This window comes from Panulirus ornatus, chromosome 68, assembly GCF_036320965.1.
Source record: "Panulirus ornatus isolate Po-2019 chromosome 68, ASM3632096v1, whole genome shotgun sequence".
NCBI classification, from domain to species: domain Eukaryota; kingdom Metazoa; phylum Arthropoda; class Malacostraca; order Decapoda; family Palinuridae; genus Panulirus; species Panulirus ornatus.
In genome coordinates, this window is record NC_092291.1 from 5,335,959 (window position 1) to 5,600,574 (window position 264,616).

At 40.6% G+C, this 264,616-nt stretch overlaps 3 protein-coding genes across 4 annotated transcripts; all 3 read right to left on the reverse strand.

Moving 5' to 3' along the window:
• Window positions 1-21,672: 21,672 nt before the first annotated feature.
• Window positions 21,673-134,928, reverse strand: LOC139747270 (polycystin family receptor for egg jelly-like). Its single transcript, XM_071659366.1, has 18 exons — window positions 134,801-134,928; window positions 128,432-128,566; window positions 126,080-126,264; window positions 113,354-113,575; window positions 102,539-102,758; window positions 102,261-102,380; window positions 98,289-98,448; window positions 92,920-93,085; window positions 80,625-80,759; window positions 69,539-69,570; window positions 59,664-59,784; window positions 49,209-52,527; window positions 39,015-39,254; window positions 31,488-32,951; window positions 27,807-27,982; window positions 25,321-25,327; window positions 24,545-24,610; window positions 21,673-23,306 (listed from the first exon to the last, which is right to left on the reverse strand). Exons 3-18 carry the CDS (start codon window positions 126,154-126,156, stop codon window positions 23,217-23,219), a joined length of 6,615 nt encoding a protein of 2,204 aa, XP_071515467.1. The 5' UTR covers window positions 126,157-126,264; window positions 128,432-128,566; window positions 134,801-134,928; the 3' UTR covers window positions 21,673-23,216.
• LOC139747271 (uncharacterized) lies at window positions 127,243-208,556 on the reverse strand. Its single transcript, XM_071659367.1, has 10 exons — window positions 208,392-208,556; window positions 198,797-198,894; window positions 188,894-189,056; window positions 175,108-175,254; window positions 166,836-166,896; window positions 166,510-166,601; window positions 166,041-166,221; window positions 161,847-161,998; window positions 128,432-128,566; window positions 127,243-127,251 (listed from the first exon to the last, which is right to left on the reverse strand). Exons 1-10 carry the CDS (start codon window positions 208,521-208,523, stop codon window positions 127,243-127,245), a joined length of 1,170 nt encoding a protein of 389 aa, XP_071515468.1. The 5' UTR covers window positions 208,524-208,556.
• Window positions 208,557-225,207: 16,651 nt separating this feature from the next.
• LOC139747425 (uncharacterized) lies at window positions 225,208-243,144 on the reverse strand. 2 transcript variants are annotated; one of them, XM_071659762.1, is made up of 7 exons: window positions 243,003-243,144; window positions 238,910-239,039; window positions 237,356-237,529; window positions 234,031-234,158; window positions 231,184-231,304; window positions 229,966-230,172; window positions 225,208-225,440 (listed from the first exon to the last, which is right to left on the reverse strand). In XM_071659762.1, exons 2-7 carry the CDS (start codon window positions 238,989-238,991, stop codon window positions 225,265-225,267), a joined length of 888 nt encoding a protein of 295 aa, XP_071515863.1. In that variant the 5' UTR covers window positions 238,992-239,039; window positions 243,003-243,144; the 3' UTR covers window positions 225,208-225,264. The 2 variants fall into 2 exon arrangements, with proteins under 2 accessions (XP_071515863.1, XP_071515862.1); XM_071659761.1 differs by having other exon boundaries at window positions 238,910-239,042.
• Between the last annotated feature and the right edge of the window lie 21,472 nt (window positions 243,145-264,616).

A 264,616-nucleotide genomic window follows, 5' to 3' on the forward strand; every position in this document is an offset into this window, starting at 1 on the left:
AGGCGAATACCACACACAAACCGAGCCAGCCAGCCATCTCCTCCTCCTCACTCTCGCTTTCGATGACGCGCGGCCGACCATCCCTTCCTCACACAAGGTGATGGTGGTGAACACCAGTGAACCATTATTGATCGACAAGTAAATGTACAAGTCGATGCCTTATAAATGAAACGTAAATGTACAAGTCGATGGCACATATATAAAACGTAAGTATAAGTACAAGTCGACGGCATACATAAAACATAAGTAATTGTACAAATCTATATAGAGAGAGTAACGTATCCCAACTTCTGAAACCCTAGAAAAATCATAACGTGTTTGCTACCCTTAAAAAGATAACGATTTTCTACAATAACTACTTTTTACCATTTTGTGATTATCATTTCAAGCCTAACGTAACCTAACCCGTCGATGGCATATAAATGAAAGGAAGGTCAATGTACAAGTCGATGGCATATACATATGACGTAAATTAATGTACAAGTCGATGGCATATAAGCTAAATATAAGTAAAAGTCGATGTCATGGATAAAACGGCGGTAAATATACGAGTCGCTGGCAAATAAATAAACGTAAGTAAATATATTAGTAGATGGCATATACCTAAAACGTAATTAAATGTACAAGTCCATATATATGGAATAACGTATACCAACTTCTTAAACCCTAAAAAAATCTTAATATATGTTTGTTACCCCTAAAAAGTTTACAATTTTCTACAATTAATAATTTGTACCATTTTCTGTGATTATTATTTCAATCCTAACGTAACCTAACTTGTCGAAGGCTTATAAATACATGTACAAGACGATATCATAGATAAAACGTAAGTAAATATACAAATTGACGGCATATAAATCAAACTTAAGTAAATGTACGAGTTTTCTGTGATTATTATTTGAAGCCTAACGCAACCTAACCTTTCGATAGCATATAAATAAAACGAAAGTAAAATTACAATTCGATGTCAATGTAGATAAAACGTAAGTAAATGTACAAGTCGATGACTTATAAATAAATTTTAAGTAAATGTACATGTCGATGGCACATCAATAAAAGGTAAGTAAATGTAAAAGTCGATATATATAAAGAAAGGTATCAAAACTTCTTAAACCATAAAAAAATTCATAACGTGTTTCTTACCCCTTAAAAGGTTACCATTTTCTGTGATTATCATATCAAGCCTAAAGTGACCTAACCTGTCGAGGGCATATAAATAAAATGTAAACAAATTTACAAGTCGATGTCATATAGATAAAACGTAAGTAAATATACAAATCGAAGGCATATAAAACAAACGCAAGTAAATGTACGAGTTTTCTGTGATTATTATTTGAAACCTAACGTAACCTAACCTTTCAATAGCATATAAAGGAAAATCAAAATTATAATTCGATGTCAATATAGATAAAACATAAGTAAATGTAACGAAAAGGAGTCTTCTGAGCGAGCAGCAAATGAAATGTTTGTTGTTCTCCAATGGTTATATCGCAATCCTTGGGCGTTGCAAATACTTGTCACGTGTGTGCAAAAACAATATAAAGTTGAATTATGTTACCATAGAGGCATAGAAGTTGATGGACAGAAAGTGAATAAATCATGGCCGATTTGTTTGAGGTGAGGTCCGTCGGTCGTTTGCTTAAGAAGGTTTGTGAAAGTACGGGGGGACCCGAGTTTCTACCTCGGCAAGTAAATACATCATGTCGCTTGCCTTTCGCGTGCTAATCGTAGTATTAGTGAACTGCCCCAATGCAGCAGCAGCCTCCTTCAATGCAACCTCCTCCTCATAGAGTCAAAAACGAAGGCAACAAAAAAGAATCCTATGGCATGCATACATTGATGTGTACGTTCTATGGGATAATGCAGAGAAACAATTACCCGAAAGATATCACACATAGGCGCGTGTCGTTGTTCGAGTTTTACCGAATCGAGAACGAGCTCTCAATTTGTCAATCCTTCCGGTGTCTGGGCCCGGTGAGTTTCCCCCTGTTGAGTCAAATTAAGCCGCAGGCTCCACTCCTGGTGGTGCCCTTTCGCCAATTCCTTTAAGATTCAGCTTTGCAACCATAGTTCCCCCGAAACCCAAAGACTTTGGTTTCCCGGAAGCTGCCCGCCGGGTCATGGAAATAACTCGGACGGATCGCTGGTCAGCATCGTTTACGGTCAATAAAATATCTATTCTGCATAAAACAACCTTATGAAATATATTGATAACTTTCAAAACCTTTCAAAACAAAGCAAGGGTAGCGACAACGTAGGGAGGAGCAGTAACAACTAGTTCTGAAAGAACGACTACAGCTCCGAACATGTCAGTAGCTGGTACGCGACAGAGTCGGAACACAAACGATTGCACATTGTCCTGCGCAATATCTCTGCGCATGTAGTTATGGCTACCACCGCTACGGAGCAGTGATGGCTTGCCTAACTGACGTATTCGAGCATGTTGATCCTTTGGAATTCTTTTCTTTTAGCTAAACTCTATATATGCAAGGTTATATTAGTGAGACGAATATAACGATGTTTTATTGCCGTTTTGCCGTTTTGAAACAGTCTTAGAGAATTGAAGAGTTTTACACAACTAAGGCGCCCAGCACCTAAAATTGGCAAATCATAAAACAGCAAATAACCCAACATTTACCAGAATTTGCGAAGCCCAATTCTAAGGTTTGAAAGCCAAGCAGAACGCAAGGGTCAGCGAATCTCATTAGCTTTGTCTAACTATGAACCAGGCAGACGCACTTGAGGAAACCCTCCCGCTTAACACTGGTTACTGGCCCACAAAATGAAAAGAGCTTGTTGTTCGGGCTCTCAAGAGGCTGGCTGCCAATTTTGGCCACTTCGAAAGGCAAATTAGAACGGTAGAACCAAGGTTCAGAACCCACGATCCAATGAAGTTCGCTGGCAACGAAGCAACAGTGTCCGCGCCTTTGCGACAGCGACGGGGCTGGTCTCTAACAATGTTCAGAGTGAGCCACTGAAGGTAATACACTACTTTGATCCCAGCCCTGAGCACACTGAAACATAACGCATTGCACTAAGTTTAAAACACTTCCTTGTAAACACTTCATCGAGTGAAAAACACCTCCATAAGCACTGTTCCACACTTAAAAAGGATTAAAAATGTATGTATACCAGACAGCACTTCACATATGTTCAATAAACACACTAAATTTGAATATATTCAGTCATACTCGTTAAAAACGAATTTTTTTTTTATTTTATTATACTTTGTCGCTGTCTCCCGCGTTTGCGAGGTAGCGCAAGGAAACAGACGAAAGAAATGCCCCCCCCCCCCATACACATGTATATACATACGTCCACACACGCAAATATACATACCTACACAGCTTTCCATGGTTTACCCCAGATGCTTCACATGCCTTGATTCAATCCACTGACAGCACGTCAACCCCGGTATACCACATCGCTCCAATTCACTCTATTCCTTGCCTTCCTTTCACCCTCCTGCATGTTCAGGCCCCGATCACACAAAATCTTTTTCACTCCATCTTTCCACCTCCAATTTGGTCTCCCTCTTCTCCTTGTTCCCTCCACCTCCGACACATATATCCTCTTGGTCAATCTTTCCTCACTCATCCTCTCCATGTGCCCAAACCACTTCAAAACACCCTCTTCTGCTCTCTCAACCACGCTCTTTTTATTTCCACACATCTCTCTTACCCTTACGTTACTCACTCGATCAAACCACCTCACACCACACATTGTCCTCAAACATCTCATTTCCAGCACATCCATCCTCCTGCGCACAACTCTATCCATAGCCCACGCCTCGCAACCATACAACATTGTTGGAACCACTATTCCTTCAAACATACCCATTTTTGCTTTCCGAGATAATGTCTCGACTTCCACACATTCTTCAAGGCCCCCAGAATTTTCGCCCCCTCCCCCACCCTATGATCCACTTCCGCTTCCATGGTTCCATCCGCTGCCAGATCCACTCCCAGATATCTAAAACACTTCACTTCCTCCAGTTTTTCTCCATTCAAACTCACCTCCCAATTGACTTGACCCTCAACCCTACTGTACCTAATAACCTTGCTCTTATTCACATTTACTCTTAACTTTCTTCTTCCACACACTTTACCAAACTCAGTCACCAGCTTCTGCAGTTTCTCACATGAATCAGCCACCAGCGCTGTATCATCAGCGAACAACAACTGACTCACTTCCCAAGCTCTCTCATCCCCAACAGACTTCATACTTGCCCCTCTTTCCAAAACTCTTGCATTTACCTCCCTAACAACCCCATCCATAAACAAATTAAACAACCATGGAGACATCACACACCCCTGCCGCAATATAATTTTTTAAAGCGAAATGCAGGATCTTGCGAACACACACAAAGATGAAACAAGAGAACAAGAGAACATTGAGGTAAATTAATCTTATAATGTTTGCCTGAGAGTACAGTGAATGAATAAAATGAATGCCAAATACAACACCTGTTAACATCAAAAACGGTGCAAAAATTGATATCAAAAACTCAAATAAGACCTACATGGTGATGAAAAAAGTATAAAGCCATTGCTTGTAAACATAAAATCGTGCATTTTTGAGAACTTACGGAAATGAATATACTTTTTTGTATCTGCAAAAAAAATTTTTAAGCTTCTGCATTTTAGATGTTAGGCGATACCTTCATTCTAATAAAAATATGCTTCGTACTATTGGGAAAACATGTCTATCTTTGTACGTTTTTCTTTTGCAAAATTTTATATTAGCACAAAGTATCCCTTTTATAACCACTGTTAAAATATTGTACCGAAATATTTCCTTCCAATTCCTTCATATACATCATTACTACTTTTTTTGGTACAGTAAGTCTACCGAAGTTACCCATACTTTCTCCTTCACATATACCCATAATCTTATGCTGAAGGCTTGTGAAACTGAACAATTTTTTTTCTTCCTATATTTGTGGTACGTGTATACAATTATGGTGTCATTCTTCTTAGCGGATAAAAAAATCTTATTTCCAAACCATCAACTTCTACGATGATCGACTTGTGACATTCATCCTCATTCATTATCCTAACAATCAAAATGTACCTCGGACATTTCAGTTGGAGAGGGTGTGATATCTATCAAGTTGAGGTACGTGAAGGCTGCAAGTGGGTAATGCAAACCACTAAACCAAGTGCTGCAGTAGTACGGTTATGTATCTGAGCAGCAAGATATATTCTTAACTGAACACTGGTGATATCAATTCTGCAAATAGGTTACAATTATGCCACACGATTTCCCCGTTATAATACGATATTTGCATGAACACTCCTGCCTGTCCTTCTCATAAGCAGGATATTGATACAATCCATCATTCGTCAGCGATAAAGTTGACAGGTACCGAAATTATCAATTTCTCTTCACTGACGTCTCTTCGTTCGTATCACGCTGATGCGTTGTGAGGTTCGACATTCAATATATGAAATATATTGAACAATAAATTTCAAAAACCCTTCAAACAAAGCAAGGGTAGCGACAACGCAGGGAGAGCAGTAACAACTAGCTCTGAAAGAACGACTACAGCTCCGAACATGTCAGTAGGTGGCACGCGACCGAGTCGGAACACAAACGATTACATTGTCCTGGGCAATGTCGCTGCGCATGTAGTTATGGCTACCACAGCTAAGGAGCAGTGATGGCTTGCCTAACTGACGTATTCGAGCATGTTGATCCTTTGGAATTCATATTTTATTTAGCTAAACTCCATTTATGCAAAGTTTTATTAGCGAGACGAATATAACTATGTTTTATTGGCCTCAATAATGTTCAAAATATGCCGTTTTGAAAGTCTTAGAGAATTGATGCGTTTTACACAACTAAGGCGCCCAGCACCTAAAATTGGCAAATCATAAAACAGCAAAGAACCCAACATTTACCAGAATTTGCGAAGCCCAATTCTAAGGTTTGAAAGCCAAGCAGAACGCTAGGGTCAGCTAATCTCATTAGCTTTGTCTAACTATGAACTAGGCAGACGCACTAGAGGAAACCCTCCCGCTTAACACTGGTTACTGGCCCACAAAATGAAAAGAGCTTGTTGTTCGGGCTCTCAAGAGGCTGGCTGCCAATTTTGACCCCTTCGAAAGGTAAATTAGAACGGTAGAACTAAGTTTCAGAACCCACGACCCAATGAAGTTCGCTGGCAACGAAGCAACAGTGTCCGCACCTTTGCGACTGCTGCGGGGCTGGTCTCTAACAATAATCAGAGTGAGCCACTGAAGATAATACACTACTTTGATCCCAGCCCTGAGCACACAAACATAAGAACGCATTGCCCTAAGTTTAAAAATCACTTCCTTGTAACAAAACACTTCGAGTGAAAAACACCTCTATAAGCACTGTTCCACACTTAAAAAGCAATATGTATGTCTACCAGACGCAGCACTTCGCATATGTTCAATAAACACACACAAAATTTAAATATAAGTGAATAATCCACAGAAAGCAGTGAAGGTTAACGGAAGATAGGAGGGCTGAAAGAAGAGTGTTGGTCACGGCATTCTAAACGAAACCAAAATGGCGTCCTAGCTAGGAGCTGTGTAATCTTCCTACGTATTGATACGTCGAATAAAAGCTCAAGCAAGCCCCACTTGTCAAGGAAAAATGCACAGAAACATTGCCATAGTGCTAAGGAAAGTCTGACTTGCTAAAAAGACGAATAGACACCAAGACATCAGGCAACACAGACTGGAAATACAGAGCGTAAGAACACGTCCGTATTTGGAATCAACACAGAGAAGACTAAAAATGGCGGCCGAGCTCAGCAGCAAGAAACACATACAAAGAAGCGCAATTTCAGACTGACATACTAATTTTTGTGGTTTTTCATACACGAGAAGGCGGTACCACCCTCCTTGACTCGACGGTTTATCGCCCTATCAAACTTGCACGTGAAGGAGGTACCAACCTCCTTGACTCGACGAAGGTTTACTCCAATATCAAACTTGCACGTGAAGTAGGTACCACCCCCCTTGACCCGACGAAGGTTTACCCCACTACCAAACTTACCTTCCTTGAGGCAAGACGAATGCTGTCATGACGTCTTCCTCCCTCCCTCTTGCGATGTCAGTAGACGACTGAGGGTGACGTGGTCCTCGGCGGTGGTGGGAAGGTTATCATATCCAACCCGTTGTTTGACTGGAATTATGGAAATGAACGGTGTCTTAATTTCTATTTCAACTTGAACACATTACGGCATATCTTAATTAAATTACGACATATATATAACATCTACCAGTCTTTATTTGTGGGTTATGATAGAGCTGAAGTCATGGGTACATTATAGAGTAATCTATTATCATCCATCTTTGAATATTTGCTTAAAATGGGTGGCAACTACGAGGACAAAAACTTCACTAGCAATGTTATCCTTACTATTCTTGTTCTGTGAAAATTTAGGGTAAATAAAATGCAATCGGATGTCATCATTTACCAGCAAAAGGAGCTTCAAAAGCTGGTCTCTTATTGTTTGTATACTACAAACATAAAACTTAAGTAGTCATTATTCCCATGTAGAGCTAAACGGCTAATTGAGGCAAATAACCATATAACTAACAACCTATATGGCCTATAAGCCTAATTTCATAACTTATAATCTACGTAATACCTTTATGAAAATGAGGTTATAATAATGACTAATTCCAAATATATTGCCTACTTCATTGTCATCAAAACTTAGCCATACCCATATATAGTTACCCGCGAACAGACACTTCGGATTTGGCTGCTAATAAACTCCGATGCAGGCATTTTTCATTCTCTATACATCATTCACCATTGCTGCCATGTTCCACTCCTTTTCACACACTGAGCACACGGAAACAACGAATTGCACCAAGTTTAAAAACCACTTCCTTGTAAACACTTCAAGTGAAAAACTCCTCTATAAGCACTGTTCCACACTTAAAAAGCAATAAATATGTATGTCTACCAGACGCAGCACTTCGCATATGTTCAATAAACACACACAAAATTTGATTATAAGTGAATAATCCAAAGAAAGCAATGAAGGTTAACGGAAGATAGGAGGACTGAAAGAAGAGTGTTGATCATGGCATTCTAAACGAAACCAAAATGGCGTCCTAGCTAGGAGCTGTGTAATCCTTCCTACGAATTGATATATCGAATAAAAGCTCAAGGAAGCCTCACTTCTCAAGGAAAATGCACAGAAACATTGCCATAGTGCTAAGGAAAGTCTGACTTACCAAAAATAAGAGTAGACACTAATACATCAGGCAACACAGACTTGAAATACAGAGCGTAAGAACACATCCGTCTTTGGCACCAACACAGAGAAGACTAAAAATGGCGGCCGAGCTCAGCAGATAGAAACATATACAAAGAAGCGCAATTTCAGACTTTGACATACTAATTTTGTGATGCTTGCAGTAACGCCATCTGGGGGCGAACCAAGAACTATTCGAAAACGGGAAACAGAGCTTAACTATCAAAGAAAACGAGGACCTTAAAAGTAATTGCAAGATATTCAAATCTGCCATAATTTCTGCAGGGAATAAAGTCCTTTATTGTACTTTGTGTGGTATAAATGTTATGTTTTGCCTTAGCAATGATAAGACTTAATACAAACTGACATTATGTTAACTTACACAAAATTCTTTGCTAGTGCTGATATGAATTAGTAATTATGTATACAAGTCATGATCCTATCTTCGGTTTGTGCTGGTAATTTATGGTAATTTAGATTTCCCTAATACTCTTACATTTCACCTTATTCTTGAATATTGTGATAAAAGGAAACAAATTATCGTGTGATATTCATTTGGTGCAATACAGTATTGATAAATATATATCAGAACATTTTTTTCACCTTGTGATAGACTGTATGTACATGCGTACACACATGCATGCAGTAATACAAAATAGGATATCAGTGTAACTGTGTGAAATGCATGCATATGGAAATTCACATATAAAATACAACACCTGTTAATAACATTAAAAACCGTGCAAAAATTTGTATCAAAACAACTCAAATAAGACCTACATGGTGATGAAAAAAGTATCAAGCCATTGCTTGTAAACATACAATAGTGCATTGTTGAGAACGTACGGAAATAAATATACTTTTCTTTTGTATCTGCAAAAATGTTTAAGCTTCTGCATTTTAGATGTTATGCGATACCCTCATTCTAATGAAAATTAATATGCTTCGTACTATTGGGAACACAGGTCTATCTTTGTACGTTTTTCCTTTGCAAAATTTCATATTAGCACACATTATTCCTTTTATAACCAGTTTCCATATTGTACCGAAATATTTCCTTCCAATTCCTTCATATAAACCATTATTACTTTTGTGGTACAGTAAGTCTACCGAAGTTACCCATACTTTCTCCTCTCTATATACCGACCCGCCTCCCTCCCTTCCTCACACATGGTGGTGGTGGTGAACATCAGTGGACCATTATCGATCGACCCACATTGCGTCGACAGAGTTTGACATCACTCACTAGATTGGCAGTTGTGTTTTAGTAAGTAGTACGCGAGCGAGGGAGCGGGCGGGTGGCAGCGAAGGAGACAAGCCGACCCCCCCCCCCCCCTTCCTCCCGCGCGCTCTCGCATTCCATACACACAAACACACCCAGCCAGCCTCCTCCTCCTCCTCCTCACTCTCACTTTCGATTCCGGCCTTGGAGGTCCAGTTACGGTGGCGAAATACACAATTCCTCTTAATCTATATGTCTACTATGTAGGGGCTTTTGCCATCGATTGGCGTGACAAATCCCCTAACCTTTTCCCGGGTTAAACCTTATTGGATCGCAGTGAAGAATCTGCTCTGCCACTCACGGCACCCAGGCTGGTACATAAGTTGTATGCAAACGGTTCGATACAGCACATCAGCTTTTGGTTGATCCGTATTTGGGATGGGATAGAGCCGCAACTGTAGCTCTCAACTCTACCCAATTTCCCTCCTTTGCTGCTGCTGCGGCATTGGGGTAGAACACTAAGACCTACGATTCGCACGCCAACGGTCAAGCGACATGATGCATGTTCTTGCCGAGGTAGAAGCTTAGGTCCCCCCTACCGTCTCATCATCATCATAACATTTGGCTGGGGCGGGTGCCACCACAACATCCCGCCCATTTTTAAAACGGAGAAAATCCCATCTTGTGGAATTCTCAGGAAATGTGCTACATTGAAGGCGTCGGAGGAAGGCAGGCAGCACTCACAATAGGAAAAAGCCATAAACGGTGAGGCGTCGTTCCCATTGCCGCAGCGGGTGCCATGACGGTTCCATATGGAGAAGAATGTCTTCGAAAAGACAGACCAAGGATATCAATAGACTGGGTCTAATGGCATTGAAGAAGGATAATACTGATGCTGCTGGTGTTGTTGCTGCGGCGGCGGCATTGGGATCGAATACTGATACTACGATTCGCACGCACACAGCCAAGCGACATGATCCATGTACTTGCCAAGGCGCCGTGGTAGGAACTTACGTCTCCCCCATACCGTCGTCTAACAAACCAACAACAAAAAGGAGAACCAAGTTGATGGTTGTTAGTGTTTCAGAGAACCGCACACCGTTGACGTCACCAGGGAGACTCGCCGCAGCAATCCATTCTCATGATTTACTGTTCAAACTAAGATCCGCAAAAACGCTGCTTAGGGGATTTATGGCTCATGCATGATATTATGAATACTGGCGTTTGTTTGTGTAGAATACTATACAACAGAAGAACCACTTTGCCTAACGTTCTCTCCGCAATGTCGTGTTCCAGGGATCTCACACCGCACTCACGTTCTCATTGCACTGGCAAGTTCCAGGGCTATCACACGCCACCAACGCTCTCTCCGCATTGTCATGTTCCAGGGGTCTCAAACAGCACCTAAGTTAACCTAACACAACACAATCCAACCTAACCTAACCTACCCTACCCTAACCTAACCAACCTAACCTAACCTACCCTACCCTAACCAACCTAACCTAACCTAACCTAACCTAACCAGGCTGTTGGCGGTCGTCAGTGTTCTTCCAGATATATTTAGCTTATTTAGCTTATGTGAAATATACTATGACGGAGAGAATCTATCACAGATGATGAAAAACATTTTGTCATCATATATACTCTCCACTTTTTTTATTCAAGGCTCTCCATGTTGGTGTTAAGTATACGGTGCTTTCCCTCTTGATGCTCATATCAATTATATAGGACTCATGAAGTACGCCATCGATGAAAAATATAATACATATTCTTTCTTCCTGCGTGGCGAAGGTGCAAACTACCCTAACGATTTGATAATGCTCTATATAGAATATATATATATATATATATATATATATATATATATATATATATATATATATATATATATATATATATATATATATTTCTAACCCTCTCACTTTGCACACCACCTCGACCAAAACACCCTATATCTGCCACTCTATCATCAAACACATTCAACAAACCTTCAAAATACTCACTCCATCTCCTTCTCACATCACCACTACTTGTTATCACCTCCCCATTTGCGCCCTTCACTGAAGTTCCCATTTGCTCCCTTGTCTTACGCACTTTATTTACCTCCTTCCAGAACATCTTTTTATTCTCCCTAAAATTTAATGATACTCTCTCACCCCAACTCTCATTTGCCCTTTTTTCCACCTCTTGCACCTTTCTCTTGACCTCATGTCTCTTTCTTTTATACATCTCCCACTCAATTGCATTTTTTCCCTGCAAAAATCGTCCAAATGCCTCTCCCTTCTCTTTCACTAATACTCTTACTTCTTCATCCCACCACTCACCACCCTTTCTAATCAACCCACCTCCCACTCTTCTCATGCCACAAGCATCTTTTGCGCAATCCATCACTGATTCCCTAAATACATCCCATTCCTCCCCCACTCCCCTTACTTCCATTGTTCTCACCTTTTTCCATTCTGTACTCAGTCTCTCCTGGTACTTCCTCACACAGGTCTCCTTCCCAAGCTCACTTTGCGGAAGATGAAAGCCGGCAAGGCAGCAGGTTTGGATGGTATTGCAGTGGAATTTATTAAAAAAGGGGGTGACTGTATTGTTGACTGGTTGGTAAGGTTATTTAATGTATGGATGACTCATGGTGAGGTGCCTGAGGATTGGCGGAATGCGTGCATAGTGCCATTGTACAAAGGCAAAGGGGATAAGAGTGAGTGCTCAAATTACAGAGGTATAAGTTTGTTGAGTATTCCTGGTAAATTATATGGGATGGTATTGATTGAGAGGGTGAAGGCATGTACAGAGCATCAGATTGGGGAAGAGCAGTGTGGTTTCAGAAGTGGTAGAGGATGAGTGGATCAGGTGTTTGCTTTGAAGAATGTATGTGAGAAATACTTAGAAAAGCAAATGGATTTGTATGTAGCATTTATGGATCTGGAGAAGGCATATGATAGAGTTGATAGAGATGCTCTGTGGAAGGTATTAAGAATATATGGTGTGGGAGGAAAGTTGTTAGAAGCAGTGAAAAGTTTTTATCGAGGATGTAAGGCATGTGTACGTGTAGGAAGAGAGGAAAGTGATTGGTTCTCTGTGAATGTAGGTTTGCGGCAGGGGTGTGTGATGTCTCCATGGTTGTTTAATTTGTTTATGGATGGGGTTGTTAGGGAGGTAAATGCAAGAGTTTTGGAAAGAGGGGCAAGTATGAAGTCTGTTGGGGATGAGAGAGCTTGGGAAGTGAGTCAGTTGTTGTTCGCTGATGATACAGCGCTGGTGGCTGATTCATGTGAGAAACTGCAGAAGCTGGTGACTGAGTTTGGTAAAGTGTGTGGAAGAAGAAAGTTAAGAGTAAATGTGAATAAGAGCAAGGTTATTAGGTACAGTAGGGTTGAGGGTCAAGTCAATTGGGAGGTGAGTTTGAATGGAGAAAAACTGGAGGAAGTGAAGTGTTTTAGATATCTGGGAGTGGATCTGGCAGCGGATGGAACCATGGGAGCGGAAGTGGATCATACGGTGGGGGAGGGGGCGAAAATTCTGGGGGCCTTGAAGAACGTGTGGAAGTCGAGAACATTATCTCGGAAAGCAAAAATGGGTATGTTTGAAGGAATAGTGGTTCCAACAATGTTGTATGGTTGCGAGGCGTGGGCTATGGATAGAGTTGTGCGCAGGAGGATGGATGTGCTGGAAATGAGATGTTTGAGGACAATGTGTGGTGTGAGGTGGTTTGATCGAGTGAGTAACGTAAGGGTAAGAGAGATGTGTGGAAATAAAAAGAGCGTGGTTGAGAGAGCAGAAGAGGGTGTTTTGAAGTGGTTTGGGCACATGGAGAGAATGAGTGAGGAAAGATTGACCAAGAGGATATATGTGTCGGAGGTGGAGGGAACGAGGAGAAGAGGGAGACCAAATTGGAGGTGGAAAGATGGAGTGAAAAAGATATTGTGTGATCGGGGCCTGAACATGCAGGAGGGTGAAAGGAGGGCAAGGAATAGAGTGAATTGGAGCGATGTGGTATACCGGGGTTGACGTGCTGTCAGTGGATTGAATCAAGGCATGTGAAGCGTCTGGGGTAAACCATGGAAAGCTGTGTAGGTATGTATATTTGCGTGTGTGGACGTATGTATATACATGTGTATGGGGGGGGGGGCCATTTCTTTCGTCTGTTTCCTTGCGCTACCTCGCAAACGCGGGAGACAGCGACAAAGTATAATAATATAATATATAATATATATTTCTTTTCTTTTAAACTATTCGCCATTTCTCGCGTTAGCGAGGTAGCGTTAAGAACAGAAGACTGGGCCTTTTTTGGAATATCCTCACCTGGCCCCCTCTGTTCCTTCTTTTGGAAAAAAAAAAAAAAGGCCCAGTCCTCTGTTCTTAACGCTTCCTCGCTAACGCGGGAAACGGCGAATAGTTTAAAAGAAAAAAGAAAAAGATATATATATATATATATATATCTTTTCTTTCTTTCAAACTATTCGCCATTTCCCGCGTTGGCGAGGTAGCGTTAAGAACAGAGAACTGGGCCATTGAGGGAATATGCTCACCTGGCCCCCTTCTCTGTTCCTTCTTTTGGAAAATTAAAAAAAAAAATAATGAGAGGGGAGGATTTCCAGCCCCCCGCTCCCTCCCCTTTTAGTCGCCTTCTACGACACGCAGGGAATACGTGGGAAGTATTCTTTCTCCCCTATCCCTGGGGATAGGGGAGAAAGAATACTTCCCACGTATTCCCTGCGTGTCGTAGAAGGCGACTAAAAGGGAAGGGAGCAGGGGGCTGGAAATCCTCCCCTCTCATTTTTTTTTTTTTTTTCCAAAAGAAGGAACAGAGAAGGGGGCCATGTGAGGATATTCCCTCAGAGGCCCAGTCCTCTATTCTTGACGCTACCTCGCTAATGCGGGAAATGGCGAATAGTATGATATATATATATATATATATATATATATATATATATATATATATATATATATATATATATATTTTTTTTTTTTTTTATTTTGCTTTGTCGCTGTCTCCCGCGTTAGCGAGGTAGCGCAAGGAAACAGACGAACGAATGGCTCAACCCGCCCACATACACATGTATATACATACACGTCCACACACGCAAATATACATACCTATACATCTCAATGTACACATATATATACACACACAGACATATACATATATACACATGTACACAATTCATACTGTCTGCCTTTATTTCTTCCCATCGCCACCTCGCCACACATGAAATAACAACCCCCTCCCCCCTCATGTGTGCGAGGTAGCGCTAGGAAAGACACCAAAGGCTCCATTCGTTCACACTCAGTCTCTAGCTGTCATGTAATAATGCACCGAAGCCACAGCTCCCTTCCACATCCAGGCCCCACACACTTTCCATGGTTTACCCCAGACGCTTCACATGCCCTGGTTCAATCCATTGACAGCACGTCGACCCCGGTATACCACATCGTTCCAATTCACTCTATTCCTTGCACGCCTTTCACCCTCCTGCATGTTCAGGCCCCGATCACTCAAAATCTTTTTCACTCCATCTTTCCACCTCCAATTTGGTCTCCCACTTCTCCTCGTTCCCTCCACCTCTGACACCTATATTCTCTTGGTCAATCTTTCCTCACTCATTCTCTCCATGTGACCAAACCATTTCAAAACACCCTCTTCTACTCTGTCAACCACACTCTTTTTATTTCCACATATCTCTCTTACTCTTACATGACTTACTCGATCAAACCACCTCACGCCACATATTGTCCTCAAACATCTCATTTCCAGCACATTCACCCTCCTGCGCACATCTCTATCCATAGCCCACGCCTCGCAACCATACAACATTGTTGGAACCACTATTCCTTCAAACATACCCATTTTTGCTTTCGGAGATAATGTTCTCAACTTCCAAACATTCTTCAAGGCTCCCAGAATTTTCGCCCCCCCCCCCACCCTATGATTCACTTCCGCTTCCATGGTTCCATCTGCTGCCAGATCCACTCCCAGATATCTAAAGCACTTTACTTCCTCCAGTTTTTCTCCATTCAAACTTACCTCCCAATTGACTTGACCCTCAACCCTACTGTACCCAATAACCTTGCTCTTATTCACATTTACTCTTAACTTTCTTCTTTCACACACTTTACCACACTCAGTCACCAGCTTCTGCAGTTTCTCACATGAATCAGCCACCAGCGCTATATCATCAGCGAACAACAACTGACTCACTTCCCAAGCTCTCTCATCCACAACAGACTGCATACTTGCCCCTCTTTCCAAAACTCTTGCATTCAGCTCCCTAACAACCCCATCCATAAACAAATTAAACAACCATGGAGACATCACACACCCCTGCCGCACACCTGCCTTCACTGAGAACCAATCACTTTCTTCTCATCATACATGTACACATGCCTTACATCCTCGGTAAAAACTTTTCACTGCTTCTAACAACTTGCCTCCCACACCATATATTCTTAATACCTTCCACACAGTATCTCTATCAACTCTATCATATGCCTTCTCCAGATCCATAAATGCTACATACAAATCCATTTGCTTTTCTAAGTATTTCTCACATACATTCTTCAAAGCAAACACTTGATCCACTCTACCACTTCTGAAACCACACTGCTCTTCCCCAATCTGATGCTCTGTACATGCCTTCACCCTCTTAATCAATACCCTCCCATATAATTTACCAGGAATACTCAACAAACTGATACCCCTGTAATTTGAGCACTCGCTCTTATCCCCTTTGCCTTTGTACAATGGCACTATGCAAGCATTCCGCCAATCCTTCGGCACCTCACCATGAATCACACATACATTAAATAACCTTACCAACCAGTCAACAATACAGTCACCCCCTCTTTCTAATAAATTCCTCTGCAATACCATCTAAACCCGCTGCCTTGCCAGCTTTCATCTTCCGTAAAGCTTTTACTACCTCGTCTCTGTTTACCAAATCATTTTCCCTAACCCTCTCACTTTGCACACCACCTCGACCAAAACACCCTATATCTGCCACTCTGTCATCAAACACATTCAACAAACCTTCAAAATACTCACTCCATCTCCTTCTCACATCACCACTACTTGTTATCACCTCCCCATTAGCCCCCTTCACTGAAGTTCCCATTTGCTTCCTTGTCTTACGCACTCTATTTACCTCCTTCCAAAACATCTTTTTATTCTTCCTAAAATCTAATGATACCCTTTCACCCCAACTCTCATTTGCCCTCTTTTTCACCTCTTGCACCTTTCTCTTGACCTCCTGCCTCTTTCTTTTATACATCTCCCACTCATTTGCATTTTTTCCCTGCAAAAATCGTCCAAATGCCTCTCTCTTCTCTTTCACTAATAATCTTACTCCTTCATCCCACCACTCACTACCCTTTCTAATCAACCCACCTCCCATGCTTCTCATGCCACAAGCATCTTTTGCGCAAGCCATCACTGCTTCCCTAAATACATCCCATTCCTCCCCCACTCCCCTTACTTCCATTGTTCTCACCTTTTTCCATTCTGTACTCAGTCTCTCCTGGTACTTCCTCACACAAGTCTCCTTCCCAAGCTCACTTACTCTCACCACTCTCTTCACCCCAACATTCTCTCTTCTTTTCTGAAAACCCTACAAATCTTCACCTTCGCCTCCACAAGATAATGATAAGACATCCCTCCAGTTGCACCTCTCAGCACATTAACATCGAAAAGTCTCTCTTTTGCGCGCCTATCAATTAACACGTAATCCAATAACGCTCTCTGGCCATCTCTCCTACTTACATACGTATACTAATGTATATCTCGCTTTTTAAACCAGGTATTCCCAATCATCAGTCCTTTTTCAGCACATAAATCTACAAGCTCTTCACCATTTCCATTTACAACACTGAACACCCCATGTATACCAATTATTCCCTCAACTGCCACATTACTCACCTTTGCACTCAAATCACCCATCACTATAACCCGGTCTTGTGCACCAAAACCACGAACACACTCATTCAGCTGCTCCCAAAACACTTGCCTCTCATGATCTTTCTTCTCATGCCCAGGTGCATATGCACCAATAATCACCCATCTCTCTCCATCAACTTTCAGTTTTACCCATATCAATCTAGAATTTACTTTCTTACACTCTATCACATACTCCCACAACAATATATATATTGTTCACACTCACTCTATAGCCGTCATGTATAATGCACCGAAACCACAGCTCCCTTTCCATATCCAGGCCCTACAAAACTTTCCATGGTTTACCCTAGAAGCTTCACAAGCCCTGGTTCAATCCATTGATAGCATGTCGACCCCGTTATACCACATCGTTCCAATTCACTCTATTCTTTGCATGCCTTTCAGCCTCCTGCATGTTCTGGCCCTGATCGCTCAAATTTTTTTTCACTCCATCCTTCCACCTCCAATTTGGTCTCCCATTTCTTCTTGTTCCCTCCACCTCTGACACACATATCCTCTTTATCAATCTTACCTCACTCATTCTCTCCATGTGACCAAACCATTTCGATACACACTCTTCTGCTCTCTCAACCATACTCTTTTCATTACCACACATCTCTCTTACCCTTTCATTACTTAATCGATCAAACCACCTCACACCACATATTGTCCTCAAACATCTCATTTCCAACACATCCACCCTCCTGCGCACAACCCTATCTATAGCCCATGCCTCGCAACCATAAACCTTGCTGGAACCACTAATCCTTCAAACATATCCATTTTTGCTTTCTGAGATGATGTTCTCGCCTTCCACATATTTTTCAATACTCCCAGAACTTTTGGCCCCTCCCCCACCCTGTGACTCACTACCGCCTCCATGGTTACATCCCCTGCCAAATCCACTCCCACATATCTTTTTTTTTTTTTTCATACTATTTGCCATTTCCCGCGTTAGCGAGGTAGCGTTAAGAACAGAGAACTGGGCCTTAGAGGGAATATCCTCACCTGACCCCCTTCTCTGTTGCTTCTTTTGGAAAATTAAAAAAAAAACAAGAAAGGGGAGGATTTCCAGCCACCCGCTCCCTCCCCTTTTAGTCGCCTTCTACGACACGCAGGGAATACGTGGGAAGTATTCTTTCTCCCCTATCCCCAGGGATAAGAGTTTTTCTCCATTCAAACTTACCTCCATATTAACTTGTTCCTCAACCCTGCTGTTCCAAAAAACCTTGCTCTTATTCACATTTACTCTCAGCTTTCTTCTTTCACACACTTTACCAAACTCAGTCACTAACTTGAGCAGTTTCGCACCCGAATCAGCCACCAGTGCTGTATCATCAGCGAACAACAACTGCCTCGCTTTCCAACCCCTCTCATCCACAACAGACTGCATACTTGTCCCTCTCTCCAAAACTCTTGCATTCACCTCCCAACAACCCCATCCATAAACAAATTAAACAACCATGGAGACATCGTGCACCCCTGCCACAAACCGACATTCACTGAGAACCAATCACTTCTCCAGATCCATAAATGCTACATACAAATCCATTTGTTTTTCTAAGTATTTCTCACATACATTCTTCAGAGCAAACACCTGATCCACACATCCTCTACCACTTCTGTAACCACACTGCTCTTCCCCAATCTGATGCTCTGTACATGCCTTCATCCTCTCAATCAATACCCTCCCATATAATTTCCCACGAAAACTCAACAAACTTATACCTCTGTAATTTGAGCACTCAACTTTATCCCCTTTGCCTTTGTACAGTGGCACTATGCATGCAATCCTTACCAACCAGTCAACAACACAGTCACCCCCTTTTTTGGTAAATTCCACTGCAATACCATCGAAACTTTCCGCCTTGCTGGCTTGCATCTTCCGCATAGCTTTCCCTACCTCTTCTCTGTTTACCAAATCATTCTCACTAACCCTCTCACTTCGCACACCACCTCAACCAAAACACTCTATATCTGCCACTCTATCATCTAACACATTCAACAAACCTTCAAAACACTCACTCCATCTCCTTCTCACATCACTACTACTTGTTATTACCTCCCCATTAGCCCCCTTCACAGATGTTTCCATTTGTTCTCTTGTCTTACGCAAGACATCTTATTCTCCTTAAAATTTAATGATACTCTCACCCCAACTCTCATTTGCCCTCTTTTTCACCTCTTGCACCTTTCTCTTGACTTCCTGCCGTTCTCTTTTATATATTTCCCAGTCATTTGCACTATTTCCCTGCAAGAATTATCCAAATGCCTCTCTCTTCTCTTTCACTAATAATCTTACTTCATCCCACCACTCACTACCCTTTCTAATCTGCCCACCTCCCACGCTTCTCATGCCACAAGCATCTTTTGCGCAAGCCATCACTGCTTTCCTAAATACATCCCATTACTCCCCCACTCCCCTTACGTCCTTTGCTCTCACCTTTTTCCATTCTGCACAAGTCTCCTTCCCAAGCTCACTTACTCTCACCACTCTCTTCACCCCAACATTCTCTCTTCTTTTCTGAAAACCTCTACAGAAAATATATATATTCATTATATATTTATTATACTTTTATCACTGTCTCCTGCGTTAGTGAGGTAGCGCAAGGAAACAGATGAAAGAATGGCCCAACCCACCCACATGCACATGTATATACATACACATCCACAAAACGCACACATACATACCTATACATTTCAACTTATACATATATATGCATACACAGACATATACATATATACACAAGCACATAATTCATACTTGTTGCCTTTATTCATCCCTGTCGCCACCCCGCCACACATGAAATGACAACCCCCTCCCCCCGCACGCGCGCAAGGTAGCGCTAAGAAAAGACAACAAAGGCCACATATATTATGTTATATCATATTCTACTTAATCGCCATATCCCACGTTAGCAAGGTAGTGCAAAGAAACAGATGAGGAATGGCCTAACCCACCCACATACACATGTATGTACATGAACGCCCACATACGCACATATATATACATCCCTGTCGCCACCCCGCCACACATGAAATGACAACCCCCTCCCCCCGCTTGCGCGCAAGGTATCGCTAAGAAAAGACAACAAAGGCCACATGTATTATGTTATATTATATTCTACTTAATCGCCATATCCCACGTTAGCAAGGTAGTGCAAAGAAACAGATGAGGAATGGCCTAACCCACCCACATACACATGTATGTACATGAACGCCCACACACGCACATTTATATACATATACATTACATTGTATACATAACATATACATACACAGACATATACATATATACACATGCACATATTCTTACTTGCTGCCTTCATCCATTCCCATTGCCACCCTGCCACACATGAAATAGCATCCCCCCCCCCCCCCCAACTTTGTTGCTCAAATCAGGTGTAATTCAATGTCTCAAAAAATTTCTTTTTACACATTTGTAATTTCTTGCTTTAACAATGTATTGCTAGGAACATACGAAACAATGACCTCATTTGCTCACATCCACTCTCAAGATAAGTACAGTGCACAGAACCCAAAGCCGAATGAAGCTACCAAGGATGATTCATCATTAGAAATGATGTATGCTTAGGAACTGACATTTGTTTATAACTTCATACTGAGTGTTTGGTGTTACTGGGCTCTGCCAGTTACACTGCAAGTAAAAAGTCACTTTAAGCAAGGCTGTAATACTGGGAGTACAGTTTCATGAAACAACTTATCACTTCACAGGACTGTACATTTCCTTGGAAGTATTGCACCCTTAAGCCAAAGAAGCCTACAGAAAAGTCCTTGGTAACACCAGAACTCTTCATAAAAATTGGTCCTGGGGTTATCATAAATAATAAATATATGATGCACGTCTTTTCAGTTGTTCAAGATTTGCCCATTAGTATCTACTTAATACCATATTCATTTTTATTCATATGTATGTCGGTATGCTTGTTTTTATGTGTATTAATCTTTTTGCAGCATTAAACAAAATCAAAATCATTCTGGGCTGGTGACGAGAGCTTATGTTTTTTCTTCATAATAACTTAACACCATACAGTGCAGGTATTAGCCTGGAAATCTTCCTATCAGCATTATAATTATCGACATTTTCCAATAATTCATTAAGTGGTATTATAATCACAGATATTATATTGTAAATCAGCCATCCAATATCATAATTAAATTTTTGCAACATTCTGGATAATCACAAAAAACACTTCTAATCTACCTCTTACTTATATATCAAAAAAGTATAATAACACTTAGGTCTCTTTTTTTAATATTATTATTACACTCTGAATGTTACATTCATATGACTGATCCCCTTACAAGTCCAGACTTATGCGGACTGTAAAATGTTGAGTTCTTAGCGGCACCACGACCAAATAAAACCCCAGCTATTCTTAGGTCTCAATTTATTGGATATGTGAACTGTATCTGATACATCATGCCAAGGCTGATGTACTCTGCACTGCAACTACTGAAACTCAAACAAATATATCTGAACTTGACTGGAAGAATATTCTCATCAATAAAATCAGTTTTGTCAACAAAGAAATAATTGAAAACATAAATAAATTATAACTGAGTTATTCATCAAACATGTGACATAATCATGAGCAATGTAGGGAGCTCTCTATGTTGAGTGATATATGTACCATCCATCCTCATGTATCATGCTGAAAGTAACTTAATCAAAATTGAAATCTACAATAAACTTAAGAAGCTCTGAAGCCACCCTTGTAATTTCATTCATTGGGAAAGATGTCTTGAAAGACATGGAGACCAGATATGCATATACATTCGTAACAAGTTTGCTGAAAGCCAAATGTAAAACAGTCTCAGCAAAATCTGGCCTTGAGCAGTCTGTATTCAAGGGATTCCAGTGTCCTTTATCCCTATCTACAGAAAGTTCCTTATGCAGCTAAATGTTCTTATACTTATCATATGCATCACACTGAAGGAATATTATGTTTATGAGTTACTCAAAAACCTATTGATAGTTACTGACATAAGAAGTAAGCAGATCCAAAGTGCTGTGAACAATACATTTCAGCGATTATGCTGAAATCTATGGTGGCCAAAATCTTCCTTAAGATTTAGTTTCGCTAAACTATAGTGTTCGTTACAATAATGATACAACTGAATATTCAGTTAAAGTTGCATATAATTTTTTTTGTCAGACTTTTAACAAATTTTTTGATAAATTCATAATTATCTTTTAAAAGCTTCCAAATTAAATTCATTGCTTTTTGAAGTTAAGTAAAACAATACTTTTCCATTTTTCTCTTTTCTAGAAAGGAGAAACAAAAGAATAATTCTGGTATCTTGAATGTGATGTTGCAATGAAAATCAAGTACGACAAAAAATCTATTTAACTTTCATAGAATACTAAATTCTAACTGGACTATCCGACTTGTGTAAAACCTACACAAAATAACCATCTAAAAGATTTGTTGAGCCAACTGTAAATATTTTTTTTTAAATCTGTGATAGATAAGCAATGATTCTGGTGAAAGGAACTAAATCTACATGGTTAGTGTAATGTTAGAAGTTGGCTACATCCTCTACTTGTTATCTTTAATACACAATAAACAGCTATTACTACGATGAGAAAACATTCATAAGACATGAATCACTCTACTAATATTAAAATCAAGACTATGCAGACATAGTTACAGTCAAGGATTAGCAACATGGCAAAGAACATTACATTATTATCATGAAAATCAATTACTAGAGATGACAGCATTGAGGTCCGCACATGCAGTGAACCTGTATGTAATTTGGTGGGGGGCCGAAGGTATGGTTCCTCACATTATATGCTTTAATGCTTCAGGATCATTCAGGTTTAGGAGGCCATCAAAGTAAACATCATTGACGTAAGTCATCAACTCACTCACCTGAAATGGTAAAATTAAAAGAGAACTAGGTAATAACACCATTGTGGCTTAGCAATGCTTTATGATATACCAAGAAGCCCAAGATGTGTATACAATAGAATTATTCCTATCAGTTCTCTAGTTTTGATGAATTGGTATAACCCTGTTATATTTGATGGAATAAATGTTCCACAGTCAATACACAGGTAAAAAAATCATTTGACAAGCATCAGCTAAACCATGGTAGGTACCTTCCATTCCTCTCAGTAGCTGAAACTAATATTGAGGATCTTGGTGTACTAAATATGACATATGAGCACCATTATGCCACATCTACTAACCCCTAACTCAAAAATAAGAGTCAAGGTGTCTCTTTACCTGTCAGTCTATCCATTACACAATCTATGTCTATACAGTGGGTGAGAAAAATTGGGATGACCCTTGCAAAACATTCTCCATAGCTTACATTTGCAATTTTTCCATATATTTTCTACAACACATTTTTCACCCATGAATTCTTTGACCCAAATATATAGTCTTTGATCATCCACTGTACCACACCCACTCATTTCTTTACACTAAAATCTCTTTTATCATATTCATGATCTCGCTCTTTATGAAAAGAATGTCAATTCTGTCCACATCAGCATAAAAGAAAATCACTGCTTTTTAACTATTTTGTATCTCCTCATCTCTCACTTGGACCACTTTCTCACTGTTAATTTCTTCATCAAAAACAAGTTTTTAATGTAAACTCCTTACCCACCCTATTCAGTGATCTTGTAAAAGGCTGTTGGATTACCCTGGCAAGGGATAGGAAGACATGACCATTTATGTCAACATGACATACACATAAAGCATAACTATAAATAATCCTGAGGGCAGTCTCCAAAAACTGTCTTGAAAATAATGCTATAATCTATTATTATGCCATAACCACCTGGTATGACATTACACCTCTGAAATCCCTCTAGCATGTTGCCATGGGCTCATTAATTTCAAATCATAAAGATCATTGGATGGTGACTTAACCTCCAAGGAGGAAAATTATTAGGCCGATAGGGGTAGGGCCTGCAAATAGTGTAACATTAATATACTTTTCATTATCTTGAATCCTTCTTTTTGCGAGGATTCCCACTTGTCTTCATCCATCACCCTTCCTACTATCCATGGAGGTTAGGTCACCTTCCAATGATCTTTGTGAAGGATCTGTTTAAAAAGATTACCCAAACAAGGGACAAATTTCCCCAAATTAATACCCTTCTGAAGAGGACTGTCTTGGAGACTTCTTCCTGAGGTCTTAGCACACTTCTATCTTCCAGTAGCTACACAGTTTTACAATAAGATATGTCATTAGCAGGAGTCCTTTTGTATCACTATCATCTGATTATCTTGCAAGATGTGAGCAACAAGTCTCAATTGAGAGATACTCTTCAGTTATGCACTCTACTGGAAGTTCTGATTGGGAATCTTGTGTTCTAAACTAGCCTGTACTTGAAAGTCCTGATTGGTGATTATGTGTTCTCCTAAGCTAGGCTAACTTGACGAAACCAGTCATGAAATTCTTACCCTTGATCATGGAATAAGATTCTTAAAAGTACTTAATGTTAAGTATGGGTAATGCAAAAAACTAGGCAAAACATTCAGTGTGTGTCACCAAAGAAAGCTTTTCTGCTTTCACTCTGAAAACCTATCTCTTAATCAAAAGGGTTTCATTATTAGCCAAAAAATTATGAAATAATGGAGAACATAAGAAATCTATTCTGTCCAAAGAGTTGGTAATGAGAATGTAACTCATTGGCCCTATTCCAGATGGCCACCCATAACAAGAATGGATTAATGTAATATCTGTAATGCAAAAAACTAGGCAAAACATTCAGTGTGTGTCACCAAAGAAAGCTTTTATACTTTCACTCTGAAAACTTATCTCTTAATTAAAAGAGTTTCATTATTAGCCAGAAATTTATGAAATAATGGAAAACATAAGAAATCTATTCTATCCAAAGAGTTGGTAATGAGAATGTAACTCACTGACCCTATTCCTGATGGCCACCCATAACAATATTGGATTAATGTAAAATCTCCAATCATGCAGGAAATGCAACACTTTCTCCAAAAACTCATAGTAACAAATACAAAATCATGGGCAAATATTTTACCTTGAATGAGGCAAAGCAATTTTTCTTTAACAGGATTTTAAATTACCAATTAGAGTGACTGAAAGCAGTACCATAGACGCATTTAAGAACAAACTTGAAAAGTATTTCAAGTCAATAATTAATATTATTATTTGCACCTTCTTAGTTACATGAAAAGTGGGCAAGTTTTCTCCTTGAAATATCTGTATGCTTTTCTACATCTACCAGAGTAATCTTTTAGGTTCTGACTTCTTCCAAATCATAAACAACCTCTAAGTGGCCCATTGGCTACTTACTGTTTAAATTCCTTTGCATAATCAAACAAATTATCTTGTACAAGGGTTTGGACCCAACTTAAAGTTTTATTCAACATCCAAAAAGTATATTGAGCAAATCAGTGCCAAAACCTTAATTAATGTGGCTCCATTAAAGCTGCTAAGGATCAAACTTATAGATATAAAGATTCTTTCAGAATATCTACATAGGAGGTGCCCAAGATTTTGGCAACTGACTTGCATGCACCATTCTCTTAACTATCTGGATAGCTCTTGGCTAGTAATTTCCAGTGGATTTTTGCACATCTCAAACACTTTAGTCATTAAAGTTGGCTGTAAAAAAGCTATTGATGCATCCTGGTCTAAGTGGTTATCCAATCTGCACTGAGCCACCAAAAGGAACTTTCATAGAGGACATAGATGCCAGTTCAAAATGAGCACATCTACACCACATATTGTCCTCAAACATCTCATTTCCAACACAACCTTATTAGGTTCAGAAGGGTTGAGGGACAAGTTAATTGGGAGGTAAGTGTGAATGGAGAAAAACTGGAGGAAGTGAAGTGTTTTAGATATCTGGAAATGGACTTACTAGCTGATGGAACCATGGAAGTGGAAGAGTCACAGGGTGGGGGAGGGGACAAAGATTCTGGGAGCGTTGAAGAAAGTGTGGAAGGCAAGAATGTTATCTCAGAGAGCAAAAATGGGTATGTTTGAAGGAACAGTGGTTCCAACAATGTTATATGGTTGTGAGGCATGAGCTATAGATAGGGTTGTATGGAGGAGGGTGGATGCATTGGAAATGAACTGTTTGAGGACAATATGTGATGTGAGGTGGTTTGATCAAGTAAGTAATGAAAGGGTAAGAGAGATGTGAGTAATAAAAAGAGTGTGGTTGAGAGGGCAGAAGAGGGAGTGTTGAAATGGTTAGGACACATGGAGAAAATGAGTGAGGAAAGATTGACCAAGAGGATATATATGTCAGAAATGGAGGGAAGAAGAAGTGGGAGACCAAATTGGAGGTGGAAAGATGGAGTGAAAAAGATTTTGAGCAATTGGGGCCTGAACATGCAGGAGGGTGAAAGGCGTGCAAGGAATAGAGTGAATTGGAATGGTGTGGTATACCAGGGTCGACGTGCTGTCAATGGATTGAACCAGGGCATGTGCAGCGTCTGGGGTAAACCATGGAAAGTTTTGTGGGGCCTGGATGTGGAAAGGAAGTTGTGGTTTCAGTGCATTATACATGACAGCTAGAGACTGAGTGTGAACCAATGTGGCCTTTGTTGTCTTTTCCTAGCGCTACCTTGTGCACATTCGGGGGGAGGGGTTGTCTTTTCATGTCTGGTCGGGTGGCGACAGGAATAAATAAAGGCAGCAAGTATGAATTATGTACACTCTTTTTATTACCACACATCTCTCTTACTCTTTCATTACTTACTCGATCAAACCACCTCACACCACATATTGTCCTCAAACATCTCATTTCCAACACATCCACCCTCCTCTGCATAACTCCCATAACTTGTATTCATCATTTCCATTTTCAATCCATACATCCTGCCCAAGGATATGGGTATCCCTAATTCCTAGCACAACAAATTATAAATTCAAAAGTTCTCCACATGCTCCCTCCTTTCATTCTCAGTAGTCATCCCATTTGCATTTAAAGCCATCACCCTTAAGTGTTCATCTCTTTTACTCCCCGACATAACTAGAAGACTCCAGTGCCACTTTGTAGCCTTTTGTGCCTCACCCTCGACAGGCCACTGGCAAATGGAAACTCCAGCAAAGTGTTTCTCAGAGGTGGAGAGGCTCTCAAATTGTCCAAAAAAACTATAGTCCCTGCACACCTCATGTGTTTGCTTGTTTAGAAAAATCATGTTTGTTTCAAAAAACTACTATTGCTCTGATGGAGCTGGGCTATGCCTCCCTCTTCTGTTCCATTCTAAAGGGTGTAATGATGAGATCACCACAAGAAGACATGATGAGACTTCAATATTCCAGAAAACTAGAGTATCCCCTTAAGGCACTGTAATTTAAATTCTGTTTTCCAACTTTTTAGCCTGTACTGCAGTAGCAGTACCGCCTAACCTCATTGGTAATATTACCACCATTTATCCTGAGTAAATTCAGTTGTTCTATTCAGCTCTCTTAGATTTAGTTTTTCAGGCTGGGAATCATCTTGGTAGCTTGCTTCTGTACTCCCGCCATTCCATCTATATCTTTCCTCAAGTAGGGTAACCAAAACTGGACACAACATTCCAGATAAGGATGCACCAGGGAGCTGTAAAGAGTGAGAATAATTCCTGAAACTTAAATTCAAAAGCCCTACTAATGAATCCAAGAATTTTGTTTGCCTTTTTAAACTGCTTCTATGCACTATTCACTTGGTTTTATGTCACCACTGATTATCTAAAGTCCTTTCCCTCATTCATCCTTTGTGGCTCAATAGAATTCATATTATAGATTGAGTTTTCATTTTCACTACCGACAGGTAAAACTGTTGATCTCATCAACAACAAAATACAAGTGCCACCAATCATCCTAGTCGATTAGTTTGTCTATGTCAGTAGATGTTCAGTTTCTCTTGTAGATTTATTTCCCAGCTTAGTATCATCTGCGAATTATGATACCTTACAATGCAGCCCATTGTCAATATCATTAATATGTACAAGAAATTGATCTGGTCCCTGACTGATCCCAGCAGCACACTACTTGTTACATTTATCCATTCAGAGGCTTAATTTGTAATCACTACTATTTGTTCATGGCAAGTCAGCCACTTTCTTAACCCTTAAAGTACAACCATTTGTATACCATATGGACTAACTTTTCTTATTAACTTTTGATGTAAAACTTTATCAAATACTTTTTAAAAATCTAAAAAGATGACATTAACCTCTTGACTTTCATCATACTATTTGATTATTTCATAAAAGAAATCAAGCAGGTTTGTCAAACATGACCAATTCCGTCAAAAACCATAAGATCTACAATCTTACTGTGAATGACGGTTTCCATTAGTTTACCAACTACAGATGTTAAGCTAATTGGACAATAATTACTGGGTGGTGACTTATTACCTTTTTTGAATATTGTGTTACATTAGCAAATTTCCATTCCTGTGGAATACGTACTGTATTAAGCAACTCACTGAAAAGAGTAGCCAAGGGCTTAACTATCTCATTTTTTGCCTCTCAGTATCCTTGGATAAAACTTATCCAGGTCTACTGTTTTATTTCCTCTCATTCCATTCAGCACTGACTATATATCATCTTTTATTTCATTATGTTTATGTATATACATGTTGGAAAGGATCACAATTTTGTGCGTGATCAAGATATTCCTATGAGTCCACGGGGAAAATGAAACACAAAAAGTTCCCAAGTGCACTTTCGTGTAATAATCACATCACCAGGGGAGACACAAGAGAGAAATATAACAGTCAGTTGATATACATCAAAGAGACGAAGCTAGGATGCCATTTGGTAAACCAAATGGCGTCCTAGCTTCGTCTCTTTGATGTATATCAACTGGCTGTTATATTTCTCTCTTGTGTCTCCCCGATGATGTGATTATTACACGAAAGTGCACTTGGGAACTTTTCCTGTTTCACTTTCCCCGTGGACTCATAGGAATGTATATACATGTGTATGTGGGTGGGTTGGGCCATTCTTTCATCTGTTTCCTTGCGCTGCCTCACCAACGTGGGAGACAGCGACCAAGCATAATAAATAAAAATGAATATAATGTTGCAAAATATTTTCCTCTCTTAGCAATGGAGCTGAATTTAGAACATGAGTTGTATCAATTGTAAATACAAATGTGAAAAAATTTGTGAAAATCATGGCCATGGCTTCAATGTCCTGAAGCAAGTCACCAGTTTCTGTAATTAATGGCCAAAATGATTGAGTAATGATGCTCTTACTTTCTAACATAACTATAAAACTCTTTAGGGTTTCTTGTGCTATCTTAAGCAATATACACTTCACAGTGATGTCTGCTCTGATGCATGTCTTTTAGTTTCTCTATACAGATTTGTGTAATTTACCCTGTCTTAATAGTTATTTGTCTCTATGTTTTTCTTATGTACTACTTCCTTAGAAAGTAAACACTTCTTTATGTTGTTGCTCCACCACTATGGCTTTCTTCTGAAACATTTCTCTCTCATTACACACACTGGCACATATGTTCACACCTACTTTGAAAGTATTACTGAATATTATCCAAGCTATGATATTATCATTTTCATTAACATCATCCCAGGCATGCCTGTCAAGAGCAGTGTGAAGACCAATGAAATCTGCATGTCTAAAATCTGTTTGTATGTGGCAGTTATCGATCTGAAGAAAGCACATGATAGAGCTGATAGAAATGATTTCTGGAAGTTGTTATGAATCTATGGGATGGGAGGAAAGCTATTAGAAGCAGTGAGTAGTTTTTATCAAGAGAGTAATGCATGTGTGTGAATAGGTAGAGTGGATGGGTGAGTGGTTCTACGTGATGGTAGGTCTGCAGCAGAGGTGTATAAAGTCACCATGGCTGCTTGATTTATTTACGGATTGGGGTGGTGAGAGAAGTGAATACAAAGGTCTTGATGAAAGGGGTAAATATGCAGACTGCAGGAGGTGAGATTGGGGCCAAAGTGAGTTAATTGTTGACACAGCACTAGTGGCAGATTTGAGTTAATAAATGTAGAAGTTGGTGTCTGAGTTTGGTAGTGTATGTGTGAAAGGAAAAGTTGAGAGTAATGCTGAACAACAGTAAGGTTAATGGTTTGGTAAAGCAGAGAGACAAGTCAGCTGAGGTGAGTTTGAATGGAGAAAACATGGAGGGAAAGGTGTGTTTCAAATTCCGGGAATGGACATGGCAGTGAATGAGCCATGGAAACGGATGTGTCACTGAGTGGGTGAGGGAGCAAAAGTTCTGGGAGCATTAAGGAATGTGTAGAAAGAAAGGTTGCTATTTGGAAGGGCAAAATAGGTGTGCTTGAATGTACTGTGGTCCCAACAATGTTGCATGGATGCAAGGCATGGGCTAAATGAAAATTTACAGAGGGTGGACATGTTGGAAATTAAACATCTGAGGAAAATTGACAAAGTGAGAAAGTAATGATAGGGTAAGAAAAAGGTGTAGAAATAGGAAGTGTGGCTGAGAGAGCTGATAAGGGTGCACTGAAAAGGCTTCGACATATGGAGAGAATGAATGAGGAGAGGTTGACAAAGAATATATAAGTGTCAGAAGTGGAAACATGGTGAAGGGAAGTCCAAATGTGAGATGGGAGGATGAAGTGAAAAAGATTCTGAATGCTCAAGGCCTGAACATGCAGGGGATGAAAGGTGTGCAAGGGATGGAGTAAATTGGAATGATGTGGTATACAGGGGTCAACATGCTGTCAATGGACTGAACCAGGGCATATGAAGCAGCCAGAGGAAACGATGAAAAAGTCTGTGGGACCTGGTTTTCGATAGGGGGCTGTAGTTTCATTGTGTCGCACATGACAAATTGATAATGGATCCAAAAGAATGAGGCCTTCTCTGCCTGTTTCTAGTACCATCTTGCTAACATGGGAAATGGTGAGCAAATATGAAAGAAAGATAAACAGCCAACCAAGGGAAAATCATTACTAGGTGTGCTAATACACTGTTGGTGAAATTGTGTTCCCATTTGTTATACAGTATAAAATACTAAACCTATATCCTCCAAGCTGTTTTGAGAGTATATATTATTGTTAAGTACAATCACATGATTATTTACCAATATATGTACTTTGACAGCACAGCACATACCTTGTCTGTCAGGTCTTCTGCATTTAAGTAGGTTAGGCTGTTTTTCTTGCGTTCTATATCCAAGACATCTGGAGTCACAGTGTTGTTTGGAGCTTTTTCTAAGTTCAGAGCTTGGCGGACTGAAGACCACACAAAATCGATGAGATCATATTTGTTTTTTCTGCATTCCAGGTCAATCTTTACTTCATGGAAAGCCTTAAGTATGATAGTGAGCATGATATTGATGAGAATCATGCTGTTCATGACAGAAAACACAAAGAATAATACTGGGGAAAGAGGATTGGCTTGATTCATTGCTTCAAAATCAAACTTTCCCAGCATCATTTTGAAACTTGTTTCAATTGCTGTTATAAATCTGGCAAACTCTTCTAGAGCTGCAATGAATACAAAGTAAAACAAGCAACAGAAAGCAAAAAAAACAATACCAAAAGCTATGAAGAACACGGAGAGTTCATTCCAACACAGACGGATTGTGAGAGCCAGTACATCCATCCTCTTGTTAAACTGGAGAAGTTTTATGAGCTTGAGGGTGGAGAAGAAGACTATGATTGCTATCAGGTTGAAATATATCTTATCCATAAGGAATGCAGAGTCAAATCTCACATAACCATTGCCACATGTATTATTAAATTTTTTTATTGCCTCTTTGGTCAAGAAATATCTGTAAACATAAATACCTATGGTGATGTACGATGTGACAAGGATGCAAATCTCAGTAATGTTCCAGTATGAGGCAAAATATTCACATTTCATTTTCTTGATTTTCCAAGACTCCCAAAGGGTAAACAGGAAAGTAGCAATGACAAAAATACATTCACAAATTAATATGATGAATCCAAATCCTCCAGAGTGTGACAGGAGTCGGACAGGCTCAAACCTCCATTTCGGAGTTATACCACCACCTTCATTAAATTCCGCTATAACAGTGCCTGTCATAAAAAGGTTCACATTAGCATTGAAGGTTGAGAACTCCAGCATCACTGCACGTGTGTGTTTGTCAATCCATCCCATCTCTTGCAGAGTCCTGAGTTTCTCTAAATCATCATTTTGTCGCCCATTCAAGCGTATGACATAGCCACCGCCACTATATGAGCCTAGCTTTCCTTGAAGTGGATACGTTTCTAGCTGTGCAGCACTTCTATACCTAAACTCATCATAGTGACATTCACCAGGGAATTTCTCTTCAAATGGCCATCCATCACAGAAATTCCTTGTATCCTCTCTGTCAATCTCCCGCCTTCCTGAACAGCTATTTATGAGCTGATTGAGGGGTTTGATGACCTTGCAGGTACGTGGGTCACTCCTTATTTGGCGTAGTATTCCATAGCCCATGATCCTGTTGTCTCGATCTTCCAAGAACCCTCTTAGACCATATGGCGGTTCATTGTTATACCATCTCTGAGCTCGAATTTCCTGCAGAATCACATTTTGTGCCCAGCGCCAGAAGTGGTCAGCTGTGATTATCTGGAAATAAAATGTATATTAAGGGCCTTTTAAATGGGGATTTGGTGTGGGTGTAGGACTGTGCATATTAATGTATGCACATGCTTGTATGTTTTTTATTATTTATTCATTTATTATACTTGATCGCCGTTTCCTGTATCAGTGGGTTGGCAATGGGAGTGGATGAAGGCAGTAAGTATGAATATGTACATGTGTATATATGTATATGTCTGTGTATGTATATGTACGTATATATATATATATATATATATATATTATCCCTGGGGATAGGGGAGAAAGAATACTTCCCACGTATTCCCTGCGTGTCGTAGAAGGCGACTAAAAGGGAAGGGAGCGGGTGGCTGGAAATCCTCCCCTCTCGTTTTTTTTTTTTTAATTTTCCAAAAGAAGGAACAGAGAAGGGGGCCAGGTGAGGATATTCCCTCTAAGGCCCAGTCCTCTGTTCTTAACGCTACCTCGCTAATGCGGGAAATGGCGAATAGTATGAAAGAAAAGATATATATATATATATATATATATATATATATATATATATATATATATATATATATATATATATATATATATATATATATAAGAGTGAGTGCTCAAATTACAGAGGTATAAGTTTGTTGAGTATTCCTGGCAAATTATATGGGAGGGTATTGATTGAGAGGGTGAAGGCATGTACAGAGCATCAGATTGGGGAAGAGCAGTGTGGTTTCAGAAGTGGTAGAGGATGTGTGGATCAAGTGTTTGCTTTGAAGAATGTATGTGAGAAATACTTAGAAAAGCAAATGGATTTGTATGTAGCATTTATGGATCTGGAGAAGGCATATGATAGAGTTGATAGAGATGCTCTGTGGAAGGTATTAAGAATATATGGTGTGGGAGGCAAGTTGTTAGAAGCAGTGAAAAGTTTTTATCGAGGATGTAAGGCATGTGTACGTGTAGGAAGAGAGGAAAGTGATTGGTTCTCAGTGAATGTAGGTTTGCGGCAGGGGTGTGTGATGTCTCCATGGTTGTTTAATTTGTTTATGGATGGGGTTGTTAGGGAGGTGAATGCAAGACTTTTGGAAAGAGGGGCAAGGGTGAAGTCTGTTGGGGATGAGAGAGCTTGGGAAGTGAGTCAGTTGTTGTTCGCTGATGATACAGCGCTGGTGGCTGATTCATGTGAGAAACTGCAGAAGCTGGTGACTGAGTTTGGTAAAGTGTGTGAAAGAAGAAAGTTAAGAGTAAATGTGAATAAGAGCAAGGTTATTAGGTACAGTAGGGTTGAGGGTCAAGTCAATTGGGAGGTGAGTTTGAATGGAGAAAAACTGGAGGAAGTGAAGTGTTTTAGATATCGGAGTGGATCTGGCAGCGGATGGAAACATGGAAGCGGAAGTGGATCATAGGGTGGGGGAGGGGGCGAAAATTCTGGGAGCCTTGAAGAATGTGTGGAAGTCGAGAACATTATCTCGGAAAGCAAAAATGGGTATGTTTGAAGGAATAGTGGTTCCAGCAATGTTGTATGGTTGCGAGGCGTGGACTATGGATAGAGTTGTGCGCAGGAGGATGGATGTGCTGGAAATGAGATGTTTGAGGACAATGTGTGGTGTGAGGTGGTTTGATCGAGTAAGTAACGTAAGGGTAAGAGAGATGTGTGGAAATAAAAAGAACGTGGTTGAGAGAGCAGAAGAGGGTGTTTTGAAATGGTTTGGTCACATGGAGAGAATGAGTGAGGAAAGATTGACCAAGAGGATATATGTGTCGGAGGTGGAGGGAACGAGGAGAAGAGGGAGACCAAATTGGAGGTGGAAAGATGGAGTGAAAAAGATTTAGTGTGATTGGGGCCTGAACATGCAGGAGGGTGAAAGGAGGGCAAGGAATAGAGTGAATTGGATCGATGTGGTATACTGGGGTTGACGTGCTGTCAGTGGATTGAATCAAGGCATGTAAAGCGTCTGGGGTAAACCATGGAAAGCTGTGTAGGTATGTATATTTGCGTGTGTGGACGTATGTATATACATGTGTATGGGGGGGGGTTGGGCCATTTCTTTCGTCCGTTTCCTTGCGCTACCTCGCAAACGCGGGAGACAGCGACAAAGTATAATAAAAAAAAATAAAAAAAATATATATATATATATATATATATATATATATATATATATATATATATATATATATATATATATATATATATATCCAGGCCCCACAAAACTTTCCATGGTTTACCCCAGAGGCTTCACATGCCTTAGTTCAATCCATTGACAGCATGTCGACCCCGGTATACCACATCGTTCCAATTCACTCTATTCCTTGCACACTTTCACCCTCCTGTATGTTTAGGCCCTAATTGCTCAAAATCTTTTTCACTCCACCTTCCACCTCCACTTTGGTCTCCCACTTCTCCTCGTTCCCACCACCTCTGACACTTATATCCTCTTTGTCAATCTTTCCTCACTCATTCTCTCCATGTGACCAAACCATTCCAAAACACCCTCTTCTGCTCTCTCAAACACATCTTTTTATTACCACACATCTCTCTTACCCTTTCATTACTTACTCGATCAAACCACCTCACACCACATATTGTCCTCAAACATCTCATTTCCAACACATCCACCCTCCTCCGCACAACTCTATCTATAGCCCACGCTTCGCAACCACATAACATTGTTGAAACCACTGTTCCTTCAAACATACCCATTTCTGCGTTCCGAGATAATATTCTTGCCTTCCACACATTTTTCAATGCTCCCAGAACTTTCGCTTCCTCCCCCACCATGTCATTCACTTCCGCTTCTATGGTTCCATCCGCTGCCAAATCCACTACCAGATATCTAAAACATTTCACTTCCTCCAGTTTTTCTCCATTCAAACTTACCTCCCAATTGACTTGACCCTCAACCCTACTGTACTTAATAACCTTGCTCTTATTCACATTTGCTCTTAACTTTCTTCTTTCACTTTTCAATGGAGAAAAACTAGAGGAAGTGAAGTATTTTAGATATCTGGGAGTGGATTTAACAGCGGAAGGAACCATGGAAGCGTAAGTGAGCCATAGGATAGGGGAGGAGGTGAAGGTTCTGGGAGCGTTGAAGAACGTGTGGAAGGCCCCTGCAAAAATTGTCCAAACGCCTCTCTCTTCTCTTTCGCTAAAAATCATACTCCTCCATCCCACCACTCACTACCCTTTCTAATCTTCCCACCTCCCACCTTTCTCATGCCACAGGCATCTTTTGTGCAAGCCATCACTGCTTCCATAAATACATTCTATTCCTCCCCCATTCCCCTTACGTCCTTTGCTCTCACCTTTTTCCATTCTGCTCTCAATCTCTCCTGGTACTTCCTCACACAAATCTCCTTCCCAAGCTCACTTACTCTCACCACTCTCTTCACCCCAACATTCTCTCTTCTTTTCTAAAAACCTTTATAAATCTCTATCTTCGCCTTCACAAGATAATGATCAGACATCCCTCCAGTTGCACCTCTCAGCACATTAACATCCAAAAGTCTCTCTTTCACACACCAATCAATTAATACGTAATTCAATAATGCTCTCTGGCCATCTCTTCTACTTACATACGTATACTTATGCATTTCTCTCTTTTTAAACCAAGTATTCCCCATCACTAGTTCTTTTTCAGAACATAAATCTACAAGCTCTTCACCATTTCCATTTACAACACTGAATGCCCCATGTACACCAATTATACCCTCAACAGCCACATTACTCACCTTTCCATTCAAATTACCCATCACTATAACCCAGTCTTGTGCATCAAAGCTGCTAGCACGCTCACTCAGCTGCTCCCAAAACATTTGCCACTCATGATCTTTCTTCTCATGACCAGGTGTATAGGCAGCAATAATCACCCATCTCTCTCCATCCACTTTCAGTTTTATCCATATCAATCTAAAGTTTACTTTCTTACATTCTATCACATACTCCCACAACTCCTGTTTCAGGAGTAGTGCTACTCCTTCCTTTGCTCCTGTCCTCTCACCAACCTCTGACTTTACTCCCAAAACATTCCCAAACCACTCTTCCCCATTACCCTTGAGTTTCATTTCACTCAGAGCTAAAACAACCAGGTTTCTTTCCTCAAACATACTACCTATCTCTCCTTTTTTCTCATCTTGGTTACATCCACACACATTTAGACACCCCAATCTGAGCCTTCGAGGAGGATGAGCACACCATGCATGACTCCCTCTTCTGTTTCCCCTTTTAGAAAGTTAAAATACAATAAAATAATATTCTATCATACTTAGTCGCTGTCTCCCACTTTTGCGAGGTTGTGCAAGGAAACAGACGAAAGAATGGCCCAACCCACCCACATACACATGTGTATACATAAATGCCCACACACGCACATATACATACCTATACATTTCAATGTATACAAGCACATACATACACAGACATATACATATATATACATGTACACACTGACACTTGCTGCCCCCATCCATTCCTGTTGCCACCCCGCCACAATTGAAATGGCACCCCCTCCCCCCACGCATGCGTGAGATATTGCCAGGAAAAGATAACAAAGGCCACATTCGTTCACACTCAGTCTCTAGCTGATATGTGTAATGGATTGAAACCACAGCTACCTTTCCACATCCAGGCCCCACAGACATTTCCATAGTTTACCCCAGATGCTTCATATGCCCTGGTCCAATCCAATGATAGTATGTTGACCCTGGTATACCACATTGTTCCCATTCACTCTAGTCCTTGCTCATATTTCACCCTCCTGTATGTTAAGGCCCCAATCACTCAAAATCTTTTTCACTCCATCCTTCCACCTCCAATTTGGTCTCCCACTTCTCCTTGTTCCCTCCACCTTTGAGACATATATGTCCTCTTTGTCAATCTTTCCTCACTCATTCCCTCCATGTGTCCAAACCATTTCAACACACCCTCTTCTGCTCTCTCAACCACAATCTTTTTATTACCACACATCTTTCTTACCCTTTCATCACTCACTCAATCAAACCACCTCACACCACATTGTCCTCAAACAGTTCATTTTCAACACATCCACCCTCCTCTGCACAACCCTATCTATAGCCCATGTCTCGCAACCATATGACATTGTTGGAACCACTATTCCTTCAAACATACCCATTTTTGCTCTGTGATATAACATATCTCCTTCCACACATTCTTCAACACTCCCAGAACCTTCGCCTCCTCCACACCCCTGTGACTCACTTCTGCTTCCATCTGCTGCTAAGTCCACTCCCAGTTAACTAAAACACTTCACTTCCTTCAATTTTTCTCCATTCAAACTTAACTCCTAATTAACTTCTCCCACAACCCTAATGAACTTAATAATCTTGGTCTTATTCACTTTTACTCTCAACTTTCTTCTTTCACTCACTTTACCAAACTCAGTCACAACTTCTGCAGTTTCTCACCTGAATCAGCCACCACTGCTGTATCATTAGCGAACAACAACCAAGTCACCTCTCAAGCCTTCTCATCCATAACAAACTGCATACTGCCCCTCTCTCTCCAAAACTCTTGCATTCACCTCCCTAATCAACCCATCCATAAACAAATTTATCAACCATGGAGACATCACGCACCCCTGCTGCAAAACGACATTCACTGGGAACCAATCACTTTCCTGTCTTCCTACTCGTACACATGCCTTACATCCTTGGTAAAAACTTTTCACCACTTCCAGCAACCTGCCTCCCACACCATATACTCTTAAAATCTTCCACAAAGCATCTCTATCAACCCTATCATATGCACTCGATTATGTGTTAAAGGCAACATGCAGCTTCTAAAGAGATTAATTTTTTAGAGAGACAGCCATCCAAAGGCTGGAGAGGGTGAAGACAACTAATTCTCAAAGATGCCCATGCTAGTCTATACTTTTGTTAAAAGCAGTATTTTGGAATTCTAATACAAACTTGTTCCCAAGCTTGGTAATAAATCTGGTTCTCTTTAACTGCCAAATCATATATAATTCTCTCACCAAACACATATACAAGGCATTTTAACAAGTGAAAAGAGATACATTCAGAAAATCTAGCATTACAGTAAGCCACTTTACTGTTTATGATCAGTTTCAGCACCTTTGAACTGAAATCTAAATCTTTGTGTCCAATCTTGATGAATGCATTAGTCATGTGAGACTGGAGCAGGAAGGCATTATAGTCCATTCGGCCATTGACGAGTATATACAATACTGTTAGAAAGAAACAATATGCAACAACGTCTCTTATCACAAAGCCCATCTCTCTTTCCTTGGTGAGACGGGTGGCTATGGCTGCAACTTCTGGCTTCTTGGAGTCCACTCCCCTTATCCGATGTACCTGTTGAGGTCAGAAGCAGCTGTCTCAATGATTTAGGTTGCACTGTCAACATATCTATGACTTTATCCATATATCTATTTTTTCAGTCTATGAGTGTCTCAAAACTTGCCTATCAATATATGCATATGAAATAAACCATTCTATCCCATATATTTTAAAATACTTTATTCAATATCTTTTGTTAATCTCAGACTGAACAGTGCTTCTCCCTAAAACCATCATTACTGCTTCCTATTCATTTCCAGGACTCTTTGTGGTTTAGTCAATACAATTGTCTGACATTCATAAAAGAGGAAGAAAGTATTCTGAGGACATGTCAATGATAAGAAATGTAAGAGAGAAGGATGACATTATATTTATCTATTATCTATATCTCTGACACCCATTCCCTTTGGGAATTCCCTCAAAGGGGTTGCACAGCAAGAGAGTCTCCATAAGTGTTGAACTCCAGTGCTGCTTCTTAACCTGACTGCAACCTGTGAGTAATCTTACCATCTTGTCAAAGTTCTCATTATCATACTACTTTTTATTTGTCTTGAAACACTATTTCATCAGTTTGCTCCCTGAATTCACTTTCTATCTATATCTCTGATACCCATTCCTTTCAGGAACTCCCATCAAGGGGTGGCCATGGCAAAAGAGTCTCCACTTATCCCTGTTCTTACATGCCTCCATCGTATACACCATTCAATGCATTCTTTCTTTGTTTCTTTCCCTCCAGTATTCCTCCACCCTATTTGCCCATGTCAAAGGTGATCTTCAACTCACACCAACCCCTTTAGTTGTACTACCATACACTCCCTTGTAAACTCCCAGTCTTGCATTCTTTCCACTTGCCCAAACCACCTTAAAGTGTTATGTTTCACACAATCATACCACTCCTTAATTCATTCCCTTTGCATTCCTTACCATACGACATCTCTCATACACGCTTTCATTTCCTTCATCATTCCATCTAGTCACAAAACATGCTTTTCTCAAATAGCTCATTTCCACAGCCTGGATTCTTGACCTCTGTGCCTCATTCCACATACATGTTTTGGCTGCATAGGTCAGGGTTGGAATGACTATACTGTCCCTTAATCCTCTCTTCACTTCCATACTTACACCTTTACCCTTCATTATTCTATTAAGAGACTCAATGACTCTTTTACCCTATACCGCTCTCTCCCTTATCTCTCCTTCCATATCACCACACTTAAATGAGACAGCACTCAGATACTTAAATTCCCTCACTTCTTCCAGTCTTCCCCCCACCCCTCCATATCTACAGCACAATTTAGCACACTTTCTTCTTCCACTCTAAATGGTTTTACGAAATCCATACTTTCACTCTGTTTCTTTTCAAACACCATTAATTTACTTTTACTTGAATTTAACTTCAATCTCCTCCACTTACACACATCATAAAACACGCAACCTTCTGCAACTCCTCTTCACTCTCCATTAACAACACAGCATCATCCCCAAACAGGATTGCCACTAGCCACCATATCTCAGTGCCACACTGCATCTTTGCACCCCTTTTTCCTAGTTTTGCTTTCATCTCTTTTTACCCATCACTTATACATTAAAAAGCCACAAGGACATCACATAACCCTGCCTCACACCAACATGTATCCCAAAACTTTCGCTCAGCTCTACATCCACTCTTACACATGCTTTTGCTTCTCTTTAGGAGACTTTTACACCATCCAACAGTTTCCCTCCACACCATATATCCTTAACACATCCCACGAAGCATTCCACTTGACTCGTATGCTTTCTCCAGATCCACAGAAGCTGCATACAACTTCTTACCTTTTGCTAAATACTTTTCCACAGTCATCTTTACAATAAAAATATGATCCACACATCCCCTACTATTCCTAAAACCCCCTTGCTCTTCACTTATTTAGTTATTAGGTTCAGTAGGGTTGAGGGACAAATTAAAATGGAGAAAAATTGGAGGAAGGGAAGTGTTTTAGACATCTGGGAGAGGACATAGCAGCACATGGAACCATGGAAGCGGAAGCGAGTCACAGGGTGGGGAAGGGGGCAAAGGTTTTGGGAGCAATGAAGAATGTGTGGAAGGAGAAATGTTATCGCGGAGAGAAAAAATGGGTATGTTTGAAGGAATAGTAGTTCCAACAATACTATATGGTTGCGAGACATGGGCTATAGATAGGATTGTGTAGAGGAGGGTGGATGTGTTAGAAATGAAATGTCTAAGGATAATATGTGGTGTGAGGTGGTTTCATCGAGTAAGTAATGGAAGGGTAAGAGAGATTTGTTGAAATAGAAATAGTGTGGTTGAGAGAGGGTGTGTTGAAATGGTTTTGACATATGGAAAAAAATGAGTAAGGAAAGGTTGTCAGAGGTGGAGGGAACAAGGAGGAGCAGGAGACCAAATTGGAGGTAGAAGAATGGGGTGAAAAAGGTTCTGAGCAATCAAGGCTTGAACATACAGGAAGGATAGAGGTGTGCAAAGAATAGAGTGAATTGGAACGAAGTGGTATACCGGGGTCGATGTACTGTCAATGGACTGAACCAGAGCATGTGAAACGACTGGGGTAAACTATGGAAAGGTTTGTGGGGCCTGGATGTGGATAAGGAGCTGTGGTTTCGGTGCATTACACATGACAGCTAAAGACAGTGTGAAAGAATGTGGCCTTTTTCATGTCTTTTCCTGGCACTACCTCACTGAAGCAGGGGGTAACAATGCTGTTTCCTGTGGGATGGGGTAGTGCCAGGATGGATGAAGGCAAGCAAGTATGAATATGTACATGTGTATATATATGTATATGCCTGTGTATGTATATACATGTATATGTCTATGTGTATGTGCATGTATGGGCATTTATTTTAGAAGGCGACTAAAAGGAGAGGGAGCAGGGGGCTGGGAATCCTCCCCTCTTGTTTTTTTTTAATTTTCCAAAAGAAGGAACAGAGAAGGGGGCCAGGTGAGAATATTCCCTCAGAGGCCAAGTTCTCTGTTCTTAACACTACCTTGCTAATGCGGGAAATGGCGAATAGTTTGAAAGATAAGAAAGAAATATATATATATATTCTTTCTTTCTTTCAAACTATTCGCCATTTCCCGCGTTAGCGAGGTTGCGTTAGGAACAGAGGACTGGGTCTTTTTTGGAATATCCTCACCTGGCCCCCTCTGTTCCTTCTTTTGGAAAATTAAAAAAAAAACGAGAGGGGAGGATTTCCAGCCCCCCGCTCCCTCCCCTTTTAGTCGCCTTCTACGACACGCAGGGAATACGTGGGAAGTATTCTTAATCCCCTATCCCCAGGGAAAATATATATATATATATATATATATATATATATTATTTTATTTATTTTGCTTTGTCGCTGTCTCCCGCGTTAGCGAGGTGGCGCAAGGAAACAGACAAAAGAATGGCCCAACCCACCCACATACACATGAATATACATACACGTCCACACACGCAAATATACATACCTATACATCTCAATGTACACATATATATACACACACAGACATATACATATATACACATGTACATAATTCATACTGTCTGCCTTTATTTGCTCCCATCGCCACACATGGAATAACAACCCCCTTCCCCCTCATGTGTGCGAGATAGTGCTAGGAAAGGACACCAAAGGCCCCATTCGTTCACACTCACTCTCTAGCTGTCATGTAATAGTGCACGGAAACCACAGCTCTCTTTCCACATCCAGGCCCCACACAACTTTCCATGGTTTACCCCAGACGCTTCACATGCCCTGGTTCAATCCATTGACAGCACGTCGACCCCGGTATACCACATCGTTCCAATTCACTCTATTCCTTGCACGCCTTTCACCCTCCTGCATGTTCAGGCCCCGATCACTCAAAATCTTTTTCACTCCATCTTTCCACCTCCAATTTGGTCTCCCACTTCTCCTTGTTCCCTCCACCGCTGACACATATATCCTCTTGTTCAATGTTTCCTCACTCATTCTCTCCATGTGACCAAACCATTTCAAAACACCCTCTTCTGCTCTCTCAACCACACTCTTTTTATTTCCACACATCTCTCTCACCCTTACATTACTTACTCGATCATACCACCTCACACCATATATTGTCCCCAAACATCTCATTTCCAGCACATCCACCCTCCTGCACACAACTCTATCTATAGCCCACGCCTCGCAACCATACAACATTGTTGGAACCACTATTCCTTCAAACATACCCATTTTTGCTTTCCGAGATAATGGTCTCGACTTCCAAACATTCTTCAAGACTCCCAGAATTTTCGCCCCCTCCCCCACCCTATGATTCACTTCCGCTTCAATGGTTCTATCCGCTGACAGATCCACTCCCAGATATCTAAAACACTTTACTTCCTCCAGTTTTTTCTCCATTCAAACTTACTTCCCAATTGACTTGACCCTCAACCCTACTGTACCTAATAACCTTGCTCTTATTCACATTTACTCTTAACTTTCTTCTTTCACACACTTTACCAAACTCAGTCACCAGCTTCTGCAGTTTCTTACATGAATCAGCCACCAGCGCTGTATCATCAGCGAACAACAACTGACTCACTTCCCAAGCTCTCTCATCCACAACAGACTGCATACTTGCCCCTCTTTCCAAAACTCTTGCATTCACCTCCCTAACAACCCCATCCATAAACAAATTAAACAACCATGGAGACATCACACACCCCTGCCGCAAACCTACATTCACTGAGAACCAATCACTTTCCTCTCTTCCTACACGTACACATGCCTTACATCCTCAATAAAAACTTTTCATTGCTTCTAACAACTTGCCTCTCACACCATATATTCTTAAAACCTTCCATAGAGCACCTCTATCAACTCTATCATATGCCTTCTCCAGATCCATAAATGCTACATACAAATCCATTTGTTTTTCTAAGTATTTCTCACATACATTCCTCAAAGCAAACACGTGATCCACACATCCTCTACCACTTCTGAAATCACACTGCTCTTCCCCAATCTGATGCTCTGTACATGCCTTCACCCTCTCAATCAATACCCTCCAGGTGCAACTGGAGGGATGTCTGATCATTATCTTGTGGAGGCAAAGGTGAAGATTTTGTGGGGGTTTTCAGAAAAGAAGAGAGAATGTTGGGGTGAAGAGAGTGGTGAGAGTAAGTGAGCTTGGGAAGGAGACTTGTGTGAGGAAGTACCAGGAGAGAGTGAGTATAGAATGGAAAAACGTGAGAACAAAGGAGGTAAGGGGAGTGGGGGAGGAATGGGATGTATTTAGAGAAGCAGTGATGGCTTGCGCAAAAGATGCTTGTGGCATGAGAAGCATGAGAGGTGGGTTGATTAGAAAAGGTAGTGAGAGGTGGGATGAAGAAGTGAGATTATTAGTGAAAGAGAAGAGAGAGGCATTTGGACGATTTTTGCAGGGAAAAAAATGCAAAAGAGTGGGAAAGGTATAAAAGAAAGAGGCAGGAGGTCAAGAGAAAGGTGCAAGAGGTGAAAAAGAGGGCAAATGAGAGTTGGGGTGAGAGAGTATCATTAAATTTCAGGGAGAATAAAAAGATGTTTTGGAAGGAGGTAAATAAAGTGCGTAAGACAAGGGAGCAAATGGGAACTTCAGTGAAGGTGTAAATGGGGAGGTGATAACAAGTAGTGGTGATGTGAGAAGGAGATGGAGTGAGTATTTTGAAGGTTTGTTGAATGTGTTTGATGATAGAGTGGCAGATATAGGGTGTTTTGGTCGAGGTGGTGTGCAAAGTGCGAGGGTTAGGGAAAATGATTTGGTAAACAGAGAAGAGGTAGTAAAAGCTTTGCGGAAGATGAAAGCCGGCAAGGCGGCAGGTTTGGATGGTATTGCAGTGGAATTTATTAAAAAAGGGGGTGACTGTATTGTTGACTGGTTGGTAAGGTTATTTAATGTATGTATGACTCATGGTGAGGTGCCTGAGGATTGGCGGAATGCGTGCATGGTGCCATTGTACAAAGGCAAGGGGGATAAGAGTGAGTGCTCAAATTACAGAGGTATAAGTTTGTTGAGTATTCCTGGCAAATTATATGGGAGGGTATTGATTGAGAGGGTGAAGGCATGTACAGAGCATCAGATTGGGGAAGAGCAGTGTGGTTTCAGAAGTGGTAGAGGATGTGTGAATCAGGTGTTTGCTTTGAAGAATGTATGTGAGAAATACTTAGAAAAGCAAATGGATTTGTATGTAGCATTTATGGATCTGGAAAAGGCATATGATAGAGTTGATAGAGATGCTCTGTGGAAGGTATTAAGAATATATGGTGTGGGAGGCAAGTTGTTAGAAGCAGTGAAAAGTTTTTATCGAGGATGTAAGGCATGTGTACGTGTAGGAAGAGAGGAAAGTGATTGGTTCTCAGTGAATGTAGGTTTGCGGCAGGGGTGTGTGATGTCTCCATGGTTGTTTAATTTGTTTATGGATGGGGTTGTTAGGGAGGTGAATGCAAGACTTTTGGAAAGAGGGGCAAGGATGAAGTCTGTTGGGGATGAGAGAGCTTGGGAAGTGAGTCAGTTGTTGTTCGCTGATGATACAGCGCTGGTGGCTGATTCATGTGAGAAACTGCAGAAGCTGGTGACTGAGTTTGGTAAAGTGTGTGAAAGAAGAAAGCTAAGAGTAAATGTGAATAAGAGCAAGGTTATTAGGTACAGTAGGGTTGAGGGTCAAGTCAATTGGGAGGTGAGTTTGAATGGAGAAAAACTGGAGGAAGTGAAGTGTTTTAGATATCTGGGAGTGGATCTGGCAGCGGATGGAAACATGGAAGCGGAAGTGGATCATAGGGTGGGGGAGGGGGTGAAAATTCTGGGAGCCTTGAAGAATGTGTGGAAGTCGAGAACATTATCTTGGAAAGCAAAAATGGGTATGTTTGAAGGAATAGTGGTTCCAACAATGTTGTATGGTTGCGAGGCGTGGACTATGGATAGAGTTGTGCGCAGGAGGATGGATGTGCTGGAAATGAGATGTTTGAGGACAATGTGTGGTGTGAGGTGGTTTGATCGAGTAAGTAACGTAAGGGTAAGAGAGATGTGTGGAAATAAAAAGAGCGTGGTTGAGAGAGCAGAAGAGGGTGTTTTGAAATGGTTTGGTCACATGGAGAGAATGAGTGAGGAAAGATTGACCAAGAGGATATATGTGTCGGAGGTGGAGGGAACAAGGAGAAGAGGGAGACCAAATTGGAGGTGGAAAGATGGAGTGAAAGGGATTTTGTGTGATCGGGGCCTGAACATGCAGGAGGGTGAAAGGAGGGCAAGGAATAGAGTGAATTGGAGCGATGTGGTATACCGGGGTTGACGTGCTGTCGGTGGATTGAATCAGGGCATGTGAAGCGTCTGGGGTGAACCATGGAAAGCTGTGTAGGTATGTATATTTGCGTGTGTGTGGACGTATGTATATACATGTGTATGGGGGTGGGTTGGGCCATTTCTTTCATCTGTTTCCTTGCGCTACCTCGCAAACGCAGGAGACAGCGACAAAGCAAAAAAAAAAAAATATATTTATATATATATATATATATATATATATATATATATATATATATATATAGTATAGGTATATATGTGTGTGTGTGTGTGGATGGGCCATTCTTTGTTTCCTGGTGCTACCTCTGTGACACTGGAAATGACAATCAAGTATACAAAAATATATGATAATACATTTCCTGGTATACTTAACAGACATTCCCCTATAACTGCTACGTACATCCTCTGCATGTTTTCCTTTGAATAAAGGAACAATATGAGCTTTCACTCAATTCTCAGACACAACTTCTGTTTCCATGCTAAATCACATATAAGATGTGTCCACTCTATCACACTTTCTCCTCCATACTTCAGCCGTAATCCCATCCACTCCAGGTGCCTTTCCTATTTTCAGCCTCAGTGCCATTCTTACCTCCCTCCTAGCTATAGACCCCTGCACATGTATCCTCATCCTTCCCTCCTTCATACCCATGCATGTAATGACTGCTGCCTCCCTTTCTCACACATTCATAAGTTCTTCAAAATACTCTTTCCATCTTCCTTTCACTTCCTCCTTTTGATTCAGCTATTCCTCATCCTTACTTCTCACATCAACATTTCCAAGCTTACATTGACCTCTTTCCTCTTTCACTTTCTTCCAGTATAGTTTCTTATTATATTGAAACTTTTCACTTAACTTTCTTCCAAAATCTTCATCTACTCTTTCTATGCTTTCCTCTATCAGCTTCTTAACATTCCACTTACATATTTTGTATTCTTTCCTCCTCCTTTGCTGAACTTCCACTGATCCATTCCTATTGAGCAATCTATAATATGCCTTTTTCTTCTCTTCCACAACATCTTTAATCTCTTCTGTCCACCATGCATTGCCATTTTTATTCCTGTGTCTCACTAATTTGTATCCAACTGCTGATTCTACAACCTTTATTAGTATTTCTCTAAACATCTTAAATACCTCATTCACACATAACTGCATTCCTACATTCAGCGCACTTCCAACTATGCTTTCAGCTATATTCCTTTCATACCCTCCTAGTATTTTTCCAGATTCATCTTCTCGCTTGCCAACACTTTTACCTTTAAATTCTTCCTCACATCTCCACTTCTCCCTGATCCTCATCCCCACAAGAAACCTGAAATGGTCAGTCTCCAAAGAATTCTCTCATTCATGTGAGAAACTGCAGAAGCTGGTGACTGAGTTTGGTAAAGTGTGTGGAAGAAGAAAGTTAAGAGTAAATGTGAATAAGAGCAAGGTTATTAGGTACAGTAGGGTTGAGGGTCAAGTCAATTGGGAGGTGAGTTTGAATGGAGAAAAACTGGAGGAAGTGAAGTGTTTTAGATATCTGGGAGTGGATCTGGCAGCGGATAGAACCATGGAAGCGGAAGTGGATCATAGGGTGGGGGAGGGGGCGAAAATTCTGGGAGCCTTGAAGAATGTGTGGAAGTCGAGAACATTATCTCGGAAAGCAAAAATGGGTATGTTTGAGGGAATAGTGGTTCCAACAATGTTGTATGGTTGCGAGGCGTGGGCTATGGATAGAGTTGTGCGCAGGAGGATGGATGTGCTGGAAATGAGATGTTTGAGGACAATGTGCGGTGTGAGGTGGTTTGATCGAGTAAGTAACGTAAGGGTAAGAGAGATGTGTGGAAATAAAAAGAGCGTGGTTGAGAGAGCAGAAGAGGGTGTTTTGAAATGGTTTGGGCACATGGAGAGAATGAGTGAGGAAAGATTGACCAAGAGGATATATGTGTCGGAGGTGGAGGGAACAAGGAGAAGAGGGAGACCAAATTGGAGGTGGAAAGATGGAGTGAAAAAGATTTTGTGTGATCAGGGCCTGAACATGCAGGAGGGTGAAAGGAGGGCAAGGAATAGAGTGAATTGGAGCGATGTGGTATACCGGGGTTGACGTGCTGTCAGTGGATTGAATCAAGGCATATGAAGCGTCTGGGGTAAACCATGGAAAGCTGTGTAGGTATGTATATTTGTGTGTGTGGACGTATGTATATACATGTGTATGGGGGTGGGTTGGGCCATTTCTTTCGTCTGTTTCCTTGCGCTACCTCGCAAACGCGGGAGACAGCGGCAAAAAAAAAAAAAAAAAAAAAAAAAAAAAAAAAAACTCAATCCAACAACATTATATGGTTTGCCCATCCTTAATGCCTTAAGATCATTTCTAATACGACTCACCATATGCTTTTGAACTTTTTCACAAATAAAAACTATGGCTAGCTTGTGTGAGACTAGTAACATATATCTCCTACATACTGTACTTAACACTCAATTACTCTCACTTTAATGCTTTGTGTACACCTATTCTACTTACCTAAAGAAAATAATGCAACTTCTATTCATTGTACACTTCAAGACATCTCAGTAGTATCCTTTGTAAAATGTGAATAAATATAGCACTAAGAAATAATATGCACATTAATTCTAGTGTCAATATATCTATGTTCAGGTTAATCATACCTACCAAATATGATCAACTTGCCTTGCGTCTTGTGAATGGGTGCATTGGTTGGGCATTTTTCCATTCTTCATCATATCTGAGCTCAGGCAATTCTTCATCACAGTCAATATCCTCAAAAAAGCTATCTATCTTCTTACAACACAATACATTAACTGAAGTTACAAAAAGCACTTTTAGCCACTGAGTAAAAAGAAGGGAGATGAAGAAGGAAGTAATGAAGGAAGAGAACCACTTCACTGTTTTAATCTCTCCCCAAGTGATACCATATGACCAGACAAAAAACATTGAGACAAATATACCAGTCATAACGAGCAGCCAAGCCAGCCAGCGAGTCCACCATGGTATGCACATAACAGAACTTTGCTCTTTGCTAGGATTACTTGAAGACTGAGGAGACAAAGTGTCATAGTTATTCAAGATTTCATCTTTATCTATCTGTAATCCTTTATCTTTCTGTTGGTATTTCCATTGTTTAACTATAGCCTCAAGAGCACGGCATTTTTTGAGTGTATGAGGTCTTGCTCTTTTGAATACAAATACAAGAATGAGAATTACAAAATATGCTATGGCACCTGATATGACTCCAATTACAGCCTGTTCAAAAGACAATGTGAATAAACCAAATTCAATTATGCCACTGCGAGGTGAATCACTGAGTGTCTCATACCAAACAGCTGAGAATAGCATGGAGAGGTAAAGGAACAGTGCACCTACAGATACCCGTTCTTTTCTACTAAACCTTGATCCTATAGGCCGCAGGAATATTGACATCCACATGTGATCATCATTTGCATTTCTGTTTATCTTATTATAGAAATCTCTACTGAATCTTGAGTTAAACTCTCCCTCTGATGGCCTCAGCAGTACATCTACTGCAGTATCACCTCGGTCAAATGCAAGCCAAGTGTTTGCTTCAAATATGTACTTAACCCGAGTTTGAAGATCACGAACTATGACTGTCTGCAGTTGCCAGTTATCAAAAGGGGGATTTCCACTGTTATCATGCCAGATGCGCAGGTAATTAATAAATCCTAGAGGCCCACGAGTGCTCATCACAAATGCATCTACACTATAACGATGATATCGTCTACCCTCTGATGAAGGAAGATTTCTCACATCTGTTTCATCATATTCCCCTGATGCAATAAACTGGATATTTGAATTTGTTCCAGCTTCTTTGTCTGGTCCAGTGGTGAAAGTTATTTCATACAGATACTTATCTTCAACATTATTATCATCCAAGGGAGTGACGCCTGTGTATTTTATGTCTTTCTTATCCATAAAACGAGCCCATATGAGCATTATTATGTAACAAGAAAATGTAATAATCATTACTAAGTATATCATTAAGTTATCAATGAAACCATTATCAGCAAAAACATATTCAAAATCAACTGTATTTGGAACTGGAAAATACCCAGACCCAAAAGGCGTTAAATGTTTTGCCTCACAGTAAGTATGAGTGGGAGTAGCTCCTACACATTTGAGACCAGAGCCTGACCAGTGATCTCTAACTGAATCATAGAAATAACATCCAGAGGTTATCACACTGAGCTCATAATCTTGGTCAAACTCCTTTATAAAATCCTCATTTTTCAGCGTTCTGTTAACATGAATATCAGAAACATTAATACCATCTTTTAAAAGGGCTATTGCAAGATAAATCTTCCCAGTTCTATTTTCATTTTCCATGCTATTCAAAAACCATGTATATGTTCTGTTTTCATTCACAGGAAGTTTATTTACAGTCAAAATCTTACTATACTGAGAGGGAGTAGGTAATCTTTTGTGGTCCATCAGAATGACCAGATGTGGTGGCAAGTCTCCAGTTGGTGTAAACTCCACTGTGAAGGCAGAATCAGTATTGGATATATTGAAAGAATGATATACAAAGGGTACATGGTTACTGATTGCTTTTTTTCCCTCCACAAAGACTGGTTTCGGTAATGGTTCATATTTTCGTGAAATACCCATAATTATTGGATTTGTTTCATTTATGACATTAATAATCTTATCATTGATATACACTTTGATGTCAAGGACAGTGGTTGTTCTCGTTAACAAATTATGGCTGCTTGGGTAAATGTGAGTAATACACGGCCATAGTACAACTGTCAAACCGATAACATTTTTACAGTTACTATCTTTGTCATTATAGTGAGAAGGGCAGAATGACTCTGGTAGTCTCACAGAGGAATTCAAGCCATCATTGAGATTTATCTCTAACCCAGATTTCAGTGATTCTTCTGTAACTTTGGAAACAAATATGGTTGCACCACTTTCTGACTTTTCATTGATTAACTCCCCTACAACACTTTTTGTTAGAATGTGACTGCCCAGATTATCAATCGAGTCAAACAATTTCTTTACCACAAACTTTGCTCTTCGTCTTATTGTTTCAAGCACATTTTGTTTAAACTGTGTTTTCCTGTCCAGTGGAACTGCAAAACCTATGTCATTTTCAGGAATAAATGTCTCATAGTCCCAATACGGAGCCTTCTTTAAGTCTCCAACAGAGCTCATCTCTGGGTTTTCTAAGATTATATTCATACTTTTAAGAAGGCAAACGCAAGCATCCAGACAGCTGGTAACGAAGGGCTGTAATTCATAAGGTGAATGAATTGTAACATGTTTTAATTTGAGAAACATTTTATCCATGAACTTAAGACTGTCTTCCCTAAATTCCATATCAATTGTGTATGCTGCCGTTTCTTGTGTCAAGATGCCACAAGCAGTTGATTTAAGGACTCCAACACCAGCAATGAGCTGAGGTAATGTGGCAAAATCCATAGTCTGGGAGGCAAACTCAAGAGATTCTTTATTCATAACAGTAACATCATCAAGTCTCTCGAATATCTCATCTGTCATGTTTGTGAAGACTTTTGACTCCAACGAGAGCCAATCTGCATTTTCCCTAATGGAAGCTATCGCAACTAGCACCATACCTAGTTTTTCTTGATTACCCACTGATGCCAAGTACTGAAGAGTAGCTGAAGCATTGTATGTCTGAAATTTCTCCTCAGTAATCATCTTAGAACTCACATTCCCAACAAATACATCAGTGTAACTTCCAAATTTGTCCTGAATCCTGCACCAAACTTGGAAATAACCAACTGGAAAGATCAAATCTACAGTGCTGAAGCCTGATGCCACCATTGTTTTCTCAGTATTTCCATCTGGGTAGTAAAAGGCATATGACACAATGCCCATGTCTTCTGGGTCCAACCAGTCAAGGCAGTATGCTGAAGAGTAACCCACCAGTGCTAGCACAGTGTCCTCTGTTAATGCACACTTCCCACTTGATGGTGGACTGTTTAGTATCACCATGATCTCTGCAAACCTGTCAATTAGGTGTTGTGACATTAAACAGATTATAATGAGCTATCAATTTCAGATGAATATAATGAAACTATCTCTCAATAATCATCAAATCTGATTTAGCATATAAAAAGAAGATAGTCGATAGTGAAAGTAAAAGTAAAGTCAGTGTGTTCAATAATCATCAAATCTGATTTGGCATATCAAAAGATGACAGTTAAAGTACATGTAAAGTTAGTTATACACTTCTATTTCTTGGTGAGGACAGAGTGTATATAACTTCTGCATTACATTACCTTGAATATAGGACAAATAATAAATGCATCTGAAAGTGAAAACAAAGTTGAATCTGAGGGTGATCTTATGTAATCATCACATCAAAGTTACCACAAGTAAGAAAAAGTCAGGAAACTCTAATTTGGGTAAGGAAAAACAGATATCATAAAGAGAAATAAAAAAAAAATCCTTTCTCAAAAAAAAAGATGAAATTCTATGAGTAATTTATAAGCAGAAAAAACCAAGAAGGCAAAATCAAAGATCAGTGTGGCAATACTCTGTGTTTACTGACATTAAAAGCTATCATAAGCAGACTGGCTAGCTACATGAACTGTTTCACTTAATGGCACTTCCAGGATGTTTTGAATTATGGCTGGGAGGCTTGAAAACTACTTATAAACAACAGCTTCCAACAAATTACCATAAGATACAAGCTCTCATATGACTGGAAAGCTGTTGGAGTACTACTAAATTAAATACCATAAAAATTAACAGGGCATGTGAAGCGTCTGGGGTAAACCATGGAAAGTTCTGTGGGCCTGGATGTGGAAAGGGAGCTGTGGTTTCGGGCATTATTGCATGATAGCTAGAGACTGAGTGTGAACGAATGGGGCCTTTGTTGTCTTTTCCTAGTGCTACCTCGCACACATGAGGGGGGAGAGGTATGTTATTCCATGTGTGGCAAGGTTGCGATGGGAATGAATAAGGGCAGACAGTGTGTATTGTGTGCATGTGTATATATGTATGTGTCTGTGTGTGTACATATATGTGTGCATTGAGATGTATGGGTATGTATATTTGCGTGAGTGGACGTGTATGTATATACATGTGTATGGGGGTGGGCTGGGCCATTTCTTTCGTCTGTTTCCTTGCGCTACCTCGCAAATGTGGGAGACAGCAACAAAGCAAAATAATAAAAAAAAAAAAATTAACAAAAGGCATGAGCTCAAATGAATATCTGGTACAGGAGGTTAACTTGGAGTATTATTCCTCTGATATCATAACAGCCCCCTTTTAGCCTTGAATCTGCAAATACATCATATCAGAAAAGTACTGTGATGTTAGTTTCAGTGCTAAATGTGATTTGTATTTTCAGAACAGGTGAATCCAAGGTGTGGGAGGGTGTGGAAGGAGTGGTATGGAAAAGAATGAATGAAAATCATCAGGGGAAAAGGAAAATAAGAATGTGCAATTGTGCTATCACCTGGAGTATGGGAGGTGTAGGAATGGTGAAAGGAAGAGCTGATGAAGACATGACACATAAGTTTATTCACAAAAAAATATATGATGAGATAAAGTGAGACATAAGTTAGTGTGTCGAATACCCAAGAGCTTATCAATTCTGCTGACAGAGCTCATGACGCTGATTCAAAACTAGAGGAAGATGAGTGTGATATATTACTTTATTAACATTACATTTAGGGATTCATGAAACATAATGTGATATATAAAAATACATAATATAAACTTCCTCCATCTTCATCCTGGGGAAGACTGAACTAAGGAGACAAATATACAGGCATTCCAGCAACTCACATCTGCAGTAGCTGTGTCTGGGTGAGGGGGAGGGGGGGGGGGGGGCAGGGAAAACAAACCTTATGCTTGCCTCCCATGAGGTCAATTGTCATCCCTTTGTCGCTGGTATGTGAGTAGGAGGTAGGCGGGTTTGGGAAGATCGTGCAGACTGGTAAGGTTGCAAGAGTGGCAGTGAGGGTAATGTGATGTGGCCTCAGGAAACAATAGTTTCTCCAACATACTTTACTGCCAGAGAGCTTGAAGTGATAGTCCTGGTGGTGGTGACTGATACCTATGAATGTTTCTGCTTTGCCCCACCACTTAATGATGGGATCTTGGATGCGGACAAGCTCATCAAGCTTGTGAGGAATCTGTGCTATTACAGTACTCCTTTACCTTAAGCTGCTGTGTGAGCTGTTTTGCAATACACTAATCCGCTGTGTCCTGCCACTTGGGAGCGAAGAAGTGGCAGTGTGCTGGCATAGCTGTACGCAGAGGGTGACTGAGGAGGATCTGAACAGGTGACCAGCCACCTGAGCAGGTGACCAGCCAACTGAGCAGAGGGTGTGGCATATCTTGGACAAAGTTTTCATCATCTAGGCAACTACTGCAGGTGGTCTTGATGATGAGGTGCTTCACCTACTTCACACAAGCCTCAGCATGACCAATGGCTTGCAGGTAATGTGGTAATGAGATGTGGAGAGTCTCACCCCAATGCTAAAGAAGGCACAAACTTTAGAGCTGGAGAACTGAGGTCCACTGTGCGGAAAGGTTCACCCATATTAATGAAGTAGCTGCAGTGAAGCTTGATGGCGCTGAGCTGTGTGGCTTCTTTACTGTACTCATTAACATGTGACCCACCAAGAGAGACGGTAAACAAACATAAAAAACAATTTCTGGCATGCAAGAACAGGTCAGCAGACATCCTCCAAAGGTCAGGATGGGGGTGGGTCACACATCAACAGCTTCTTTAATTGGGATGGCTGCAGGGTTTGACACACATCATATGTGTGCACACGATGTCACTTGTAATGCCAGGCCATCATAGAATGTTATAGCAAAGTGTGGCAGGGATGATGAGCAGGGTGCCATGGAGATGAGACCTTCGTCAGTAGCCTTATTGTCTTGTAATTTCCAGAGGTCCCATAGTGCTGCTGGTACTTTTTACCCATCTGTGGGAAAACCTGTGATACCATCATCATGGAGATGACAGTAGGTGTCATCCTGGGTAGCAGCTGTACATATCTCATTGATGATGGGGCCAAGAGGATGATCAGTGGGATACAACATCACTTCCATTGCTCTGGCCGTCATGCAGCTATGTAAGAGCGTAACATCCACATCTGCCTCAAGGTCTGCCAGAGTTGGGTCATTCCCAATTGTGCAGGAGAGTGCATTAGGGATTGCATGCTCTTTCCCATTACAGTACAGTCATGAAGGAAAACTGCATTATCTCCTCTGTCAAACACTAGAGACACAGGTTCTCCACAGTGTCCAGTGTATAGTCATTCAAAATGGGCATCAGCGGTTTGTGACTGATGAGATCAATTGTGGTAGACCTAGCAAATACAGGTGGCACTTTTTAAGGCATGCAGCTGCTACATGTTTTAATACCACAATGGCATATCTTGTCTCCATGTGACACAGAAAACGAGAGCCACACTGCATCGACCCCTATTTGTCAGTGGCACTGAAGAAGTGTGTAATCCACACCTTCTAGTTGTGGGACATCTGTCTGCATAACTGTAGGAAGAGCAGGAATGAAGTGAGTGGGAATTGAAGTTGAGGCTGGGGCTTGTTTCACTTTCTTGAAAGATGCACAGTGAGTGGGAACTGCCATGTTTATGGCATCGTTGAAGGGTCTCCTGGACACGTTGAAGGTAGATCATGCTTGTCGAGTCCCAGACTAGCATATCATCCACGATCTTGGCAGGTTTTTGACACCTTCAAGTGCGATCTCGCCACATTTGCAAATTTCTTCCCTGTGGACGTGAATACAATGAGACCACTACAGAAACTTGTAAGGTCCCATGGTGTGAAGCAGATGGTGAGCTGCTGTGCCTCCTCTGCTAGCGGAATCTGCCAGTATCCCAAATTGTGTCCAATCTGGTGAAATATTTGAAGCCAGGAGTGACTTTCATGACAGCATTGCGTGTTGTTGGAGCAGGGTGGGTGGGTCGCAAATCTTGCTTGTTCAGCTTGGCAAGGTCCATGGAGATTTGGATATCTCCCTTCTGCTTCAGTGTTGCCACCATGGGATGATACCAATCCGATACCTCGTCACCTAATGGGTGGATGATCACTTGCTGCACCATACTGTCTAGCATCTGCTTGGTGTCTGTTAATCAGGTCTGGGAAACGACCTGGGCAGTGTAGAGTGCAAAGGGCTGCACCTCCTCCTACAGGTGGATCTTCATGGGCAGGCCAGACATGATTAGCAGCTGTGTTCTCCTATGGAACTCCTCTGGGTTAACCAGGACATCCTTGAACTCTTCCCCAGAGGCTTCTGGTGATGCTCTGCTGACTGCTCGGTGCTGGTGGTATCAGGATTGACATTGGTCAGGCACCAGTTGTGGAGCAACTTTATCTGCTTGGGGTAACTTAGTTAACAAGGATGATGTAGAGGACTCTCTAGTCACATCAGGAGAGCAGGGTATCCTCCACATAACATAATACATCGATAGAGGTGTTGGATGACACATCTCCCAGGGTGAGTTGCCCTGAATAATCTCAGAGGTGACAGTTTACTGCTGTTTGCCATGAGGACCTCTTTGTCCTGCAGAAGGAAGAGGTCAAATTTGTGGAGAACAAGTTGTTGCAGCTGTTGTGGTCTGATGGCTGTCATTTCTGCACAGGTGATGGGCAGGCACAGAGGAGCACTTGAACATGTTTCATCTGGTAAAAACACTCTGATGCTGACTCTGGGCATGCAACAGTTGGCAGGGGATTGTGGGCAGCACTCAGCTTCAGGCAACGGGCAGCTTTACCTGCTGGCTTGTTGTCGTGTGACTTCTGCAAATACTGTAGTTTCTTGCAACACATTCTCTTGAAGCGTCCTGTTTTGCCACAATGGGAGAACTTCTTTCCCCAGGAAGGACACTGCTTCTCTTGTTGCTCAGGATGTAGCTCGGCACCATAACCATCACACCACTGATGGCTTTCTGCTTATTGTTTGCTAGTGTGAGTTGTTGAGCGCTGGCAAAGCTTTAACTCCTTGAACAGCCTTTGACTTGCATGCCGGGTCTGCCCTGGTGTTGTGGGCTGACTCTTCATTGCAGCACAAAGATAGGGTGACAGACAGTTCAAGTGGAGGGTCGATGGCCACAAGTTTCTTGCAAGTATCCTGCTCCTAAATGCCTGATGTGTTACAAGTCACTACATGGGCATCTAAGCAGTGTTCACAATTCTTTATTATCAGCAAGCTCCCTGGGGGTGGCGTATCAATTATCAAAGGCCTCCCCTTCATACGAAGCTGGCAGCATTCATTGGAGTGCACTTGATGTAAACCTACATTGCGCTGACACTTGAGATAAGCCTTGATGAGCTGGAGGATGTCTACTAAACCAAGAATGGTGTCCTCAGAAACTACAGCGGCATGGGCCAAAGTGGCCCTCATATCAGGTCCGTGAAAGGGCCTGAGGTGTGCTAGTTGTATGCACTGTGGCTGACTTTTCAACTGTAGAAGTTTTATGTAGTCCAACCAAACACTACTCCACAACTTAAATTTGCAGAGAGAGACATTAGGCATGAGCTTGTGGTTGGGGTGGGTGGTGGCAAGGCATGCCATCCGTTACGTCAGGACTCTAGGCCCCAGTGGTGTCCATATTTTGCTTAGCAACTGTGGAATAGGCCAGCACCTGTTGCATCATGTCTTGAAACTGCTCTTGCTGCAGCAGCTGTTGAGCAGCAAGCTCTTGCAGCTGAAGGAGGTGTTCTTTGTTAGCCATGGCTGCTTGCTGAACAGTGAGCTGTTGCTGAACCTCCATCATTACTGATGTGCCAGCAGCGCCTGTTTCCGCAGAATTCACCTGACAACTACTTTTCCCTTCCTTGCATGGCCTACCCAGCATGGCAGTGTTTGTTATGGGGAAAAGAATAACTGGCATTGAGAGAACATGTTAACAACATGGGCTCCTGAGGTGGGCAGGGACAAAGTAACACCCTGAGTCTGGTCAGTCACAGTGAGAAATACCTGGACAGGTCATGGCAGACCACAGACAGTCATTGACAAGAATATGAGATGGGCTACACATGCTGTTATGGCATCCTACAGTGCAGGAGGGATGTGTGATGTCACCATGGTTTTTCATGGATAGGGTAGTGAGGGAGGTGAATGAGAGAGCTTTGGAGAGGGAGGGGAAAGTATGCAGCCTATATGGTATAAGAGGGCCAGGGAAGTAAGTCATCTGTTATCTGCTGATGATACAGCATGAACAGCAGATCCTAGTGACAAACAGATGTTGGTGACAGACTTTGGAAGAGTAAATGAAAGGAGAAAGCTGAGAGTAGATGTGAAAAAAAACAATGTTATTAGTTCTAGAAGGGGATGAGGGACAGGTTAATTGGTGTGGGAGTTTGAATGGAGAAAAACTGGAGGAAGTGTAGTGCTTTAGATACCAAGGAATGGACATGGCAGCGAATGGAACCATTGAGGCAAAAATAGATCATAGTGCTGTTAATGGACTGATCCAGGGCATGTGAAGCATCCGGGGTAAACCATGGAAAGGTCTGTGGGGCCTGGATGGAGATAGGGAGCTGTGCTTTCACTGCATTATACATAACAGCTAAAGAATGGATGTAAGCAGATGCAACCTTTCATCGTCTGTTCATGGCACTAAATTGCTAATGTGGGAAATGGTGATCAAGGATGATAACAAGCTTTTCTTCATCCTTCCCTTGTACTTTTATAGCATAAGCATGTTGCTTTTGCTGTACATCTTATTTCTAACTGGGAAGTTTTCATTATAGGAGTTAAGGTATGCATCTCTAGGGTAACTATCCCTAAACCCCTGTTTCCTATAGGCTCTGTACCTTGCCAACCACAATTTTGCCTACAACTGGGCCTTCCAGGACCATAACCTCAATGGTTAGTAAGGAAGCTCTGCATGATATAGCTATAAGCATTAGTGAATCAACTTAAAAGTGGCAAAGTGATAGCTAGACTCATCAGCTGAGTCTGGTCTAAAGTATTATACCATCTGTTTTGCATACCATCTGTTTTGGGGTACACAAATGAACATATGGAGGTCAGAGCTATTGTCTACCATCAGATTAGTGGATCAATATTAGAATGTCACCTCTTATGATTTAACTTCACCATAATACAATTGCCTCTGATTTATCATGAGTAATTGCCTCAATACTTACCCTTTAGAAAGTCTTTCTGTTTCTACAGTAAGTCTGAATAAGAACTGATTCACAGCTAAGTTGTTACTGAAGAACTCAGGGGTTACAGCAAGGTCCTTCTCCATCTTTGAAGTCAGGAATCCTGAGAGAACAACAGTATTGTATATCTACATAATATACCTCCTTTAAGCTGTATATTGTACAGTAGAGTGCCTAAGAAATATCACTATGAGATTTTCTAGCTTTTCCAGATTGGGTGATAATCCTCAAGAAGTGAATGTTATCTGTGGGTGAGATTAATCATTTCATAAGAATTCTACTTAAAGTCTCCAGATATATAATGTTTAAAATATCTAAATATCAAAATATCTAAAATGATGCTTTAAGCTGTATATTGTACAGTAGAGTGCCTAAGAAATATCACTATGAGATTTTCTAGCTTTTCCAGATTGGGTGATAATCCTCAAGAAGTGAATGTTATCTGTGGGTGAGATTAATCATTTCATAAGAATTCTACTTAAAGTCTCCAGATATATAATGTTTAAAATATCTAAATATCAAAATATCTAACATGATGCAGATTTTAAAGGAACTTATTCATTCAAGGATTTGTATCACATATTCATGATTATAATGATAGGACAGTACAAAAGGCATTTATGGCATCAATGGAACTGGAGAAAGCACATGATAGGGTTGATCAAGATGCCTTGTTAAAGGTCTTAAGAATATACGGTGCAGGAGAAAAGCTGCTGGAAGCAGTGAAAAGATTTTATCTAGGATGTAAGGCACATGTACAAGTAGGAAGAAAGGAGAGTAAATGGTTTCAAGTAAAGGTTGGTCTGTGGCAGGGGTGTGTGATGTGACTTGGGTTGTTTAACTTGTTCACAAATGGAGTGGTGAGGGAGGTAAACGTGAGAGTCTTGGAGAGAGAGGAGAGTATGCAGTCTGTAAGAAATGACAGGGCCTGGGTAGTGAGTCAGTTGTTGCTGATGATGCAGCACTGGTGGCAGATTCACATGAAAAACTGTAGCAGATGGTGACCGAGTTTGGAAGGGTGAGTGAAAGGAGGAAGTTGAGAGTAGATGCTAATAAAAACACAACTTTATATGTGACCCATAACTGGCATCAATATAATACTGTTGGGAAGGACTACAATACCTTTAACATACCTATTTTTGCCCTCCCAAATAATGTTCTCTCTTTCCACACATTTTTCAGCACTCCCAGAACAACTGCCCCTTCACCAATCCACTTGCACTCTCATGGTTCCATTTGCTGCCATGTCCTCGCTATTCCATTTAACTTTCTAAAAGTTTTTTCTATTCAAACTCACACCCCATCTAATCTGTCCCTCAACTCTGAGAATCCTAATAACCTTGTTTTCATTCACATTTACTTTCAACTTTCTCCTTCCACACACTCTTACAAACTTAGTCACCAACTTGTGCAGTTTCTCACTTGAATCTACCACCAGTGTTGTATCATTTACAAACAACGACTAACTTCCCAAGCCTTCTCACCCCCTTGAGACTCACTCCTCTCTCCAAGACCTGCATTTACCCCTCATCATCCCATTGTAACAGCAACTCAGCAACCATGTTGACATCACACATCCCTGCTGCAGATTAACCTTCACCAGGAACAATTCCCTCTCTTCTCTTCCTACTCAAACAAATGCCATACACCCTTGATAAAAACTCTGCCTCTAGCAGCTTTCCTCCCACAGCATACATTCTTAAGACGTTCCACAAGGCATCTCTTTCAACCCTATTATATGCTTTCTTCGGATCAACAAATGCCACATATAAATCCATCTGTTTCTCTGAGTATTTCTCACACACATTCTTTAAAGCAAACACCTGATCCATACATCAGCTACCTCTTCTGAAACCACACTGCTCCTGCCCAATCTGATGCTCTATACTTGTCTTCACCCTCTTAATAAATACTCTTGCACACAACTTATATGGTACATTCATCAAATTTATACCTGTAGTTTGAACCCTCAACTTTATCCTCCTTGCCTTCATACAATGGCACTATATGTACATTCAGCCAACCATCAAACACCTCACCATGATCCATACATACACTGAAGATCCTTACTAACCATTCAATGATACAGCCACACCCTTTCTTTATAAATTCAACTGGAATACCATCCACTCAAGCTAGCTTACAACACTCTATCTTACACAAGGTTTTCACCCCTCAAGCCACCTTACCACACTTTATCTTACATAAGGTTTTCACCACCTCTTCTCTCATCACCAAACCACTCTCCAAGACTCCTTCACTTTGCATGTCATCCCAACCCAAACACCCTATCATCAAAAACATTCACTAGTTCTTCAAAATGCTCACTCTGTCTCCTACTCACTTCATCACTACCTGTTACCACTTTCCCTTTTGCCCCATTTAATGATGTTCCTATTTGTTCTTGTTTTTTGCTCATGTTAAGCTCCTTGAAAAACATATTATATTTCTTAAAGTTTACTGATGGTTGCTCACCCAAAATCTTCTTTGCCTCTCTTTTCAATCCCTGCACCCTTCTCTTTACCAGCCACTTCGATGTATATCAACTGACTGTTATATTTCTCTCTTGTGAAAGGGCACTTGGGAAATTATCATGTTTCATTTTCCCTGTGGGCTCATAGGAATACATATATCTATATACATACACAGACATACATATATACACATGTACATAATTCATACTTGCTGCCTTTATTCATTCCCATCACCACCCCATCACACATGAAATGACAAACCTCTCCCCCCGCATGCATTCGAGGAAGCACTAGCAAAAGACAACAAAGACCACATTCATTCACACTCAGTCTCTAGCTGTCATGTATAATGCACTGAAACCACAGCTCCCTTTCCACCTCCAGGTCCCGCAAAACTTTCCATGGTTTACCCCGATCACTCAAAATCCTTTTCACTCCATCCTTCCGCTTCCAATTTCGTCTCCCACTTCTCCTCGTTCCCTCCAACTCTAGCACATATATCCTCTTTCTCAATCTTTCCTCACTCATTCTCTCCATGTGACCAAACCATTTCAATACACCCTCTTCTGCTCTCTCTACCACACTCCTTTTATTACCACACATCTCTCTTACCTTTTCATTACTTAATTAAACCACCTCACACCACATATTGTCCTTAAACATCTCATTTCCAGCACATTCACCCTCCTGCGCACAACCCTATCTATAGCCCATGCCTTGCAACCATATAACATTGTTAGAACCACTATTCCTTCAAACATATCCATTTTTGCTTTCCGCCTTCCATGCATTTTTCAACGCTTCCAGAACTTTTGTCCCCTCCCCCACCCTGTGACTCACTTCCGCTTCCATGGTTCCATCTGCTGCCAAATCCACTCCCAGATATCTAAAACACTTCACTTCCTCCAGTTTTTCTCCAGTCAAACATACCTCCCAATTGACTTGTCCCTCAGCCCTACTGTACCTAATAACCTTGCTCTTATTCACATTTACTCTTAACTTTCTTCTTTCACACACTTTACCAAACTCAGTCACCAGCTTCTGCAGTTTCTTATCCGAATCAGCCACCAGCGCTGTATCATCACCGAACAACAACTGACTCACTTCCCAAGCCCTCTCATCCACAACAGACTGCATACTTGCCCCTCTCTCCAAAACTCTTGCATTTACCTCCCTAACAACCCCATCCACAAACAAATTAAACAAACATGGAGACATCATGCACTCCTGCTGCAAACTGACATTCAGTGAAACCCAATCACTTTCCTTTCTTCCTACTCGTAACCATGCCTTACATCCTCGATAAAAACTTTTCATTGCTTCTAGCAACTTGCCTCCCACACCATATATTCTTAATACCTTCCACAGAGCATCTCTGTCAACTCTATCATATGCCTTCTCCAGATCCATAAATGCTACATACAAATCCATTTGTTTTTCCAAGTATTTCTCACATACATTCTTCAAAGCAAATACCTGATCCACACATCCTCTACCACTTCTGAAACCACACTGATCTTCCCCAATCTGATGCTCTGTACATGCCTTCACCCTCTCAATCAACATATCTATTTATTTATTTTGCTTTGTCGCTGTCTCCCGCATTAGCGAGGTAGCACAAGGAAACAGATGAAAGGATGGCCCAACCCGCCCACATACACATGTATATACATACATGTCCACACACGCACAATATACATACCTATACATCTCAATGTACACATATATATACACACAGAGACAAATACATATATACACATGTGCATAATTCATACTGTCTGCCTTTATTTGTTCCCATCGCCACCTCGCCACACATGGAATAACAACCCCCTCCCCCCTCATGTTTGCGAGGTAGTGCTAGGAAAAACACCAAAGGCCCCATTCGTTCACACTCAGTCTCTAGCTGTCATGTAATAATGCACCGAAACCACAGCTCCCTTTCCACATCCAGGCCCCACACACTTTGCATGGTTTACCCCAGATGCTTCACATGCCCTGGTTCAATCCATTGACAGCACGCCGACCCCGGTATACCACATCATTCCAATTCACTCTATTCCTTGCCCGCCTTTCATCCTCCTGCATGTTCAGGCCCCGATCACTCAAAATCTTTTTCACTCCATCTTTCCACCTCCAATTTGGTCTCCCACTTCTCCTCGCTCCCTCCACCTCTGACACATATATCCCCTTGGTCAATCTTTCCTCACTCATTCTCTCCATGTGCCCAAACCATTTCAAAACACCCTCTTCTGCTCTCTCAACCACACTCTTTTTATTTCCACACATCTCTCTCACCCTTACATTACTTACTCGATCAAACCACCTCACACCACATATTGTCCTCAAACATCTCATTTCCAGCACATCCACCCTCCTGCGCATAACTCTATCCATAGCCCACGCCTCGCAACCATACAACATTGTTGGAACCACTATTCCTGCAAACATACCCATTTTTGCTTTCCGAGATAATGTTCTCGACTTCCACACATTCTTCAAGGCTCCCAGAATTTTCGCCCCCTCCCCCACCCTATGATTCACTTCCGCTTCCATGGTTCCATCCACTGCCAGATCCACTCCCAGATATCTAAAACACTTCACTTCCTCCAGCTTTTCTCCATCCAAACTTACCTCCCAATTGACTTGACCCTCAACCCTACTGTACCTAATAACCTTGCTCCTATTCACATTTACTCTTAACTTTCTTCTTTCACACTCTTTACCAAATTCAGTCACCAGCTTCTGCAGTTTCTTACATGAATCAGCCACCAGCACTGTATCATCACCGAACAACAACTGACTCACTTCCCAAGCTCTCTCATCCACAACAGACTTCATACTTGCCCCTCTTTCCAAAACTCTTGCATTCACCTCCCTAACAACCCCATTCATAAACAAATTAAACAACCATGGAGACATCACACACCCATGCCGCAAACCTACATTCACTGAGAACCAATCACTTTCCTCTCTTCCTACACGTACACATGCCTTACATCCTCGATAAAAACTTTTCACTGCTTCTAACAACTTGCTTCCTACACCATATATTCTTAATACCTTCCACAAAGCATCTCTATCAACTCTATCATATGCCTTCTCCAGATCCATAAATGCTACATACAAATCCCTTTTTTTTTCTAAGTATTTCTTGCATACATTCTTCAAAGCAAACACCTGATCCACACATCCTCTACCACTTCTGAAACCACACTGCTCTTCCCCAGTCTGATGCTCTGTACATGCCTTCACCCTCTCAATCAATACCCTCCCATATAATTTACCAGGAATACTCAACAAACTTATACCTCTGTAATTTGAGCACTCACTCTTATCCCCTTTGCCTTTGTACAATGGCACTATGCAAGCATTCCGCCAATCCTCAGGCACCTCACCATGAGTCATACATACATTAAATAACCTTACCAACCAGTCAACAATACAGTCACCCCCTTTTTTAATAAATTCCACTGCAATACCATCCAAACCTGCTGCTTTGCCGGCTTTCATCTTCCGTAAAGCTTTTACTACCTCTTCTCTATTTACCAAATCATCAATACGCTCCCATATAATCTCCCAGGAATACTCAACAAACTTGTACCTCTGTAATTTGAACACTCATCTTTATCCTCTTTGCCTTTGTACAATGGCACTATGCATGGATTTTTGCCAATTCTCAGGCGCTTCATCATGAGCCATAAATACACTGAATATCCTCACCAACCAGTCAACAACAGAGTCACACCCTTTTTTAATAAATTCTACTGCAATCCATCCAAACATGCACATATACATATCATAACATATACATACATATACATACACAGATATGCACATGTACATATTCATACTTGCTTGCCTTCATCTATTCCTGTTGCAACCCCGTCACAGAGGAAAGAGCATCCGCCCTTCAGCAAGTTAGCGCCAGGAAAAGACAAAAAAAGGCCACATTCGTTCACACTCAGTCTCTAGCTGTCATATATAATGCACTGAAACCACAACTCCCAAGCCTCACAGATCTTTCCATGATTTATCCCAGACACTTCACATGCCCTGGTTCAGTCCACTGAAAGAAAACAATTAAACCACAAATTCACCTGCAACTGATACTTTATAGGCTTCCCTTTTCTCTTTATACACTCCCTAAAATGACCAGAAACTGAATCAGCAAGGTTTTGAAGCCATTTAGGGTCCATGTTTGCCCAGATTTCACAAATGGCCGCCTCCAGCTTAGATAGCAATGAAGTAACCAATTTTACGTAATTTCATTCTCCACTTTGCACTTCAACTCACCTACCTCATCTTCTATCCTCTCAGAAGCAAATATAACAAAGCTGCAAGCTACAGAAAAAAGTGGACTCAGAACAATTACTAGCTGCCTAGTAACCAAAAGCAATAAACAACTGCATAACAAAATATAAATACTTCAATATGCTTAGCAATCAATTCCCTGTATAAGCCCTAGACCTCTCTCCTCCCATCCAAATCATACCATAACCAGTCACCAACCTAAAAGCAGAAACAAGAAACTTTCCCCTGCTTCATATTCTACTAGTCTATATCTACAAATCTCCTATCCCTAAGAAACGCAACACTGACTAAGCACATACACACAGCAGCAACTTGACAAGCACTCAACAAGTGTTCTCCCAACCTAATCTTATATTTTACCTTACAAGATATTCTTCCATTTGAAACTACACTCTTGAGAGACTCTTTTGTCTAGTTACTTTATGGAGACCTCTCATCTCTACACCACTGCAAATATAGATCTGACATAGCAAAAGACACATCATGCACAAGATATAACTTACACTGTGAAAAAACTGAGCACTCACCTCACACAGAAAAGTACACAATATTGCCACATTCTTTGACATATAGTCCCACCTGGAAAATGTGAGCAGCTTCCTATGTGCTGGGGATGGTCACTCGTAAGAAACCCTTTAGACTTATGTAACAGATTTAGCACCAGTCTAGATAAGATGGGTCAATGGAATAAGTTTTCTTGTATTTCTAGAAGGAATTTAATATTATCATACAAGAGGCTGGAAAAAAGATAATGAGATTTTGTAGGATGCATTAAAGAAAGTACTCTTTTGGTGGAGCAATGTCTGTCTGAGCAATACACAGCAGAGAATATCAGAGGCACCTTTTCTAAGTGGGTAAGAGAAGACAATGTCCTACACCAGGGCTCAGTTTTGGTGGTGATCTTATTCCTCATTAAAGCAAAATGACCATTCAAGAAGGACTGGTGTATTACTTGAATATGTTTGTGGATGAACCTAAAGTCATGAGAAGTATGGAATGACTGGAAGTGGGTGAGAATTAAAAAGGCTACATAAAGTCAGGTAAATGGATAATAAAATTTTGCCCCCTAAAATATAGAGTAATGAAGGGAAACAGTGAAAGAAGGCCTACATGTGATTATAATCTTGCAGGTAGCAAGTTGCAATAATCGTTGTATGAGATGGACCAGGGGTTGACAGTCCCCCAACTTACTGCCAGAACAAACATTAGAAGAATTATTAAGGAGGCAAATTATCTAGTAATATAAAAACGGCATGTGTAAAGAGATGTTCAGTAAACAATTTACAGAATATATCAGACCTATATTAGACTATGCATCTTTATGTCTTGTCACCCCACTTGAAGAGACACATCAAACAGAGAAGGATCAACAAAAGACAAAAAAGATGGTTACTAGTATATAAGAGTAAAGTTACAGGAAGATATCAGTGGCTATTAATCTGCTTACAATTGATGAGAGAAGAAAACAGGTGTCATATCCTAACTTTAGTTTCTGTATCATGGAGATATTGTTGAGGATAATCAGTTTTTGAAATGAACAAAGAATGGCCAATGCGAGTTCATGGCAAGAAACTAAAAAACACTTTGGAAAATATGTGTAAAAATATTTCTATGATATCAGGGTGGAAGGTCAATGGATTAAACTAAATGACAAGACTGTGAATGCAGAGAGTGCACAATAAATATGAAAAGCTGCATGACAGCGAGTATTGTTGAGAAGACTGGGCCCCACAAGAGAGGAACATTTCCATACTGTCCAATTACATTTTTATATTATTTTTATACTATTGTGAATCTGCTTTGAAGCTCTGTTGTTTCATAAGCCCTATTCTTCCTAATAAAAATATAACCAATGAATATCTTTTTGTGAAATATGAAGCTCCTATAGTTTGTGTACCTTAATTAGCTTGCATAACAGGTAAAGCCAAAAGTTCTTAATTATACAATCATGCACACAAACTGCACATCTAGTAAAGAGAGACTGACAGGAGGCAACTAGGGAAAGGTACAGGACATATAATGTCGTTGATTAATGTTGGAACTGGTGATGTCTACCCTTGAAAGAGTGTTTTATAGTCTGAGACTAATAATTATACATTTGTGGAATTTGATTGACCATTATCAACATCAAAATTGATATTAGCTGTTGTGGCATCAATGATGATTACAAGTGAATTTAAAACTGATAAGGTCCAACTGGGTATGATCAGGACTACCAGCAATCAAAGATCCTAAGAATACAGTTGAATATGAACAAATACAAAACAGAAGAAAATGGGAAATAGAAATACTAGCCACATGCATCAGAATGATTAAAGAACATGACAATACGATTAAGGAAAATTGAAGAAAATTATGCCATGGTATCTTATAGGAACAACTAACAAAGCAGAGCATGTTTACTGTTAGGGATTATAATGCTGATGAGTGAATAATGGGTATTTTGTTTTATGCTGGAGAGAGAATTGCAGCATGAGAATCAACAATATCACTTCAGGATCTTTTTGAGAACTCTGTAAAAGTGTGTAAGAAAGAGAATCCATATGTGAATGCTTATTTGGTAAAACAAAGAGGGGTGAATGATCATGGGAAGCTGGGTTGTAAGACACACTGAAAATATGACTTTTAATTTGAGCGAGGCATTCAATGTAGGGTATAATATCTGAGAGAATGGAGTTTGACTTGCTACTTGTTTTTTGACTGTAAATGATAAGGGGACTGGAAATCACATTATTTAGCGAATTATCTATTTCAAGGAAAATTAAATATAAATCTGAAACACAAATTCAGCTTGTGTAATACAGGCATGATTTGCAAACATACTGAAAAAATGCTATGGTGGTGTGGGTATGCAGGAGAGGTGAATACTAAAACAGTTCCTGAAGAAACAGATTCTTGTACAAATAATCGAAGGAACAGAAAATTCAATGGGGAGGTACAAGGAAGAGTGTAAGAAGGAAGCCAGTGCCGTAATTTAAAAAAAGAAATCTGCATGGTACCGCTGCTCTTCCAGAAAGAGAGATGGCAAAAAATCAAGACAGTGCAACAGTCAAGGATAAAGTTTAAACTTACCTGAAGGGCTTTCATCCAAACTTCCTTTCTTCCTGTAACATCCAGATATTTAACTGATTACTCAAATTATTTTTTTTTTTTTTTTTTTATACTTTGTCGCTGTCTCCCGCGTTTGCGAGGTAGCGCAAGGAAACTCAAATTATATGTGAATATAAACATTCATGTATGTAAAATTTCTTTGTTAGAATAAAATTTGAATCTGTGAAGAGCATGTCTTTAGCTAGGTATTAATTTGCTATGAGAAATACTTGCTATGAGAAATACTTAGAAAAGCAAATGGATTTGTATGTAGCATTTATGGATCTGGAGAAGGCATATGATAGAGTTGATAGAGATGCTCTGTGGAAGGTATTAAGAATATATGTGGGAGGCAAGTTGTTAGAAGCAGTGAAAAGTTTTTATCGAGGATGTAAGGCATGTGTACGAGTAGGAAGAGAGGAAAGTGATTGGTTCTCAGTGAATGTAGGTTTGCGGCAGGGGTGTGTGATGTCTCCATGGTTGTTTAATTTGTTTATGGATGGGGTTGTTAGGGAGGTAAATGCAAGAGTTCTGGAAAGAGGGGCAAGTATGAAGTCTGTTGGGGATGAGAGAGCCTGGGAAGTGAGTCAGTTGTTGTTCGCTGATGCTACAGCGCTGGTGGCTGATTCATGTGAGAAACTGCAGAAGCTGGTGACTGAGTTTGGAAAAGTGTGTGGAAGAAGAAAGTTAAAAGTAAATGTGAATAAGAGCAAGGTTATTAGGTACAGTAGGGTTGAGGGTCAAGTCAATTGGGAGGTGAGTTTGAATGGAGAAAAACTGGAGGAAGTGAAGTGTTTTAGATATCTGGGAGTGGATCTGGCAGCGGATGGAACCATGGAAGCGGAAGTGGATCATAGGGTGGGGGAGGGGGCGAAAATCCTGGGGGCCTTGAAGAATGTGTGGAAGTCGAGAACATTATCTCGGAAAGCAAAAATGGGTATGTTTGAAGGAATAGTGGTTCCAACAATGTTGTATGGTTGCGAGGCGTGGGCTATGGATAGAGTTGTGCGCAGGAGGATGGATGTGCTGGAAATGAGATGTTTGAGGACAATGTGTGGTGTGAGGTGGTTTGATCGAGTGAGTAACGTAAGGGTAAGAGAGATGTGTGGTGATAAAAAGAGCGTGGTTGAGAGAGCAGAAGAGGGTGTTTTGAAGTGGTTTGGGCACATGGAGAGGATGAGTGAGGAGAGATTGACCAAGAAGATATATGTGTCGGAGGTGGAGGGAACAAGGAGAAGAGGGAGACCAAATTGGAGGTGGAAGGATGGAGTGAAAAGGATTTTGTGTGATCGGGGCCTGAACATGCAGGAGGGTGAAAGGAGGGCAAGGAATAGAGTGAATTGGAGCGATGTGGTATACCGGGGTTGACGTGCTGTCAGTGGATTGAATCAGGGCATGTGAAGCGTCTGGGGTAAACCATGGAAAGCTGTGTAGGTATGTATATTTGCGTGTGTGGACGTATGTATATACATGTGTATGGGGGGGGGGGTTGGGCCATTTCTTTCGTCTGTTTCCTTGCGCTACCTCGCAAACGCGGGAGACAGCGACAAAGTATAATAATATAATATATAATATTAATTTGCTTACATCACGTAGTTTTCCACAAGCCATTTGCTTAACATAAGTGAGGTAGGAGTACAAATAATAAAAAGACCAAAGTCACATTAAATGTCCACAAATTATCTAACTATTGTGTCACAAGGGTGTTACAGAAATTGTTTTGAAACAAAAGAATACTGTAATCAAGTCCTGCTCTACCCCTAAATGCAGCCAGCTATAATGTCTTGAACCATCTTATGGCTGTCAAGTCAGCCAACAGTCTCTTACCACAAAAAAAAGTATCTAGCTTTAGACCATGCTTTCACAAACTAAAAGCTGATATTTCAAGCAAACTCTCTTGTGCCCTTCCAAGTAATTTTAGCAGAGTTGTCTCTGAAGAGGGAAAGTCTGTTAATATCTTCAAATTAATTCTTCCTGGAAACGATGGCACAGGATACACTTACCTTATTGAGGTACTAGTCCACGTTGATCTCTGAAAGACTATAAATCTTTGATAAGATACAGATCATCTACATAATAAGTCATTGGCAAAAATCTTCATGAATTTGAAACTTGCCTTTGATTATCTTGATTCTTGATGATGAAAGTGCACCTGACCAACTATGAAATTCTCACCCTTGAATATGCTACCAAAGTCTTTGTCTCAGACTCAGTCACAACATTACGGTTAAATATCAAGTACCATCAAAATGCAAACAACAAGCAGAGCACATGATACATCTTCAAGAAATCCTTTCAAGTCTCCACTCAAATGGTTTTCATCATGAGTAAAGGAATTTCACGTTTACACGTAACAGATAATTTGAAGTAACACATTCTTTCCAAAAAGTCCATGGTTCCATCTGCAGCTAAGTCCACTCCGAGATATCCAAAAGAATTCACTTCCTCTACTTTTCTCCATTCAAACTTACCTCCCAATTAACTTGTCCCTCAACCCTACTGAACCTAATTACCTTGCTCTTATTCACATTTACTCTCAGCTTTCTCCTTTCACACACTTTACCAAACTCAGTCACCAACCTTTGCAGTTTCTCACCTGAATCAAACTTGCCCCTCTCTCCAAAACTCTTGGATTCACCTCCCTAACCACCCCATCCATAAACAAATTAAACCAATTAAACCAATCACCCTCCTCTTTCCCTACTTGTACACATGCCTTACATCCTTGGTAAAAACGTTTCACTGCTTCTAGCAACTTACTTCCCAAACCATATACTCTTGAAACCTTCCACAAAGCATCTCTATCAATCCTATCATATGCCTTTTCCAGATCCACACACACACACAAATATATATATTTCATATTTATTTATTTTGCTTTGTCGCTGTCTCCTGTGTTTGCGAGGTAGCGCAAGGAAACAGATGAAAGAAATGGCCCAACCCACCCCCATACACATGTATATACATATGCGTCCACACACGCAAATATACATACCTATACATCTCAATGTACACATATATATACACACACAGACACATACATATCTACCCAGGCACACAATTCACACTGTCTGCCTTTATTCATTCCCATTGCCACCTCGCCACACATGGAATACCATCCCCCTCCCCCCTCATGTGTGCGAGGTAGCACTAGGAAAAGACTACAAAGGCCCCATTCGTTCACACTCAGTCTCTAGCTGTAATGCAATAATGCCTGAAAGCACAGCTCCCTTTCCACATCCAGGCCCCACACAACTTTCCATGGTTTACCCCAGATGCTTCACATGCCCTGATTCAATCCACTGACAGCACGTCAACCCCGGTATACCACATCGATCCAATTCACTCTATTCCTTGCCCACCTTTCACCCTCCTGCATGTTCAGGCCCCGATCACTCAAAATCTTTTTCACTCCATCTTTCCACCTCCAATTTGGTCTCCCACTTCTCCTCATTCCCTCCACCTCCAACACATATATCCTCTTGGTCAATCTTTCCTCACTCATTCTCTCCATGTGCCCAAACCATTTCAAAACACCCTCTTCTGCTCTCTCAACCACGCTCTTTTTATTTCCACACATCTCTCTTACCCTTACATTACTTACTCGATCAAACCACCTCACACCACACATTGTCCTCAAACATCTCATTTCCAGCACATCCACCCTCCTGCGCACAACTCTATCCATAGCCCACGCCTCGCAACCATACAACATTGTTGGAACCACTATTCCTGCAAACATACCCATTTTTGCTTTCCGAGATAATGTTCTCGACTTCCACACATTCTTCAAGGCTCCCAGGATTTTCGCCCCCTCCCCAACCCTATGATTCACTTCCGCTTCCATGGTTCCATCCGCTGCCAGATCCACTCCCAGATATCTAAAACACTTTACTTCCTCCAGTTTTTCTCCTTTCAAACTTACCTCCCAATTGACTTGACCCTCAACCCTACTGTACCTAATAACCTCGCTCTTATTCACATTTGCTCTTAACTTTCTTCTTTCACACACTTTACCAAACTCAGTCACCAGCTTCTGCAGTTTCTCACATGAATCAGCCACCAGCGCTGTATCATCAGCGAACAACAACTGACTCACTTCCCAAGCTCTCTCATCCACAACAGACTTCATACTTGCCCCTCTTTCCAAAACTCTTGCATTCACCTCCGTAACAACCCCATCCATAAACAAATTAAACAACCATGGAGACATCACACACCCATGCCGCAAACCTACATTCACTGAGAACCAATCACTCTCCTCTCTTCCTACACGTACACATGCCTTACATCCTCGATAAAAACTTTTCACTGCTTCTAACAACTTGCTTCCTACACCATATATTCTTAATACCTTCCACAAAGCATCTCTATCAACTCTATCATATGCCTTCTCCAGATCCATAAATTCTACATACAAATCCATTTGCTTTACTAATTATTTCTCACATACATTCTTCAAAGCAAACACCTGATCCACACATCCTCTACCACTTCTGAAACCACACTGCTCTTCCCCAATCTGATGCTCTGTACATACCTTCACCCTCTCAATCAATACCCTCCCATATAATTTCCCAGGAATACTCAACAAACTTATACCTCTGTAATTTGAGCACTCACTCTTATCCCCTTTGCCTTTGTACAATGGCACTATGCACGCATTCCGCCAATCCTCAGGCACCTCACCATGAGTCATACATACATTAAATAACCTTACCAACCAGTCAACATTACAGTCACCCCCTTTTTTAAAAGATTCAACCGCAATACCATCCAAACCTGCTGCCTTGCCGGCTTTCATCTTCCGCAAAGCTTTTACTACCTCTTCTCTGTTTACCAAATCATTTTCCCTAACCCTCTCACTTTGCACACCACCTCAATCAAAACACCCTATATCTGCCACTCTATCGTCAAACACATTCAACAAACCTTCAAAATACTCACTCCATCTCCTTCTCACATCACCACTACTTGTTATCACCTCCCCATTTGCGCCCTTCACTGAAGTTCCCATTTGCTCCCTTGTCTTACGCACTTTATTTACCTCCTTCCAGAACATCTTTTTATTCTCCCTAAAATTTAATGATACTCTCTCACCCCAACTCTCATTTGCACTTTTTTTCACCTCTTGCACCTTTCTCTTGACCTCCTGTCTCTTTCTTTTATACGTCTCCCACTCAACTGCATTTTTTCCCTGCAAAAATCGTCCAAATGCCTCTCTCTTCTTTTTCACTAATACTCTTACTTCTTCATCCCACCACTCACTACCCTTTCTAATCAACCCTCCTCCCACTCTTCTCATGCCACAAGCATCTTTTGCGCAATCCATCACTGATTCCCTAAATACATCCCATTCCTCCCCCACTCCCCTTACTTCCATTGTTCTCACCTTTTTCCATTCTGTACTCAGTCTCTCCTGGTACTTCCTCACACAAGTCTCCTTCCCAAGCTCACTTACTCTCACCACCCTCTTCACCCCAACATTCACTCTTCTTTTCTGAAAACCCATACAAATCTTCACCTTAGCCTCCACAAGATAATGATCAGACATCCCTCCAGTTGCACCTCTCAGCACATTAACATCCAAAAGTCTCTCTTTCGTGCGCCTGTCAATTAACACGTAATCCAATAACGCTCTCTGGCATCTCTCCTACTTACATAAGTATACTTATGTATATTTCGCTTTTTAAACCAGGTATTCCCAATCATCAGTCCTTTTTCAGCACATAAATCTACAAGCTCTGCACCATTTCCATTTACAACACTGAACACCCCATGTTCACCAATTATTCCCTCAACTGCCACATTACTCACCTTTGCATTCAAATCACCCATCACTATAACCCGGTCTCGTGCATCATATATATATTTTTTTTTATTTTTTTTTGCTTTGTCGCTGTCTCCCGCGTTTGCGAGGTAGCACAAGGAAACAGACGAAAGAAATGGCCCAACCCACCCCCATACACATGTATATACATACGTCCACACACGCAAATATACATACATACACAGCTTTCCATGGTTTACCCCAGACGCTTCACATGCCCTGATTCAACCCAGTGACTGCACGTCAACCCCGGTATACCACATCGATCCAATTCACTCTGTTCCTTGCCCTCCTTTCACCCTCCTACATGTTCAGGCCCCGATCACACAAAATCTTTTTCACTCCATCTTTCCACCTCCAATTTGGTCTCCCACTTCTCCTCGTTCCCTCCACCTCCGACACATATATCTTCTTGGTCAATCTTTCCTCACTCATTCTCTCCATGTGCCCAAACCATTTCAAAACACCCTCTTCTGCTCTCTCAACCACGCTATTTTTATTTCCACATATCTCTCTTACCCTTACGTTGCTTACTCGATCAAACCACCTCACACCACACATTGTCCTCAAACATCTCATTTCCAGCACATCCACCCTCCTGCGCACAACTCTATCCATAGCCCATGCCTCGCAACCATACAACATTGTTGGAACCACTATTCCTTCAAACATACCCATTTTTGCTTTCCGAGATAATGTTCTCGACTTCCACACATTCTTCAAGGCTCCCAGAATTTTCGCCCCCTCCCCCACCCTATTATATGGGAGGGTATTGATTGAGAGGGTGAAGGCATGTACAGATCATCAGATTGGGGAAGAGCAGTGTGGTTTCAGAAGTGGTAGAGGATGTGTTGATCAGGTGTTTGCTTTGAAGAATGTATGTGAGAAATACTTAGAAAAGCAAATGGATTTGTATGTAGCATTTATGGATCTGGAGAAGCATATGATAGAGTTGATAGAGATGCTCTGTGGAAGGTATTAAGAATATAAGGTGTGGGAGGCAAGTTGTTAGAAGCAGTGAAAAGTTTTTATCGAGGATGTAAGGCATGTGTACGTGTAGGAAGAGAGGAAAGTGATTGGTTCTCAGTGAATGTAGGTTTGCGGCAGGGGTGTGTGATGTCTCCATGGTTGTTTAATTTGTTTATGGATGGGGTTGTTAGGAAGGTGAATGCAAGAGTTTTGGAAAGAGGGGCAAGTATGAAGTCTGTTGAGGATGAGAGAGCTTGAGAGGTGAGTCAGTTGTTGTTCGCTGATGATACAGCGCTGGTGGCTGATTCATGTGAGAAACTGCAGAAGCTGGTGACTGAGTTTGGTAAAGTGTGTGAAAGAAGAAAGTTAAGAGTAAATGTGAATACGAGCAAGGTTATTAGGTACAGTAGGGTTGAGGGTCAAGTCAATTGGGAGATAAGTTTGAATGGAGAAAAACTGGAGGAAGTAAAGTGTTTTAGATATCTGGGAGTGGATCTGGCAGTGGATGGAACCATGGAAGCGGATATATATATATATATATATATATATATATATATATATATATATATATATATATATATATATATATATATATATATATATATATATTTTTTTTTTTTTTTTTTTGCTTTGTCGCTGTCTCCCGCGTTTGCGAGGTAGCGCAAGGAAACAGACGAAAGAAATGGCACAACCCACCCCCATACACATGCCTTGATTCAATCCACTGACAGCACGTCAACCCCGGTATACCACATCGCTCCAATTCACTCTATTCTTTGCCCTCCTTTCACCCTCCTGCATGTTCAGGCCCCGATCACACAAAATCTTTTTCACTCCATCTTTCCACCTCCAATTTGGTCTCCCTCTTCTCCTCGTTCCCTCCACCTCCAACACATATATCCTCTTGGTCAATCTTTCCTCACTCATTCTCTCCATGTGACCAAACCATTTCAAAACACCCTCTTCTGCTCTCTCAACCATGCTCTTTTTATTTCCACACATCTCTCTTACCCTTACGTTACTTACTCGATCAAACCACCTCACACCACACATTGTCCTCAAACATCTCATTTCCAGCACATCCATCCTCCTGCGCACAACTCTATCCATAGTCCACGCCTCGCAACCATACAACATTGTTGGAACCACTATTCCTTCAAACATACCCATTTTTGCTTTCCGAGATAATGTTCTCGACTTCCACACATTCTTCAAGGCTCCCAGAATTTTCGCCCCCTCCCCCACCCTATGATCCACTTCCGCTTCCATGGTTCCATCCGCTGCCAGATCCACTCCCAGATATCTAAAACACTTCACTTCCTCCAGTTTTTCTCCATTCAAACTCACCTCCCAATTGAATTGACCCTCAACCCTACTGTACCTAATAACCTTGCTCTTATTCACATTTACTCTTAACTTTCTTCTTTCACACACTTTACCAAACTCAGTCATTTATTTATTTTACTTTCTCCCCGTCTCCTGCGTTAGTGAGGTAGCGCAAGGGAACAGACGAAAGAATGGCCCAACCCATCAACATACACATGTATATACATACACGTCCACACACGTCAATATACATACCTATGCATCTCAACATATACATATATATATACACACACAGACATATACATATATACACATGTACATAATTCATACTGTCTGCCTTTATTCATTCCCATCACCACCCCACCACACATGAAATAACAAAGTCCCTTCCCGGATGTGCATGAGGTAGCGCTAGGAAAAGACAATAAAGGCCACATTCATTCACACTCAGTCTCTAGCTGTCATGTATAATGCATCAAAACCACAGCTCCCTTTCCACATCCAGGCCCCACAGAACTTTCCATGGTTTACAGATGCTTCACATGCCCTGGTTCAATCCATTGACAGCACGTCGACCCCGGTATACCACATCGTTTCAATTCACTCTATTTCTTGCACGCCTTTCACCCTCCTGCATGTTCAGATCCCGATCACTCAAAATCTTTTTCATTCCATCTTTCCATCTCCAATTTGGTCTCCCACTTCTCCTTGTTCCCTCCACTTCTGACACATATATCCTCTTGGTCAATCATTCCTCACTCATTCTCTCCATGTGACTAAACCATTTCAAAACACCCTCTTCTGCTCTCAACCACACTCTTTTTATTACCACACATCTCTCTTACCCTATTATTACTTACTCGACCAAACCACCTCACACCACATACTGTCCTCAAACATCTCATTTCCAACACACCCACCCTACTCCGCACAACTCCATCTATAGCTTACACCTCGCAACCATATAACATTGCTGGAACCACTATTCCTTCAAACATACCCATTTTTGCTTTCTGAGATAATGTTCTCGACTTCCACACATTCTTCAACGCTCCCAGAACTTTCACCCCCTCCCCTACCCTATGAATCACTTCAGCTTCCATGCTTCCATCCGCTGCCAAATCCACTCCCAGATAACTAAAACACTTCACTTCCTCCAGTTTTTCTCCATTCAAACTTACCTCCCAATTTACTTGTCCCTCACCCCTACTGAACCTAATAACCTTGCTCTTATTTACATTTACTCTCAGCTTTCTTCTTTCACACACTTTACCAAACTCAGTCACCAACCTCTGCAGTTTCTCATCTAAATCAGCCAACAGCCCTGTATCATCAGTGAACAACAACTGACTCACTTCCCAAGCCCTCTCATCCACAACAGACTGCATACTTGCCCCTCTCTCCAAAACTCTTGTATTCACCTCCCTGCATGTCATAGAAGGCAACTAAAAGGGGAGGGAGCAGTGGGCTGGAAATATCCTCCCCTCCAGTTTTTACTTTTCTAAAAGAGGTAACAGAGAAGAGAGCTAAGTGAGGATTTTCTCTCCAAGGCTCAGTCCTCTGTTCTTAACGTTACCTCATTAACGCTGGAAATTGCTAATATATATGAAACAAAAATTCACACATGACCACAACCCTATATTCACTGCACTTCTATCCAAGCTTTCAGTTACCTTCATTTCATACTCCTCTCTGCATTTTTTCTGATTCATCTTCTAGCTTGCCAACACTTTTACCTGTACATTCTTTCTTACAACATACCTACACTTCTCCCTGATCCTCATCCCCACAAGAACTACAAAATGGTCAGAGTCTCCAAAGAATCCTCTCACAACTCTAGCATTTAGCATCTTTCTCAAGCTTTCATCCACTCCCACACAGTCAACCAAAGCCTTTTGCTCTTGTCTTCCATCACTCATCCAAGTATATCTGTGAATTATCTTGTGCTCAAAAAAGGTGTTTGCAAGGAATAAACCCCTCTCAGCACAAATATCCACAAGATAACTTCCATTCTCATTTACTCCAGGCATTTCCTATTAACCAACTATCTCACCAATTTCATCATATCCCACTTTTGCATTCATATCACTCAATATGACCATGTTTCTTTCATTCTCAAAACCGTTAATACAGTCATTCACAATGCCAATCTTCCCTTTCACCCACACTATTCTTAATCCATTCCATTTATGCTCTGTAACACCCTCCCACACTCTTGGTGATAGAAGAATTGCACATCCCTCTTTCCCTCTTCCCCCATAATTTTCACTCATTCCGATCCATACCAAACCTCCGTCCATGCCCTCCCATAACTTGCATTCATCATTTCCATTTTCACTCCACACACCCTGCCCAAGGATATGGATTTATCCAATCCCCAGCACATCCAAGCTAAAGCTTTTAAACCTCTACACAAGCTCTCTCCTTTTACTCCCACCAGTCATCCCAGTCACATTCAGAGCCATCACCCTCAATTGCTCGTCTCTTTTAATCCTCAGCATAACTTTAAGACTCCAGTCCTGCATCTTACCCTTTTGTACCTCACCCTTAATAGATCACTGGCAGAGGGCAACTCCAGTGCAGTATTTCCAGAGGAAGTGAGGCTCCAAACTTGTCTGAAAACTAAAACGTGACAGCACACTGCAGGCGTTTGTCTAAAGTTAAAAGGACTGCCCTAATGGAGTTGAGCAATGCCTCCTCCTTTAGTTCTATCCCTATGGGGTGTACTGACGACATCACATTGAGGTACTGAAACTTAATAACTTTTCCCAATTCTAAGCTTCTTTCTTACTATTCACAGTAGCAGCACCTCCTACCACATCAATTATGATACTATTACTGCACAGCATCACAATAAATGTACCAAAACATATGTACCAACTGAGATAAGAGAAACTCTGACTACTGCTGTAGCATACTGTATAATGGTTTCATGAAACTCACAAATCAGTGATGCTCCATGAGAAGTTCATATTACTACTACAATCAGAAATGCAGCTGCCCAGAAGTGCCAGCCGAAATGATGGGTTGATGAGGAGTCCACCTTTATAAGGCCAGCACAGCTTCTCATCTATGCATCTTTAAGAAGAAAAAAAACATGTCTCATTCATAGTGGGAGATGCTCCCCAAGCTACTTTCATAAAATATTCAGATAAAGTCATATAAGTATGACCTGTTAAAAGAGATGACATTAAGGAGGAAGTGGAGATACTTCCTCAGTGCTTGATTCAACTTCCTCATTATTGGAAAGATATGTGGAACTATGAACTGTTTACATAAAAGACCAAAACAATTTCAACAACATACAAGATACTGACATACACAAATTCTTTGGGGACTTCAACTTATACAACCAACAGTTATCAATATTTCATATGCAGAAAGTGGGGTGACTGACTCTTTTCCAATTTTCTTTGTCTGGAGGAAGTTAACATCTGCCTCATACATGTTCCACCCAATCACAGTCACTCTCCCAGCATTAAATATTTGTTTTTTCCTTATTGATTTTTTTTTGTTATGAATACACAATTTTAGCTCAGCCAATTTAAGTGATTTCACACTTGTGGATCCATTTTACTATCATATATCCTCCTCCTAATGCCTTCTCAAAACGTCAGCTAAGGTCTTTTAGTGAGAGTTAATGGACTAACTTTTAAACAATCCTTTTCACTTTCCTTGTGATGATCACTGTTTTACCTTGGCCAACACATCTGTCTCTATCGAATATATACCAGAGGTTACTGTTAAAGGAATGGAAGCATATATCTGTTCTTTCTCTAAATCTATACTTTCATCCAGTCTATGATTCAGGCACTTTTATTCTGAAATAATTTTGGCAAGAGAACTTGCTCATCAGATTTAGAAAAATGTTCCTTCCTCTGACTCTCATTCAGCTTTCATCTCTGCTCAAAATCATTGCAGACCTCCTCTCCATGAGTTTAAGCATTCACTCTTATGCAGACAATTTCACTCTGCAAACAGTTCACTGTCCTTCCTCTTCCCACTCCTATACTTATTTCTTATCATGCACTGACCACATATTCTCTTTTAACTTGGACTTGTGTATAACCTCAGAATGTTGAAATAGTTATCTGATTAACTTTAAATGTATAAAATAGAAGTTCTTCCCAAACTTTTAAATCTCACTCAGTCCAACTATCAAATTTCAACACAGCAATTATAAAACCAAGTCATGCATAACCACATTCCCCACTCTCTTCTGGAATCCTCCCATAATAAACCCAAAATCTGTTTCACAAACACTAGGTGCTGCAAACACTTTTCTGTGCAGCAATCCCATCTCTGCATGGGTCTCATCTGCCCTAGTTTGGAGTACTGCCTGGATAACTGAAATGGCTCTTCCAACTTTCTCTTAACCAGACTGATATAAAAGACAACAGCCTTACTAACACCTCTGTGCTCAACCTTCTATTTCAATCTACCATAATACTGATTCCTTTTTTCTTTCCTGCAGGTATCATTTTGGCCACCACTTCTGTGAGCTATCCATGTCTCAGATACCAAGACCTGGACCCATGTCGTGTAACTGGTTACTGTTTCCTTTATTTTCTTTGTAGACATCAGCCACATGATACCCCATCTTTCTACTTAGAGTGAAGCTGTGGATTTTCTTCTTTCTTTTGTCTTTCACTCTTCCTATATACTTTCCACCATTAAACGTTGAGTCAAGAATTATATAAAAAGCTTAAACTGATTTCTGCTGTTCTTCCTTTTCATATTCATTATCTTACCTTTCATCTCAGATGGCAATGACTGGGAAATCCTTTTGCCTATGCAATGTTGGCAGCAAAAGAAAAACATCACCTCGAAACTTGACCCACTCTTCCTGTGTCGAACTGCTGTTACCTATTTTTTTTCCCTCCTTCATTCAACTCACAACAGTTTTTGCTCCTAAGAGCTGGCTACTTGCAAGCCTCCTCCATTAGATTAACCAGTACTTTGTAAGCCATCATATGTGATTTCTATATGGCAACTAGCAGCTCAGGGGCAGAGAAATGAGATGTGTGTTTCTTTCCCACCATCACTGAACTTCAAGACCCTTTACCTTCTCATGTCTTTCCTAACAAACTCCATCAGCTCCTTTATCAAGGACAGGATTTCAATATCTTTTGTCCATCATTAGTCCAATCCCAGATTAGCTAGGTGGATCTGGTTTATACAGGCTCCATCACATACACACATCCTCAACCCATTACCTATTACATTTTCAAATTACAAAATTAGTTGATTCATTGACTCAAACCTGTCTCTATTCATACTGCCTCCATACTTAAAATGCTTTCATTGCATCCTCTCTCCTATATCTCTTCTAAAATCTTTCTCTAAATAAGTAAGAGGAATGTCACGAACAAATGTCAACTTCTCCCCTAGTCATGTCGAGCTGCTGGAATGACTTTTGAACCCTGACTCACTACCACATCTGATTTGAATTTTAATCCTTAGATGGTGCTGTATTGAGTAGGGTGGGGAGGTGTCATGCATGGGGTGGGAGAATAATTGGTAGAGATGAGGGTATATGACTGCGAAGGTTGGCTCTGGGGAAGGGGAGAGGGAGATTCTACTCCACTGAGAATGGGAGATGGTAAAGAATGCCCTGTTGGGGTGAGTGGGCAACAGAATGTGAAAATACAATAACTGAAAAAGGCATAGATCCTCTTAACACAACATAAAGTCCTTACTGTCCTTGAACCTCTTGGGTGAATACATTTCCTCTGATTACAAGTGAATGCTTTTCCTTTTCTGCCTTCTCCCTCCCCCTCCTTCTCTCTAATGCTGCTCGGGTGGTGGTAGTGTGTGTGTGTTTGTGAGTGTTCCTATGTGCTGCACATAAAGCTGTGTATCTAATACTATCATGGTATCTTTGATAGGTTCATCTCCACACTGGCCTTTGGAAGTTGGACATTATATCACTAGCATACATAAAAAGTTTTGTGGGGCCTGGATGTGGAAAGGGAGCTGCGGTTTTGGTGCATTACACATGACAGCTAGAGACTGAGTGTAAACGAATGTGGCCTTTTGTCCTTTCTGAGTGCTACCTCACGGGATAGGGGGTATGTTATTTCATGTGCGGCGGGGTGGTGACAGGAATGAATAAAGGCAGCAAGTATGAATTATGTGCATGTGTATGTGTGTATATGTCTGTGTATGTATATATATATTTATTATTTATTTATTTTGCTTTGTCGCTGTCTCCCGCGTTATTGAGGTAGAACAAGAGAACAGACGAAAGAATGGCCCAACCCACCCACATACACGTCCACACACGCAAATATACATACCTATACATCTCAACATATACATATATATACACACACAGACATATACATATATACACATGTACATAATTCATACTGTCTGCCTTTATTCATTCCCATCGCCACCTCGCCACACATGAAATAACAACCCCCTCGCCCCTCATGTGTGCAAGGTAGCACTAGGAAAAGACAACAAAGGCCACATTCTTTCACACTCAGTCTCTAGCTGTTATGTAATTATGCACTGAAACCACAGCTCCCTTTCCACATCCAGGCCCCACACAACTTTCCATGGTTTACCCCAGACGCTTCACATGCTCTGGTTCAATCCATTGACAGCATGTCGACCCCAGTATACCACATCGTTCCAATTCACTCTATTCCTTGCACACTTTTCACCCTCCTGCATGTTCAGGCCCCGATCACTTTCACTCCATCCTTCCACCTCCAATTTGGTCTCCCACTTCTCCTCGTTCCCTCCACCTCTGACACATATATCCTCTTGGTCAATCTTTCCTCACTCATTCTCTCCATGTGACCAAACCATTTCAAAACACCCTCTTCTGCTCTCTCAACCACACTCTTTTTATTACCACAAATCTCTCTTACCCTACTATTACTTACTCGATCAAACCACCTCACACCACATACTGTCCTCAAACATCTCATTTCCAGCACATCCACCCTCCTCCGCACAACTCTATCCATAGCCCACGCCTCACAACCGTACAACATTGTTGGAACCACTATTCCTGCAAACATACCAATTTTTGCTTTCCGAGATAATGTTCTCGCCTTCCACACATTCTTCAAGGCTCCCAGAATTTTCGCCCCCTCCCCCACCCTATGATTCACTTCCGCTTCCATGGTTTCATCCACTGCCAAATCCACTCCCAGACATCTAAAACACTTTTTAAAACATCTTTTTATTCTCTCTAAAATTTAATGATACTCTCTCACCCCAACTCTCATTTGCCCTCTTTCTCACCTCTTGCACCTTTCTCTTGACCTCCTGCCTCTTTCTTTTATACATCTCCCACTCATTTGCATTATTCCCCTGCAAAAATCGTTCAAATGCCTCTCTCTTCTCTTTCAATAATAATCTTACTTCTTCATCCCACCACTCACTACCCTTTCTAATCTGCCCACCTCCCATGCTTCTCATGCCACAAGCATCTTTTGCACAAGCCATCACAGCTTCCCTAAATACATCCCATTCCTCCCCCACTCCCCTTACCTCCTTTGTTCTCACCTTTTTCCATTCTGTACTCAGTCTCTCCTGGTACTTCCTCACACAAGTCTCCTTCCCAAGCTCACTTACTCTCACCACTCTCTTCACCCCAACATTCTCTCTTCTTTTCTGAAAACCTCTACAAATCTTCACCTTCGCCTCCACAAGATAATGATCAGACATCCCTCCACTTGCACCTCTCAGCACATTAACATCCAAAAGTCTCTCGAGCGCCTATCAATTAACACATAATCCAATAACGCGCTCTGGCCATCTCTCCTACTTACATACGTATACTTATGTATGTCTCGCTTTTTAAACCAGGTATTCCCAATCACCAGTCCTTTTTCAGCACATAAATCTACAAGCTCTTCACCATTTCCATTTACAACACTGAACACCCCATGTATACCAATTATTCCCTGAACTGCCACATTACTCACCTTTGCATTCAAATCACCCATCTCCTGCATCAAAACCACTAACACACTCATTCAGCTGCTCCCAAAACACTTGCCTCTCATGATCTTTCTTCTCATGCCCAAGTGCATATGCACCAATAATCACCCATCTCTTTCCATCAACTTTCAGTTTTACCCATATCAATCTAGAGTTTACTTTCTTACACTCTATCACATACTCCCACGACTCCTGTTTCAGGAGTAGTGCTACTCCTTCCCTTGCTCTTGTCCTCTCACTAACCCCTGACTTTACTCCCAAGACATTCCCAAACCACTCTTCCCCTTTACCTTTGAGCTTCGTTTCACTCAGAGCCAAAACATCCAGGTTCCTTTCCTCAAACATACTACATATCTCTCCTTTTTTCTCATCTTGGTTACATCCACACACATTTAGACACCTTAATCTGAGCCTTCGAGGAGGATGAGCACTCCCTGCATGACTCCTTCTTCTGTTTCCCCTTTTAGAAAGTTAAAATACAAGGAGGGGAGGGTGCGTGTGTAGACCTGTATGTATATACATGTATATGAGGGTGGGTTGGGCCATTCTTTCGTGTGCTTCCTTGTGCTACCTCGCTAACGCGGGAGACAGCGACGAAGTAAAAAAAAGAATATAAAAGCAGAGTTTTGGGTGCTGCAGCATGATCTGAGCAATGCTGGGCTGTTAGTTAATTATCTTCCACCTGTGAAATTCTACCTATTTTCTTGTTGAATACATTGTATATCTTTCAGCTCTGTTATTGTTCTGATGTGGAGTTTTTTTGAGATTTTTCAGTCAAAATACCTAATAACCTACCTTCCTGTAATGAGCTAGCTTGTGGGCATAGTCCTCAGAAGTATTTCCAAACTTTCATTCCCCAAGATGTTTTATAACATACTTCATTAATAGAGGTGCTCAAGAGTAGCTGAAAAACTGCACTTAAATCTGATATTCATAGTGCACATCTTCATCTTATTCAATGTGTTAGATTCTAGAATTTATAGTTACTGCATTGGTAATTTCTTAATGAACAAAGTGGATGACAAACTGCACTTAAATCTGATTTTCGTAGTACCATCTCTATAGAGTGCAGTGCAGTGCACATCTACATTTTACTCAACATGTTAGATTCTAGGATTCATAGTTATTGCACAGGTAATTTCTTATTGAACAAAAGCTCATAATCAAACTCTGGTAGCATGAACATATATCAAAAGCCATGGTAAAGAATCAATTCTTTACATACATGATCAACATATCTCAATATAACATAATATCAACAAAAATAATCATATGACATTCAGTGCCTTTGTACTTCGATGATTTCATTCAACTGCCTAAGGATTGACTGAACAATATTCATGCAAAGGTCTGGTTACTACCACACATTCTGCCATACTTCATATGCTTTGTTTTCAACTGCTTGATGGTTGCAATGCTCCCCAAAATTCCACTCCCAAAAATTCATGGTTGATAGGTGTTCAACTGGACTGAGATCACATCCCTTTGAAAGTTAATCCAGGCTCTTATTTTTTTCAACTGTAACTATAGCTACAGCCATTCCCTCATTATCAGCCTGGTGTGGATGAGACTTTTGTCCCGGACTAGACTGATGGTGTCAGAAGAAATTGCTATAGCATGAACAGTTGACAGATGAATGTCCTCTTATATTTCAAGGTATTGTTCCCTGCTCAACTTTCCTTCGATTTCCACTATATTCCAAGGAATTGATCCCCGCTCAATTTTCCCTTGATTTTCATTAACTCTCCAAGGCTACATGCCCACATCCATCCTCAGAGGGACATAGTTAACCTGCCATTTATCCTCCACTCCCTGATAGCATGTGCCCCAAGGTCTCCAGAACTGCCTTAATCAGGCCTCTACAGATGTATAATTCTGATCTCTGACATTCTTCCAAAACCTAGCCGTGGTGTTAGGCAGTCCTTGTGTGTTAGCATGTACAATTGAATTCCACTCATAGGAAGGCACCCTCATGGTGATGAGATGTCAGTGTAACTGCACTGCTGATGTCACTGTATTCTCCTGTGCAGCCCTTACTATCTTCATATTTGTCCTGGGTGCTGTAATGCACAAGCTGCCACTCTGAAGATGACTTTCTGGGGAGCCTTTTGCCTGCTATTAAGAAGTCAACTCTCGGATCATTGGCCAACTCTATCCTATCTGGTTGGCAATGTCCATCACCGCCATTCCCATCTACCACATCCCAACTATCCAGCCTTGCTCTGATAATACTTCTAGTGCATTTGTATACCTTGTTGCAGCCATTTCTACAATGAAAATATACAATTCATAATCATGATGCAATTCTGCATGACAATATTTAATGCACTGCAATAACTGATATATATTGTTTTTCAGAAAAGTTTCTGATGCTTAATACTAAGATTTCAACTTACTTCACTGAGAATAATTTGTTTCTAAGGTCTACTTTTGCAGGAAAATCAATGTGAGAGAGGAATCACCTTGTAGTTGAGTGTCATTGTTATATTCCTTACCAAAACCTGACTCATTACTGCATCACACCTCCAGCTGGTCTCAACATAGTTCAGCTGCATGGTTTGTTTACACCAATGCTAACTGATTAACTACCAAAATCTTTTGGAAAGAGAAACTTGTTACTTCCTAGGTTACTTCAGGTTAAGATAATGAAATCAAATGATCACCTAGCCTCACCATCCTACCCTAACCAAAGAAGTCACTTGATCTGGCTGGGAGAATTGGTTCTTGAGAAGACAAAAGTCAAATAATTTCAGTGGTTAGTTGTTCAGTGTCACTGTAAATAAGCATGGCACTGGGTAGAGTTGGCAGTAAGCTTACTTTTTCTTACAAAATATAACAAGAACACTCAACTGTAAAGTGGACCTTAGAAACAAATTGTTCTCCGTGAAGTATGTCAAAATCTCAGTATCCAGCATGGGAACACTTTATGGAAAAATAACCTTAACATATCTACTGGAAGGGTTATATGTATTGTTGACTCTTTCTTTTTAAATGTGACCAACATGGCTAAGGCAAAACATGTTCCTCAATCAAGACCATCTAAGGTGAAAGAAATTAACAGATGTTTGTAGACCAGATTCTAAAAGAAAAAAAGTTTATATGAAGAGGGAAAAACAGAAGAGAGGAATTCCACAACTTAGCTACTCAAGGAAAGGAGGAGGTATCATAACAGATAATCCTTTTGTGGCCAGACTCCACACTACACACAGAAACTGTGGAAAGCATCAGCCAAATGCATGCCACAGGCACAAACCATGCAGGTGGGGACACATGCAGACAACTCACAAGAACAATGGGCAAAATAATATCTGGAGAATAGAAAGCAAGCAACAACATTGTGGTGGGGGAAAGGAAAGGTTGAAGAGAAGTGATGCCAAGAGAATTAATGAGGCAAAAGACTTGTGATTCCAATCTAGTTAACTGAGAGGTGGAGGATGTACTACCCCATATGTGTGAGCAGTATTCCAAACTTAGGTGAATACAATCCATGTAGATATGAAATAGCTGCTCACAAGAAAAATAATCATGGCACCTATATGACATCCAAGCTTTTGGGAATCAGACCTTGTAATATTGATTATATATGGTTTCCAGGACATAGTGGGGGATATGGTTATGCCTAACATGTTTATGTCTTTACAGGTTTAAACTATGGTGTTTTGAAATTGCACAGAGAGAAACAAAGGAATCTTAGAGACAGGGGGAGGAATATCATTTCAACACTATCAAATTTTACAATGTTACTGCTTCTCCACTCTGAAATGCTGCACAGGTATAAACTGAGAAAAAAAATAAGTACTGAAGGTAGAATGGGAGGAAAGTAAGTTGTAGTATGTAAAGTGGAATGATCAACATTAGAGTGGACTGTGCTAGAAATAGAAGAGAGCAGATCATTTATTGAGAAGAAAAAGTAAGCGGTAAAACAGAACCCTAAGGAACGTTGCTACTGTGGTGTTTTGAAATTGGATGGAGAGAAACAAATCAATCTTAGAAAGAGATACAGGAGAAACATCATATTAGCACTATTCAGCTTTACAAAGTTATTGTTTCTCCACTCTGAAATGCTACATGGGTCCAAACTGAGAGGAAATATGATCACTATGAGAATATAATAAGATAAGTTTTAAAGGGAGGAGGGGAGGAAAAGTGAGTTGAAGTAAGACAAATGCTTTGGAGGTGTTCAGGGCTATCACAACAATTTCACTAAAATCCCTGAGAAAAGAAGACCAAAGGTGAGTCATATAGGACAAAAGATCACCAGAACACCTAGCTCTGCAAAATCAATTCTGGTATCTTGAAAGAAGGAAATGGGATTCCAAGTATTTGCAAAAGTGAGAGTTTACAAGTTTCAAAGACTCTGGAGATAGAAAAAAGAAGACCTATTGGCTGAAGGGTTACAGCAGTCTCCTTTCTCAGTGATGGGCTGTACCATGGAATGCTTCCAAGCAGAAGAGAATGTCTGCTACACAGAAGCAAAGAAGGGAAGTGAGTATTGGTGTTAACTCAGAGGCACATTTCCTTACAACCCAAGAAGGTATGCCATCTGAGCCATACATCATCCATCTGAAGTGGGAGAGTATCTGGAAGAACCCATATAAGGCAGGTAAAGGAAATGATATAGGTTCAGTGGAAGGAGCTGGAGGTTATAGAATTAGAAATTGAATCATCCAAAGTCGAGTTAGAGGAAAACAAGGCACCAAAGAGTGGCTTTATCAGGTGAAGAGTCAGCATAGAATAATCAGGTCAGAAAAGAAGAGGAAAGGTTAAATTATAGAATTTGTTGGTGATGCCTTCGGTCAAAGACCGAGAGGCTTTATCAGCAGAAGATTTCAACTCAGTGCAATATCTTTTAATGAAAATGTGCTTGGCTTATCAAGGAACAGCTTTGCGATGATTGCAAGCAGAAACGAAAGTGGAGTGGGCTTTGGAGAAGGGAAGAGTTTCACTATCTAGTATGCAAAATCCCTGATGTGAAAGGTATCAGAGCAGAAGCAATCAAACCATGATTGAGGAGAAAATCATTTTGAAGGAGATGGGAAGTAAGACTCCATCCCATCCAAGATTGCCTCTGATATGCATTTAGCACAATACTAATCATCCACACTAGAGCAGCAGTATCCATCCCAAGGAAAGTCAATATGGAAGTTGCAAAGGGATAACTGTTGAATCCTCCTAAAGCACCAGAGTTGGTGTTTCAAAGTAGGGGGGTGGGGGGTGGGGGAAACAGGTGTACCTAATCAGAATAAAAATAAGACTATGGTCAGAGGACCCAATGATGGCACTGCCTACTACCACTTCCCCATTTGCATCTTTCACCAATGTTCCCATGTGGTCTCGTTTTACTCGCAGTATTAACCTTCCAAAACACCTTATTCTCCTTGAAGTTTCCTGATACTCACCCATCTAACTCTCATTTGCACTCTTTTTCAGATTGCACCTTCCTCTTGACCTCCTGCTGCTTTCTCTTGTACATCTCCAAATCATTCGCACTCTGTCCCTAGAAGTACTGTTCATAAATCTCTCTTTTCTCTTTCACTAATAACCTTACTTCGTCATCCCACAACTCACTGCCCTTTCTTACATGCCCACCTCCAACATTCCGCATGCCACACACTTTTCTTGCACAAGCCAGCACAACTTTCCTAAGTACCTCCCATTCCTCATACACTCCCCTTGCTTTATTTACTCTCACCTTTGGCCAATCTGCACTCACTCTTTTTCCAAGCTCATTAATTTCACCGCCCTCTGCTCACTCACACCATTTTCTCTTTTCCTAAAACCTCTATAAATCTTCAACCTTGCCTCCACCAGACAACAATCAGAAATCCTAACAGCTACCCTTCTCAGCACATTTACATCCAAGAGTCTCTTTCGTAAGCCTATCAATCATATGTAATCTAATAATGTATGGTGATCATCTTCCACTCACCCACGTATATTCAAGTACAGGTACAGCACCAATTTTCTGGCACTCTTAGTTCCAAAGCCTTACCAAATTAACCATTTTGCCGGACCAACCGTGATCATGTAATAATAATTCATCAACACATATAACCCACTAATTATACATCTCCCATGTGTCTAAAGTATATCATGGACTCCTAGAAATTTGAACTAAACAAATATGAAATGCTTGAGCAACCTAAGATATTAAGTCTGTCCTTCGATTGTTTGAATCCTGTGGGGTCTTCTTTGTCTTCTGTTTTTAAGTGTTTTCCTAGGCGTGCATTGCCAGAATAATGCACTTTCGTCTGCATTATATACCTGCTCAGGACTGAGGTGTTCACCAGCTACAAGTTTTGCAAATTTGTCCACATACTCAGCAGCTCCTTCATGGTTCGCAGACTGTTTTTCTCTGCAAACTTTATTCATGGAAATTCCATGATGCTTCTTGAATCTTTGAAGCCAAACTTCACTATAGTCATGCTCATGTTATAAGTTAAGTTCTTTAAGGAACAACTCAGCCTGGTCCATTATCATGCTACCTGACAAGTCCACTCCATCACTCCAACGCTGTCGAAACCATTCCATCATCACTCGATCATGCTTAGTACTCTTACCATCTTTCATAGTTTTTCTAATCGTCATTTGCTTCTTGGAATCGCTGTCTGCATAGAATTTCAATATTTTCTCCCTTTGCTTCTTTTTATCATAAACAGTTGATGAACCAATACTGTAGATGTCACACAGCTTACGCACTGAAACACCACAGTCCATTTTTTTCAACAGTTCTTCTGACCACAACTGACACTCTCACATGTCTTAGAAGCCATAGCTAGGGGTTAAATTTAAGCAAAATAAGCTAAGGATCTCACAGAACTGCGGTACCACCACCAACAAGTGCAGTGTAAAGAATGTAAATAAGTGCACCCTACACACAACGTCATCTGTGGCCACCCAGTAAACTAGTCTGGTGGCCGCTGTAATTTCAAGTTTCCTCAAGTAATTCTGTCTGGACGAAAGGAGGTGCCGAACCATCAGTTGCTGGAAATTCGGTGGTGAACCTGTATGTCCCTCTTTTTAAACCAGACTCACAACTATGTGGTGAAGAAAGTAAACACAGTCACTATCAAAGATTTCAAGAAACTGTAAGACCAAAGAGGTTAAGCAATGGGTTTCATGACGATATAATCATATCCTTGTATGTAAAAATATGTAATCAAGTACAAGATATATTTCAAACATCCAAGTAAAATTTTTACTCTCAGTGTAATTCTAATGATAAAGCCATTTGTGATATATTAGAAAGTAATGATAGATCTGCACAACTCACTTGATTTGAATGTTGGGTGGCGGATGCTGGGTAATGGTGACCTCTACTCCTGCATAGCTCTCTCTTGTATCCTTACTGATGCGGACCTTTATCTCATAAACTGCATTAGGCTCCACAAAGCTTGAAGTATCTAATTCTAAATATCCACCATAAATCTCTAAAGTACCTGCAAGTAATGAAACATGCCATGGTTAATGTCAGATGCCCACCAAACATCTCTAAAGTACCTGTAAATAATGAATCAAGATATGGTAATGCTTAATGCCTACCATGGATTTCTATAATACCGGTAAATAATGCAACAGGCTTTGGATAATTCTATTAATTCAGAATGCTTATGGTAACAGAAAATACATGCGCTCATGAATATTCCAATCAGCATAAATATCCAAGAGCACAAATCAAAACAATCCTTACACAATTTAAAGTTAGTAAAATTCTTAACAAACTGGACACTAAATTGAAAAACAAAAAGAAAATATCTTTGTACGTCAAAAGGGGCAAGGAAATGGTTTGGGGAGGGCCCATAGTACAATTACATTCAGTCTCAGATAAAGAACAGTGTTACCGCAATCCCTTAAGGCAGGTATATCATGTAAGCATAATAGAATGGAATGTGAAATCTAGAAATAAAAATCAGGAGAGAAAATCAAAAGACATCCTTAAAGAAGGAAATTTAATTACCCTTTATGATTGGAAAGGAAGGTTCAATAGCGGTGAAACTTTTGCTTCGAAAAGAATGATGGGTGTGAGAGCATGAGTAAAGTATGGTATAAAGTATTTATTTATTTATTTATTTTGCTTTGTCACTGTCTCCCACGTTAGCGAGGTAGCGCAAGGAAACAGAAAAAAGAATGGCCCAGCCCACCAACATACACATGTATATACATACACATCCACACACAGCACATATACATACCTATACATCTCAATCTATACATATATATACACACACAAACATATACATATATACACATGTACATAATTCATACTGTCTGCCTTTATTCATTCCCATCGCCACCTCGCCACACATGGAATAACAACCTCCTCCCCCTCATATGTGCGAGATAGTGCTAAGAAAGGACAACAAAGGCCACATTCGTTCACACTCAGTCTCTAGCTGTCATGTAATAATGCACCGAAACCACAGCTCCCTCTCCACATCCAGGCCCCACACATCTTTCCATGGTTTACCCCCAGACGCTTCACATGCCCTGGTTCAATCCAATGACAGCACGTCAACCCCGGTATACCACATCAATCCAATTCACTCTATTCCTTGCATACCTTTCACCCTTCTGCATGTTCAGGCCCCAATCACTCAAAATCTTTTTCACTCCATCTTTCCACCTCCAATTAGGTCTCCCATTTCTTGTTCCCTCCACCTCTGACACATATATCCTCTTGGTCAATCTTTCCTCACTTATTCTGTCCATGTGACCAAATCATTTCAAAACACCCTCCTCTGCTCTCTCAACCACACGTCTCTCTTACCCTATCATTACTTACTCGATCAAACCACCTCACATCACATATTGTCCTCAAACATCTCATTTCCAGCACATCCATCCTCCTCCGCACAACTCTATCCATAGCCCACGCCTCACAACCATATAACATTGTTGGTACCACTATTCCTTCAAACATACCCATTTTTGCTTTCCGAGATAATGTTCTCGACTTCCACACATTCTTCAATTCTCCCAGAATTTTCGCCCCCTCCCCCACCCTATGATTCACTTCCGCTTCCATGGTTCCATCCACTGCCAAATCCACTCCCAGATATCTAAAACACTTCACTTCCTCCAGATTTTCTCCATTCAAACTTACCTCCCAATTAACTTGACCCTCAACCCTACTGTACCTAATAACCTTACTCTTATTCACATTTACTCTCAGCTTTCTTCTTTCACACACTTTACCAAACTCAGTCACCAGCTTCTGCAGTTTCTCACAAGAATCAGCCACCAGCGCTGTATCATCAGTGAACAATTGACTCACTTCCCAAGCTCTCTCATCCACAACAGACTGCATACTTGCCCCTCTGTCGTGGATGAGAGAGCTTGGGAAATGAGTCAGTTGTTGTTCGCTGATGATACAGCACTGGTGGTTGATTCTTATGAGAAACTGCAGAAGTTGGTGACGAGTTTGGTAAAGTGTGTGAAAGAAGAAAGCTGAGAGTAAATGTGAATAAGAGTAAGGTTATTAGGTACAGTAGGGTTGAGGGTCAAGTTAATTGGGAGGTAAGTTTGAATGGAGGAAAAACTGGAGGAAGTGGTATAAAGTATAACAATAATAACAATAATGTCTTTCCCAATAACTATGACCTGGGACATTTTAAAAGACAGGCTTTTCACTCCCCCAACATTTGTATACATGTTTCCTTATCTTCTCTTTCCCCTCTTTATATTTCAATTAAGACCAAGAAGAGATCTAGTGTAGAATGGCAATAGGTGAAAGCAAATGATGTGAGGGGAGTGGGTGAGGAATGGGATGTATTTAGGGAAGCAGTGATGACATGTGCAAAAGATGCATGTGGCATGAGTAAGGTGGGAGGTGGGCAGATTAGAAAGGGTAGAGTGTTAGGAAGAAGTAAAGTTGTTATTGAAAGAGAAAAGAGATGCAATTGAAAGATACTTACAAGGAAGGAGTGCAAATGACTGGGAGATGCATAAAAGAAAGCAGCAGGATATCAAGAGAAAAGTGCAAGGGTTGAAAAATATGGCAAATGAGAGTTGGGTTGGAGAGTATCATTAAACTTTAAGGAGAATATAAAGATGTTTTGGAAGGAGGTAAATAATGGGCGTAAGACAAGAGAACAAATGGCAACATCGGAGAAGGGGACAAAGGGGAATGATAACAGGTAGTGATGAAGCGAGTCTTTTGAAGGTTTGTTGAATGTGTTTGATGATAGAGTTGCAAATGTAGATTGCTTTGGATGGGGTTGTGTGCAAAGTGAGAGGGTCAAGGAGAATGGTTTATTTAAGAGAGAAGTGGCAATGAAAGCCTCGGGGAAGATGAAATCCAGGAAGTCAGCATGTTTGTATGGTATTGCAGATGAATTACCAAGAAAGAGGGTGACTGTGTTGTTGACTGGTTGGTGAGGATATTCAATGTATGCATGGATCATGGTGAAGTGCCTGAGGATTGGCAGAATGCATGTATAGTGTCACTCTACAAAGGCAAAGGGGTTAAAGGTGAGTGTTCGAACTACAGAGGCATAAGTTTGTTGAGTATTCCTGGAAAATTGTATGGGAGGGTATTGACTGAGAGGGTCAAGGCATGCACAAAGCATCAGACTAGGGAGGAACTGTGTAGTTTCAGAAGTGGAAAGGATGTGTGGATCAGGTGTTTGCTTTGAAGAATGTGTGTAAGAAATACTTAAAAAACATAGGAATTTGTATGTAGCATTTAAGGACCTGGAGAAGGCATATGACAGCATTGATAGAAATGCTATGTGGAAGGTCTTAAGAGTATATGGTATGGGAGGTAAGTTGCTAGAAGCAGTGAAAAGTTTTTAATCAAGGATGTAAGGCATGTGTATGAGTCGGAAGAGAGGAGAGTGACTGGTTCCCCAGTGAAGGTCGGTCTGTGGCAAGGAGGTGTGATGTTCCCATGGTTTTATAATTTGTTTATGGATGGGGTAGTTAGGGAGGAAAATGGAAGAGTATTGTAGAGACAGGTGAGTATGCAGTCTGCTAGGGATGAGAGGGCGTGGGAAGTAAGTCATTTGTTCATCAATGATACAGCCCTGAAGGCTGATTTGAGCAAGGAACTGCAGAAATTGATGACTGAGTTTGGAAAAGAGTGTAAGAGGAGAAAGTTGAGAGTACATGCAAATAAGAGCAAGGTTATCAGGTACATCAGGGTTGTGGGACAAGTTCGTTGGGATGTAAATCTGAATGGAGAAAAATTGGAGGAAATGAAGTGTTTTAGATATCTGGGAGTGGACTTGGCAGCAAATGGAACCATGGAAGCAGAAGTGAATCACAGGGTGGGAGAGGGGATAAAAGTTTGGGAGCGATGAAGAATGTGTGGAGGGAGAGAACATTATCTCGGAGCAAAAATGGGTATGTTTGAAGGAAAAGTAGTTCCAACAATATTATATGGCTGTGAGGCATGGGTCATAGACAGGGTTGTATGGAGGAGGGTGGATGTGTTGTAAATTAAATATCTGAGGACAATATGTGGTGTGAGGTGGTTTGATCAAGTAAGTAATGAAAGGGTAAGAGGGATGTGTGGTAATAAAGAAAGTGGTTGAGAAAGCAGAAGAGGGTGAGTTGAAATGGTTTGGACATATGGAGAGAATGAGTGAGGAAAGGTTGACAAATAGGATATATATGTCAGAGATGAAGGGAACAAGGAGAAGCAGGAGACCAAATTGGAGGTGGAAGGATGAAGTGAAAAAGATTTTGAGCAATCAGGGCCTGAACATCCAGGAGGGTGAAAGGTGTGCAAGGAATAGAGCGAATTGGAATGAATTGGTGTACTGGGGTCGACATGCTGTCAATGGACTGAACCAGGGCATGCGAAACGTAAAGGGTAAACCATGGAATGTTCTGTGGGGCCTGGATGTGGATAGGGAGCTGTGTTTCTTTGCGTTACACATGACAGCAAGAGAATGAGGGTGAACGAATGTGGCCATTTTTGTCTGTTTTTCAGGCACTACCTCGCTGAAGCAGGGGGTAGTGGTGTGTCCTGTGGGGCAGGGTGAAACCAGGAATAAATGAGGGCAAGAAAGTAAGAATATGTACATATGTATATATGCTTGTGTATATGTATGTATATGCATGTATATATGTGTATGTTGATATGTATACATATGCATATGTATGTGTACGCGCATTCATGTATTTTTTTTTTTTTTCAAACTATTTGCCATTTCCCGCGTTAGCGAGGTAGCGTTAAGAACAGAGGACTGGGCCTTTTTTGGAATATATATATATATATATATATATATATATATATATATATATATATATATATATATATGATGTGATGATGTGATTGTTGCACTATAATACTAAGGGTAATTTTTTTTTTTTTTTTTTTTATACTATTCGCTATTTCCCACGATAGCGAGGTAGCGTTAAGAACAGAGGACTGGGCCTTTGAGGGAATATCCTCACCTGGACCTCTTCTCTGTTCCTTCTTTTGGAAAATTAGGTAATATTAGGGTAATATCAGCAATATATGTTATTCAAAGACCTAACTTACCTCAGGTATTATACAATCAAAAGATATTTTTGGCAATTTCTCTTTTTTTTGCTTCATCTGCTGATCTCTAATAATGAATGTATATCCTGACATGAAAAACAACTTCACTCCCATTATTATTATATTTTCATTTTACATTAACTTGTAATGACCTGGGCTCTTGCCGAAACATCCTCCTCCATTCATGATCTCTGAAGATTGTGAAGCTGATACTGGGTGTTTGTTGTACACCAAAATTCTTGAACTGTTATCAGTCTCGTAGTTCTCTGACTGTGGTTCCACTTGTCGACACCACCAAGTCACGTTGAAAGTCTGGAGACATAGAGTTACAACCTAATGAATGATACACATCATACTTGCATATGTCTCAAATTATAATATCTTATTGGAAAGTTTGTGACCGCCAAGAAAAAGTGGCTCTAAACCTTAAACAATTCAGAGAACTATTAAGAGCTATCAATATATTGAAATGAGGTAAATGTGAATTAGTCAGATTCAGTGCCTATAAAACTGGTTGTCTTCCAGTTGGAAATGAAACGTTTCAGGACTATATGTGTTGTGAGGTGGTTTGATTAAGTAATGAAAGGAAAAGATAGTATTTATTTATCTATTTATCAATTTTGCTTTGTCGCTGTCTCCCGCGTTAGCGAGGTAGCGCAAGGAAACAGACAAAAGAATGGCCCAACCCGCCCACAATACACATGTATATATATACATGTCCACACACGCACAATATACATACCTATACATCTCAATGTACACATATATATACACACACAGACATATACATATATACACATGTACATAATTCATACTGTCTGCCTTTATTTGTTCCCATCGCCACCTCGCCACACATGTAATAACAACCCCCTCCCCCCTCATGTGTGCGAGGTAGCGCTAGGAAAAACACCAAAGGCCCCATTCGTTCACACTCAGTCTCTAGCTGTCATGTAATAATGCACCGAAACCACAGCTCCCTTTCCACATCGAGGCCCCACACACCTTGCATGGTTTACCCCAGACGCTTCACATGCCCTGGTTCAATCCACTGACAGCACGTCGACCCCGGTATACCATATCGTTCCAATTCACTCTATTCCTTGCACGCCTTTCACCCTCCTGCATGTTCAGGCCCCAATCACTCAAAATCTTTTTCACTCTATCTTTCCACCTCCAATTTGGTCTCCCACTTCTCCTCATTCCCTCCACCTCTGACACATATATCCTCTTGGTCAATCTTTCCTCACTCATTCTCTCCATGTGACCAAACCATTTCAAAACACCCTCTTCTGCTCTCTCAACCACACTCTTTTTATTTCCACACATCTCTCTCACCCTTACATTACTTACTCGATCAAACCACCTCACACCACACATTGTCCTCAAACATCTCATTTCCAGCACATCCACCCTCCTGCGCACAACTCTATCCATAGCCCATGCCTCGCAACCATACAACATTGTTGGAACCACTATTCCTTCAAACATACCCATTTTTGCTTTCCGAGATAATGTTCTCGACTTCCACACATTCTTCAAGGCTCCCAGAATTTTCGCCCCCTCCCCCACCCTATGATTCACTTCCGCTTCCATGGTTCCATCCACTGCCAGATCCACTCCCAGATATCTAAAACACTTCACTTCCTCCAGTTTTTCTCCATTCAAACTTACCTACTAATTAGCTTGTCCCTCAACCCTACTGAACCTAATAACCTTGCTCTTATTCACATTACTCTCAGCTTTCTTCTTTCACACACTTTACCAAATTCAGTCGCCAACTTCTGCAGTTTCTCACATGAATCAGCCACCAGCGCTGTATCATCAGCGAACAACAACTGACTCATTTCCCAAGCCCTCTCATCCACAACAGACTGCATACATACCCCTCTTTCCAAAACTCTTACATTCACCTCCCTAACCACCTCATCCATAAACAAATTAAACAACCATGGAGACATCATGCACCCCAGCAGCAAACCAACATTCACTGGGAACCAATCACTTTCCCCTCTTACTACTCATGCATATGCCTTACATCCTTGGTAAAAACTTTTAACTGCTTCTCGCAACTTACCTCCCACACCATATACTCTTAATACCTTCCACAAAGCATCTCTATCAACCCTATCATATGCCTTCTCCAGATCCATTAATGCTACATACAAATCCATCTGTTTTTCTAAGTATTTCTCACATACATTCTTCAAAGCAAACACCTGATCCACATATCCTCTACCACTTCTGAAACCACACTGCTCTTCCCTAGTCTGATGCTCTGTACATTCCTTCACCCTCTCAATCAATACTCTGCCACATAATTTCCCAGGAATACTCAACAAACTTACACCCCTGTAATTTGAACACTCACCTTTAGCCCCTTTGCCTTTGTACAATGGCACTATGCATGCATTCTGCCAATCCTCAGGTACTTCACCATGAGCCATACATACACTGAATATCCTCACCAACCAGTTAACAACACAGTCACCCCCTTTTTTAATAAATACTACTGTAATACCATCCAAACCCGGCGCCTAGCTGGCTTTCATCTTCCACAAGTCTTTCACTACCTCTTCTCTGTTTACCAAACCATTCTCTCTGACCCTCTCACTTTGCACACCATCTCGCCCAAAACACCCTATATCTGCCACTCTATCATCTAACACATTCAACAAACCTTCAAAATACTCACTCCTCCCTCTCACATCACCACTACTTGTTATTACCTCCCCATTAGCCCCCTTCACTGATGTTCCCATTTGTTCTCTTGTATTACGCACTTTATTTACCTCCTTTCAAAACATCTTTTATTCTCCCTAAAATCTAATGATACTCTCTCACCCCAACTCACATTTGCCCTCTTTTTCACCTCTTGCACCTTTCTCTTGACCTCTTGCCTCTTTCTTTTATACATCTCCCAGTCACTGCAATATTTCCCTGCAAAAATCATCCAAATGCCTCCCTCTTCTCTTTCACTAATAATCTTACTTCTTCATCCCACCACTCACTACCCTTTCCAATCTGCCCACCTCCCACGCTTCTCATGCCACAAGCATGTTTTGCGCAAGCCATCACTGCTTCCCTATATACATCCCATTCCTCCCCCACTCCCCTTACATTCTTTGCTCTTACCTTTTTCCATTCTGCACTCAGTCTCTCCTGGTACTTCCTCACACAAGTCTCCTTCCCAAGCTCACTTACTCTCACCACTCTCTTCACCCCAACATTCTCAATTCTTTTCTGAAAACCTCTACAAATCTTAACCTTCACCTCCACAAGATAATGATCAGACATCCCTCCAGTTGCACCTCTCAGCACATCAACATCCAAATGAATCTCTTTCACGCGCCTATCAAGTAACACGTAATCCAATAATGCTCTCTGGCCATCTCTCCTACTTACATATATATACTTATGTATATCTCTCTTTTTAAACCAGGTATTCCCAATAACCAGTCCTTTTTCAGCACACAAATCTACAAGCTCTTCACCATTTCCATTTACAACACTGAACACCCCATGTACACCAATTATTCCCTCAACTGCCACTTTTACATTCAAATCACCCATCACTATAACCCGGTCTCACGCATCAAAGCTGCTAACGCATTCACTCAGCTGCTCCCAAAATACTTGCCTCTCATGATCTTTCTTCTCATGCCCAGGTGCATAGGCATCAATAATCACCCATCTCTCTCCATCAACTTTCAGTTTTACCCATATCAATCTAGAGTTAACTTTCTTACACTCTATCACATACTCCCACAACTCCTGTTTCAGGAGTAGTGCTACTCCTTCCTTTGCTCTTGTCCTCTCACCAACCCCAGACTTTACTCCCAAAACATTCCCAAACCACTCTTCCCATTTACCCTTGAGCTTCGTTTCACTCAGAGCCAAAACATCCAAGTTCCTTTCCTCAAACATACTACCTATATCTCCTTTTTTCTCATCTTGGTTACAACCACACACACTTAGACACCCAAGTCTGAGCCTTCGAGGAAGATGAGCACTACCCGCGTGACTCCTTCTTCTGTTTCCCCTTACTTTTAAAAATATTTGTACAAGTTCAAAAGTATTACCGTTCTCAGAACTAAAACATTATTCTAACTATTAACCTAACGTACCTTATCTTTTGGATCATCTGGGTCTACAGAGAGCCCTTGGGGATTCAGCACTAAAGACTGTCCGAAGCCGCGGCTTACACTGGTCACAGAACCCCCAATGATTACCGCTTGGAGAGGAGACTAGAAAAGTCCACATGCCTATATCATTATGGCAAGCTTATACCATTATGATGTCTTTAAACATATGCGCATTACATATAACAGGAAACAATCATGCCCAATTATATAATCTTTTGCAACTACAGTGAAGGAACATACACAGATATCTAAACACTAACTGGAATAATCTCAACATATGTGTAGTCTGCACGCTCAAGAGGAAAAATCTTGGAGGCATCCAGTCTGATCCAATAAGTCAGTTTGTAGACGCCCAGTTCAAGAAACAATGGAGTAATGTCTAGCTGGGAAAAGTTCCAGGATGTTAGCACATTTTCCACTTGGATCTCTCTTTGGGGCTCTCCAGTTCTCTTATCCACCTCAACTATGGTCCACCATCGGCTGCATTATAAAACAAAAGGTTGTTAGTAACGAGGTTTTCAAAGAAATTACTTATGGAGCACATTCATGGTCTATGATTAACCCACTGGTTTTCCTAATGCATAAGAATGATAAAGTAAATTTCAGTCAAGAAGTTGTCAATCTGTTACTAATAAACAGCTGTCTATAATGCTGGTTCTAGTTTGAAGTTCATATTTCTCAGATTGGTATGCTAGCAGACATACTCTGTTTCTGGCTTGTCACAATTAGACTGGCTTTAGGTTTTTCAAGGTCCTCTGATATGAGTTTCCGTAAAATGAAAGATCCCTTATCTAAAACAAAAGTATTCTTGGTTGCACACTAGTTAAAACGTGTTACTAACATCAGGTTTTATTAACATTCTTAAGGGTTGCTGCAGTTGAAAATACTGTCCCTAACCCACTATAAAAGAAAAGTAAACTACAGTCTTGCATTCACAGTATTCTGAGAGTCCAGACAAGTTACTCTATTTTTGATTTACTGGTTTATCCACATCTGATTTACTGAACCATCATCTTGAGTGATGTTCACCAATCTTTTTTAGATCCTATTACATCCTGCTGTTACTGACCATCATCTAGAGAGGAGGCTATCACAGGAGTTCCTCTCCTAGTTCATACTTTGAAAGACAAAGCAAATTCCACAATATCTGTGAAAACCAAGCAACACAAACTTGTAGTGTAACTGGAGTACCATCATAAACCTAAATCAGGCTCTGTTATAATCATACACCTGTTTCTTTAGTTAAAGTCATATTCTGCATTCTCATTCTTACAATATTCTTAGATCTAGACATTTATTTTCTTCTTATACCCATCAAGTGCGAATTTCAACCTCAGCACCCATCCAACCCCTTACCAATACTGAACCTTAGGTGCTGACTCTCCCTCAAAACTTTCATTTACATACAAAATCCTCTTCAGAATTCAGTCCTGTCCAATCCATTAATGTACCATTTTCCTCAATATCATTTTTTCATACTTGATCACCATTTCCCACATTAGCGAGGCAGTGCCATGAAACAGACAAAGAAAGACATGTCAACTCACATACACATCTATATACATATAAGCATGCACGTACACGTACTGAACCAAGGCACATGAAACGTCAGGACAGGAAATGATATAATGTATGGTGTAAACTATGGAAAGGTGTGTGGGGCTAGGATGTGGATAGGGAGCTGTGGTTTTGGTGCATTACACATGACAGATAGACTGTTAGTGTGAATAAATGTGGCCTTTTTTGTCTGTATTCCTGGCACTACCTCACTGAAGCAGGGGGTGGCAATGCTGTTTCCTATGAGATGTGGTAGGGCCAGGAATGGATAAAGGCAAGCAAATATGAATAGGCACACATGTATATATGTATATGTCTGTGTATGTATATGTATATTTCATGTGTGGCAGGGTGGCGACGGGAATGAATAAAGGCAGCAATTATGAATTATGTACACGTGTATATGTGTATAAATCTGTGTATGTATATATATATATATACGTTGAAATGTATAGGTATGTATATGTGCGTGTGTGGACATGTATGTATATACATGTGTATGTGGGTGGGTTGGGCCATTCTTTAGTCTGTTTCCTTGTGCTACCTCACTAATGCAGGAGACAGCGACAAAATATAATAAATGTGTATATGCTGATATGTATATGTGTATGCAGAAGTTGGTGACTGTGTTTGGTAAAGTGTGTGAAAGAAGAAAGCTGAAAGTAAATGCGAATAAAAGCAAAGTCCTTAGGTTCAGTTGGGTTGAGGGACAAGTTAATTGGGAGGTAAGTTTGAATGGAGAAAAACTGGAGGAAGTGAAGGGTTTTAGATATCTGGGAGTGGACTTAGCAGTGGATGGAACAATGGAAGTAGAAGTGAGTCACAGGGGCAAAGGTACTCGGAGCATTGAAGAATGTGTGGAAGGTGAGAACGTTGTCTCTGAGAGCAAAAATGGGTATGTTTGAAGGAATAGTGGTTCCAACAATGTTATATGGTTTTGAGGCATGGGCTATAGGAGGAGGAGGGTGGATGTGTTGAAAAAGAAATGTTTGAGGACAATATGTGGTGTGAGGTAGTTTGATAGAGTAAGTAATGAAAGGGTGAGGGATGTGTGGTAATAAAAAGAGTGTGGTTGAGAGAGCAGAAGAGGGTGTGTTGAAATGGTTTGGACACATGGAGAGAATGAGTGAGGAAAGATAGACCAAGAGGATATATTATGTGTCAGAGGTGGAGGGAACAAGGAGAAGCGCAAGACCAAATGGGAGGTGGAAGGATGGAGTGAAAAGGATTTTGAGCAATCAGGGCCTGAACATACAGGAGGGTGAAAGACATGCAAGGAATAGAGTGAATTGGAATGATGTGGTACTGGGGTCGATGTGCTGTCAATGGACTGAACCAGGGCTTGTGAAGTGTCAGGGGTAAACCATGGAAAGGTCTGTGGTGCCTGGATGTGGATAGGGAGCTGTTGTTTCAGTGCATTACACATGACAGCTAGAAACTCCTGGCACTACCTGGCTGAAGCAGGGGATAGTGATGCTGTTTCCCTGTGGGGCAGGGTAGCGACAGGAATGGATGAATGCAAGCAAGTATGAATATGTACATGTGTATGTATGTAATGTCTGCATATGTGTATGTATATGTATTTATATGTTGGTATGTATATGTATGTATATGTTCCTATGAGTCCATGGGGAAAATGAAACACGAAAAGTTCCCAAGTGCACTTTCGTATAATAATCACATCATCATGGGAGACACAAGAAAGAAATATAACAGTCAGTTGATATACATCGAAGAGACGAAAGTGCACTTGGGAACTTTTCGTGTTTCATTTTCCCCATGGACTTACAGGAATATCTTGATCACGCGCAAAATTGTGATCCTTTCCAGTATGTATATGTGCGTATGTGGGCATTTATGTATACATACGTGTATATGAGTGGATGAGCCATTCTTCTTGTTTCCTGGCACTACCTCAATGACGCGGGAAACAGCAATTATGTATAATAATAATAACAAAATATATACATATTTATGTATTTATTTTACTATGCATATTTGCTATTGCCTGCATCAGTGAGGTAATGCCAGGAAACAGATGAAGAATGGCCCATGCACTCATATACATACATACATACATACATATATATATATATATATATATATATATATATATATATATATATATATATATATATATAACGCTACCTCGCTAACGCGGGAAATGGCGAATAGTTTGAAAGAAAAAGAAAGATATATATATATATATATATATATATATATATATATATATATATATATATATATATATATATATATATATATATATATTTTTTTATACTATTCACCATTTCCCGCATTAGCAAGGTAGCGTTAAGAACAGAGGACTGGGCCTTAGAGGGAATATCCTCACCTGGCCCCCTTCTCTGTTCCTTCTTTTGGAAAAAAAAGAAAAAAAAAAAATGAGAGGGGAGGATTTCCAGCCCCCTGCTCCCTTCCCTTTTAGTCGCCTTCTACGACACGCAGGGAATACGTGGGAAGTATTCTTTCTCTCCTATCCCCAGGGATATATATATATATATATATATATATATATATATATATATATATATATATATATATATATATATATATATATATATTTTTTTTTTTTTGCTTTGTCGCTGTCTCCCGCGTTTGCGAGGTAGCGCAAGGAAACAGACGAAAGAAATGGCCCAACCCACCCCCATACACATGCCTTGATTCAATCCACTGACAGCACGTCAACCCCGGTATACCACATCGATCCAATTCACTCTATTCTTTGCCCTCCTTTCACCCTCCTGCATGTTCAGGTCCCGATCACACAAAATCTTTTTCACTCCATCTTTCCACCTCCAATTTGGTCTCCCTCTTCTCCTCGTTCCCTCCACCTCCGACACATATATCCTCTTGGTCAATCTTTCCTCACTCATTCTCATATATATATTTTTTTTTTCATACTATTCGCCATTTCCTGCGATAGCAAGGTAGCGTTAAGAACAGAGGACTAGGCCTTTTAGGGAATACCCTCACCTGGCCCCCTTCTCTGTTCCTTCTTTTGGAAAATTAAAAAAAAAAAACGAGAGGGGAGGATTTCCAGCCCCCGCTCCCTTCCCTTTTAGTCGCCTTCTACGACACGCAGGGAATACGTGGGAAGTACTCTTTCTCCCCTATCCCCAAGGATAATATAATATATAATATATATATATATATATATATATATTTTCTTTTTCTTTCATACTATTCGCCATTTCCCACGTCAGCGAGGTAGCATTAAGAACAGAGGATTGGGCCTCTGAGGAAACATCCTCATCCAGCCCCCTTCTCTGTTCCTTCCTTTGGAAAATAAAAAAAAGAAAAAAAAAAAGAGGGGAGGATTTCTAGCCCCCTGCTCCCTTCCCTTTTAGTCACCTTCTACGACACGCAGGGAATATGTGAGAAGTATTCTTTCTCCCCTATCCCCAGGGAATATATATATATATATATATATATATATATATATATATATATATATATATATATATATATATATGTACAATGGCAAAGGGGATAAGAGTGAGTGCTCAAATTACAGAGGTATAAGTTTGTTGATTATTCCTGGTAAATTATATGGGAGGGTATTGATTGAGAGGGTGAAGGCATGTACAGAGCATCAGATTGGGGAAGAGCAGTGTGGTTTCAGAAGTGGTAGAGGATGTGTGGATCAGGTGTTTGTTTTGAAGAATGTATGTGAGAAATACTTAGAAAAGCAAATGGATTTGTATGTAGCATTTATGGATCTGGAGAAGGCATATGATAGAGTTGACAGAGATGCTCTGTGGAAGGTATTAAGAATATATGGTGTGGGAGGCAAGTTGTTAGAAGCAGTGAAAAGTTTTTATCGAGGATGTAAGGCATGTGTACATGTAGGAAGAGAGGAAAGTGATTGGTTCTCAGTGAATGTAGGTTTGCGGCAGGGATGTGTGATGTCTCCATGGTTGTTTAATTTGTTTATGGATGGGGTTGTTAGGGAGGTAAATGCAAGAGTTTTGGAAAGAGGGGCAAGTATGAAGTCTGTTGGGGATGAGAGAGCTTGGGAAGTGAGTCAGTTGTTGTTCGCTGATGATACAGCGCTGGTGGCTGATTCATGTGAGAAACTGCAGAAGCTGGTGACTGAGTTTGGTAAAGTGTGTGAAAGAAGAAAGTTGAGAGTAAATGTGAATAAGAGCAAGGTTATTAGGTACAGTAGGGTTGAGGGTCAAGTCCATTGGGAGGTAAGTTTGAATAGAGCAAAACTGGAGGAAGTAAAGTGTTTTAGATATCTGGGAGTGGATCTGGCAGCGGATGGAATCATGGAAGTGGAAGTAGATCATAGGGTGGGGGAGGGGGCGAAAATTCTGGGGGCCTTGAAGAATGTGTGGAAGTCGAGAACATTATCTCGGAAAGCAAAAATGGGTATGTTTGAAGGAATAGTGGTTCCAACAATGTTGTATGGTTGCGAGGCGTGGGCTATGGATAGAGTTGTGCGCAGGAGGATGGATGTGCTGGAAATGAGATGTTTGAGGACAATGTGTGGTGTGAGGTGGTTTGATCGAGTAAGTAACGTAAGGGTAAGAGAGATGTGTGGAAATAAAAAGAGCATGGTTGAGAGAGCAGAAGAGGGTGTTTTGAAATGGTTTGGGCACATGGAGAGAATGAGTGAGGAAAGATTGACCAAGAGGATATATGTGTCGTAGGTGGAGGGAACGAGGAGAAGTGGGAGACCAAATTGGAGGTGGAAAGATGGAGTGAAAAAGATTTTGTGTGATCAGGGCCTGAACATGCAGGAGGGTGAAAGGAGGGCAAGGAATAGAGTGAATTGGATCGATGTGGAATACTGGGGCTGACGTGCTGTCAGTGGATTGAATCAGGGCATGTGAAGCATCTGGGGTAAACCATGGAAAGCTGTGTAGGTATGTATATTTGCGTATGTGGACGTATGTATATACATGTGTATGGAAGTGGGTTGGGCCATTTCTTTCGTCTGTTTCCTTGCGCTACCTCGCAAACGCGGGAGACAGCGACAAAGCAAAAGAAAAAGAAAATATATATATATATATATATATATATATATATATATATATATATATATATATATATATATACATATATATATATATATTCTTTTCTTTCATACTATTCGCAATTTCCCGCCTCAGCGAGGTAGCGATATATATATATTATTATTATTATTATTTTGCTTTGTCGCGCAAGGAAACAGACGAAAGAAATGGCCCAACCCACCCCCATACACAATGTATACACACACACACATCCACACACGCAAATATACATACCTATACATCTCAATGTACACATATATATACATACACAGACACACACATATATACCCATGCACACAATTCACACTGTCTGCCCCCATTCACTCCCATCGCCACCTCGCTACACATGGAATAGCAACCCCCTCCCCCCTCATGTGTGCGAGGTAGCGCTAGGAAAAGACACGAAAGGCCCCATTCGTTCACACTCAGTCTCTAGCTGTCTTGTAATAATGCATCAAAACCACAGCTCCCTTTCCACATCCAGGCCCCACACAACTTTCCATAGTTTACCCTAGACGCTTCACATGCCCTGGTTCAATCCATTGACAGCACGTCGACCCCGGTATACCACATCGTTCGAATTCATTCTATTCCTTGCACGCCTTTCACCCTCCTGCATGTTCAGGCCCCAATCACTCAAAATCTTTTTCACTCCATCTTTCCACCTCCAATTTGGTCTCCCACTTCTCCTCGTTCCCTCCACCTCTGACACATATATCCTCTTGGTCAATCTTTCCTCACTCATTCTCTCCATGTGACCAAACCATTTCAAAACACCCTCTTCTGCTCTCTCAACCACACTTTTTATTTCCACACATCTCTCTTACCCTTTCATTTCTTACTCAATCAAACCACCTCACACCACATATTGTCCTCAAACATTTCATTTCCAACACATCCACCCTCCTCCCTACAACCCTATCTATAGCCCATGCCTCACAACCATATAACATTGCTGGAACTACTATTCCTCCAAACATACCCATTTTTGCTCTCTGCTCTCTGAGATAATGCTCTCTCTTTCCACATATTCTTCATTGCCCCCAGATCCTTTACCCCTTCCCCCACCATGTGACTCTCTTCCACTTTCATAGTTCCATCTGCTGCCAAATCCATTTCCAGATATCTAAAATACCTCACTTCTTCCAATTTTTCTTCATTCAAACTTACATCCCAACTAACTTGTCCCTGAACCCTGCTAAACCTAATAACCTTGCTGTTATTCACAATCACTCTCAACTTTCTCCTACACACTCCTCCAAACTCAGTCACTAACTTCTGCAGTTTCTCAGTCAAATCAGTCACCAGTGCTGTATCATCAATGAACGACAACTGAATCACCTCCCAGGCCCTCTCATCCCCAACAAATTGCATACTCATCCCTCTCTCCAAGACTCTTACATTTTCCTCCCTCATCATCACATCCATAAGCAAAGTAAACAACTATGGTGACATTACACACCCTTGTTGCAGACCAGCTTTCACTGGGAACCATTCACTCTTCTCTCCCTGCTCATACACATGCCTTACACCTTTGATAAAAACTTCTAATTGCATCTAGCAACTTACATCCCACACAATATATTTCTAATACCTTCAACAAAGCATCTCTATCAGCCCTGTAATATGTCTTCTCCAGATCCATATATGCCACATAAAGATCCATCTGTTTTTCTTAGTATTTCTCACACATTCTTCAAAGCAAACACCTGATCCACACATCCTCTACCACTTCTGAAACCACACTGCTCCTTCCAGATCTGATGCTCTGTACATGACTTCACCCTCTCAATCAATACCCTCCCACACAATTTCCCAAGTATATTCAACAAACTTATGCCTCTACAGTTTGAATGATCACCTTTATTCCCTTTGCCTTTATGCATAGACACTATACATGTATTCTACCAAATCTCAAGCACTTCCCTATGATCCATACATACACTAAATATCCTTGCAAACCAATCAACAACACAGTCACCAACTTTCTTAATAAATTCCAACTGCAATACCATCCACTCATGCCACCTTGCTGCATTTCATCTAAAGCAAGGCTTTCACCATCTCTTCTCTTTTCACCAAACCACTCCCTATGACTCTCTCACTTCACGTATCATTCTGACAAAAACATCCTACATCTGCCACTCTATCATCAAACACATTTAACAGTCCTTCAAAATACTCACTCCATCTCCTCTTCACTCCATCACATGTTATCACCTCCCCTTTTCCCCCTCACTGATGTTCCCATTTGTTCTCTTGTGTTTTGCACATTATTTACCTCCTTCTAAAACATCTCTTTATTCTCCCTAAAGCTTAATGAAACTCTCTCACCCCAACTCTCATTTGCCCTATTTTTAACCCTTGCACCTTCACGTTGGCCTTCTGCCACTTTCTCTTATACATCTTCCTGTCATCTGCACTCCTTCCTTGTACGTACCCTCCAAATGCCTCTTTCTTTTTCTCTTTCACTAGAAACTTTACTTCTTCATCTGCCCATCTTCAACCTTTCACATGCCATATGCATCTCTTGCACATACCATCACTGCTTCCCCAAATACCTCCCATTCCTCACCCACTCCATTCAATTCATTTGCTCTCATCTTTTGCCATTCTACACTCAATCTATGCTATTATTTCTTTACAAAAGTCTCCTTTCCATGTTCACTTACTCTCACCAAATCTCCTTTCTACACTCACTTACTCTCACCACTCTCTTTTATCCAACACTTTCTCCTCTTTTTCGAATGCCTCCACAACTCTTCACCTTTCTATCCACAAGATTATGTTAAGACATCCCACCACCTGCCCCTTTCAGTACATTCACATTCAAAAGTCTCTCTTTTGCATGCCTATCAATTCATAGGTAATCCAATTATGCCCATTGACCATCTCCCCTGCTCTCATATGTATACTTGTGTATATTTCCCTTTTTAATCCAGGTTATCCTAATTACCAGTCTTTTTTCATCACACTAATCCACAAACTCTTCACCATTTCCATTCATAACAATGAATAACCCAAGCACATCAATTATACCCTTAACTGCCACATTATGCACCTTCTCATTTAAGTCACCCATCGCTAATTCCAGATCTCGTGCATCAAAACTACTGACGCACTCGCTCAGCTGCTCCTAAAACACTTGCCTCATATGACCTTTCTTTTCATGGCCAGAGGTATAAGCACCAATAATCACCCATTTCTTGCCATGCACTTTCAATTTTACCTGTATCAATCAAAAATTTACTTTCTCACACTCTATCACACACTCCAACAAACCTTGCTCAAGGAGTAGTGCTACTCCTTCCTTAACTCTTGTTCTCTCACCAACCACGGACTTTACACCCAAAACATTTCCAAACCATTCTTCCCCTTTATCCTTGAGCTTTGTTTCACTCAGAGCCAGATCATCAAGGTTACTTTCCTCAAACATATTACCTATCTCTCCTTTCTTCTCATCTTGGTTACATCCCAACACATTCAGACACCCCATCTGAGCCTTTGAGGAGGATGAGCACTCCCCACTTGACTCTTTCTGTTTCCTATCTTAATCATTAAAATACAAGATGCACATTCATGCATGCGCGCATGTGTGCGTGTGTGTGTGTGTGTGTGTGTTTCAAGCCTCAATCACTCCCTGTTTAGCATTCTTATCCATACTTTGTTCTGTTTGTAGGAAAGAAACATCTGTAGAATCTTCATTCCTGCTCTAAATATTCACAGCATTCTCCACAACCTTACATACCGTCAATCTCATTCTCTTTCTTTCTGATTCAGTGAAAAGTGCATACAAAAAACTCCTTCCCCTGCATTTCATAAAAAAGAAAATGTAGTGAAGATTATCAGTAAATGGAATTTGTGGCTGAACTTGTTTAAATTTTCTAGTGTATTGCTTAACTAACACATACTAAATGACAACCTTATCAATGTTACTTCCACCGAGTTTTTCCTTTTCTGCTTGTTATTCATTCTATATCAATTATAAACGGCATATTTCATGGTAATCTTAATCATTCATCTATTAGAAGACATTCTGAATAGTTTACGAAAGATTTGTGACAAAAAAAAATAGTAAAGGGTCTTAATATTACAAACTGTGTTACTAAAGACACATAACTGAAATGATATGGCAAACTCTCACTAGGAAGTCTCCTTGATCTATCAGACATTTTGATGCTTGTGTCTAGCATAATGCAACTGTACCTTTAAAGTTTTTATAACTTTAAAACACACAGTTGATCCCTTAAAACTGTAGTCTTAGATTGTCTACTATGATTCAGAGGGCAATGTGAAGCCTGGGAAGCCTAAGTTCCAGTGCTAGATATCTTTCCCTATTCTTAGCCAAAAAAATATAAATGTTATTTTTAGGGTTGAGAAATTTACTCATTAAACAAAAGCTTCCACCAAACACTTCCTTATCTTAAAAAATGCTTTATTCTTAAAAGGAACAGTAATGTCTAAAACACTTCTTACCTAACAGGTACAGGATGGGTGCACTCAATCTTAGCTTTTGTGAGCTTCACAATCGAAAGTGAGCGCCAGTTCACCTGTGGTTTATCATAGAACATAATCTTGTCAACTATTTCAACCTCTGGCATATTACAAGGTAATGATGCAATTACCACCTGTAACATTCTCTTGTATGAGACTCTCATGTCAATGGCAAGAGCACTTATCAGGTATCTTCCCTCCTCTCTGGTGGCAAGAAAAAATAAAAATTTATTTGAATTATATACATACTTAAATACAATTATGTACAGTCAGACCATAAATCACTTTTACCCTTTCAGCATTGAACAGTACAACAAATCAAAGAAAAATCCTGAACAAAGCTCTCTCATTTAGCTTTACACTGGTAGCCCTGCTTCCTTATATTGAAATGTGTAGAGCCTTAAAAGACATATTCCTATCACTTGCCATGCTGCAATTTGCCCTATTTGGACTGAACTCTTTACATATTTTGAAATATGACTCTAATATTCAAAAACCAAGGATAAGGAAACTTAGATTGCAATCACACCAATCAAACCTACTAAGGCAAGAAAAGAAGTAATGTTCAGTTTGAAATCCATCACACCAAGAAGTACAAGTAATTTATGGTCACTGTATATACATACCTCTGTGTAAGGGGCAACACATAGTGTATATGTGTATCTGTGTGCTAGGGCATTACATTTTCCGAGTGTTGCATAGATAGGAAGATTAATTGTTGTCATTCTACCTGTCCATGCCGGCTGGCAGCAAAGCCTCACATAAGGATTTCAACAGGGACATTTTCTAAATGATATGAGACATATAAAAAATATAGCAAAGTACACTAGCCCATCAATACACCAATCTAAACAATTTCATATCAAAACATGGCCATTTGTCAATATGAGGTCTATGGTAATTTTATGGGCAGCTAAATCATCTTATCCTTACATATTGTATGATAATACTATATGATGAGTTACATGCAGTACCTACATTATTGCACATATACATGGCTACTTAGCATAAATGAGTATCTGAGATGTGGTTTTATAACTGGAACATTTTGTGCTAGTTTTGACAAAAACTTAAATGTGCATTTTCTTTAAGTTTACAATATACTGAATTCACATACTTATGCATGTAAATGAATTTAGCCTTAAGATTACTGATTAACAAGAACTATGATGACAAACTATGATTATAGACTGCTGCTACTATTCTAGCTCCGATTTATCAATATCATATCAGTTTTCATTATACTTTGTCGCTGTCTCCAGGGTTAACGAGGTAGTGCAAGAAAACAGATGAAAGAATGACCCAACCCACCCACACACACATGCATATATATACATGTCCACACACATATATTCATTTATCTACCTTATTTTGCTTTGTCGCTGTCTCCCGCGTTAGCGAGGTAACGCAAGGAAACAGACGAAAGAATGGCCCAACCCACCCACATACACATGTATATACATACACGTCCACACACGCAAATATATATACCTATACATCTCAACGTATACATATATATACACATGGAGACATACACATATATACACATGTACATAATTCATACTATCTGCCTTTATTCATTCCCATCGCCACCCTGCCACATATGAAATAACAACCCCTTCCTCCCCCATGTGCGCGAGGTAGCGCTAGGAAAAGACAATAAAGGCCACATTCATTCACACTCAATCTCTATCTGTCATGTAATAATGCACCGAAACCACAGCTTCCTTTCCACATCCAGGCCCCACACAACTTTCCATGGTTTACCCCAGACGCTTCACATGCTCTTGTTCAATCCATTGACAGCACGTCGACCCCGGTATACCACATCGTTCCAATTCACTCTATTCCTTGCACGCCTTTCACCCTCCTGCATGTTCAGGCCCCGATCACACAAAATCTTTTTCACTCCATCTTTCCACCTCCAATTTGGTCTCCCACTTCTCCTCGTTCCCTCCACCTCTGACACATATATCCTCTTGGTCAATCTTTCCTCACTCATTCTCTCCATGTGACCAAACCATTTCAAAACACCCTCTTCTGCTCTCTCAACCACACTCTTTTTATTACCACACATCTCTCTTACCCTATTATTACTTACTCGATCAAACCACCTCACACCACATATTGCCCTTAAACATCTCATTTCCAGCACATCCACCTTCCTCTCCACAACTCTATCTATAGCCCACGCCTCAAAACCATATAACATTGTTGGAAACATTATTCCCTCGAACATACCCATTTTTGCTTTCCGAGATAATGTTCTCGACTTCCACACATTCTTCAACACTCCCTGAACTTTCGCTCCCTCCCCCACCTTATGATTCACTTCTGCTTCTATGGTTCCATCTGCTGCCAAATCCACTCAATGATATCTAAAACTCTTCACTTCCTCCAGTTTTTCTCTATTCAAACTTACCTCCCAATTGACTTGTCCCTCAACCCTACTGTACCTAATAACCTTGCTCTTATTCACAATTACTCTCAGCTTTCTTCTTTCACACACTTTACCAAACTCAGTCACCAGCTTCTGCAGTTTCTTACACAAATCAGCCACCAGCTCTGTATCATCAGCGAACAACAACTGACTCACTTTCCAAGCTCTCTCATCCACAACAGACTGCATATTTGCCCCTCTTTCCAAAACTGTTGCATTTACCTCCCTAACAACCCCATCCATATACAAATTAAACAACCATGAAGACGTCAGACACCCCTGCCGCAAACTTACATTCGATGAGAACCAATCACTTTCCTCTCTTCCTACATGTACACATGCCTTACAACCTCGATAAAAACTTATCACTGCTTCTAACAACTTGCCTCCCACACCATATATTCTTAATAACTTCCATCGAGCATCTCTATCAACTCTATCATATGCCTTCTCCAGATCCATAAATGCTACATACAAATCCATTTGCTTTTCTAAGTATTTCTCACATACATTCTTCAAAGCAAACACCTGATCCACACATCCTCTACCACTTCTGAAACCACACTGCTCTTCCCCAATCTGATGCTCTGTACATGCCTTCACCCTCTCAATCAATACCCTCACATATAATTTACCAGGAATACTCAACAAACTTATACCTCTGTAATTTGAGCACTCACTCTTATCCCATTTGCCTTTGTACAATGGCACTATGCACGCATTCCACCAATCCTCAGGCACCTCACCATGAGTCATACATACATTAAATAACCTTACCAACCAGTCAACAATACAGTCACCCCCTTTTTTAATAGATTCAACTGCAATACCATCCAAACCTGCTGCCTTGCCGGCTTTCATCTTCCGCAAAGCTTTTACTACCTCTTCTCTGTTTACCTAATCATTTTCCCTAACCCTCTCACTTTGCACACCACCTCGACCAAAACAACCTATATCTGCCACTCTATCGTCAAACACATTCAACAAACCTTCAAAATACTCACTCCATCTCCTTCTCACATCACCACTACTTGTTATCACCTCCCCATTTGTGCCCTTCACTGCAGTTCCCATTTGCTCCCTTGTCTTATGCATTTTATTTTCCTCCTTCCATAACATCTTTTTATTCTCCCTAAAATTTAATGATACTCTCTCACCCCAACTCTCATTTGCCCTCTTTTTCACCTCTTGCACCTTTCTCTTGACCTCCTGTCTCTTTCTTTTATACATCTCCCACTCAATTGCATTTTTTCCCTGCAAAAATCGTCCAAACGCCTCTCTCTTCTCTTTCACTAATAATCTTACTTCTTCATCCCACCACTCACTACCCTTTCTAATCAACCCACCTCCCACTCTTCTCATGCCACAAGCATCTTTTGTGCACTCCATCACTGATTCCCTAAATACATCCCATTCCTCCCCCACTCCCCTTACTTCCATTGTTCTCACCTTTTTCCATTCTGTACTCAGTCTCTCCTGGTACTTCCTCACACAAGTCTCCTTCCCAAGCTCACTTACTCTCACCACCCTCTTCACCCCAACATTCACTCTTCTTTTCTGAAAACCCATACAAATCTTCACCTTAGCCTCCACAAGATAATGATCAGACATCCCTCCAGTTGCACCTCTCAGCACATTAACTTCCAAAAGTCTCTCTTTCGCGTGCCTGTCAATTAACACGTAATCCAATAACGCTCTCTGGCCATCTCTCCTACTTACATACGTATACTTATGTATATCTCGCTTTTTAAACCAGGTGTTCCCAATCACCATATATATATATATATCTATATATATATATATATATATATATATATATATATATATATATATATATATATATATATATATATATATATATATATATATATATATTATTATTATTATTATTTTGCTCTGTAGCTGTCTCCCGCGTTTGCGAGGTAGCGCAAGGAAACAGACGAAAGAAATGGCCCATTATTCATATATATATATATATATATATATATATATATATATATATATATATATATATATATATATATATATATATATATATTTTTTTTTTTTTTTTTTTTTGCTTTGTCGCTGTCTCCCGCGTTTGCGAGGTAGCGCAAGGAAACAGACGAAAGAAATGGCCCAACCCACCCCCGTACACATGTATATACATACGTCCACACACGCAAAATATACATACCTACACAGCTTTCCATGGTTTACCCCAGACGCTTCACATGCCCCGATTCAATCCACTGACAGCACGTCAACCCCGGTATACCACATCACTCCAATTCACTCTATTCCTTGCCCTCCTTTCACCCTCCTGCATGTTCAGGCCCCGATCACACAAAATCTTTTTCACTCCATCTTTCCACCTCCAATTTGGTCTCCCTCTTCTCCTCGTTCCCTCCACCTCCGACACATATATCCTCTTGGTCAATCTTTCCTCACTCATTCTCTCCATGTCCCCAAACCATTTCAAAACACCCTCTTCTGCTCTCTCAACCACGCTCTTTTTATTTCCACACATCTCTCTTACCCTTACGTTACTTACTCGATCAAACCACCTCACACCACACATTGTCCTCAAACATCTCATTTCCAGCACATCCATCCTCCTGCGCACAACTCTATCCATAGCCCACGCCTCGCAACCATACAACATTGTTGGAACCACTATTCCTTCAAACATATTCATTTTTGCTTTCCGCGATAATGTTCTCGACTTCCACACATTCTTCAAGGCTCCCAGAATTTTCGCCCTCTCCCCCACCCTATGATCCACTTCCGCTTCCATGGTTCCATCCGCTGCCAGATCCACTCCCAGATATCTAAAACACTTCACTTCCTCCAGTTTTTCTCCATTCAAACTCACCTCCCAATTGACTTGACCCTCAACCCTACTGTACCTAATAACCTTGCTCTTATTCACATTTACTCTTAACTTTCTTCTTTCACACACTTTACCAAACTCAGTCACCAGCTTCTGCAGTTTCTCACATGAATCAGCCACCAGCGCTGTATCATCAGCGAACAACAACTGACTCACTTGCCAAGCTCTCTCATCCCCAACAGACTTCATACTTGCCCCTCTTTCCAAAACTCTTGCATTCACCTCCCTAACAACCCCATCCATAAACAAATTAAACAACCATGGAGACATCACACACCCCTGCCGCAAACCTACATTCACTGAGAACCAATCACTTTCCTCTCTTCCTACACGTACACATGCCTTACATCCTCGATAAAAACTTTTCACTGCTTCTAACAACTTGCCTCCCACACCATATATTCTTAATACCTTCCACAGAGCATCTCTATCAACTCTATCATATATATATCATATATATATTATCCCTGGGGATAGGGGAGAAAGAATACTTCCCACGTATTCCCTGCGTGTCGTAGAAGGCGACTAAAAGGGGGAGGGAGCGGGGGACTGGAAATCCTCCCCTCTTGTTTTATTTTAAATTTTCCAAAAGAAGGAACAGAGAAGGGGGTCAGGAGAGGATATTCCCTCAGAGGCCCAGTCCTCTGTTCTTAACGCTACCTTGCTAACGCGGGAAATGGCGAATAGTTTGAAAGAAAGAAAGAAAATAATATATATATATATATATATATATATATATATATATATATATATATATATATATATATATATATATATATATATATTTATTTTTTTTTTTATACTTTGTCGCTGTCTCCCGCGTTTGCGAGGTAGCGCAAGGAAACAGACGAAAGAAATGGCCCAACCCCCCCCCATACACATGTATATATATACATCCACACACGCAAATATACATACCTACACAGCTTTCCATGGTTTACCCCAGACGCTTCACATGCCTTGATTCAATCCACTGACAGCACGTCAGCCCCGGTATACCACATCGCTCCAATTCACTCTATTCCTTGCCCTCCTTTCACCCTCCTGCATGTTCAGGCCCCGATCACACAAAATCTTTTTCACTCCATCTTTCCACCTCCAATTTGGTCTCCCTCTTCTCCTTGTTCCCTCCACCTCCGACACATATATCCTCTTGGTCAATCTTTCCTCACTCATCCTCTCCATGTGCCCAAACCACTTCAAAACACCCTCTTCTGCTCTCTCAACCACGCTCTTTTTATTTCCACACATCTCTCTTACCCTTACGTTACTCACTCGATCAAACCACCTCACACCACACACTGTCCTCAAACATCTCATTTCCAGCACATCCATCCTCCTGCGCACAACTCTATCCATAGCCCACGCCTCGCAACCATACAACATTGTTGGAACCACTATTCCTTCAAACATACCCATTTATGCTTTCCGAGATAATGTTCTCGACTTCCACACATTCTTCAAGGCCCCCAGAATTTTCGCCCCCTCCCCCACCCTATGATCCACTTCCGCTTCCATGGTTGCATCCGCTGCCAGATCCACTCCCAGATATCTAAAACACTTCACTTCCTCCAGTTTTTCTCCATTCAAACTCACCTCCCAATTGACTTGACCCTCAACCCTACTGTACCTAATAACCTTATATATATATATATAAGAGTAAATGTGAATAAGAGCAAGGTTATTAGGTACAGTAGGGTTGAGGGTCAAGTCAATTGGGAGGTGAGTTTGAATGGAGAAAAACTGGAGGAAGTAAAGTGTTTTAGATATCTGGGAGTGGATCTGGCAGCGGATGGAACCATGGAAGCGGAAGTGGATCATAGGATGGGGGAGGGGGCGAAAATTCTGGGAGCCTTGAAGAATGTGTGGAAGTCGAGAACATTATCTCGGAAAGCAAAAATGGGCATGTTTGAAGGAATAGTGGTTCCAACAATGTTGTATGGTTGCGAGGCGTGGGCTATGGATAGAGTGGTGCGCAGGAGGATGGATGTGCTGGAAATGAGATGTTTGAGGACAATGTGTGGTGTGAGGTGGTTTGATCGAGTAAGTAACGTAAGGGTAAGAGAGATGTGTGGAAATAAAATGAGCGTTGTTGAGAGAGCAGAAGAGGGTGTTTTGAAATGGTTTGGGCACATGGAGAGAATGAGTGAGGAAAGATTCACCAAGAGGATATATGTGTCGTAGGTGGAGGGAACGAGGAGAAGAGGGAGACCAAATTGGAGGTGGAAAGATGGAGTGAAAAAGACTTTGTGTGATCAGGGCCTGAACATGCAGGAGGGTGAAAGGAGGGCAAGGAATAGAGTGAATTGGAGCTATGTGGTATACCGGGGTTGACGTGCTGTCAGTGGATTGAATCAGGGCATGTGAAGCGTCTGGGGTAAACCATGGAAAGTTGTGTAGGTATGTATATTTGTGTGTGTGGACGTATGTATATACATGTGTCTCGGGGTGGGTTGGGCCATTTCTTTCATCTGTTTCCTTGCGCTACCTCGCAAACGCGGGAGACCGGCAAAAAAAGAAAAAAATATATATATATATTTTATTTATTTTGCTTTGTCGCTGTCTCCCACGTTTGCTAGGTAGCGCAAGGAAACAGACGAAAGAAATGGCCCAACCCACCCCCATACACATGTATATACATACACGTCCACACATGCAAATATACATACCCATACATCTCAATGCACACATATATATATATATACACACACAGACACATACATATATACACATGCACACAATTCACAGTCTGCCTTTATTCATTCCCATCGCCACCTCGCCACACATGGAATAACATCCCCCTCCCCCCTCATGTGTGCAAGGTAGTGCTAGGAAAAGACAAGAAAAGCCCCATTCATTCACACTCAGTCTCTAGCTGTCATGCAATAATGCCCGAAACCACAACTCCCTTTCCATATCCAGGCCCCGCAAAACATTCCATGCTTTACCTCAGACGCTACACATACCCTAAATCAATCCACTGACAGCACGTCGACCCAGGTATACCACATCATTCCAAGTCACTCTATTCCATGCGCGCCTTTCATCATCCTGTATGTTCAGGCCCTGATCGCTTAAAATTTTTTTCACTCCATCCTTCCACCTCCAATTTGGTCTCTCACTTCTCCTTGTTCCCTCCACCTCTGACACATATATCTGCTTTGTCAATCTTTCCTGACTCATTCTTTCCATGTGACAAAACCACTTCAATACACCCTCTTCTGTTCTCTCAACCACACACTTTTTATTACTACACATCTCTCTCACCCTTTAATTACTTACTCGATCAAACCACCTCACACCACATACTGTCCTCAAACATCTTATTTCCAACACATCCACCCTCCTCCGCACAACCCTATCTATAGCCCATGCCTTACAACCATATAACATTGTTGGAACCACTTTTCTTTCAAACATACCCATTTTTGCTTTCCAAGATAACGTTCTTGCCTTCCACACATTCTTCAATGCTCCCAGAACCTTCGCCCCCTACGCCACCCTGTAACTCACTTCTGCTTCATGGTTCCATCCGCTGCTAAATACACTCCCAGATATCTAAAACACTTCACTTCCTTCAGTTTTTCTCAATTCAAACTCACCTCCCAATTTACTTGTCCCTCAACCCTACTAAACCTAATAACTTTGCTCTTATTCACATTTACTCTTAGCTTTCTTCTTTCACACACTTTACCGAACTCAGTCACCAGCTTCTGCAGTTTCTCACCCGAATCAGCCACCAGCACTGTATCATCGGCGAACAACAACTGACACTTCCCAAGCCCTCTCATCCACGACAGACTGCATACTTGCCCTTCTCTCCAAAACTCTTGCATTCACCTCCCTAACAACCCCATCCATAATCAAATTAAACAATCATGGAGACATCACGCATCCTTGCCACAAATCGACATTCACTGGGAACTAATCACTTTCCTCTCTCCCTACTCATACACATGCCTTACATCCTCAATAAAAGCTTTTCACTGCTTCTTGCAACTTACCTCCCACACCATATACTCTTAATACCTTCCACAGAGCATCTCTATCAACTCTATCATATGCCTTCTTCAGATCCATAAATGCTACATACAAATCCATCTGTTTTACTAAGTATTTTTCACATACATTCTTCAAAGCAAACACCTGATCCACACATACTATACCACTTCTGAAACCACACTACTCTTCCCTAATCTGATGCTCTGTACATGCCTTCACCCTCTCAATCAATGCCCTCCCATATAATTTCCCAGGAATACTCAACAAACTTATATCTCTGTAATTTGAACACTCACCTTTATCTCCTTTGCCTTTGTACAATGGCATTATACATGCATTCTGCCAATCCTTAGGCACTTCTCCATGAACCATACATAAAGTGAATATCCTTACCAACCAGTCAACAACACAGTCACCCCCTTTTTTTATTAATTCCACAGCAATAACATCCAAACCCGCCGCCTTGCCAACTTTCATATTCCGCAAAACTTTCACTACCTCTTCTCTGTTTACCAAATCATTCTCCCTGACCCTCTCACTTTGCACACCACCTTGACCAAAACACCCTATATCTGCCACTCTATCATCAAACACATTCAACAAACCTTCAAAATACTTACTCCATATCCCTCTCACTTCACCATTACTTGTTACTTCCCCATTTGTCCCCTTCACCGATATTCCCATTTGTTCTCTTGTCTTATGCACTTTATTTACCTCCTTCCAAAATATCTTTTTATTCTCCCTAAAATTTAATGATACTCTCTCACCCCAACTCTCATTTGCCCTCTTTTTCACCTCGTGCACCTTTCTCTTGACCTCTTGCCTCTTTCTTTTATACATCTCCCAATCATTTGCACTATTTCCCTGCAAAAATTGTCCAAATGCCTCTCTCTTCTCTTTCACTAACAATCTTACTTCTTCATCCCACCACTCACTACCCTTTCCAATCTGCCCACCTCCCACCTTTCTCATGCCAAAAGCATCTTTTGCGCAAGCCATCACTGCTTCCCTAAATACATCCCATTCCTCCCCCACTCCCCTTACGTCATTTGCTTTCACCTTTTTCCATTCTGCGCTCAATCTCTCCTGGTACTTCCTTACACAAGTCTCCTTTCCAAGCTCACTTACTCTTACTACTCCCTTTACCCCAACATTCTCCCTGTTTTTCTGAAAACCTCTAAATATATTCACCTTTGCCTCCACAAGATAATGATCAGACATTCCTCCAGTTGCACCTCTCTGCACATTTATATCCAAACGTCTCTCTTTCACACGCCTATCAATTAATACTAATCCAATAATGCTGTCTGGCCATCTCTCCTAATTACATATGTATACTTATGTATATCTCTCTTTTTAAACCAGGTATTCCCAATCACCAGTCCTTTTTCAGCACAGAAATCTGCAAGCTCTTCACTATTTCCATTTACAACACTGAACACCCCATGTACACCAATTATACCCTCAACTGCCACATTACTCACCTTTGCATTCAAATCACCTATCACTATAATCCAGTCTCACGCATCAAAGCTGCTAACACACTCACTCAGCTGCAACCAAAAACTTGCCTCTCATGATCTTTCTTCTCATGACCAGGTGCACAGGCACCAATAATCACCCATCTCTCTCCATCAACTTTCAGTTTTACTCTTATCAATCTCGAGTTTACTTTCTTACACTCTATCACATACTCCCACAACTCCTGCTTCAGGAGTAGTGCTACTCCTTGCTTTGCTCTTGTCCTCTCACCAACCCCTGACTTTACTCCCAAAACATTTCCAAACCACTCTTCCCCTTTACCCTTGAGCTTTGTTTCACTCAGAGCCAAAACATACAGGTTCCTTTCCTCAAACATACTACCTATCTCTCCTTTTTCTCATCTTGGTTACATCCACACACATTCAGACATCCCAATCTGAGCCTTTGAGGAAGATGAGCACTCCCCGCATGACTCCCTCTTCTGTTTACCCTTTTAGAAAGTTAAAATACAAGGAGGGAAGGGTTTCTAGCCCCCTGCTCCCGTCCCTTTAGTCGCCTTCTAAGACACGCGGGGACTGCGTGGGAAGTATTCTTTCTCCCCTATCTCCAGGGATAATGTATCATGTATCTTTTTTTTTTTTTTTTTTTTCCAAAAGAAGGAACAGAGAAGAGGGCCAGGTGAGGATATTCCCTCAAAGGCCCAGTCCTCTGTTCTTAACGCTACCTCGCTATCGCGGGAAATAGCGAATAGTATGAAAAAAAAAAAAAAAATCTACTACTACTACTATATATGCTGATACAAATACCCTAACGTACACCAGGTACCCATTTATCACCAAGAAGATGAATATCTGTGTTGGGTATAGACCAACTGCCATGACCAGGATTCGAATCAATGTGGGTCCAACGCAAGGATATTCTGAGCTGACCCATGGTCAGTATTGCTAAACACTTCACCACGGAGGCCTGTGAGTGTGCGTATGTGTAAGCGAGAGTGTGTGTGTGTGTGTGTGTGTGTGTGTGTGTGTGTGTGAGGAAAAAGTTAACCTATGACTGAACCCATAATGGGTATGTCAAAGGTCATTGGTATCAAAGGTGTAGTGATGATGGACTTCACAGTGAAGATGAGGGTGTAGTAAGTGTATAGTGATGATGGGCTCTGCACTGAAAATGAGGGTGAAGATGGGTATAGTGAACACAAAATGATCAAATCTAGGTTCAAGGCTGGTCTTAGACTTAGCTTAACAAAAAATGGGTATTCTGAAAAAGAAGTTAAAGCAAAGAATATAATAACCATAAAATGACCTCAGCCAAGTTTAAGGCTGGCCACAGCAATCGGAGATTGATTTTGTCATAAAAATATGTCCTTTCAAGCATGTCTTAGGCAAAGTAATTTTTTTTTCCTGATGTTTTTCATTATGATAATAACATCTCATATGATGGATGATTTCTCCTAATAATATCAAAATTAACACTGTGGAGAAAAAGAAGTAATAGAAACAGGTGTTAGATGGACTAGATTGGTACAGAAACTAAAGTAGGATTTTGAAAAAGTCATCCTTTATCATACAAAACATAAGTAAAGTTCAATTTGTGATTATGTAACATCATATGCATTGCATTCTATGCTCATGGATATAGCCTCACAATACAGAACTCAATTTTCTCTTGTTTTGTAAAATTACTGTTAACCAATTCAATAAAAAAAATTCAAGGCTGAAATCTTTGCTGATTTACCATAGTTCATTAAAGCATGATGAAAATGAAAAAAAAAAAAAAGAAATCACTAGGAAAAGAATTATCTTCAAAATAGAAGTGAATGACAATAAAATGTTCAAATCAACAGTGAAAAAAAAAAGTTATTACAGAGAGTAATAATACTGATAATGTCGGTGAAAAGAGCACCTACTTGTACACGTGATGCAAAGGCATTGGATTTTGGTGTGGACCGATGAAAGTAGCATTTGGGTAGTTCTTGACACACATGGCCTCATAACCATAAGTCTCATGAGAGCTGTTGTCACCAAAGTCAATCAAGAGGCATGACACTGGTGGCAACACTGTAAACGTTGCATTCAATTCCTTAGCCACATTCTGGTGAGAAAAAATTTTTACCATCAGATAGGGATATGATATCATCTATTTATGCTCTTATTCTTATTCTTATATACTACATTATACAAGTCACTGAACAAACTGGCTTTTTTGTCAAATCTTAGAACTTGCTCAATATATCCAGTCTGCATTAATACTTAGGCAAACTCTATCACCAATCAGTTTCATTCTACTTCCTGTAGTTCAAGTGTATGCAGGCAGAAAATTCTACTGCAACTAATTTTGCAGATGTGATGGTCACCAAATGCATCTTGGATCAAATAAAAGAAGAAAGACAGCATGATTCACTTTGGACCATACAAAAGAATTAGAAATGAAATAGTTCATTTTTACGTAAAATCTTACTGTATGAGTTAAAACACTACATTGCACTCTGGTTTCCAGTAAAGTTAGGTATATGTCTTTTTAATATTATCCTTTGATTCTTCTTAGTTTTAGAAGACAGAATTTCTTCATATATACTGTATTCTTCTGTTAAGGTTGGAGCCATTTAACAAGGTTTACAAGGTATGAATCTTTTAATCAAATGTTTGGTGCACTTACTCAGATGTTCTCTTTCAGACCATTTCTTTATATAACAATCCAATATCTGGACTGTTATCTTACATGATAATTCTGCTTACAACTGTTTCTTTGTTCCAAATGTACATCATTAAGAACAATCAAATTACATTTTTAACGTCACTTTTTGAGTCAGCTTTGTAAGGATTCAAAGACCCTGGAAATGGCAGATGTCAAAGCAATAGGATAAAAGTTAGAGTGGTCAGAACGGTTACCCTTCTTTGGGATGGGATGTATCAATGCATGTTTCCAAGAAGGAAAAGTTTCGATTCTTAAACAGAAATGGAACAGGCAAGCAAGCACAGGTACAAGTTCAGATGCATACTCTTTCAGTATATGGGGATGGATGCCATCAGGACCATAAGCATTGCTTGTGTCCAGAGGGAGAAGTAATTTTCAGAAAGTCTGAAAAGAGATAACAGAGAGGGACATTGGATTAGAAACAGGAGCACCACGGGGTGAAGGAATGTTAGAGTCATTCAATGTGGAGTTACAGGAGAGATGGGAACCAAAGAGAGTTGTTGCTTTATCTACCAGACAGACAGATATAGTACCTTCAGAACAGAAAAGTGAAGGGAAGGTAGAGTGACAGAAGTTGTTAGACCAGAAAGACCTCTTAAGTGAATGACAAGGAGAGGTTATCGCACTTCCTATGAATAAGGGAACACATTGCCAGATGGATAACACACTTGCAATGATTATGGGCAGCGACAAAAAATGAATGATAGCTTGAGGAGGGGAATTTTTCCAAGCCCAAGATGCCTGATCCCTTACCTATACAGCCTCAGAACAGGAATGGTTGAACCATGGATTGGAAGAAAAAATCATCTTGGAGGAAGAGGGTATAGATGCTTCCATTCCACAAGAATAACCTCTGCTATGTGTCTGGCAGACACAGAAGCATCACCACATAAGAGACAGTAATTTACCTAAGTCCGAAAAGAAGTACCACATTCCAATCAGCTTTGTTAAGGTGCCAGAATTTACACTTAGAAGGGGCTGCTGGAGGGGATTGTGCCATTAAATTAGATACATTTATGAAAGTATGATCAGATGAACTAATTGGGAGTGAGACTATAAAGTTACACTGGGATGGACTCCCACGTGAAAAACAGATCCAGAATGTTAGTAGAATTGTCACAGCTATCAGGAATATGGGTAGGGTGGGATATAATTTGAGACTGGAGAACATGAGGGCTTCAATCCCTCCACCATCCGTATGGAACAAATTCAAACATTCCCTACAATGAATGTTGAAATCCCAGAAGTAGTGGATCTTAGCATGCAGGCAGGAGGATGTCACAGTCTTATGGCAAGAGTTTAGATAGTCAAAGATATAAAATTTGTGTAATTAGGAAAGCAATAGGCAAAATGGATGAAAAGAATGGAAGCTGGGAGACAGAACCTTGAGCCACATAACATCTAATACATTTATCTTTCAGTCACTAGGTTTTACTTCAAATTACAATGCCTGAGGCTCATTCTAACTCCTCTACTATCTCTTGTATATCTCTTGAAAGGCTCTCCCTCGATAATTCCTCCTCATTACCAATAAACTAACTCTACTCTGGCTTCCCTCTCTTACCGGTTCAACAACAGCTCCATCATCATCAAGTTCAAATCCCTGCAGCTTTTCGAGGACAACTACTAAGAAAGGGTCAGAATTAATCCAACCTTGTACAGAGTTGTAGCCAGACACCACAACTTGATATTCACCTTCCTGAAAACAAATGCACACAAGATTAATTGCACTAATAAAATATTTCTATACCTACTACTACTCCAAAATCTACAATAAGTAAAATGATCTTCTGAAGTTGCCACATTATGATATGTAATATGCAATTAATGATTCCTGTAAATAAATGAAAACTTCATTAGAATACCAGGCTCACAAAAGAAAAAATTTCTACTTTCAGTACAAATCAAGGTCCATCATCTCAGTAATGGCCACAACAGACAATCATTCTAGTAATGGCTGAGACTAACAACTGTCTCAGTAATGACCACAATTAACGACTGCTTTTGTAATGGCTACAATTAAAGCCTGCTTTAGTAACAGCCACAACTAATGATAATCAAAGTAATGGCTACAACTGCCATTCATCACAGTAATGGCCATGACTAAAGATCATCTTAGTAATGGCCAAAACTAATGACTATCTCAGTAATGGCAAGGACTACAGATCACCTCAGCAATGGCCACAAATACTGATCATCTCAGCAATGGCCACAAATACTGATCATCTCAGCAAAGGCCACAGCTACCATGAACTCAGTAATGCCCACAAATACTGGTCATCTCAGTAATGGCCACAACTAGCAATCATCTAAGTAATATTCCAAACAAATGATAGTCTCAATGATGGCCACAACTAGATTGTCTCATTAACAGCAAAATGAACACTCATCTCATTAATATCCACAACTAACAATCACCTCAATATTGGCCACATAATTCCATCACAACATGTTTCAACCTTGCCACTCTCTGCAGACCCCTGACATTGTATATTGTATGATTTTCCTATCTACAACCCTGTCACACTCTGCAGAACCCTGACATTGTATATTGTATAATTGTCTATGTTGACATACAAGAAGAATGGTGTCAAGTTTTGTATACACTTATTACTTATAGTAAAATGGGGTTTAAGGAAAATCTTTAGAAATATTTTTGAATAATGGTCAAGTAGCTTGAGGAAATCAAAAATATGAGCTTGTAAAACACTTACGCTTCTGTATGGTTCTGAACCTCCAAAATTATCACCACTCTTTGACACTGGCATTTGACTCTAAACTCCAAAACCTAATTGGACATAAAAATTCATAAGGAGCTACCGTGTCACAATTTTTATCAGTACCCATTTAAACCACTTATAAGACAATATGTGTGTAACAATTTAGCAGCATTTTCATTCAGGCAACCCAGCAAGCTGGGTCAATATTCACCCATCAGTTTGTCAGATATTGTATTCACAGGTGACTTTACTAAATATAATCCAACATTCCATATGTAATATATTGGCAAATGTACATGGAGGATAAATACAATCAGCTTACTTGGGCTCTTGTAAATCTGGTTTCAAGTTGACAACATCTGATACTTTCCCTCTTCTTAGATGCAGTCACCTTTTTAATGCAGACTTTCTCAAGTAGTTCTTAACAGTGAAGTAAGCAATCTTATTTCTTTATAGGGTTCTTTCTAGTTACCAACAAATTGGTATTCTCTTATACTTAGATGTCTGAGATGTTGTTATGGTAAATGGTAGCAAAAGGGTAGCTAACATTTCTATTTCATACATTTACATGAAACTATTTTAGTCTTTCATTTTCCACACCTATATGAAACTATTTCATTCTTTTATATTTGGTGTAGATATACATAAAACTATTTCAATCTATAATATTCACATTAAGTATGTTTCATGGTCATTTATATGAACCTATTTAAGTCTTTCATATATTGTAATTTACATGAAATCATTTCATTCTTTCATATTCTGTGCATGTACATAAAACTATTCAAGTCTTTCATATTCATATTCAGTATGTTTCATGGACATTCACATGAAACTATTTCAGTTTTTACATTAATCCCTCTTTTATAATAGCACAATTTTCAACTTGTTTCAAGGTATACAGTAAGTGTATCACTGCACTATATTGTGTTTCATGGTATAAAGTGAAATTTTTATACCATAATATATTCAATATGCTTCATAATCACAAGTTTATAGCACTATATTCAGTATGTTTCATGGTATAAAGCAAGTTTATTATAGCACTATATTCAGTATGATACATGTTACACAGTATCTATTATTTTTTTTCTTTTTTTTTTTTGCTTTGTCGCTGTCTCCCGCGTTTGCGAGGTAGCGCAAGGAAACAGACGAAAGAAATGGCCCAACCCACCCCCATACACATGTATATACATACACGTCCACACACGCAAATATACATACCTATACATCTCAATGTACACATATATATACACACACAGACACATATATATATATACCCATGCACACAATTCACACTGTCTGCCTTTATTTATTCCCATCGCCACCTCGCCACACATGGAATACCATCCCCTCCCCCCTCATGTGTGCGATGTAGCGCTAGGAAAAGACAATAAAGGCCCCATTCGTTCACACTCAGTCTCTAGCTGTCATGCAATAATGCCCGAAACCACAGCTCCCTTTCCACATCCAGGCCCCACACAACTTTCCATGGTTTACCCCAGACGCTTCACATGCCCTGATTCAATCCACTGACAGCGTGTCAACACCGGTATACCACATCGATCCAATTCACTTTATTCCTTGCCCGCCTTTCACCCTCCTGCATGTTCAGGCCCCAATCACTCATAATCTTTTTCACTGCATCTTTCCACCTCCAATTTGGTCTCCCACTTCTCCTCATTCCCTCCACCTCCGACACATATATCCTCTTGGTCAATCTTTCCTCACTCATTCTCTCCATGTGCCCAAACCATTTCAAAACACCCTCTTCTGCTCTCTCAACCACGCTCTTTTTATTTCCACACATCTCTCTTACCCTTACATTACTTACTCGATCAAACCACCTCACACCACACATTGTCCTCAGACATCTCATTTCCAGCACATCCACCCTCCTCCGCACAACTCTATCCATAGCCCATGCCTCGCAACCATACAACATTGTTGGAACCACTATTCCTTCAAACATACCCATTTTTGCTTTACAAGATAATGTTCTCGACTGCCACACATTCTTCAAGGCTCCCAGGATTTTTGCCCCCTCCCCCACCCTATGATTCACTTCCGCTTCCATGGTTCCATCCGCTGCCAGATCCACTCCCAAATATCTAAAACACTTTACTTACTCCAGTTTTTCTCCATTCAAACTTACCTCCCAATTGACTTAACCCTCAACCCTCCTGTACCTAATAACCTTGCTCTTATTCACATTTACTCTTAACTTTCTTCTTTCACACACTTTACCAAACTCAGTCACTAGCTTCTGCAGTTTCTCACATGAATCAGCCACTAGCGCCGTATCATCAGTGAACAACAACTGACTCACTTCCCAAGCTCTCTCATCCACAACAGACTTCATACTTGCCCCTCTTTCCAAAACTCTTGCATTCACCTCCCTAACAACCCCATCCATAAACAAATCAAACAACCATGGAGACATCACACACCCCTGCCACAAACCTACATTCACTGAGAACCAATCACTTTACTCTCTTCCTACACGTACACATGCCTTACATCCTCGATAAAAACTTTTCACTGCTTCTAACAACTTGCCTCCCACACCATAATTCTTAATACCTTCCACAGAGCATCTCTATCAACTCTATCATATGCCTTCTCCAGATCCATAAATGCTACATACAAATCCATTTGCTTTTCTAAGTATTTCTCACATACATTCTTCAAAGCAAACACCTGATCCATACATCCTCTACCACTTCTGAAACCACACTGCTCTTCCCCAATCTGATGCTCTGTACATGCCTTCACCCTCTCAATCAATACCCTCCCATATAATTTACCAGGAATACTCAACAAACTTATACCATTGTAATTTGACCACTCACTCTTATCCCCTTTGCCTTTGTACAATGGCACTATGCATGCATTCTGCCAATCTTCAGGCACCTCACCATGATTCATACATACATTAAATAACCTTACCAACCAGTCAAGGTTATCTAATGTATGTATGACTCATGGTGAGGTGCCCGAGGATTGGCGGAATGCGTGCATAGTGCCATTGTACAAAGGCAAAGGGGATAAGAGTGAGTGCTCAAATTACAGAGGTATAGCACTATAATAAGTATGTTTCATGGTATACATGTTCATTATACCACTATATTCAGTGTGTTTCATGGTATAAAACAACTTGATTATAGCACTATTTTTAGTATGTTTCACTGTATCACATTTTCCTTGAGATGTTTTCATCCCTTCCTGATATCCAGTTGGGTATCTTTGATTACTATTTGTGATATATCACTTGAAACCAAAGTAGGACTGATAGACTGATATTTAGAAGAGCATTTTCAATCTTCTCTGACGTGACTAAACTGCTGCTACATGTCTGAACTCTCACTTATTTAGCACTTTACATTCTTGTGGCACTTTGTTGAATATGGTATTGATAAATCTATTTGTAGAGAAATTCTCTATACAAGTATTCTTTTCCTGCTTCTAGCTTTTCTCCCTTCAATCTTTTTGTTATCTTGAGTACATTCCATGGTCCTGTGGACTGCCACTTACTTATGATCCCCTGAGCGCATTCCGGTTGGATCTACAGGAATTGTTGACTTCTTTAGTCATTAAACTTGGTATCTTTTTTCCATTATTTTTTTTCTTTCTGGGATTATTATCTCTAAAGAAATAGTATTTCATTTTTGAAGTTGCATCACATTTTCCCAACTGTAGCTGTCTAAAAAAAATCTGCCAGATAAAATAATTAGTGACCCAAAACACTTTACTGGTTAGCTAATATATAATTTGTTGAATCATGTTTTCACCTTTGAAACCATAGCATGCATTTACAATGAATCTGATATCATCATGGTCACTTTCACCTGACTTTTTACTAGTCTTGCAAAAGCTAATTCTAGCTGTATCTGTAGGTGGCACTAAATCTAGTAAATTCATTATATCTAATAAATTATGTTGGACAATAAGCCTTTTGGTTTGAATATCAATTATCTATTGCATTTCAGGTCATTTGATTTAAAAAGCGATCTTCTGTTAAACTGATTAGTCTGTTCTCCTCATGGTTACTTATTGAAAAAAAAGAAGGGTTGCTTCTTTGTTTTCAATTAAATGCTTATTTTGTTGTTATGAATAATATTACACTGTATTTTTCCTACCCATACAGTTTTGGTCAATCATTGACAGGGTTGCTTCTTTGTTTTTGTTATAAGTAATATGGCACGTGCTATTTTTCCCACTCATACAGTGTTGGTCACACCATTTACTATCAATCAAGGACAGGCTGGTCACATCTTACCTGACTCCGCAGCTTGGGTTAACATATTTCATCAATTTTTCCTTTTGGATGCTAGAACTTCACAAAGCACTTTCATAAATGTTTAGATTTACAAAAATTTGAAAGGAACATCATCCTGTAAATCAGAAATTTTTCATGAGCGAGAAATGTTAATATACTGTATTGCAATAAATTCTGATTATATGAATATTTGATCATTCTGACAGACCATCATTAGCCTCTAAAGATGAAAAAGTAATACTTGGTGCTCTGCTTGAGTCTGGTGTCAAGGGTACACGAGTTATGCAACCTTGTCCATACAAAAATGTAAGCTTCTCTTTTTTCTTTTTTCAGTTCTAAGTCAAATATAGTCCACTGTTTACACATATGCTTTGGTAAAAGCACATACATTATGGTTCTGTCAGCCATAAAAAGAGAAAGAGAATCTTTGCTGAGATCAAAATGGAGGCCAAAATTTCATGGAAAGAAAAGTACATTTTTGTGTGGGGAAGTGTTAAGAATCTAGAGAAGTAAAAAATAAACAGTGTCTCTGGTTAAGATTTAATTCGAAAAGTTCAAAACAGCAAGACATGTAGCATTTTATCAAGTTCCAGAGGAAAACTGCCAATACCCATTAAAATGAGTTATTTAAGATCATTCTGAAACAGAAGTGAGTGTAAGCAAACAAGGAAATGTACTTCAACAAAACTGTTAGACTTTCCCTTAAAAATACATCCATTAATGTTGAAAAACTTCCAGCTGGCTGTTGAGTAAGACAAATATACAACTAATGAGGCAAGTCATGTACAACACAGTGTCTGAGATGTAACAATAAAGAATTGCAAGAGATAAAACTCTGGAGACATATGGCACAGGTGCTGAATGCAGCAACTATTGCATTATAGTCTACTTATCACTGTGATTATACAAAAGATGTGAATTAGGGTCCACTTACCACTGTGAAAACATGAGAAAGTGTCTCATTCGCGAGATCTGTGACATCTAGCTCCTCTCCAAAAAGGCTTAATCGCCACCTCTCCACAGATGCGAAACCTATTACCACAAAATATTATATTATTCAAATTAGCGTTCCCTCATCAGATTCTTCTATACTTATCTCACGGCCAAGTGATAATCATTACAGTGGGAGAATAATAAATAGATATTACTATGGCCGTAAGATTTGATAAATTCTAAATACTATGCTGAAAAACTGCTGTATTCAACTGACTACACCATCATATATCTATAGGAAGGATATCTTCAAGACTAATGTCATTCTAAATGCCATGAATCCTGCCATCATTAGTTACATATATGAAGAGAGGTTCACCACTTATGCTGTTAACTACAACTTATTGGCTTTTGTTCTTGTGTGATTTGTAGTTATCTAAGAATTCTGAGGAACAAATCCACAATGAAGAATATTCTGAGGTACAAGTCCACAATGAAACAGGAGTGGTGGGAGTCTGTGATAAAGTGTAAGAAAGTAAACTCTAGATTGATATGGGTAATACTGAAAGTGGATGGAGAGAGATGGGTGATTATTGGTGCATATGCACCTGGGCAAGAGAAGAAAGATCATGAGAGGCAAGTGTTTTGGGAGCAGATGAGTGAGTGTGTTAGTAGTTTTGATGCAGGAGACCAGGTTACAGTGATGGGTAATTTGAATGCAAAGGCAAGTAATGTAGCAGTTGAGGGAATAATTGGTGTACATGGGGTGGTCAGTGTTGTAAATGGAAATGGTGAAGAGCTTGTAGATTTATGTGCCAAAAAAGGACTGGTGATTGGGAATACCTGGTTTAAAAAGAGAGATATACATAAGTATACGTATGTAAGTAGGAGAGATGGCCAGAGAGTGTTACTGCATTACATGTTAATTGATAGGCACGCAAAAAGAGACTTTTGGATGTTAATATGCTGAGAGGTGCAACTGGAGGGATGTCTGATCATTATCTTGTGGAAGTGAAGGTGAAGATTTGTAGAGGTTTTCAGAAAAGAAGAGAGAATGTTGGGGTGAAGAGAGTGGTGAGAGTAGGTGAGCTTGGGAAGGAGACTTGTGTGAGGAAGTACCAGGAGAGACTGAGTATAGAATGGAAAAAGGTGAGAACAAAGGACGTAAGGGGAGTGAGGGAGGAATGAGATGTATTTAGGGAAGCAATGATGGCTTGCGCAAAAGATGCTTGTGGCATGAGAAGCATGGGAGGTGGGCAGATTAGATAGGGTAGTGAGTGGTGGTATGAAGTAAGATTATTAGTGAAAGAGAAGAGAGAGGCATTTGGACATTTTTTGCAATGAAATAATGCAAATGAGTGGGAGATATATAAAAGAAAGAGGCAGGAGGTCAAGAGAAAGGTGCAAGAGGTGAAAAAGAGGGCAAATGAGAGTTGGGGTGAGAGAGTATCATTGAATTTTAGGGAGAATAAAAAGATGTTTTGGAAGGAGGTAAATAAAGTGCATAAGACAAGGGAACAAATGGGAACTTCAGTGAAGGGGGCTAATGGGGAGGTGATAAGTAGTGGTGATGTGAGAAGGAGATGGAGTGAGTATTTTGAAGGTTTGTTGAATGTGTTTGATGATAGAGTGGCAGATATAGGGTGTTTTGGTCAAGGTGGTGTGCAAAGTGAGAGGGTTAGGGAGAATGATTTGGTAAACAGAGAAGAGGTTGTAAAAGCTTTGCAGAAGATGAAAGCCAGCAAGGCAACAGGTTTGGATGGTATTGCAGTGGAATTTATTAAAAAAGGGGGTGACTGTATTGTTGACTGGTTGGTAAGGTTATTCAATGTATGTATGACTCATAGTGAGGTACCTGAGGATTGGCAGAATGCTTGCATAGTGCCATTGTACAAAGGCAAAGGGAATAAAAGTTAATGCTCAAATTACAGGGGTATAAGTTTGTTGAGTATTCTTGGCAAATTATATGGGAGGGTATTGATTGAGAGGGTGAAGGCATGTACAGAGCATCAGATTGGGGAAGAGCAGTGTGGTTTCAGGAGTGGTAGAGGATGTGTGGATCAGGTGCATGCTTTGAAGAATGTATGTGAGAAATACTTATAAAAGCAAATGGATTTGTATGTAGCATTTATGGATCTGGAGAAGGCATATGATAGAGTTGATAGAGATGCTCTGTGGAAGGTATTAAGAATATATGGAGTGGGAAGCAAGTTGTTAGAAGCTGTAAAAAGTTTTTTTCGAGGATGTAAGGCATGTGTACATGTAGGAAGAGAGGAAAGTGATTGGTTCTCAGTGAATGTTGGTTTGCGGCAGGGGTGTGTGATGCCTCCATGGTTGTTTAATTTGTTTATGGATGGGGTTGCTAGGAAGGTGAACGCAAGAGTTTTGGAAAGAGGGGCAAGTATGCAGTCTGTTGTGGATAAGAGAGCTTGGGAAGTGAGCCAGTTGTTGTTCGCTGATGATACAGCACTGGTGGCTGATTCGTGTGAGAAACTGCAGAAGCTGGTGACTGAGTTTGGTAAAGTGTGTGAAAGAAGAAAGCTGAGAGTAATTGTGAATAAGAGCAAGGTTATAAGGTACAGCAGGGTTGAGGGACAAGTCAACTGGGAGGTAAGGTTGAATGGAGAAAAACTGGAGGAAGTGAAGTGCTTTAGATATCTGGGAGTGGATTTGGCAGCGGATGGAACCATGGAAGCGGAAGTGAATCATAGGGTGGGGAAGGGGGTGAAAGTTCTGGAAGCGTTGAAGAATGTGTGGAAGTCGAGAACATTATCTTGGAAAGCAAAAATGGGTATGTTTGAAGGAATAGTGGTTCCAACAATGTTGTATGGTTGCGAGGCGTGGGCTATGGATAGAGTTGTGCGCAGAAGGGTGGATGTGCTGGAAATGAGATGTTTGAGGACAATATGTGGTGTGAGGTGGTTTGATCGAGTAAGTAATAAGAGGGTAAGAGAGATGTGTGGTAATAAAAAGAGTGTGGTTGAGAGAGCAGAAGAGGGTGTTTTGAAATGGTTTGGTCACATGGAAAAAATGAGTGAGGAAAGATTGACCAAGAGGATATATGTGTCAGAGGTGGAGGGAACGAGGAAAAGTGGGAGACTAAATTGAAGGTGGAAAGATGGGGTGAAAAAGATGTTGAGTGACTGGGGCCTGAGCATGCAGGAGGGTGAAAGGCGTGCAAGGAATAGAGTGAATTGGAACGATGTGGTATATTAGGGTCGACGAGCTGTCAATGGATTGAACCAGGGCATGTGAAGCGTCTGGGGTAAACCATGGAAAGTTCTGTGGGGCCTGGATATGGAAAGGGAGCTGTGGTTTCGGTGCATTATTACATGACAGCTGAGACTGAGTGTAAACGAATGTGGCCTTTGTTGTCTTTTCCTAGTGATATCTCATGCACATGAGGGGGGAGGGGGTTGTTATTTCATGTGTGGCGGGATGTCAATGGGAATGAATAAAGGCAGACAGTATGAATTGTGTACATGTGTATATATGTATAAGTCTGTGTGTGTGTATATATGTATATGTTGAGATGTATAGGTACGAATATTTGCATGTCTGGATGTGTATGCATATACATGTGTATGTGGGTGGGTTGGGCCATTCTTTCATCTGTTTCCTTGTGCTACCTCACTAACGCAGGAGACAGCGTCGAAGCAAAATAAAATAAATACTTGTGTGTGTGTGTTTGTGTATATGAGTGGATGGGCAATTCTTCGACTGTTTCCTGGTGCTACCTCGCTGATGCAGGAAACGGCGATTAAGTATAATAATTATAATGATATTTCATACTTGTTCAGTTTCCCATGTTAGTGAGGTAGCACCAGGAATAGACAAAGAAAGCCCACATTAACTCTAATCCATTCTCATGTGCAATATATTTCTCTGCTCCATTCACAAAAGCTTTCTCGTCTGCAGACTGGGAATGACTAATTAGGTTCTGTGTGAAAATTCTTCAAAGGCATGCAATCATACCAATTCACTGACCACAATCCATTAACCCAGGGAAGCTTTTCTCAACAAAGAGACCCTTAAGCCCATTGCAATTTCACTCAGGAGCTTCCATGCTTTAACCTTAATGAATATGGACAAAACCCTTTTTGATTACTGTCTGTCTTCAAGATATGGGACACCATGTTATTGGGAAGGGTTAAAATAAGGACTAGAATGGGGACTGTTATGTTTATGACTGGTGCTATGATGGCTAACCACTCTGAGGGTGTTGGGGTGAGTTGGATACTTTTGAGGGAGTTAGGCTTCATAAGTGTAACTTATGCTACTTTTGATATAAAAAAAAAACTATCTCATGTGCTCTCATTACAACTTAAAGCCTATCAGCTGCAGAAATTAGGGACACAGCAGCAAGAGAAAAATATTCTGCAAGAAAGAACTACATAAGATCAGGAATTTGCTGAACTGGTGATATTTTGGATGCTTGCTTTCACAAGAGATAAAGGATATGCTAATTAGTAGAGGAACAATATTTGAAATACATTCCTCTTAGAGAAAATGGCTTGAAGAAAATGGTAGTGTTGGCCATGAAGCTATTCTGGAGTTCACCCATGCCAGGTTTCAAGCTTCCATCCAATAAGTATTCAGCGGTAGAAGTCACGTTTGCAAGACCCTCCTCTACCAATACCTATGATATAAAGAAAGTGACATTTACTCACATATGCAACAGCACAAGGAGTCATCTGTGTTCACAGGAATTATCATCACTGATATTCTGAAGAACACAGTCAGCTCTTAAACCTGATACTAATGAATACTAATAGGAATAATATAAAACATGGAGATATAAGTATGGAACAATATGAAATATAAAATTTCAGATTAATAATGTACTTCACATCATTTCTTTGGGTACACCTTATGTTCCTTAAAATGTGCTCTCTTACCACCCACAATACTTTTATTCTTTGGTCTTGCCTTATATCTATAACTACTGAAATTACTCTGGCATACTCTTTCTCTCTATCTTCCACATTCAATTTTTTTCCTGTATATATACACATCAGTGGGCTATTTCTTATTTCATCTAATCATTATTTATACAATTCTATTTTTGCCTTCCACTACTTTAATCTTCACTAGTTTCATTATTCTATACCATACCCATTCTCAAACAACCTACAAGGAGGGATTGAAATATACCAATCAACCTTTTGCTATATTTCAATTTTCACCAACTCCTACAAACCTGGAAATTAATTCCATCATTTTTGTCAATGCATAATTTGTAACCATTTAATAATGATACAATTCAGCTGTAATCACTAATGAATAAGCTATCAAATATCAATTTTGCCCTCAACATCTGTTTATTCAACTATATCTTATTCTCAGATCCCCCAAAATTGAATGATGGATTTAAAACTCATTAGAGACATATTTGAGATGACCAACACTAAAAACTAAACAGTTTCATATCTAAGGTGCATGATTATTCTCTTGTACCTTCATGTATATTATGTCATGTTATATTTATAGGTACCTACGACCTACCAGTGCTTCATTTACTGCTGTTATTAGTTCAACATGATTCTTAAGTCTGAAATATAATATAATCTTCACTTCTATTACCTGCAATGACAGGACCAGTGTCAAAAACTGTGCTAATGAGCTAAGTATCAACACAGAACATAAGCTAAAAAGTGTTTAACACTAGAATAATTCAATGTACTCCTAGCCAAGCAACAGGCAAATCTTCTTTGCTCTGAAACATAACAGAGAAGAAACTCTCATCAGTGTTAATCTAATGGCATTGGTCTAATCTATTGGCATTGGTCAATTACCCTCAGAATTTTGCATAATGCATGTGGATGCCCCTCAGAAGCAACCATAGGACTAAGAACACTCTCGGGAGTTTACTTCAGGCAGACCTTTTTGGAAACACATTCAATGCTCTCCTCCCAGTGTATATCTTTCCAGTTAAAGACACCTGAGCCCAAGAAACAGATGCCTTCTCTGTTGACTGGAACCAGTTCATTGACATCAGTCCCTCTCTTTTAAGTAACTAGTCTATATATCAATTTTCATCTCTGATGCCTGTTCTTTCTGGGATTCTTATCAAGGGGGTGGCCACAGCAAAAGAGTCTCCACTTATCTCTGTCCTTACATGCCTCCCTCACATATACCATTTCATTTTTCCACCACTTTTCTCCATCCAGTACTCTTCCACTCTATTTCCATCCACTCTTACACATGCATTTACTCTTCTATCGAAGGCTCTCACACCATCCAACAGTTGTCCCCTATCCCATATCCTTAACACATCCCATAAAGCATTCCACCACAGTTATCTTTACAACAAAAATCTGATCCACATATCCCCTACCATTCCTAAAACCCCCTTGCTCTTCACTTATTCTGCTCAGTCACTTCCATCACTCGATCAATCAACATTCTTGCATACACTTTTCCTGGTATACGTAACAGATTCATTTCCCTATAATTGAAACATACATCCTTAGCACCTTTTCCTTCGAATAAAGGAGCAATAATGGCTTTCACTCAATCCAATGGTGCAAAATCTTGTTTCTATGCTAAATTAGTTATCAAATGCATCCACTCTATCACACTTTCTCCTCAATACATCAGCATTTCAGCCATATTCCCATCCACTATAGGTGCCTTTCCGATCTTCAGCCTCATTATTGCCCTTCTTATCTTCCATTTTGCTACAGGCCCTTGCACTTGCATCCTCTTCCTACCTTCCCCCTTACCCATGTATGTAACAACTGCTGCCTCCTTTTCTCCTACATTCAACACTTCTTCAAAATACTCTCTCCATTTTCCTTTCACTTCTTCCTTATAATTCAGCAACTCTCTATCCTTGCTTCTCACATTAACATTTCCAATATTACATCCACCTCCTTCCTTTCTCACCTACTTCCAGTAGAGTTTCTTATTATCCTGAGACTTTTCACTTAACTTTCTTCCAAAATCTTCATCTACTCTTTCTTTGTTTTCCTCTAACAGCTTCTTAACATTCCACTTATATATTTCATATTCTTCCCTCCTCCTTTGCTCAACTTCCAATGGTACATTCCTATCGAGCAATCAACCATATACCTTATCCTTCTCTTCCACAGCATTTCTATTCTCTTCCACCCACCAGTCATTGCCCTCTTTATTTCTATATCTCACAACCTTATATTGAACTACTAATTCTACTACCTTTAATAGTATTTTTCTAAACATTTTAAACACCTCATTCACACATGACTGCATCCCTACATTCACTGTATCTCCATCTAAACTTTCAGTTACCTTCCTTTCATACTCCTCCCTGCATTTTTTCCGATTCATCTTCTCACTTGCCAACACTTTTACCTCTCCATTCTTCCTTACACCTTACCTCCATGTCTCCCTGATCCTCATCCCCATAAGAACTGCAAAATGGTCAGTCTCCAAATAAAGCTCTCACAACTCTAGCATCAAGCACAGCCTTTCTCAATCTTTCATCCTCAGCCATATGGTCAATTAAAGCCTTTTGCTGCTCTTCTCTTCCATCATTCCTCATCCATGTATATCTGTGGATCATCTTGTGCTGAAAAAAGGTGCTTGTAAGGAAAAATAAAGGAAAAAATCCTCTCAGCATAAATATCCACAAGATAATTTCCATTCTCATTTACTACAGGCACTCCTCATTTATCAACTATCTCACCAATTTCATCACATCCCAATTCAGCATTCATGTCACCCAATACACCACGTTTCTCTCATTCTCATAAAAGCTTCACTTCATCCTTACCTCATACCATCTTCATTTTCATGGATACATTTAAACATACCCATGCAAACTTCACAATCCCAATCTTTCCTTTCACCCACACTATTCTTGATCCATTCCATCCATGCTCTATGAGACACTCCCACACTCTTGGCAACAGCAGAATTACACATCTTTCTTTTCCTGTACCCAATTAATTTTCACTCGTTCCGATCCACACCACTCCTCCTTCCATACCGCCCCATAACCTGCATTTGTTATTTCCATTTTCACTATACACACCCAGCCCAAGGGTATAGGTTTCTCCAATCTCCAGCACATCCATGCTACAACCTTTAAACTTCTCCACAAGCTCCCTCCTCTTACTCTCACCAGTCATCCTATTTACATACAGTGCCATCACCCTCAATCACTTGTCTCTTTTAATCCTCAGCATAATTGGTAGACTTCAGTGCCACTTCTTAGCCTTTTGTGCCTCACCCTTGACAGGTCACTAGCAAAGGGCAACTCTAGGCCACTGTTTCCAGAGGCATTAAGGCTCAAAAACTGTCTATAAACTAAATTGTAACAGCACACTTCAGGCATTTGTCTACACTTTAAAAGGATTGCCCTGATGGAGTTGGAAAATGCCTGCCATTTTAGTTTCACCCTTAAGGGGTGTATTAACAAGGTCATACCAAGAGAACCTAGTGTATCCTCATCAGGCACTGAAACTTGACAACATTCTCAAATTTTGAGCTTTTCCACCTTTAACAGTAGCAGAATGTTCTGACCTCATTAGTTATGATAGTGCCAATGCTCAAAGTGTTTTATTTTGTGTCTTTAATCACTTTAACATAAGGTGCCCACTTTTTTTTTTTTTATACTTTGTCGCTGTCTCCCGCATTTGCGAGGTAGCGCAAGGAAACAGACGAAAGAAATGGCCCAACCCCCCCCCCCATACACATGTACATACACACGTCCACACACGCAAATATACATACCTACACAGCTTTCCATGGTTTACCCCAGACGCTTCACATGCCTTGATTCAATCCACTGACAGCACGTCAACCCCTGTATACCACATCGCTCCAATTCACTCTATTCCTTGCCCTCCTTTCACCCTCCTGCATGTTCAGGCCCCGATCACACAAAATCTTTTTCACTCCATCTTTCCACCTCCAATTTGGTCTCCCTCTTCTCCTCGTTCCCTCCACCTCCGACACATATATCCTCTTGGTCAATCTTTCCTCACTCATTCTCTCCATGTGCCCAAACCATTTCAAAACACCCTCTTCTGCTCTCTCAACCACGCTCTTTTTATTTCCACACATCTCTCTTACCCTTACGTTACTTACTCGATCAAACCACCTCACACCACACATTGTCCTCAAACATCTCATTTCCAGCACATCCATCCTCCTGCGCACAACTCTATCCATAGCCCACGCCTCGCAACCATACAGCATTGTTGGAACCACTATTCCTTCAAACATACCCATTTTTGCTTTCCGAGATAATTTTCTCGACTTCCACACATTTTTCAAGGCTCCCAAAATTTTCGCCCCCTCCCCCACCCTATGATCCACTTCCGCTTCCATGGTTCCATCCGCTGACAGATCCACTCCCAGATATCTAAAACACTTCACTTCCTCCAGTTTTTCTCCATTCAAACTCACCTCCCAATTGACTTGACCCTCAACCCTACTGTACCTAATAACCTTGCTCTTATTCACATTTACTCTTAACTTTCTTCTTCCACACACTTTACCAAACTCAGTCACCAGCTTCTGCAGTTTCTCACATGAATCAGCCACCAGCGCTGTATCATCAGCGAACAACAACTGACTCACTTCCCAAGCTCTCTCATCCCCAACAGACTTCATACTTGCCCCTCTTTCCAGGACTCTTGCATTTACCTCCCTAACAACCCCATCCATAAACAAATTAAACAACCATGGAGACATCACACACCCCTGCCGCAAACCTACATTCACTGAGAACCAATCACTTTCCTCTCTTCCTACACGTACACATGCCTTACATCCTCGATAAAAACTTTTCACTGCTTCTAACAACTTGCCTCCCACACCATATATTCTTAATACCTTCCACAGAGCATCTCTATCAACTCTATCATATGCCTTCTCCAGATCCATAAATGCTACATACAAATCCATTTGCTTTTCTAAGTATTTCTCACATACATTCTTCAAAGCAAACACCTGATCCACACATCCTCTACCACTTCTGAAACCGCACTGCTCTTCCCCAATCTGATGCTCTGTACATGCCTTCACCCTCTCAATCAATACCCTCCCATATAATTTACCAGGAATACTCAACAAACTTATACCTCTGTAATTTGAGCACTCACTCTTATCCCCTTTGCCTTTGTACAATGGCACTATGCACGCATTCCGCCAATCCTAAGGCACCTCACCATGAGTCATACATACATTAAATAACCTTACCAACCAGTCAACAATACAGTCACCCCCTTTTTTAATAAATTCCACTGCAATACCATCCAATCCTGCTGCCTTGCCGGCTTTCATCTTCCGCAAAGCTTTTACTACCTCTTCTCTGTTTACCAAATCATTTTCCCTAACCCTCTCACTTTGCACACCACCTCGACCAAAACACCCTATATCTGCCACTCTGTCATCAGACACATTCAACAAACCTTCAAAATACTCATTCCATCTCCTTCTCACATCACCACTACTTGTTATCACCTCCCCATTTACGCCCTTCACTGAAGTTCCCATTTGCTCCCTTGTCTTACGCACCCTATTTACCTCCTTCCAGAACATCTTTTTATTCTCCCTAAAATTTACTGATAGTCTCTCACCCCAACTCTCATTTGCCCTTTTTTTCACCTCTTGCACCTTTCTCTTGACCTCCTGTCTCTTTCTTTTATACTTCTCCCACTCAATTGCATTTTTTCCCTGCAAAAATCGTCCAAATGCCTCTCTCTTCTCTTTCACTAATACTCTTACTTCTTCATCCCACCACTCACTACCCTTTCTAAACAACCCACCTCCCACTCTTCTCATGCCACAAGCATCTTTTGCGCAATCCATCACTGATTCCCTAAATACATCCCATTCCTCCCCCACTCCCCTTACTTCCATTGTTCTCACCTTTTTCCATTCTGTACACAGTCTCTCCTGGTACTTCCCCACACAGGTCTCCTTCCCAAGCTCACTTACTCTCACCACCTTCTTCACCCCAACATTCACTCCTCTTTTCTGAAAACCCATACTAATCTTCACCTTAGCCTCCACAAGATAATGATCAGACATCCCTCCAGTTGCACCTCTCAGCACATTAACATCCAAAAGTCTCTCTTTCGCACGCCTGTCAATTAACACGTAATCCAATAACGCTCTCTGGCCATCTCTCCTACTTACATAAGTATACTTATGTATATCTCGCTTTTTAAACCAGGTATTCCCAATCATCAGTCCTTTTTCAGCACATAAATCTACAAGCTCTTCACCATTTCCATTTACAACACTGAACACCCCATGCATACCAATTATTCCCTCAACTGCCACATTACTCACCTTTGCATTCAAATCACCCATCACTATAACCCGGTCTCGTGCATCAAAACCGCTAACACACTCATTCAGCTGCTCCCAAAACACTTGCCTCTCATGATCTTTCTTCTCATGCCCAGGTGCATATGCACCAATAATCACCCACCTCTCTCCATCAACTTTCAATTTTACCCATATTAATCGAGAATTTACTTTCTTACATTCTATCACATACTCCCACAACTCCTGTTTCAGGAGTATTGCTACTCCTTCCCTTGCTCTTGTCCTCTCACTAACCCCTGACTTCACTCCCCAGACATTTCCAAACCACATTATATATTATTCTAAACCAAGACATAATGTATCCTACCATGTATAACATTCTTGGTAAATAAACCTTCAATTATTATCATTATCAATATGATCATCATTATATGCCGGAGTTAAGTGAGAAAGAATTCTACCACCGTATTCCCTGCATGTCATAGAAGGCAACTAAAGGGGGTAAGAGCGAGGGACTGAAAACCCTACCCTTCTTGTATTGCCATTTCTTAAAGAGGAAACAAAAGAAGGAGGCAGGTGGGCAGTGCTCATCCTCCTCCAAGGTACAGATTGGGGTGTCTGAATGTGTGTGCATATACCCAAGAAGAAAGATAGGTAGTAAGTTTGAGAAAAGAAACCCGGATGTCCTGGCTCTGAGTAATTGAAGCTCGAGGGTAAAAGGGAAGAAAGGTTTGGAAAAGTCTTAAGAGTGGAGTCAGGGGTTGGTGAGAAGACAAGAGCTAAGGAAGAAGTAGCACTACTCCTGAAGCAGGAGTTGTGCGAGTGTGTGATTGAGTGTAAGGAGGAAAATTCTACACTGATGTGGGTAAAACTGAAAGTGGATGGCAAGAGATAGGTGATTAATGGTGCTTAAGCACTTGGCCATGAGAAAAAAGATAATGAGAGCCAAGTGCTTTGGAAACAATTGAGTGATTGTGTAAGCAATTTTGGTGCACAAGACGAGCAATGAGTGATTTATATGTGAATGTAAGTAATGCGGCAGTATAACTGGTTTGCATGGGGAATTCAGAAATATGAATAGAAAGGTTGAAGAGCTTGTGGTGTTACGTAATGAAAAAACTGGTGATTGTAAATACCTGGATTAAAAAAGAGATATAATCATGTGTACGTATAAGAGTAGGAGGGATGGTCAACGGGCATTATCAGATTATCTATTAATTACTAGGTGCGTAAAAGAGAGAGTTTTGAATATAGATGTGCTGAGAGGGGCAGCTGGTGTGATGTCTGATCACTATCTTGTGGAGGCGAGGGTGAGAATTTGTAGAAGTTTTCAAAAAAAAAAAAAAGGAAACAAGTTTGGAGAGAAGAGAGTGGTGACAGTAAGTGAGCTTGGAAAGGAGACATGTGTGAAGAAATACCAGCAGATTCTGAGTGTTGAATGGCAAAAGATAAGAGCAAATGAAGAGAGGGAGGTGGATGAGAAATGGGAGGTATTCAAGGAAACAGTGATGACATGGGCGAGAGATGCATGTAGCATGTGAAATGGGGGAGGTGGGTAGATTAAAATAAGTAGCAAGTGGTGGGATGAAGAAGTAAAGTTGCTAGTGAAAGAGAAAAGAGAGACATTTGGGCATTACTTACAGGGAAGGAGTGCAGATGATTGGGTGAAGTATAAATGAAAGTGACAGGGTCAAGAAGGTGCAGAGATTTAAAAAGAGGGCAAATGAGAGCTGGGGTGAGAGATAATTAAACTTTAGGAAGAGCAAAAGGATGTTTTGGAAGGAGGTAAATAACATGGGAAAGACAAGTGAACAGATGGGAACATCAGTGAAGGGGTCAAAAGGGGAAGTGATAACAGTTAGTGATGAGGTGAGGAGGAGATGGAGCAAGTATTCTGAAGGACTGTTAAATGTGTTTAATGATAGAGTGGCAGATGTAGGGTGTTTTGGTTAGGGTGGTATGCAAAGTAAGAGAGTCATGGAGAAGAGAGAAGAGGAGTGAAAGCCTTGCGGAGTACGAAATCCAGCAAGGTGCTGGGAGTGAATGGTATTGCATTCAAACTTATTAAGAAGGGGTGACTGTGTTGTCGATTGGTTGGTATGGATATTCATTGTATGTATGGATTGTGGTGAAGTGCCTGAGGGTTGGTGGAATGCATGTTTAGTGCCACTGTATAAAAGCAAAGGGGATAAAAGTGAGTGTTCAAATTACAGAGGTATAAGTTTGTTGAGTACACTTGGTAAGTTGTATGGAAGGGTACTGATTGAGAGGGTGAAGGCATGTAATGAACATCAGATTGGGGAGGAGAAGTGTGGTTACATGAGTGGCAGAGGATGTGTGGATGAGGTGTTGCTTTGAAGAATTTGTGTGAGAAATACTTGGAAAAACAGATGGATCTGTATGCATCACTTATGGATATGGAGATGGCTTATGATAGGGTTGATAGAGATGCTTTGTGGAAGGTCTTAAGAATAAATGGTAAGGGAGGTAAGCTACTTGAAGCAGTGAGAAGTTGTTATTAAGAGAGTAAGGAGTGTGTGCAAGTAGGAAGAGAGGAGAGTGAATGGTTCCCAGTGAAGGTTAGTCTACTGCAGGGGCATGTGATGTCAACATGGTTGTTTAATTTGTTTATGGATGTGGAGGCGAAGAGGTAAATGCATGAATCTTCAAGAGAGGGGCAAGTAAGCAGTCTGTTGGGGATGAGAGGGCCTGGGAAGTGAGTCAGTTGTTGTCTGCTGATGATACAGCACTGGTGGGTTATTCAAGTAAGAAACTGCAGAAGCTGGTGACTAAGTTAGGAAAAGTGTGTGAAAGGAGAAAGTGGAGAGTAAATGTGAATAAAAGCAAGGTAATTAAGTTCAGCAGGATTAAGGGAAAATTTAGTTGGGATGTAAGTTTGAATGGAAAAAATTGGAGGAAGTGAAGTGTTTTAGATATCTGAGAGTGGACTTGGCATTGAATGGAATCCTAGGAATGGAAGTGAGTCATAAGATGGGGAGGGAACAAATGTTCTGGAGGCAAAGAAGAATGTGTGGAAAGAGAGAACATTATCTTGGAGGACAAAAATGGCTATGGTCTGAAGGAAAAGTAGTTCTAAAAATATTGTATGGATGCGAGCCATGGACTAAAGGTGGGTTTGTGCAGAGTTATATATATTTTTTTTTTTTTTGCTTTGTCGCTGTCTCCCGCGTTTGCGAGGTAGCGCCAGGAAACAGACGAAAGAAATGGCCCAACCTACCCCCATACACATGTATATACATACGTCCACACACGCAAATATACATACCTACACAGCTTTCCATGGTTTACCCCAGACGCTTCACATGCCCTGATTCAATCCACTGACAGCACGTCAACCCCGGTATTCCACATCGATCCAATTCACTCTATTCCTTGCCCTCCTTTCACCCTCCTGCATGTTCAGGCCCCGATCACACAAAATCTTTTTCACTCCATCTTTCCACCTCCAATTTGGTCTCCCACTTCTCCTTGTTCCCTCCACCTCCGACACATATATCCTCTTGGTCAATCTTTCCTCACTCATTCTCTCCATGTGCCCAAACCATTTCAAAACACCCTCTTCTGCTCTCTCAACCACGCTCTTTTTATTTCCACACATCTCTCTTACCCTTACGTTACTTACTCGATCAAACCACCTCACACCACATATTGTCCTCAAACATCTCATTTCCAGCACATCCATCCTCCTGCGCACAACTCTATCCATAGCCCACGCCTCGCAACCATACAACATTGTTGGAACCACTATTCCTTCAAACATACCCATTTTTGCTTTCCGAGATAATGTTCTCGACTTCCACACATTCTTCAAGGCTCCCAGGATTTCCGCCCCCTCCCCCACCCTATGATCCACTTCCGCTTCCATGGTTCCATCCACTGCCAGATCCACTCCCAGATATCTAAAACACTTTACTTCCTCCAGTTTTTCTCCATTCAAACTTACCTCCCAATTGACTTGACCCTCAACCCTACTGTACCTAATAACCTTGCTCTTATTCACATTTACTCTTAACTTTCTTCTTTCACACACTTTACCAAACTCAGTCACCAGCTTCTGAAGTTTCTCACATGAATCAGCCACCAGCGCTGTATCATCAGCGAACAACAACTGACTCACTTCCCAAGCTCTCTCATCCACAACAGACTTCATACTTGCCCCTCTTTCCAAAACTCTTGCATTCACCTCCCTAACAACCCCATCCATAAACAAATTAAACAACCATGGAGACATCACACACCCCTGCCGCAAACCTACATTCACTGAGAACCAATCACTTTCCTCTCTTCCTACACGTACACATGCCTTACATCCTCAATAAAAACTTTTCACTGCTTCTAATAACTTGCCTCCCACACCATATATTCTTAATACCTTCCACAGAGCATCTCTATCAACTCTATCATATGCCTTCTCCAGATCCATAAATGCTACATACAAATCCATTTGCTTTTCTAAGTATTTCTCACATACATTCTTCAAAGCAAACACCTGATCCATACATCCTCTACCACTTCTGAAACCACACTGCTCTTCCCCAATCTGATGCTCTGTACATGCCTTCACCCTCTCAATCAATACCCTCCCATATAATTTACCAGGAATACTCAACAAACTTATACCTCTGTAATTTGACCACTCACTCTTATCCCCTTTGCCTTTGTACAATGGCACTATGCACGCATTCCGCCAATCCTCAGGCACCTCACCATGAGTCATACATACACTAAATAACCTTACCAACCAGTCAATAATACAATCACCCCCTTTTTTAATAAATTCCACTGCAATACCATCCAAACCTGCTGCCTTGCCGGCTTTCATCTTCCGCAAAGCTTTTACTACCTCTTCTCTGTTTACCAAATCATTTTCCCTAACCCTCTCACTTTGCACACCACCTCGACATATCTGCCACTCTATCATCAAACACATTCAACAAACCTTCAAAATACTCACTCCATCTCCTTCTCACATCACCACTACTTGTTATCACCTCCCCATTTGCGCCCTTCACTGAAGTTCCCATTTGCTCCCTTGTCTTACGCACTTTATTTAACTCCTTCCAGAACATCTAGAGTTATATATATTTACTTATGTTTACTTATTTACTTACTATTATTTACTTATATACATATACATGTATATAAATACATACATATGTATTTATTTTATATTCATATTTTATCATACTTTGTCGCTGTCTCCTGCGTTAGCGAGGTAGTGCAAGGAAACAGATGAAAGAATGGCCCAACCCACCCACATATACGTGTATATACATACATGTCCACACATGCACATATACATACCTATACATCTCAACGTATACATATATATACACACACAGACATATACATATGTACACATGTACATAATTCATACTGTCTGCCCTTATTCCTTCCCGTTGCCACCCCCTCCCCCCACATGTGCGCGAGGTAGCACTAGGAAAAGACAACAAAGGCCACATTGGTTCACACTCAGTCTCTAGCTGTCATGTATAATGCACTGAAACCCCATCTCCTTTCCACATCCAGGGACAAGTCAATTGGGAGGTAAGTTTGAATGGAGAAAAACTGGAGGAAGTGAAGTGTTTTAGATATTTAGGAGTGGATTTGGCAGTGGATGGAACCATGGAAGTGGAAGTGAATCATAGGGTGGGGGAGGGGGCGAAAGTTCTGGGAGCGTTGAAAAATGTGTGGAAGTCGAGAACGTTATCTTGGAAAGCAAGAATGGGTACGTCTGAAGGAATAGTGATTCCAACAATGTTATATGGTTGCGAGGCGTGGGCTATAGATATAGATGTGTGCAGGAGGGTGGATGTGCTGGAAATGAGATGTTTGAGGACAATATGTGGTGTGAGGTGGTTTGATCAAGTAAGTAATGAAAGGGTAAGAGAGATGTGTGGTAATAAAAAGATGTGTGGTAATAAAAAGATCCAATCCACTGACAGCACGTCAACCCTGGTATACCACATCGATCCAATTCACTCTATTCCTTGCCCTCCTTTCACCCTCCTGCATGTTCAGGCCCCGATCACACAAAATCTTTTTCACTCCATCTTTCCACCTCCAATTTGGTCTCCCACTTCTCCTCGTTCCCTCCACCTCCGACACATATATCCTCTTGGTCAATCTTTCCTCACTCATTCTCTCCATATGCCAAAACCATTTCAAAACACCCTCTTCTGCTCTCTCAACCACGCTCTTTTTATTTCCACACATCTTTCTTACCCTTACGTTACTTACTCGATCAAACCACCTCACACCACACATTGTCCTCAAACATCTCATTTCCAGCACATCCATCCTCCTGCGCACAACTCTATCCATAGCCCACGCCTCGCAACCATACAACATTGTTGGAACAACTATTCCTATATATATTATTTTTTTTTTTTATTATACTTTGTCGCTGTCTCCCGCGTTTGCGAGGTAGCGCAAGGAAACAGACGAAAGAAATGGCCCAACCCCCCCCATACACATGTATATACATACGTCCACACACGCAAATATACATACCTACACAGCTTTCCATGGTTTACCCCAGACGCTTCACATGCCCTGCTTCAATCCACTGACAGCACGTCAACCCCGGTACACCACATCGCTCCAATTCACTCTATTCCTTGCCCTCCTTTCACCCTCCTGCATGCTCAGGCCCCGATCACACAAAATCTTTTTCACTCCATCTTTCCACCTCCAATTTGGTCTCCCTCTTCTCCTTGTTCCCTCCACCTCCGACACATATATCCTCTTGGTCAATCTTTCCTCACTCATCCTCTCCATGTGCCCAAACCACTTCAAAACACCCTCTTCTGCTCTCTCAACCACGCTCTTTTTATTTCCACACATCTCTCTTACCCTTACGTTACTCACTCGATCAAACCACCTCACACCACACATTGTCCTCAAACATCTCATTTCCAGCACATCCATCCTCCTGCGCACAACTCTATCCATAGCCCGCGCCTCGCAACCATACAACTTTGTTGGAACCACTATTCCTATATATATTATTTTTTTTTTTTATTATACTTTGTCGCTGTCTCCCGCGTTTGCGAGGTAGCGCAAGGAAACAGACGAAAGAAATGGCCCAACCCCCCCCCCCATACAAATGTATATACATACGTCCACACACGCAAATATACATACCTACACAGCTTTCCATGGTTTACCCCAGACGCTTCACATGCCCTGCTTCAATCCACTGACAGCACGTCAACCCCGGTATACCACATCGCTCCAATTCACTCTATTCCTTGCCCTCCTTTCACCCTCCTGCATGCTCAGGCCCCGATCACACAAAATCTTTTTCACTCCATCTTTCCACCTCCAATTTGGTCTCCCTCTTCTCCTTGTTCCCTCCACCTCCGACACATATATCCTCTTGGTCAATCTTTCCTCACTCATCCTCTCCATGTGCCCAAACCACTTCAAAACACCCTCTTCTGCTCTCTCAACCACGCTCTTTTTATTTCCACACATCTCTCTTACCCTTACGTTACTCACTCGATCAAACCACCTCACACCACACATTGTCCTCAAACATCTCATTTCCAGCACATCCATCCTCCTGCGCACAACTCTATCCATAGCCCACGCCTCGCAACCATACAACATTGTTGGAACCACTATTCCTTCAAACATACCCATTTTTGCTTTCCGAGATAATGTTCTCGACTTCCACACATTCTTCAAGGCCCCCAGGATTTTCGCCCCCTCCCCCACCCTATGATCCACTTCCGCTTCCATGGTTGCATCCGCTGCCAGATCCACTCCCAGATATCTAAAACACTTCACTTCCTCCAGTTTTTCTCCATTCAAACTCACCTCCCAATTGACTTGACCCTCAACCCTACTGTACCTAATAACCTTGCTCTTATTCACATTTACTCTTAACTTTCTTCTTCCACACACTTTTCCAAACTCAGTCACCAGCTTCTGAAGTTTCTCACATGAATCAGCCACCAGCGCTGTATCATCAGCGAACAACAACTGACTCACTTCCCAAGCTCTCTCATCCCCAACAGACTTCATACTTGCCCCTCTTTCCAAAACTCTTGCATTTACCTCCCTAACAACCCCATCCATAAACAAATTAAACAACCATGGAGACATCACACACCCCTGCCGCAAACCTACATTCACTGAGAACCAATCACTTTCCTCTCTTCCTACACGTACACATGCCTTACATCCTCGATAAAAACATTTCACTGCTTCTAACAACTTTCCTCCCACACCATATATTCTTAATACCTTCCACAGAGCATCTCTATCAACTCTATCATATGCCTTCTCCAGATCCATAAATGCTACATACAAATCCATTTGCTTTTCTAAGTATTTCTCACATACATTCTTCAAAGCAAACACCTGATCCACACATCCTCTACCACTTCTGAAACCACACTGCTCTTCCCCAATCTGATGCTCTGTACATGCCTTCACCCTCTCAATCAATACCCTCCCATATAATTTACCAGGAATACTCAACAAACTTATACCTCTGTAATTTGAGCACTCACTCTTATCCCCTTTGCCTTTGTACAATGGCACCATGCACGCATTCCGGCAATCCTCAGGCACCTCACCATGAGTCATACATACATTAAATAACCTTACCAACCAGTCAACAATACAGTCACCCCCTTTTTTAATAAATTCCACTGCAATACCATCCAAACCTGCTGCCTTGCCGGCTTTCATCTTCCGCAAAACTTTCACTACCTCTTCTCTGTTTACCAAATCATTTTCCCTAACCCTCTCACTTTGCACACCACCTCGACCAAAACACCCTATATCTGCCACTCTATCATCAAACACATTCAACAAACCTTCAAAATACTCACTCCATCTCCTTCTCACATCACCACTACTTGTTATCACCTCCCCACTTGCGCCCTTCACCGAAGTTCCCGTTTGCTCCTTTGTCTTACGCACTTTATTTACCTCCTTCCAGAACATCTTTTTATTCTCCCTAAAATTTAATGATACTCTCTCACCCCAACTCTCATTTGCCCTTTTTTTCACCTCTTGCACCTTTCTCTTGACCTCCTGTCTCTTTCTTTTATACATCTCCCACTCAATTGCATTTTTTCCCTGCAAAAATCGTCCAAATGCCTCTCTCTTCTCTTTCACTAATACTCTTACTTCTTCATCCCACCACTCACTACCCTTTCTAATCAACCCACCTCCCACTCTTCTCATGCCACAAGCATCTTTTGCGCAATCCATCACTGATTCCCTAAATACATCCCATTCCTCCCCCACTCCCCTTACTTCCATTGTTCTCACCTTTTTCCATTCTGTACTCAGTCTCTCCTGGTACTTCCTCACACAGGTCTCCTTCTCAAGCTCACTTACTCTTGCCTATATATATATATATATATATATATATATATATATATATATATATATATATATATATATATATATATGTGTGTGTGTGTGTGTGTGTGTGTATGTGTGTATATGTGTGTATGTGTGTGTGTATGTATATATATATATATATATATATATATATATATATATATATATATATATATATATATATATATATATATATATATATATTATCCTTGGGGATAGGGGTGAAAGAATACTTCCCACGCATTCCTCACGTGTCGTAGAAGGCGACTAGAGGGGACGGGAGCGGGGCGCCAGAAATCCTCCCCTCCTTGTATTTTTTAACTTTCAAAAAAATGGGAATCAGAAGGAGTCACGCGGGGAGTGCTCATCCTCCTCGAAGACTCAGGTTGGGGTGTCCAAATGTGTGTGGATGTAACCAAGATGTGAAAAAAGGAGAGATAGGTAGTATGTTTGAGGAAAGGATCCTGGATGTTTTGGCTCTGAGTGAAACGAAGCTCAAGGGTAAAGGGGAAGAGTGGCTTGGGAATGTCTTGGGAGTAAAGTCAGGGGTTAGTGAGAGGACAAGAGCAAGGGAAGGAGTAGCAGTACTCCTGAAACAGGAGTTGTGGGAGTATGTGATAGAATGTAAGAAAGTAAATTCTCGATTAACATGGGTAAAACTGAAAGTTGATGGAGAGAGATGGGTGATTATTGGTGCATATGCACCTGGGCAAGAGAAGAAAGATCATGAGAGGCAAGTGTTTTGGGAGCAGCTGAATGAGTGTGTTAGTGGTTTTGATGCACGCGACCGGGTTATAGTGATGGGTGATTTGAATGCAAAGGTGAGTAATGTGGCAGTTGAGGGAATAATTGGTATACATGGGGTGTTCAGTGTTGTAAATGGAAATGGTGAAGAGCTTGTAGATTTATGTGCTGAAAAAGGACTGGTGATTGGGAATACCTGGTTTAAAAAGCAAGATATACATAAGTATACGTATGTAAGTAGGAGAGATGGCCAGAGAGCGTTATTGGATTACGTGTTAATTGACAGGCGCGCGAAAGAGAGACTTTTGGATGTAAATGTGCTGAGAGGTGCAACTGGAGGGATGTCTGATCATTATCTTGTGGAGGCTAAGGTGAAGATTTGTATGGGTTTTCAGAAAAGAAGAGTGAATGTTGGAGTGAAGAGGGTGGTGAGAGTGAGTGATCTTGGGAAGGAGACTTGTGTGAGGAAGTACCAGGAGAGATGCTTGAGGACAATATGTGGTGTGAGGTGGTTTGATCAAGTAAGTAATGAAAGGGTAAGAGAGATGTGTGGTAACAAAAAGATGTGTGGTAATAAAAAGATCCAATCCACTGACAACACGTCAACCCTGGTATACCACATCGATCCAATTCACTCTATTCCTTGCCCTCCTTTCACCCTCCTGCATGTTCAGGCCCCGATCACACAAAATCTTTTTCACTCCATCTTTCCACCTCCAATTTGGTCTCCTACTTCTCCTCGTTCCCTCCACCTCCGACACATATATCCTCTTGGTCAATCTTTCCTCACTCATTCTCTCCATATGCCCAAACCATTTCAAAACACCCTCTTCTGCTCTCTCAACCACGCTCTTTTTATTTCCACACATCTCTCTTACCCTTACGTTACTTACTCGATCAAACCACCTCACACCAAACATTGTCCACAAACATCTCATTTCCAGCACATCCATCCTCCTGCGCACAACTCTATCCATAGCCCACGCCTCGCAACCATACAACATTGTTGGAACCACTATTCCTATATATATATATATATATATATATATATATATATATATATATATATGTGTGTGTGTGTGTGTGTGTGTGTATGTGTGTATATGTGTGTATGTGTGTGTGTATGTATATATATATATATATATATATATATATATATATATATATATATATATATATATATATATATATATATATATATATATTATCCTTGGGGATAGGGGTGAAAGAATACTTCCCACGCATTCCTCACGTGTCGTAGAAGGCGACTAGAGGGGACGGGAGCGGGGCGCCAGAAATCCTCCCCTCCTTGTATTTTTTAACTTTCAAAAAAATGGGAATCAGAAGGAGTCACGCGGGGAGTGCTCATCCTCCTCGTAGACTCAGGTTGGGGTGTCCAAATGTGTGTGGATGTAACAAAGATGTGAAAAAAGGAGAGATAGGTAGTATGTTTGAGGAAAGGAACCTGGATGTTTTGGCTCTGAGTGAAACGAAGCTCAAGGGTAAAGGGGAAGAGTGGCTTGGGAATGTCTTGGGAGTAAAGTCAGGGGTTAGTGAGAGGACAAGAGCAAGGGAAGGAGTAGCAGTACTCCTGAAACAGGAGTTGTGGGGGTATGTGATAGAATGTAAGAAAGTAAATTCTCGATTAATATGGGTAAAACTGAAAGTTGATGGAGAGAGATGGGTGATTATTGGTGCATATGCACCTGGGCAAGAGAAGAAAGATCATGAGAGGCAAGTGTTTTGGGAGCAGCTGAATGAGTGTGTTAGTGGTTTTGATGCACGCGACCGGGTTATAGTGATGGGTGATTTGAATGCAAAGGTGAGTAATGTGGCAGTTGAGGGAATAATTGGTATACATGGGGTGTTCAGTGTTGTAAATGGAAATGGTGAAGAGCTTGTAGATTTATGTGCTGAAAAAGGACTGGTGATTGGGAATACCTGGTTTAAAAAGCAAGATATACGTAAGTATACGTATGTAAGTAGGAGAGATGGCCAGAGAGCGTTATTGGATTACGTGTTAATTGACAGTCGCGCGAAAGAGAGACTTTTGGATGTTAATGTGCTGAGAGGTGCAACTGGAGGGATGTCTGATCATTATCTTGTGGAGGCTAAGGTGAAGATTTGTATGGGTTTTCAGAAAAGAAGAGTGAATGTTGGAGTGAAGAGGGTGGTGAGAGTGAGTGATCTTGGGAAGGAGACTTGTGTGAGGAAGTACCAGGAGAGACTGAGTACAGAATGGAAAAAGGTGAGAATAATGGAAGTAAGGGGAGTGGGGGAGGAATGGGATGTATTTAGGGAATCAGTGATGGATTGCGCAAAAGATGCTTGTGGCATGAGAAGCGTGGGAGGTGGGTTGATTAGAAAGGGTAGTGAGTGGTGGGATGAAGAGGTAACATTATTAGTGAAAGAGAAGAGAGAGGCATTTGGACGATTTTTGCAGGGAAAAAATGCAATTGAGTGGGAGATGTATAAAAGAAAGAGACAGGAGGTCAAGAGAAAGGTACAAGAGGTGAAAAAGAGGGCAAATGAGAGTTGGGGTGAGAGAGTATCATTAAATTTTAGGGAGAATAAAAAGATGTTCTGGAAGGAGGTAAATAAAGTGCGTAAGACAAGGGAGCAAATGGGAACTTCAGTGAAGGGCGCTAATGATGAGGTGATAACAAGTAGTGGTGATGTGAGAAGGAGATGGAGTGAGTATTTTGAAGGTTTGTTGAATGTGTTTGATGATAGAGTGGCAGATATAGGGTGTCTTGGTCGAGGTGGTGTGCAAAGTGAGAGGGTTGGGGAAAATGATTTGGTAAACAGAGAAGAGATAGTAAAAGCTTTGCGGAAGATGAAAGCCGGCAAGGCAGCAGGTTTGGATGGTATTGCAGTGGAATTTATTAAAAAAGGGGGGGACTGTATTGTTGACTGGTTGGTAAGGTTATTTAATGTATGTATGACTCATGGTGAGGTACCTGAGGATTGGAGGAATGCGTGCATAGTGCCATTGTACAAAGGCAAAGGGGATAAGAGTGAGTGCTCAAATTTCAGAAGTGGTAGAGGATGTATGGATCAGGTGTTTGCTTTGAAGAATGTATGTGAGAAATACTTAGAAAAGCAAATGGATTTGTATGTACCATTTATGGATCTGGAGAAGGCATATGATAGAGTTGATAGAGATGCTCTGTGGAAGGTATTAAGAATATATGGTGTGGGTGGCAAGTTGTTAGAAGCAGTGAAAAGTTTTTATCGAGGATGTAAGGCATGTGTACACGTAGGAAGAGAGGAAAGTGATTGGTTCTCAGTTAATGTAGGTTTGCGGCAGGGGTGTGCGATGTCTCCATGGTTGTTTAATTTGTTTATGGATGGGGTTGTTAGGGAGGTGAATGCAAGAGTTTTGGAAAGAGGATCAAAAATGAAGTCTGTTGTGGATGAAAGAGCTTGGGAAGTGAGTCAGTTGTTGTTCGCTGATGATACAGCGCTGGTGGCTGATTCATGTGAGAAACTGCAGAAGCTGGTGACTGAGTTTGGTAAAGTGTGTGAAAGAGGAAAGTTAAGAGTAAATGTGAATAAGAGCAAGGTTATTAGGTACAGTAGGGTTGAGGGTCAAGTCAATTGGGAGGTAAGTTTGAGAGGAGAAAAACTGGAGGAAGTAAAGTGTTTTAGATATCTGGGAGTGGATCTGGCAGCGGATGGAACCATGGAAGTGGAAGTGAATCATAGGGTGGGGGAGGGGGCGAAATTCCTGGGAGCCTTGAAGAATGTGTGGAAGTCGAGAACATTATCTCGGAAAGCAAAAATGGGTATGTTTGAAGGAATAGTGGTTCCAACAATGTTGTATGGTTGCGAGGCGTGGGCTATGGATAGAGTTGTGCGCAGGAGGGTGGATGTGCTGGAAATGAGATGTTTGAGGACTATGTGTGGTGTGAGGTGGTTTGATCGAGTAAGTAATGTAAGGGTAAGAGAGATGTGTGGAAATAAAAAGAGCGTGGTTGAGAGAGCAGAAGAGGGTGTTTTGAAATGGTTTGGGCACATAGAGAGAATGAGTGAGGAAAGATTGACCAAAAGGATATATGTGTCGGAGGTGGAGGGAACGAGAAGTGGGAGGCCAAATTGGAGGTGGAAAGATGGAGTGAAAAAGATTTTGAGTGATCAGGGCCTGAACATGCAGGAGGGTGAAAGGCGGGCAAGGAATAGAGTGAATTGGATCAATGTGGTATACCGGGGTTGACGGGCTGTCAGTGGATTGAATCAGGGCATGTGAAGCGTCTGGGGTAAACCATGGAAAGCTGTGTGGGGCCTGGATGTGGAAAGGGAGCTGTGGTTTCGGGCATTATTGCATGACAGCTAGGGACTGAGTGTGAACGAACGAGGCCTTTGTTGTCTTTTCCTAGTGCTACCCCGCACACATGAGGGGGGAGGGGGATGGTATTCCATGTGTGGCGAGGTGGCGATAGGAATGAATAAAGGCAGACAGTGTGAATTGTGTGCATGGGTATATATGTATGTGTCTGTGTGTGTAATATATATGTGTACATTGAGATGTACAGGCATGTATATTTGCGTGTGTGGACGTGTGTGTATAGACATGTGTATGGGGGTGGGTTGGGCCATTTCTTTTGTCTGTTTCCTTGTGGTACCTCGCAAACGCGGGAGACAGCGACAAAGCAAAATAAAATAAAATAAAAATAATATATGTGTATATATATATATATATATATATATATATATATATATATATATATATATATATATATATATATATATATGTATGCATTGAGATGTATAGGTATGTATATGCGTATATGTGGACATGTATGTATATACACGTGTATGTGGGTGGGTTGGGCCATTCTTTCATCTGTTTCCTTGCACTACCTCGCTAACGCAGGAGACAGAGACAAAGTATAATAAATAAATGAATAAATAAGACTAACTATGACAACCTTTTTTTGGAGGGCTTCAATGACCTCAAACTTCAAATTTTCAATCTCTTGGTCCCTAAAGAAGATTCTAAATCTTCCACAATTCAGTACTATCTTATCCAGGTTTCAAACCAGGGTCTTAGACCCAACTCAGACTGCAAATGGAAAAGTGAGGAACAATTATATACATGTGGAAGTTCATGTTTCATTTCATTACATTAGGTGTGGGTTGAGAATGTGTATGAGAGGTCTGCAAGGCTGTACATATGCAATCTATTCCATGGAACTGGAAGCAGATTCAAAAATGAGAGAAGATAGATTGAAAATTATCAAGAAATGAATTTACTCAACAGTCATTCTCTCTTCGTGTAAATTCCAACAGTAGTGTAAATATCTGATGAACAATTTTCATTCAATTTTTCCAGAATTCTCATTTTCCAAGACTAGGGTTTATGAAGGGACATTAACCTGACTGACTTAAATATTATTACAGATATGGAAGTAACAGAAAACAAAATAATCAAAGCAAGAGACTAACTCAAAAAAAAAAATCAGCAAAGGGACCAGATGTAATGCTAGCTATTCTCATTTAAGAGACAAAGATAACAATGAAATGTAGCCTATAACTGCAATGGCACATATGAACATATGAAGTAAAATACCATAAAAGAGGAACAGACTGCTTCACAATAGTATTCTATCATTTGAGGCATTGAACACAAAAATGGTTTAACTTGCCTGTGTTGCGATGGTGGTGCTGGACACCTCATTGGTGAGGACAAAAGTGACAGAATAATTGCCTGGCTCAAGAACTGTCACACTGAAAGTGCTCCTGAGAGCTTGGGAGGCACCACCTCCTGAAGATGTGCCAAAGTCCAGAGATTTGTTTACTAGAGAAAGAGTTCATAAAATGTATCAGAGCAATAATGGTTGTTTAAAATATGACACAAATATATTTCAGAACATTAATATGTTACAAATTCAATGAAGATAAATGAAAAAATCTGAAGACAACAAAACAGAAAGTCATCATGGGATAAAACCACTGAAGATTGTGTAAATGATGAATACAAAATTCTCTGTATGATATCATGGAAACAAACGCATCATACAGATTAAGAGGTGAATGAGGGATGACATTAATGCTATTCAAGGACAGTGTGTGACAGAATTACAGAAAAGTTAATCAAATAGCATGGAAGACCCTCATTCCAAAAACTCTAGATCACCTTTCATTCTGACCCAAAATTACTGCACATTCTTCATTATGCAAAGCACTCCTTCATCCAAATGAAGTACGGTATTCCTACTTCTTTCACTGATAGATCTTCTGGGTCTTTGGCTAAACACATTTGTAATGTCTTCTGTCATTTAACCTTTGTTTGCCAATACTGATGATACCATAATTGTTTCAACCACTGACAAAGAAAATCATTTTGATTCTATTTACTTTAACTTCAAATCAGATAATTTCAACATTCCCTCACCTCCTGATGCACCCTTTATGAATCCCAAGCTCCCTCCTATAATCTCTTAGATAAAATCCAAAAAGAACTTGCCTTTGGTCACAGGAAAGTAATTAGGATAGGATGGCATATCTCCTCATGTTCTGAAGGAGTGTGCCTCTGGACCTGTCCATTCTTGATAAATTCTTGAAATTTTCCTAAAAATCTACACTTTTCCTTCTACTTTGGACATCAATTGTAACAATTATCCTAAATGCAGTTTTCAACCCTAATCTTACTGTCTTTACTTCTAATTCCAAACTTTATGAATCTGCCTAAAATATATTTTCCTTAGGCATCTTGAATCCCACAGTCTTTTCTCCCTTTGTCTATACAGTTCTAGAAATGCAGTATCTCTGGTTAAAGTGTGATATATTCTGTATATGCATCTGTAGTGTGAGTAATTGTTCAGTTCAGTTGGAGGTTACACATTTGGCATGATGGGTCTTGTGATATGTTGAAACAGTGTTTATGTTGGAGAAATGGGTGATATCAAGAATGCATGCGAGAAAGTGTAACTTATCAGCATGTTTAGCAAGGTTGTGTTTAAAACTAGACTGGGAGGTAGGTTGCTTAGCGCTTGTTGGGCCATTTCAGAATGTACATATTTTGTCACTGTTGCATTTACTGGGAGAAGGGGAATTAGTGAGTTCACGTTACTGAAATGTGACACACATTACTTTATTCATACTTAGAAACAAGTGGTTGGCGTGGTTTGAATGTGAAAAGTCTGGTTATGTTGCAAAGAAGTGGGTGCTACACATATTGAGGTGGGATTGTATTGGAAGGATTTTTGTCTTGTTATACTAATGCTGAATGTTTTTGATTGCTAGGCAGCTGGTGATTGTTCTGAGTGATCTGTTTTGTGTGTTTTCAGCTGTATCACATTTGTGTTTAACATGGTGGATGACCAAACAAATACAGCACAGTTTCAGATGGAGAGGATGAGCTGCTTGACATGAATGTGAAATAATCTTACTTCTTCATCCCACCACTCACTATCTTTTCTAATCTGCCCACCTCCCACGCTTCTCATGCCACAAGCATCTTTTGCGCAAGCCATCACTGCTTCCCTAAATACATCCCATTCCTCCCCCACTCCCCTTACCTCCTTTGTTCTCACCTTTTTCCATTCTGTACTCAGTCTCTCCTGGTACTTCCTCACACTAGTCTCCTTCCCAAGCTCACTTACTCTCACCACTCTCTTCACCCCAACATTCTCTCTTCTTTTCTGAAAACCTCTACAAATCTTCACCTTCGCCTCCACAAGATAATGATCAGACATCCCTCCAGTTGCACCTCTCAGCACATTAACATCCAAAAATCTCTCTTTTGCGCACCTATCAATTAACACGTAATCCAATAACGCTCTCTGGCCATCTCTCCTACTTACATACATATACTTATGTATATCTCTCTTTTGAAACTAGGTATTCCCAATCACCAGTCCTTTTTCAGCACATAAATCTACAAGCTCTTCACCATTTCCATTTACAACACTGAACACCCCATGTATACCAATTATTTCCACAACTGCCACATTAATCACCTTTGCATTCAAATCACCCATCACTATAACCCGGTCTCGTGCATTAAAACCACTAACACACTCATTCAGCTGCTCCCAAAGCACTTGCCTCCCATGATCTTTCTTCTCTTGCCCAGGTGCATATGCACCAATAATCACCCATCTCTCTCCATCAACTTTCAGTTTCACCCATATCAATCTAGAGTTTACTTTCTTACACTCTATCACATACTCCCACCACTCCTGTTTCAGGAGTAGTGCTACTCCTTCCCTTGCTCTTGTCCTCTTACTAACCCCTGACTTTACTCCCAAAACATTCCCAAACCACTCTTCCCCTTTGCCCTTGAGCTTCGTTTCACTCAGAGCCAAAACATCCAGGTTCCTTTCCTCAAACATACTACCTATCTCTCCTTTTTTCTCATCTTGGTTACATCCACACACATTTAGACACCCGAGTCTGAGCCTTCGAGGAGGATGAGCATTCCCCGCGTGACTCCTTCTTCTGTTTCCCCTTTCAGAAAGTTAAAATACAAGGAGGGGAGGGTTTCTAGCCCCCCGCTCCCGTCCCCTTTAGTCACCTTCTACGACACGAGAGGAATGCGTGGGAAGTGTTCTTTCTCCCCTATCCCCATATATATATATATATATATATATATATATATATATATATATATATATATATATATATATATAGTGTAACATGTTCTTGCCAATAATGATTCAAATCATCATACCACCCTACTTTTTTGGTAAATGGTGGCATGTTATCTCTATAATCATATTTTGGTCTTTCATGATTTTGATTTTCTGTGGCATCAATGGTGATTTTGTTATCTCTCCATCTATTTCATATATCATATTAGTTCCAGAATTTCCTTTCTTTGGTTTGCATTAAATGCAACGAATTGGGAGTCCATGTTCGCTGTCAGTTTGTAGAGTTAGGACCAAGACCCCAGTTCTGCAAAATTTTTTCCACAAAATGTCATTGGGAACAGAGCTAATAATGATATATACAGAGACAGGAAGGAAGGGCATGGCAGCATATGGAACCATGGAAGTGTATGAGAGTCATGGGGTGGGTGAGGAGGGGGGAGGTTCTTGGATTACTGAAGAATTTGTGGAAAGAGAGAGAGATCATTAACTGGGAAGGCTAAAATGTTGATGTTTGAAGGTACAGTAGTCACATCATTATCATATGGATGCGAAGAATGGGCTATATATAAGACTATACAGAGGAGAAAGGATGAGTTGGAAAAGAAATGCTTGAGGACAATATGTGGTTTGATCACGTAAGAAATGAAAGGGTAAGAGTGGGGTTGAGATATCTAGAGATGTGCTGAAATGGTTTGGACAGAGAAGAATGAGTGAGGAAAGGTCGATAAAGTGGAGAGAACAAGGAAAATGGGGAGACTAAATTGAAAATGGAATAATGGAGTGAAAGAGATTTTGAGCAGTTGGGGCTTAAACATGCAGGAGAGCTAGAATGAAATGGAATAATGGAGTGTAAAGAATTCAGTGTGCTGTCAACAGGCTGAACCAGGACGTGTGAAGCACCTGGGGTGAACCATGGTCAGTGGGGCCTAGTTGCGGAAAGGGAGTTATGGGTTCAGTGCATTATACATGACAGTTAGAGAATGGGATTTAGCAGATGTGGCCTTTCTTTGTCTGTTCCAGGCTTTACCTTGTTAATGCAGGAGACAGCAATCAGTATGAAAGAAAAAGAAAGAAGGGAACAGAATTTCTTTTTCAAAACTTGTCTCCTTTTGGTAACTTTCTGAAATGTATGTGATGTGAAATATTCACAAAGTATCATTCTGGCTCATACAATCACAATAACAAATAAAGAGAGCAGAAAAATTATGATAAAAAAAGTAGTCAACAGCCTCAATTTTAACTTACAAAGTAAAACACCATTATTGAGTGTAGCATAGACCAGCGCAGTGAAAGGAGGGTTTGGGGCAGCTGCAAGATCAAGGCTAAAGTTGAATCCTTCACTGACAGATAAGCAAGGGCACAGAGCAGTCACCACCCATTCATCTGTGACCACAGGTACAACATGCACCAAGCTGCTGTATCCTACCTGTAAAACCCAAACTTTCGTAAATAGCTACAGAAATAACAAAAGAAAAAATTGATGTCATTTGTCATAGTTTCACTAGATGTCCCTGCACTATAAAGGAATTAACACTGGTCCCATGTTGAAATCCCAGAAGTAATCCATGTGTCACTGTGGAAGTACTGCAACAACCAATTAAAATAAAACCCTCAAAGTATTTTCTATCAAATGACCCAAGTCTTAGCATCTTTACTCAAAAAGTACACTTTAAAGGGCATATTGTACCAAACTTCCAAATGATGCTACACTTACCCGACTAAGAGCATTGGATGCATTGCCCGTAAGTGTAAAGTTTCCTGTTGTGGTGTAGTTAAGTTGTACATCCCAAATCCCACCTGTTGCATCTGTTATAGAAAGCATAGAAATACATCTTATACATGTCTTTAGTTTTAACCTCAGTCTATCAGTTCCTTTTTCAGAATAAAGTATTGTAACAAGGTAAAGGGTTCATGCTAACTACATTATCTTAGCATCATAATGACAAATCTGAATGAAATAACAACTGAGAGCCAGTTAAGACTTAGTAACGTACTTGAATGTAGAATATTCTGAAACTTGAAAATAGCAATTAAACTCACTATCAAAATATTTGTAAACGATCTCTGGCCCCAGGTTCAAACTGGAAAATAGTGGAGCACCCTGGAAAGAGGACATTGTTCTTTAAGTTTACGTCATGTAATATCCATCGAACTTTAACCCAATATAAAACCACATTACTCAACCAAATCACCGTAGTTTTTTGTTAAATCTTCACCACTTAAGGTATGAAGATTGTTTGTCATCAAAGTACTTTCTAAGAGGAGTGCATGTAACACCCTATGCTGAATGTAAGCAAAGAATCATATGATTCGATGAGTATTTTCTTTTTCCAGAGATAATGAAGCCAGAGTATTTTTTGGTATATACTTTATGAGCTTCAGGCAGTAGGACATGAAGACTTCAGGCTGTCAGCCTTGTCAAAAGTGGTTAGAACACTTTAAATGGAAAAAATTTTATTTAGAAATTCTATCGAAAAAGTAATGTGATTGATTTCAGCGATAACACTGGTCAATCATCAATCATATCTGTGTAGTTATCACTAACTACAAACATTGTGTTGATAAGGTGTCATCTTTCATGCCAGTGGTTGTTAATCCTGTAATCATACTATTTCACAATACGTGTGCCGGGGTTTGGGCAGTTGGTATTTAATCATTATCACTTGACCTTTCAGTCAAAAGCTTAAAGAAAAATCCCTCTCTAATTCTTAACTATTATTTTGTTTGGATAGTAACTCACAGACTAAAGGCTGATTAATTAAGAAATTATCAACCAATAGGGAGGAAACTACTTCCTCAACTAGCTTAATCACCCTACTTCACAGGAGAGATTGATATCTGTACATTGATGGAGTGATTAGGGAATGTCCACAAGATAATTTTGTCACGTTGAAGGCGAGCTAAATATGCCTTACATGAATCACTAAAACAATGCGCTCTTCTCCAGAAACAAACCATCATGTGATGGCTTGACAACTAACACAATAAAGGTATTCTTTATCTCTGACGCCTGTTCCAAACTGTCACTCCCTGAAGGGTATGGCCAAGGAAACAGTCTCTCCATAACTAGTAAACTCCAGTGCTGCTTCTTAGCATTTATGCCTCACCCTTGATAGGCCAAAGGCAGAAGGCTACTCTAGCGCAGTGTTTGCAGAGACTCTTATGTTCCTCCTAACTACTTCTACCTAATGCTCCTGCCTGATTTCCCTGCCTTAAATGTTCCAACCTACTACAGCTACCGCTCCTAACATTTTGCCAAGAGGAAGGGCTAGTTGGTGCTCACCACAGGAAAATCTAAAATTACAAAGAACTAGTTTTCTGTTGTTAAGTATCATGTATGTCTGGGAAAGATTGTATGTTTGTGGACAGAATACCAGTAGTCCACATATGGGTGAAGCAGAAGGAAAAGTTACCTATGTCAGAAAAGCGCAACTTGAGGTTGCTCACTACGTCATTAACAGACCCGACTAAACGATTCCCAATTTCTCAGGAGGTTCTAATGATAAAATCAAAGCTTTATTTAAGCATACAAAAAATACGAAACTGTACTGCTATAGGTTACTAAACTTATCACCTGAGTCTGAATAATCAACATAAATCCTTAAAAAGGGGTTCACATTAAAAAAAAGTGATTTCCTGGGATGTTCATATATCAAGAATATGCATCCTTTGAATCCCCTACGCAATGAAAGTATTTTCTGAAGTCTTACCAGCACGTGAAGGCCAATGATAATTAAATGAAATGAAAGATTATATGAAGTGAATTGCTCTTGTGATGACAGAATTCATTTATGATTTCTTGAAACAAAACCTATAATATTAAGTTACAATAAATGAAAGGCAAAAATGTAAAGAGATTCGACACTGGAATGGCGGATTTCCACTCTCATACCACTTTAATCCTATCCAAAACCCTCAAAGCGACCTCAAATACCACATTTTCAACCTCCGCTTTAAGTAACCAGAGTCTGATCAGTATAAATCCTCTTGTGGATTTTTCTCATTAATTCCTGGACCCATAACAAATTACCCTTCCTCTGGAAATAATTATAATCTCCGTCCATAAAGGAACTAACCTTCAAATGCCTTCTCATCAGTTAGGACGATTTTCCTCCTTAGCAATCCACACAATTTCAGTTTTTTGCATTCTACACTTCCCATTTCTTCACACTTTATCAATTCATATTAGAAAACAATCCAATTTCAATACTACTTTTTGCAACACACAGAAACTTTATTAAACATTGCTCCCTGCCACATGCTGTTAGACGAGATCTAGGGAATTACACAGTATAACAACAGAGTAAACTTTCATTCTAGTGTTTCCACTCCAAAAATGACAATTCCAAATCTTGCCAACAAAACATTTCAGGATGGACCGTAAAATATCAGGATTCTATAGCTGAGCATCTGTAACCTTACAATTCCTTTCATTAAAGTATACCATCACAGCAATTATTTGGGACAATGAGCTATCAATACATTCATGTATGATTAAAATAAATGACTTTTTATGCAAATGGTAGCCACTGATTGATGTTTTGGTTCAATTTTTTTTTTTTCAAACTGGGTGCGATGTCACTATCAGGGAATATTTCATCTATGGTTTCCACCATATGATCCACGTGAATGAAAGGTGCATACTGTTCAGCCCTATATCTTGACAATACCTCAGCCTTTGATACTTTCAGCATCTTGTTTGAGGTCTTTTTGAAAGATGGTGAATACTGACAACACTTCTTGACTGCATAGTTTTTCACGTGGTTTGACGAATCTTTGTGAGTCAATGGTGCCGATTTAGTTATTTTCAACTTACACAAACACTACAAGTTGCAGCATATATATATCATTTACATACGCTTTCACCCAATATTTCAGCTCTGGGTCTTTCATCCATTCCGGGTCGAACGTCTACTGGTACCATAGCTCTGCTTTTTATCTTTCAAGGTGTTCCAACCCCCGCCCTCCAGGTTCAGAATTCCCAGATGCACTCATTATTCTAATGATACTGCAGTCTTAATCCCTTACCAATCCCGCAAGAGTTCTTATGCGCAAATGAAGGGAAGAGGAAATCTTTCTTACTCACAGGCCGTGGATGAGCAAGTATTCGTGTCCCCTACGTTTTGTTAGTGTGTTATATATCTCGCTAACTCTTCCAATTTTAGCTCGAATCAGTGGCATACAGAAATTATGCGCATGTTATTATTCCAACAAGCGTCCTGATAGAAAGTGAAAAGCACCCCATCGCCCAAACCTATGAAAACTACGCTAACGGGGACGGGAATGGTACATGTCATCATACCATGTCAGTGTCCAGTCGTAGGAACGTCCACGTCCATGAACGTAAGGTGTATACAGTGTAAACCAAACCAACAATGTAATATCTTAGCCTTTTTATCACCTTATACACAGCATTTATTGATAGTAAGAAACACTTTGAAAATCCCAAGAACAGGGGAATTTGGTAATAATATGCCAAGGTCCCAAGATCTTGGGGAAAAAAAAGCTAAGGATCCAAATGTCAGTCCCAACCTATCCTAAAACACCCTTTACACAATAAGGAAATTCTTGCAATAACATTAAAGCTAAAACTACACAAAATATGATCTAGAAATGTAAAAAAAATAGGTTCTAAATTCAAAGAGAATCATCAAGAACTGGAACATTTGGCGAAGGGTTGAAAAATCGTCTTTGCTAATGGGATTGTATTTCCGTGGTCCTACTACAAAGGATCAGAGAAACAATAAGTTAAAGTGAGACAGAATAATTTTCATTTATCAGCATGAAAATGAGTAACAAACTAGTGAGTAAATGCTAGACAAGATCATTATGTACCTAATAACCAAGACAACAAACATAGACTAGGTTGCACACAAGGCTTCATCAGTTTTCCCCTCACACGCCAATCTGAGTTAACTACAGGTAGTTGTTTATTCATTCCGTAACTGACAAGTTAACATCAGGTTTGACACATACCTGCTTCAGTCAGTTAACTGTCACCGTATCATATACAGTGACAGCGAGTTACATGTGACCAGACAGCTATGTTTTACATTTCTGGGAAGTCTCAGATACAGTGTAGAGAGTCTGCTGGTTTGCAGATGATGCAAAGGTCACGAGGGAAGTGAAAAACGAGAAGGATTGCATCAACCTACAAAGGGACCAAAATATACTCTAAAGTTAGTCTAAACCGTGGGTGATGAAATGCAAACCGAATAAATGTAAAGTAATGAGGATGGGACAAAGAGAAAGACGACCTGAATAGATATACTACCTAGCAGGAATTAAGCTTATGGATTGTTTGTGTGTGAGGAAGACTTGGTAGTAGACGCTGTCCCTAACCTGTCGCCAGATTCCCACATTAACAGAACAGTTAAGGAGACGAACTGTATGTTAGCAAATGTCAATAGATTTCAAGTACACGGATAAGAAAATATTTATCAAGCTATTCATATTCTACTTAAGGCTAGAATTGGAGTCTGCTTCTCAGGTTTGGTCACCATAACTAAACAAACACAAGGAGCTGTTAGAGAAAGTCTAGAAGAGGGCAACGAAGATGGTACCAGGGAAAGATTGAAGGCTTTAGATTTACCCACCATGGAAGAAATAAGAGTGAGGGGTGACCTGATAACAATCTTTAAGTTTCTACAAGAGATAGACGAAGTGGACAGCGGACAGCAACCAGAGAATATAACATGAAATCAAGTGAGCAACTTGTTATTATAAATGTAAAGAAATACTTTCATGATGTAGAGGTGGTGAATAAATGGACATGGTTAATGCAGATAGCATACATAATTTTAAGATCTTATGACAGCAATGAGTGTTTGTGAGATGGGACCCCATGAGTGTATGACTCCCTCCCGCACAGTACATATAGGTAGGCACAAGTAGGTATTCAAAAGTCATGTGGCCGAAGGCAGCATAAGACAGTCATTCTATTGTAAGCTAGACCACAGGATCACGCAGGCCTGAGATAATAAAAGAATTTTCCCCGCCCTCAAGCAAGTGTCCAAGGAGAAATATTCATGGGAGTGTTGGTACTGCGACAAACTCCAGAAGGATGAATATAAGGTCACAAGCCTTGTAATGGCTAATTCATTAAGTCATAACTTCTACTAGCCACATGTGTGCCATCCTGAATGCCGGTAACAATATGCAAAACATCTATATATTCCATGATCTATTATTCTAGCCCTCGCTGCCGTCCACACCCTACTCAGATAGAGTGACATCCGTCATTTGCCACCCTATCTTCAAACGCATTCAGCGATCCTTCATGGAGCCCATTCCGTCTCCTCTTCACTTCAACATTACTTATTACCACTTCCCCATTTGGCCTCTTCACCAATGTTCCCATATGTCCTTTTGTTTTTCTCACACTTTTAACCCCCTTCCAAAACATTTTTTTTATTTTCCTGAAAAGTTTTCTGATACTCGCTCACCCCAACTCTCGACAGCCCTCTTTTTCAGCCCCTGCTCCTTCCTCTTGACTTCCTGCCACTTTCTCCTGCATATCTCCCAATCACCTGCACCTCTTCCCTCTATCACCCATACAACTCTCTATTCTCTTTGTTACTTTGTTATCCCACCACTAAATATCCTTTTCACATCTTCCCACCCCACCTTCCGTATGACACACACGTCTCTCACACATGCCAACACTGTTATCTTAAACAATTCCCATTCCCCACCCACTCCTCTAGCTTCTTTTACTCTCAGCTGTTGCCATTCCCCACTCGATCTTTCATGTATTTCTTCACACAAGTTTCTTTGCCAAGCTAACTTACTTTTATTACTCTCTTTTCACCCATATCATTTCTTTCTGAAAATCTGTACAAATTTTCATCCTCGCCTCCATCAGGTAATGATCAGACATCCCATCAGCTGCACCTCTGAGCACATTCACATCCAAGAGTCTCTCTTTTGCATGCTTATTGATTAATACAACTTCCAATTATGCTCACCGACCAACTTTCCTATAATTATGTATGTCCCTCTTTTTACACCGGGTATTCACAATTACCAGTACTCTTTCAGCACCCCACTCAATAAGCTGTTCATCATTCCTATTCACCTTACCGAATATCCCATGTCTCTCCAGTTTTACCCTCAATTGCCAAATTACTCACTGTCGCATATAAACCGCCCATCACTCATATCCGATCTCTCACATCAAAACCGCTGATACCGTCACACCTGTTCCCAAAACACTCGCCTCTCTTCATCATTATTCTTGTGGTCAGGTGCATAAGTACTATTAATCATCCATCTCTTGTAATCCAGTTTCATTTTTACCCACAACAATCTGGGGCTCATTTAAACTCTTTTGCATTCTCCTATAACTTCGCTTTCAGCTGAAGTACAACCCCTTCTGAAGCTCCTATCCTCACAGTAACCCATCTTTACCCCAAAGACATTCCCAAACTATTCTTCCCCCTTATCCTTGAGATTTGTTTCACTAAAAGCTAGAACATTCAGTTCTTGTCCTTACATTCAATTCTTGTCCTTAAACATACTATCTATCTCTTCTTTCTTTTCATCTTGGCTACTTCCATACACATAGCCTTCGAGGAGGATCAGCCCTCCTTGCTTGGCTACTTCTGTTCCGGCTTCTAGAAAATGAAAAACAAAAAGAGTAGGGTTTTCCAGCCCTCTAATCCTATCCCTCTTAGTCGCCTTCTATGACACATAGGGGATATGTGGCAAGTATTCTTCCTCCCCTATCCCCAGGGATAGAAAGAGATATAGGTCGGAACGTCATATTTGCACTACTGATCTTTAACCAGGTTACTGCTTCCTCACTCGGAGAAACTGCACAGGTCCAGATTAAGAGAGCTTTTATGAGTGTTATCCATAGCAAGAAATGAAAACTACTATTCTTTTTAACTAGTTGTGACAAAGAATCTTCAGAAATAATGGTACATCAAAAAAGGGACACAATCTTACGTATAGAACTGGTGGTTCAAGGAACTGGACACCGAAAACAGTTGCTACCTGATTTGGCCATTACTGGTGCTCAATGGTCGCTTCTGGATAATCAAACAAAACTACTAGCGCCACTTTAGCCCAAGTGAAGCTACTTGCGTTAGTGTTATGATTCTTTTAATGGCGGTATGGCCTCCTTTCAATTATTTTCTTGTTTTTTTTTTCTACTTCCTGGTGTAGAAACTTTTCTCCTTAGTAAACGTCTTCCTTTACGACAGTACCATCAAAGAATTTGGGTGTATCTAAAGTCAGCTCTGTGTTCCTGTAGGTCCACCTGGAGGCCTGGCCCGGTCTAATCATTATAATTCCTTTTCGCATCTGCTGCAGGGGATCTCGTATGCCACAATTTTTTGTTGTCCTGTTTCTCTTTCATAGTTCTTACGATGTTCCTTATCTTTTTAGTCGCTATACCCATAGTTGTCTTTTGTAAGACTTAGTTGATGTGTGTTTCTTGCAGTGAGTTAGATATCACGAAGCGTCTTTTTCTCCCAGAGTTACTCGTGTCATTCCTTGTTCCTTTCCTTTAGGTTTAATCTATAGGCCTTTAAGGTAACCCAGCTTAATGAATCACCTCTTAACCTCTTTTCAAAACTACGTGAATCTAAGTCATTGGGCCAACTCTTCCCATATTCGTTTATCAGTTCGGAAATCTTCTTAGTGCTTGCTGCTGTATTCTCTCTCTTTTACCCATATCATAAATTCTAATTTTACCATATTAGACGTATCAAATCTGCTTGACATAAATAATTTCGTCGAAAGCCTGAAAAGAGGGACATGAAATATCCGTATAGATTATTTTGTGTACGGGAATTCCATAATTCAAAACGGGTTGAGCATGAGCAAGAAATGGGCTACTTAGGATTAATCTAATAATTTCCTTGTACACTACAAGATGGTAAAATGTGGTATGGGTAGCATCAAGATAATGCAATGATTAGGTGAGAATGAACTAGCAATTAACATATAAATTAAGTATCCTGGTCTCTCAGGTTATGGATACAGGAAACCACGTGCAAGCGCAATACTTGAACCAAGGCATCTCACAGATAAAATTTTTCTTTTCATACAGTGAGATAAACATAACTTCACTGATGGAAGGAACTGTGATTCAAAATTTAATCGGTGGGATCTGCACTCCTCTCATTTATCTTATGTGCAAATTAATCCATCATTCGTATAACTGGAAACATTATTTCATCTCATCTTTCTCAGTCCAAGAGGAATATGTGTAAATGTATCTATATTACTAGTCATAACAGCATTTGATCGCCAAATGCCAGTTCAGAAAGGGCGAGGAATGAAAGGGGATAAGAACAGCACATACCTGGAAAAAAATTATACGAAAAGGAGTGCTGATGAGCAACGGAACCCACACCTCTGATGTTAGCTCTGGGGATGCAACAGCTTCTTGACACATAATTGATGCCCTACTGGTCCATGCATTTACACCATCCAAGAATTCATTGGAGATCTGAAAAGAGATACCATAAAGTCAAAGGTTTTGTAAAACGGGCTTTGTTTCCTGAACTATCTTAACGTGAGAGCACTCTGAACTAAAAAACAATGAATGGAAATCAATAAAGTAGGTAAAAGAAGAATCATGCAAAATCCGTTATCATAAACCTCACGGTCTTGAGTGAAATTGATAGGAAGAAAAGAATATTTAAAAGCTTACTTTCTTATGTAGTATATGTTTAGAATAATTTTTTGCAGACCATTATTAATTAAGAAGGAAGAAAATGGTAAAATTCTGTGATCATAGCTAGAAAGCCATTACAAAATGGTGTACATTCTATTTCATTTTCTCTAATTTGCAAATCTGATACATTCTACTGGCATTTCATATTCCTATGTTTTTCTGTCGACAGTAATTCTAAGGAAATTTTGAGTGCTCGAGTGGCACAGTGGTGTCCCAATAGAAAACGGTGAAGGGGTGAACACGAATGGTACAGAACATTTCATGTCAAAAAGCGAGAAGCTCTTACACGATTTGTATGAAATGAGAAAAAGAAGAAAAAGCGAGGTATTTCTTAATGGTCTGACTTGTAGCGGAGAAAACAAATGTAAAAAGATGGAGTTAAGGAAGGTTTCCCAGCGATTCTTTAAACGAGTATATGAAGTTTAAATGTGTTCAAAGAAATACATTTACACACATTAATTTCTAGATATGATTATGTTTTTCACCATATCTTACTAGTACTATGTGTATAATTTTCTGAGCTAAAGTTTATTCTCATCATTATGATATCAACTCCATTCCCATATAAATGGAAGGGCTGAAATACACGGAGGTGTGAACTTATTTGTTGGAGCAAATTTTGCAAAACTTGTATTCCCAGGCCCAGCGCCACAGCCTTGAAAAGGGTAGGAATGACCAGTTCCCTTCAGCATATGTACTATCCTGCTGCTCTTAGAATAAGAAAATTATTATCATTATCATAATTATCATTATTTTTTCATAACTGTTCGCCATTTCCCACATCATAAGATAACGCCAGGAATTGACGAAGAAAGGTTGCATTCACTCATATCAATTCTCTACCTGTCATGCACAAAAAATCACAGCTCCTATCTACAACCAGGCCACGCAGACCTATCCATGGTTTCCCTTAGCTTCTTCATATACCTTGGTTCAGTACACTGACAGCGCGTTGCCCCCTGTATACGACATCGTTCGAATTCACTCCATCCCATGCACGCCTTTCACCCTCCTGTATGTTCAGGCCCCAACCACTTAAAATCTTTTTCGCTCTATCCATCCAGCTCCAATCTAGCCTACCCCTTCTCCTTGTCCGCTTCACTTTTGACACATATATCCCTTTTGTTAAGACCCTCTTACCCATTCTCTCCATACATTTAGATAACTTCATCTCTCTCAACTACACTGTTCTCATTATCACACTACTCTTACCAGTTTATTACTAACTCAGCCACACCTCCTCACATCACATATTGTTCTCCAACATTTCAATTCCAACACATCCATTATCCTCCACACATCCACATCAACAGCCCATGCATCGTATCCATATAATATTGCTGGAACAAGTATACCTTCACACGTACCCATTTTGCCCTCCCAGATAACGTTCTCTCTTTCCACACATTCTTCAGCGCACCAAGAGCTTATGCTCCCTCACTTACCATATGACTCTCTTCCACTTTCATGGTTTCTTTAGCGCCATGTCCACTTCCAGATATGTGAAAAACTTCACTTCCTCCACTATTACTCTATTCAAACTCACACCCCCTACTCTGTCCATCGAACCTGCTAAACTTCATAACCTTACTTGTATTAACATATACCATCAATTTCTTCTTTTGAAAAAACTTCAAAACTCAGTCACCAACTTTATCAGCTTACCAATCGAATCTGCTAATAGTGCTGTATCATTACTAAACGACAACTGCTCACTTTCCAGGTCCTCTCATCCCTCCCTGCCTGCAGCACTCGCCCCTGTCTCAAAGATTTTCGCATTAACCTTCCTCACGTCCTCATCCATAAACAAATTGAACAACCATGATGACATCACTCACCCCTGCTGCAGACCAGTCGTCTCTACAAAGCATTCACTCCTCTCTCTTCCTACACGTACACATGCTTTACACCAGAGATAAAAACTCATTGCTTCTAGCAGCTTTCCTCCTACACCGTAAATATTTCACAAGGCATCTCTATCACTTCTATCATTTGCTTTCCCTAAGAATTTATCACATACATTCTTCATATCAAACACCTGATCACATCCTCTAGCAATTCTGAAACCCCACTGCTCCTATCCAGTCTGGAGCTCTGTACATACAGTCACCTTCTCAATCAATACCCTCCCAGATAACTTACCAGGAATACCCAACAAACTTGCACCTCTGTAGTTTAAGCACTTACCTTTATTTCCCTAGCCTTTAAACAGTGGCACTGTACATACACTACGTCAATTCCCAGGTACCTCACCAGGATCCGATAAATACACTGAAAATCATTACAACTAATCAGCAACACAGTCATCCACTTCGTTAAGAAAATCTAACAGCGTTAACATCTCTCCAACCTCCTTGCCACAATTCATCTTACGTAAGGCTTTCACCAACGCATCTCTCTTCAATGAAACACTCTCGATGACTCTCTCACTTACTATACCACCCCGACCCAAACGCCCGATATCTGCCTCCCCATCACCAACACATTCAACAATTCTTCAAAATACTCACTCCATCTCCTCCTCACTTCACAACTATCTGTTGTCACTTCCACTTTTCCCCTTTCATCAGTATTTCTATTCTTTTTTTTTTTTTACTTTTCGCACATTATCAAACTCCTTCCAGAACATCCTATTCTCCTTAAAGAATTCTGAAGGTATATCGACTGTGTTTGATGACAGAGTGGCAGATGTAGGGTATTTTGATCGGGGTGGTGTGTGAAGTGAGAGGGTCAGGGAGAATGATTTGGTAAAGAAAGGAGGCTGTGAAAGCTTTGCGGAAGATGAAATCCGGCAAGGCGGCGGGTTTGGAGTGTATTGCAGCGGAATTTATTAAGAAAGGGGGTGACTGTAATGTTGATTGGTTGGTAAAGATATTTAGCGTATGTATGGATCATGGTGAAGTGCCTGAGGATTGGCGGAATGCGTGCATAGTGCCACTGTACAAAGGCAAAGGGGATAAAGGTGAGTGTTCAAACTACAGAGGCATAAGTTTGTTGAGTATTTCTGGGATATTATATGGGAGAGTATTGAATGAGAGGGTGAAGGCATGTACAGAACATCAAACTAGAGAAGAGCAGTGTGGTTCCAGAAGGGGTAGGATGTGTGGATCAAGTGTTTGCTTTGAAGAACGTGCGAGAAATATTTAGAAAAACAGATGGAATTGTATGTAGCATTTATGGATCTGGAGAAGGCATATGATAGGGCTGATTAAGATGCTTTGTGGAAGGTTTTAAGAGGATATGGTGTGGGAGGTAAGCTGCTCGAAGCGGTGAAAAGTTTTTATTATCAAGGATGTAAGGCATATGCACGAGTAGGAAAGGAGGAAAATGATTGGTTCCCATTGAAGGTCGGTCTGCGGCAAGGGTGTTAGATGTCCCCATGGTTGTTTAATTTGTTTATGGATGGAGTTGTTAGGGAGGTAAATGCAAGAGTTTTGGCGAGAGGGGCGAGTATGCAGTCTGCTGGAGATGAGAAGGCCTGGTTAGTGAGTCAGTTGTTGTTCGCCGATGATAAAGCTCTGGTGGTCGATTCGAGTGCGAAACAGTAGAAGTTGGTAAACTGAGTTTGGAAAAGTGTGTGAAAGGAGAAAGCTGAGAGTAAATGTGAGTAAGTGCAACGTTATTAGGTTCATTAGGAATGAGGGACAAGTTAACTGGGATGTAGGTTTGAATGGAGAAATTGGAGGAAGTGGAGTGTTTTAGATATCTGGGAGAGGACTTAGCAGCGAATGGAACTATGGAAGCGGAAGCGAGTCACAGGGTGGGGGAGAGGGCGAAGGTTTTAGGAACGATGAAGAATGTGTGGAAGGAGAAAACGTTATCTCGGAGAGCAAAAATGGGTATGTTTGAAGGAAAAGTAGTTCCAGCAATGTTATATGGCTGCGAGTCACGGGCTATAGATAGGGATGTACGGAGGAGGATGGAAGTGCTGGAAACGAGATGTTTGAGGACAGTATGTGGTGTGAGGTGGTTTGAAAGGGTAAGAAATGTATGGAAATAAAACGAGTGGTTGAGAGAGCAGAAGCGGATGTGTTGAATTGGTTTGGACATATGGAGAGAATGAGTGAAGAAAGATTGACAAAGAGGATATATGTGTCAGAGGTGGAAGGAACAAGGAGAAGTAGGAGACCAAATTGGAGGTAAAAGGATGGAGTGAAAAAGATTTTGAGCGATCGGGGCCTGAACATACAGGAGGGTGAAAGGTGTGCAAGGAATAGAGTGAAATGGAACGATGCGGTATACCGAGGTCGACGTGTTGTCAATAGACTAAACTAGTGCATGTGAAACGTCTGGGGTAAACCATGGAAAGTTTTGTGGGGTCTGGATGCGGATAGGGAGTTGTGGTTTCGGTGCATTACACGTGACAGCCTTACATCCCTTATAAAAACTTTTCACTGCTTCTAGCAACTTACCTGCCACACTATATACTCTTAATACCTTCCACAAAGCACCTCTATCAACCTTATCATATGCCTTCTCCAGATCCATAAATGCTACATACAAATCCATCTATTTTTCTAAGTATTTCTCACATACATTCTTCAAAGCAAACACCTGATCACATCCTCTACCAGTTCTGAAACCACACTACTCTTCTCCAATCTGATGCTCTGTACATACCTTTACCCTCTCAATCAATACCCACCCATATGATTTCTCAGGGATACTCAACAAACGTATACCTCTATAATTTGAACACTCACCTTCATCCCCTTTGCCTTTATACTATGGCACTATGCATGCATTCCGCCAATCCTTAGGGACTTCACCATGAACCATACATAAATTGAATATCTTTACCAACCAGTCAGCAACACAGTCACTCCCTTATTTGATAAATTACACTGCAATACCATCCAAACCTGCCGCCTTGCCGTCTTCCATCTTCCACAAAGCTTTCACTACCTCTTCTCTGTTTACCAAACCTTTCTCCCTGAAACTCTCGCTTCGCACACCACCTCGACCAAAACACTTTATATCTGCCACTCTATCATCAAACACATTCAACAAACCTTCAAAATACTCACTCCATCTCCCTCTCACTTCACCACTACTTGTTATTACCTCCCCATTAGCCCCCTTCACCAATGTTCCCATTTGTTCTCTTGTCTTACGCACTTTATTTAACTCCTTCCAAAACATCTTTTTATCCTCCCTGTAATCTAATGATACCCTCTCACCCCAACTCTCATTTGCCCTCTTTTTCACCTTTTGCACCTTTCTCTTGACCTCCTGCCTCTTTCTCTTATACATCTCCCAGTCATTCGCACTATTTCCCTGCAAACATCGTCCAAACGCCTCTCTCTTCTCTTTCACTAACAATCTTACTTCTTCATCCCACCACTCACTACCTTTTCTAATCTTCCCACCTTCCACCGTTCTAATGCCACAAGCATCTTTTGTGCAAGCCATCACTGCTTCCCTAAATACATCCCATTCCTCCCCGACTCCCCTTACATCATTTGCTCTCACCTTTTCTATTCTGTACTCAATCTCTCCTGGTACTTCCTCACACAAGTCCCCTTTCCAAGCTCACTTACTCTCACCACTCTCTTCACTCCTACATTCTCTCTTCTCTTCTGAAAACCTCTACAAATCTTCACCTTCGCCTCCACAAGAAAGTGATCAGACATCCCTCCAGTTGCAACTCTCAGCACATTTACATCCAAAAGTCTCTCGCGCGCCTATCAATCAACACGTAATCCAATAATGCTCTCTGGCCATCTATCCTACTTACATACACATACTTATGCATAAATCTTTTTAAACCAGTTATTTCCTATCACCAGTCCTTTTTCAGCACACAAATCTACAAGCTCTTCACCATTTCCATTTACAACACTGAACACTCCATGTACACCAATAATACCCTCAACTGCCACATTACTCACCTTTGCATTCAAATCACCCATCACTATAACCCAGTCTCATGCATTAAAGCAGCTATCACACTCACTGCTGCTCCTAAAACACTTGCCTCTCATGATCTTTCTTCTTATGACCAGGTGCATAGGCACCAATAATCACCCATCTCTCTCCATCCACTTTTAGTTTTACCCATATCAATGTAGAGTTTACTTTCTTACACTCTATCACATACTCCCACAACTCCTGCTTCATGCGTAGCTCTACTCCTTCCTTTGCCCGTGTCCTCTCACCAACGCCTGACTTTACTCGCAAAACATTCTCAAACGGCTCTTCACCTTTACCCTTGAACTTCGTTTCACTCAAAGCGAAAACATTCAGGTTCCTTTCCTCAAACATACTGCCTATCTCTCCTTTTTTTCATCTTGGTTACATCCACACACATTTAGACACCCCATTCTGAGCCTTCGAGGAGGATGAGCATTCCCTGCATGACTCCTTCTTCTGTTTCCCGTTCTAGAAAGTTAAAATACAAGGAGAGGAGGGCTTCTAGCCCTCCGCTCCCATCCCCTTTAGTCGCATTGTACGACACGTGAAGAATGCGTGGGAAATATTCTTTCTCCCATATATATATATATATATATATATATATATATATATATATATATATATATATATATATACATATATTCTTTTTTTTTTTTTGCTTTGTCGCTGTCTCCCGCGTTTGCGAGGTAGCGCAAGGAAACAGACGAAAGAAATGGCCCAACCCACCCCCATACACATGTATATACATACGACCACACACGCAAATATACATACCTACACAGCTTTCCATGGCTTACCCCAGGCGCTTCACATGCCCTGATTCAATCCACTGACAGCACGTCAACCCCGGTATACCACATCGCTCCAATTCACTCTATTCCTTGCCCTCCTTTCACCCTCCTGCATGTTCAGGCCCCGATCACACAAAATCTTTTTCACTCCATCTTTCCACCTCCAATTTGGTCTCCCACTTCTCCTCGTTCCCTCCACCTCCGACACATATATCCTCTTGGTCAATCTTTCCTCACTCATTCTCTCCATGTGCCCAAACCATTTCAAAACACCCTCTTCTGCTCTCTCAACCACGCTCTTTTTATTTCCACACATCTCTCTTACCCTTACGTTACTTACTCGATCAAACCACCTCACACCACACATTGTCCTCAAACATCTCATTTCCAGCACATCCATCCTCCTGCGCACAACTCTATCCATAGCCCACGCCTCGCAACCATACAACATTGTTGGAACCACTATTCCTTCAAACATACCCATTTTTGCTTTCCTAGATAATGTTCTCGACTTCCACACATTCTTCAAGGCTTCCAGGATTTTCGCCCCCTCCCCTACCCTATGATCCACTTCCGCTTCCATGGTTCCATCCGCTGCCAAATCCACGCCCAGATATCTAAAACACTTTACTTCCTCCAGTTTTTCTCCATTCAAACTTACCTCCCAATTGACTTGACCCTCAACCCTACTGTACCTAATAACCTTGCTCTTATTCACATTTACTCTTAACTTTCTTCTTTCACACACTTTACCAAACTCAGTCACCAGCTTCTGCAGTTTCTCACATGAATCAGCCACCAGCGCTGTATCATCAGCGAACAACTGACTCACTTCCCAAGCTCTCTCATCCCCAACAGACTTCATACTTGCCCCTCTTTCCAAAACTCTTGCATTTACCTCCCTAACAACCCCATCCATAAACAAATTAAACAACCATGGAGACATCACACACCCCTGCCGCAAACCTACATTCACTGAGAACCAATCACTTTCCTCTCTTCCTACACGTACACATGCCTTACATCCTCGATAAAAACTTTTCACTGCTTCTAACAACTTGCCTCCCACACCATATATTCTTAATACCTTCCACAGAGCATCTATATCAACTCTATCATATGCCTTCTCCAGATCCATAAATGCTACATACAAATCCATTTGCTTTTCTAAGTATTTCTCACATACATTCTTCAAAGCAAACACCAGATCCACACATCCTCTACCACTTCTGAAACCACACTGCTATTCCCCAATCTGATGCTCTGTACATGCCTTCACCCTCTCAATCAATACCCTCCCATATAATTTACCAGGAATACTCAACAAACTTATACCTCTGTAATTTGAGCACTCACTCTTATCCCCTTTGCCTTTGTACAATGGCACTATGCACGCATTCCGCCAATCCTCAGGCACCTCACCATGAGTCATACATACATTAAAAAACCTTACCAACCAGTCAATAATACAGTCACCCCCTTTTTTAATAAATTCCACTGCAATACCATCCAAACCTGCTGCCTTGCCGGCTTTCATCTTCCGCAAAGCTTTTACTACCTCTTCTCTGTTTACCTAATCATTTTCCCTAACCCTCTCACTTTGCACACCACCTCGACCAAAACACCCTACATCTGCCACTCTATCATCAAACACATTCAACAAACCTTCAAAATACTCACTCCATCTCCTTCTCACATCACCACTACTTGTTATCACCTCCCCATTTGCGCCCTTCACTGAAGTTCCCATTTGCTTCCTTGTCTTACGCACTTTATTTACCTCCTTCCAGAACATCTTTTTATTCTCCCTAAAATCTAATGATACTCTCTCATCCCAACTCTCATTTGCCCTCTTTTTCACCTCTTGCACCTTTCTCTTGACCTCTTGTCTCTTTCTTTTATACATCTCCCACTCAATTGCATTTTTTCCCTGCAAAAATCGTCCAAATGCCTCTCTCTTCTCTTTCACTAATAATCTTACTTCTTCAACCCACCACTCACTACCCTTTCTAATCAACCCACCTCACACTCTTCTCATGCCACAAGCATCTTTTGCGCAATCCATCACTGATTCCCTAAATACATCCCATTCCTCGCCCAATTCCCTTATTTCCATTGTTCTCACCTTTTTCCATTCTGTACTCAGTCTCTCCTGGTACTTCCTCACACAAGTCTCCTTCCCAAGCTCACTTACTCTCACCACCCTCTTCACCCCAACATTCACTCTTATTTTCTGAAAACCCATACAAATCTTCACCTTAGCCTCCACAAGATAATGATCAGACATCCCTCCAGTTGCATATATATACATACATATATATATATATATATATATATATATCCCTGGGGATAGGGGAGAAAGAATACTTCCCACGTATTCCCTGCGTGTCGTAGAAGGCGACTAAAAGGGGAGGGAGCGGGTGGCTGGAAATCCTCCCCTCTCATTTTTTTTTTGATTTTCCAAAACAAGGAACAGAGAAGGGGGCCAGGTGAGGATTTTCCCTCTAAGGCCCAGTCCTCTGTTCTTAACGCTACCTCGCAAACGCGGGAAATGGCGAATAGTATGAAAAAAAAAAAAAAAAAAATATATATATATATATATATATATATATATATATATATATATATATATATATATATATATATATATATATATCATTATCATTATTTTGCTTTGTCGCTGTCTCCCGCGTTAGCGAGGTAGCGAAAGGAAACAGACGAAAGAATGGATCAACCCACCCACATACACATGTATATACATGCACGTCCACACACGCACATACACATACCTATACATCTCAACGTATACATATATATACACACACAGACATATACATATATACACATGTACATAATTCATACTGTTTGCCTTTATTCACTCTCATCGCCACCCCGCCACACATGAAATAACAAACCCCTCCCCCCTCATGTGTGCTAGGCAGCGCTAGGAAAACACAAAGGCCACATCCGTTCACACTCAGTCTCTAGCTGTCATGTAATAATGCACCGAAACCACAGCTCCCTTTCCACATCCAGGCCCCACACATCTATCCATGGTTTACCCCAGACGCTTCACATGCCCTGGTTCAATCCATTTACAGCACGTCGACCCCGGTATACCACATCGTTCCAATTTACTCTATTCCTTGCACGCCTTTCATCCTCCTGCATCTTGAGGCCCCGATCACTCAAAATTTTTTCACTCTGTCTTTCCACCTCCAATTTGGTCTCCCACTTCTCCTCGTTCCCTCCACCTCTGACACACATATATCCTCTTTGTCAATCTTTACTCACTCATTCTCTCCATGTGACCAAACCATTTCAAAACACCCTCTTCTGGTCTCTCAACCACACTCTTTGTATTACCACACATCTCTCTTACCCTATTATTACTTACTCGATCAAACCACCTCACACCACATATTGTCCTCAAACATCTCATTTCCAGCACATCCACCCTCCTGCACACAACTCTATCCATAGCTCACGCCTCGCAACCATACAACATTGTTGGAACCACTATTCCTTCAAACATACCCATTTTTGCTTTCCGAGAGAATGTTCTCGACTTCCACACATTCTTCAAGGCTCCCAGGATTTTCGCCCCCTCCCCCACCCTATGATTCACTTCCGCTTCCATGGTTCCATCCGCTGCCAACTCCACTCCCAGATATCTAAAACACTTCACTTCCTACAGTTTTTCTCCATTCAAACTTACCTCCCAATTGACTTGACCCTCAACCCTACTGTACCTAATAACCTTGCTCTTATTCACATTTACTCTCAACTTTCTTCTTTCACACACTTTACCAAACTCAGTCTCCAGCTTCTGCAGTTTCTCACATGAATCAGCCACCAGCGCTGTATCATTAGCGAACAACAACTGACTCACTTCCCAAGCTCTCTCATCCACAACAGACTGCATACTTGTCCCTCTTTCCAAAAGTCTTGCGTTTACCTCCCTAACAACCCCATCCATAAACAAATTAAACAACCATGGAGACATCACACACCCCTGCCGCAAACCTACATTCACTGAGAACCAATCACTTTCCTCTCTTCCTACACGTACACATGCCTTACATCCTCGATAAAAACTTTTCATTGCTTCTAACAACTTGCCTCCCATACCATATATTCTTAATACCTTCCACAGAGCACCTCTATCAACTCTATCATATGCCTTCTCCAGATCCATAAATGCTACATACAAATCCATTTGCTTTTCTAAGTATTTCTTACATACATTCTTCAAAGCAAACACCAGATCCACACATCCTCTACCACTTCTGAAACCACACTACTCTTCCCCAATCTGATGCTCTGTACATGCCTTTAACCTCTCAATCAATACCCTCCCATATAATTTCCCAGGAATACTCAACAAACGTTTACCTCTGTAATTTGAGCACTTACCTTTGTCCCCTTTGCCTTTGTACAAGGGCGCTATGCAAGCATTCCGCCAATCCTAAGGCACCTCACCATGAGTCATACATACATTAAATAACCTCACCAACCAGTCAACCATACAGTCACCCCCTTTTTTTAATAAATTCCACTGCAATACCATCCAAACCCCCTGCCTTGCCGGCTTTCATCTTTCTCAGAGCTTTTACTACCCCTTCTCTGTTTACCAAATCATTTTCCCTAACCCTCTCACTTTGCACACCACCTCGACCAAAATACCGCAAATCTGCCACTCTATCATCAAACACATTCAACAAACCTTCAAAATACTCAGTCCATCTCCTTCTCACTTCACCACTACTTGTTATCACTTCCTATTAGCCCCCTTCACTAATGTTCCCATTTGTTCTCATGTCTTACGCACTTTATTTACCTCCTTCCAAAACATCTTTTTTTTTTTTTTTTTTTCTTTGTCGCTGTCTCCCGCGTTTGCGAGGTAGCGCAAGAAAACAGACGAAACAAATGGCCCAACCCACCCCTATTCTCCCTAAAATTTAATGATTCTCTCTCACCCCAACTCTCATTTGCCCTCTTTTTCACCTCTTGCACCTTTCTCTTGACCTCTTGCCTCTTTCTTTTATACATCTCCCACTCATTTGCATCATTTCCCTGCAAAAATCGTCCAAATGCCTGTCTCTTCTCTTTCACTAATAATCTTACTTCTTCATCCCACCACTCACTACCCTTTCTAATCTGCACACCTCCCACGCTTCTCATGCCACAAGCATTTTTTGCGCAAGCCATCACTGCTTCCCTAAATACATCCCATTCCTCCCCCACTCCCCTTACCTCCTTTGTTCTCACCTTTTTCCATTCTGTACTCAGTCTCTCCTGGTACTTCCTCACACAAGTCTCATTCCCAAGCTAACTTACTCTCACCATTCTCTTCACCCCAACATTCTCTCTTCTTTTCTGAAAACCTCTACAAATCTTCACCTTCGCCTCCACAAGATAATGATCAGACATCCCTCCAGTTGCACCTCTCAGCACATTAACGTCCAAAAGTCTCTCTTTCGCGCGCCTATCAATTAACACGTAATCCAATAACGGTGTCTGGCCATCTCTCTTACTTACATTCGTATACTTATGTATATCTCTCTTATATATATATATATATATATATATATATATATATATATATATATATATATATTTTTTTTTTTTTTTTTTTTTTCTTGCTTTGTCGCTGTCTCCCGTGTTTGCGAGGTAGCGCAAGGAAACAGACGAAAGAAATGGCCCAACCCACCCCCATACATATGTATATACATACGTCCACACACGCAAATATACATACCTACACAGCTTTCCATGGTTTACCCCAGACGCTTCACATGCCCCGATTCGATCCACTGACAGCACGTCAACCCCGGTATACCACATCGCTCCAATTCACTCTATTCCTTGCCCTCCTTTCACCCTCCTGCATGTTCAGGCCCCGATCACACAAAATCTTTTTCACTCCATCTTTCCACCTCCAATTTGGTCTCCCTCTTCTCCTCGTTCCCTCCACCTCCGACACATATATCCTCTTGGTCAATCTTTCCTCACTCATTCTCTCCATGTGCCCAAACCATTTCAAAACACCCTCTTCTGCTCTCTCAACCACGCTCTTTTTATTTCCACACATCTCTCTTACCCTTACGTTACTTACTCGATCAAACCACCTCACACCACACATTGTCCTCAAACATCTCATTTCCAGCACATCCATCCTCCTGCGCACAACTCTATCCATAGCCCACGCCTCGCAACCATACAACATTGTTGGAACCACTATTCCTTCAAACATACCCATTTTTGCTTTCCGAGATAATGTTCTCGACTTCCACACATTCTTCAAGGCTCCCAGAATTTTCGCCCCCTCCCCCACCCTATGATCCACTTCCGCTTCCATCCGCTGCCAGATCCACTCCAAGATATCTAAAACACTTCACTTCCTCCAGTTTTTCTCCATTCAAACTCACCTCCCAATTGACTTGACCCTCAACCCTACCGTATCTAATAACCTTGCTCTTATTCACATTTACTCTTAACTTTCTTCTTTCACACACTTTACCAAACTCAGTCACCAGCTTCTGCAGTTTCTTACATGAATCAGCCACCAGCGCTGTATCATCAGCGAACAACAACTGACTCACTTCCCAAGCTCTCTCATTATATAATGAGAGAGAGAGAGAGAGAGAGAGAGAGAGAGAGAGAGAGAGAGAGAGAGAGAGAGAGAGAGAGAGAGAGAGACTTACTGTATGAGTTAGATTGTAGTGTCCTCGAAGTGAGTAAACTGCAGTATCCTTGGTATAAGGGACAGGAATATTGGCAGAAGGAACACTGGAAGCTGCTGAGCACTTCACCTTATAGTTCATATTGACCATTCGATGTTCACGTACAGTCACGCTGACAAGTAACCTAAAATAAAACGAGTAAAAGAAATGTCAGACTTGATAACCAATGATTAACAGGTTTCGATACACTGGCAATGATATTATATGAGGTATGGTATCCATGAGATCCATGATTGGGTTTTACAAGGAATGTCAGTATCATAATTGTGCATTATCACGCCCAACTTTTTGAAATGCATCATATATTTCTAGAGAAAAAGAAAATCTGCGAAATCATCTAGAAAGATATTCTTAGTACAACTGGCCATCATCACAGGGATCTAATATTGCAACATTACACATACTTGACATCTTATGCTTTTGTTAGCACCATGGCGGTAAACCAGAATATTAACTTTAAACAAATATAAAAAGAGAAATATATCTTATAAGAAAAAGCATATTCATAGAAACAATACTTGCAACAAAAAATTTCAAGGGTCAGTCAAAACAAATACACTTCTATCTGATGCTCTGGACTCTGCCTATTACTGTACATTGTACAACTCTAAAGTACTGCACATAGTACAATTGCATATATATATATATATATATATATATATATATATATATATATATATATATATATATATATATATATATATATATATATATTTATTTATTTATTTCATTTCTTTTGCTTTGTCGCTGTCTCCCGCGTTTGCGAGGTAGCGCAAGGAAACAGACTAAAGAAATGGCCCAACCCACCCCCATACACATGTATATACATACACGTCCACACACGCAAATATACATACCTATACATCTCAATGTACACATATATATACACACACAGACACATACATATATACCGATGCACACAATTCACACTGTCTGCCTTTATTCATTCCCATCGCCACCTCGCCATACATGGAATACCATCCCCCTACCCCCCCTCATGTGTGCGAGGTAGCGCTAGGAAAAGACAACAAAGGCCCCATTCGTTCACACTCAGTCTCTAGCTGTCATGCAATAATGCACGAAACCACAGCTCCCTTTCCACATCCAGGCCCCACACAACTTTCCATGGTTTACCCCAGACGCTTCACATGCCCTGATATATATATATATATATATATATATATATATATATATATATATATATATATATATATATATATATATATATTTTTCTTTCAAACTATTCGCCATTTCCCGCGTTAGCGAGGTAGCGTTAAGAACAGAGGACTGGGCCATTGAGGGAATATCCTCACCTGGCCCCCTTCTCTGTTCCTTCTTTTGGAAAATTGAAAAAAATTGAGAGGGGAGGATTTCCAGCCCCCCGCTCCCTCCCCTTTTAGTCGCCTTCTACGACACGCAGGGAATACGTGGGAAGTATTCTTAATCCCCTATCCTCAGGGATAATATATATATATATATATATATATATATATATATATATATATATATATATATATATATATATATATATATATATATATAATTATTATTATTATATACAACCTCTGGATCCCCTTCATGGTACTTCTGCAGCTTCAAGACTGTAATGCAATCAGAGGCAGGAAAATGATGAACTCTTTTAGAATGACAAGCTCCTTGACGAGACTAAACCCCCTCTTGTCAACTGATAATGATGTCAACTGATAATATATATATATATATATATATATATATATATATATATATATATATATATATATATATATTTTTTTCTTTTTTTTTTTTTTTTTTTTTGCTTTGTCGCTGTCTCCCGCGTTTGCGAGGTAGCGCAAGGAAACAAACGAAAGAAATGGCCCAACCCACCCCCATACACATGTATATACATACGTCCACACACGCAAATATACATACCTACACAGCTTTCCATGGTTTACCCCAGACGCTTCACATGCCTTGATTCAATCCACTGACAGCACGTCAACCCTGGTATACCACATCGCTCCAATTCACTCTATTCCTTGCCCTCCTTTCACCCTCCTGCATGTTCAGGCCCCGATCACACAAAATCTTTTTCACTCCATCTTTCCACCTCCAATTTGGTCTCCCTCTTCTCCTCGTTCCCTCCACCTCCGACACATATATTCTCTTGGTCAATCTTTCCTCACTCATTCTCTCCATGTGCCCGAACCATTTCAAAACACCCTCTTCTGCTCTCTCAACCACGCTCTTTTTATTTCCACACATCTCTCTTACCCTTACGTTACATACTCGATCAAACCACCTCACACCACACATTGTCCTCAAACATCTCATTTCCAGCACATCCATCCTCCTGCGCACAACTCTATCCATAGCCCACGCCTCGCAACCATACAACATTGTTGGAACCACTATTCCGTCAAACATACCCATTTTTGCTTTCCGAGATAATGTTCTCGACTTCCACACATTCTTCAAGGCTCCCAGAATTTTCGCCCCCTCCCCCACCCTATGATCCACTTCCGCTTCCATGGTTCCATCCGCTGCCAGATCCACTCCCAGATATCTAAAACACTTCACTTCCTCCAGTTTTTCTCCATTCAAACTCACCTCCCAATTGACTTGACCCTCAACCCTACTGTACCTAATAACCTTGCTCTTATTCACATTTACTCTTAACTTTCTTCTTTCACACACTTTACCAAACTCAGTCACCAGCTTCTGCAGTTTCTCACATGAATCAGCCACCAGCGCTGTATCATCAGCGAACAACAACTGACTCACTTCCCAAGCTCTCTCATCCCCAACAGACTTCATACTTGCCCCTCTTTCCAAAACTCTTGCATTCACCTCCCTAACAACCCCATCCATAAACAAATTAAACAACCATGGAGACATCACACACCCCTGCCGCAAACCTACATTCACTGAGAACCAATCACTTTCCTCTCTTCCTACACGTACATATATATATATATATATATATATATATATATATATATATATATATATATATATATATATAGATATAGATATATATGGGGGAGTAGGGGAGGAATGGGATGTATTTAGGGAATCAGTGATGGATTGGGCAAAAGATGCTTGTGGCATGAGAAGAGTGGGAGGTGGGTTGATTAGAAAGGGTAGTGAGTGGTGGGATGAAGAAGTAAGATTATTAGTGAAAGAGAAGAGAGAGGCATTTGGAAAGGGCGCAAATGGAGAGGTGATAACAAGTAGTGGTGATGTGAGAAGGAGATGGAGTGAGTATTTTGAAGGTTTGTTGAATGTGTTTGATGATAGAGTGGCAGATATAGGGTGTTTTGGTCGAGGTGGTGTGCAAAGTGAGAGGGTTAGGGAAAATGATTTGGTAAATAGAGAAGAGGTAGTAAAAGCTTTGCGGAAGATGAAAGCCGGCAAGGCAGCAGGTTAGGATGGTATTGCAGTGGAATTTATTAAAAAAGGGGGGGACTGTATTATTGACTGGTTGGTAAGGTTAATTAATGTATGTATGACTCATCGTGAGGTGCCTGAGGATTGGCGGAATGCGTGCATAGTGCCATTGTACAAAGGCAAAGGGGATAAGAGTGAGTGCTCAAATTACAGAGGTATAAGTTTGTTGAGTATTCCTGGTAAATTATATGGGAGGGTATTGATTGAGAGGGTGAAGGCATGTACAGAGCATCAGATTGGGGAAGAGCAGTGTGGTTTCAGAAGAGGTAGAGGATGTGTGGATCTGGTGTTTGCTTTGAAGAATGTATGTGAGAAATACTTAGAAAAACAAATGGATTTGTATGTAGCATTTATGGATCTGGAGAAGGCACATGATAGAGTTGATATAGATGCTCTGTGGAAGGTATTAAGAATATATGGTGTGGGAGGCAAGTTGTTAGAAGCAGTGAAAAGTTTTTATCGAGGATGTAAGGCATGTGTACGTGTAGGAAGAGAGGAAAGTGATTGGTTCTCAGTGAATGTAGGTTTGCGGCAGGGGTGTGTGATGTCTCCATGGTTGTTTAATTTGTTTATGGATGGGGTTGTTAGGGAGGTGAATGCAAGAGTTTTGGAAAGAGGGGCAAGTATGAAGTCTGTTGTGGATGAGAGAGCTTGGGAAGTGAGTCAGTTGTTGTTCGCTGATGATACAGCGCTGGTGGCTGATTCATGTGAGAAACTGCAGAAGCTGGTGACTGAGTTTCGTAAAGTGTGTGAAAGAAGAAAGTTGAGAGTAAATGTGAATAAGAGCAAGGTAATTAGGTACAGTAGGGTTGAGGGTCAAGTCAATTGGGAGGTGAGTTTGAATGGAGAAAAACTGGAGGAAGTAAAGTGTTTTAGATATCTGGGAGTGGATCTGGCAGCGGATGGAACCATGGAAGTGGAAGTGGATCATAGGGTGGGGGAGGGGGCGAAAATCCTGGGAGCCTTGAAGAATGTGTGGAAGTCGAGAACATTATCTCGGAAAGCATAAATGGGTATGTTTGAAGGAATAGTGGTTCCAACAATGTTGTATGGTTGCGAGGCGTGGGCTATGGATAGAGTTGTGCGCAGGAGGATGGATGTGCTGGAAATGAGATGTTCGAGGACAATGTGTGGTGTGAGGTGGTTTGATCGAGTAAGTAACGTAAGGGTAAGAGAGATGTGTGGAAATAAAAAGAGCGTGGTTGAGAGAGCAGAAGAGGGTGTTTTGAAATGGTTTGGGCACATGGAGAGAATGAGTGAGGAAAGATTGACCAAGAGGATATATGTGTCGGAGGTGGAGGGAACGAGAAGTGGGAGACCAAATTGGAGGTGGAAAGATGGAGTGAAAAAGATATTGTGTGATCGGGGCCTGAACATGCAGGAGGGTGAAAGGAGGGCAAGGAATAGAGTGAATTGGATCGTTGTGGTATACCGGGGTTGACGTGCTGTCAGTGGATCGAATCAGGGCATGTGAAGCGTCTGGGGTAAACCATGGAAAGCTGTGTAGGTATGTATATTTGCGTGTGTGGACGTATGTATATACATGTGTATGGGGGTGGGTTGGGCCATTTCTTTCGTCTGTTTCCTTGCGCTACCTCGCAAACGCGGGAGACAGCGACAAAAAAAAAAAAAAAAAAAAAAAAAAAAAATATATATATATATATATATATATATATATATATATATATATATATATATATATATATATATATATATATATATATATAAGCTGGGGGCAGGTTTTCTCTAATGCACAGAGAATGAATACAACAACATATTTAGAGTTATTAATCTTCTTTCTTATTGTTCTCTAATTCTCTTTGTTGTCCCTAGTTGTGCATATATTTCATTCTAACTTTCGCCTTCACAGAAACATCAGGAATCTACAAAAAGAGGAAAAATACTGCGTCACAAAATACAGATATGATATAGAAAATATAATATGAAAAACACTCGGATAAAACATAACACATAAGAATAAAGGAAAACACTAAAATCAAAACAAACTAACATTATCATGAAGGGTAGTATGAGTTACAATCTAAATACAACATATGAAAATATAAATACAGAAAAATTTACAGTTAAGAAAAAACACGGAACAATAATACACGAGATAGTAATATAGAAATTATATCACTAAATACATTAAGTAGGGCCAACGAGACCGTTATTGTCCAAATGTGGAGCTGAGGTCAGGCTGGGCTCGTCTCATTCTCTCTAACCTTTGTATCCCAGTATCGCGTTCCTGCCATACAGCAATGGCGGACTCAGTAGCTTGTGGCGGGTCAATGACGTGTCTCATCCGTTTACCTCCTAATGGCGGGCCATCAAAGACCAGTATGTCAGTGGTCATGTTTGTCTGGATGTTGATGACAGGTGTTTTCTATCTAATGTGAATGACTCCTAATATCTGTAGTCTTCAATCACTGCAACCAGTAATGATTCTTGTGTTATTTATTATAATCTCCCTCTTAAGTCTCGTTCCATGCTTTTGTTTATGATGTTTGACTCCACTCTCTCGTGTGTTGAGAGCAGTTTTTCTTTTAAACAATCTGTTAAAATGACCAAATAACTTTTTTCTTTCAAGCTGTCTAACATCTCCCTTAATGTGGGTGGGGAAGTTATGTAGATCCGATACCTCCTAGAGTGTTTTAACGCTTCAATTTGAATACGTCAAATCATCTTCAGGAGTGTGTGAAGGGGTAGGTGGAGCAGCTGGGAATGAATATAGGTAGCTGGGATAGACTGAATAATACCATTAGGCGGATGTGCATATAGTACTTCGTTCTTATTGGGTTTTGAATGTTCTTTGATAATTTGTACACTAAGAGAGAAGAGGTGGTGAAAGCCTTGCATAAGATGAAATGCGACAAGGCAGCAGGAGTGACTGGTATTGCAGCTGAATTTGATTAGAATCGAGTGATTGTTGATTGGCTGGAAAGGATTTTCAACATATGTATGGATCATGATGAGGTGCCTGAGGATTGGTGGGATGCATGTATGGTGCTACTATATAAAAGCAAGGAGGACAGAGATGTAGTATTCAAATTAAAGGGTCATAAGTTTGTTTCGAAGGTACCTGTTAAGTTGTATGGGAAAGTGTTGATTAAGGGGTTGAAATCATGTGCAGAGCATCAGGCTGGGGAGGAGCAGTGTGGTTTCAGAAGTGGTAGAGGATGTGTTGACCAGGTGTTTGATTTAAAGAATGTGTGAGAAAGATACTTAGAAAAACAGATGAATTTGTATGTGGCATTTATGGATGTGTAGAAAGCATATGATAGGGTTGATAGAGATGTTTTTGTGGAAGGTCATAGGAACAAATGTGAAAGGAAAGCTGCTAGAAGCAGATAAGTTTTAATCAAGGGTGTAAGGCATGTGTATGAGTAAGAAGAGAGGGGAGTGAATGGTTCCAAGTGAAGATTTGTCTGCGACATCGGTATGTGATGTCGCTATGGTTGTTCAATATGCTTTTGGTTGGGGGATGGAGGTGTTGGGGGGGGGGGGGGTTAGGGAGGCAAGTGTGAAAATCTTAGAAATGGTGGCGAGAATGTAATCTGTGGAGGATGAAAGGGCCTGGGAAGCAAGTCAGTTGTTGTTTGCTGATGATACAGCACTGGTGACAGATTCGATTGAGAAACTGCATAAGTTGGTGACTAAGTTTGGATGTGTGTGTGAGAGGAGAAAGTTGAGAGTAAATATGAATATGTGCATGGTTATTAAGTTTAGCAGGGTTGAGGGATAGGTTAGTTGGGGTGAGAGTTTGAATAGAGAAAAATTGGAGGTGAAGTATTTTAGATATCTGGGAGTAGACATGGCTGCAGATCGAACCGTGGAAGTGAGTCATAGGGTGGGGGAGGGAGCGAAGTTTCTGGGAGCGCTAAAGAATGTGTGAAAAGAGTGATATCTATTTGGGAGGGTATGTTTGAAGGAACAGTCGTCCCAAGAATATTATATGGATGAGAGGCATGGGCTATAGATAAGGCTGTGCGGAGGTGGGTGGATGTATCAAGAATGAAATCTCTGAGGACAGTATGTGATGTGAGGTGGTTTGATGAGTAAGTAATGTAAGGGTAACAAAGATGTGTGGCAGTATATTCATTCAATGAATTGGGGGGAAAGAGAGTCAAAATTGTTTCCCTTGTGTATCAGTTATACAAAGGCTTATTGTTTAATCCTGTCTCATCAAAGTTATTAGCACCATGGACATGAATGGAGAAATGTATGAATTAGATAACATCTTGATAAGATCTCTGCTGAGATGTGGCAGTATTAAGAAAGCAGCAGCTGACCTAACGCCCTTAGCCAGGTAGAGTCATTTGACCGTTTTGGTTAACCTTTACATGTTTTTCATATCAACTGTTCCTTGTTTCCTAAGCTGTGGTGTTGGCTGATTTGACGTATATTTCATTGTTCATGTTAACTTTATTCTTGAAAATGGATTGAAATATCAATCAAAAAGCTTGGAGCTTTTGTTTTTATTTTTCCATATCTACCTATCCATCTATCTGTGGGGCTTGGATGTGGAAAGGGAGCTGTGGTTTCGGGCATTATTACATAACAGCTAGAGACTGAGTGTGAACAAATGGGGCCTTTGTTGTCTTTTCCTAGCGCTACCTCGCACACATGAGGGGGAAGGGGGATGTTATTCCATGTGTGGCGAGGTGGCGATGGGAATGAATAAAGGCAGACAGTCTGAATTATGTACATGTGTATATATGTATATGTCTGTGTGTGTATATATATACGTGTACATTGAGATATATAGGTATGTATAGTTGCGTGTGTTGCGTGTGTGGACGTGTATGTATATACATGTGTATGGGGGTGGGTTGGGCCATTTCTTTCGTCTGTTTCCTTGCGCTACCTTGCAAACGCGGGAGACAGCGACAAAGCAAAAAAAAAAAAAATATATATAATGTGTGTGTGTGTGTGTGTGTGTGTGTGTGTGTGTGTGTGTGTGTTTGTGTGTGTGTGTGTGTGTGTGTGTGTGTGTGGATCACGGTGAGGTGCCTGAGGGCTGGCGGAATGCATGCATGGTGCCGTCGAACAATAACAGAAGGGATAAGGGTGAGTGTTCAAACTACAGAGGCATAAGTTTGTTGAGTAATCCTGGGAAATTGTATAGGAGGGTACTGCTTGAGAGGGTGAAGGCATGTACAGAGAATCAGACTGGGGAAGAGCAGTTTGATTTCAGAGGTGGTAGATGATGTGTGGGAGAAATACTTAGAAAAACAGATGGATTTGTATGTAGCATTTATGGATTTGGGGACGGCATGTGATAGGGTTGATAGATATGCTTTGTGGAAGGTCTTAGAAGTATATGGTGTGGGAGGTAAGCTGCTAGAAGCAGCGAAAAGATTTCATCAAGGGTGCAGGGCATGTGTACGAGTAGGAAAAGAGGAGAATGACTGGTTCTTAGTGAAGGGCTGTCTGCGGCAGGGGTGTGATTTTGAGCGATAGGGGCTTGACGATATAGTAAGGTGAGCGGCGTGCAAGGATAGAGTGAATTGGAACGATATGATACACCAGGGTCGACGTGCTGTCAATGGACTGAGCCAGGGGATATGAAACGTGTGGGGCAAACCATGAAAAGATCTGTGGGGCCTGGATTTGGATAGGGAGCTGTGGTTTCATTGCATTACGCATGAGAGCTAGAGACTGAGTGTGAACAAATGTTGCCTTTTCTTGTCTGTTTTCCTGGAGCTACCTCGGTAAAGCAAGGGGTAACGATGCTGTTTCCTGAGGGATGGAGTAACGCCAGGGATAGATGAAGGCAAGAAAGTATGAATATGTACATGTGCATACATGTATATGTCTATGTGTATGTGTATATGTTGATATGTATATGTGCGTGTATGGACGTTTATTTACATACATGTGTATATTACTGAATGGGCCATCCTTCGCCTGTTTCCTGGCGCTACGTCGCTGGCGTGGGAAACAGCGATCAAGTATAATATATATATATATATATATATATATATATATATATATATATATATATATATATATATATATATATATATATTACATAGAGAAATGAAATATCACGGTAGGATACAATACTGCTAATTATAGTCAGTTTGGCACAACTTGGTTTCTATTTTTTTTTCCTTAGTAGTCAACATGGCCATGGGCAACAGTAGGCCCCAGTCATGGCCATCTGGTATAAAAGGTTAGATAATGAATGTGAAAAGAAACAAGCAAATATAGTTTGTATTAGTCTGTGTTCCTCTGGTATTTGAACACGACTCTTGAACAAGGAAACCTTATAAGAAGAGGAAAAGAAAGACGAAGGAAAATAAATATCATGTGGTAAGTGGTAATGTAAAGAAACCAAAGCATCAGATAAAGATGAAACTTGAGTATTCTTTTAAATCAGCTCATGAAATAGTTTCTTAGAATTTCATAGAATAATTTCTCCCCACAAACCTCATTGATAGAAGTTCTTCTTTCGAGACTGTGGTGGCACCTTGGTAAGACACAACAACGTTTGTAGATTCTGTGGTGTGTTTCGGTCTTGTGCTGATCTGAAAATTACTGCTTTATGAGACATACAGTCTTTAATGTTTTCTTGTTGTTTGTCTGTTGATAAACAAATATGTACATAGCATCAGATTAGGAAGGAACAGTATGGTTTAAGTAGTGATAGAGGATATATGAATCATGTGTTTGCTTTAAAGAATATGTGTGAGAAAAACTTAAGAGAAACGAATCTGTATGTGGCATTTATGGATCTGGAGAAAGGGTGTGATATGGATGATAGAGATGCCTTGTGGAAGGCCTAAAGAATATTCGGTGTGGGAGGAAAGCTGCTCGAAGTAGTGAGAAGTTTCTATCAACAGTATAGGACATGTTCAAGAGTAGGAAGAAAGGAAAGTAAATGATTCCAAATGAAGGTTGGTCTGCAATAGGGATGTGTTTTGTTACCACGGCGGTTTAATTTGTTTATGGATGGGGTGATGAGGGCGGTAAATGCCAGAATCTCATAAAATGAGGCTAATATGCAGAGTTTAGAAGATAAGGGGGGCTTGGGAAGCAAGTCCGTTGTTGCCGATGATACAGCGCTGGTGGCAGATTCAAGTATGAAACTGCAGAAGTTGGTGGATGAGTTTGGAAGAGTGTGTGAGAGTACATATTGAGGGTACATGTGAATAAAAGCAAGGCTTTTTGGTTTAGCAGGGATGAGGGGCAGGTTGGTTAAGGTGTGAGTTTAAATAGTGAAAAATCGGAAGTAATTTGTTTTAGATACCCGAAAGTGAATGGAAACGGAAGTGTCATATGTTGGGTGAGAGGACGAGGGTTGTGGTGGGTGCACTGAAGAATGTACGAAAAGAAAGGTCGTTGTCTGGGCGGGCACAATCTTGAACGTACAGAGTCCCAGCCAAGTTCTATGGATGCGAGTCATGGGCTATATATGATGCGTGACGACGGTAGATCAGTTGGAAATGAAACTTTTGAGACCAGGATGTGGCATGAGAAAGGTGGGCAGATTAGAAAGGGAAGTGAGTGGTGGGATGAAGAACTAAAGTTGTTAGTGAAAGAGAAAAGAGTGGCGTTTGGACGATACTTATGAGGAAGGAGTGCAAATGACTGGGAGATTTATAAAAGGAAGCGGCAAGAAGTCAAGAGAAAAGTGTAAGGGATGAAAAAGAGAGCAAATGAGAGTTTGGGTGAGAGAGTATCATTAAACTTTAGGGAGAATAAAAATATGTTTTGGTAGGAGGTCAATAACGTGCGAAAAACAAGAGAACAAATGGGAACATCGGTGAAGGGGGCAAGGATGGAAGGGATAACAGGTAGTGATGAAGTGAGAAGGAGATGGAGTGAGTATTTTGAAGGTTTGTTGAATGTGTTTCATGATAAAGTGGCAGATGTAGGGTGTTCTGGTAGAGGTAGTGTGCGAAGTGAGAGGGTCAGGGAGAACGGTTTGGTCAAGAGAGAAGAGGTGGTGAAAGCCTTGCGGAAAGGGGTGACTATGTTGTTCATTGGTTGGTAAGGATATTCAGTGTATGTATGGATTATGGTGATGTGCATGAGGATTGGCGGAATTCATGTATAGTGCCATTGTACAAAGGAAAAGGGGATAAAGATGAGTGTTCAAACTACAGAGGCATGAGTTTGTTGAGTATTCCTGGAAAATTGTATGGGATGGTATTGACTGAGAGGGTGAAGGCATGTACAGAGCATCGGATTGGGAAGGAGCAGTGTGGTTTCAGAAGTGGTAGAGGATGCGTGGATCAGGTGTTTGCTTTGAAGACTGTGTGTGAGTAACAACATTTAGAAAAACAGGTGGATTTGTATGAGGCATTTATGGGTTTGGAGAAGGCATGTGATAGAGTTGATAGAGATGTTGTGTGGAAGGTCTTAAGAGTATATGGTGTGGGAGTTAAGCTGCTAGAAGCAGTGAAAAGTTTTTACCAAGTATGCAAGGCATATGTACGAGTAGGAGGAGAGGAGAGTGACTGATTTCCAATGAAGGTCTGTCTCCGGCAGGGGTGTGTGATGTCTCCGTGGTCGTTTAATTTGTTAATGGATGGGGTGATTAGGGAGGTAAGTGCAAGAGTTTTGGAGAGCGGGACGAGTATGCAGTCTGTTGGGGATGAGAGGGTCTGGGAAGTGAGTCAGTTGTTGCTCGCTGATAATACAGCACTAGCGGCTGATTCAAGTGGGAAACTGCAGAAGTTAGCGACTGAGTTTGGAAAAGTGTGTGAATGGAGAAAGTTGAGAGTAAATGTCAATAAGAGCAACGTTATTAGGTTTAGCAGGGTTGAGGAACAAGTTAACTGGGATGTAAGTTTAAATGGAGAAAGGTTGGAGGAAGCGAAGTGTTTTTGATATCTGGGAGTGTACCTAACAACGAATGGAACCATGGAAGCAGAAGTGAGTCACAGGGTGGGGGAGGGGGCGAAGGTTTTGGGAGCGATGAAGAATGTGTGGCAGGAGAGAACATTATTTCAGAGAGCAAAAATGGGTATGTTTGAAGGAATAGTAGTTCCAACAGTATCATATGGCTGCGAGGCATGGGCTATAGATAGGGTTGTATGGAGGAGGGTGGATGTGTTGGAAATGAAATGTTTGAGGAAAATATGTGGTGTGAGGTGGTTTGATCGAGTAATCAATGAAAGAGTAAGAGAGATGTGTGGTAATAAAAGGGGTGTGGTGGACAGAGCAGAAGTGGGAGTGTTGAAATGGTTTGGACATATGGAAAGAGTGGATGAAGAAAGGTTGACAAAGGGGATATATGTTTGAGAAGTGGAGGGAACAAGGAGAACCGGGAGACCAGATTGGAGGTAGAAGGATGGTGTGAAAAAAGGATCTGAACAATCTGAGCTTGAATATGTAGGGAGGTGAAAGCATGAAAGGGATAGAATAAATTGAAGGGATATGGTAACTTCAGCGTCGAAGTGCTGTCACTGAGCTGAACCAAGGAACGTGAAGCTTCCTGGGTAAACCATGGAAACGACAGTTAGGCCAGGTTGTGTATGGGTAGCTGTGATCTCGGGGAGCAGACTTTCTTTGTCTGTTTCTAGCGATACTTCTCGTACACGGGAAACGGTGATGAAGTATAAAAAAAACAAAAAAACAGGAGAGGGTGTTTTGAAATGGTTTGAACTTATGGAGGGAATGAGTTAGGAAAGGTTGACGAAAAGGATATATGTGTCAGAGGTGGAGGGAACAAAGATAAGTGGGAGACCTAGTTGGAGGTAGAAGGTTGTGGTATAACGGGGTCTACGTGCTGTCAATGGAGTGAACCAGGGCATGTGAAACGTCTGAGGTAAACCATGAAATGGTCTGTGGGGCCTGGATGTGGATAGGGAGCTGTGGTTTCGGTGCATTACACAGGACAGCTAGAAACTGAGTTTGAGCAAATGTGGCCTTTTTGTTTGTTTTCCTGGCGCTACTTTGTGGAAGCGGGGAGTAGCGATGCATATGTATGTATATGTGTATATGTGATATGTATATGTATGTATTGCACGTGTATAAGCATGTATGTATATATGTCTGTATATGAGCGGATGGGTCTTTCATCTGTTTCCGGGTGCTAACTCGCTGACGCGGGATATGGTTATCAAGAGTAAAATATATATATATATATATATATATATATATATTATCCCTGGGGATAGGGGAGAAAGAATACTTCCCACGTATTCCCTGCGTGTCGTAGAAGGCGACTAAAAGGGGATGGAGCGGGTGGCTGGAAATCCTCCCCTCTCGTTTTTTTTTTTTTTTTTTAATTTTCCAAAAGAAGGAACAGAGGGGGCCAGGTGAGGATATTCCAAAAAAGGCCCAGTCCTCTGTTCTTAACGCTACCTCGCTAATGCGGGAAATGGCGAATAGTTTAAAAGAAAGAAAAAGAAATATATATATATATATATATATATATATATATATATATATATATATATATATATATATATATATATATATATATGTGTGTGTGTGTGTGTGTGTGTGTGTGTGTGTGTGTGTGTGTGTGTGTGTGCTTAGTGAGAGGGTCAGGGAGAATGATTTGGTAAACAGATAAGAGGTAGTGAACTCTTTGCGGAAGATGAAATCCTGCAAGGCGGCGGGTTTGGATGGTATTGCAGTGGAATTTATTGAAAAAGGGAGTGACTGTATTGTTGACTGGTTGGTAAGGATATTCAGTGTATGTATGGCTCATGGTGAAGTGCCTGAGGATTGGCGAAATACATGCATAGTGCCACTGTGCAAAGGCAAAGGGGATAAAGGTGAGTGTTCAAATTACAGAGGTATAAGTTTGTTGAGTATTCCTGGGAAAGTATATGGGAGGGTATTGACTGAAAGGGTGAAGGTATGTACAGAACATCAGATTGGGGAAGAGCAGTGTGGTTTCAGAAGCGGTAGAGGATGTGTGGTTCAGATGTTTGCTTTGAAAAATGTATGAGAAATACTTTGAAAAACAAATGGATTTATATGTAGCATTTATGGATCTAGGGAAGGCATATAATAGAGTTGATAGAGATGCTCTGTGGAAGGTATTAAGAGTATATGGTGTGCGAGGAAAGTTGTTAGAAGCAGTGAAAAGTTTTTATTGAGGATGTAAGGCATGTGTACGAGTAAAAAAAGAGGAAAGTGATTGGTCCTCAGTGAACGTCGGTTTGCGGCAGAGGTGCGTGATGTCTCCATGGTTGTTTAATTTGTTTATGGATGGGGTTGTTAGGGAGGTGAATGTAACAGTTTTGGAGAGAGGGACAAGTATGCAGTCTGTTGTGAATGAGAGGGCTTGGGAAGTGAATCACTTGTTGTTTGCTGATGATACAGCGCTGGTGGCTGATTCATGTGAGAAACTGCAGAAGCTGGTGATTGAGTTTGGTAAAGTGTGAGAAAGAAGAAAGCTGAGAGTAAATGTGAATAAGAGCATGGTTATTAGGTATAGTAGGGTCGAGGGACAAGTCAAGTGAGAAAAACTGGAGGAAGTGAAGTTTTTTAGATATCTGGGAGTGGATTTGGCAGCGGATGGAACCATGGAAGCGGAAGTGAGTCACAAGGTGGGGAAGGGGCGAAAATTCTGGGAGCGTTGAAAAATGTGTGGAAGGCAAGAGCATGATCTCGGAAAACAGATATGGGTATGTTTGAAGGAATAGTGGTTCAACAGTTCAAACAATGTTATATGGTTGCGAGGCGCGGGCTATAGATAGGGTTGTGCGGAGGAGGGTGGATGTGTTGGAAATGAGATGTTTGAGGACAATATGCGATGTGAGGTAGTATGATCGAGTAAGTAATGAAAGGGTAAGAGAGATGTGTGGCAATAAAAAGAATGTGGTTGAGAGAGCAGTAGAGGGGTGTATTGGTTTGGTCACATGGAGAGAATGAGTAAGGAAAGACTGACAAAGAGGATATATGTGTCAGAGGTGGAGGGAACGAGGAGAAGTGGGAGACCAAATTGGAGGTGGAAGGATGGAGTGAAAAAGATTTCGAGTGATCGGGGCCTGAACATGCAGGAGGGTGAAAGGCGTGCAAGGAATAGAGTGAATTGGAACGATGTGGTATACCGGCGTCGACGTGCTGTCAATGGACTGAACCAGGGCATGTGAAGTGTCAAGGGTAAACCATGGAAAATTTTGTGGGGCCTGGATGTGGAAAGGCAGCTGTGGTTTCGGTGCATTATACATAACAGCTAGAGACTGAGTGGGAACGAATGTGGCCTTTGTTGTCTTTTCCTAGCGCTACCTCGCGCGCATGTGGGGGAGGGGGTTGTCATTTCATGTGTGGCGGGGTGGCGACGGGAATGAATAAAGGCAGCAAGTATGAATTATGTACATGGGTATACATGTATATGTCTGTGTATGTATATATATGTATACGTTGAAATGTATAGGTATGTATATGTGCGTGTGTGGAAGTGTAGGTATATACATGCGTATATGGGTGGATATATATATATATATATATATATATATATATATATATATATATATATATATATATATATATATATATATATATATATTCTTTCTTTCTTTCAAACTATACGCCATTTCCCGCATTAGCAAGGTAGCGTTAAGAACGGAGGACTGGGCCTCCGAGGGAATATCCTCACCTGGCCCCCTTCTTTGTTCCTTCTTTTGGAAAATTAGAAAAAAATGAGAGGGGAGGATTTCCAGCCCTCCGCTCGCTCCCCGTTTAGTTGCCTTCTACGACACGCAGGGAAAACGTGGTTAGTATTCTTTCTCCCCTGTTCCCTCGCTGGAGAAGGGGGGGGGGATCTGTTTCACGTGTGGCGGGGTGGCGACGGGAATGGATGAAGGCATCAAGTTTGAATATGTACATGTTATATATGTATGTGTCTGTGTATGTATATGTATGCATACGTTGAAATGTATATGTATGTATATGTGAGTGTGTGGGCGTTTATGTATATACATATGTATGTGGGTGGGGTGGGCCATTCCTCTTCTGTTTCCTTGAAGCTACCTCGCTAACGCGGGGGACGGCAATTAAGTATAATGAAAAATGATATATATATATATATATATATATATATATATATATATATATATATATATATATATATATATATATATATATACATATATATATATATATATATATATATATATATATATATATATATATATATATATATATTTTTTTTTTTTTTCTTTTTTTGCTTTGTCGCTGTCTCCCGCGTTTGCGAGGTAGCGCAAGGAAACAGACGAAAGAAATGGCCCAACCCACCCCCATACACATGTATATACATACGTCCACACACGCAAATATACATACCTACACAACTTTCCATGGTTTACCCCAGACGCTTCACATGCCTTGATTCAATCCACTGACAGCACGTCAACCCCGGTATACCACATCGCTCCAATTCACTCTATTCCTTGCCCTCCTTTCACCCTCCTGCATGTTCAGGCCCCGATCACACAAAATCTTTTTCACTCCATCTTTCCACCTCCAATTTGGTCTCCCTCTTCTCCTCGTTCCCTCCACCTCCGACACATATATTCTCTTGGTCGATCTTTCCTCACTCATTCTCTCCATGTGCCCGAACCATTTCAAAACACCCTCTTCTGCTCTCTCACCCACGCTCTTTTTATTTCCACACATCTCTCTTACCCTTACGTTACTTACTCGATCAAACCACCTCACACCACACATTGTCCTCAAACATCTCATTTCCAGCACATTCATCCTCCTGCGCACAACTCTATCCATAGCCCACGCCTCGCAACCATACAACATTGTTGGAACCACTATTCCTTCAAACATACCCATTTTTGCTTTCCGAGATAATGTTCTCGACTTCCACACATTCTTCAAGGCTCCCAGAATTTTCGCCCCCTCCCCCACCCTATGATCCACTTCCGCTTCCATGGTTCCATCCGCTGCCAGATCCACTCCTAGATATCTAAAACACTTCACTTCCCCCAGTTTTTCTCCATTCAAACTCACCTCCCAATTGACTTGACCCTCAACCCTACTATACCTAATAACCTTGCTCTTATTCACATTTACTCTTAACTTTCTTCTTTCACACACTTTACCAAACTCAGTCACCAGCTTCTGCAGTTTCTCACATGAATCAGCCACCAGCGCTGTATCATCAGCGAACAACAACTGACTCACTTCCCAAGCTCTCTCATCCCCAACAGACTTCATACTCGCCCCTCTTTCCAAAACTCTTGCATTCACCTCACTAACAACCCCATCCATAAACAAATTAAACAACCATGGAGACATCACACACCCCTGCCGCAAACCTACATTCACTGAGAACCAATCACTTTCCTCTCTTCCTACACGTACACATGCCTTACATCCTCGATAAAAAACTTTTCACTGCTTCTAACAACTTGCCTCCCACACCATATATTCTTAATACCTTCCACAGAGCATCTCTATCAACTCTATCATATGCCTTCTCCAGATCCATAAATGCTACATACAAATCCATTTGCTTTTCTAAGTATTTCTCACATACATTCTTCAAAGCAAACACCTGATCCACACATCCTCTACCACTTCTGAAACCTCACTGCTCTTCCCCAATCTGACGCTCTGTACATGCTTTCACCCTCTCAATCAATATCCTCCCATATAATTTACCAGGAATACTCAACAAACTTATACCTCTGTAATTTGAGCACTCACTCTTATCCCCTTTGCCTTTGTACAATGGCACTATGCACGCATTCCGCCAATCCTCAGGCACCTCACCATGAGTCATACATACATTAAATAACCTTACCAACCAGTCAACAATACAGTCACCCCCTTTTTTAATAAATTCCACTGCAATACCATCCAAACCTGCTGCCTTGCCGGCTTTCATCTTCCGCAAAGCTTTTACTACCTCTTCTCTGTTTACCAAATCATTTTCCAAATCATTAAATCATTAAATTTTAGGGAGAATAAAAAGATGTTCTGGAAGGAGGTAAATAAAGTGCGTAAGACAAGGGAGCAAATGGGAACTTCAGTGAAGGGCGCAAATGGGGAGGTGATAACAAGTAGAGGTGATGTGAGAAGGAGATGGAGTGAATATTTTGAAGGTTTGTTGAATGTGTTTGATGATAGAGTGGCAGATATAGGGTGTTTTGGTCGAGGTGGTGTGCAAAGTGAGAGGGTTAGGGAAAAAAAAAAAAATATATATATATATATATATATATATATATATATATATATATATATATATATATATATATATATATATTATTATTATTATTATTTTTATTATTTTGCTTTGTCGCTGTCTCCCGCGTTTGCGAGGTAGCGCAAGGAAACAGACGAAAGAAATGGCCCAACCCACCCCCATACACATGTATATACATACACGTCCACACACGCAAATATACATACCTATACATCTCAATGTACACATATATATACACACACAGACACACACATATATACCCATGCACACAATTCACACTGTCTGCCTTTATTCATTCCCATCGCCACCTCGCCACACATGGAATACCATCCCCCTCCCTCCTCATGTGTGCGAGGTAGCGCTAGGAAAGACAACAAAGGCTCCATTCGTTCACACTCAGTCTATAGCTGTCATGCGATAATGCCCGAAACCACAGCTCCCTTTCCACATCCAGGCCCCACACAACTTTCCATGGTTTACCCCAGACGCTTCACATGCCCTGATTCAATCTACTGACAGCACGTCAACCCCGGTATACCACATCGATCCAATTCACTCTATTCCTTGCCCGCCTTTTACCCTCCTGCATGTTTAGGCCCCGATGTGTGTGTGTGTGTGTTTACAGTTATTTCATTAGATTTCATGTATGGTACAGTATTACAACCTGAATAGATATTCTTTGATAATCGGTTTCAGTGAATCTGCACAAGACACACAGCAAATGGATGTGAGCGAATGCTACCTTTCTTCTGTCCCTGACACAACCTCACTGATGGTAGAGATGGTGATCAAGAATAAATCACTCTTTACATTAAATTGAATCATGTGGAGAAAATTCTTGTGGCTCTTTGTGTGCATTTTTCTTAATTTCACTCTCATGAACGAAATGTCACTAACCTCAGGAGGCTCTCCCTGGCAATCATCAGGAAGTAGACAGCCAACTGCAAGCATTTCTCCGTCATACACTTCCACTGCAGTAGTATCATCCAGCACATAGGTGAAAGGTTCATCCAAAATTCCCACAGACATAGTATGGATCAACCTATACTGAAGATGAGACGCCGATGGTTCTTCGCCTGGAGGGATCAAATATTATCTTGGGGGTGACAGTATGTTTTAGTTAATAGTCTCGTATTACTAATAAAAAAAAAAATCACAGTCAAACTTCTGTTTTTCCAAATGCTTGGAGAAATCGGTCGTTTCGGATTACAAAAATACCGTTTATTCGAGTTTTATCTCTCTCTCTCTCTCTTGCTTTCTCCATACCAGATCGCCGTGTACCCCTTTAGCGAGGTAGCGCCAGGAACAGACGAAGAAAGGCCACATCTGTTCACATCCATTCTCTAACTGTCTTGTGTGCTGCACCGAAAACACAGCTCCCTATTCACAACCAGGCTCCACAGACCTTTTCATAGTTTACCCAGGACGTTTCACTCACCCTGGTTCAGTCCACCGACAGCACGTCGATCCCAATATAATCTTCATAGATTCCCAGTTAGTGATTGGGACGTGCGGGAAGATCTAACTACTTACTAAACTGTGCTTTTCTTTTTGTGAATTCTAGAAAAAGGGGTGGTTGTCGGTAAGCGACCAATCTACATGTAGATAGTGAAAGAAGTGTTTAATTGAAGGAAGACTGTATGGACACAATAAGAGGAAGATTTAAGATCAGACTGCTGATAGCATAGGTAGGAGTAAGTTAAGAGGTGGCAGTCAGATGATGGTTCGAATATACCTTACCGACATAAAGACACAGCGACTTCCCAGCACCACTCAACCTTTCAGTGCGGCCTGTCAGACGGGAGCAATGGGCAACCCCGCCAAGGCGTCCACCGCCCGCCCGACAACCCGACCTCAGGAACTGGTACCTGCTCGGGAGCCACGGGAGAACAGACTTATCCCGCACACCCCAAACCAACAAGGGGAGATGACCTTCAACCTGCCCGGTGGCCGACACCAGATGGACAAGGCAGACCCGATTGCTAACCTGTGCTCTTGGACCACATCCTGTAAAGGGAGTGGGTCCAGGTTAGGGCTTTGACACTGCACACCTCAAGGTCCTGGTATGTCAGCCCTAGCCCAGTGAGAGCACTCGCGCTTTCTTGGCACCATGCGCCACGCCAGTTTAATGTGGCAGATGTTACATGCACGGTGCCCTTTCCGGTGAGTTCCCGTACGCCTTGTAAGACTTCAAGGGTGCCGTAGTAGCTGCACTTATGCTGGTGTGCAGCTGAAAGCGCGAAATGGACTCCAGAGACCTGGGTATCTATCACATAGGCTTCTGTACCTTTTGAAGCCACGATGTCCGGCTTCCGAAAGGACCCCACAACTGGAATGCACGGCTCGCAGAACACCTCGTAACCCCTCTGCCTCAATCGTCCGGCCAAATATGCACTGATATTATCGTGCCCTTTTACCCTCCCGCCATGGGTACGGGAGCACATCTGTGCGATGTGCCCGAGTGCACCGGTGTCGCAGAGGCCGTTGATCTCGGGCCGGCCTCTGGACGCCCTGGCAGGGGTGGGTGATGCGCCTATCCTCACTTGGACGGCCTTCACGTAATCAGAAGCGGACAGGAACCGGTTCCCGCTATTTACCCATCTGCTAACCTGAGGCACGGAAGCAGATGGAGCGAGACCCGCTCCGTCAACGGTGCTGACCAGATTGGCCCTCCATATGTGTAGGCGTTCGGGTTTATTACCCGCCTGCAGACCAGCATTGCATTCGGGTCCGGTCCAGCGCTGCAGCTTGCTCAACACCGCAGGCTCCCGGACAGCCGCATGAATCACGAAGTCGGTCGAGGTGAGTAATCTCTTGAACCGCGCTTGTTTATTCAACCGGACGGTATACCCAGCCCACTATCTCCAGCTGCCGAGTGGAAGTACGCACAGGGCACGTCATGGGCTAGGCGCAGCCAGCGGCGAACCGCCACTCGCACTTGCCTGTCCATGCGTGCTAACTGTGTCTTATGAACTTCCTCCAACACCAGTCGATGCATGAGCTTGGGCACCAGATGTCCCACAAGCAACGCAATCCGCTGTTAGGTTTTAGAGGGGCTCTGGTGATGTTAAGGAGCCCCTCTTCTAGCAGGGCACCGTTGGACTTTCGCCGCCCCCCAGCTCCGACAAGAACGTCGAGGTACTTATATTCGTCCTCAGCACTCATGGAGCCGACAGCACTGCCCAAGACGTAGAACGTCCTATTTTTATTGACGTACCAAGTCTTGCGTTTGCCGTCGACCTCCATGCTGAGGGTACGACATTTCCCTGGATTAACATGAAGCCCACCCCCCGCGAGGGTCTCAGCCATCACGTTCATTGCCTGCTGCAGGCCAGTGGGCGTCTGCGCCACCAGGACCAAATCATCGGCAAACGCCAATGCTGATACCCTTTGGTCATCCAACCTAACCCTTACACCAGTCTCTTTCACCCTTGCGATTCCCTCGTCAATCACAAGGTTGAAGAGAATTGGCGATAAGGGGTCATCCTGCTTGACCCCACGAGTCATATACACTTTCTCCGACATCTCGCCGCTGCCTTCGATGTGAGTGAAGGCTCGGTCATACGTCGACATGACGTATGCCCTGACGGTGGCTGGGATGCCCTTCCGCGACATGGCCCGCTCGATAGTGCTATGGTTAACACTATCGAATGCTTTGGCCATGTCGAGGAATGCCAGGTGCACATTGTGGGCGTGTGCCCGCGCACGACCGACGATCGCATCCAAGATCGTGAGGTTCTCAAGGCATCCGTCTATTGGGACGAATGCCTTTTGAGCTTCATCGATCTGGACGAGGCTCGAGATGCGGCTGCTCAGGATCTTATAGAGCAGGCGGACTGTGGCACAAGAGATGGTAATCGTCCTATAATCCTTGGGTTCGGTTGGATTGGGTACCTTGGGTATCAGCACCGTTCGGTTTGCCTTCAGTGGCTCTGGTAGAGCAGACGTAGCCAGCCACAGGTTAAACATTTTGGCCAGGATCCTCGGAGGAATGGACTTCAGTAATCGAGTCGACATCCTATCAGGACCAGGGGCAGATGTTCGGGTGGCTTTGAGGTGGTGTGCTACCTCGCCTACGGTGACAACTCCTGCTAGTTGTCCATGTTCTTGGTCGCAATCGGTTATGGCACGTTCATCCGGCTCAGACGGCCGAGAGAAGAGAGCCCCCCAAAAGGGATTGAGGCGTTCTGGCCCAACCGAGGTTGGCGGTACCTCCCAGTCACCTTTAAGGTCCAATTCACTCTCCCATGCATGCCTTTCACCCTCTAGCATGTTCAGGCCTCAATCGCTTAAAATCTTTTGAACATCATCCTTCCATCTCCACTTTTGGTCTTCCCCTTCTCCTTGTTCCTTCTACTTCTGACACATGTATCCTCTTTGCCAACTTTTCCTCACTCACTCTCTCCATATTCTAAACGATTCAGCACAAACTCTTCTGCTCTCTCAAACACTTTTTTATTACCACACATCCATCTTATCCTTTCATTACTATCTCGATCAAACCATTTCACGCCACATATTGTCCTCAAGCACCTCATTTTCAACGCATCCACCCTCATCCGGACAACCTTATCGATAGCTCATGAATCACATCTATATTATGTTGTTGGGACTACTATTCATTCAAACATACCCATTTTTGCCCTCCCAGATAACGTTCTCTCTTTCCATATATTCTTCAGTGCTCCTAGAACATTCGCCCTATTCCCCACTCTATGACTCAGTTCCGCTTACATAGTTCCATTTGCTGCCATGTCTACTCCTAGATATCTAAAACACTTCACTTCCTCCAATTTTTCTCCATTCAAACGCAAACCCCAAACTAATATGTCCTTCAATCTTGCTGAATCTTATAACCTTGCTTTTATTCACATTCACTCAACTTTCTCCTTCCACGCACCCTTTCTAACTAGGTCACTAATTTCTGCAGTTTCCCTCTCGAATCTGTCGCCATTGCTGCATCATCAGCAAACAACTGACTCAGCTCAGATCCTAGTCCCTCTAATCCCCTATAAACTGCATTGTCGCCCTTCTCTCTAAGACTTGCATTTACCTCTCTCACCACCCCAAAACAAAAACAAACTGAACCATGGTGACATTAAACACCCCTGCTGCAGACCAACCTTCACTTGGAACCATTCACTCTCCTCTCCTTCTACTTGTACACATGCTTCACAGCTTTGACTGAAACTTCTTACTGCTTCTATCAGCTTTCCTGCCATATTGTCGCCCGTTTTTTTAAGCCTCCCATTTACCTCCCTAACCATCCCAATCCAAAAACTAAATGAACAGCCATGGTGACACCACACACCCATGCCGTAGGCCAATATCCACTTGTAACCATTCATTCTCTTCTCCTACTCTTACACATGCCTCACAGTCTTGATAAAACTATTCTGCTTCTAACAGCTTTCTTTTCACAATATTTATTCTTAAGACCTTCCACAAAGCATCTCTGTCAACTGTATAATATACTTTCTCCAGATCCAGAAATGTCACAAATAAATTCATGTTTTTCTAAGTATTTCTCACACACATTTTTAAAATCAAACAGCTGATGAACACATCCTTACCACTTCTGAAACTACACTGCTCCTCCCCAGTCTGATGCTCTGCATATGACTTCACCCTCTCATTCAATACTCTTCTGTACAACTTAACCAGGTACACTCAAAACAAACTTATGACTCTTTAGTATGATCACTCACTTTATCCCCCTTTGCCTTTATACAATGGCACCGTACATGCATTCCGTTAATCCTCAGGCACTTCACCATGATCTATACATACACTGAAAATCCTTACCGACCAATCAACAAGTCACCATCTTTAAGAAACTCAATAGCAATACCATTCACTCCAGCCGCCTTGCCACATTTCATCTTACGTAAAGCTTTCACCACCTCATCTCTCTTCAGCAAAACACTCTCCGTGACTCACTTCCCATACCACCCCGACTCAAACGCCCTATATCTGCCCACCTATCATCAAACACATTTAACAGTCTTTCAAACTACTCAATCTATATCCTCATTCATTACTACCTGTTATCACTCCAGCTTTTCTCCCTTTACCAATGTTCCCATTTGTTCTCTTGTCTTTAATACATTATTTACCTCTTTCCAAAACATCTTATTCTCCCTAAAGTTCACTGATACTTGCTCACCTCAACTCTTCTTTGTCCTCCCGCTTTTTCAACCCCTGTAACTTCCTCTTGACCTGCCACTTTCTCTTATACATCTCCCAATCATTTAGGCTCCTTCACTGCAAGTACAACTCAAACGCCTTTCTTTTCTCTTTCTCTGGCAACTGTACTTCTTCATCCCGCCACTCACTACCCTTTCTAATATACCCACCTCTGATCTTTCGCATGCCACATGAATCTATTGCACATGACACCACTGCTTGAAATACCTCCCAACATACTCCCTATTCACTTTCATCTTATGCCATTCTACACTCAGTCTCTCGAAAACCCCTATAAATCTTCACCCTCGCCTCCACAAGAGAGTGATCAGACATTCCACCAGCTGCCCCTCTCAGCAGTCTTACATCTAATAGTTTCCCTTTTACACGCCTGTCAATCAATATGTAATCAAATAATGCCTGCTGACCATCTCCCCCACTTTCATATGTATACTTCTGTATATCCCTCTTTTCAAACCAAGTATTCCTAATCACCAGTCCTGTTTCAGCACACAACTCCACTAGCTGTTCACCATTTCCATTCATACCACTAAATACCCATGTGCTCCAAGTATACCTTCAACTGCCACATCACTTGCCTTCGCATTTAAATCACCCATCACTGGTACCTGGTCTCTTGCATCAAAATTGCAGACATATGTACTCAGCTGCTCTCAGAACACTTGCTTCTCATGATTTTTCTTCTTATAACCAAGTGCATAAGCATTGATAGTCACACATCTCGCCATCCACTTTCATTTCTACCTTCATAAACCTAGATTTTTACCTCCTTACACCCTATAACACACTCCCACAACTCCTTCCTTAGTGCTTGTCCTCACACCAACCCCTGGCATTACTCTGAAGACAAATGCAAACCATCCTTCCCCTTTACCTTTGATCTTTGTTTCACTCAGAACCAAAACATCCAAGTTTCTTTCCTCAAACATACGACTTATCTCTCCTCTCCTCTTGGTTACATCCACACACATTTAGAAACCTCAGCTTTCGAGGAGGGTGAGCACTCTCTACTCGGCCCCTTTTGTTCTGTCTTTTAGAAATTGAAATAGAAAAAGGTAGGATTTTCAGCCACTTGCTCCTGCTCCTTTAGTCACCTATGGCACGCAGGGAATACGGAGGTAGAATCCTTTCCCCCCTACCCCAGGGATGAATTTATCATTAATGATTTGATATGTCAAATAGGCAGAAATTTCCATGTCTCGCTTTATGTGGGGGTTATGTTCTGCGAAAACCTCCGAGAAAGAGAAATCGCATACAGAACCGGAGGATTCTCTTGTTACCTTCACGTTACGTAGCTTCTGACTTCGAATAAATTTTCCTTGCTATCCTTTACTTGCTTGAAACGGCTCTTGTTCAGCTGCATTTCTTTTTTACATAAAGGTTCTAAGATCATCGGAGCTTTATATCTGAGCTGAAGGTTACTGAGGCTGCTTCTCTCCGTCTCGTGCTCTATGTATTATGAGAGCATTTTCTTCAAAAGTGAATTTCTACCCTTGTGGTTACCTTGGCAGGCAGTGGAGTAGTGTACCACTGAATCTTATCTGCATTCTTCTTTATGTTGAGGATTCAACAAGGCTGTAAGAAAGCCTAACTAACAAAGCTCCCTTACCAGCATCAGCACGTCGTAAGATTTCTAGCTTCGTTTCTACAGTCAGAGAAGTTCTGTTCCTTTTAATTGCTGGTACAAGGATAGATGTTCCTGGACGTTTGGATGCCATGTTAACAAACACAAAGACAGCATGTTGCAGGTAAACCACATCAGCAGGTATAAACAAATGTTACAAGTAGTACAGATCCGTACATAATGGAGGTAACTGCGAAATTGACTTGCTAGCTGGAAGTGGGAAACGTGGCGCACTCCACTAGAGCCTATGCTCACTCCACCCGCCAATACTCACATAGCTTTGGCGCACTTCCACCGGACTCATATTTCAAAACATTTTACTTAATTGTAACTACTTTACATGAAGCAAATACTAATATATGCAAGTAAGCACTACTAAATTCCCTGATCATTTACTGCTTGGTTAAGTAGTAAATAGTCGTCTTTCCGATGATGAAGTCCTTCATAAGTGCTGCCTTGGACCTGCTCACATCTGAATTGAATTGAAATATCTGATGACATATTTACATCAAAAGGACGGGATAGTATACTGGGCCCCTCCTCATCTTCCATCATCCACCAGTGGGATTTACAAAAGAAAAAAAATACAAAAATCACAGATTTTGTGAAGATATGTACAGTGCAAAGAAAACAAATAATGGCTTTCATTCTAAATGTCCTGAGCTCATCATTACAAGGATGTTACAACCTTAGTGCAAAGTTTTTATAATGTGCAAGAAATTTTGTAATCACACCATTCTTTATCATCCAGCAAACTCGTTCTTTTAAATTACTTATTTCATTGTCTCTGTATGGCTGAATTTTTTCACAACCTAACACATAAAGTTCTTATGTATGTCCAACCCTCAATCGGCAAAGCTTACACGGTCGACCACTCCCTCCATTTAACTGTCAATAATATTCATACCCCAATCTTAGTCTCATTAACACATTATCCACACACATAAGGTTTGCCCCATAAGCTACAATGGTGTTATTTAACACATATGAATAATGTTGTAAAGTCTCACTATGTTCAACAATTACACCTATACTTACATTTTCCCATTCTTCTATTATTCTTTTAATTTCATTCTTTATCATTCCTATGCTCTTATAACTAACGATATCAATGTACATCTTTTCTGTGGCTTTTCAGGCCAACCCATCAGCCACTTCATTAAAAAGAATGTCTACATGTGATGGAATCCATATAAACTGTACATCACATTTTGTCTCTTGCAATACTATAACCAGACGTTTACAAGTGTTAACAACATGGTAGTTACATGGATGCTCACTCTGCAAGGCCTTCACTGCACTTCTACTGTCCACAAAGAAATACGTATCTTTACATTTCTCTATAGCAATCTGAAGACCTTCACAAACTGCATGTAACTCAGCCAGAACGGATCGGTGTTATCACTAATCCTTTTACTAATCGTTTCATCTGCGAAACACTTATTACTAAAAGATTCTCATGAAAACACCGCATCCCTATCAAGCATTATGTAACACTGATCCATCACAGTATATATGTACAGAATCACGTCTGGGGAAGCTAAATATTTTCTCAAAAAACAAAAAACATTCCGTAACTGACTGGAATGGCAGTTAGTTTTTACCCACTCAAGCTATGAGATATCTACTGCGATGCATCCTTCTTGCCATGTTCAAAACTTAAACACAATGTTTATCGACTCCATACTCCCTCATAACATCATACAAAGTCCTTGTATACTTGGAAACATTACTAAGATTTCTTCTTCCACTCAAATACATCCATGCACGAGACAGTCTATCATCTGCAGCTACAGCAAGTTCCTTTATCCTTTGTTCTATACTTGGCAAAGTGAATTCCATACTCATGATTTGTTCTCTAGTGTTTCGATGACAGCTTAACACTATTCTCTGGGCCTCATTTCGCATGACTTTAAGTTTGTGAATATCCTTCTTACTGTACGTAATAAGAACAGGTACTGCATAGTCATTAACTGATCGTAGTGTGCTGATGTAGGCCATTCTTAAAAATGGGATGCCAATGCCATTTCCACCCCACGCTAAAACTCTCAGGGGCCTTAAACGCCCTTTGCATGCATTCCCGAGATACTGTATCGCCCGTACTCTACTGCTGCCTGTGCACTCAATGTTCATACCAAGATATTTATACACGTCAACTTTTTCTAACCTTTTTCCATTCAAGAATAAATTCCTCTGTTCCAAATTCTTAACTTGATCCTTAGTTTTCTCATCATTATTTACAAAGCCCATTCTACTGCAAAGTATGCTCAAAGCGTCTAACGTCTGTTGCACGTTACTCATACCTCTACACCGTAACAGGATATCATCAGCATATATCATGACCTAAGTATCTTCGGGAAATTCATGCCGAGCTTTTAAATTCATTAGTAGATTAAAAAGAGTAGGGCTAAGTACACCTCCCTGTGGAATTCCAAACTCCATGTCTCACTTTTCTGAATACCAACTTTGAAACCAAACTCTAGCATTTCTGTTACTTAATCGTCAATCCATTTCAGCAACTTCCCGGAAATACCCAAGTTAACAAGTTCTTCAAGTAAAACTTCTATATTTGTGATATCAAATGCCCCTTTTAAATCGACAAATTTTCTACACGTAGCCTCACAATTACTCAAACTCTTCATGACACAATTGGCAGTGCTTTTTCTCTAATAATCCCACGCAAATTGGACGATAAAAGATTTGCAACTTTATACAACAACCTGTTCAATATCAATGCCTCCATGATTTTGCTAAAAAAGGTTAGGGATATCGGTCGAAAATCTCCATTACATTTAGGTATTTGTAGGATTAATACTTTTTTCCACTTGAATGGAGTACAACCTTAATTGTATGACATATTGAATAAGTCTAGAATGTTAGATATACAGTTAGTAACGTCATGTGTTACTCCATCCTCCCTGCTGCAGTAGATTTACTCTTCTTTATCGCATACAATAATTCGCCTCTCGTTATTGGCACGCATATGTCATCTTCCAGAGCACACTGACCCACTACTAGCTCCTTCTTAAGCCTAAGTTTTTTGGTAATGTAATCCTGCAGAACTGGCCGCTCCAGCCCATTTCTGAATAAGTTGGTTGGCCCCGGCTTGTAGATCAGCGTGGGTGTTGCCCTAGCTTCTAACACCTTATACTTTAAGGCCTGTCTACACGAGCGGGCCTGATCGGCGGGCTTGCCCGTTAACGGGCATATTTGACGGGCAAACGATCAAATTGCCCGAAAGCCCGCCGAGCGAAATCACTGAGCTGGTGCCCGGTAGCTGGAGTTTCTACCCTGCCAGACGCAAGATAATGTCGTGAACCCACAGCGGGCCTTCATCCCACATCCCACGGCATAGTAGCACAGTGAACATTTAACGATGGCAGCCCAGGATAACTCTAGTGAGCCACCAACAGTTTTTTGGTCTAATGCACTTATTAGTACTTTGATTGACCTTTATCGTAAGAATCCATGTTTATGGGATGTGAAGCTGAAATGCTATAAGAACAGAGACAAACGCATAACAGCGATGAAGGCTACTGCTGCGGAGATGAGAGAGCATGGTACTTCCGTTACGACGGATGACATAAAAAACAAAATAGACACGCTGCGTAACCAATTTCGGCGTGAATGCAAGAAAGTAAAGCATTCACTCATCCTCAGGTAATTTCTGAAGTCGTGTTCCTCACTACTTTGTAGTTCATGAAGTATTGTTGCAGTGCTTGCAAACATACTTCTTTTCTTTAACCAATCTTTATACCATATCCTTTTCTTCTTTTTCTTCTTGAGACACAAAGCTATTATCATAGAGCACAAAATCTTTTTCTTGACAATGCTAGGCACCATGGTTCTCGTACCGCACTCCACCCGCTACTGGCAACATCGTTGGGCAGGCCCGGCTGTTCATCACTTCGGCCCGCCAGAATTTGCCCGTTAACGGGCAAACCCGCCGATCAGGCCCGCTCGTGTAGACAGGCCTTTATATACTTCCCTACAGATGTCACTCAACCTCTTATGTTTACCAATTCTCCATAAAAAGTCCATCCAATACTTATTCCTTGCTTTTTGCTTCACCTCAGTGCACGTCATGGCAGTCTCTTTCAGAGCTTCCTTAATTTCAAGATTCGCACTCCAATCTTTATGCGCCTTTCTAAGTAATCTATTCCAACCCTGTACTCCCTTGCTTTTAAGATGCACGTCATGTGTCCCATTCATTATTCATTTCTCCTTTATATCTATAATTTTTGGTCGTCAGCACAGAATCAATTATATATCTTGATTCGTAACCTGTATACCAATCCTGTACGGTAGCGAGCATTCCTCCTTTTTTGTCATCCAACAAGCAATATCTTTTATACTCAAGGATATTCTGTATTTTATTGACATGTACAAGAACTCGTAATGCAAAGTGATCGCTGAGCAAATCCCCAACTATCTCGGCACTCGTCCTCATTCAACATGCACTGAAGAGTACCACATAATCCAACCTTCCTCTACGAATATGGGTAGGCTCATTACACAATATCTTAACATCATCAAACTCCCCTAAAAAGAGTAACCATCTTCTACAATTAACATTGTTTGGTCTTACAGTACCCAAAACTTTATGTCTTGGATTAATAACACCAAGATACAGGCATTAGCAAACAAACACTAGCATATCATTGCTCATTCTTTAAGGATGCACATAAACATTACATTACATATAGATCTCCCTTGGAAGTAGACTTTATCACTAACTTTCAACCCCATTCTGCTTCTTGTTAGCTAACACCAATTTAACCGGCACATTTTTCCAAATATAAGTTAATAGTCCTCTTGTTTTATTTCTTTTATCAAATGGTAAACTGAATCATTGATAATCACGCAGATTCATTAAAGTACCATCCTCTGTACCCGTTTCTGGTAGAGCTATAACATCCACCTTATACAACAGCGAATATGCATGTACATCTGTGGTCCTAGTACGTAAGCTATTTACATTCCAAGAAAAGATCATTCATGGTCTTCCATTTTCATTATTTACAACTGAAACTAACTTTACTCTTTCATTCACAAATTGTTCCATCACATCTTTCACTCGAGTTAATACCTAATCATGTAATACTTCAGAGATGTCAGCCAACCTGTGGGTTATCTCTACCTTATGTCCATATTTCCGCTCCCCAAAAGCGAGGATGGTTTGTCAGTATCTATGACTTATTTTCTGCCTCTCTCTCTCTCTCTCTCTCTCTCTCTCTCTCTCTCTCTCTCTCTCTCTCTCTCTCTCTCGTCCCCCCATCCACCTTTCTATGTTCACAAAGATTAGCAATTACATTCTGATTGTCCTCTACCTTTTTCTTAAGTGCCTGAATTTCTTGACGGAGTTGAACTACTACGCTATACACATCACTAAGGTTGTCATTTACCTTATCTTCTGAAGTAGTTTTCGGTGCAGCCCTGGCATCACTTCTTGTCACCTACAACGTGTCATTTTGTTCCATTCTCTTCTCCCACATATTCTCAGTTGAAGGTAGCGTTGTATTTTAATGTAAGTCCTTGTTCATCTCCCTTTCCCGCAGCTGCACTTCCTCTATGGTCTGCCACCGGGCGCAGCGCACCTGTGGACTCTTATTGGAAATTGGTGAACCTGCATTATGCATACCGCCACAATTGTAACAGGACGGCAAAAAACGTTGCACAGACTTTATTACATTTCCATATTCCATTGAATTTTGACTTTTTCCACAGTAACGACAACAATATTCACAGGCATTTCCGGGCCATATAGCCCCACCTACTGCACTTGTAACACAAAACAGGCCGTTCAATGAACTTTGCAACTCTCATGTATCCTATTCAAGAATGAATATCTTCGGGACGTCTACCTTCATCAAGGCTACCACTTGGTTCTTCCTTTTCACCCCGAATTTCATGTCACTTTGCCCATACGAATCGTGTATCATCAAGAAGGAAATCAAGATCCAATATAACCAGATACGTGAATACAATCACCTTGGTGTGTTGTTCTATGTTTTTGGGTATCGTTAATATCACTTCCTAAAACCCTGTCGCCGTCAGAAACTTTACTGTTTCAACCCTATCTACAGTCAGACAGGAATCATTACGACTTTCCTTAAGCAGAGGTTCAAACATTTTATGCTGCCTTCTCAGCTTAGCAACCCACAGCAACTGCTCACAGAATGTCATGCGTGAATCACTTGGAAAGTTCAACTTCCTCCTACCTGAGCTGTCTCCTCTATCCGGGTTGTTCGTCACATTGGTTCTGTCACCAAGATTCATTCGACCAACCTGCTGCGTTCGGTTCCCAGTTGAATCATTCTTTCTGCTTTCTTCTACTTATGCATTCTTTTTCTTCTGGATCTCGTCACTGTCACTTTCTTCAATTTGCTTCACTAGCTCTCGCCTCCTCTTCTTTTCCTTCTTATTAATCACCTCTTGAAAACTGTATGTCACCTCCATTGTTGTCGGTCGCGGATCATCTGTATCTGAATAGCTACATGAAAGCTGCAGGTCGTCGTTTATGCAGTTTATTAGTGTAATCCTTTCTTCCTTAGCCAAAATCTTCTCACGTTTCTGCCCACAACTTGCCCCAGACATGGTGCAAAGCTCAGTCAGCCGGTAAAAATCGAAACTTCCTGAAGAGTGAAAGGTGATTAACGTCTGACCGGCAAGGTGGTGTCCACCGGAATGTTGCTCAGTCAGCCTCGTGCTAAATTTCGACTCCATCTTTTCGAAGCTTGAGACTCACCTCTAGCGCTTCGTCCGAAACTAAACGGCTTCGAGGAGCTGTGAAGTAATTGTTGACGACGCTTGAAGGGGACGTTGTCCACACAAGTAATCATGGGTGCAAAAAAAGCACAAATGTACAAGACCATAAACAACACTACTCTTGAAGGCACATGGGAAAAGGTAAACAATCGTAAGCGCCACAAAACACCGGGTGATTAGTACAGTAATCGCTGCGGCTCGGAACGCGATTTGGAACGTTTTTATGTATCCTTAATTCTCGAATATTTTTCGGATATTGGATGGCTGCCATCCGAAATTGAAAACGGACGTTGGTTTGAACATTTCATTGTCTCATATTATGGATGACAGAAGTTTTACTCTATACACTGATAACAGAAACATACTTTGTCAACAAAAACTATCAGTCAGTATGCAATTGATATCCCTTGGATTATCAACTCTTAAAACTCCATTGGAAATTGTATATAGAAAGTGACCTAGATACTGCTGCTTTGAGAATTATATATACACAACAACTACAGTGCCATGTTTCTGTAATAAAATAATTGCCAGAAAATTCTTTGCACCTTGAAACATATTAACAGAGATTCACTGGTTCGTGTATCTCCTTATACAGTGCTCAGATAGTCTTGTATCACAAGTGATGAAGTAAGTCTAATTGCAGGTATATGAAAGAAATAATAAGACAAGTGAGCATATTTCAAATTATTCTGGGAGCGGTCTTCATTATGGTGTTGAGAAGAGTGTAAGTAGATCACCAAAAAATGGGCGTCAATTGCAATATTCTTATACAATCAAAGGTAACATACCAATGAAACAGTCTGACGAACTACACTTCAAGTTGTTTGTGCAGAAATGGGCAGAGCAGTTTTGAATGAAGTGGTCGGGTGTGCATTCGGTTTTGCACTTTCGTGTTTCCCAGCAGTAGTTGCCAGACGCACACTTGGGGGTCACTGCCTGATGTAATAGTCGAATTTTACTGTCGTAGATACTGTAAAGGCTGTATTAAATTTCACATATCTACAAAGAGTGCTAATGGAAGATCTTTGAGTACTTAATTATGTGCATTCCTGTGTGCAAAATACAGACTTATCAACACACACACACACACACACACACACACACACACACATATATATATATATATATATATATATATATATATATATATATTTTTTTTTTTTTTTCATACTATTCGCCATTTCCCGCGATAGCGAGGTAGCGTTAAGAACAGAGGACTGGGCCTTTGAGGGAATATCCTCACCTGGCCCTCTTCTCTGTACCTTCTTTTGGAAAATTAAAAAAAAAAAAAAACGAGAGGGGAGGATTTCCAGCCCCCCGCTCCCTTCCCTTTTAGTCGCCTTCTACGACACGCAGGGAATACGTGGGAAGTATTCTTTCTCCCCTATCCCCAGGGAAAATATATATATATATATATATATATATATATATATATATATGTATATATATATATATATATATATATATATATATATATATATATATTACACTTTTTATCTCCACACATCTCTCTTACCCTTTCATTACTTACTCGATCAAACCACTTCACGCCACATATTGTCCTCAAGCATTTAATTTCCAACACATCCACTCTCCGTACAACCCTATCCTATAGTCCATGCCTCGCAACCATATAACATTGTTGTAACTATTATTCCTTCAAACATACCCATTTTTGCTCTCCGAGGTATATATATATATATATATATATATATATATATATATATATATATATATATATATATATATACCTCGGAGAGCAAAAATGGGTATGTTTGAAGGAATAATAGTTACAACAATGTTATATGGTTGCGAGGCATGGACTATAGGATAGGGTTGTACGGAGAGTGGATGTGTTGGAAATTAAATGCTTGAGGACAATATGTGGCGTGAGGTGGTTTGATCGAGTAAGTAATGAAAGGGTAAGAGAGATGTGTGGAAATAAAAAGAGTGTGGTTGAGAGAGCTGGTGTGTTGAAATGGCTTGAACATATGGAGAGAATAAATGAGGAAAGATTGAAATAAAGGATATATGTGTCAGAGGTGAAGAGGGCAAGGAGATGCGCGAGACCAAATTGGAGGTGGAAGGATGGAGTGAAAAAAATTTAGAGCGATCGGGGCCTGAGCATACAGGAGGGTGAGAGGCGTGCAAGGAATAGAGTGAATTGGAACGATGTGGTATACCTGGGTCGACGTGCTGTCAATGGACTGAACCAGGGCATGTGAAGCGTATGAGGTAAACCATGGAAAGGTCTATTGGGCCTGGATGTGGATAGGGAGCTGTGGTTTTGGTGCATTACTTATGACAGCTACAGACTGAGTGTGAACGAATGTGGCCTTTTGTCTTTTCCTAGAGCTACCTCGGGCGCGCGCGGGGAGAGGGGGATGCAATTTCGTGTGTGGCGGGATGGCGACGAGTATGGATGAAGGCAGCAAGTATGAATATGTACATGTGTATATATGCATATATCTGTGTATGTATATTCATATATACGTTGAAATGTATAGGTATGTATAGGTGCATGTATGTATATACATGTGTATGTGGGTTCTTTCATGTTTCCTTGCGCTACCTCACTAACGCGGGAGACAGCGACAAAGCATAATAAGATAAAAATAGATATAATCATACAAACCTCCAACAGCCATGAGCGAACCCGGGTTCCCTGCATGGCAGGCGGGAGCGTTAGGCTAGTCTATGTTCGCCCTCCAGCCTGCCATGCATGGGTAACGGGTTCCACCCTAGCTGTTGGAGGTTTATGTTACATGGAAGTGCGTGTTCATATGCACCATATTCGTGTATATATATATATATATATATATATATATATATATATATATATATATATATATATATATATATATATATATATATATATATATATCTTTTTTTCATACTATTCGCCATTTCCTTATATATATAAGGGAGCTTAAGAAGATGAGAAGAGAAACAAAAGGGGATATGAGTAGAAGAGCAATATTTGAAGACTAATGATTCACTAAAGACTGCACAGAGCATGCAGGCAAAAATGATCTTATAATGAAAAAAACGTATCTTACAAATTGTTTTCTTTATCTCATCATATTGCTTTGCTGACTCTCGAAGCTGCTTAAAGTTTTTCCTGTAACACAAGTATTCCTTGACATTCTGAAACTTGCCTGTCGCTTGTTAACGTACATAAAGAGCTACCGAGCCAGCTGTCTGCGCTGTGAGGTGAATTCGGGAGAGGTAACCTGCCCGGACTCCATTAGAGTGGAGGATGATCGCTTGACTTATCTTGAGGCTGACACTACTGTTGAGGCTAGCGGATCCCTGTACTGAACCATATCCCTGCGTTCTCTCACCTGTAAATTGGATACCCAATATCAATGATACATTAGCAACTACAAGAACTTACTTTATCCAAAGATTTTTACTTCCACATGATTAATCTACTTTCATCTTTTCTTAGGATAACCCATTGTTATAATACAATAAAAGCTGTTCCTTACATTCTCTACTGTCTGATACATGACTAGAGGATAGTTTGAATCTAAATGTAGGTTTTGAAGGATGAAAACCATTTCTTTTCCACTAGGCAGGACACTATAAACATCTGAGAGCACCTGTATGGTGAGCGAGTTAAAATTCTGTTTTACCCCAAAAGGTGTTGTATCCATAAGAATTTACCCTCCTTGAATATCATAAAATAGATTCTGGCTGATGTTCATTTACAGGTACTCAATGTTGTTTTAGATTACTAATCCAAAAAATTTGTAAGACAAGGTCAATTTCGTGAATTAGGTTTTATGCAGTGTATAAATATAAAACCAAAGCTCCACTGAAGCTCCGTATGGACCACTTCCATAGAGGACTGCACAATACTCCTGGGCATACACCCGCCGACTTCATCCCCCTCGTGTATCATCAGTACGCGAGCTGGGCATGGGAAACTTAAGATATGTAGTCTGTCTGAATCCCCCGTGCCAATAACAATTACGATTGATCCTTCATTGAGAAAATCCAACAATACACCAGCAAGAACAAGGGTTCTGCATACTACAGACAATAAAAGCCACGCTGAGTTTCTAAATGGGAACAGTGAAATGGGATAATGCAAGAACTCTTTGCCCGGAAATCTTGTGACTCAGTTCCCATAGTGTGTTATCGGTACAATCGTCAAGCATGGGCTTTAGGCCCCTGGATTTGTCTTTGCATCCCACACTGATGACAGTGCTATGAGCTTTTAGCACAAACGGCAGTAGAACTGTTTCTTCAGGAACGGTAACAAAATCAACTAGATCTGTTGAAGAAGCTAAGTGGTGCACCATCCTACTGAGAAATGAGCCTCTCATTTGGTTGAAACACTGTACTAACTTGTAACACAGTTTGGTATCATCACCGTGAGATCAAAACATTCAGGACATTGAGTCTATCAAATTTTAGGTCCATGTGCAATACTTCCATTATGAAGCACTTATAAATCATGAGTCATATAACCAAAAAATATAAAGTTATGAAAATTACTAAAAATGCAAAACATATACAATGCATCAAAACATAGAGTATGATAAACTTTTTATTCAGGAGTGGCTTTCTTGATATATGCTCTTCAAATCTAGGTGACCCCTAAAAACAAGTCTCTGGGCTGCCATATTTAGACAGCTGACGCCGATTGTTTCCTGGTACATAGTTTCCAAAACAATAAAGAACAAATGATTCTTGTCATTAAACAATGAAGACAATAGTATGGAATCAACCTCTCTGAACGCCACAAGCAAAGGTCAAGACATCGCTAGTAGATGCCAAGTAACGATCAACATTTCACATTGAACAAGAGTAGAGTAAGTAAATTACGATGATGGTGTTTGGTTGCTTGACATTGTCACAGCATACTACGTCGTCACTGACTTGGTCGATCTGCCGTATACTGTGTATAGTTGGTAGGTCCCTGTAAGTGCGTATCAGATAGCTCTATGGTTGCTGAGTCTCTGTGAGCGAACATCAGCCAATTTCAGACGTTTCATGATGGTATAAAGAAAAATGAACTCTCATGGATACAGCTCATTTTGGAGGGCAAAACTCTACTTTAACCCTCACTGAGCAAGTAATATCAGATGCTCTTAGGACTTTGTCTATAACTGAATAATCAAAACAGAAACTTGTTAAAGTAAAGAATCCTGGAAAAGAGAAAATGTAGCAAAATGTACAATGACTAGTTTCCTTTCAATGTAGAACAGAATAAAACAAAAACTGTCTACATGGTGACAGAAGAATAGAATTTGGTATTTTGAGAAACAAGTAAGAACCATGTCGAATTCCACCATCGTTTAAGATGAGTAGCACCAGGTCACAAAGATTATTCTATAAACCGTTTAAGCTGCTTTCCATTTCATTTCAACCACATCTAATATCGAAGTACTCATATTTCTGAAAAGTTGAGCACAGTGTAATATCCATAGAATTGATAGATCCTTACACAATTTCGTACAATTGTTGCTCAGGGACCAACTTCTCACTCTTTTTGGAAATCTTTAGAGTCTACAGAGAATGGAAACGGAGACTTTAAAGGGTAACACAAAGGAAAATTGAATTAAAACAAAACTGATATTTCTGTCTCTGCTTAGTTTTAAGATATCTATTTCCATTTACCAAAAAAAAAGGGGGGGGGGGGCCTAATGACAAAATTTTAGCCTGTAAAATGAATTATATGGTATGGCACTGAGAACAGAATAGGGTCAAGGATGAAGGCACAACATGAACAGCACAACATGATCAACTTCAAATTCCGGAAGGTTAGCCCAGCTTCTCTTGTTATGGAAAGTGATGGTTAATTTGGTGACAATCCTTCTAACGATAGCAGTGACAAATAGTTATGCTTCGAAGATGGTGAACCAAATCGTTTTGAGCATTATAAGAGCAACGCGAATTCAGCAAGTGATGGCAAAGGTGATACTAGAGGTATGTCAAACTGTTTGGCCAACAAGGAATATTACAGTATTCTCCCGAATATCAAAATGACTATCTCAAAATTAAGATTCTAAGACCTCTTCATGTGCGATTCTCATTCATTCTCATGACATATAGTACCTTCCAATTGAACTTGCTTTCCCTGTTTTAGTTTTACCTGTTAGCTGTACTAGTGTCATTCAATAATCATCATTCAAGGCTTGTTACTGCTTTTCATCCATACCATACAACTGTGACTCTAACTTAGATCTAGGCTATCAGCGGTAGAGTAAGAACCTGTGTTAACTCGTCAAATTCATTAATAAAGCATGACATGAAAAGTACCATTCTGTTGAATCTGAAGTGCCTCACAGTCAATTACATCTCTGTATTCTCATCTATTCATTTGATTATGGGCAAATCAAGTCACTTATTCTTCATTAATAAATGCTGAGAGATTTGACCTATCATTGATCAACTTACGCAATACCTAAAGGAATGTTTTTCAAATGACTTTAGTTTTTTTTATGACATAAGAGCCATAGATTTTCCCACTTTCGCCTCATTTAGTGTGGATCATCTAGTAGAAAAAATATGTCCTTAATGGAAGTATTACCAAGAATTATACTTGGATATACTTAATTTATACACTACAATACTTACTCTACAAATCTAAGTTGTAATTTCTCATAACATTCCTATCCCAAATCATCTTGTCGTTATTCACTATGTAAATAAATAGTCATTCGTGTTTGTTAAATCCCTACATTTCTCTCCACAGTCTCTATCTAAGACTTTTGTTGATAACTATAGTGGGATTACTCGAGTTGACTGCTGCCCTAATTTGAACAAGATCATAGCAGTCCTAATGATCAGTTCTTAAAAAGTAATTCTGGTATGTTTATAACTATAATAACATATGAAAACTCTTACAATTGCTGTACCACAATCTGTTCTGAATAGCGACTCCGGTGATTAACTACCATCACTCTACCAGAGCTAACTACTCACATTACCCTCACACTTACATTTTTATGCTTTTCTCATTTTTGCTACAGAAAGTAATTGTCCAATGAAAATTCGTGTGTTGCAATGAGTTACCATATTCAGAGTTGTTGATATATAGCAAGATTCATAGTTACAACTGTATGAAAGTTGATATAATTTCTGAATACTGACAAGGAACAAAAACATTAGATTTACGAGAGCTCTCTTGGGAAATGATAATGCTCACTGTAATTCTGACTTCTTTTTGATGCAGGTCATAATGTCTATAACAAAAAACTTCACACATGGAGCATCACATGAGCGATTCTCAAAAAGAAAAAAAAAAGATATTTTATTCCACTATCAGAGGTAAAACATAGTATAATGTTCAATATGTTCATAAACAGCTCTGATATATGGATGCGCAACCCGTCTTTATATACATCACGAATGGTAGAGAATAAGAGCAGTTAGGTAGGTAACTTGCATAATGTAGGTGGAATTAGGTAAGCAGGATGAATAATATGAGAAGGATGTGTGAAGAAATCTTTAAAAATGTGCTTGGATGAAGGTGTTTTATAATATTTTTCTCTAAAATGCACGACAGATTATAGGATGGCCAATTTATTCTGAATGTGATAATGCATGGTTTTCACAAACTTTTATGGTATTCTTTAGAAATTCCTTAATCTGCTATGTCTACACTGGACTAATGCTGATTCTAAAATCAGTACTTGCTTAACAGTTCCAAAGACGTAGCTTCACCATGGTTCAGTTTAATGATAAAACATATATGTTCATTGATAATGCTGTGGAGTAAAATGTTACTATGATAGACACAAGATATCAATTGGCTTAAAATCTCAATTCTCTTTTCAACTGTTATTTAGTGTCATGACCCTGTGCTTCACTGCAAGTCTCGGAAATACTACTTCTCTCATGTTGAATACTCACCTGGAACATGATATGTGAAAATGGGTATGTCAGGTGCACTGAAAGCGGCAGTTATCACATTATCATATCCTTGGGTCGAGGTGATCAGATGGCACTCAGCATCTTCCCCAACGGTCACAAGGTCAGGACACTCCAGAGTAGCATTGGGCGCTTCTAAAACTATCACTCTGATACCATCTTTCACAGTTGGAACTAGTTCCAGAAACGCTGCGGAGAACATCATTGGTTAAGCTTCTCTTAACGAGCAATGTCAGCAAATGTTAAGTTGGGATTGTTATGCGATCACACAAATCATACACGCGGGCTGTCTGGGACCAAACCTGCTTAGGTTCAGCTCCTGGTCGCGGCAGCGGTTCGCAGTCCACACAGCAGTTCATCCTCCCTTACGAGTCGGTTGACAAAATGGGTACCTAACATAGACTAGTGTGTGTGTGTGTGTGTGTGTGTGTGTGTGTATACAAGGTTGAAAGATGGGGCAACATGAGTAAAAACTCTCCCCCGTAATAGACAAATACTAATCACACACACACAGACACACACACACACACACACACACATACATGCATACATACATACACACACACACACACACACACACACACACACACACACACACACACACAGAGTTGGGTCCCACAAGTGCAGATTCCCTCTTGGTGTCACAAAACAGGTCAATACAATAAAGGTAAACACACACATATCTTTACCTGCAAATATACAAGCTTATACAGACACGCACATACAGAAAATATATAAAAGTAAAATGCGACAGCAAAATCTTGAGGGAGAACAGAAATATGAAAAGTTTTGATACTGGAAAACGGACATAAACCTGCTTATCATTTTTGGATTCATCTTGATGACGCAGAAGGAGCAACAAAACAGGTTACAGGGTACCAGCCGATGTATGAAAATTTACCATGAACATGTAAACAAGTAAAAATAAAACAGAGTATTATCTGTATCAACAACACTAAGAAAACAAATGCTGAAGTGAAAAGTAAAAAAGAGAAAGGATGAGAAAAAGTCGTTTATTGCCAAGTATAACATGCGAGTTCACATTAAAGAGTGACAAATCTTTGTACAAAGGAGAAACCTTTTCTAGTTGGTTTCCAAACTGACAATTTAAGTCCCAGATATGAGCACCTGGAAGCTTGTACCTACTAGATATATGCATGAAATGACTCTTCAGCAAAAAAGGCCAATAACCCTGCTTACCAACGATAACAAATTCTCCAGGCATGGTGTAAATATGTTGGGTGCCGTTTCGATTATGGCCAGAACCATCACCCCACTCTATCATCCATGTTTCTTTGGCTGTTACAGTCAGGTTCAGTGTCTGTCATATGGAAACATAGATGAGGGATTAGCAGATACCGAAACAGATAGATGGCTGCTTTTAAGATTTTCCTTTACTTATATCAGCAAGAAGAATACAGACTGGGTCATGATTAAAGTCAAAACCATTCAAATGCAGGCAGATATACAGAAACATGTCAAAATATTCATCTTGTTTTTCAACAGACACACCACTAAGGCTTCACTAAGTGTTTAATACCTAGGCTTTGCAATATACAGACCACTGAAGCTTTACCAGGCACTCATGGCTTAAGATTACTTAAGCTTTACCAGGCACTCATGGCTTAGAATTACTGAAGCTTTACCAGGCACCCATGACACGATTACTGAAGCTTTACCAGGCATTCATGACTTACGATTACTGAAGCTGTACCTGGCACTCATGGCTTAAGATTACTTGAGCTTTCCCAGGCACTCATGACTTACGATTACTGAAGCTTTATCTGGCACTCATGGCTTAAGATTACTTGAGCTTTACCAGGCACTCATGACTTACTATTACTGAAGCTTTACCAGGCACTCATGACTTACGATTACTGAAGCTTTACCAGGCACTCGTGACTTAAGATTACTGAAGCTTCAGCAGGCACTCATGGCTTAAGACTACTTAACTTTACCAGGCACTCATGAAACGATTACTGAAGCTTTACCAGACACTCATGACTTAAGATTACTGAAGTTAAACCCGGCACTAATGACTTAAGTTTACTGAATCTCTACCTGGCAATCATGACTTAAGATTACTGAAGCTTCAGGAGGCAAACATTACTGAGCTTTACTGAAGCTTCACAAGAAAATCATTACTTAGGTTTACTGAAGCTTCAGGAGGCAAACAGTACTCAGGTTTACTGAAGCTTCACGAGGCGAACATTACTGACGTTTACTGAAGCTTCACCAGGCGAACATTACTGACGTTTACTGAAGCTTCACCAGACAAACATTACTGAGGTTTACTGAAGCTTCACCAGGCAAACATTACTGAGGTTTACTGAAGCTTCACCAGGCAAACATTACTGAGGTTTACTGAAGCTTCACCAGGCAAACATTACTGAGGTTTACTGAAGCTTCAGGAGGCAAACATCATTGACGTTTACTGAAGCTTCACCAGGCAAACATTACTGAGGTTTACTGAAGCTTCACCAGGCAAACATTACTGAGGTTTACTGAAGCTTCACCAGGCAAACATTACTGAAGTTTACTGAAGCTTCACCAGGCAAACATAACTGAGGTTTACTGAAGCTTCACCAGGCAAACATCACTGAGGTTTACTGAAGCTTCACCAATCAAACATTACTGAGGTTTACTGAAGCTTCACCAGACAACCATTACTGAGGTTTACTAAAGCTTCACCAGGCAAACATTACTGAGGTTTACTGAAGCTTCACCAATCAAACATTACTGAGGTTTACTGAAGCTTCACCAGGCAAACATTACTGAGGTTTACTGAAGCTTCACCAGGCAAACATTACTGAGGTTTACTGAAGCTTCACCAGGCAAACATTACTGAGGTTTACTGAAGCTTCACCAGGCAAACATTACTGAGGTTTACTGAAGCTTCACCAGGCAAACATTACTGAGGTTTACTGAAGCTTCACCAGGCAAACATTACTGAGGTTTACTGAAGCTTCACCAGGCAAACATTACTGAGGTTTACTGAAGCTTCACCAGGCAAACATTACTGAGGTTTACTGAAGCTTCACCAGGCAAACATTACTGAGGTTTACTGAAGCTTCACCAGGCAAACATTACTGAGGTTTACTAAAGCTTCACCAATCAAACATTACTGAGGTTTACTGAAGCTTCACCAGGCAAACATTACTGAGGTTTACTGAAGCTTCACCAGGCAAACATTACTGAGGTTTACTGAAGCTTCACCAGGCAAACATTACTGAGATTTAGTGAAACTTCACCAGGCATTCACTCATTACCGATGTCTAAAGAAATCTAACAGGCACTCATTACTGAGTTTTTGAAGCTTTATCAAACAATCATTACTGATGTTTACTAAGGGCTCACCAGACACTCACTAGTGATTCTTTTATAGCTTCATCAGGCACTCAGTCATGAGATTAACTAAAGCCTCATCAAGCACTCATTACTGGGGTTATCTGAGGCTTCACCAGGCACTCATTACTGAGGTTTGCTGAGGCTTTACCACCACTCGTTACTAAGGTTTGATGAAGCATCACTAGCCACCTATAAATGAAGGTTACTGAAGTTTTACCAGGCACTCATCACCGAGGTCTACTGACGCTAAATCAGGCATTCATTAAAGTTTACTGAATCATCAGGTGCTCATTACTGAGGTTATCGAGGCTTTACCAGGCACTTATTACTAAAGTTTCACTAGATACATATTACCTAAGCATAACCAACTGAACATTATTATGTGGGCTAAGTGAAGATTACGTGCTTTCATCACTGATAGATCAAATATGCTTCACCAGTATTGTAGAATCATTGGCTTACACACGTTACTCGACTTTCTTAAAGACACGGAACTCTTACACCAGTGCAGCTTCATCAGGTACTGTTGCCAATACTGAAGCTACACTTGGTAGAAGCAAATGAAGCTTCATCGACTATACATTATGAGACTTCACAAAGTAAACAGTACAAGGATTTACAAGTATACATCTTCTGTATTCACTATGTACACGTGTATGGCCTCACAAATACAATTTACAGACTTCAGCATGTACTCACTTCACCGACGATGAAGTTGAATGTGTCGGCATTGATTGTAAAACTAAGTTCTCCAGGTGCCTTCCACACCTGTATTAAACCAGGAGTCAGCCCTTCACACTCAGTCTCCTTAGGAGAAGTTGCTGTAACTGTGGAGAGTTTAGGTAACCCAATTAGTACTAAAATCAACAAGATATGAGTAAATATTTCATTCAAAGCAATGTCCTACCTCGGATACTTAAGTATCACAACTTTGCTTATTAGAAATAGCTCATTTCTTATTCATCTTGATACGCAGTCTAATCGTTGATGTTCAAATGATGTAAACTTCACTTAACATGTAAATTGCCGATTAAGTTGTTGCGTTGCCCAAACAATATTGTGACCTTTATCTCACTATGTAATCTATAATGCATTTCAGTAACTGAGGCCCAGTCCCTGAACCTTTTGTGCTCTCTGTATCCTCGTTTGCGCCAACGCCCACGGGATGAATATGAGTGCACAATGGAATAATTGTTCTTGCGCTATAAAAATCAAAATCAAAGAAGGAAGAGAATAGGAGGGAGGATAGAGCCATAAGGAACACTGCTTGTGAGTCTCAGGGCTGGAGCAATTACATTTTAAAATTTTCTAACAATTACAGCTACAAATACTTTTTATTTCTTGAATTACAGTCATAATCACATATACATTTGGGTATAGCTATCATATTGCAATTGCTATTACCACAAAACAAAATAATTTATGATTACAATTATAATTGCAATTTCCCAAATTTAGAAAAAAAAACTATTAAGAAACACTGATATAGCATTGTAAGGTTATCTTTCATTTACAAACAAGTGTCACAAACCATTTTGAAAACAAATATAAAGATTTCATGTTAGTAGAAGTTGCAGCATATGGTAACTAAAAAGATAATAGTTCTTTCAAACAATTCACTATTGCACTTATCAGTAACACTGAACGGAAAGAAGCATCACCAAGTTGAACTCTGCTAACAGTGAAAAAAAATTTCTGGCAATGCTGAACACTTGGCTGTGTTGGAGCAAATGTAGCAGTACACTAAATCACCTAGTTTCTTGCAAGGTTCTTCAGTGGATGCAAAATTTGGGACACTGCTTTCCAATATAGCTTTGGATCACTTCTTCTACAACATATTGCTTCAACAAAAGACTCACTGACACTGTGCTTCCCTCTGATCACCGTTGTTTTTGGAATTTCGTTGAACATTTTGGGATGGAGAAAAGTCTTGGTCTTTTTTATTCAGGTAATCCTTCTGATAGATCATCCATGTAACTTTCTTTATCCATTCTTGATGTTGACCTTTCCTGAACTACCTCCAATTCTTCATGCATTTCCGTGACATATACCAGCACTTGGTTCTGCTCTTGTAATGGAAGCCAGGCCAGTTTGAACTTAGGTTCCAAAAAAAGCCGCTACATGAACATCTCTCATTTCCATGTATGGATCCAACCTTTTTTTCATAGAGTCCAATAGGACTTTAACCAGCTGTTCACAGTATTGTAATTGGGTGTTATGATTATGAATTAGATTATCCAGTGAGTGCTTAAGCCCCTGAATTACTGGTCCAATAGCAGATATGGTCACCTTCCCCTCCACAACTTCCATGGCCTCGTGAAAGGTTTGGGGACATTCACAAGCTTCTTTTAGGCAGAAATCTTCACTGGCATGATTTTATTACTCCACTTTTCTCTCTGAGACAAAAAATCAATTGTATTATTCACCTCTGCAGGGTTCTTGAATTCGTATAATGATTTGTTTTTGTTATCGGTCTATTATTTTTGTTTGGGTAGGGTCAAGGGATCAATAGAGTGGACTTAAACGGTTAATAATAAAAGAATACAACTAGCGATTATCACTACCGCTACCAGCTGTACTTTTCATATATTATATACCGCTACCGCCATTATGTCTTTTGGACCAGTACCGCTACCGCCGGTACCGTAGACAATTTAAAAGTACTGCATACCCACCTTTGCAGTTACAAGGTTACCAGACCGCTTTCCTCCTCTTTCACAATTATGATTATTTCAATTACTTGATCACTTAATTGCAATTACAATTGATTACTCCAATGCTATTTTCAATTACAATGTTACAATATCTATATGATTGATTACAAATCAATCTAATTTTGGTTACAATTACTCCAACTCTGATATGACAGTGAGTCAGATATAGGAACAGACCAGCTAGAAAGAAAACTGCACATGAGGAAACAGAGTGAGGGAGAAAGGTAAAAAGAAGGGAGTTGTAGACTGAACTCCCGACGCCACTTTCTGCCAAAAGCTTTGATTTCATCAAAGACTATAATACAGGATTCCTTAAGTCTCTCAGAGAGGATTAACAAACATTCCTAAGAAAGGAAAGGATATTACTGCTGAATAATATCCTGCAAGAGCCATACTAATGATCAGAAAAGAATGTGGGATTCAAGATATCCATGAATATGGCAGTTGATAAGAGATTTTGAAGACGTCTGAAACAGCAGAAGTCGTAGGATCAGGACGATAGTTAGAGGGGTTAAATTGGTCGTTTTCATTTTTTCTCATTTGATGGGCTGTATCAGTGCAATCGTCTAAATCACAGGACACTTTTTTAGTTTTTAATCTTTTAGTGTGGAAATGATTTCTTTTCTTCTCCAGTTTATGTGAAGGTGTACAAAAATATATAAAAAAAAAACATTTTCTTCAGAATTAAGACAACCGTCCCTTGGTTAAGTAAGAAAAACTAATATCGCTCTGGCCAATCCTGATATGCATTTCCTCTCTTCTTTTATCTGCATGATTAGGTACACAAAAACTATCAAATCTATTACTCTTTCTTATGAATTATGAGTAAAGCCTTCTTAATTTAGAATGATCAAGTCATCTATATGAATGGCCGATCCTTATGTACGGGCGACTTGATCATGGTGGTGGGCGTCACAGATGTGGCGAGTCCCTAGAGAAGGTAAGCGACCCCCCCACCACTCAGGTCACAAGTGGGTTTCTCAGGCTTCCAGGCTGCTCCATTAATTCCTCCTTTAAAGTTTGGGTTGTCATTGATGGCCAGCTAACAGAGCCTACAAGCATGGGCAAAACTCAATCGGTGGTGGGAAACTAGTTTTTTAGGTTGACTTTCATATTACCCTACTATGTTATACCTATATGAAGTCCATACCACAAAGGATTAAGCAGAAGCAAAAAAGATAAGCAGCCATAGGCTCAGAAAACAAAATGTAAACGCTGGATGATAAACGCAGAAGCGTAAGGATGTTATTAAAAGAAGTTTATATTTTCCATGTCTACTCCTGTCACTTCTGCTGAGATATAAGGCTTACCGTCTATATTGTCCATGCAGAAGCAATATTTTCCCTCATCAATTGCTGAGTAAATGTAGTCCAAACGGCCACAAATTTTCGTACAAATGTCAGGGAGTAACCCTTCTGGGTCGTAGTGGCCTCCAGACACTGTTACAGTTGGACTCGCTAAATCATCTCTGTAGCAGTGGCCCTCTGCATGTGCAAAAGAGGTCATGAGTCATATGGAAAGTGTGCAGCCCTTATAGTAGTTCCCTTTTAGTGAAATGTATTTCTTTTTTCTAATATGAACAACACACATACAATGAATAAAGACAATAGTAGACAAAACTATATCAGTTGTTCTCAAACAGCAGATAATTCTCTCTATAAGAAGTTACTGTATGTATGAAAGACATTAAATACAATGAATGTGCTGAAAATTCAAGGAGGTAAAGGCCCAACCACTGAAAATTGTCAGCTGGTTGATAAAACTGTCTGTGCAACATGTCAAAGTTCGAGAGAATGTTTGAGATGGAGGCTTTGGCACAACATTGTTGGACACTGGGAGGTATATGAAACTTTTTCACAAAGGGAAGGTAGAATAAGCGTTATTCTAACGAGGAACTGTGGAGGGGAGCAGAAGGTTTCTTAGAGGTATATGGTAAATTTAGGCAGGAAGGTCAGAACGTGCACGTTCATCTGAGAAAGATAAAGACATACACGTGCAACTGAGAAGGGACATTAGGACGTGCATGTGCTACTGGATAAGAAGCTCTGGACTTGCACATGTGCCACCATCTGGAGAAACATAGCAGATTGCGTCATTGGTCTTATAAGACACTAACCCCTCTTAAAAGAATAAAACAGGTCTTGAGTCTTTTACACATAAGTGTAGCATTCCCTTCCCATAAGAAGTCAAGAGGTTAAGCGTCATAGAGTCATAACACGCCACCATAACTGATATCTTCTAGAGGAATACCATAAGTGAATATGTCTTATATTACATCATTGTGTTCTCCCTTTATCTAGAGAAAGAGAAATGGTCATATGTCAGTGTCCCTTATGAAACTATTGCGGCAGCCTCTCTCCCGAGAAAGACAATGGATCGATTGTCATACTGTATATTTCATATGACACTAGTATAGCAAACTCCTTTTGGAGGAACACAAGAGATCGTGTGTTATTTAGTAAATGTCGTAAAACACCACCAGAATAGCCTTCCTCTGTTAAAACATAGAAAGGTATGTGTTTGATATGGCAGAAGCTCTTACATGATACCGATACAGCATCCGCTTCGACAGGAATAGTCGAATTATTGTTTATTTTATGACAACATTTCAGTAGGTCCCATTCTGGAAGAACACGTGAGGTCATATGTAGTGCGGTCAGTGTGTCTTCTATGACGGTACTGTTAGTCTCTTTCTGGACGTGTGTTATTTGAAGAACGTATTTTATGGCACCAGATAGCACCCTATGCAATATCGAAATCATCTCAATATAATATCATGGATAAAGAAATTTAGATATAAGTTAATCATGAATGTAAGTATCCTTATCGAAAAGGCATGAAAAGTCTTATATGCGGTGACGTACCTACAAAGACAGCACCTTGAGTGGGTGTGGAGGCGATGGTTAATAGCAGCAGGTGCAGGAGTAACAGCCGATGGTACAGCATTATGTTCTTTTGCAAGACACACGCGTGGACATCAGTATTCTACCATCTCTGCTGAAAATAGAATGTTCAAGCATCTAGCATCTGATACTTTCATTGAGGAAAGTCTCAAAAGACTCACAGGGTATTATGAATTAGAAATACTTTAAAGTTTGCTCTCAAACTTCTTTCATTTTTCCTTTTATCAGATATTCCATACCTGAATGTAACATAACCATCCAACAAGTAACACTAGACTAACATGGCATGAGTGGAACAAACCCATGTCAAAAGTTATATTGAGTGAAAGGAAAAAAAGGGAAAAACGATTTAGAATTAATAAGGGCTCCTCAGATGTTTGATAACCTGATTCTTAAAGATAGAATGGCTACAGGAAGAGGGAAGACGAAAGGAATAAGAGAATTTCACAGTTTAGCTGCTCGAGGAAAGGAGGCATCAAAACGGTCAATCAACGAGTGGCCAGTCTCAACACAGGAATTGTAGGAAGTAGTGCTTGGGTATTGTATAGGTGTCGTAATTCTTTTCCTTGCTAGCAGTTGTGTCCTACTCATCCATAGAGGTTTCTGACGCCTTGGTATGGACCATTGTTCACATACATTTCAACGTATACATATATATACATACACAGACATATACATATATACACATGTACATAATTCATACTTGCTGCCTTCATTCATTCCCGTCGCCACCCCGCCACACATGAAATGACAAACAACTCCCCCCGCATGCGCTTGAGGTAGCGCTACGAAAAGACGACAAAGGCCACATTCGTTCACACTCAGTTGCTGTCATGTATAATGCACCGAAACCACAGCTCCTTTTCCACATCCAGGCCCCACAGAACTTTCCATGGTTTACACCAGACGCTTCACATACCCTGGTTCAATCCATTGACAACACGTCGACCCCGGTATACCACATCGTTTCAATTCACTCTCTTCCTTGCACACCTTTCACGCTCCTGCATGTTCAGGCCGCGATCGCTCCAAATCTTTTTCGCTACATCCTTCCCCCTCCAATTTGGTCTCCTACTTCTCCTCGTTCCCTCCACCTCTGACACATATATCCTCTTTGTCAATCTTTTCTCACTCGTTCTCTCCATGTGACCAAACCATTTCAAAACACCCTCTTCTGTTCTCTCAACCACAATCTTTTTATTACCACACATCTTCCTTACTTTCATTATTTACTCGATCAAACCACCTTACACCACATATTGTCCTCAAACATCTCATTTCCAACACATCCACCCTCCTTCGCACAACTCTATCTATCTATCTATCTATCTATCTATCTATCTATCTATATATATATATATATATATATATATATATATATATATATATATATATATATATCATACTATTCGCCATTTCCCGCGTTAGCGTTAAGAACAGAGGACTGAGCAATTGAGGGAATATCCTCACCAGGCCCCCTTCTCTGTTTCATCTTTTGGAAAATTAAAAAAACGAGAGAGGAGGATTTTCAGCCCCCCGCTCCCTCCCCTTTTAGCCGCCCTCTACGACATGCAGGGAATACGTGGGAAGTATTCTTTCTCCCCTATCCACAGGGATATATATATATATATATATATATATATATATATATATATATATATATATATATATATATATATATATATATATATATAATATATATATATATATATATATATATATATATATATATATATATATTATATATATATATATATATATATATATATATATATATATATATATATATATATATATATATATATATATATATATATATATATATATATATATATATATATATATATATATATATATATATATATGTGAATAAGAGCAAGGTTATTAGGTACAGTAGGGTTGAGGGTCAAGTCAATTGGGAGGTGAGTTTGAATGGAGAAAAACTGGAGGAAGTGAAGTGTTTTAGATATCTGGGAGTGGATCTGGCAGCGGATGGAACCATGGAAGCGGAAGTGGATCATAGGGTGGGGGAGGGGGCGAAAATCCTGGGGGCCTTGAAGAATGTGTGGAAGTCGAGAACATTATCTCGGAAAGCAAAAATGGGTATGTTTGAAGGAATAGTGGTTCCAACAATGTTGTATGGTTGCGAGGCGTGGGCTATGGATAGAGTTGTGCGCAGGAGGATGGATGTGCTGGAAATGAGATGTTTGAGGACAATGTGTGGTGTGAGGTGGTTTGATCGAGTGAGTAACGTAAGGGTAAGAGAGATGTGTGGAAATAAAAAGAGCGTGGTTGAGAGAGCAGAAGAGGGTGTTTTGAAGTGGTTTGGGCACATGGAGAGGATGAGTGAGGAAAGATTGACCAAGAGGATATATGTGTCGGAGGTGGAGGGAACAAGGAGAAGAGGGAGACCAAATTGGAGGTGGAAAGATGGAGTGAAAAAGATTTTGTGTGATCGGGGCCTGAACATGCAGGAGGGTGAAAGGAGGGCAAGGAATAGAGTGAATTGGAGCGATGTGGTATACCGGGGTTGACGTGCTGTCAGTGGATTGAAGCAAGGCATGTGAAGCGTCTGGGGTAAACCATGGAAAGCTGTGTAGGTATGTATATTTGCGTGTGTGGACGTATGTATATACATGTGTATGGGGGGGGGGGGGCATTTCTTTCGTCTGTTTCCTTGCGCTACCTCGCAAACGCGGGAGACAGCGACAAAGTATAATAAAAAAAAGATATATATATATATATATATATATATATATATATATATATATATATATATATATATATACATAAATAGAAATATATATAAAATAATATATATATATATATATATATATATATATATATATATATATATATATATATATATATATATATATATATATATATATATTGATATATTTATATATATTACTGACTCTATTCATCATACTTGACCGCCGTTTCCCCCGTCAGCGAGGTAGCGCCAGGACACAGACGAAGAATGGTCCATCCACTCATACACATGTATATGATAAATGCCCATACATGGATATGTACATACATATACATATACATATCATCATATACACATATACATACAATACATACACATACACAGACATATGCATATACACACAAGTACATGTTCATACTAGTTAGCCTTCATCCATTCCTATCGCTACACCCGTCCCACAGGAAACAGCATCGCTACCCCTGCTTCAGCATGAAGAAAGAAGTAAGCAAAAAACGACTTGAAGCTTTCGCAAGACTCACACGCGAGGTCGCGATGCAGTTGCCAACCTAAACAATATTCAGTAAAGTCCCAGTCTTATGTTTCTCAGGGAGATATGCCCAAGAACATGTGTGCAAACGTCTGTGGCAGTCCGTGGGAGGTGACAAACACGCAAGACCTAAAAGTCTGTTCAGCTCTTAAACAAATTGACCAGTTTCATTAAGAACTATTGGGTCCGTGATCAGGTCTTGACCAGTTTCGGTAAAAAAAGAGAACCTCGATTAACACGGCTACTTTCTGTACCAAGTAACGGATCTGTAGTTACCTCTTTATAAGCTTTTGTAATGACTATAAGGTCGTTAGCAATGGACCGGATCAAGTTGAAAGAGATGGTCCGTGATCATTCTTGACCAGTTCCAGTAAAAAAAAGTGAGGAACCATGGCCAACATTTCGCTACTTTCAGTAGAAAGCAGTGAATCTGTGGTCACCTCTTTATAAACTTTTGTAAAGACTATAATGTTCTTAGCATCGCACCTGATTAAGTTGAAAGATATGATCTGTGACGAGATCTTGGCCAGTTTCAGTAAAAAAGAGAAGAACCCTGATCAACACTCACCTACTTTCGGTGAGAAGTAATGGGTCCCTGGTTACCTCTAAACTGTGGGTCATAGCTTTTGTAAGACGTAGGTTCCTGATCGTCTGTGAATGTTAGAATATGGTGTTCCAGGTATTTACTAGATTTGATAGAAACAAGGCAGTTTACCAATGGATTAGGATTAACTATGAGAAGTGGTCGGAAGCCATACACGTTTGAACCAGAGCGGTAGTGAGGTACTCACAGATGATGGGGGAGCTGACCGGTGTCTAGTGGGTCACTTGCTTCTCTGAGTGAAATGCAGTCGCTCCTGTCACAACATAGCTTACCTCGACACGACTACTGGCTCGAGTCCATCTACCTAGCCCCGCCCACATTCCACACGACGCTCGTCCTCTCCTCACCCCCATAGGACCACCATCTACCGCTACCTAGCACACCCCATACCTCAGAGAACCTATGTTATCTACCTATCCCCACACAACTACCACCGAACACTACCTGGCCAAGCCTCTACCCCACGCGACCCCCGTCCTCTCCCCGCCCAAACGCGACCACCTTCTGCCCCTACCTAACCCATCCCACACCCTGCATAACTACGTAACCTTACCTAGCCCATTCTACACCCCACACGACCCCCGTCCTCTTTCCGCTCGCACACGACCATCGCTTAACCCTACCTAGCCCCATCTACATCCCATGATATCCCCGCCTTATACCCACCTCAACACGATCAACACGTAACCCGACCTATCCCCACGTACACCCGACATGACCACCGTTCTTTACCCTTCTCTACACGACTACCGTTTCACCCTAACCTGATCTGCAAACACCCCACAAGACCCCTGCTCTCTCCCCGCCCCCACATGATCATCGTTTACCCCTGCCTAGCCTCTCCCACACCCCACACAATCCCCCGTCTTCTCCCTGTCCCCACAGAACCACAGTCTACTCCTACTTAGCTCAGCCCACACCTTACATGACCCCCGTTCTTCTGCCATCCCCACATCACAACCACCGCCCACCCCATCTCGCCGAGTCTACATCCCACACGTCCCTCGTCCTCTCCTCGCATACACGACTACCATCTACCCTACCTAGCCCAGCGCACAACCCACAAGACCACCGCCCAACCCTACCTATCCCCGACCACATCTCACACAGCCTCTGTACTTTTCCCGCTCCCACAGGCCTATCATCTACTTATTCCTAACAGCCCACACCTCGCAGGAACCCCGTCATCTACCCACCCACACATGAAAACAACCTAACACTACCTGGCGAAGCATCTACCCCACACGACCCCCATCCTCTCCCCGCCTACGCCCCACACGACCACTGCCTAACCCTAAATAGCCCCACCTATATCCCACAATACTCCCACCCTATACCTACCCAATCACGATCACCAAGCAACCATACCTATCTACACTTGCACCCGATATGACCCCTGTCCTATACCCACCCCAACACGACCACCGCCTAACCATACCTAACCCCACCTACATCCCACAATATTCCCACCCTGTACCCACCCCAACACGATCACCACTCAACCATACCTATCTACACCTGCACCCACACATGACCCCTGTCCTCTACCCACACCCACACCATAACCTGGTCCCACAGACACCCCATACGACTCCCGCTCTCTCCTCACCCTCACATTGATTTGTGATCTGTGCCGGTAACAACGGCAAATCTGTTGTGCACCCCATGCCCATCCTATGAGCGGTAGCGCAAATGGATTACAGAGGTCACAAAATGTCTTAGACAGACCCCATTGGGTTAATATTACATAGGATGTTACAGTTCATAACTGGTATTTCATAACATACATTACATGGTTTCATATAGTAAGTTTTACCGACAAGATGCAAAAAGTGGATACATTTCGTGCGGGTTTGTTTAAACCAATCTCTAAAAGGCTCTATTTTTTCACTTTCTTAGACATAGTGTTTTAGTTTGTGTCCAAACCTTTGACCACAGACTTTACAATTCACATAATTAACATCTCCAGATAGGCCAAAGCGCCAATAGTCTAGCCTTAATCTACTAATTACATCTTGCAGTCTGCTGATCTTATTTCTTTCTCCATTGACATGTTTTACGTTACACATTCACTGTGATGGCAATTGTCTCTACATGTGCTTATCTGAATTCGTCTTCTTGCTTCAAGCAGATCTCTTAGTGCCTTTATGATTTCAGTTTTGAGGCCAAATGTTGTTTTCAACATTAGCTTTACTAAGTACAGGTTTGGCTAAAGCATCAGCTTTGTCATGCCTAAGGAGGCCTATATGAAAGGGACTCCATAGCAATTTGATTTGAATCCCTTGATCAATAATGTTTGAATATTCATCTCTGGCTTCACAGACCAGTATGTTATATTCTGGTCTCAGGGTGTTAAGGGTAAGTGTTAAGGATAAAGAATCAGAGATGATTAAACTGTCTGTGGTAGTGAGTTCTGCCAACTTAAGAACGATAAGTATGGCGGGCAATTAAGTTTGTAGGATAGATGCCCAGTTGTTTATTCTAATATCTTTCTCTCATTTGTTGATAGTGAGCTTGATCCCAATGGCATCACTGCCTGCCCTACCAATGGCAGAATCGCGAGAAATGTCAGTATAGATACATTGGGCTATGTTTTCAGTCCGGAGCTTCTGTATACGTTCAAGAGCACTGGGTTTGGTTAAGTGTTGGTGAAGATTATAACTAATTAGATTCTTAGGTGGATAAGTAGGTGTAGTGATGTCAAAGGGATTCATATGCCAGGAATTCAGGAAATGCAGGTACTTCCTGATTTTATTGAAATTATGTACTCAAATATTGTCATGTGGTTGGCTGTTATTTGGATCCATTTAGACTCACTTGTGCCATGGCATATATGGTTTAACAATTGTTTAGAGACAACACTATCTGGATCACCACGCTAAAGTTTTACCCCTATCGTAAGATTGATTTCAAGTATTTTGTCTTCAACGCTAGGAATACCAAGTTCTTTCCGCATGTTAAATACTTTAGTGGTCTTCGGGCAACCAAATAAGATTCTGTTTAATCCTACCTAGCCCCTCCCACACCCCACACGACCACCACCTAACCCTACCTAGCCCAATCCACCCCCACACGACCCCGTGATCTACCCACCCTCATACGACCACCGCGTAACCCTACCTATCCCATCAATTACCCCACACGACCCCCGTCCTTTCCTCGCCGCAACACAACCACCGTCTAAACCTACCTAGCTCCGCCCACACCCCAAATGAACCCGTCCTCTATACACCAACACGACCACCGCCTAATCCTACCTAGCAACAACTACACCCTACACGACAATTGTCCACTTCCCGCCACCACCGTCTTACATTACATAGCCCCTGCCAGCATTTCAAACGATCCCAGTCATGTCATGGCCTCTACACTACCACCGTCTTTCCTTATCCGACCAAATCCTACAGGACCCCCATTCTCTCCCTGCCCTCATACAGCCACCGTCTACCCATTCCAGCACAACCCCCGCCTAGTCCTACCGAGCACCGCCTACACCCCACACGACGCCTGTCCTTTCCCCGCCCCCACACAACCACCATCGAACCTTATCTAGCCCCGCCCAATCCCCACTTCCTCTCCCTGCTTCCACTGACCACAGTCTATCCCTATCTAGCCCCGTCCACAACCCACACGACCCCATCCTCTCCCTGCCCCGGAAGACAACTATATACCCTTACCTAGCCCCGCCCACACCCCACACGACACCTGGTCACTACCCATCCCAAACAACCTGAGCGAACTCCGCCCCATTCCACACAACCTCATTCCTCTACCCACCTCCAAACGACCACCGTCTTTCCCTACATAGCCCAGCCCATTCCCCACATGACCCTGTCCTCTACCTGCTCCCACACGATCACCGTCTATCCATACCTTGCTCCGCCCACAATCCACACGACCCCCGTCTTCTACCTACCCTTACATGACCATCATCTACCCCTGCATCCACAATAATTTAAGGTACTGAATAGTTAAGCAAAGGCAGAAATGTGAATTTTCACCTACATACCTAAATCAGATTTCACGTGAAGTACATATCTAAATCAGATTGCCTTAAAGGGTAAGATATCTCTTGATAATTTTGTTTCAGAGAATTCCAAGCATTGAATAATACTTCGCTCTCCTAACCTGGGTAATTCCATGGCTGCTCGCCTCTCCTATAGCTTATTACTTTAATATATTGCTGTCTGGTTTTGGAACGTCCCTGGTGTGTCTTCATATGAAGTGGATGGATTGGCTCAGCATAGTCGAGTTTGGAACTGATATATGCCGTAAATACTTTTCTAAACATCTGTCCTTGTAACTGGAGGCTATCTTAATGTTCAGTAAATAATTCACTGCGTTAATAGTGGGCTCCGATGTAAGACAAACACTCGTCGCAAATAATACTAAGCTTAAAATGAATTAACGTCTCACCTACAAAGTGACAAGAAAAAAAAAAAGAATGGGTTCACAGGTGCAACTAAATCTTGATGTTGATTTGTGAAAATTTTACACATTAGTAGCAAACTACGGTATGAATTGCATTGTTACCAAAAATAAATAAGGAAAAATATTTGGGTATGATACTATCTGATGACCCAAAGCCAATTAAGTAGTGTATACAAGCAATGTTTAAGGATTAATAGGTAGTACTTTCGGGTAAATCCAAAGAATCTAATCGAAACTTTGCTTTACAAGTCACTATTTCGTCGTCTCCCTGAATATTGTTCAGGGTTGGGACACTCTACCTGAAGAAAAAAAAATGTTATGGGAAGAATACAGCGACAAGCAACCAGTTGACTTCCGGACTGAGAAACAAGTCCTATGAAAGTTTACTAAACGACTTAATCTCATCTGGCTTGAAAAAGAGAAAGTTAGGAGCTGATTTGATACAGGCGATCAATATTACATAGGATTTGATAATCTTGATGTGAGACATTATCTAGGGCTAGATTTTTTCTGATTATCATTCGTGGTAATGGATACAAAAAACGTAGAAAAAGTTTTACTTTGAGTATGATAAAGTATGTTTTTTTTTGTGTGGGACTGATAACTTATAAAAATGATTTACCAACTAGCAGGAAAGAAAGCAGCACAACAGATAAGGTTAAGAATAGACTTGCTGGGGGTACCATGTTCTTAAGAGGAGAAAAGGTAACCAAAGGGAGTTACTTTGTCTACGGGAAAGACAGCAACAGTACTGTCAGAACGGAAAAGTAAAGGAAAGGCACTGACTGAAGTTGTTAGAGATGCCCTTGGCTAAAGACCAGAAAGAATCATCAGTGATTGACGAGTAGAGATTATCACACTTCCTTTGAATAAAGGAACACTTTGCCTCGCGGAATACTTACTTGAAATGATTATGAGCAGTGATAAAAGCTCAATGGGAGTCAGAGGAAGGAATTTTTACAGGCCTGATATGACTGGTCCCTTGCCTGAGTGGCCTTAAAACAGGAACGGTCGAAGCATGGATTGGAAAATATGAAGAACATGCAAATTATTGCCCTTAGCTCCTCCCGTATTTCCTCCTCTGTACGACTTTCTCCTTTTCAGTTCTCCATATTCTCTTTTGCCTCTCTGCAAGATTTCTGTGAAAACCTTTTTCTAGGCTAATTTTTTGTCCTCTAGTACTTCTAAGAACCGTGTGGGTATTGTATCTTTTATGATTTTTCCATAAGATATCTCAATAACCTAAGCTCTTTGACATCTACCGAATCATAGCTCCGTAACTTATTGTTCTCTGAATCACGCTCTCCTCTCCCTATCAATGGTAACCACTCACTAAACCCCCCAAACTAGATTTCACAGAATATTTTGTGACATGTTCCTTACCCCGTTGGTCGAGCTACATTCCCCAACCTACATATCCGGTGAAATTATGAAGCTCAGTAAGGTCATCGGCCTTTTACATCTTGGTGTAAGGTTTTCTTACATATTTCATCGCAATATCATCGCTGTCCACTTACTTAAATTCAAACACAGTACAGTAACTTTTTCCAAGTGGGCATCATATCCAATGTTTTGTATTTCCAGGTTATTGTATTTAGAAAGGATATCAAGTAATGACAGCGTATCTACCATACTGATATCAAGAAGCTTTGTGACATGCACCACCTACTGATGGGTGGGAACCTTCACAATGTAGTTGGGAAAATCACTGGTGTTTCGTGTTTGTTCCCGTCGCTTAGAGACGCTGTCAAACTTATCGACCTGGGAACATGCTAGTAATTAATTAGCTACATATTGCATGGGAGAAATGGCCGACATTTGTTGGCCGAGACAGTCCTAACGGTAGCCTGGCGTGCAGCAGGTTCATATATTCTACTGCCTTTCGTTTTTTGTACCTATAATTCATTGTGAGTACACTAAGATATGTATTAAGGTGTAGAGCTGAGATCCTGATATATCACATTCATAGTTTCATATTTGATTTGTTTATGTGTGATATTAAGCTGCTGTGGATTCCTTATCTTTACTCCTACAATTATTTACAAGGTATTACTTCAACGGAAACGGAATTCTGCATTCATGAGGCCTCCATCTCTTAGATTTTATAATACATATTCATAATTTCAATGTAATCTGCAAATCCAGTATCTATTTATTCAGTTAATTCCATTCATCAATTGCCCTTACTCTTCTATTATACAAGTACTTTACATCTTGTATACCTCTGTTATACAAGTACTTTATATCTTTTACCCTTCTATCATACAAGTACTTTACATCTTTTCTATTATTAAAGTGCTTTATATCTTTTACCCTTCTATCATACAAGTACTTTATATCTTTTCTATTATTCAAGTACTTTATATCTTTTATCCCTCTATCATACAAGTACTTTATATCTTTCTTGGCATTCAAGAACTTTGTATCTTTTACCCTTCTATCATAGAAGTACTTTATAAATTTCACTCTTATGTTATGCAACTACTTTATATCTTTTACTCTTCTATTATGCAAGTGCTTTATACCTTTAACCATACCATTATACAAGTATTCTATATAATTTACCCTTCTATTATACAAGCACTTTATATCTTTCATTCTTCTGTTATACAGGTACTTTATATATTTCACTCTTCTATTATACGACTACTTTATATCTTTACTTTCCTATTATACAAGCACTTTATATCTTTTACCCTCCTATTGTATAATTACTTTATATCTTTTACCCTTCTACTATACAACTATTTTATATCTTTTACCCTTATATTGTACAAGTACTTGAATAAATATCTTTTCTACTATTCAAAGCACGTTATATCTTTTACCCTTCTATTACACAAGTACTTTATATCTTTTACCCTTCTATCATACAAGTACTTTACATATTTTCTATTATTCAAGTACTTTATATCCTTTACCCTTCTATCATACAAGTACTTTATATATTTTCTATTATTCAAGTACTTTATATCTTTTACTCTTCTATCATACAAGTACTTTATGTATTTTCTATCATTCAAGTACTTTATATCTTTCACCCTTCTATCATACAAGTACTTTATATCTTTTCTATTATTCAAGTACTTTACATCTTTTACACTTCTATCATACAAGTACTTTATATATTCCACTCTTCTATTATACAACTACTTTATATCTTTTACTCTTCTACTATGCAAGTGCTTTATATCTTTAACCCTACTATTATACAAGTATTCTATATCTTTTACCCTATCATTATGCAAGCACTTTATATCTTTTGCCCTTATATTATACAAGTACTTGATATATTTCACTCTTCTATTATACAACTACTTTATATCTTTTACTTTTCTATTATACAAGCACTTTATACCTTTTACCCTTCTATTGTATAAATACTTTATATCTTTTACCCTTATATCATACAAGTATTTTATATCTTTTACCCTTCTGTAGTACAAGTACTTTAAAATATTTTTTCTTTTATTCAAGCACTTAATATCTTTTACCCTTCTATTATACAAGTATTTTATATACTTCACTCTTCTATTGTAGAACTACTTTATATCTTTTACTCTTCTATTATACAAGTACATCCTCCTTGTTGGAGGTATATATATATATATATATATATATATATATATATATATATATATATATATATATATATATATATATTTTATTTTTATTATACTTTGTCGCTGTCTCCCGCGTTTGCGAGGTAGCGCAAGGAAACAGACGAAAGAAATGGCCCAACCCACCCCCATACACATGTATATACATACGTCCACACACGCAAATATACATACCTACACAGCTTTCCATGGTTTACCCCAGACGCTTCACATGCCTTGATTCAATCCACTGACAACACGTCAACCCCGGTATACCACATCGCTCCAATTCACTCTATTCCTTGCCCTCCTTTCACCCTCCTGCATGTTCAGGCCCCGATCACACAAAATCTTTTTCACTCCATCTTTCCACCTCCAATTTGGTCTCCCTCTTCTCCTCGTTCCCTCCACCTCCGACACATATATCCTCTTGGTCAATCTTTCCTCACTCATCCTCTCCATGTGCCCAAACCACTTCAAAACACCCTCTTCTGCTCTCTCAACCACGCTCTTTTTATTTCCACACATCTCTCTTACCCTTACGTTACTCACTCGATCAAACCACCTCACACCACACATTGTCCTCAAACATCTCATTTCCAGCACATCCATCCTCCTGCGCACAACTCTATCCATAGCCCACGCCTCACAACCATACAACATTGTTGGAACCACTATTCCTTCAAACATACCCATTTTTGCTTTCCGAGATAATGTTCTCGACTTCCACACATTCTTCAAGGCCCCCAGAATTTTCGCCCCCTCCCCCACCCTATGATCCACTTCCGCTTCCATGGTTCCATCCGCTGCCAGATCCACTCCCAGATATCTAAAACACTTCACTTCCTCCAGTTTTTCTCCATTCAAACTCACCTCCCAATTTACTTGACCCTCAACCCTACTGTACCTAATAACCTTGCTCTTATTCACATTTACTCTTAACTTTCTTCTTCCACACACTTTACCAAACTCAGTCACCAGCTTCTGCAGTTTCTCACATGAATCAGCCACCAGCGCTGTATCATCAGCGAGCAACAACTGACTCACTTCCCAAGCTCTCTCATCCCCAACAGACTTCATACTTGCCCCTCTTTCCAAAACTCTTGCATTTACCTCCCTAACAACCCCATCCATAAACAAATTAAACAACCATGGAGACATCACACACCCCTGCCGCAAACCTACATTCACTGAGAACCAATCACTTTCCTCTCTTCCTACACGTACACATGCCTTACATCCTCGATAAAAACTTTTCACTGGGGATAGGGGAGAAAGAATACTTCCCACATATTCCCAGCGTGTCGTAGCGACTAAAAGGGGAAGGAGCGGGTGGCTGGAAATCCTCCCCTTTCGTTTTTTTTTTTAATTTTCCAAAAGAGGGAACAGAGAAGGGGGCCAGGTGAGGATATTCCCTCTAAGACTCAGTCCTCTGTTCTTAACGCTACCTAGCTAACGCAGGAAATGGCGAATGGTGTTAAATATATATATATATATTTTTTTTTTTTTTCATACTATTCGCCATTTCCCGCCTCAGCGAGGTAGCGTTAAGAACAGAGGACTGGGCCTCTGAGGAAACATCCTGGGAGAAAGAATACTTCCCACGCATTTCTCACGTGTCGTAGAAGGCGACTAAAGGGGACGTGAGCGGGGGGGCCAGAAACCCTTCCCTCCTTGTATTTAACTTTCTAAAAGGGGAAACAGAAGAAGGAGTCACGCAAGGAGTGCTCATCCTCCTCGAAGGCTCAGATTGGGGGGGTCTAAATGTGTGTGGATGTAACCAAGATGAGAAAAAAGGAGAGATAGGTAGTATGTTTGAGGAAAGGAACCTGGATGTTTTGGCTCTGAGTGAAACGAAGCTCAAGGGTAAAGGGGAAGAGTGGTTTGGGAATGTCTTGGGAGTAAAGTCAGGGGTTAGTGAGAGGACAAGAGCAAGGGAAGGAGTAGCACAACTCCTGAATCAGGAGTTGTGGGAGTATGTGATAGAGTGTAAGAAAGTAAATTCTAGATTGATATGGGTAAAACTGAAAGTTGATGGAGAGAGATGGATGATTATTGGTGCATATGCACCTGGGCATGAGCAGAAAGATCATGAGAGGCAAGTGTTTTGGGAGCAGCTGAATGAGTGTGTTAGTGGTTTTGATGCACAAGACCGGGTTATAGTGATGGGTGATTTGAATGCAAAGGTGAGTAATGTAGCAGTTGAGGGAATAATTGGTATACATGGAGTGTTCAGTGTTGTAAATGGAAATGGTGAAAAGCTTGTAGATTTATGTGCTGAAAAAGGACTGGTGATTGGGAATACCTGGTTTAAAAAGCGAGATATACATAAGTATACGTATGTAAGTAGGAGAGATGGCCAGAGAGCGTTATTGGATTACGTGTTAATTGATAGATGCACGAAAGAGAGACTTCATGTGAGAAACTGCAGAAGCTGGTGACTGAGTTTGATAAAGTGTGTGAAAGAAGAAAGTTAAGAGTAAATGTGAATAAGAGCAAGGTTATTAGGTACAGTAAGGTTGAGGGTCAAGTCAATTGGGAGGTAAGTTTGAATGGAGAAAAACTGGAGGAAGTAAAGTGTTTTAGATACCTGGGAGTGGATCTGGCAGCGGATGGAACCATGGAAGCGGAAGTGAATCATAGGGTGGGGGAGGGGGCGAAAATCCTAGGAGCCTTGAAGAATGTGTGGAAGTCGAGAACATTGTCTTGGAAAGCAAAAATGGGTATGTTTGAAGGAATAGTGGTTCCAACAATGTTGTATGGTTGCGAGGCGTGGGCTATGGATAGAGTTGTGCGCAGGAGGGTGGATGTGCTGGAAATGAGATGTTTGAGGACAGTGTGTGGTGTGAGGTGGTTTGATCGAGTAAGTAATGTAAGGGTAAGAGAGATGTGTGGAAATAAAAAGAGCGTGGTTGAGAGAGCAGAAGAGGATGTTTTGAAATGGTTTGGGCACATGGAGAGAATGAGTGAGGAAAGATTGACCAAGAGGATATATGTGTCGGAGGTGGAGGGAACGAGGAGAAGTGGGAGACCAAATTGGAGGTGGAAAGATGGAGTGAAAAAGATTTTGAGTGATCGGGGCCTGAACATGCAGGAGGGTGAAAGGGGGGCAAGGAATAGAGTGAATTGGATTGATGTGGTATACCGGGGTTGACGTGCTGTCAGTGGATTGAATCAGGGCATGTGAAGCATCTGGGGTAAACCATGGAAAGTTGTGTGGGGCCTGGATGTGGAAAGGGAGCTGTGGTTTCGGGCATTATTGCATGACATCTAGAGACTGAGTGTGAACGAATGGGGCCTTTGTTGTCTTTTCCTAGCGCTACCTCGCACACATGAGGGGGGAGGGGGATGGTATTCCATGTGTGGCGAGGTGGCGATGGGAATGTATAAAGGCAGACAGTGTGAATTGTGTGCATGGGTATATATGTATGTGTCTGTGTGTGTATATATATATGTATACATTGAGATGTATAGGTATGTATATTTGCATGTGTGGACGTGTATGTACATACATGTGTGTTGGGGTGGGTTGGGCCATTTCTTTCGTCTTTTTCCTTGCGCTACCTCGCAAACGCGGGAGACAGCGACAAAGCAACCCTCAACCCTACTGTACCTAATAACCTTGCTCTTATTCACATTTACTCTTAACTTTCTTCTTTCACACACTTTACCAAACTCAGTCACCAGCTTCTGCAGTTTCTCACATGAATCAGCCACCAGCGCTGTATCATCAGCGAACAACAACTGACTCACTTCCCAAGCTCTCTCATCCCCAACAGACTTCATACTTGCCCCTCTTTCCAAAACTCTTGCATTCACCTCCCTAACAACCCCATCCATAAACAAATTAAACAACCATGGAGACATAAATATCTTTTGGGGGATTAAAAGTATTAGTATAACTGTAAAAATAATCATTATCATTACTGAGCAAGTTTATCATACTTTGTTTAGCTCATGGCGGCAGGCATATCTCATACACACACACACATACATACACACATACAACACAACACACGGACAAACACACACATACACAATCTTTTGGATAAGTTCCTGGTCTTTAGTGAAATCCATGTTACAGAAAGGGCAGGTATAGCATTGTGTACTTGGTATGCTGGTTATGATTCTCATTAACTCTAGATAGAGCATAGAGCAAATGCAACAGCCTAAAAGGGCAGGTGAGAAGTGAGAAGAAACTGTATAGAATTTTGCATTATGTAAGTAAAATTGTGAACAAGAGGTGGTCTTGGTATAAGCTGAATCAGTGTTTGTAATGTCATAGAGATGGACGATGTCAGCAGCTTGGATGAGAAAGCATAACTCATGCATGCTTAGATAGTGTGGTTTCAGTTGGATATATATCTGGTAGACTGGAGTTTAAGATTGGGTTGGGAGAGCATTTCTTTAGTGTACATGTTTTGTCAGAGTCATGTTTGTTGGAGGAATCTGTAAGTGTAGGTTGCTTAAGTAGGAAGCAGGGGTAACCTTTTGATTACTACTAGGGAGATTTTCATGGGGAGGTTTGGGTGGAAGGGGTCTGGTGCGGTTTCAATGGACTGAGAACAAATCATATTGATGTAAGATTGTATTGGAAGCACTTTTGCTTCCTGTTTCAGGTTCTGAATGTTTATGGTTGATATGCGGCTGGTGATTGTTCTGAGTGCACTTTCTGTTGTAGTTTGCAGCTATTTTTACATTTTGCTCTTAACAGGGTGGATGAAAAGGCAAATAAGAGTGGAGTGGGTTAGTTGTTGATGGAGAATACTAAAGGATTATTTTTCTAGTAGAGCATACCAAGGAATTATCTTTCCAGTCTAAAAATGGCACCAGGAATAGTGTGAGGGTGTTAAGCATTTTGTGGTGGGATGAGTGATTATCATGTGTGTTATATGTAATACCTATTATGATTGGACTTGTCAAGTGGGAGTGGTTAAGCGATCAGGATTATGGAGGGGCAAAGGTTGGATTCATGTTTGCCCAAGGTTAAGGGGTGATAGTGGATTTCTGCCAAGATGCAAACTTTCTGCTTTGAATGGGTTGGTGTTCTGATTGTAAGATGTGTTGTACGTTTGCTGTTGGATGAATCATGTCATGGTGCTGTGATATGACTGAGAGGTCATTTGCATATGAGAGGGCTTTCATACTATGGTATGCTGAAGGTGATGGGAAATCATGTAAGAAGAGATTCATCCTCCCCATTAACCCACTCTGCCCAGAATAATTGAAAGCGGTCCTTTGAGGAGCCAAGCATATAAAGAAAGTATGCTGACTTGACTTCTACAATCAAATTTTTTTGGTCTACCAAAAACATCAACTAATGTAATTCAACTTTTCTTCTTCTTTTCTGACCTGATCAACCAACTCTTTTTGCCACCATGTTTTTCTTTAACTCAACTTTAGATGATTCAGATTCTAATCCTCCACCCTTATCTCCCTCTGAACCCATGCTATCTCCTATATTCCTCTCCGGTAGGGTCTTCCAGGTATTCTTCAAGATTTAGGTGGACAAGACGTATGGGTCAGATGGCATACCTTCTTGAATGCACCTCTGAGCTAACACCATACCTTGCTTACCTATTTTGCCTCTGTCTGAAAACTCAGATTTTCCCTTCTGCTTGGAGGCATGCCTTGGTACAACACATCCCCAAAAAAGACCACTCTATCACCTCCAACTGTTGCCTCTTTGCTCTCACTTCTACTATCTCTGGAGTCTTTGAAACTCTTCAACTCACTCTTTGAAACACTCAGAACCTAATTCCTTTCCTTCACATCATTAGTTTGGAACTTGCAGTGCTAGGTCTACTGGTAATCTCTCCTACTTTATTCACCTGTGATCCTCCTCACTTAAAGATTTTGGTAAAACTTTTGTCGTGGCCCTGAGCATCTTTAAAGTATTTTGACAGTGTGGTATATATCTTTGCCTTTTAAATAATCTTCTTTGATTTCACTGCTTCTCTCTCTTCTCTAATGCACAGTTTCCTCTCTAGCAGTTCCATTGCAGTAGTTGTGAATTTCTGATCATATTTCCTCCCAGTTCAGACCTCATGTTATGAATCATTTGTTACCCTCTGTTCTAGACACCATTATTCAACCCTGTAATGATATAAACATGTTGGAGATAACCATATTCTCCACTTACTCCTGAAGACACACATAATCAACATCATTAAGTCAGTTTCCCAGTGGTTGGAAGTGTTGGAAAGATTTTTCTTGTGAGCAGCTGTTTCACATCTACAGGAATTTTCATCCGCCGAAGTATTGAATACTGCACACACATATGGGGTGGCTCATCTACTACCTCTCTATCAACAAGAGTGGAATCAAAAGCCTTCCATCTCAATAATTTTCCTGGCACCACCTCTTTTCAGTATGCCCTTTCCATATTCTTCTGGTATTATTTTATCCATTGTTCTCTTGAACTGTCTGCTACTTTCTACAGCTTCTATGTGGAGACTAGCCACATGAGGATTGGCCATTATGATGCCTCCTTCTTCCCTTGAACAGCTAAGCTGTGGCATTCTCTTCCTTCTTTTGTCTTTCCTCCTTCATATAACTTTTCTTCCTTCAAGAGTCATGTCTATAAACACTTGCAGTGCCTTAGTTAGTTTCTAGTTTTTTCTCTTCAATTTTTTTCTTTCATGTGAGATGGCCTTGATTGGGGCATGTTATTTGCCCGTGCCATACCCTTACCAAGTTGATCACTATAAGAAGAAAAATTAAAGGTTGGAGAGAGAACAGCTCCTTAGGGGATCCCATTGTAGAGCTTGAGTTTGGTGATGCTTGTGTGAATAGCTTGGTAGTCAGTAATGAAGTTCTTTAATCATTTTTTGTCTTTTTTTCCCAGAAGGTGGAAGTATCTTTTGTATGAGCATGTGTCTACAGTGGGCTGTGGTTGATGGAAGCCATCTAGGATGCGCTGTGTGAGGTTTGTGTGTAACATTAATAAAGTAGTCTTCCACAGAAGGGTGCAAGTATTCTTTCTGGGACTCTGTTGTAAGGCTTTTCTTCAATTGTACTTCCCAACATAATTAGAATGCTTGCAAAAATTGGTCTTGGGGATCCCTTCCCCTTTAGAAAAATCTGACTCTCTTTTTAGTCAAATAACTAGAGCTGCGGAAAATCAAAAGGGTTTACTAGAAAGAGTAGTTCAGCTTAGACTGATGTAATAAACTGAACCTCAGTATGAAAAGGCTAAATCACAAATGAGAATGAATGCTGGAAAGATGGGTCTTTTCAAAGTTTAGATGTTGAAATAAAAGGAAAGATGGTGAAATATGAAGATGCAAGAGGAAAGTTTGAAAGAGAGGTGAATGACTGAAACCCTTTGATTGTAGCTTCAACTGCACTACTTTAAATCTTTTTAACTACCAAATTTTCTACATGATTATCCCATCTACAAAGACATTCACATATTTCTTAGATTTTCTTCACATACTCTTCCCACAGCCTCATTTTATCTATCCTAATTCTATAAACAAAACATTTACTGCTTGTATCTTTGACCTTTCCTAACCTTTGCAAACTTGAATTCCACATCACTTTATCAGAGTTGGGACAAGGGATCCTTCAGGCAAGCTTCTTGCATACTGCATACTTTAGTGTTTTCCATCACCAAAGCTTTTTCAGTGTACCTTCATATTTTCTTGGTGTTATTTATGCGAAAGTATTTTTTAAAGTTCCATTGTTTATAAACACAAAATCTAAGTCCTCCACATGGTATATCACTGTCTGGTGTCTATATTTTATCCTGTTTACATGTATGGGTTGCATCATTGAAGTCATGGCTTTCTTCCAGTAAGAAGCATCAACAACAAACTACAGCTTGATGATTTATTTGAAATCTCTCCTATGTGAGGGCACTGATGACATATTCTGTCTTTGGTAATGATTTTGCATTTCTTCCTTTAAAAAGAAAATTCCTTTGGGGGGCTTTAAACAACTTTAATCTTGCAGGTGACGTTGAAAGTACATTTTCTTTTGAAAATTTTATTGAAAGGTTATCTTACTACCTAAATGACATGATGAAAGTCTCCAGCTAGTTCACCTAAAAGAGAATAATAAATAAATACACAAAAAAATTTGAGGGAAAAACTATAGCTATATTCTATTTGATATTTCTCATTTTTTAACTTACATTTATGTTCTCTGCAGTACACAAGTTTCTTCCTTGCTTTATAAAGTAAATGAGCTGACTTTTTGATATCACATTTCATATGTGAGAAAAATAAATGTGAAGGGCTAACTCTAATATTTTGCATTTAAAATTCCTGTAAAATCAGTGAAAGGTTTAATGAAAAAAAAATGCCTCATGAGGTCTTAGAACTCTTAACGATAACATTAAAAAAAATCATGATTTCAAGAAAGATTAAGGGGTCATATAAATTCGGATATGAAAATAATCACTTGATAAAATATGAGGATCAAAGATGAGGCAGAGAAAAGTTACAGCATGGAACATTTAGAAACTGGGGACAACATACTCCTTGTCCTGTTCCAACCTCCTCATCTCCTTGGGCCTTGTTCAATGATGTAAAAAGACTAAATTTGCAAAAGATACCTCTTGAGACTTTGGAAGCAATGTGGGTAAAGTGCGGGCACAGGGGTTGAAGGCAGAGGACGGTCCAGCATCCACATCATGGAGGTATTTAAAATATGTGTGTAAATACAGTTACATACATCATATTGGCATAAAATTTCTCACAATTGTTACGAAAGACCTGAAGTTCTTTTCTATTATTTTACTAACTTATGGCCATTTTTATAACTATTCCTATTTCTAGATGTCCAAAAATTATTCAGTGAAATTTCAAACCACCAAACTGGACAGAAATATCATCCTGGCTGGTAATAAAGAAAATGCTCTAAAAAAAACCTCAACTAAGAGCAAATGTAGTTCTGATACTCCTGAGGAATACAGAAGGCAATATCAGTTCAGTTGTTAAAAGTTTTGGTAAATACATGCATCTAAGCAATGTTTTGTGTCTTCAATGTGTATGAGTGTAATCACCTAACTATACTGTACAGACAGGGAAGTTTTGCACTTGTTGGGCCCCATTTCTTGAACCTTCTCTACCGTAATGAAACTTTTTAAACTTTATGTTGTCTGCATGTAATATTTCTTTGTTCATCTTCCTTTATTGTACAACAAAAGTAACTCTCTACATCTTTTTAACAAATTTCTTATGTCCTCTGGTTGTTCTACCCCTACGATATCTTTTGAAAAAACTATTTACTGTATACATCACTAATCTGGTTTAAAACTTAAAGGCTGTGATTGGATCAATCCTCACTCTTCTTTCTCCCATGTCAGGTACGTTCAAGGCCTTTAAATTTCCCTCTAACTAAGCTTTCTTAATTCTGGTACCATCTTCGTTGCTCTCCCCTGGGTCTTCTGTATCTGCTTTTTGTGCTTCCTTACAAGCAGTCACCAAACTTAAGAAGCATATTCTAGGTTAGTTCTAATATAAGACTTGAACAGCTTACTAAATACTTCCTTATCAACGAACTTGAATGTAATTCTAATATTTGCCAGCAGACAAATGGTCTCCTTTACTCTTCTCTTAAGGTGGGACTCTGGCAGCAGGTTAGGGACAATGTGGGTTCCCATGTTTCTCTAGCACACAGATTCCTACAACTTAATTCCTGACTGACAATATTCACACTGAAGCCTTCTTTAGTTGCAACCTATCCTCATTACTTAACACTTTGGTTAAAATTCAACACTGCAGCAGACCAACATTGGAGTCTGTCTCGGTACCCTTGTAAGTTGCTGCACTCTTTATTACTTTTCCATTCACTTATGCCCATTGTAATATCTGCAAACACTTTGAAGTACCTTCTGGAAAGACATTTACATAGATCAAAAGCAGAACCCTGTGGCACTCCATGGGTGATGTCAACTCATTCAGAAAAGACTTCTCTGATATGAGTCCTTTGTTGCCATCCACCAAGATAAACTATATGTTGGAGCCTCCCCCTTATTTTTGCTTAATGATCCAGCTTCTTAACCAACCTCCCATGCAGTGTAGCATCAAATGCTTTCTGGCAGTCCAGACACTAACAATCCATCCAGCCTCCCCTTTTGTCTGACCCATAGAAATCTAAGTGATTTGTGCATGACCTCCACCTGATCCATATTGTCTCTCACAAAGGTAATTTCTCCTCAGCATTTGTTGTCTGATTATCTTCAGTATGTTACATACTACACTTATGAGGGAGACAGGTATGTGATGTGGTTCAGCACTTCTTTCTAGTCTCCTTTCTTATAGCCAAGTATGAAGTTTGCTGATTTCCACTCCCTTGGCACTTTGCTTTTTTCCAGCAACATCTTGAACAGTATTTCAAGCAGTTTATCAAGAGTACCTATACACATCTTCACCACCAAAAATCTACTTCCCATTCCGTCTCACTTGTGTTGGGGCTATAGCGTCTTCCACTATTTTTGAACTTGTCATTCGGTTCCTCACATATCCAAACATCCTCTACAGCCCTTTCCTCTGAATCTCTCAACCTGATTAACTGTTCCTTAGCCACAAATTTAATCCAGATGAATTTTTGGAAAAGCCTTGAACTTTCTCCTCTATTGTAAATAACACTTTTCAGAGTTACTTTATTCCTGTTCTTATCCTACTACTTTAGTTCCTTGATCTCTGATACCCTGCAAATGTTGGTTTACTGGAGTTCCACATATACCTTCTCCACAGCATATCTCAAAGTTACTCTGCTTTTTGACATTGATTGAACCATTCCTCAATTTCTTAATCTTTCCTCTGTATGAGGCAGAAGATACCTGAGTTCCTATTCCATCATTATAAATATCACAGGACCTTTCACTGTAGTGCTCTTGTTCTGGTGCCATTTCCTAATTTATGTTGACATGGAAATCATTAAATTTTGTGTAGTTTCCCTGATTATATATCCTCTTTGATACTTGTATCATCTCTGCATTTTTAACATCCTCATCTGCAACATAATCAAACTTAAGCATTTTATGATCACTTTCAAATTGGTGTATCATATACGATATTTTCAATATGCATGAAAAAGTAAGATCTAACAATGATGTTCTATCAGTCCCTCTGACCCATATGTGTTCAATGACATGTTGTATAGAAAATTTTTCTGTACAGGGATGGAATTTTAAACTCATGGGGCCCCATCTCTTGAACCTTCTCTACAATCATACAACCTTTTAAATATCTGTAAACAGTATGAAAATACCATGTCCTCATTCAGTTTATTCCATTCGTCCACCACTCTTATACTGTAAAAGTGCTTCCATATATCTTTTTAATAATCATCTTGCTTGATTTCATGGTATATATATATTTATATTTATTTTATTATACTTTGTCGCTGTCTCCCGTGTTAGCAAGGTAGCACAAGGAAACTGAGGAAAGAATTGTCCCAACCCACCCACATACACATGTATATGCATACACATCCACACACACTTATATAAACACCTATACATATATTTCTTATTTATTTATTTTTGTTTTGCTTTGTCACTGTCTCCCGCGTTAGCGAGGTAGCGCAAGGAAACAGACGAAAGAATGGCCCAACCCACCCACATACACATGTATATATATACACATCCACACACACAAATATTCATACCTGTACACCTCAATGTACACAATGTACACAGACATATACATATATACACATGTACATAATTCATACTGTCTGCTTTTATTTATTCCCATCACCACCTCACCACACATGGAATAACAACCCCCTCCACCCTCATGTGTGCGAGGTAGTGCTAGGAAAAGACAACAAAGGCCCCATTCGTTCACACTCAGTCTCTAGCTGTCATGTAATAATGCACCGAAACCACAGCTCCCTTTCCACATCCAGGCCCCACAGAACTTTCCATGGTTTACCCCAGACACTTCACATGCCCTGGTTCAATCCATTGACAGCACGTCGACCCCGGTATACCATATCGTTCCAATTCACTCTATTCCTTGCATGCCTTTCACCCTCCTGCATGTTCAGGCCCCGATCACTCAAAATCTTTTTCACTCAGTCTTTCCAGCTCCAATTTGGTCTCCCACTTCTCCTCGTTCCCTCCACCTGACACATATATCCTCTTGGTCAATCTTTCCTCACTCATTCTCTCCATGTGACCAAACCATTTCAAAACACCCTCTTCTGCTCTCTCAACACACTCTTTTTATTTCCACACATCTACCCTCTTCTGCTCTCTCAACCACGCTCTTTTATATTTCCACACATCTCTCTTACCCTTACATTACTTACTCGATCAAACTACCTCACACCACATATTGTCCTCAAACATCTCATTTCCAGCACATCCACCCTTCTGCGCACAACTCTATCCATAGCCCACGCCTTGCAACCATACAACATTGTTGGGACCACTATTCCTTCAAACATACCCATTTTTGCTTTCCGAGAGAATGTTCTCGACTTCCACATATTCTTCAAGGCTCCCAGAATTTTCGCCCCCTCCCCCACCCTATGATTCACTTCCGCTTCCATGGTTCCATCTGCTGCCAGATCCACTCCCAGATATCTAAAACACTTTACTTCCTCCAGTTTTTCTCCATTCAAACTTACCTCCCAATTGACTTGACCCTCAACCCTACTGTACCTAATAACCTTGCTCTTATTCACATTTACTCTCAACTTTCTTCTTTCACACACTTTACCAAACTCAGTCACCAGCTTTTGCAGTTTCTCACATGAATCAGCCACCAGCGCTGTATCATCAGCGAACAACAACTGACTCACTTCCCAAGCTCTCTCATCCACAACAGACTGCATACTTGCCCCTCTTTCCAAAACTCTTGCATTCACCTCCCTAACAACCCTATCCATAAACAAATTAAACAACCATGGAGACATCACGCACCCCTGCCGCAAACCTACATTCACTGAGAACCAATCACTTTCCTCTCTTCCTACACGTACACATGCCAACTTGCATCCCACACCATATATTCTTAATACCTTCCATAGAGCATCTCTGTCAACTCTATCATATGCCTTCTCCAGATCCATAAATGCTACATACATATCCATTTGCTTTTCTAAGTATTTCTCACATACATTCTTCAAAGCAAACACCTGATCCACACATCCTCTACCACTTCTGAAACCACACTGCTCTTCCCCAATCTGATGCTCTGTACATGCCTTCACCCTCTCAATCAATACCCTCCCATATAATTTCCCAGGAATACTCAACAAACTTATACCTCTGTAATTTGAGCACTCACTCTTATCCCCTTTGCCTTTGTACAATGGCACTATGCAAGCATTCCACCAATCCTCAGGCACCTCACCATGAATCATAAATACATTAAATAACCTTACCAACCAGTCAACGATACAGTCACCCCCTTTTTTAATAAATTCCACTGCAATACCATCCAAACCTGCTGCCTTGCCGGCTTTCATCTTCCGCAAAGCTTTTACTACCTCTTCTCTGTTTACCAAATCATTTTCCCTAACCCTCTCACTTTGCACACCACCTCGACCAAGACACCCTATATCTGCCGCTCTATCATCAAACACATTCAACAAACCTTAAAAATACTCGCTCCATCTCCTTCCCACATCACCACTACTTGTTATCACCTCCCCATTAGCCCCCTTCACTGAAGTTCCCATTTGCTCCCTTGTCTTATGCACTTTGTTTACCTCCTTCCAAAACATCTTTTTATTCTCCCTAAAATTTAATGATACTCTCTCACTCCAACTCTCATTTGCCCTCTTTTTCACCTCTTGCTCCCTT

Bases quoted from the DNA above. Each gene is read 5' to 3' on its own strand.
- LOC139747270 (XM_071659366.1), bottom strand. From the start codon at position 126,156: ATGTGTGTCAAGAACTACCCAAATGCTACTTTCATCGGTCCACACCAA. The intron at 98,449-102,260 runs GTACGTTAGGTT...CTATGTCTCCAG, and splicing joins CAGATGATCCAAAAGATAAG to ACTTTCAACGTGACTTGGTG. The intron at 80,760-92,919 runs GTGAGTTGTGCA...TTCTTCTTAAAG, and splicing joins CCACCCAACATTCAAATCAA to ATGCATAGATGAGAAGCTGT.
- LOC139747271 (XM_071659367.1), bottom strand. From the start codon at position 208,523: ATGTCTGTGGGAATTTTGGATGAACCTTTCACCTATGTGCTGGATGAT. The intron at 198,895-208,391 runs GTTAGTGACATT...AGTAATTTTCAG, and splicing joins GCCAGGGAGAGCCTCCTGAG to ATCAGCACAAGACCGAAACA. The intron at 128,567-161,846 runs GCAAGTTAAACC...ATTTGTTTTCAG, and splicing joins GCACCACCATCGCAACACAG to GAAGGTGAATATCAAGTTGT.
- LOC139747425 (XM_071659762.1), bottom strand. From the start codon at position 238,991: ATGCTGTACCATCGGCTGTTACTCCTGCACCTGCTGCTATTAACCATC. The intron at 237,530-238,909 runs GTACGTCACCGC...TTGCACATGCAG, and splicing joins TCAAGGTGCTGTCTTTGTAG to AGGGCCACTGCTACAGAGAT. The intron at 231,305-234,030 runs GTGAGTACATGC...TCCATATGACAG, and splicing joins TCAACTTCATCGTCGGTGAA to ACACTGAACCTGACTGTAAC.